The sequence below is a fragment of the Drosophila eugracilis genome, unplaced genomic scaffold (genome assembly GCF_018153835.1).
Source record: "Drosophila eugracilis isolate 14026-0451.02 unplaced genomic scaffold, ASM1815383v1 contig_394, whole genome shotgun sequence".
In the NCBI taxonomy this organism is placed as follows: Eukaryota; Metazoa; Arthropoda; class Insecta; order Diptera; family Drosophilidae; genus Drosophila; species Drosophila eugracilis.
In genome coordinates this window covers 109,316-325,960 of record NW_024573254.1, presented here as the reverse complement: position 1 = coordinate 325,960, position 216,645 = coordinate 109,316, and the positions used below count along the sequence as shown (strand labels likewise).

Here is a 216,645-nt window from a genome sequence, read left to right as displayed (position 1 = left end):
GTTATAGTTTCTAGGGAAAGTGATGTCATGGCTTGCATGGAGCCTATATAAAGCTGTGCTTGTCTATAATGATCTTTATATTAAAGTGCGACATAAAAGTGGTGTAGATTATCCATTATGCAAATGAGAATTTGATATTGAATTGATAGAAAAAAGCTATAAATGTAATGAAATTTTATGAAAATTTAAGGCAATAACCTTTTCTAAGATTTATGTTTAAATATACAAAAAAAACACAATTTATATATTCCTAAAATAACAAAATACTTTAACTGATTAATTTTCCTTATACATATATCTTTTTCCATAGTTTTCCTTTGAGCTTCTTCTATGAGTACCACCTGGGTTCGCTTTAAAACCAATTCAAGCATTTAAAGGTGACGCCCAAAAGTAGGCAATGCAGTTGCCTTACTCTTATATGCGTGCATTTTTTTCCAACGCCAGCAAACTTGCTGATTAAGCTAATTTATCGTGTTCTCTCTCTTTTTTTTTATACGTTCGCCGCTTTTGTTTTTGCTGCGTAATTGCAGAAAAAAACAAGTTTGTTGTTTGTTGTTGTTGCTGCTGTTAGTAGAAGGTGCCGGCAAACAAAATCACATGACACCCCCGACTAGGCCAACCGCCCACCGAAAATAACCGCATATCGATCTATCAAAGGCCGGCAAAAAGGGCAAAGGGCAAAACTAACAATGCGGGAGGGGGCAGTGGCACTAGATATATGTATGTATATATGGCCATTGGATACTACAGCAGCAACAACAAAATGACTCATCTTTGGGTTAAAAAACAAAGCGAGTTATTCTAAGCAGTAGTTACCTTTTTACTGCCTGGATTCTACGCGTTTTTCACTTTTCTTTCCTTTTAATTTTCGTTAATTTTCAATTTAGAATTATTCAATTTTTCTTGAAATTTCCAGCTCTATTTTCGCACTTACGCACGCGGCAATGATTTCATAACACACACACACTGCGCGACTAGAGAGTCTTTTTTTGGTTTTTCAAAAAGTTTTCCAAAATTTCCATTCACTGCGATATATAGTAACTAAAATGTGGCACCGGACATTTTTTGAGTATGGCAAGCTTTTCTTTGTTCCTACGATTGAACTTTTGTTCTTTTCGGTTTTATCTATTCTATTTGTCTATTTTTATGGCGTTTCGACCGCTTTTCCGACTACTTTTCCGCTTGTTTTTCGAACAGATGATGATGCGATGTTTAGCATATCAACAATTTTGCTTTCCCTTCGATTTTCGTTTACATTTTGGCCTGCAATTCTGACAGTTCAAGCGCAGGCGCTTTATCCGCTGCTCTCTTTCACTCCTACTCTCTGGCTGATAAAATGCCGATAAGATGGGTAGGAATATGGAGATTTCGTTGAAGAGAGCGAGAGAGAGATTGAAGAGGAGTGTGTGTGAGATGTGCAATTGCCGGCAGAAAAGTTTTGCGTTGTTTGTAAACAATGGAACAGTTTTCTTAGGGCTGGCAATGCTTAAGATTTACCGTATGGCGCGAAAGTTAACGAATTTGAAATTTAAAAAAGGGTTTTTTGTTCATACCATTAAAAAGGTTGGTTTTAGGCCTTGTCATGTGTTAATTAGTTTGTAGGCCACTACTGGAAGAGTTGGTTTAAGCTGAAATAGTTAAGGGTTAAGAGTTAATATCTTAGTTAGTATAAAGTATATTAGTAAACTAAAAACTAAAAGTTATTTAATAACCTTTTTTTATCCATAACTTGTTACATGCTAATAAGGAACCTTAAACTAACATTAAAAAGAAAGATTCAAAAAGACTTTTCAGAAACCCATTACCAGCAGAAGTTGAATAATTTATAAAACTAACATTAAATTACCTTCTTAAAAATAAATTGTAATATGTTAATGAAAGATTTGCAAGCATTTCACGTGCAGCGACTTTGTTATTTAGGATTCAACTTTTGAACTTCTGCAGCTTCTTCTCCCACTCAATCTTAGTTGCAACAAAAAGATTCCTCTAAAAGTTCATCTCTCTTATTTGTACTTTTTCTACTTATATATATATATATACATATATATGGTTTTCGTCTGGTTCTCACCTTTACGCTTAAGTTGCGCCAATAAATTTGTGCACTTTCAATGCTTTTAGTGCTCCTACGGATTACCACACCTGCAGCTGCCGCCGCCCTCGCTCCATTTCCGCATCTTTGAAGCGCCATGCACTTCCTCTACTCCTTCGATGTTGGTCAAATGGGAAGTGGGTATTCCCTACTTGGCCAATGGCCACTAGCCATTGACCATCATCGTCGTCGTCATCATCATTAACGTCGTCAGCGACTTACGCAACTCTCTTTATCAGCAAAAAGCCACTGCAAGAAATTTCTTTAGTTAGCTTTTTCAGTTTAATCTTATTAAAATTTCAAATGTATAGTTACCCAAAGAGCTTTCTTATAGTGTAGCCTGAACATTGCTGGTTACTAGTTGGTAGCTTTGCTGCATGGCACGTTGCACGTTGCACGTTGCCCGGCGGCTTGGCCTGGTCTGGCGGAGTGTCGGCCTTTCAATAAACCGGCCATAAAAATAAGGAGCTGCCGGGAGCGGTTCGATGCCTTTGGCTTTGTTTTCGCACTTAATGCCGCCGCCATCGCCATCGCCACTGCCACCACCGCCGCCGCCGCCGCATCGGTGCTGAGCGTGACGGTAAATATAGTGAAGTGGCCTGGAAGCGACGCACTGCAGCAGCAGCAGCAGCAGCTTTGCCAGCAACAACAACAATCACTTTATTGCTGAGCCAAACACTGGCCCTCTTGCCAAGACCAAGTTGCCAAGTTTGCTCCTGGCCAGTTGGCCAGTTTTTTTTTTTTTCATTCGCCTTTTTTAGGCCTTGCCCCGGCAGAAAAGGGGAGCACAGCTAGTCGAGGTGTATTAAGTGAATCGGAAATGCCCCTAAAAAACATATAAGGGGATTAAAGGCATTATAAGTTAAGACCGGAAAACAACACTTCATTTTCAATGCAAGTGCAATCGGGAATGCATTTGATTTTTAATACAAAATGTAGGGAAAAACCAGGGATTTAAGTTGTTTTTTTGTTTTATGATAAAAAGTTAACTTTTTCTGATATATATATTAAAGATTATTTGAAAGCCTAAGCCTAAGCATTATCCTCTGTTATTAATAGCAGTCTGCTAGTCACCAGTTAGCCATAAATCCTCTTAAAAAAAAAGAACCTAAGGGTATTAAAAATTTGTAATTAGTTTTTAAGGTCAAATAATTGAATAATCTGCCAAGCAAAAAAAACAAAAATCGATTGTCAGCTTAAATGCACTTTTCACTGCCCTTAATTGTTACAATTTAATTAAATTAAATCATAAATTTGGTTATAAATTAAGTCATCAAATCATATAAAAATGAAGGCAAAAAAAAAAGAAAGGAAGGGGTTTCGGGTGGAGGAGGTCAGGTCGCCAACCATCGCTTGTTTACGGATTTGTGGGCCAGAAGTGCTTAATTGCCTGAAACAAGGCCCGAACCAGTTGGCCATGCCCATGCCCATGTGCAATGTGCAGCTATCTACCACCCCCTCCCCTTCCCTCCCCACTCTTCTCTTCTCTTGAATGTGGCCAGTTGAATATGGCCAAAATTGCCAACGGTCGTTGCAGCTTAATTGCTTTTTGTCCCGCCCTGCTGCACTGAAGTTTTGGCTTTAATGAGACAACAGCGACAACGACGACGACGACTTTGGGTCTGTGGACCGCAGTGCGTATGCGTAATTAACACAGAAATCAAACTCGGCTTTCGACTGACTCAACATACGGCTAGTGTGGCGCGCTCTGCAGGTGGAAATAGGAATAGGAATAGGAAAAGCAATGGCAATGGCAAAACAACAATATCACCAGGAATAACAAATACTGGGTCTGGAGTTTGGGTGTTGCTGGTCGGTCTCTCAGCTCAGAAATGAATGGCCTCAAGGGGATATATCGGTGGTGGATATATCCACAGATATTTCTACATATAACATGTGTGTGTGTGTGTGTGAGTGTTTGTGTCAGCTGGGGAAAAGCAACAAGCAGATCGACCCACGCACTGCGGAATACCAAATGAAAATGCCGCACTTTAACCCCCCGGATGGAGATGGATTTTTCAGGAATTTTTCGATTCACTTGTTAATTGAAAGATACACAGAGAAAAGGATAGAGAGAAGAGGGAGGGAGGAGGTGGTTAAAAGGATGCCACTGGAAAATGCAGACATATATTTCAGTTTTTTTGGAGCTAACAATTTTTGTTTTTGTCGGATTTTTAAGCTACAAAAATTGTATGGAAAGTCACAAAGTTAGCCTTTGAGTTTGTGTTTTTCCTTTGTTTTCTTTGATAAAACTTAATGATGGTTGATAATTCTGGGTATATATACGAGGTGTGTTCAAAAAGTAAGGTGACTTTTCAAATTTCTCGGGCAACATATTTTCGATTATCGTTTTTTTTGTTTTGTTATATTGGTACACTCTTCCCTAACATCTGTACCAAGTTTCAATGGAACATCCTCTTTTGTTTGGTTGTGAGAGGCGTAAAGTTACAAGTTGTTTTGCGAGCTCGGCGATTTTTTGCTATCGAAAAATATGGATCAAAGGATTTGCATCAAATTTTGTGTAAAAAATAAAATTAAGTGCTCTGAAACACTTGAAATGTTGACAGTGGCATACGGTGAAACTGTTCTGAGTAAAAAAAATGTGTACAAGTGGTACAAACTCTTCCAAGATGGCCGGGAAGATGCCAATGACCAGCCTCGCTCTGGACGCCCAAGCACGTCAACAACTGATGAAAACGTTCAAGCAGTGACGAAAATTGTTTTGGAAAATCGTCGAATCACTATCAGAGAAGTTGCTGAAGATGTCGGTATATCGCTTGGCTCGTGCCATGAAATTTTTTCAAACGTTTTGGGTATGAGTCGTGTGTCAGCGAAGTTTGTTCCGAAATTGCTGAATTTTGAGCAAAAGAACCGTCGCATGAGCATCGCTCAAGAGCTGTTGAATGACGTCAACGACGACCCAGATTTACTCAAAAGGGTCATAACTGGTGACGAATCATGGGTATATGGTTATGATATCGAAACCAAAGCCCAATCGTCCCAATGGAAGAGCCCAGACGGGCCAAGACCGAAAAAAGCAAAAAATCGCCGAGCTCGCAAAACAACTTGTAACTTTACGCCTCTCACAACCAAACAAAAGAGGATGTTCCATTGAAACTTGGTACAGATGTTAGGGAAGAGTGTACCAATATAACAAAACAAAAAAAACGATAATCGAAAATATGTTGCCCGAGAAATTTGAAAAGTCACCTTACTTTTTGAACACACCTCGTATATAATATATATATCAGAAACAAAAGTTTGTTTATGATTTTTTGAATTAATAAGAAGAAAAAAGCAAAAAACCCCAAAAAAAAACCTTAAAATTCTATTTTTTTAAGATAATTTTCCCCCTAAACATCCCTAGTTAGTTACTAAAACTAGTCTTCCCTTTGGTTTAACAATGCCTGAAGTACTCTTTGTATTACACAAAACAGGCTTCACATTGGCTTTTCCAACCAACCTTCTGCCGTCGAACTTTAAGCTCAACTCTACAGCGAAAATGGAAATGGGAATTCATAAATTATACAACATGAAGCTGGTAGTACACATGAAATATGCGAATTAGGATGTACAGAGGGGTGATGGGGGTACTACACCCAACCAACACCCATCTCTCAGTCGAAACCCATAACTCAGTAGAATTGGCCAGAAGGCAGTGTAGGTGTAGCCTCCCTCTGTAGCTGAAGTTAGAGCCTGTCTTTGGGTCTATATCAGTGTCCATCAACCGGGTGGAAAATGATGGGTGAAGATGTTGCTGCCTCCTACTTGGGGCATCATCATCATCCTGATGCGTTGCCAAGGCCAACTGCATATGTAGGGCTTCCTGGTCCAGGCCAAACTAATAAACCAACTCAATTAGGGAACGGACAAGGCCAAAAAAAACAAAAAAAAAAAAAAATGGCCAAAATCTGGGATAAGTCAATTGGTTAGTCTGGCGACTGTAGGATGCTCAGTAGGCTGGATATTAGATAAGCACCTACCAATATATATTGGCCAATTGGCCAAGTAAAGCTTTCACAAGTGACTTGTTTTTGCTAAAAAAAAAAAAAACCTTTCATTTAATCCTCTTTTTTTTAGGGATCTTTAATGGCCAGTAAGCCTTGTGTAGGCCAAACAAATTATAGGATTCCGCCTATAAATAAAACCAAAATAAAATTTTCTACCGCGCATTTTTGTGGCTGCCCAAAGGCTGTCCCAGAAGATATATATATAGATATACTCTATATGTATATGAATATCAATAAAATAAACTAATTGAATTAAAAGACCGTGGGCGTGTCGGAAATTGGGCGGTTTGAGAAATCAGGTCACTAAGTCACTAAAACCCACCGATTATTGTCGCACAACTTTGGCTGGGAACCGCTGCGCCTGTCGTTAGAAAAACCCAAATGCAGGTGGCAATTATTTATGCAACGACTGATTTTTACACATTTTACATAAGCTGACAGTCCAGATACACTGAGGCTTTGCAGTTTGCTAACTAAAATTAAATTTATAGAGAATTTTATAGACTTTAAGCAAGAAAATTCTTCATTTTCCTTGACTTATTTAATATATAGTTAATCTCATTTAAAATATATATATATATATGTATTAATACATACTCGTTTATAGTCTCCCTCTAATCGTTTCACTTGCCTGCTGTTTTAGCTTTTAGACAGGCAAGACTTTCTTGAATTGCGTATACGCAGCGTTGGCCAAGATTGTTTAATTGCTGCACTTAAGCGCAATTTTGTGGTGATTTTTAATTGCTGGCGGCCTCTTGAATCGATGTCAGTCCACAAGTAAGACTTATCAGCTTAAGTCTACCTCAAATTGATGGCAAATCGAAGTGTAGCTTAAAAATATTAAAAATAAAAGTTAGTTAGTTGAGAAATGATTGAAATTAGGTAGTTAATAATGATAAGTTCATGAAATTTGCTTCTAAAATGTATATACTCGTGTGTAGTTAGGTAAAAGTTATGGATTTTAACTAAGCGGTCAAAAAGTTGGTCTTATTAACACTTAACTTAAGTTTAGAGTAAGTGCTAATCATATTAAAGTATTATTAAACTAAAACTAAACTAAAGTTAGTAAAATCCCTCCATAAAAGCATCTTCCATCTCAATCAGGTTTTATCTCCATCAATAACCCTTAAAATTAAAAAAGAAAACAAACTAAAAATTAAGCAAAAAATATAAAAAATATCATTATGGCTTTTCCTCGCTTGCTTACCAATACTCATTACCGCTAAGAGAAAAAGAAGTGTAATGGAAAAGTCGGAAAATAGAAAAAAAAAAAAAACTTGCAGATTGCAGAACAAATTAACGCAGGGCGGCATGTGGGCGTGGCTTGTCGCTAGCACGCCCACTTGTCAAACGTTACTAAATCGCAGCTGTGGCATCAAGAGAAAAAATCATAATAATAATTCCAAGAAAATATGAAAATACAAGATGAAGACAACAAAAGGCGCACGAACAAAGGCGCGTTTCGAATCTGGCCAAAAAGATCTGGCAACATGGAGGTGTGGCCGCCTCTTTTTTTTTTTTTTTTTGCCTATTGATTTTCTAATTGAAGGTTAAATTTTAATGCTTTTGGTTATTTACATACATATAGCAGTTAATAGCGAGTAATATTAGAGCACTGCTCTAGTTTCGGTTGGCTAGGGGCTGCGCCCCCTTGTACAAGTTCGCTGAACCTCTCCCTATCTCTTTTTTTTTTTCCTAAACGCCATCTGTCGGTGGGTAGTGGTAAGATAGCCATTTAAGTTTCACACAGAAATTGAGGATGCCCTTAATGGCAGTTCTCTTAAGTGTTAGCTTAAACACCTTAAAGTGATTAACTTAAGTAACTAAAGCATTTAGATTTGATTAGGGTAAACTATCTTAGAGCTAAGAAAAAGAACTTAAAACTAAGAGAACTCCTAGGGGTATTCTTAGACATAAATCAGTTACATTAAACCTTACTTAGAGACTTTAAACAAGAACTTAAAGAGGAAAAGTAAAATCCATAAACTAATATTCATCAAAGCAGTGGTTAATAGTTCTTAAAAGTAAATACATAAATCTTCTGCTTGTTAGCCTTTCAAATTCTTAACTTAAACCTGACATTTGTTTTCTTTTTTTTTTTCAATTTTTAAGCATATTTTTAACTTCAACTTAGGTTGTTAGTCATATAATAATAAACAATCATCATGACTTGGTAGGTGGTCATCATACCAGTCTGTTCTGCTCATATATCCTTAGCCATTGATATCGATGGCCTGGGTGATGCGTCGCTGTCAGGGCATTTCGGTCATTAATCTTCGCCTTTTGCAAATTCCACGCGAAAGGCCAACAAAGGCGGGAATAGAAGAGACAGCATGTGTTATAATGGTCGTCGAGGCTGTTGTTATTGTTGCTGTTGGCCAAGTATTTAGGCAAATGTCGCCATCTCAAACCAGCGAAAAACTAAGACCCACATCGCTTATGGTAAATGGACAATGGACATGGCAACAATGACAGCGGTTTCAAGAGCAACTGCAACGGCTGTCAGTCATTGTCCATTGCGGGTGATGATACCTCTTAGTTTCTGGACATGACCATGTTGGTTATTTCGAATCTGAAAAGATGGAGATGTTTAGTTTAAAGTTCATGAAGTAAAAATATATAATATATTAACTAATCTCTATATCTATTTGATACAATTTTAGCTTACAAATTGCAAATAATCCTTAAACTGGTTAACAAAACTTTAACTAGAGTTTAGAAAGCTTTCTTTTTGTCAAAAAACGAAAACTTTTTTTTGGTTTTTAGCTTTTCCTTTTCTAGATCTAAAAAGGATATAACCATTTAGTCATGAATTGATCCTTTTGGTCTTTTACAAATAATATCCATATATCCCTTTTGTTTGGCTTTGTTTTTTGGCCCGTTGTCTGCGCCTTTTTGACCCACATAGACGTGAAATGTTGCGCCTGACTGGACACAGCACAGCACAGTGGGTTGGTGGACTGAACTGAATGGGTGGATACTCTCCATGGACTCCATGGCAAAAGGACATTGAGATGGCAATGGCTCGCTGCACTTGGCTGGCCACGACTGCTTGTCCTGTATTGGCATTGCAATTATACAAATTAATGTCGGAGACAAAAAGCTCGCAGATTGCGTCGCCCGCAGAGTTGGCATTGTGTGTGTGTGTGTGTGTGTAGTAGTTAGTGTGTGTGTATTTATCGCTGGGTTTTAACAATGAAGGGGGAGGAAGAAATGGGAATGATGGGCGGTAATTGAAACATCACGCCATTACACAATGGAATAACAACAATAGCAACAACATAGATGGGCAGAGAGAGTGGTGGCTCATCATCAATGACAATGACAATCGATGATTGCCGCTGCATCGGGAATTCACTTCCCTTCGCAAGTTTTACACTGAGCCAAAACAAGATTAAGAAATTAATAAACTTATACTACTTTATAGTATCCTTACTAAAAATGCAAAACTCGATAAACACCCCTCAAAATTACCATATTATGTCCATAACTTGGTCATTGATAGACGAAATGTGAAGCATTTTAATTCGTAATTTTCTTAAAGTCTTCATTTAAATCTAAAATTATTGAAATTTTATTAAAAACAAAAAAGAAACAAACAAATGAGCAAAACTTACGAAGAAAAAAGGGAAATTGTGATTGCCAAAAGAGAGACATCAAATATATTTCAACCTTAAACGATTCCAAATCCTCCTCCTTCTGGATCTGGTTTATTTTCTGGGGCTTCGAGGAGCGCAAATTAATTGTATAAATCAAGCTTATTATTTAATTGCATATTGCTGAAGCATTCGAAAATTTTGACACCATCAGTTTTAGTTTTTTGCTTTGCATTCGTATTTTCGCTCGCAGCAAGCGGGAAAATCGCGATTTGGGTTGACAAAATCGCGTTGTTTGCATCCTTTCGGTGGATCGACAATTGGACAGTTAGTGAAGGTCGCATATAAATCGGAATCGCACTTGACACTGGCGCATGGCACGTTTGGAACCTTACGAATCTGACCGGGCATCATAGTCGTATAACCGTCTAACACACACCTGCCGGGATAAGCTGAAACCGGGAAAAATTAAATCGTACACATTTCTTAAAAACTTTATCTTTGGTTTAAAAGTTTGAGTTATGATTAAGTATATAAAAGCAAATCTTTAAATCTTCTTATTTTGCAAGTGATTTATGATAGGGAATCTTTGTTTAAAGACATTGAACCCCTTAAACTTACTGGGATTGGTCAGTTTAACCCTAGAAATGCCAGCCAGGGCTCCTTGGCCTCCCAGTATGATGATCAGGCAGACTAAAAGTCCAGCGGCGACGGTAAAGTTCGGCATTCTGTTTTTCTTTGATTTGTGTAAATCCCTGGAATCTATGGTTGATGCTGTTATTAACTTGGATGCTGATCCGCAAGTTCTGTTGTATGGGAACCAATCGAAACGTTTTATATACAGTCGGGTCGTCGGTTATCTGAAGTCAAAGTCCCGGAATGAGGCGGGGCAGTTCCATGGCAAGCTCCTTTTTCCGACTACCCGATCTCCGGATTATCTCCCCGTTTGACCTTTTCTTTTATCAGCGGGTTATTGATTATTTAATTATATTTACTCAAAGATTATTACAGTCGGCGGGGAAAGCTTATCATGTTTCTTTATCTTTCCTATATATATATATATATATATTTTTATTTTTTGTAATTTCCTTAGTTGAGTGTTTTTGAATCCCTGCGATCAACGAAGTGGTCCCGCAATGGTAACTTAACTTGACTCATCGGTTATTATCGATTTTTCGAGAAAAAAAAATAGCTTAGCAGCAATGAACTTAACTTGAAAATGATTATTCATATCTCTTAGGCAATTTCAAAAATATTTTTGGATTTAAGAATTCTGCAAGAACACTTCCTATAAAAAGTTTTAGAAGACATCTTCGCACTTCTTTTCTCATAAAAATAAAATAAAAAAATTCAAACAAAAAACATCTTCTGATCTGGATTACTTGACATCTGACCATCTCTGGGAGTCGTTGTTAACACTAAAATAAACACTAAATTAAAAAAAAAAAAAATGGTAAACGCAACGCCTTTTGTCCGATCGCCAGCTTAGCTTCCGTAGTAGTTCCACCAGGAGCGGCCTGGCTAACGATTCTTCTTGCGGTTGATTAGCTTTTTAAAAACGTAGGAGGAGTGATTTACTTGATACTCTGCCTCGGCGGTGGTGGAGGGCAGCTTTCCGCTAGCCAACGTTGCCACAGGCTCAGTCAGTGCCTTTCTTTTGGCAATCAATGTAGGCGCTTCGATAGCATCCACCCAGGAGACGCCGAAGTCTTCTCGCGCCTTCATGCTGACCACATTTTCACCAAATGCTTGAGCTGGTACTTCATTGGCCAATTGTATGCCTTCGGAATCCTCAAGCAACGGGTCCAGCTTTGCCTCGTTTTGGTTTTGGCGTACCCTAAGGCTTTCGAGCCGTGCTCTTTGCTCTTTCATATGTGCATCCCGCCACATGGGTATCTTCATGACGAACTCGTCACAGTGGAACTCCTGATCCTCCGACATTATCGTGCTATATGGAAACGTAGCGGTGCTGAATCTAGACTTAGATTTAACCGATTTCGCAGTGGCCTTGCTGGTGTCTGTGGGGTGAACAGATGTTTAGGGTTTTTCTAGTCGTCGCCGGCTGTGGTGCACTGGGTGGTGGGGGATAGATTAAATTTGTGACTGATCTTTCCTTGATAGTTTTCTTAAGAGCAACCTGGGACTGGTGACTCTGGCTAAGAAGCTCTTTCAACGTGATCCTTCACTGTTTCTACCTGGATCTAAATCTTGATCCTGCTCTCTGAAGCACATTGTTAAAGTCAAAGCCATAATAATTATAAAGAAACTTACATGTGTATTTTTCTAAGTGCAATCCTTCACAACTTCTCCGCCATTTTGTCTTATTGTGTGCTTCCTCGGAATTGGCAATGCCAAAACAAGTGGCGCCGTCTTCAGCTTGATAATGCTTTTACTGACCGTTTCAAAAAATAAGAAAAAACATAAAAGAAAACCCCGCTGTGCGTTTCTACGTACATACATATATTTGTCCTGAAGGTTGGCTGCACTTTTGCCCCCGACTACGATTTCGAATTTGGGTGTCCGACTCGCTCTCCTTGGCGGAGGTTCTCCGGTTGACAGTTGGAAAATGCTAGCAATTTCCCAGCGTCGCCTTGGTTGCGAAATCTCTGTGTGTATTGTTGGAGTGTATGTGTGTGTTTGCTCCCAGGCGGACAGCCAGCTGTGGGCTATTACATAACGCTCCCTGGCCCGCTCTACATGTGAACCACACCAGAATACAGTTGAAAAAAAAATAGTTTATAGAATTTGAACTTTAATTTTTAGATATTAGAACTTCTTAATACTTCTTATTAACAGGTTAAACACTTTAATACGCACTTTAATACACACTTTAAAACTTTTAATGCACTTTTCCTATTATTCAACCGCTCTTGCTAACCGCCAAAAAGCAAATGACGCTATTCATCTTCTTTATTCACCACGCTCATCCGCCAGCGAGATAGATATATACGTACATGCAGTTGATCTTTTAGGCTAATGCATACGGTAGAAAAGGATAACCATACTAAACAATTTCTCTGCTTCCTTATCCTCGCTTATCCGTCAGCGAAGGAGAAACATGTGATCTCTTAAGCTAATATATATGGTAGAAAGGGATAACAATTTGAAGCTTACAGTTAACTTGGGATATTCTGTTTTATTCTAAGTATGTGTTATGCTACGTGAAGTACAGTGGGCCTACCACAATAGTAAATATTTAAAATAAAAATTAAAAAATAATCATATTAACTTGAATCTTAAAAGCGAAGCGAAGCTATTTTTATAAAACCAATTAAAGACAAAAATTATAAAACCATTGTTAAAAATAAATATAAATAATTTCTCTCGGTGCTTCTATCTGTCCCTCGTCACGACAACGCACAAAGTGCGCATAAATTGCGAGCGACCCACAAAAAATTGTTAACCAACAACAAAAATGGCTTAGATCAGAAAACACAAATCAAAAGCCAACAAAAAGGCCTTTCGGGCCTTTCGAAATGCGGTGCAATCAGAGAGGCAGGTCTGCTGCCAGGTCCTCAACAGGCCCCACAAAAAACAGGCCCACAAAACTCTATGCCCCCCAGTTGCAATCTCTATGTCTATGGCTCCCACTCTCTCGGTTAAAGCGCCCCGATCCAAACCGATCCGATCCAATCTGCCCAATTTCCGCGCCCATTTGGCGGCGGCTGCGTGAGAACTAGCAAAAAAAATAACAAATGGTAACTGAGAAGTTGGCATCTAGTCGGTTGGTCATATACTCATTAGGTATTAAGGGGTTAAAATGTGATATATTTATTAGTAAAATATTATAATTTAACAATTTCTTAGCTTCCTTAATGCTAAGTTTAAAAATATGTCTACTTTGACCATTAAGAAGATAATTTGTTAGGTTATTTCTTACAGAATTTAGTTATTATTATATAAATTGCTTCCAGAATTCAATCCCTTAAGTCTAGGAATAATCTATATAAATAATTGATCAATATTTTTCTAAATAATTAAATTTTTAAACCATTATTTCCCAACAAAAAATGTGTATTATAGCTACAAATCTAAGGAAGTTTACATTCTCAAGTTAAGCTACTCTGAAACTCCCCTAAAAAATGCCTTAAAAATCTTAAATATATCTAATTTAACATTAGAATATTTAAACATTTACTCAAACATATTATTTTCCTTATTACAATCATTAACTTTCCATGATAATAACCTCATTTAAACATTACCATTAACATTGCCCAAATAGCAAAAACCAAAAGCATTCTCTTGACCTCTTAGAGCTTTTCTGTCAACAAAAGCAGTTAGTTAATTTATCATAATTTCCTCAGTTTTCCTATTTATATATATGTACATATATATTCTTAATTAGAAAGCTCTATAAAGTACTGGCCATTATGCCCACTTAATATACGAGGTGTGTTCAAAAAGTAAGGTGACTCTTCAAATTTCGCGAATTTCAAATTTTTCGATTATCGAAGTTATATTATTAGAAGTTATACGAGTTGTGTTCAAAAAGTAAGGTGACTTTTCAAATTTCAAATTTTTCAAATTTTTCGATTATCTTCAGTTTTGGGAACAAGAAAAAGTCACATGGGGCCAAATCCGGTGAATATGGTGGCTGAGGCATTATTGTGGTGTTGTTTTTGGCCAAAAAATCCAAATCCTTTGATCCATATTTTTCGATAGCAAAAAATCGCCGAGCTCGCAAAATAACTTGTAACTTTACGCCTCTCACAACCAAACAAAAGAGGATGTTCCATTGAAAGTTGGTACAGATGTTAGGGAAGAGTGTACCAATATAACAAAACAAAAAAATCGATAATCGAAAAATTTGAAATTCGCGAAATTTGAAGAGTCACCTTACTTTTTGAACACACCTCGTATATCAAATGCGTGGTATGAAAAGTCTGTAAAAAGTTGAACACAAAAAGTCCGCAGGCTGGGCCCGAAAACAAAAAAACCAAAACAAAAACAAAAAATATGCAACGCACCGGGTGTGGTGAAAAATGGAAAATATAGTGGGATGGGGGAGGTAGAGCGGCGGCTATCCATTAATAAAGCACTTGACAAGAGCCACGTGAATGATGTTATGCCGGGGCAGAGGGCATGGCTCCTGGAAATGAGAACAAGTCGAGGAAAGACTTCGCTAGTTCAGCAAGCCAAAAGCGAACTCACCTTGTCCGCTGGCATTTCCTTTTTGTCGTCTTTTGGACATTTGGACAAATTTCCAATTAAACAATCGATATGATTAACACGAAAGGCAATGAGGCGTTGGATTGCAGGAGGCGTGGCGACGATGGCGGCGGCGGTATTGCGTAGAGCGGGCGCGCCTGCGCGTTGCCTGCTTTGCCAACTGATGAAAACCCGTTCTCATGGCTGCTGCCACTTAATTTTTCTTCTTTTTGTTTTGTTTTTCCAATGATTTTATTTTTTTTCACCATTTTTGTTGTTGTATTTTATTTTTTTGCCACACATATTTTTTTTTTGAGAGCAAACCGGCGACGTCGGCGGCTGCCTGCAGTCGTATAAATAGGCCCAAAGAACGGCTAACCGAGACAGTTACCAATCGCAATCCGAATCGAACTGAGTCGCATTTTTTTAAGTGAAAAACCTACTATAACAACAACAAAAACTACAACAATGGCATTCAAGGTGCGTGGTTGCCTTTTTGCCACTGACACAGGGATTGACATGGAAAAAGGAGTCAGCAAGTCAGCCAGTCAGTCAGTCTGCCAGTCAGGATACAAAGATACAAAGATACAAGCTGCCTGCAGCTGTTATCCTTTCTAACATCAACAAAGAAGAGGCACTCCTTGATTTTCCCTTTTGCTGGCAGGATAACTAGGTTGACTGGCTCTTGGCCAGGCCACAACTCGACCCCATCTTGGCCAATTGAAAGTGCATTTCAATCTCGGCTCAATTCGCAATTGAAATTCAATGTCCAAGGCAATGGAAAAATGAGAGCAAGACCAACACGCATGCTAATTATGCGATTGTTTAGAAGCTGCTAATTATGAGGCCTTAAACTGGTTCAGGATTGCTGGTTATGGCTAAGAAATATGAGGTCAAAAGCATAGATAGTGAAAAATTGAAGTTTATTAAGAGTTAATTTGTGAGTAAACCAGCCAGGATTTATATAGTTAACCAAACCACTTTCATTTATTATTTTTTATTAACACTAAAAGTTGGTTAACATTTCACTTTTTGTGTAGTTTTCCTTTTTAAAAGCCAATAGTTTATGGGTAAATATGTCTGCATATTTATTTTTTACATTGCTGGCAGTTTTCCGGTTTCTTTTCCCTCCCCCTTAACAGTTTACGATTTACTTAGCAATATGGCATATATATATTTTTTATATTGAATAGATAGCTTTGTATGTCTTTCGATTAAGCGATAGACATCGCTTCTGCAGCAGCAGCAGCAGCAACCTTTCAAGGTTATATATAATCCAACTATTTGCCAGAAACAAACTTTAGCAACTTAATTAAAAGTTTGTTCGCCTGCAATTTCCTGTTGAGCTTCTTCGAACTGCGACAAAAGCCAGACAGACACAGGGAATTTATATGCCAGCATAATGCATAAATATTACTCATCCGCAGGTTGTACTCTCCGTTGTCCTTCTGGCATTGATTGCCTGCACCCAGGCGAAACCTGGTGGTCCGGCTGCCTATTCGATCAGTGCTCCTAGTGTCGATCATGCCTCTGTTGGTAGCACTCAGGAGCATACTGTTAAGGGTCATTATGGACAATCCTCGCAATCGGACTATGCCAGCCAGGTTCAGACCGCCCATTCGCAATCCCATGTCCAGCGTTCGAGCATCAGCAATGATGCTGGTCTGGCGCCCGTTGCCGCTCATGGTTATGCAGGTGAGTAAGGGATCTAGTTATCTATACTAGATCTATGAGATCCATCAAGTATCCACTGAATCCACTGAAAGATACACCGCTAAAGCACCATTCAGCACAAGCTCACACCACTCACAGTCACCATTGTTTGCCTTTTTGCACGTAGTTCCAGTGAAGGTTCAGGTTTTGACCTCAAAAAGGGAAAGAAAATATGTTTATAAATTGATAATTCGTATAAAAAATACGAGGTGTGTTCAAAAAGTAAGGTGACTTTTCAAATTTCGCGGGCAACATATTTTCGATTATCGTTTTTTTTGTTTTGTTATATTGGTACACTCTTCCCTAACATCTGTACCAAGTTTCAATGGAACATCCTCTTTTGTTTGGTTGTGAGAGGCGTAAAGTTACAAGTTATTTTGCGAGCTCGGCGATTTTTTGCTATCGAAAAATATGGATCAAAGGATTTGCATCAAATTTTGTGTAAAAAATAAAATTAAGTGCTCTGAAACACTTGAAATGTTGACAGTGGCATACGGTGAAACTGTTCTGAGTAAAAAAAATGTGTACAAGTGGTACAAACTCTTCCAAGATGGCCGGGAAGATGCCAATGACCAGCCTCGCTCTGGACGCCCAAGCACGTCAACAACTGATGAAAACGTTCAAGCAGTGACGAAAATTGTTTTGGAAAATCGTCGAATCACTATCAGAGAAGTTGCTGAAGATGTCGGTATATCGCTTGGCTCGTGCCATGAAATTTTTTCAAACGTTTTGGGTATGAGTCGTGTGTCAGCGAAGTTTGTTCCGAAATTGCTGAATTTTGACCAAAAGAACCGTCGCATGAGCATCGCTCAAGAGCTGTTGAATGACGTCAACGACGACCCAGATTTACTCAAAAGGGTCATAACTGGTGACGAATCATGGGTATATGGTTATGATATCGAAACCAAAGCCCAATCGTCCCAATGGAAGAGCCCAGACGAGCCAAGACCGAAAAAAGCAAAAAATCGCCGAGCTCGCAAAATAACTTGTAACTTTACGCCTCTCACAACCAAACAAAAGAGGATGTTCCATTGAAACTTGGTACAGATGTTAGGGAAGAGTGTACCAATATAACAAAACAAAAAAAACGATAATCGAAAATATGTTGCCCGCGAAATTTGAAAAGTCACCTTACTTTTTGAACACACCTCGTATACTTACATCTTAAAAAATAGTTAATCTTAAAGATATTTTATGGGAAAAAGCAAAAAACAAAGAAAGTTTCCTCCAAAAATTGCTCAAAATTCAGTTTTTCTCACTTTTTGAACTCACTTTTTTACTTTTTAAAATTTTTTCCTAATTTTTGTATATTCCTTAAAAATATTTATAATATTAGATTATATTTAATTCGATTTTTTTCAACCATTTAAAACGAAATAAAAACCCTTTTTTAGTCAGCAACCTGCCATCACTGCTTAGTTAACACTTTTAACCCAACAAAAATTAAAATCTTAACCCAAACAAAAAAAAAACCAAAACCAAAAGCTGCTCCGGCCCATGCCATCGCTGCTGCTCCGGCCTATTCCTTGGGCTATGCTGGACACACGGCTCCAGCTCAAATCCAGGGCGTAGCCTATGGCGGACATTATGGAGCCACGGCACCGGCTATTCAGATCTCCGGACTGGGACACTTGGGTCATTCCGTGCAATTGGGTCACTCCCTGGGACTGGGAGGCTACAGTGGCTATGGAGGCTATGGATATGGCGGATATGGTTCTTATAGTGCCGCTCCAGCCATATCGCATGGATATCTGGCCCATGCCCCAATCGCCGCTGCACCAGCTCCGGTTGTTAAATATGCCGCTGCTCCTTCGTACGGTAGGTGGTGACCAGGAATCTGGTTGGGATTTGAGCTTGCAAGTATCCCAAGTAACCAGTTTCCTGTATCCAGGACTAACCTGAAAGCTAATCCCATTTCACCGATCTAACTCTTCATGCACTCTTCTTATGCACTTTTCGCACCGCTTCCTTGTATATGCCCCGAAAAAATGTTTTCTGTTTCCTCAGCGATTTTCCACTAATTTCTGGCAGGAGTTTTCCCCCCTCCCCCTGAGTCTGAAAAGCAAAACTTTATTGTGTTTTCGCTATGCTGGCCAAGTGCACTTGGCAAAAACAAACTTTCCTTCTCCTGGTGTGGCGTACAAAGAACAAGTTTCGCTCCATCAGGACTCTGATGTGTGGGGTAGACTCTTCTCCTGAGCTAGTCGTGCCACCAAAGTTAGTTAAGGAGGGGGTAAAGGGATTTACACTACTTACAGATCGTTTTGATGCAGTAGATTGTGGCGAAAGCCAAGAGGAAAAACTTTCCCCTCAAATTGTTTTAAGTTGTGGAAGGTGGTGGTTGGGAAAACCATCACACAGGTGATAAGGCATTATTACGGCTTAAAAATTTAAAGGTTAAAGCCCTCAAAGAGATCATTGCTATTGCCTCCAGCAATCATAAGGATACCCTAAACAGCCTTAGGCAATCGATATAGCCACACCAACATTCCGGATTGGGATCCACCCAACCACATAGAGCCAAACAAAAAAGGGATAATCGGTTTTTGGGTCCGTCCGCAATCGATTTGTCTTCCTAGAAAACAGATATATAACTTGCTTGGTTGGTTGGGAATTCAGCGGTGAGGTAACCACCCCATCACTCCCATAGTGTAATCAATCATTCATCGCCTGCCTATCTATCTATCTATCTATATATCTATTCGTTTTGGCGACGGCTTTAAAGCTCCGGTCAAGCAGTGTTCAACATGCCAAAATGTTTGTTACCAAAAACTGCATCCGAAAAAATGCTGCTGATTCAGCCCCAGGACCAAGTTTCAAGTCAGTGAGTCACTCCCAATCACCGATTTGGCCAAGTCATCGCAGTTCCCTTCGGTGTCACTGGGATGTCACTTGATTGATGTTGTCTGACGCCCTTCCAGGTTTTGTGTTTTCAATGCACTGAGAGAAATATTTATATAAAGTTTATTTTTAGTGGGTTATAGTCTTTAATATTTATTTTACTTACTGATTTAACATGTCCATCAGCTTTATATTGCCTGCTCTGCGGGAGTTTTTCAAGCCATGCACGTTTCCCAGGGCTGTGGGTTGGCAGTTTCTTCAAAAGAACAGCACACTGAGAGAAAATAAGGGAATATTTTAGTTTAAAAGTGCCAAAAAGCAAAGTAACTCAAGAAATTAGGTTTACCTTTCACTTTTCCTACCCTTTTTTGCTGCTAAATCAAAAGATTTTCCCAAGCAAATCTACTAGTAACTTTCTTTCAGTGCAGCAATGTTGCGGCACAAACCATGCTGGGTGGGTGGACGGATGGTATCGTCAGGCCTTGTCAGGTGGTTGCCGTTGACAACCTTTAAGTGGCGCAATGGTTGGAGAAGCCCCTGGGCTCCTTACAGTGTATTGTCCAAACAATGGACTCGATGCTAATTTGGGGAAGCTCCATCTCTACCCTCTATCCACCACAGCGACCCATCTCGAGACCCTCTATCCACCTCGGCGACTATCTCTCTTTTCAGTCCAGCCATCTGTCCCTGTCTATCTATCTTCTCTTTTCTACTATGTCTATGTCTCTTTTGCGTTTGTGTTTGTGTTAAAAGACCTGCTAACGTTTTGAATATGTTGTTGTGTTGTTTACTACCACTACCACTACTACAACTACCATCACCACCAACGACTAGCTCCTGGAATCATTGGACATGGCATTGGATTGGCCGCCCCCGCTTACGCAGCCCCCGCCTATGCTGCCCCTGCCTACGCTACGCATCTAGCTGCCCCAGTGGTTAAGTGAGTATCCTAGCTAGCAGAATTATATTAATAAGGCGGCTGCCTCATAATCGCCACCCCCCCCCCATCTGGGTTTTCTTTCTTTCTTTTTTAGGGCCGCTGTTGCCGCACCCGCCCTTGTGCATACATCGGTCTCTGGTCATGGTATTCACTATGGCTACTAGGGGATCCATCGCTTACCGCCCACCGCACCGTCACTTAGCCCGCTCCCCCGTGCTACTCCTACATTACCAATACACACTCAAGCATACACACACACACACACACACAAGTACAGATACCGCCGCCTACTATCCCGTTTGGCTAACTAACACTAATAGGAACAATAATACCCAGAGCGTGTCAACGTTAGCTGTTCGCCTTAATTAAAACTCAATTTGTTAACTGCACCGAGAAGAGCCTGTGACCTGTGAGAGGCGACGGCAGCGGCGGCGGCGGAGCCTCACCTGACCTCACCTGGGCAACGATGATGGAAGCCAGCGATGCCGCACGCTTCACTCTGCTCCGCTTTTTTCTGTATTATTATTATGGTTTTTTTTTGTGTGTTTTATTTTTCCTATTATCGTGTTGTTAGCCCGGCCCCAGAGCTTAAACTTATAGCCACCCCGCCCTCCTCTCAACCACCAACCCTCCTGTGTGTGAGTGTTTTGTTTTTTTTTTTATCGCGGTTGAATTTACGTTGTATTTAAACTTATTTTGTAAACTGAAACGAAATGCATGTGGAAATGTTGGAAAAAATAAACTCATTGTTATGAACTGGCTGGCTGGCAAATGATGACATGGCAGGGAGGAGGACTCGAAGGACGTTTTTTTTTTCGCCTGTCGCATATATGATATATGATATATGATACATTGCAAGAGCACAGTTGCAGTGCTGCATGCTTTTTTTTTCTTACTATACTTTTGGCCATGATGCAAAGCAGAAGCAGGCTGAGATTTATATGCCACGCATCAGTTGATCAGCATACTTTATGGGGCATAACACGCTCAATATGCGTTTCATATGGTTAAAGCTAAAAGTTACTACTCTTAGTATTATATACTATCCCTATGAAACGCACTGTTTGGTGGCCATAAATATATGTATGTATCTAGCGAATGTAGTCCAGCAAAATAGCAAGTGAAAGTGCAAAGGCCCAGAAAACCAATTTACGTCACCATCTCGCACATGGGGGCAGGGCACATGGCCCCCGAAATAGATGATAACCCGTTTATTTTCGGTCCTGGCCTAAAATATTGCCTAGAACATAGAACATATCCCTAGCAATTCGATGGCTATTCAAAATGTCACTGAGTTCGCGATGGAGAGTGAAAGTCGAAAGTTGGAGCTAGCCAAAGCTAAGTTGAATGATGGCGTTGAGCGGCGAGGGACGACAGCTTTAAGGGCCATCAACAAGGATAACTCTAAGCCCGGGGATAACTGCAGGGGGGCGGGTAGGCGTTCTTAGCTTTTCCAGAGAAAAATCTGGAATATAAATAAATCTTTTCACGCGCATTTTGTGTTAATTAAAGTGGCCTGCCTGCTGCATGTTGACTTCCCTGGAAAAATTCATATTTTTATCTTTTTTTTTAGTTTATTTGTGATAAAAAATGAAACTAACAACTGTTTTCTGCGGAATTTCTCCTTTTCTCTTAATTATTTATTCATTTTGATTGACTGTTTAAATAATAAGCAAGGCTTGCTTATGATTTTGTGGCTTAAAAGTTGGAATTATTTAACATTTAAAAGCTGCCAAGCTGGCTAAGCTGTTGAGTTAATTGATTAAGTAAAAAATTAGCTTGTTTTAAGATATAACTAAAAGGATTTCTGCACTCAAAAAATAGTATAAAACATAAATTATAAAATTCTTATTTAGATATTTAACAAAAACGCACTTTTTTTTAAAGAAAATTGGCAAAGTTTGAAGGAGATTTTCTAGCAACTACAAAATTTTTCCAATTTGTCAACCAAATTTACTAAAATTCTTAATAAATCCCTAAATTTGATAGCCATTTCTTTGTTAATCTATAAATAAACAACAAAATTTCTATTTCTATTTATACAAAAATAATTTCCAAGTGACATTTTCCTTGACATTTATTATAAACAATCAGTAACCACACTATATAAGCATTTTCCACTTGCCAATTGCTGGCCACTTGGGACCGAAAGTTACTTCCTAATTATGCAGCTAATTAGGAAACTAAACTAGAAGTGCTAGTGCTAGTTTGTTCTCTCTCTCTCTCTCTTTTTTGAGAGGGGAATTTTCCTAGTGCAATTTTCGTGTTTTCCCAGGACATGCAAAGTTGGCCACAGGTGGGTAGTGCGAAAGCGAAGCACTATGGCTAGGAAACCTCCAAGGGAAAACACTTTGTTTATCTTTGTATCTGAATGCTGTGCTTTGTTTTGCCAGTTCGTTTGGGGAAATGAACAGGATGCGGTCCTACGCATACATAGATACAAACACACTCACACTCACATATATAGACACAGGCAGGATCCTTCCTACTAACAGGATACGCACGCACACGTGGGCTTATTTAGTAACTATATTTGCACTGCGTCTCTCATTCGGCTAGTTTTTCAATTCTTTTTCCATTTTCTTTTTTTTTTTTTTGTTTTTTTCCTATATGCTTCTCTCTTTTTTTCTTTTTTGATTTTTCCTTTTTTTGCTTTTGGTATGCTTTTGCCTAGCTGGCCTGTTTGCTTTTTCCTGTTGGCCGGTGTTTGTGTATTTGCCTGGCCGGACACTAAATTGGAATTTTCCATGCAAATATGGCCAAGGAAAATGGGGTTGCTTTTTGGTCGCCTTCTGTGTCGTTTTTTCAATTAATATTTGGTCTACAAATTAAATTAGTTTCGATGATCACTAACTCTCTCTCTCTCTTTAAGATTTATTAGCCTTCATGTTGTGTGGAAATGGCTTAGTCAGCGTGTCGTCTCCCTGGCTAATGCATTTGTCGTGTTTTGGCTTTCGGATATCGGTGATTGCCATATTCCGGTTTTTGCCTCGTTTTGTACTTGGCAAGCCAAGCTGCCACTTACTGTTTACATTGGCCCGCAACGGCAGGTGTCCTGCCAAGACTGAAAGACCCCTTCAAGGACATCCTCTTTTTGCCAGCAGCCCCCTTAGGGGGCCATTCGATTGTCACCTGTTGGCCAGAATGCTGCTTGGAGGCCCAAAATTGCATAACACTCTCGTTCTCTCATTCTCTTAATTGTTTGTGGCAACACAAACAAGTGCAACGCCCAGAATTATGTCTATATTGCCTGTGGCAAGGTCATGGTTTTCCTGCTTCTAAGTGGGGTTAACTCAGCTAGAGAGTCTCTAAATATTGGTAAGCATTTTTGGTAGTAATTCCTTGTTTTAAATGGTTTTTAAAAGTTAGGCAATGGTTTAAGTGGTTGATTTATAAATTGTTAGGAAAATTCATGAGATTTCCCATAACAAAAATCAAAGTTTTTCAAGACCAAAACCCAACCAGATTATAGCCATAACTACTTTCAATTCCACTCATCTTTTATTAATATCTTTTTCTTCCAGTGCAGTTATGGATGCACACGTGGCAAGTGGCCACTCAAAGGATTCAATGTTTCGCCATATATGTTTGCATTGGACTTTGCTATCCACTGGCCTCATCATCAGCCTCATTCACATCCACTTTCTCAATCCTCATCCCAATTAGTTGGCCCGCCACCCCCGACCCACGGGGTAGCCAAGGCAATTGTTTCCATTCATTGTTGCCCCAAGGCGATCCAAGGGGTACACACACACACACACACACACACATACACATGTATGTATGTATGTTCAAGGTGCAAGCCAGAGTGGAGGTGTGGCAGCCACCACCATTTCCATGGATATCTATTAATACCCCCACAATCGAAATTCGCTGCGGCTGTGGCGAGCGAGCAGCAGAGGCTTTGGATAAATGGATCTGGGATCTGTTGGTTGAAGGAGGGGAAGTTGGGATGGACTGTGCCCCGTGCCACGATGAGATTATAAACTCTATAAACAGACTCAATGGCAGCACGCAATTACCGTTGCGAAGGCGGTACGTTCAAAACAACATTAAAACATTAATTGCACGTGAGCACGATGGCCTTTTAAAGATAAGCAGAGATAGTCTCCCTTTGATAAACAAATACCTTTTTTTTAAGTAATAGAATTAGTTAAGATAAATCTAAAAAAAAGGTTATTTAGCTAGTTTGAATGAAATAGCAGGGCACGTGATGATGGGTGAGTCTGGAAAATAACAGTTTATTTACCTTAATCATTACAAATATTCCATTTGAGATCGTGGTCTAAAATTCCTTAACTTTTAACTAAAGAAAACCACAATTTTTGTTTTTTTTTAATAAGTAAATTCACTAATAAACAAATACCGTTTCTTTTCAGATCCTCCTTCTCCTTTCAACTCCACCAAACCACTGAGCTTGCCATATTAGTTTTCTTCCTAACAACTCATCTGGGCACACCAAAGCTGTGGTGAATTACTTAGAACGGAGATGCCAACTTATTCCCACATACATACAAACGATCGTAAAACAGAAAAAGCTACACAACGCTAAAGTCTCTGACTAAAGGAACCTTTTATTATTCCGATTTAACTTGTAAGTTCATTCACCATTAATCATTAAAAACATCACCCATTTTATCATCACTCACAAATTTTATTTCGCTTTTTTGCCCTACACAATTCTTATCAAATACCACGAAAATTTACTCAAAAAAAAATATGTATGAGAAAAAAAAAAACTTAGATGCTCCAGAAAAAAAATGCAAATACTAGTCACTAGAAGTCCTTTCTCCTCCTCCTCCTCCTCCACCGCCTCCTCATCGTTAGAAACTGTAGTTCAAGTTGCCACTCGAGAAGCTCACATGGGAAACATCCGGCGATTGCTGATACTGTGGTGATCCCAACACGGAGGACATCGGTACAGCCATGCCATAGCTCTGACGGGTAGTTGGAGCCAATTGGCTAGTGGCAAATTGCTGGGCCACCGACTGCTGCTGGTCACGGAGTACGTCCAGCTGTTGCTGCTGCAAGAAACCCATGTGCTGTTGCGTGGAATAGAAGTCTCCGGCTCCGCCAACGTTGCCCACGGTGCGCAGGGGTCCAGATCCAACGGCTCCACCCGGGACTCCGGCCGAAACACCTGGACCTAGGGGGAGAGCGGATCCGGATCCCAGACGTTCGGGCTGCTGGAGGCCATTGCTGCCAAACTGTGGTTGTCGTCGGTAGGCGAAGCGTCCAGCGGCCAAGGTTTGTGGTGCCACGTTCACTGGTCCTGCAGCGTCGGCGGGCGGTGCTTGGGATTGGGCCGTTGCCACCGCACCGGTTACATCAGGATAGTAATGATAGAGCTTCTGCAACAGCTGCTGCTGTTGCTGCTCAAATTCCGCCCGCTGGCGCTGATAATCCAGAAAGGCTGCATGCATCTGATCCGCATAGGTAGGCATATTGACGCCGCCACCCAATGCTCCTCCAGCGCCGGAAGCCCCCACCCCTGAACCCAAGCCAGCTCCCTGTGGCGATGCGGCGGCCAGCAATTGCTGCTGCTGTTGGGACAATAACTGCTGTTGCTGCTGCTGTAGCTGGGAAATGGGCGTGGCCTTTAGCTTGCCACTGCCACGGAGTCCTGGCTGAGAATATACGGCTGGATACTGTTGTCCTGATTGCGAGAAGCCACCAAATTGGGCGGGATTTTGCTGGAAAAGATTTAGATGGAATGGCGTATAAGCTTATGGAGGATACCAGGATCTTGGTAACATATAAGCTTTAGGTTACTAATAATATACTCCAATCCAAGCCATTATCTTAGGGATGAAGGCTATCTATTCATATTGAAGATCTACGTTATCAGACTTACGGATGATAGGCCACGGCCATGATCCTTATGGTAGGCATTGCCCTTAGCCCATTGTCCTTCTGCAATGGCCAAACGATTGGCATTGCCCCCGCGACTTTTAGTGGTTCTCATGTTTGGCTAACTTCGTGTTATGCAAACTTCAACTAGTCCTTCAGAGTACAATAAACGCGAGCTCAGACAGTTAAAGAAATAATAATTTCAATTTCAGATTTAGATACAATTTTTGGATAAAGTCTGGAGCGAAAAATTTTATAAAACGAACCGAACTGAACCGACTAAGCGAGCAAGTGAGACTGAGCTTGTTAGCCCGGCTGGCTCCCTGACACCTGTCACCCGTCATTGGGTCAAAACCGGAAGCCTACTTTGATCTTAATTTGGATTCATATCGAAATGGATCACGCGATTTGGTAGCTTAAATAGACCGAACGCCAGGCCGCCGCTTCACAGTTAGAACGATGAGTTACCAACCGTTGGGAGTTCTTCTGCTGGCTCTATGTCTGGCCCGGATTGCGGCCAGGCCAGGGCCACAGAATCCATTCGAGAGCCTTAGCTTGGGCGCCATGAGTCTGGCCGGGAATATAGCCGAGGTCATTCAGGGTGGCGGCGCCATTAACCGTGACCTTGACATCGGCAATCCTCTACTATCTATGAAATCGAAAACTTCTATGGGTTACGGCGATGCCATACGTCCAATTGCGGCTGATTCATCCGAGGAGGATCGTCGTCGTCGTCGTCGAAGGAGGAGCCTGCATCGTCATAGACGAGCACCGTGTTTCTGGAAAATGGGCAGTGCCGCCACAACAGCATCTTCTGCCGACGATGAGGTAGAGGCAAGGAGAAGACGGGCACGTAAGCGTGCCGCTAACAATGCCTCACGATCTCGTGTTAGTCCCAAGACCAGTACCAAGAAGAAGTTACAACGCCGACGACGTCAGACGCCACCGGGCACAGAAATGGCACCGAATATGGGCGGACCGGATACCATGGGCATAGGCGATCGCATCAAGTCCATGTGGATGGCCTTTGTGAACAATGTTACGGATGTGGTGCAGCAAGTGCGCCAGAAAATCTCCGAATCGGCTGGCGCAGCGGTTTAAGGTTACCTTACCTTAACCAGGAACCCCCAGGAACCTTGATAGGGTGATTTTTTTTTGTTTTTGTTAATAAGTGCAATAAAAAAAGGAAATGGAAACCGGAACTAAGGCAAATCGAATGTTTTAAGGAAAGACTGAAGAACAAAAATAGGATTTGGAAAAAAAGGTGATCCAGAACTGGATTTCTAGACCTCATAACTTGGCTAAATTAAAAACCATTTTAATTTGACAAACTTCTAAGAAGTTTTAGAAGTTTGTCTTTGATTTTCTTAAATATTTTTGGTCTTCGTTGGCCTTTTTCTATCTTGTTAGTTACCTTTTTTTCTATAAAAGACCCAAAGGCGGCTCAGAACTTTCGTTTCTTTTGCTTAAAACATTACCAATGGGACTTCAATTTTAGAATAACAAAGTTTATGATAAATTTATTGATCTGAATATAAGATTTAATGACCCCAACCTAACGAAACCTCTTCGTAATGATGACCTCCAATCCGCTATAACAACAATTGAAAGTGATTTCACGGCCAAAACCAATAAAATCAAAAGCAAACCGACCTATCAAAGCGATTCCATCGAATGTTGTACCCAAGTAGAGGCCATTGGGGTCACCCTGGCACTCACAGCAATTACAAGCTGCTGTCCAGATTCGACAGATACGGTAACGAGCCGAGTCACGATGAGCCGGCGGCGTTAGCCATTGAACAACTTCCGGTCGAGATGAGAGATGCATCTGGACATGCACCGAACATTTCCGTGTCTAGTTGCATAATAATCTGTGATTGGATTGAAAGGGGCTGAGTACAAAAGGGCCATTCAAGCCGCTGGCCAGAACAGTTGACCAAAATGACTTCCGGATTGCGAAACTTTGTACCACTAATTGTGGCCCTGATTCTCACCCTGGTGACCCTCACCTGGGCAGATGAGTTCGATGTGGAATACTCCAACGAGTACGATGATGTGCGACCGCATTTAGTCTATCCAGATGATCCGAGACTGGACAAACGGATCGGTGATGCAGCCCGGGAATTTGGTCAGAATATAACCCAAGCCTGGAACTCAATGGTGGACTCATTTAAGAACTATTTCGAGGAGCTAAAGAATCTGTTTAGGGATACAGGAGATCCCAATGAAGTCAATGAGGTGCTTTCGAATAAATAAGTGATTAATATTTTGGATTTGAAGTAATATTTGAAAAATATTAAAAACTTAAATGATTAATTCAAATCTTAACTTTTTCCCAGAAATTGTGATTATTTTCTGAAAGTTTTTTTCTGATTTAGTAAAGCCTAAAAAATGATTATTGATTCTTCTAATAAAGTCTAACTAAAGGGTTTGGAAACTTTTCTAATATTTTTAGTTAGTTAGTGAGAAGGTTTTTCCATCCCAATTACCACCCACCACGGAGCTACACTCACCAACTGTTCCTGCTCGAACTGCTGCTGCTGCTGCTGCTGCTGCTGCTCTTGCTGCTGCTGTGGCTGCTCCACCTGCTGATTCTGTGGCTGCTGCGCCGTCTTGGCTGCTCCTCCATAATATCTAGTGAAGGTCTGCTGCAGTCCGGGTGTCTTCAGGCTATAGGAATTGGTATTGGCATCCGTGTGTATAGAGACCTGAGCACGGCAAACCTCCTGCTGGCCGGTTAGAACCAAGGCCGCCACTGTCAGTGCCAGAGCAAACATGATTTACGTAGTGACTGGATGGATATGAAGTATCTGGAGGACACAGCGTCTCCCGTTGAGTCCGGGCGAATGGTTATCAACTCGCGAACGTCGATGGTGCGACTGTGCAGCGGCCGCTGATAGTCCGCTGGTTTTTATACCGCCTTTTTGGGTTTGGGTAATAGCCAGCGGTGGCTACTTTTACCATGAAAAGGTAACAAAAGAAGGCCAAGAAACTTGGCCAAAAAAAAGTATAGTAGGTAGTATTGGTAAAAGGTTTATTGCATGATTTTATTTTTGTTTTTTTAGATGTCTATTTATAAGATCTTAGAACTTCTTCCTAAAGTTGAAACCTGTCAATCATAGATGAGAAATCCCACTCCTCTACCTCTAAGTCTTTAAAGTTTCTACCTTTTGGTTTTTATTTTACCCCTCCCCACTGAAGGCATTATTATAATTTTCATTTATATATATTTTATTTTAATTTTCGCCCACCCCGACTGTTGTTTTTGTTTCACTTTTTCCATGGATATAACTTTCTTTAAACTTTTTTCCCCCCGTTGTATATATCCATTCGCGAGTGGAATATGGAATAAGTAATAACAACAAAAGGGAGACATGGCTATGGCAATTCCAATTCCAATTCAAATTGAATATGCTCTTTGGCACTTACATAACAATCCTCCAGCACTGCCCGCGTGCCACCCGCTGGGTTGCCGAACGGGCAAACTAAACATAAACACCGGCATAAAACGTTGTTTATAGGAACGTGCCGGGCATGCCAAAAAAAAAAAAAACATACCCAAAAGCGAAACTCACAAGAAAAATACACAGTGCGAAAATGAGGGGGTGTGTGTGTGTGTGTGAGTGTCGTCTCTTTATCATAGCAAAGTTATCAAATTAAGTGAGTGGCAGCTAAAAGTTTAACTACCAATAAAGTTCTAAAGTAAAAGCGTTGAGTTTATAAAAGTTAGTGAACTGAATTTTATGTACTACCTGGACAATATTTCTCACTGTGTAAAGACAAAAAAGACAACAAAAAAATATAAATAAATAAATAAGATATAAGGAAGCGGGGTTAAGGCCAGAAAAAAATCGGCTCAATTGGAATGCAGTTTTGATGGCCCAAAGAGATTTGGCCCGCTGTTGGCGTCCATGGGCATCGATTATGAAAGCCAACCAAATAGCAAAGAAGAAGATCCAGACGCAGGTTAGTGTGTAATGGTCACTTAAGCTCGCTTACCTGCCAACATTGCGTATACGTGATACGTGATAGTCATAAATTTATTTGCTCATTTCATTACACACAGCGCGTAATTGAAAGCGCATTTCACACGATTGAAAGTTGTCTCTCCATCCGGCTGCCTGCCTGTCTGTCTGTCTGTTTGTCTGTTTTTTGGTTGGTATGTACGAGTATTAACCCAATAAAATGACCCAAGCCAAGTTCCTTGTACTTAATGTCCCTTTCTCCCTAGGGGTAATAGCCATAACTTCTTCTTACCGCCCCCCCCCTGCCTTCTTGCATTCCTTGGGGTACCCAAAAAGGTTCTGCTAGAGGGAGGAGAATTAGAGGCAACTCCTCCATCTGTCTATCTATCCCGGTCGTGTTTTCTCCATTAAAGTTGACTTTTCCGAATGAAATGCTTGTCGTTTTACGATTACCCTCCATAAGCCATCAAAATAAACAGCGCAAATTATGCAAAGAAAGAAAAGTAAGAGAAAAAAAATGTTAGAAGACCCAAAAAGAGATGAACACAAATGGAGACAAACTGGTGGAAGTGAAGCTACACGCAAGTCAACTAAATCCAGCCAGCTGCTAAATAACGCCACTTAATCATTTTACTGGGTCAGGTCACGGGTGGACGACAAAGTCGACGACGACCCAGCAGCAGCAGCAGCAACAGCAGCCGAAACCGGAGTCGGTTGTCAGAGGCTGAGTCAGTGGCCCCGCGTTGAACTTTTGAACTCGCGCACTGACCCTATTCCATGCCCATTCCCCCAACACGGCCCAAGGGGCTGTCGTTGCTCCCCGCAGGCGCGTATTATTTTTGGGTCCCGGTCTTCTGCATTTGCACGGATTTTTATTGAGGTGCGCCCGCCACCCAAAAACCCAGGCAGCCAAAAAAAAAAAAAAGCACAACGAAAACACACAACGAAACAAAAACCCAGCTTTGCAGGTCAAAATATATGTCTAGATTGATCCATTGTTTAGATGGGTGAATATAGAAATTATAACTATGGCTGCTAGGTATAAATGTTGCTTAAAATGCCACAAAACTGTCTAGAGTTTTCAAATCTCTAAAGGGTATGTTGAAAAGTATGCAGCAAAATGTTGTAGTCGACAAATTTAAGATTTTAACCCAAAGCAGCTTCATTCTTCAGCAATTTTTAACCATTTAACTAATTCTTCTACTTTCAAAACAAGAAATCAATTTCCCAAAAATCTTAAATAAAATCCTAAAACACACATCCCACTTTCTCCCAGTGTAGGCTTACCTATGGACCACAGAGAGTTGGGCTAAAAAGGGATTTGATGGCCTCCACTGATGAACAACTCCCAAATAAAACGCTGTCAATGAGAGATTTGCTTTTGTGTGTTCAACTCACATAAAAATTGTTTTTATTAGTTTTCTTCTTTATTTTGTTTTTTGCTCACACCATTGGCAGCACCACCTTACCACCCACTGAAAACCCCATCGAACCACCACAACAAACAGCCAGCGGAGCGGGCAGAGAAAAAATGAACTTATCGACTAGACACACGCACGGACACTTTTGCACAAATAGGGTTATAGTATATAATATAGGTCTATATATCTAGGCAGGATCCAGGATTTAGGATCAGTATCCAAATCTGGAGGAGGCCCAACAATGTGTGTTCTTTGTGTGTGTATATGTGTATGTGTGGGCTCAATTCTTTGGGGCTCAGAAGAATTGGCCTGTCTTAGAGCTATAACTTTTATGGTTTTATCCCGATTTTGTATTTTTTCTTTCAATTAATTTGTATTTTAGACTTTGATTTTAACATTCAATAAACTTTGCATTTGATTTGGTAATATTCAATATGTCTTAGCATATGTCTAGTGTATATATATCGTATTGTATATATATATATCCATATATGTATGTATGTAGCTTGGGAAAGTTTAAAAACACTGGCACATCCCTGCCCCTGCATCATCATCTCTTCATCATCAAAGTTAGCAACATTTAAAAAGTTTTATATATATATCTAGATATATATATATTATCTGTTTTAAGGGAGTGCTTTATCCCCTTCATCTGTTTCTTGGCACAGTTTTAACTTCTCTCCTAAACTCTGCATCTCTAAACTGCAATCTGCGATCGATGATCTGTGATCTGTGATCTCTGATCTCTGATCTCCACGTCGATCGTTATTATATCAACAAACATATTAGTCAACAACCAGTTGGGCGAAGTATTCCAATAACTCGATCTATATATGTATATATCTTATTCATTTAGGTGTAAATCTCCATATTCCTGGAGTTCCTTACAAGTATATTCGTAATCCTCTCTTAGATTTTTGTTCTCTGATGAGCAACTGCCTCCTGGTTAGAAAAAGTCCCACCCACCCATTCCCATAGCCTACGAAAAAAAAAAAAACACCTTCTTGCGAAAATCTTCTACTTAAACAGATAGCTCCCGTAGCTGCACAACTTCTGGCAAAAATCCGTAACCGTAAAGCTTTTCGTTTCCCTTCTACTAACATCTTTCAATTATCATCTTACAGCTCTGCAAAAATGTTCTCCCTGAAATCCAATTCCGGATGGGCAGAATGCGAGGATGAGCCGTGTCCGTAGTCATAGTCCCGCGATGAGGATTTCATTGAACTTCGACCAGAAACTCCGGATCCGGAGCTGAAGCTAGCATTGCGGGGACTACTTCGTCGCATTCGACCCTCGATCACGGCCATCTTGTTCAGCGGTTGCGTGGGATCCAGTTCGCAGAAGGCGCCGGCTATTAGATCCGTGCCGTTCAGCGAATTGAAGCTGTCCCGCTTGGAGCCTCGTCCACCGGTCACGCCCCCAACGCCACCGCCGCCATGCTGGCCATGATGATGGCCATGGTGGTGATGTCCCGAACCGGAACCAGAACTCTTCCGGCTCAGCCGATTGCGACTGTATTGGTACTGATAGGCGGGAACAACGGCGGTGGCCACCGGCACGCCACCAGAATTGGGCGGTAGATTCTGAGAGCCGCCCGGTGTATAGCTATCATAGAAGTCCGGCGGCACCACCTCCTCCTCCACTTCTTCGAGATGATGCTGCAGCACCACCTCCTCGTGGCCAACTGATACTCCACCGCCGCCGCCACCACCACCGCCGCTGGTCTCTAGAGTAGAGCACAGGCTGTATTCCGTGGACAACGATTGGGATTGCGAAAGACTGCTTAGTGGATCACTGCCGGGCATGACCAGGGCTAATCCAGCTCCGGTTCCAGCAGCCTCACCACGTTTCCCCTTCGGCGAACGTTGCGCATAGAGTTTCTCGATGTCCGGCAGTTGGCGACGTACTTTGTCCCGTTCCCGTTCCCGCTGCAGCATCTCCTGAATGTCCATGCTGCGCTCCCGTTCCAGCTGATCCATGATCTCCAGATCCCGATCCAAAGTGCTCGACGAGAAGGTGCTGCTGCATTCACTAAACGACACATCCTTATGTCGCAGCACACCACCGCCTGATCCGGGCCAGCGTTGCGGCGGCACCATCATGCTGCTAACAACAGAGCTCTCCTCGCCATCGCCATAGTTACTGGTGCTACTGTCGTCCGGGATTAGAACGCTGCCAAGTCCATTACCAGTACCGCTGGCACTTCCACTGCCATTGCAAAACGTGGAGGCGGTTACATTGGACAGACAGTCAGCGGTCAGTTTGCTGCCATGCCGCTGGTTAGGACTGGGGCGACCCCGATTGTTGTTGTTGTTGTTGTTGCTGCTGCTGCTGCCGCTGCCCTGCTGTTTGCGATGGGCAGAATGGGCATGACTGGTGGTTCCATGACCACCTCCATCAGAGATTATATTAATCTTGACATCGTGCTTCTTGCCACGCACATCCTTACCCAGATTGTTGACCACTCCGGCATCGCCAGCTCCACGACCTCCAGCCCTCTGCCTTTCACGTTCCCTATCTCTATCTCTTTCCCTATCCCTATCCCTATCCCTATCTCTATCCCTTTCCCTATCCTTGCCCTGACGATACGGTGCTCCTGTGTAACGATCTCCGCCAGCCGATGATCCATGTCCTGGCAGACGCACTTCTCGTTCGTGTCGCAATTTTGATGAGTGTTTGTGCGACTCAGAGCCATGATGAACACTCGTCGTATTGGAGGCCTCGTCCTTCTCAATAGAATCCCCACCACCGGATCCATCGCCACCATCACTACGTCGCTGGGTTTTCTGTTTGCGCTTGGAGGATAACCGGAAATAGCCCCTCAGGCGCTCCTTTTCATCTCTGTGGGTTGCAAGAAAATACAACATAAAAAATAGGATGGTGGTATGCCATGACTAGACCAGCTATTAAGTCTTATTTGGGATTCTTATGAGCTAATAGATTCTCATTGCTCACCTGGGCAATATCTGCGAGGCATAGATGCATGGAAAGATGACTGTGGGCAGGAAGGCTACCCAAACGAACATTAAATAGGTAAAGTCAAAATGTTTGGCATTCTCGTAGGTCTCCTCCAGTGAGAGCCTGGCGAAGCGAAGGATCATCAATGGACACATGCATACCACCTGGGTGGCAGCCATGCTTCCAAAGTTTCGCTGTTTCCGTTTCTCCCGGTGAACATCCAATTCGGCACTATACAAATCGTAGGAGCGAGCAGAGCTACCGCCTCCATTGCTCAGACCAGCTACGCCTCCACCGCTTAGTTGACGCGGTTCCACGGATGAAGTTGAGGAGTTCCTGTCAGGAGAGAGACTCATTTTAATAAGGTATTACAAAATTTCATGACCATACATTAAAGAACTAAAACCAATTTATATTCTTACTTTTTAACTTTTAGCTCCCATCAATTAAGTTAAGCAAATTCCTAACTAATCATTAATAAATCATAAAAATTAATGAATATATAAAGACGATAAATTTCGCTACCTCCAACTTCTCAATTAAAGTCATAAAACAGAGTAAAAGCCATCCTTTAAATGGCAAAAGGGGGAAGGAAGTAGCCGAAATCAGCCCAAGAAATTGGAACTCGTTAGACAGAGGAGAAAGACGACTGGAAGGAGGATGGCTCATTAGCGGTGGGCCAAAAGGGGTGGCTCCGTTGGCTGACTGATGGCGAATCGGATTACATAGACCAAGCCAGCCCTGATTGGTAAATCACCGAATTAATCAGCCCAATTAGCAGACAGATAGCCTGGCCTAATATTTCCAACTTAATCACTGGGAATGCTCACCTCTGTTGCATCCGCAGGTCCGCTCGATGCTCGTACATCATCACGGCGAAGGGTCCGTCGGGCGGTCGGAGCTCTTGGGAGGTACGGATATACAGATAGGAAAGCAGGATGGCTGGACCGCAGTACCTGTAAATCAAAACGAAGGCGGTCAGATGGAGAACACTTTCCTTGAATTGCTCCACTCACATTAGCAGGAAGAGACCGCGGGTATACTCCTGCATGTCGTCCATTAGGTTGACCACACATAATCCGATTCCCGATAGCTCTGGAGCATAGTCCTGGAACATGGGATTACAAAAAGGTTTATATTAATTAATTAATATTAATAATATCTCTTTAATTCCATAACCGCTCCAGCTCAACGTCAAAAACCGAATCCCGCAATTCCACTTCTTCCATCATCTTGCTTTTCCGTCAGCGAGATAGATATATAGTACTTGCATTCGATCACTAATGTTAGTGCTTACGATAGAAAGGGATAACAATATTACAAATCGTCTTCTTCTTTATTCTCCTTTATCCGTCAGCAAAACAAATACATGTACCTGCATTCGATCTCTTATGCTAATGCATACGGTAGAAAGAGATAACCATATTAAGCTTACAGTTAACTTGGGCTACTTCCCCAGCTGGTGTTTACGTTAAAAACAAATAACTTTCTCAGTACAAGCCACTTAGTCTTACATCCTACATTTGTTCCAGTTCGTTGTCCTAGTTTTCACAAAAAAAAAAACTCAATTCAAAGACATAATAATCCCATTTGGCTCCACTTTAAGTACCGTTTAAATAATTTATTTGATTTTTCAGTCTTTTGAACTAACCGTTTAGCCAACAAACATTAGAAAAAAAACGAGAAATCGGGGTTAGGAGGACACTTAGACGAGTTCATTGACTGACATTTCGAATTGGTATGGTATATTTTATTGGTAGAACTATTTTCATTGATTTTATAATTACAGTTCTCAGTGGAAAATAAGAAAAAGAGTAAAATGGGACGCTCGTAGGCCGTGTTCTTTGATGTCTGTCTGGCCTATCGATTGCCATGCTAAAAGCTTTAATTGAATCAACTTGCCGGCCAAACCCCGCCAAGTGTATCAGGTGTACGTAATATATATATAGATACATATATATAAAGTACACAGAGAGTCAACTTTTGCGCGACTAAAGCGACCTCGACCATGACCCTGACCCAGGGCGGGCAGGTGGTATATCCACATCCATATCTACGTTACATGCCATTCCACCATTGAGAATGCCTGAGATTACGTCGTCGTCGTAATTGTAATTACATATGAATTCGCGCGTAGCGAAAAGTTTTTGCGGATAGCGAAGGAAATTAAACAAAGGGCGGAAATGAATTTATGGCCTCCGCATCCAAGTTATTTTCTCATTAAACTGCCGTCCCCCCCGCGAATCCACGATGGCAGATATGAACGCACCTGTTTGGATACGCACCTTAAGACATCCTCGTCTGAGTGGACTTAAATCCAAGAGCTGGCAAATTGGCATTTGAGGCCGCCATCTTCTTTGATTCATCAATCATGCGAATCATCGGTCAACTGTGACCAGGTGCCAGTCAAAGAGTTCGATTTGAGGCTACATGATGCATAATTATTCCGCCAGAAGAGGAAAAACTCTTGCGGAAGTTTTCTTATTTTCTGTAGCTTTTCTTTCCCCCCCCTGCCGATCCTGATATATGTATATATATTATATATCCAACACATATGGAGGCAGTCAAGGAGCAGAGCAGAGCACTCGTAAATGATTTTGTATGAATAACTATTAAAAAGTTTGCAATTCCCTCGACAGCAGCAGGCGGGCGTCCTTCGCCCCTTGAAAGCGGTTAAAACTTGGGGCCCCAACTTTTAAATCAAATCTCAAACTACACAAACAGCCAAAGAGTGGGCTGGATAAGTAGGAGGGTGGAAAAGTTTTCCATTCCAGACGATGGAGAGAGAAGAGTGCCCGAAATTGTAATGAAACCTTTTCAACCAAATCGCGTCGCGCCCGGCTCCTTTTTGGCCCACAGTCATTTGGGTAATGAACTGTTAGCGCTGTACAATCTGGCCAACAAATCTGTTTTGAATACTTTGCCCACTGCGCACAGTCAAATGCAAATAAACGACAACAGTCACCAGAAGTGGGAGGAGGAGTTTATATGAAGCGAAGAGGTGGAATCACTTAGAGAAAGTTTGAGAACAAAAAATAGTTTCTAAAGGTAATGTTTACTGTAGATATTGAAGGGAGTAAGTTTCGAAGTTTAAAGTAGTTGATATTCTTTAAGATATTTATAAGCTTATTTTATTAATCAAGTTTTTTATTATATAAGGATTAAGTATTTAAGATAAGATCCTTAGCTAGTCTAAGGTTAAAAAGATTTTCAAGATTTTTAAAGATTTTTAACAGTCTGCTAACCTAAAGGGATAATTTCAAGCACCTTTAAACTTAGTTTTAGTTTTCTGCAACCCAAAAGGTTAATCCTAACTTAAATCTTAAACTTAAAACCAATTATAAAACTCCTTTCTAACCACATATAATTAATACTCTTTTAAGAAACTTAAAAATTTATCATTTTTTTGGCAATTTAAATTGTTGAATGTTAAGGCCCAACTGGCCAAGATTTCTTGTCAATATTTTTCAGTTATGGTAATTGGAAAACTTTTTTAATGAGTTTCAAGTTTTTCTTTCTTTCATAAGCAATGGAATCAATGTTGTTTTTCTTTCTGTGCACAGTGGCTGTGTGGCCAACTGCTGTGAGGAGGAGAAGGAGAAGTAAAAAAAAATTGGAGGAGAACCGGGTGCGGATGCTGCACGCAATTTAACGAGTCCTGGGGGCGTCTTGCGAAGGATTCCCTGGGCCGTGGGTATTGGGTATACATATATCCAATATGGGTATGGGCAAGGGCTATGGTGGGTTTGGCTATATGGCCTTGATGGTTGGCGGTTCCTGTTGGATGTTGGTATCCTGGTCGGTGTCCTCCTGCCGACGGGTGGTGGTTAACCGTGTGTCCTTGCCGTTGCCGTTGCCTTTTTTTTTTTTTTTTATGGACATCCTTCGCCAGCGCCTGTGCTCATCATCTCCTGCTGCCTTGATGGCAGTAACGTTTTCCGCTTTATGACCGGCAAAAGGAAGTCTCCTCATGGCTCTGCCCCTAGTTATGATTACCTCTAGAGGAGGAGTCCGCCTAATGCAATTGATTTGATTCGTGCTGGGCACAAATCAATTTGAGTTCTGGCCGTAAACACTTTATGGCTGCAAGATGACGATGAATGGAGCTGTGGAGCTGTAGAGCTGCTGTAGAACTGCTGGAGCTAAGAGAGATCCAAATATCCAACAAGTGGCCAGACCATTAAATTGGCTAACATTATTTTCGTTGCCATTTTTCGGCCCCCGCATAAAGATATTTACAATTTGGCGCGCGTTTTGGCCAAATAATTTATCGACTGTAGACAAGAATTTTTTTTTTTTTTTGGAATGGGTATTTGGGTATGGTTATGGGGTATGAGGGGGATATTACGATTCCTGGTAACCAGTGGTAGTAGCAGCAGCAGACGGGCAGGGCACATTAATAACAATTTATTTCCGTCCTGCCAGCAGGCAAGCCACATTCCTTAGCCAGCAGCCGCCGGGCTAAGGAGAAGTATTATCATTCCCAATGTCGCAATTTTGACTTTGACGAATTGCCCCTCCAAGTCTACGTAAACATAAGGAATGGTTATCCTGGTTCTGGTTTTGGTTCTCGTTTTCGTTTTCGTTTTCGTTCTGGGTTATTGGATGACGGCAGCAACAAGCACTGCAAATGAAAAGCACTTAATAATAATTTTCAAGCAAGAAAAGCGTGAAAAGCGAAGAAAACCATTGGCCCCGAAAAACAAAGATGTTGATGGATATTGATCTCTGGGTTATATGAGGAAAGAAAAAAACATGGCAGATGGAACTATTTCCTCCTTGCCAGCTTAACTTTCTTTCTCTCCCACTACCTGTTGGGCAAGTTTGCTTTCCCCTCCCTTGATTTTTCCTTGCAATTTCGTAGATTTGTTTTTTTTTTTTGCTTTGAAATTCGATGTCCTTGGCTTTGAGTTACCCACCCACAACGTTGAGGGGCAAAGAAAAAGCAACAAAACAATGAAGCAGCTTCCAAGCTATTGGAAAAATCAAGAAAAACGAAGCTCTCATTTGTCAGCTTCCCACTCAGATGTTTGAAAATATTTAAATATATATCAAAGCGATAATTAAATCGAAACAATGCCTCACACACACACACACACACACACACGTCTTAATTAAAAGAAAAATAATTGAAGAGAAAAAGGCAGGCCGAAGGTTATCAATAATCGGAGTTTCAGGAGAATTTCTGTTGGTTGGTTGGAAAATTGCTTCTAATGGATGGATGGCAGAATGGAAAAGCAGCAGGAGCGGAAGAAGCAATGCATAATTAAAAGCAGAATTTCGTAATTTAAATAATAAGAAAACAATGAGCAGACAAAATGGTTTTTCCTGCCTTTTTTTGGGGGCTGGTAAATGAGCAAACAGTGTGTAGCAGCCAAAGGTTAGGCCCGGTATGGGGGCCCTTAAAAGATTGGTGTATAAGCTGGGTAAGCAGGGTTTCCCAAAAAAAAATGAAAATATTTAAGCTGGGGGGAGTGAAACAAAAAAGACACTGCCGTACTTAATGGCCGTAAAATGCTGGCCAAGCGGCCAGACGAGACGAGGTCACAGGACACAAAACACACACAGTGGCTCTGCTGGCTGACCAAAAAAAAAAACACCGGACCGGGATCATGACCCGAAGACGGACACGGACATGGACACAGAGCATGAAAGACCTGACCCGGACACGGACACGGACACAGACCCAGACCCAGACCCGGCATGTGTTGCTCCTCTCTGCTAGCTTACGATAATAACACAATTATGTACTTACATAATTAAAGTCGTAAAGTGCACAAAAACACACACAGAAACAAGAGCTTAGACATAACCTACAAGACATGACTATAAGGACAGTGTAAGGACAAATTCCTAACAAATATTTTATGAAAATTACAAACATTAAGTCATGTTAACTTGACTGGAAAAAACTTTTAAGAAGCTCAAAAAGAAAGCTGAACTTTAGCTTAACTTTGAAATTTTAACTTTAGTTAAGTTTTTCTCACAGTGCAGTTACCACAAGGATATAGGCAGAGCTTTAGACTTTGGTTTTGATTTGCCTCTCACTCCGCTCTCCCCCCTCAACCATCTCTCGTTTTTATTTTTTCGTTTGTTTTAAGTGACAGGAGTAGGGAAAATGCAAACGAAGTGAAAAGCGTGAAAAATTGAATGGTAGGAAGGGGCAGCCTAGAGCTTTGTCCAATCGTAGGGATTCTTTGGTTGAGTAAAAATGAGGAAATCATTGGACTAAAGGAGGAGAAGCTCGCCCAGTTCAGCACAGGCCACATTCCACTTCAATTTTATGCGTGTTTATATACTCATTTCTCGCTTTCTCATTTTCAAAGTTTTCCCTCCAGCTTTTCCTCCACACTCGTCTGGCATTTGTTGTTATTAATATTTTATGCTTATGCGCATAACAACAATGGCACAAAAAATATTCACTTTCAGTAAATATATATATAGCTCTGTATATATCTGTATATATAGCCTGATGAGAGTACAATTGCCAAAAAAAAAAAAAAAAGAATGAAAAAAAGGAAAACACATACTCTTAACCTTGTTACGAGTGCTTGGTACTTGAAACTTTTCTTGCTTTTGTTGAATTCTAATTTCGATCTAAAAAAAAGAAAGAAAAACCAATGAGTTTTGGGTGGTGTGGGCGTTAGCTCCTAATAACCCCCTTTGCTAAAGACCATTGGACCTCGACTCGTTTGTCTCGGATGATGGCCAAGTGATTTAGGACCATATAAGCTGCTTACCGCCACAATAACAGTGGCATCAACAAGGATGCCCCCAGACGCAAAGCCCTTTTTAGGAGGAGCCGCCTGAAGGAGGAAGGGGGGTGGGAGTAGTAGTATTGGCATCCAGGAAAAGACAACCCGCCCTCGATTGATGCGACCGCATCAGCAAAACAACTTTCAAGATCCAAAAGCGGCGCTTTAAAGTGCGCACTTGGTAAGAGTAGGGGGTGCAGGGGGTGCAGGTGAAGAGGGGGGTATGAAGCATCATCATCCTAGCTTCAACACCCAAGCACTCAACCGCCCACCAACACACACACACACATGCACACACACAAAGAGAGAGAGAGAGCGCATAAATATTATAACGAAATTTGAGCTGCCATTTCACGGCCTCAGGCAGGCAAAAATTTGACATCCTCCAATGGTTGGGTGGTTCCATAGAGACAGGGTGGCTCTAGCAGTTTCTTAACTATCAGTTAAGGCAGATATATAGCTATAATATATATATATATAGTAAGTCTAAGATCATGATAAAACCATAAACCTTTACAATCTTCTTACATTGATAAGTAATTTTCCTTTCATATTTAAGCATAATTTTCGAACTTAAAAAGTATTTATAAACATCTTCCAGGGCTATAAACCTATAAGAGCATTAAATATTAACAACAATTTCTTAAGAATTTCCTCTTTTTTTTTTTGAATTTTCCAATGCTGTTTGTGTTTAACCTTTTATGGGCAAAGAACTAAGTTAACTACCCTCGCTTGACTCCACTTGCGTTGTCTGGCCTGGCGCTGTCTTTTCGCTGAATTTGTTGATATTGTTATTTTACAATATGTAAAACGTTTACCAGGAATTCGCTGTAGCATCGAAACAACCACCCACCCCACCCCATCCCTCTAGCAAGGAAGCCAAAAGAAAGGAATGGTTGGGTATGGAGAAAGACTGCTCCTGCTGCTGCTGCTTTCACCACCTTTTCTTTCTGCATTGGGAATTTGTCAAAGTCGTTTGCCATTTGTTAACCCCTGACATCCAACCATTGCCAAAACCTTCTCTATATACCCCATACTCCCCCCTTTTAACATTATCAATGTCATTAGTTGCCACGCCAGCTGTTGCTCTTTTTGGGGTGGTGGGGATAGAAGGTGGTGTAGGAGAAGGAGGAGGAGAAGTTGGAGGTGATAAAAATTGATTGCCTTACGGGCGATTGCAACACGCATAAAAGAGTCCTGGCTCCTGATCCTGGCTGGCCATTGCCACGTAATTTGCAACAGAACAAGGGGCAAAAGAAGTAGAAGCTCTCGCTGGAGATGGAGGAGTCCTCCATGGAGGCAACAACATCATTGCTGGCCATTAAAATTCCGTTAAACGAAAATGGGAATGGGGGACCACTTGCAGTGGCAAATCTCACGATTCACCAATAAGAATTTTATGCCCCAACATGTGAGTAGGTGGGTGGGGGTGTGGATGTGGATGGCGTCCTTGGGTGGCTACTGCTATAGCCCCAGCTATGGCTGTTGCAACACCACAAGCAGCACCATTGCTGTATTTGGCTGGCTTCGCTTTCAGTGTGAATTTCTGTGGAAATGAATTTACGTCTGCCTGCTTAATAATTGAAAATGCCAATCAACAAGGCAGTGGGAGAGGTTAGGAGGTGAAGAAGGAGAAGGAGGAGGAGGAATAGAGGGTGGAGAGTCTCTCTGCCTGGAAGGCTCCTGGGGGAACTTCTTTTTGAAAAGGACCAGAAGGACCCTCCTCAAAATGGCAACTAAATAAGCTAAGTTGGTAAGCAACTTGAAGTTTTCCTTTTTTTTGTATCTAATTAAAAGCAGTTACTAGGAAGTTAGTATAGGTATTAGTTCTTATATTAAGTTAGTTAGTTTAAAAGTTAGAAGTACTTAATAAATATCTTTAATCCTCTTATACACCCTTCAACCAGAACTTCTTCATTTGCTAACTTCTTGCCACACTTTCACTTTCACATCAAACTATCTGTCTGGTCCAGTGGTGTCGATTCCCTTATGTGGCTGCCACACAACATGTATAAAATGATGGATTGATAGCTGCATTGGATGTGTCAAAGTTGCGTGTGCAGCTTCAATTTGCTGATAAACTTTGAAATGACATTCAGCTACATCTACTGCCTTGTCCTGCCTTGTCCTCAATACGACCCCTGGCCTGGACACATCAAACTAATTTGCAACGACAATGGGGCACAATTTGCATTGCTCGTCGTTGTGACCTGGCAAATGGCAATTTAATAAGCCAAGCAACCAAGCCACACACGCATTCAGAGAGAGAGAGAGGAGAGGAGAGGAGGGGGTGCGAGAACCCTTGGTACAAAAAGGGATAATAGAGGAGCTAAAGCTGGAACTGGGGGCCAAGCAGGACGAAGATGGAGATTCTGCCTGCTAACAAAGTTACAGTAATAATATGCAATAATGACGGAGATGAGAATGAAGCGGGCTCAGGAGGTGGACCAGGACCAAAACGAAAACCAGAACCAAAAGGACCGTTTGATTTCCGCTTTAAGCGGAAGTCTCATTTGATCCCTCAACCTCCCCCTCGCTTTTTTCTCTCAGTGTGGGCACTCGCCCACATGCATGTGTAATTTTTACAAATTGTTACAACGAGCCCCAAGCCAAGGCAAGGCAAATGGGGCCAGTTGATTGTATTTAAAGTTTCTTTTCTTTCTCCGCCAGATAATATGGCAAAATGGGGGCGAAAAGGCAAAAAAAGGAAACGGAGACTAGACCAAGTTACCAACTTTGGAATGCCCTTCTGCTTCTTACCCCCTACCACCCTGTCGTGGAACGTGATATGCCTTTCCTACAGGAAAATATATATTCAAAGATGAGCTAAGTAAAATGTTAGAACATATTCAAAGATTTCCCCCCTTAATGCTTAGTCAAGGAGTATTAAAAAGCTAAGTAAGTTATGGCTAAAGAAGTTGAAAATGTTAGAAATTAGTCTGGAAGATTGAGGATTTAACTTATTAAGTTTAAGGATATTTTTCCTAAATCAAAAAGAAAAACTCTTTCCTTTTATAGCTTCTCCTAGAATCTATCTTAACTATCCCCATAAACCTTTCTCTTTTAGCTTGAGGCAATCTATTGAGCGGGTTAAAGCAATTCCAATCCTTATACCTAGACCATTTCTAGCCCAAGAATCCCAGAACCTCCTACGTCTTTTCGCCTTCGATAATGTTTACTTTAGACATTTCTTTTGCTCAGTGACTTGAATTTTCAGCTTAGCTCCCCTTCAGCACCCCCTTCATAATTTCGTTTTCGTTTTGCAGGCGCGCATATCCGGCCAAGTTCTCTCCAAAGTTGGTAATACCCAAAAGCAAAAGGAGAAGAAAGCTAGAGCTGGAGGCGGATTAGGAGAGACGAGACGAGCCGCGTGCCAAAGTCAACGCCGGCAACCGGATATCCGCAACGAGGGCAGCACTACGCGATGAGCGGGAGATGAGAAGCAACAAGAAGAACAGGAATAGTAAACATAAATAAACTGTAGCCACAGAGAGGGCCAAATAGAAGGGGAAATCAGCCAGGCAAGACGAAACAAAAGGCGTGTTCTTTGCATACACAACGATTTAAGGCTACTTCAAGGGGCAACAGCAACAAGAATAACTTTCTCTCATGCCAATCACGAGTCTCATGGTTTACTCAAAGGACCAATGCTGCATAAAGAAACAAACTTAATATATATATATATATATATATATATCATGTAACAAGTCGAACTAGAAAACTGCAGCAAGACCATGTCAAAAATGTCCCCAGAGATTCCTCAACTTGTTAGCCAAGTGGCTGGCCACTTTAACTTGTCATTACTTTAAAGTTAAGGGTAAGCAAATTAGTTATTTTAAGCACAACTAATAAATCATTTTAACTATTTTTTTTTGCAATAAAATCCATCAATAAATTAGTATTAAAATAGCCACAAATTAAATATATTTGCAGATTAAAAAACCAATAATTCGCAGCTCATTGGTTTAGAAACACAACCCAGGCCGTGTCATGAGGCATAAATCAACTTGAAAGAAGCAAACTTAACCAAGGATATATCTATATGACAGCTTAAAACTAGAAGGAGGAGGACCTCTTCTATACCCAACCATAATCAGCGACATCAGGCGACAGGACCACCAATTTGATGTAGGTAAAGGGATTTCTGTATTTCTGTTTTTTTTTTTTTTATTATTTTTATTATTATTTTCCATACTGATTTGTTTGGGGACAACTTAAAAAATCAATTTGCCGCCGCACAAAGGGAAGCCGCCGCCGTCGTCGACGCCGCTGCTGTTGCCTTTGCCAGGTAAAAACCAGACACAAGGGGCATGCTGCTGCTGCGTGCACAAATATGGAAAATTTCAATTTGTTTTGTGTGGGTAAAAAACTTTCTGACACTTTTCCAGGCCAAACAAACAGACAAACTTTTCGCTGGCCAGTTATGAAATCGCTTATTACCCGCACCTGAAATCGGAACAGCCACCGACCACCACCCATCGGCAAAGTAAAGAACAAACTGGATCCCAAAAAAAAAAAACAGCAACCCGAATCTGAACTCATCTGAACCAATGGCCGGCGGAGCAATTCATTTTAGTGTTTGACTTTTAGCTCTTAGCTGGTAAGGTTGGGCAGAGGAAGGCTTGGAAAACTATGGAAAACTTTTGCTTATTAAACGGAGAAACGATCTCTGGAATGGAGAATTTGTGAAGCTGTTTGCCAAATTGTGAATTGCCAATCAGAGTCCACATGGAATTGTTTATACACTTACGGGAGGGACTCCCTCCTATGTGTCGCCATAATAGAATGCTAAAATATTCATAAATTGCCAAGGCATAGGGCGAGCAGGGCGGAGCAAGGGGGGAGTGTGTCATTGGAGACAGACAAACAGTCGATCCCCTTTGAGATAATAAGCCCCAGTTCGTTGAGGAGTTACCAGGACAGAAGCAAAAGTTGCCTTGGAGAGGAGCCATCAAATTATACGCAAATATTGAATTAATGAAATTATTGACAGGCGACTGGTTGGGCCTACATATAGTCAGTCAGTCATATACATATATATATTTGAAAAGCAAAGGGAACATGCTCTCTCTCTCTCTGGAGAATTACCCAGAACGGTGCTCTACTTGTTGCCTAACCATTCGCAGTGACAGGTTTTGTGGTCAGTGAATTGCCAAATAAATTACACAAAATTGCCGGCAAAAGGTTCAATCAACTCGGGAATGTGTGTCCCAGTTTCGTGGGTGGGTTAAAGGGTATGGTTGGTAGACATTTGTAGAAATGATCCAATAAATGGAATGAATTTACACCAATAAATAAGCATAATAATAGTTATTGATGACGTATAGGAAATGAGAACTAAATATAGATTAGATCAGGAGTTAAGGAGTTCTATAGGCTTATAGGTGTTAAACTGGGCGTGGTCAGCTGCTGACTTAATCTTAAGCAATGCAGGCACTTTTATTATCTGCCTGTTTAATCCTAACTTTGTAGCTCTTCTAGTTTAGGAGATCTTAGCTTTTATACGGACAAACGGACAGAAACGGACGTAAACTACCTTTTACAAACACATCGACGATGTCAGCTGCTGACGTAATCTTAACCAATGCAGGCAACTTTAGTTATTCCATGAATAATCCTAACTTTCTAACTCTTCTAGTTTAGAAGATTTTAGATTTCATACGGGCAAACGGACAAAGATAAGGACATGTCATGACGGAAACGCTTTCTGCTTCCTTATAAAAACTCATCGACGATGTCAGCTGCTGACATAATCTTCATCTACGCAGGCATTTCTGGTCTCTGCCTGTTTAATCGTAACTTTCTAACTAGTTTTTAGTTTAGCAGATCTTATCTTTCATACGGACAAACGGAATGACTCACGGACATGGCTTATAAATATAATTTATAGGTCCGGCAACGCTTTCTACTACCATTTACAAACTCATCGACGAATATATAACTAGAATTTTATGCCCATTTTTAGAAGCTGGCTTTTCCGGCATTCCCTGGCATTCACAGTTTCAGAAAATTCAACTTACAAAATATGCAAGCCACTGGGGGTCGGAAAATGCCCATACATATAGGTATGTATATATGCAAGTGATGATTTGACACAATGCCAGGAGAGATGGGGTGGTATACCAATGAAGCTGCATGAACTGCAACCACGACGAGGTGAAGGAGTGTATCAGAAAGTTGCAACACTTTATGGCCCATAAATATTTATGCCTCTTGTTGCTGTTGTGGCTGCAAGGCAAGGAACAGGGCAGGACACAGACAAGGAGTGTATCAGATGGTGAAGCCAAAGTCGATGTAGCCAAATATTTTGGCAACAAAATGCAGGCGCAGACATACAGGGGAGTATAGAGAGAGAGAGACAGCAGCGTTGACAGGCAATGTTAACGGGCGACTTGGAGCTTGGAATTGGTGCTCTGGACTGGAGACCATAGGATGCCATGGCTGTCAACAGAAATTCCCATGATTTTGAGCTAACCAGGTAAGTGGCCTTACCATACACCTCTCTTTCTCTCTCTCTGTTGATTCCCGGAAAATCTGTCACTTGATGCTCAGCAAGCGGCTCATGTTGTCTAACGGACGGAATGGCATGTGGAAGACACCGCGCCGCTTTTCCGGTCTAGAGCACATCTCTTTGATCGCATCCCTGGCAACCACCAGGTTGTGTTCACTCGATTTTTAATAAAGTAACAAGTGTTAGAATGAGCGTACTCACCCCGAGTTCCACGTAGATGGTATAGATGGGGTAGGGCAGGGCAATCACCATTCCGGTCAACCAGGTGGCACAGCAGCAAACGAATCCCGGTAGTCGACCTTTTAGGGGATCGTTTAGCCAACGCATCCGATCCCAGGCGATGAGAATGTGCGAGATCATGGCCACATGCAGGGGTATGTCCTAGCAAAAAGTTGATATTAGTATGAAAAATTTAAATAAAATTGATATTTCTATCGATTTTTGATTTAACTAGTAAACTTGATACCTTAAATCCAAAGTAAACCCCAAGTCTACTCAAGGTTTGATTTTGGAATGCCTTCAGTTTCATTTTTATTTTCATATCTTTCACATCTTTCACATCTTTCATATTCATATATAAATTAGTCATTTAAAAAAAAAATATAATAATATAAAGAAATATCTTTAATTATTCCTCATCGGTTATCGATTCCGATTCTGTCTCGCTTTCCATTATCCAATCAGAGTCAGCATCACCTTCCCCATCCTCTTCTTCTGATACTTCCTCTTCACACTCATCGTCAGTCAAGTCAAAATCATCGTGATGCGAGTTATCTAGAAAGTCAAAATTGGGTATGTCTGCATCTTGATGCACAGCCGCCAGTTGCATTCCCTGAAGACCAACTGATATAGTTCCATCGCTGGAATCTGTCCAATTGGTCATGGCGTTCTCCTTTCCTGTATGGACATCTTGCGGTGGACTTGGCAGCCCAACTGTGATCGCACTATCACTAGAATCTGTCCAATCGGTCATGGCATCCTCCTTTCCTGTACGGACAAATTGAGATGCTCTTGGTAGGACTGCTAGATTGGTATTATCATCAGAACCTGGCGAAAAGGTTATGAAATCTTCAGCACCTTGAAATGGTATTGGTACCACTGCTGGCTTGTCCGAAGAATCTGTCCCATCGGTCATGGCGTCCTCCTTTTCTGTGCCGACATCTTGAGGGGCACTTGGAAGCCCTGCTGACATCATGACATCACTAAAATCTGTCCAATCGTCTGACCCATAATTAGAAATTGTATAATAGATTACGCCGTCTTCCTTTCCGGTGCCGACATCTTCGTCTGCGAAATCTGCCCAACTGATAAGGTCTTGGACTTGATAGCCTGGACTGGGTAGCATTTCTGGTATGGATTGCGTATCTAATCCTAGATATTGGAACAAATCAGAACTTTCTAGTTCCTGATCTTGATTCTTATTAGTATCGCTATGTGGCTGTATATTAGAGGAAGCTGCTACCATATTGCATTCTGTGATGTTTTTGGCCTCCGCCTGCAGCTTAGGCTGGTCCTCCTCAAGGCCCAGAACTTCAAAGACGTCCTCGAAGGAAACGGGTCCCTTTACAATTCCCGAATTACCAGGTACTTCGATGTCCCTGAGATGCATGCAAATCGCTTCAATGTCCTGCAAACGCTTCATATCCTTCTTAGAAACTTTTGGATTTTGGACCTGGGCTAATGAGTGAGCGCAAACGCTATCCTTCTGCCAAAAGCCCTCGTGATTTTCAGCGAAAGCTGTTGATGAAATGTTGGCCAGGTTTCCCGATTGTTTGGTGTATTGATAATCGGGGCACACCGATTCCGATTTCGAATCAAAGTTTGCCTGGCCAATTAGAATCTGGTTAGTTGGGAGTTCATCAATCGGATTGTCTTTAATTGGACGATCAACAATCCAGTCGTTAAAAGGAATGTTAAGAGAAGGTTTTGGTTCCTTCTTAAAGGAAGGATCAATCGAAGCGATTGGGTCCTTGCCTTCCTTGTTATCAGCACTATTGTTCACAAGATTCATAGTCGGTGGATAGATTAAGGAGCTTGGCATCTGCGGCTCGGTGACCTTAGTACTTTGGAACATGCTGTTTGGGATAAATGTTGAAGAAGTCTTTTGGAGTGGAATGGAAGTGGTGTTGCCAAGGGTACGATTCCAGCTATATCGCCACTGCTCCAGATAAGTGATATGTGCCAACCTGGGATTGACCGGTAATTGGCTTTCAAACGGTTGTTGGAAATTTGAAAAATGTCTTTTTCTGTTCTCCTTGAATTCCTGAAGCAAGAGATGCCGTGTGCACCGGTAGACACTACCATCCTCCTGTTGTTCTGGGCATTCCATTTTAATTGGCCCATTAAGCACATGAATATCGTCGGACGGATTGGTACAGTCGATGCAACGCTTTCCGTTCTTGAAAGTGTCATGAAAAACAGCAGTGAAAGCCGGCCTAACGTTCAGTTCAGGGTCGGATGGGCTTCTTGTTAGGCTCGGCTTGCCCACCATGCCAGTATTGTTCACCCTGCCCGGAAAAACCTGGGTAAGTACATTTCGGGTAATTCCTACCCTCTTGGCTGCGCCGTACTTTTTGTTAACTCCTTTTAAATTTCTTTCTTTCGGCTGTAAAATATATTTAGATAACTTTGAAGTTTCTTTTATCTATCACTACCACTGCTTGCTTACCATATCTTATTTGCTTAGCAAATGTAATTTTAAAGTTAATAATAAAACAAATTCTTCCCAAGAATTCCGTGCGCATGCGTGAATGTCCGGTAGCCAGGAAAAAGGAAAGCAAGCCGGAAAAGGAAGGTTGACCGGAAATGCAGATGTGTCACGAATATTACAGCTCTGCAGGTAATCGATATAATGTCCGATTAAAGTTACACCTGTTTTTTTTAACGAATTTTCTAATCCTCTCGGTTAATAATTTAAACTTGCAAACAACGGACTGCCAACGTCCAGTGTTGCCAGAAGATAATAACGGCCGGCCAACTCGGCGAAAACAAAATTTCTTAAAGTTAAATGTTAATATGTTAAAAGTTTAAAAGTGAGTAAGTTTAAAAAATTAATAATGAAGATTTGAATATTATTTTTTGCTTAATAAGATTCGGTGGTTTTTAATCCCCATACTGGTAATTAAAATCGTAGTTTGTGGCCAAATTTGTATTTATGGTTTTTCTGCAATGCAATCTGGCAACGCTGTTTTTTTTTCAAATACCAAAGCACAAAAGCGGTATATTAAACGGTAAATTTCTGTTTTGTTTATTTCTTCGTCATATGGAGTAAAATTTAACTAAATAAATATTTTTAGGTCTTTAAGGTGCAGATTTAACGCTACTTGTCAGATTTGTGGCAGCTGAGTGTGTGTGCATCCCCAGCTCCCAGTGCCTGCTCCATCTCATTCTCAGCCACCCATCAATCATTCCATTAAGGCGGGAATGGGATCTGTAGAACGGGATCAGGATTAAGAAGGGGGAAAACGGAAAACGAGGAAAAGGAACAGGAACCGGAGTTCACCCACATACGCTCAAACGTGACTATGCAGTGATAAATGTGTGTTTGTGTGCACCAGCTATTTGTCGCCCTTTGTGATAGCAATCAAATCGAATCATATCCCGTTCCGACAACCGACTCCCGGTCTCACGGAGGGGGCAGGGACCCTCCCGTAATAGAATCTCCTGCAGCGTCAAGGTTGTAAATGTAATCATTTGTCTGCTCTACGGACGGCGGGCCTAATCGAATTGCCAGGCGGTTTGTCCTCGCATCCTGCTCCTGTCCCCTGCTCTGAAAATCCCTATCTTTTTGGCCAAGACGCAGGTCCTCTGGTCCTCGCATTTGTTTTCGCCACACAAAAGAGGCACAAAGTGACAGGCGACTGCGGCGGCGGCGGCAACGGAGACGAATCAAATCGAATGTAAGTATACGATTCTATTTGCTTGTGATTCCTGACTCCCCTCCAAAAAAAAAAAGGAAACCCATTCCCTTCCCGAGTATGTGTCAATCACACGGTGGCTTCCATAATGAGGTGGGATTGGGATATACAAAGATATTGTTAAGGAAGGACACTCAGCAGCAGGCATTGCTATTGCTCAATCGACTGAGACCGGATGCCATCTACTCGCCCAGCACCCCAGCCAAATGGGATAAATATAGAGCACCAGGCTGTATTTAACTGTGATTGCTATGTGGAATATAGTCTGGCTGGGCGAAATCTAATGGACCACCTAAATTGGAAATGGAATTTGCAGAACCATAATAAGTTTGTATTACAAATATACCACAAATTTGTATTTACTTAAGATTTTAACAATATTTTACACATATCCAACTTGCAGGATCGAAAGTCTCCTTTGGCCACTCACCTGCAGCATGGGTAGAAAAAAGCACAAAAACTGGCCAAAAATCCAATTCTGAATGAGCATGACCATCAAGGAGACGGGCAAGACAAGGGCGCATTGGACGAAATGGCACAAGGCCAGATTGATGATGAAAGCATGGGTAACATCCTTGTAGAGTCGATGGTACATGATATACACTACAATGATCACATTTAGGACCACTCCCAGTAATGCAAGGGCTGCATATTGGATAAGAAATAGCCAATAAACCGATTTGATGCTTGACTTCAGGATCGGACCATTAAGACGCTCCATATCCATCGTCTCATTGGAGTGCCATTCGAGGAAATGTGAAAGTGCCTGGACATACTTGTCGTTGACATCCTTTAACTTCTCGCCACCGCCACCGCTTGAGGTATGTCCACCAGACCCACTGCCTCCAGAGATTCCAACTCCACTTCCACCTCCACCAACACCACCTCCGCCAGTGCTCGCCGCCAACTGGTAGGCATCCGATCCTCCGACCAAATGAAACTGCTCAGCTGGCGACATCATTCTCAGCACCTGAAATGAGAAATAAGAGATTGATATTGAGATTGAGTTTGGAAATCGTATTAAGAGTTAAGATTAACTATTGAGACTTGGAGGATTCTTTGTCAGAATTGTTGAATTTTCTAGAAAAGCTATCGAATCTAGTATCGTTCTTACTTTATTTCTCTACTAGGAACGTCAGAGGAATGGTTTTATTTTTCGAATTCGATTTCTGAAATAACTTTCATGCATCATCGAAACACATGGGTTCGGGCGACTCCTCTGCATCTTTTCTCAAAGCTTCCACATGCATACCACTCTTCCTATTCGATTTGCTGCCCTCTTCATTATCAGAACTAAAATCATTGATTGGGCAAATGTTATAAATGGATTTACACTCCATAATTTTGGCAGTGGATTGGGTGGCTTGGATAGATTTGCTGGATTTCCTTGGTTTCTTTGTTTTCCTGATGCCAGTTTCCTGCAATGAGCCAGGCCTTACACTTCTCCCTTGTATAGTAGCACGGATGTAGAGATTTTTCTTTCGACTGATAAAACCCGATCGGCAGCCATGTTTTAAGATTTTTTCGACTTGGCCTGCCTTTGTAAGGGTAATGCCTAGTTCTCGTAACACACTTTTAATAAGCGCAATGGTAAGTGGTTTATCGGCTAATCGAAGGATCTGCAGAATGACGGCCCCTAATTTAATGGGACGGGACATTATGATACTTAAAAATTTAGACTTAAAAAAGTTCTTTAAAATGTTTCTATTTCGGTTTCCAATGACTGTTTCAAACGACTAACAATAACTTTATGAGATCAAAATGAAAGTCCTTCTGAATGTTTTCAAATAGGTAAAGCTGATCAGTAAGTAATTTCCAGTGAAAGTTGATACTTTATTTTGATTTTCTTAGAAAATTTTTGTACTATTCTATAGATGCCATCGTAGTCTCCAAGCTCTTTGGTTAAGTGACACTTTTGCCACCTTCCCTCCTTCAGTCATCCAATTCATTCGGTCACTCATTCATTCATTCATTCATTCGCTCATTTATTCATTCAACGTTTCATTGTTCGTTTCATTGCTTTGTTTTGTTTCTTGTTATTGCGGTTGTTGTAGTTACGTTTAGTTTTTCCAGCTATCCGTTGTTATGTTTTGGTTTTCCTTTGTTTCAGCTTTTGCAGCGGAAATTGCCAAAAGGAAAAGCTTGGGGGGGGGTGGGTTGTAAAGTCTATGGTTAAAAGTGTGTGGAATAGCGGCAAGCGACCAAATGCTGCAGGCTCTAGACAGGCAACACGATATGGAAATTGAAAATCTGTATGCAACGTCTGTCCCGTTTTCGTTTTCGTTTTTGTCCTTCAGCCTGCGGCTAAGGCTTAACTGCTTCACAGTCACAAGTTCTTACAGGTGGAGAAATTAACTAGATTCATTTTCTATATATATACGATATTATGAAGAGGCAGATCTTGATCGATCAAATCAAATTTAAGTAACCCCAAAAGGTCTTAGAGAAAGCAAATTAAGTTCAAATTGAATTGTTTTTAAGTCACCTGTGAGAGGGGGAGAGAAAAGGATCTTTTGTTTTATTTTCCCACTGTGCACTGTGGGCGTTTAACGCCCCTTCTTGACTGAGCTCTGGAATTTCAATCTAGACAGAAGGCAGTCGTCAGGAGCCAAGGAATAGCTGGCGTAGGACACAGGCACAACGAGTGGCACGTAGCCATGTGCACACACACATTCCTATTCACAATCGTTTACGTGTATGTTGACCGTATGGCCACAGTGGCAGCCACAGACAAACATGCCACGCCTGCCGCCCATTGTGGATTCCCCTCCCCTATCCAGTTCCTGTTCCGGGAAATCCCCCCAACCTCCCTCCTGTACTTTCAATTTGAGCAGCAACTTCCGTTCAATTTATTGTTGCTAATTTTTCTTCACTTGGCTGAAAAATATTTTCGTTACTCCGATCAAAAAAAGTAAAAAAAAAAAAGAGGAAGAGGCAGAAAAAAGTTTATAAAAAACAGGGTGCCTGGGGCTTGGGGGAACACAAAAAAAAAAGAAGAAGTAGAGGAAGAAGCGGCCAAATTAAATTGCTTTAAATGAAATGATGATTGAAAAGCTTTATCACCGGATACTTGTTGGGGCGGTCGTGAACGGGGTGGCCCGCTGTTGAGGGCCCACTGTACATACAATCAGCCTTTGGCGTTTCCTCTGCTTGTTTTTCCTTTTGGCTGTTAAAATGTAATTTTCCACGAAATACTTAAAAACCGCATTTAATTTAGAATTTTCGTTTAACCTTGATATTTGAGCTTCGGCTTTTAAGATGAGAAAATAAATATTCAAATTTAAGAAAGTTAAAAATAGCTTAAGGTGGGATTTGGGCTTGGAAGTTGTAGATTATGAGGTAAAAAGATAATAATTAACTTAAATTAGAAAATATTATTGAAAAGTTAAAAGTTTTCACATTCAAACTTAAACAAAGTCTAACAAAGTTGACCGAAACATCGCGATGCATCCTCTACGAACTTTATTTAAGCGCTAAAAGACAGGCAATAATTTATTTCCCACAAAAGTTCTTTTTCTATTGCCTACTTATAGATGCCTATTTAAGATCCTTATTATTAGTCAAAGTAAAGTGCATTAATACGAGCTTAACACTATCTTATATTATTTTTAAAGAAACCCAAGCAAACTAGAACACCCTGTACCCACTGCAGTTGCAATCCTGTCTTGGTTTGATGACCCGTGTGTGCACAACCACAACAAGAACAACAGGAACAGGGAACAGCCCATGGTTGGTGCGCCTAATTTTGTTTGAACATGCCATTTGGCAGATATATACCCCCTGCCTTCTACCGCCTGCCCCCCTGCTCGCTTGCAACTTGCCAACATTAGTAGTTTCTTGCCCTCGAATGGTCTTTATCTATATGCAACTCACATGTGCGGCCCAGTTCAGGGGCCTCCCCCTTTGTTACCACCAGGAGTTGCCACCAGTGTATGGCAGTGTCGAGTCTATTATGGTCCTCTCTCCTTGGAGGGAGGGAGAGAGGGAGGTTAGTTACTCCATTGGGAACACCAATTGCAGGGTTGCCTAGCCGTTGCTGCATTGCTGCAGTGTTTGCTACTCTTTCCACTGGTTTATTTTGCAGTCCCAATGCACTTGTTGCCTCACTGGGTTGTTGGTTTAACCCCCCCCCCCACCTGAACATTTTCCTAAGCCTTATCCCTCTTTCTTTCTGCCAGTGTAGAAGCGTTCAGGGATTAGCATTATCCATTTGTCAATTAGCCGAGCCGAGTCGAGCTGTGTGTGTGCCGCATGCGGCAAGTAATAATTTCATTTCATTTTCCCACGAACTGCTTGGCAGATCGCTTTGCGCATTTGATGTGGCTGTCATGCTCATGACCACGCCCCCTACCACTTCTCCCATCCCTTTTTAGGACTATATCCAGTGCGTTAATTAGCTTAAAATGTTGATAGACAGAGCGCGCATTGCGGCTTGTGGCCAGGACTTTGGCTTTGCGTTATTCGAACATTTCGACATTTGAGTTTGAGCTTCTCTTGCTGTGGTTGCATTGTCGGCAAGTCAAGAAGAAAAGAAAAAAAGTTACATTTGATTTCATCCCAAGCTTCAACCATTCTCAATTGTAGAAGTCAAACCACCCACTCCCAACCCCATCCCACATCGCATTAGTTCAGTCAATAGAGCAAAAGTTTGCCGGGTAACATTGGAAGATGAAGATGCACTGCATCAATCACATTTTCAGCTAAGTTCAGTTCACAGCCATTTACTTGGTCATTAGGCGACAGAGTTGCCAAGTTCTTAGCTTTGGAAAAAAGGGGCGAAAACAGATAGGGATTTTCCCTTTTTCTCTTTTTTGTATCATTATTTTTGTTGCCCCGGCGAACAAGGATGTTGATTTGCTAATTTATCCTCAGCTGGATTTTGGTCTTTAATCTAGAAAATCCCCAATGGTGGTTCTGCACTCGGGTGATTTATCAACTTTAAGTTTTCCAACACAGCGATTAACTATAATTACTTAGTATTTTCTTAAAATAGATTTAGTTTTTGGATAACTTAACATCAGCATCTTCTACTAAAGTTTAGCTTAGGGCTTTAACTTCTTGGCTATCCTTGGCTATTCAGTGAGTTGTTTATAATGCGTACTTGGCTTATTTATATTTATATCAGCTAGTGTTAGTTAATCTCTTTAGCCATTTATGGTTCAGTGACGACCAACATGTGTCCGTCCAAGTAATTAATACTGATTTCCCAACCCCCACCCCCCCTTACGCTTTTGCCCGCTTAACAAGTGACAACCAGAAGCGACAGGCAACAACTTTACTTGGCTGCGTGTGTCTCAAGGTCTGCGTACTTGTCCCGTCTGCTGTCTGCCAGCAAAACAACAACAACAACAAACATAAGAGCCACCCACATACACCAGCCATTACCAGTATAACTCTCTGCCCTGCCCCCAGAGGGGTTGGGTACTCTATTTATCGCTTGTTCAACACCGATTTCGGCGTCGTCTTTCTGAAACTTTCCTAATTAAGCAACGCTAAATTAAATGCCAGGCTCAAGTGCGAGTCTCTCTCTCTCTCTCTCTCTCAAAACATACAAACATACTTATGAAAGTAGTAGTTTTTGGGACAATGACAATTATCCTTTTGTAACCACATAACTGAAATGTGAAGGAAAATCAATCTAGTATATAGATCCCAGCAAGCGGAATGTGTAAAATGTCTGCATTTTGACCAATTTCAATTTTATTAAAGTGCAAAAACCATTCAAAAGGCACCATAGCAGTAGCATCATCTCTGTACGCTGTCTGTACATGTTTGTCATTGCCTTTATTTACATATGAAATATATTCGAGATATATATTTCACTGACCTTGGCCCAGCCATGTAATAACTTCGGATTGCCCGGCCATCCAATTAGTGAGCCACTGGCAAGTGCGAATCAAATGTTTTCGAGGGTAGATTGATAGTGATATACAGGGGTTATATATAATATATATACTATATGTTTGCCATAGAACAAATCATTTTTAATGAAGGTACATGGCATGGTATATAATTGCTCCATGACAGCTTAAAAGTATGCAACAATATATTGCAAATGTAAAATTTAGAACCTAAAGCAGTTTTTTCCTTGTCCTAGACCAACTTTTTAGTCCCACCTCGCCTTCTGCTTGGTTAATTTATTATCTCTATCAAAGTAAAGCCAGGTCAGGTCATACAATTTGCTGGCAAACCAAAAAGCTTAACATGTTAGGGGGATAATAAACATCAATCCCCCTTTCTATCTGCCAAAAATCTACCAAAATGAGTTAAGTTAGTCGTTTAATGCATTTTAAATAATGTTTCCGGGCAGGAAATGTAGCGAAAATGCTTCATTGTCGTTTTGAAACTCAATTAATTTTGTACACCGAATGAAAAGGCTTCCTTCTCCGCCTTGCCGCCTGTTGGCACCCAAAAAAGTATGCTATGGCAAAGTGAGCGAGTTAATCGCTCATCGGCACGCAACGTGCAAGTGTATTTAATTAGCAAACAAATGATTTTGATAGCCGGCCACGCCTCAACGCCTACAATGCACGCCCACTGCGGCCATAAAATCAACGAGAGAGAAAGCCAAATTATTTGCCCATAAAAATTTGTCATGTAGAACGAGTCGCGAGTGGCAGGGAATTGAATGCCGGATATATGCGGCATTAGCCTTATGCACTGTGACAAAACAAAGGGGTTGTTTTTTTTTTATAGGAATTTAAAAAATATTTTTATTTTTTGATTTTTGTACTTAAACTTGACTTAAATTTCTTAGCTTGTGTTGAGATTTTTAGTTTGAATTTGTAACAATTTTGAATTTTAGAATTTGAAACCCTCATTAGGGTATAACTACCCTTTTTTCTTACTGTTTACTTTCCACCTTACCCCAGCAAATTCCTTGTAATGCGTCTTAGGCTGGGTGCGTCCATAAATTAGCCAAGAGAGAAGACATCCGAGCACTTTATCCACCTCCCCTCCAGCTCTTGAAAACTTTTATCAGGCATTTTACAGTGCCTCATACCTTAGTTTAGGGCTCGTCGTTTTTGGCCAACTGGTGCGATGCGGCATTGACTGATTATGGCTGCCAGCAGGCAAACAGGCAAATAAAAACACAAAAAGGTAAAGGCAACAATGGCAAAGGGCGGGCGGGAGGTGGGAGTAGGTTTTGGGTACATGAAAATTGATAAGCCAGTTGCTGCTACTTTGTAAACAGCAACCAACACACACACACACACATACACAATCCAATTTGCAAGTGTGTGTGTGTGTGTGTAATGTATATTTGTGTGCATTTTATGTTTATTGTTTTCACTCACTTTAACCGAAACCCAAACACACAGAGAAGTATGTGTATTTACCAACACATGCATACCTGTGAATACCCTAGAATATCAAGCCTTTATTTGTATATAATGTATAGGGTGTATATAGGGTGTATGTATATAGTATATATATATACCATCTACGAAATATGAGTGATCACTCAATCGAAAATATTGCATATCTATGGCAACAGGCAAAAGTCAACTGTAGTTCTGCACTGTAAGAAAGTTGGTTATAGTTTGTGATGTAGATTATTAATATTTCTGAATTTTCTTCGAGCATAAACTTAAGCATTTCGTAAACCGCAAACCTTCTACTAAATATCTGATACATTGACAAGAACATTCGATATGACAAAGTCAAAGTTATCGATAGTTCAAAAAGCAAACGCTACATGGGCCATCCTGTATTATCTTTGTTTTAACTTTAAAACTTAAACTATTTTTCATTATTTCTTTAAACTAAAAACTTTTTAAAATGTTAACTATACACTTTTCTCTCACTGCATTAGCAAAGTTGGTGCGTTATTATTTTAGTGACTGCATTTAAAATTCGCCTTTCAATTTCTGCCCTTAGTTTCCAGCTGCTGCTGCTATCTCTCTAGCGCCCTTGGCTTTATTTGTCTCTGGCTTATGGCCATAAAAATGAAAATAACGATATATATAGTACATATACATATATTTTCTATGCATGACACAATGTACGCGCCAGCTTGGGACTTAAAGGACTCCTGGTTTTGTCCTTTGCTATCTCTCTTTTCTAACCGTATCGATTGTGAGGTCAATTGGTCGGCTCAGCGGCTTTGGCTCTTGCGTGTTGTTACCACTTTATAACTGTAGTGTTTTTTTTTTTTTTCTGATTCTAATTTTGTTACCGTTTGTGATTCCATATTAATGGCATTTCTAAGTGGCAGTCGCGGTAGGAAAGGGAAAGCTCAGATAAATGCAGCCAATAATTGGTCAATTATTTAATTTTCGCATTGCTCTAACCAATTGGAAATCGAAGAAGACCAAAGCTAATTATTTTAATAGCCACCAATCTACCTCACTCAACACACACACACACACATAGTTGAAGGGAAAATGAAATGGAAATGTTGGGAGGAGCAACAGTTAGACCATCGTGCAAATAATTGCATACTTTTGTGCATGATGACAGACGCTATGGTGGACGCCATGGCAGGTGGAATGATTCAATGATTCGGTCATGGTATAGCGTCTAGTTATGGCACTCAAAGTAATTGCTACCAGACGAATGGAGATACCCCATACCCCTCTTAGTCGTTAATCCTTCATCCTTCTTCTCCACGCCAACCAGTAGCCTAGTCCGTGGACAAACTCTAAACGGAAATTGATTTCGCAAGCCTTTGGCTAATCAGGCTCGCCAGTTTGTCGGCATAAGAACTTGCAACTTCTCAAGCGGTTAGGCGAGCATCGATTTTTGTCCCGAAGAGTAAAGATGGATGCGCTGTTAATGAAATCCCCAAGATGAAGGGGTATACAGAGAGAAAAGGGTAAGGGTATAGGGATTATGGGGGAAAACTGGAAAGGGCATCTATATAGAGAAATAAATATATTTCACATAAGGAAAAGAAATAAATTAACTAAATTTCATGTGTAAAAACAATTAAGCTTCGTTAAAGGTTAAATTCCAACGAAAGAGCTGGCTTAGCTCGAATTTTCTGGAAATTTAATGACTTTGGAATGGATGGAAAAAGTATAGGAAGAGTACAGGATAGTTTTCTTATCCTTTTCCAAGGGAATTCACACTTCGTTCTTATCTTTGTGATGGTTTCAGGGCGTCGTTTCTTTTATTTGATTTTGCTACTTGCTGCCATCGCTTCGACGAGACAAGACAACTATAAAAGCGCAAGTTGGTTGGAGGATAGGAAAGGAAAAGGGAGCAAGAGGGGGAAGAGTAAGAGTAGGAAGAGGAGGAGGAGCCAGAGCAGAAGGAGCAGTAGCAGAAGCAGTAGAGCTAGGATGAGGATGAAGCTTATGGATGGATGGCCAGAGCTGTGGCTGTGGGTTTTTTAGGGGTTTTCCCCTGGAATGGGCGCTGCGGGTCGGAAGAAATTGACAAGTTTCTACTTGAGTGTGCAGTCAAAGAGCATTGGCTGAGCTGTGTGCCAGAAGTTTTCTATCTATGTGTCTGTGTGTGTGTGGGTAGTTTTGAGCCTTGTATGTGTGTGTGTGTCGACAGCAGGCCAAAAACCCAAGACCACGCCCCCGTACCTACCCAAGGGGCCCTGCATTTCGCCATCGGTCATTGACTTGGTGTTCAGTGCTGCAATTTGCAACGCTGCCCCGTCACCGCCGCCTTGCCACCGGCAATTGTCAATAGCAACAAAATTTCAAAGCGACTTGAATGCCATATATATGTATGTATGTGTATGTTATGTGTGTATGTGTATGTACCAAGCATTTCCAGAACAGAACGGAAAATTCCTGGAAAACACAGACAGGAATAGAACTGGTCAGAATGGGCAGGAGCAGAGGGGGGTAAAGGGCATTCAATGCCCCAGTGGGGGTACCAGCGAGTGGAGCGCATTGATTTTGGTCAATGGCCTGTGGCGTCTCGGCCTAAACAATTATGTAGAGAGCCACAGAGAGTACATGGGCCACAGCCATGGTCAAAATACTAGTGCAGAGTTACTAGTTATTTGACCGCCACTGTATAAACCAGATATATGCCTATACATATATATATATATCTTTGCACTCGAACCGTAATCAAATTGAGCCAAAGCCCGCCCGCCTTTCGTAACTTGCGACTTTTGTTGTCTGTCAAAATGTTTAACGGTGCGTATGATTAATCTTGATGGGACTCGGGGCAACATTTTTTTTTTTTTTTGTGTTCGCTTCTTGTTCATAGAATTCAATAAGTGGAAAAGGAAAGGCAAAGAGAGGACAGCCAGTGGAGGCAGAAAATGAAAAGTTTACTAATTGCAAATTAGTGCAAAAATTTTAAATTGAAATTGCGGCAGTTCACAGGGGAAATGCCCCTCGGGGAGGCAGGCGACTCCCTGAATACAACCGCCATACCTCTTGCTGATTACTAATTGATCACCCTTCACCCCTCTAAAGAAAAATGTTTTGATTTTTGTGCGGTACGTTTTAATGATGATGTTGCATGGCAAACGGGAGATCATCATCTGCCACCATTTTTTTTGGAAGATTTCAATGTTGAAACTTTGTGGTCATTTTTAGAGGTGCCACAGCCATCAGGTTGCCACTTCAAAATATGTAACGAATCTGGGACTGCCACCTACCTGACTCTTGACCTCGCCTTGACTTGTTTTCTGTTTTTTTTGTCTCCTTCTCAATCCTTGAACCTCTCTCTCTCTCTCTCTCTATTCTACCTGCTGTAGGGAAATGCAAAACCCAAAATGGGAGCAGAGTCAGACATTGTTTACGCGTTTGGGGCAAATACTTTGTGCCTAGGCGGGGGGGCACAAATACACTAACACACACACACAAAAGGCTTTTCCCTGAGAGCATTTCGCATTTGCATTTGCATTTCGGCTAGATTTTCCACGCTCTTTACAGAAAGATAAAAGGTGTGTGTGTGTTTTTTTTCACTACCCGCAAGGTGACTGCCTGCAATTTCATTTCCCCCGCAAAACCGATTTTCCTTTTTGTGGCAGACAATTTTCAAGATTAAAAAAGTCAAAGAAAAACTCACGAATCTGTATTAAATTTATGTTGGAAAATTAATTACTTGGCGCTGAAACGTTTTTCCTTAAATATTATTTTGGTTAGTTATCCGCAGGCGGGAGGCGCGAAAAAAGAAATGGGGGAAAATATAGGTTGGAGGCGTTAGCCGACGTGGCACAACACTTTCAAAATAGCTGACGGCAACTCTGCATAATTGAACAACCCTTTTTGGGCGACCCTCTAACCACCGACATGCGTGCCCCGACTATTGATGAACTTCTGGCCGCGCAATTGAAGGCAGACGGCGGCGCGTGCGGTGAACTTTTCTGGCTTCCTTGGCCTCCAAGCTTACTATGTCGTCTTTACCCTCTGCCCTACCAAAAACTTGCGGTCCAATCTTACACCTGCTCAGTCATTCGGGTATGGGAAATGGGAATGGGTTTTGCTGATGGTTAAGGAGGCGGTTTTCTTTAGCTAAGGGCTTGGCGGTCACGGAAGGAGGGAAGCTCTCTAAACGGTTGACAAAAAGGCTTCGTTCGAGTTCCGCAAAAGGCAACTGTAACAGATGGTGGATGCACGGTGAGGAAAATTTTCATATTAAGTATACGCAATGTTAGTTGCAGTTGGAAAAAAACTGAGCTTATTTTAGTTTTGGTTTAAAAAGTTCAAATTTATTTAAGTTTCAGACATGAACAGAAAGGTTTATTCTTATAAAATTGTTTTAGGAATGGTTTTATTGAGGAAAATTAGGAAAATAATTTAAATATCAAGTATACGCCCTGTTAAGCATATTTAGCTCTTCCAATTAGTAATTTTTAGTTTTGAAAATGGTTTAAAAAATCTCAAAAAAAAGTAGCTTGCCTTGACGTTGAGGTTAAAGTGCTATAAATGTTTGAAAAAATATTAAAAACGCGGAAAGATTAAGTTACATATCAAGTATACGTCATGTTAAGCTGATTTAGATCTTTTTTTCGTTTTGGTTTGTAAAATTCTTAAAAAATCTCAAAAAATGTAGTTGGCTTTAAAGTTGGGGTAAAAGTCTAAAAAAATAGTAGTAAATTAGCGGAAAAGATTAGGTTACATATCAAGTATACGCCTAGTAAGGCATATTTATTTTTTCAAATTTGTTATTTTTGGTTTCTAAAATGTTTACACAATGTCTAAACATGTAGTTTGCTGTGAATTGAGGTTTAAGTGTTGTAAATGTCTAAAAAAAAAGGGAAAGGTTAAGTTACATATCAAGTATACGCCTTGTTAAACAGATTTAGCTCTTTAAATGAGTTCTTTTTAGTTTTAATAATTTTTAAAAAATCTTCTTCTTTTGAAGTTGAGGTTAAAGTATTATAAATTCTTTTTAAAAAATAGTAAAAACATGGAAAATTCAAGTTACATATCAAGTATACGCCATGTTAGGCATATTTAGCCTTGGAAATTAGTACTTTTTAGTTTTTTAAACTTTTAAAAAATCACAAACAAATTTAACTTACTCTAATAAAAGAGGTAAACATGTTATAAATACGTTAAAAAAAACAGTAAAAATATGAAAAAATCAAGTTACATATCAAGTATACGCACTTAGCTAGGTTTCAAACCAGTTGACTTTAATTTATGGATAATTCCCCAAAGAACTTCAAATTTAAGCTTAATAGCTCATCTTTAAACAAATAAATAACCTTTTCCTGGCATAATTATCTGCCAACTCTTTTCAATTTCCCAAAATACTTGATAATTTAGCTTAATAAGTCCAAAAAAACAGTTAATAAAAAGTCAAATTCTCTTCCAAGAAAGACAACTTATTATGGAAATCAAAATGCTTCGCTCAATTAATCAGTTCTTAAAGCCAAATTCCGCGTAACCTATTTTTGGGTCTCAAGTACTTAGATCAATTATAAATTTAATAAGCTTAATTTAACGTTGACCAACTTGTTTTTTGGCCCAGTGTAGGGCTGGGGTTGGAGCGCGGCTTGATTAGATTTGTGAGACGGGACAAGTCAAGCCACGTCGCATTTAAGACCATCAAATGCCGCCGTTTTCTGAATCGTTTTTTATGGTTCTCTTTTTTTTGTTTTGTTTAACATTATGCTGGCAACTGCCGCCCGTTGCCTCCTCGTTATTCATTAAGTTTAATGAGTTCATTTGACTTGAGCCTGGTGGGTGGCATACTGTCGATTTGCGGGCGGGTAATTTTAAAAGGCTTGAAAACTGAGGCAAGGTTATGCCTTGCCCCTTGCCTAATTGACAGCCAGTCGTCGCAGTTTTTTTTTCGGCTATCCAGATGAAAGGCATCTGTGTCACTTTTGTGTGTATAGAAGTGGGAGGAGAAGGAGGAGGAGGAGGAGGCTGGGGCAAGGCTTTTAAAGCCCTGTGACGGGCGAGAGACACTTCGCTGCCAGCTAATTGAATTGCATTGCTAATTTCGGGCCTATTAGCTGACGTTTTTAGCTTCAAGATGGCCAGCACTCAATGTGTTTCCAACAAAAAGAACAAAAGAAAAGGCAACAGAAAGTCAAAATGCATAAAGAAAAGTACTAACAAATTAAGTTTCTAATAAGAAATTAAAGAAATGACAATGCCCCCGAAGATAAACCTTTTTTAAAAATCTTTAAAAATTTTCCCGTGGAAATTTGGTTATTTTTTAGGAAGGCGGAAAATTAACAAAGTCAGCGTCCTAATAAGGGGATTATGGGCCTTGTTATGGCCATTAGCTGCAATTCCAAGCCTCTCCCGTCGTTTTTATGGCGAATTTTTGTAATTTGCTGACGGAATGCCGAGTGTAAAATAAAAAAAAACATTGAAAGTCTACCGGGTAATTGACAAGGGTGCAAGGATTTATAGCATATCCCAAAAAGGATGTTCTTGTGTTATTTTTTAGGGGAAGGACTTGGTCTTAGATATGCTTTTTGGGAGTGAAGATGGCTAGCTTTGGGCTAGGGGTATATCTGGGAATGGGTTTTAAGGTGCTTTATGATAGGTTATAGATCTTAAAAGGAAGTTTTATGACCTAAACATCAGCCATTTTTTTGGTTTTTTTAAGGATAACTATGCCTAAAAATAGTTTAAATTTGATAGCGAACTTCACAAATTTCCCATAAAGTCAAAATATAACCCTAAAAGCGATTATTTTGTGATATTTAAAACATATCCAAGTCCTTCTATCCACACCCTTCCTTACACCCACAAGTCCCCTACAAAAACAAGCCTAGGATTTCATTTGTTTTATGACATCTCTGGTTTCCAAATTTGATATTTGATATTTTCCAAAAAAAAAGAAAAATATTAAAAAAATGGCGAAAAAAGACAAGTAACTTTTAGGGAATGGTAGAAACCGTGGCATGTCATTATCTTGCCACATACTTTCGTTGGGGGTTGGGGGGCTTGAGTGGTAGGTTGCCGAATCACTCGAGCGTATACCATGGGCTGCAACATTAAGTGCCGTCGCTGCCAGAGTTGCCACTGTTCCCTCCATCTGCACGCCACTGCCATTCAGTTGTTAAGAGCCGAGCGTGACAACATTTTTAATTACATGCCACACAGGCAGCAGCAGCAGCGGCAGCGGCAGTACCAGCAACAGCAACAGGCATTCAAATATCAAGTACGACAACAAAGCTGGAAAATAATTTACGCATTTTACACGCACTCCCCCGCCTGCCCAACCATCCCCCCCCCCCTGCCTTACCGCCCTATCAGAAAGTTAAACTTTTCCCTGTGTGCGTTTCAATGTTTTTCTTTTGGCGCTTTCATTAAGGAAATCCATACGGCATTTTTGGGGAAGGCAGCGCCAAAAAACAAAAAAAGAGAAAAGGTAGCAGGGGGCGTCAAGTTTTTACGATTTTGCGAGTGGTGGGTGAAGGGGGCGTGGCAGGCATAGCGAATGCAACCCAAAGCACGCGCCGCTGTTTGCCCAAAACCAAATGGGAAATGGTAACACAGAAGCCAGAATGCAGAGAGAGAAAAGGTTTTAAGTTTGCTAGGAAAATCATGGAAAAATTATGGAAAAATTATGAGAAAATCATGGAAAATTCGTGGAAAAAATATTGGAGAAATCATGGAAAAATTATGAGAAATTCATGGAAAAATTATGAGAAATTCATGGAAAAATTATGAGAAAATCAAAGGAAAATCATTGAAAAATTATGGAAAAATTATGAGAAAATCATGGGAAAATCATGGAAAAATGATGAGAAAATCATGGAAAACTCGTGAAAAAATCATGAAAAAATCACGGAAAAATTATGAGAAAATCGTGGAAAAATTATGAGAAAATTATGGAAAACTCGTGGAAAAAACCATGAAAAAATTATGAGAAAATCATGGAAAAATTATGAGAAAATCATGGAAAAAAGCATGGAAAACTCGTGGAAAAATTATGAGAAAATCATGGAAAAATCGTAGAAAAATTTGAGAAAATCATGGAAAACTCGTGGAAAAAATCATGGAAAAATGATGAGAAAATTATGAGAAAATCATGGAAAATGTATGAAAAAATCATGGAAAAAACGTGGAAAAATCGTGAAAATTTATGGGAAAATCATGGAAAAATCATGGAAAAATTATTGAAAAATTATGAAAAAATCATGCAAAAATCTTTTTAAAAAATCTAAAAACATTACAAGAAACATAATAAATTAACTTTAAATTTAACAAATTTACTTTTCCTTATTTTCCCACCTAGTTTTTCCCCTTAATTTCCTCACTGTGCACCCTGAAAAGACAGTAGGCATATGGAAATTGGGCATGTGAGACCGGGAAATGGGAAATGGCAGGCAAACACACACGTGCTAAGACCGAGTCAAGGGGAATCGATTAAATTTTCTTTTAATGCCCAACCATAAATTTCCCTTTCGAGTTCGAGTTTCTCAGCCCAACCCCATTGTCAACGACCTTTCAGCGAAAGGCAAAAGGAAAAAACTCAAAAGGAGTAACAGAAGTTGGCAGAAACAGAAAAGAGCAACAGAAAGTGGAACACAAACAGAAACAGTAACCGAGCCAAAAACCAAAAGACAACTCCTACTCCTTCCTAACCAGGAAAAATGAAATAAAAATAAAGCAAAAATTATGTCTAACGTCACATTGCCGAGTTCAGCTGATTCTTTATCAGCGTTAAGTGCCCGGGATCCATCTACCCCAGCTCCTTAACTGATTATGTATGCCATTTGTTGTGTGTTAGTCCAGGCCAGGATATGCCAGGACAGGACTGAAAGTTACTGGTTAAAGTAGAAATCCTTTCTCACTCATATCCAACCCTTGTCAGTCGAAGGATAGAAACAAAAATCGGTAGATAAGTCCATTGAGTGTTATTTACGAGTTAATTAAAGTTTTTTAGGGGATTAAAAAAGTGTTTGATAAAGAAGTAGGTTTACTAAAAACTAAATATTAAACGATATACTTATGTTAGCTGCAGCAGAAAATAAACTTTAATCTAAGCTTAAACTAATTAGTCACAGGAGAAATTCTCCCTCTATAAACTTAAGAAGGAACTTTCAAGGAAAGCTTAAACTAATGCCACCTTCACCCGACTTAAGTTCTTTAATCCTTAAATCTCTTTAACTTAAAGCAGCTGCACTTTAGCTAGGGTATCATCCAGTTCGACCTCATACTGCCAGCCATAACGCTTCGCTGGCGAAATGAGAGATTTGCAAAGAGATTTACGCGAAACACCAAAATGAACTTTTGTGTGTGTAAATTTATGTGCAGTTGCCATTCCTTCAGCTTAAGAGATGGCAAAGCCAAGAGGGGGGGAGGAGTCAGGCTTAGACCAACACCCACCCAGAAGCTAAGTAACTAACGCCATTAGCTGCTTAGTTTTTCGAGGGAAGGAGGCAGGCAGGCGGGAGAAAGAAAGGAAATGCTTTCTAGGCATTTTTATTGCTGCATTCCTAGAAAGAAGAACATCAAAAATCAACGCAGAAATCATCGCTTAAGTCAGCTTTTCTTTGGCAATTTTTCCCCCCAAGCTATTGCTCATTGATTTTTCTTTACACCAAAACTGTAATCTGCAGGTGGAAATCACAGATTAAGTACGGAATTTGATTTTAAATAGAAATAAAACGCTGCTAGAAGTAAAGTATCTAAAAATGGTACCAAAAAGTATCTTCCACTTGCCGTTTTTTGATTACATTTCCAGACTCATGAATATTCAATGAAATCGCCTGGCATTATGGCCAGAAAGTTTAGCAATAACAACCAAAACTCAATGGGCCTTAAAATGGCTTAGCCATAAAGTCTTTGCTATGTCAAATTGTTTAGTTAAATTAGATCTAGTAAGAGTGACTAGCTAGCCACACTCTCTGCTATAGCCTCTTGTATTTGCTAATTAAAGTCAGCCCAACGGATGATAAGTGGGCAGGGTTGGTCAGTGTATATAAATAAGCCTTGGTCAGGTCAAGTATCTGGCCAAAAAACACAAAAACACACACACACAGGCCAAGGCAAATAAGCGGCCAATAAAAATATTATTAATAAGCCAAATGACAACACACACACACACACACACACACGTCAGCTTATTATTATTATTTTATTTTGATATCCACTTATCAAAATTGAAGGTTTTAACGCATTAATGATGCTAGCCAGTGGTTGGCTCTTACAGCATTATGCCAATAAGATATCATTTATTTTCTCACTGTATGTGTTCTTATCATGGTTGTTGTTGTTGTTCTGCCACCACCATCATTCAGGCTGATGGAAATGGAAATGGAAATGGCCTGGGAAATGTGGCAGTGGCAGTGGCTGAGGCAGAGTGAGAGGGAAATTAGCAACAACGCGCGCACATCAGCCATCAAGAGCAGTTGGGTGTGTTTTAGCCATAAATTTATTAACTTAGTGTCACATTTATAGCCACTCTGCTAACCGCCAACACCACACAGAGAGAGATAGAGAGAGTGGGGACAGGAAAGGACATAGAGAACAGGAAAGGACACTGGACAGAAAAGGACATCAATGACCAGGGCAATGCAATGACAGCGTGGTGGAAAGGCACTTTTAAATCTACTTGAAAATTCCGCTGATTTCGATTTCTAATTGATGAGCCAAAAGGTAATAGAGAATAAATTATCAAATGGGGAAAGCCCAAGGGTCACATAAAGATAAACTAAGACTTTAAATAACAAGTTGTAAAACCGTTAATTATCCTAAAACATAGATTAAGCTATTTTGTATTTCCATTTCAATTAGAAGATGGAATGAAAGTGATTAGCAATTATGAGTGACAGATTATGTCACGGGAAAGTTTAATGACAAAGCTTATCTATCAATCATTCTTGGTTTTTGGTTTAATTTAATTATTAAATAATCAATAATTGAGATTGCAATGGAAATATATTTCATATTTAAGTTTTAGATAAATTCCAAATTATATAGTATACTTTTTAGCTGACTTTTTATATTAAATTCATTTATTAGCTTAAATTTGAAAGACACTTTAAATTGAGTTTAAAATTAACTTAAATGCCTTTTTGAATTCAAATTAGAGTTGGTTTTAGTATTAAAGGAAATGTTAATTTTAAAATCTGAATTTTCTGTATTTTTCACACATATGAAATATGAGAGTAAGGAAAATTTAAATTGAGTTTGCAGCTAAAATTTGTTGGTAAAACCATAAAAAGGAAAACCATAAAGGAAAATATAAATACATTTTATTATTTGAAAATCAAATTTAAGAACTTTTCATATATCCAAGAAACTCAATTAAAAGTTATTTAAAATAATAATTGATATTTAAAATATATTTTATTCTTCCCATTAAACTTTATAGTTTTTTTATAGCTGCTGTAAAAATGAATACTTTTTATATATAATAATTATATCACTAAAAGTTTTTCCAAAAAATTCATAAATTCTCATTTTAAAGCCTTAAAAAAATATTAAAGTTAAAAAAAATTCAACAAAATAACAAACATAATAAATAGTTTTCCGATCCTGCAGAGCACGTTCGTCATTCCTGCCAAGATTAACTAAGCGATTTTAGCCAAAGTCCAAGCATATTTAAGGTAATTCCAAAAGGCCTGGACTTGGCTCATTTGTCAAGTTGGCTTAGACCGTCTTAGCCATAAGGCACAAGACAAATACATATACATACGAGTATATGTTGTGTACCTTCCCCCTTTCCCCCAAAAATCCAGAAGGAATCCAGGAATCATTAGTTCCGGGACCAGGCACATACACCTGTTGTTGCCTTTGGCCCGTGGGCGCTTAACCTGGCTCAGTTCGATCGGATCAGGCGCGGGTGTCGTTATCGTTTGGCCCAAAAAACAGATGTGCCGCCGGAATCAATTTCCCACCATAAAAACGTAACCCAAACACATACACACATATATATATATATAAGTTAAGTATATGTACTATTTGGTGATTACGATAAACACAGTCACTAACTAACAGATAAGCACACACACAAACACACAGAGATCGACTTACATTTATGGTTGCAACTGTTTTTTTATATATTTTTAGGTCAGGCTGCCGAAAACATGAAAAATTCGGGAATTCGCACAGAAAAAAAATATATAAAAATTAAAAAAAAAAAAAAAAACGTTAATAAACACGACGCGAACTTCGGCTTGAATTGTGGATTATTCGAAAATCGTTTTAAAAACCAACGGAAACCGAGACTGAATCGGGGCTACTATATATATAGCTAGAAAGGCAGATGCAGTTCCCCACCTCTGTTTTTGAGAAGGCAAACCGACAGCTTCGCAGTCTCGCGACCAACTGAAGCCCGAGGAGTCCTGGCAGCGGCATTTAAGCAGGTTCCACTTTTAGCTGGCCCCGCAGGAGTGCGGCCTTGGTGGGCGGCGGGCGGTGGTGTCGCAGTAAGCCGGCAGCACTTTGTAACGGTGTCAAACAGCTGTTTTCAAGAAAAAGCTCAGTAAGTAGCTTTCAGTTAGCTTTTGTCAGCCACAGCTGGCAATGCTGCTCTCTAAGAAGCTCTCTCTTCTGTTTACGTACGAGAGGGTAAAGACAAAGACAGCGATTATTTGACAGCTGTCATAGAACCAGGGATGCTTAATAATGGCGTAAGAAAAATGGTTAGCTTTAGGAATACCTCTTAATCGCTTAGTTAATCCTTAAAATGTCGTTAAAGGTTAGTAGAAACAAATTTGTTATCCAAAGATCTGTTAGCTAATCCCTTTCTTATTTTTACAGTAACTTTTATATAGTGCCCAAATCGCGAACTAATTTAGAATTATTTTTCTAACAAACACAAAGTACCGTAAGTAATGGAATCTGCAAACCAAACGCTGAAATTGCAAAGACAAACGAATCCAGAACCTCCGTTCAAACTTAATTTATTGCAGATCAAATGACTTTTCTTCACACCCGATTACCCGGCCACACTATACCCTCGATATAGTCCAAAAAGGAGGAGACACGTGTATACAGGCCCGGTGTCTTGGTGGCACAACCAAAGCCCGAAGAGATTACGCCCAGGATCGAGAAAATGCCATCCGCTTCATTCGTTTCGAGAATGAGCGGACCACCAGAATCGCCCTGGCAGGCATCCTTCTCCTGTTTCCTGTCCGCCGCACAGAGCAGGGAATCGATAATACCCTGCTTGATGGCCCGAAAGGTACTCGACTGCTCAGCAAAGGAGGCATTACACTTGTCCACTGGCACCAAATCCAGGCGTGCCCGCAGCAGGATCTTTGATCTGGCACGATCTGTAAAGGAAAATAACAGGACAAGGAAACATTTATATATCTAAAGGATAACTTATGCTTAACTAGACTTACTTGTCACATTCATAACTCCCCAACCCGCTACGTAGATATTCGAGTCCAGAGGAGGACTAGTGCGCTCTGTATACAGACAGGCGGGACCGACATTATCGGTCATTTTGGCATCCTCGGCCAGTTCTATGATGGCGATGTCATTATATTTACTACTGCTAGTATAGTTTGGATGAATCTGGATGTCAAGCTATCAATAAAAACGGTTAACTTGCAATTTAGAAAGTCTAAAACCTCTCAGTCCTTACCACATCGATGTCCTGATAGCCAGGCTTTGGATTCTCAATGGAAATGGCACCCAAACGGACGAACGTCGGCGTTGTGCTGGCTGAATTGACGCAATGGGCAGCCGTCAAGACGAAACGACTGGCGATTAGAGATCCGCCACAACGGAAATCCTCTGTACCGAACGTATTGTATCCAATGGCTGCCATGTGAGGATAGACGCCCTCGTCCACGGGCAAACCGCCTAAGATGTGTGGCGTTATTGACTTTCCACCAGAACGGATCTTTGCACAGGCTATGGTACGAAAATTTTAAACATAAATGTGTAAGTTTTTGAAATAAATCATAAGAATTCGCTTTTTGTGTGATCGTAAAGAAAGTTTGGTAATTCCTAAGGATTTGCTGAACTAACTCAAGCAAGAAAGAGACTCACCTAACGCCGCTGGACGCTCACTGTCCGGAACATTGACCCGCGAAGTACTGTTCGACGTCGTCGTGCTGTAAAGGACAAAAAAATCAAGAAAAGTGGATTGATTATTGAAGGCAAGGATGGTTTCCGCCTGAGACAGAGACTGCATGCGGTTCCCTGGCTGAGGCCAACTGATGTCCATGCCAAAACTAATCTCAGACAAACCGCGTCACGGCCGGTGTTATGGTGGTTGGACTTGGTCCATCATCCAAATCATTGCTAGGCTCCTTCCAGGGTTCCGGTTGCGGCTGCTTGTCCCTGTCTTGACCCCGAAAACGATAGGGTTCAAAGGGATCCATGAATTTGGTGGGCGTAGGCACGACTTGAGTTTCCATGGGCACTTCACGTGCCGGCTCAATTTGCATTCCCTGCTGACGCAGTCGATCGTTGACCAAGTGAATCAGATTGCTGTTAGAATTGGGATTAGGATTCGGCTGTTGTGGAGTAGGACGCGTGCGTGGCGTGGTCAGCGGTTGGTTTACTATCCTTGGCTCACGATTATCCCAACCCCATTGCGGTTCCATACGTGATCTATGGGCATTCGTTCTGGGTGTCGTTTTCGGCGGAGCAAATCCCCAAGCACCTACGCTCTGGGTAGGCATCTTCATGGATTCATGGGTGGGCCATTTCATGGACTCATGGGTGGGCATCGTCATGGTCTCGGAGGAAGGCATCTTCATGGACTCATGGGTGGGCACCTTCAAGGGCTCGTGAGTTTTCTGTGGCTTGGCCGTGGTGCTAAGCAGCTTGTTGAAGTCAAAGAAGTTCTGACTCTCATCCAATCGAGATTCCCGTATCCTTTTCCTTTCGGTGGTCGTTGGAGGCAGTGGCTCCGGTTCAGGTAACCTGCTGCGTTCAGAGCTCGTCGCAACAAAGTCTTGAACTTCGACAACTCGGCTGTGGGAGTTAGAGGGGTTAGTGTCTGGCTTTGGAGAGCCGAGAAACTGAGGCATGCAACATCGGTGGGCACAAAGCGCAGGCGGGACACACACACACACAAGCACATAGATTTCAAACGATGGACGATGGACACAGGCGGTGACAAGGACACGCTTACTCAGTGGAACAGCAAGGGACGTTGGGACAGCAGATGATCTCTTCACGCGATCCAAAACCACAGCTTGGCACTTGACTGGTGGAGATTTCTCCCGCCCTGAGGTAACCTTCGATATTTTCACAGGCCGAAGAAGCACGACAAATTCCTGGTATATTCACCGTCACCTGGCAACGATCACCTTCTGCAACGAGAAATGGCAAAACCTGAAACGGATCTAGTGTTGGAATCCTAAGGTTCACCTACATACCATCCCCAATGGCTAGCTGGGCAGATGTGGCCAGCATCAGGAGACCCAAAAGGTAGTACCTTCTCGCCGAGATCATTGTCAAACAGCTGAAAGAGTGAATCCCATAACCTTATCAATGTGATTTGAACTTGGAAAACAGTTTTTTTTCGTGGCAGGTCTTCCCCTTGCTGGGAAAAACAAGGGAAATCTGTTTCTTTTTATTGTTTATTTCGATTTTCAGCTGATTAAACCGGACCTGCCATTGACCTACTTAAGTTTTTTGATTCTAAAACATCAACATTCTGTAGAATTCAAACCAGACTCGGTTTATTTTTTTTTTGTTTCAATACACCCGACTATCTATCTATCTGATGGTAAGCCAGTGGAAAGTTATTACCTGTCTGATTACGAGAATTCAAGATGATTCATAGAAGGGGGCCGGGCCTGCCTTTTATCTTCTCGCTGGGATTTTACCCAACGGGCAAAGACATTTGTTAACTGATTTAAAAAGCGGTTTCAGTAATTGCTGATAGGAAAGTAACATCATCACCTGACAGTTAGGATACTTAATTGACAAGTCAGTCGTCAGTCTGTCTGAAAATCGTAAACTTCTTCAGCTTATCATCTTGCCACAGGAAATGCTGATTTCGATTACCCTTTTAGAAATCGTGCTAAAATGTAATAACAAGGTAAATCTAATTGATAAGCAGCTTCCGGTTGTTTCAAGTAATTTTCCCTATGTAACGTAAATGGGAGCATTCTATATAGTCCCCTGACCATTGTCCAGTTTCAAATGTCCGCCTTATCGAACGCACCTTTGACACGACCTTTTTTTTCGGTCTCTGATAAGGGAGTATAGTACGTATACGTTTTCGCTGGATGTTTATTGAGTGCGTCTCGGGCACTATGATGAACACGGCAATCAGGCACACCACAATAAAGCACAACACCACATCAAAATAATATTTAAAAAAACAAAAAAAAATACTAAAAAACAATATACAAAACAAACAAATCACCGCAAAAAAAAAAAAACACCAGCAGAGCTGAAAACCGGTGGGCAAAACAAACGACACTCAAATCGCGATATTTTTGCTGGCTAACTTTTGTGGCTCTTGACCGACCGCTCAGCAACGCATCGCCCAAGCAACTGAAGCCCCTGTTTAAGCCGCGAGCTGGAGCTGGGGAACTCATGGAACCTATTGAACGGCGGCCAAGAAGCGCCGCCGGACACGACAGCTGATAGCACCCAGAGTCGTCGCTCCCGCTCCCGCTGAGCGCAGCGAACCGGTTTTCCCTTCCCAGCACTTCCCAGCAGAATCGCAGAACGATCCGAGGCATTCAGAAGCCAGCAACCAGCAGCCAGCAGCCAGACAAAGCACAAAGGCACAGCCTGTAATTAGCAAGTGGTAATCGTTGAGATGCAGTCTGTAGACTAAGAGATACTGTGGAGTACTCATAATATCCTTAAACTACAATGGTGGCCAATACTAGATTTCTCAGAGGTACCTTTAACTTTAACTTTGACTCCTTCTAAACATCCTTCTCATCTTAAGTATTAATAACATATTTTATTTGTATTATATAGATTTGATCGCGGTTTTTGTAGAGATCACAGTTATGTGTATATGCCAATTTGGGTAAAAATAATTCATAATTTGTTTTTAAAATCATGCCATAGTCTAATATGCTCCATGCGCCTGGTTCATCCTAAAACAACATGATCGTTTTACACTCGATTGTCCGGCCAGACAATGCCCTCAATAAAGTCCAGATAAGAGGATACACGTGTATAAAGGGCTGGCGTAACGGTGGCGCATCCAAATCCCGACGAGATGACACCCATTATGGTGTACATGCCGATCTCTGCGTCAAGTTCACGCATAAGCGGACCACCAGAGTCGCCTTTGCAGGCATCGGCTATTAGTTTATGATCTATGGCGCACATTAAAGAGTCGATCACGCCATGACTAAGAAACCGATTTGATCCCGGTTGCTCAGCATAGGATATATTGCATTGTTCCAGGGTCACCAAATCCAAACCTGCTCGCATGAGAACCCTAGAAACCGCACGAGCTGTTGATTTAATAATCATCATTAGAAGTTCCAAAGAAGACAATGGATTTCCACTTCTACTCACTAGTTAAATTAAGGACACCCCAGCCGGCGACAAACAACTTGGAATTAGATGGTGGATCTCCTGGTTCCGTGTTAAGACAAGCAGGTCGAACATAATCCGACTCGATCACGTCACGTTGCAGTTCCAAGACAGCGATATCATGATACTTTTTGCCCACATACTGCGGATGGATCTGAACACTTTTCTAAAAAATCATATTAAGGTACAAGAAATTCCTATTGAAAGACTTTTTAAAATCTTACCACAACGATATCCTGATAGAACTTATCCGGATTTTCAATGTTTACCGTTCCCAGGCGGACAAAGGCTGGTGAATTGGCTTCGGTGTTGACGCAATGAGCGGCCGTCAGGATAAACCGACTGGCGATTAGTGATCCACCACAACGAAAATCAGTGCCAAAGGTGATATAACCAATAGCCGCCATATGAGGATAGATACCAGGATCAACGCGATGACCTCCAACAATGTGGGTGACCAGATCGTTGCCACTTTTATTTTTCCTTTGTTCCCGAATCTTCTTACAAGCTGCAGCACAAAGGTTTACCCAGTTAAGCAAGAGATTATGATCTCGAGATCTATATATATACAAACCTGCCAATGCTGGACGATCACCGGTTCCAGTTTCCGTTGGCACATTCACACGCCCCTCAGACTTGATCGTTCTGGCCGTCGATGTACTAGTGGAAGTTCTGGTGGGCACAGTTCTTGTGGTACTGGAAATATATCTTTATGTGATTTCTATGTTAGTTCTTGGAAACTCATTCTGGACTTACCCATTGCCACAGCATGGCTCTGTGGGACAGCAGAAGATCTCACCCCAAGCGCCGAGACCACAACTAGGCACATCGCTGAGCTTAAGGACTCCCGACTTGATATAACCATCGATCAATGGCTCACAATCGGAGGCAGTGCGGCAGATTCCAGGCATATTATCCGTTACCTTGCAGGCCTTACCAACTGCAAAGATCATAAGATCTTAAGACTTGGTTTGATTTTAAGGAAATGAGAACTTACCTGTTCCAGCTGCATCTACAGAGGAACTGCTGAAGATCAGTAGGGTTCCAAATAGCAAGGACAATGACATCTTCATAGCCGCCTGTAAGTAAAGAAGTGATTAGATATTATATATTGCTAGCATATGATTAATTATGATAATACTTTGATACCTAATAAGAATTATAGTCAGTTCTAGTTTAAGAAAGCTTAGTAAGTAGGGGAAGTTCAAGGTTATCTTCCTGAAGATAGTATTTCACCATTTAAAGGAAAACATATTTGTGGACAATTCGGATCGGTTGATTCACCTTCTATTTTTTTTTTTTTTGTGGCTACCTGTAATCTCTGTTCTGTCACTCATTCTTAGGGGTATTTATAGCTGATATCGTAAATCGCCTAAGCTATTTGAGGGGTGGGATTTATAACCGATAAGGTTGGTATTCTATTACCAAATTAATTTCAAGTGGTGAAATTTTTTTCACTAAACTTAAGTAATAGTTAATAGTGTAACCTCAGTTACGATTATAGTACAAACCCACCTTTGACACAAACTTTTTGATAAGGAAATACGTAGATGCTTCGATGTTATTTAAGAGCATCGAACAAGCAATAGATCATGCAAAACACGAGGAGCAATGCAAAATAAAAATGCACATCGAGTAAGGCTAATAAAATAATTTAAAAAACAAAAAACCGGTGGAGAGAATCTCAACGTTATGGCACAAAACGCGGAGGAATAGAATGGCCTGTGCTCTGACCGCTCAGCAAAGCATCTCCAATGCAACTGAATCCCATTCTGGGACCAATTCAATGTGGAGGGAGCTTCCAAGCTAGACCTAGTAGCTGATAGCTAAATGATCAATCCTCTCTCTCGCTTCAACCGGTTTCTGCCATTGACAGTATTTTGTTTAGAATTCAGAGCCCAGAACCGATTCAAAATAATCGGAAAAACACGAGCAAGGCTTTTTATAAACAGATAAACATAACTTGACGAGGAGAGCAGTGCCAAACGGAATTAATTATGATTTTTTTCCCCCATCTATAGATTAAGTCATTTACCAAGTACGTAATCCATTATCCATTATGCAGTTCCTTTGAATTTGGGTTTCTTGGGGTCAGGGAAATACTCAAGGTTACAATGGAATCCAAAGCCTTTATCGAATTGAGTTGTTCTGTAATTGCAAGTCTTTAATTTATGCGAATATCTTGAGAATAAAAACTTATCAAATGTTCATAAAGTTGCAAATTTATGCATAACCCTATCGTTTAAGTCAATGTATACTTACAATGTGCCAATGAGCTATTTCCTTTTTTTAACTTAACAGATATACATAACTAAAAATGTAATAAATATGCATTTTATTTCCTATTTTAGTTTTACAATTACTTTGAGGTTTCGAAGTACATAGATATTTACTGTTATGATCTTAGGCATTTACAGTAAAGTAAGATGTTTTCCAGTGTTACCATACTGATTGAATGTTGCCACTATGTTATGGTCAAGCTTGCCAAGAATTCGTTATGAGTAACGGAAACATTTGTATACCTTAGTTTTCCTATCTACAACTATAGTAATAGTACAGACTTAATTGGATTGTTCTAACTTAATATATATGACATAGATGGACTACTTCCTCTGTTCCTGCTCCACAAATCGCCTAAACTGTGGACTCAGTAGACCGGTGAAATACATGGTTCGTGCTTCGCACTCAGCACCTGTAGGTGTGGCGATTCCCAGGGCACAGCGACCACCTCCTGGTCGCACCAAGTGCAGGATACTGCCCACCGTTGCTGGACAGGGGGCGCAGGTGCTGCTTTTGGAGAATTGTTTAAGATCATTTTCTCCTTCCGCTGGTTCCACACAAAGATGTGAGCTGCCCAGATTCTGGACTCCGCCGAAGTTCAGCAAATCACCGCAGACCCATGTGGGACGCAGTCGCATGGGAATCTCGTACAGCGGACAGTCCGTTTCTGGAAAACAGAATATTCAATGGTAAGGAAGATCTTTTGGGTGAGATGTGTCTTAACTAACCTTCTCCTTTGCCCCAGCCCACGGCCACCAGACTACCGCTCACCTGGAGCCTCGTCAACTCGAACTGACTGCAAATGGGAGCCAAACTCACGTTGGCTGAGGTCTGACTGCCCAGACGCAGTGGATCCTGTAGTCTGATCAGTGACAGATCCTTTCGGAATTGAACGAGGCGCTAAAAGTAGGAAGTAATACATAGTTTTATAGACTTTTAGATACATGTAATTCCTTATAAACCTACCACAATATCCGCCAGATAATCCTCGTCCACATCAACGTCCCGCATATCAGCCACTCCGAAGACAGCATGACTGGGTCGTTCACAGCCAGCGGCGCTGACCAGGAGCTGTGGTGTCAGCACAAGGGCGGCACAATGATGCAGGTGACCATCGAAAGCGGCATTCGGATGAGCCAGCGAAGCCAGGTGACGATAGTGAGGCAATAAGCTATCCGCCCGAGCAATAGCGGCCAACTCCAGAGGGTCCGATTGCTTGCCTTCCGAAGAGTCACCCGGCACATCTAAACGTAGGTCGCTCTGGAAACGAGGTTGCAGTGGCAGATTAAGTGGACAACAGATGATCTCTTCAATGGTTCCTTCGCGACATGTCGTAAAGTCCTCATCCTTCAGACGACCCTGGGCCAGGAGGGGCCTCACACTGGGACAGGTCGATACAGCCCGACACTGACCTTCGTACAATGGAGCCGTGCAGTCTGCTCCCTCGGAAGTGTCCCGGAATGTGATGCCCTCCCTGGTTGGCCGATTAATGGGCTCTATGGATTCCTTAAGGTAATCCCGGTCCGTATTGAAAATGCTTAGCCATGGTTCTGGTGTAGGCGGAGGAGTAGTCGTTGTAGTTGTCGTTGTTGTTGTAGTTGTGGTTGTGGTACTAGTGGTTGATTCTGTGGAATCTATCCGCAATTCCCTCTGGGCATACTCCACGGGACAACAGATCTTCTCCGTGTGAGTAGTAAAGCCGCAGTTCATCACGGTCTTAAGGTTAAGTAGTCCTGCCTGAAGATGGGAAGCCAAGGTCTGGCATTCCTCCACCAATTCGCAGCGACTTCGGTAATTCTCCGTGGGACAGGCATCACCAACTGGAGGAAAGAGGATTATTCGTTATTTCAGTTTGGGGAAAGGTTCTACTACTACCGCAGACTCAAAGAAGAGCTTAATTTATGGAAGTCTATTGATAAGAAAGGTATATATGACAGTTTGGCTTTACTTTAAAATTGTTTTTGTAAGTGAAATTATTTGAAATTTGTTTCATTCTTTTCATAAAACTGATTAGTAGATCAGGCGATAGCTTACGCACCCTCCAGGCTGAAATAACCCCGACAGAAGCCCAGACAGAGGCTCGTGAAGATCAGGACTGATATGAAGTCAGGTTTCTCACGACGTAACATCGCACGTTTTGTTGGTAATGCTATGGTTGTTATTATAACTATTATTAGTATTACAACTATCGTTGTATTATTTATTTGTTTTTTTTTATTTCGACTTTCTCTAAAAACTGGCTGGGAGAAACTGACCGATCGACGGCACTGCTGGCGATCAACTGGCAGCTGGAACAAGCGTGGCTCTCCGAGCAAATATGAACTGGACTGAGGTAATTCTCCGACCAACTGGTTCAACGATCGCCGGAGAGATAGAGAGAAAAACAAATTGAGCGAACTGTAAGTAGAGGAGAGATGTTGACCCAACATGATTGATTCCACAAAAAACTTAGTCACCGATCAGTTAAATGGGAGAAACCCCAAAAAGAGCATCCTCTGGGATATTGCAAACAGACAGAATAGGGGGTGTACCATGGGCTTAGATCATCCAAAGATAATGCAAGTGTTATTCAACATTCTAGTGACTAAACTAATTACTACCTTAAAAAATTGTTATTTAAACCGCCAGACAAACTAACAGTCAAGGGATCTTACACCTTTATTTAATTACTCTCATTGATAAAGTCCAGAACTGCCTGGTTAATAAAACTGGTGAAGTACAGATCAGCATTTCCGGTTTTATAGCACTTTCCGCCAGTGGGTGTGGCAATACCAGCTACACAAACTCTTCCATCAGCTTGTACGGCATGAAGGACACTGGCACTGGCACGAAAACACCGGAAACAGGAGCCGGCCTTTGATGCCGGCGTGTTGACGGGGTAAACACAAAAATGGGTCTGACTATTAACACCTTTGACCTCAGACGTAATTGTCACATTGCATGTATTGAATGGCCTTAAAGACATCTCCTGCTCAAACCACTCACAGTTGGCATCTGAAATAGATGAACCAGGAGATTAATTATCCCTGAACTGAGTTCACTTACCATTCTTTTGAGCAAAGCCCACAGCCACCAACTTTCTAGAGCTGTCCACATCTTCTTGCTTACAGATCTTGGCCAAGGCTTCACTACCATAATTGCCAGTTAGCGGGAACATAACAAGATCTCTATTGTAGACATAATTACTCTGGAAATGGAATTAGCTAGGTGGGTTTTTTCTAGGAAACTCATGAAACCTACGTTCCCAATTCCTAGCTCTTCTTTGAACGGAGGAATAAGACCAAGGCGGACACGGTTTGGCATCTCAAGAATGTCATCCAATCCTGCACAATAGGCCGATGTGAGCACCATGTTCTCCTTGACTATCAAAGCGGCGCAGCGATATAAATAGAAGTCTAAGGTAACAGAATTGAGATAGCGCAGGGAAGCCAGGTGTGGATATAGTTTCTGGGGATCAGGTTCAGACTTGGTATCCCCTGGCAACTGAGGAGGGGATAATTGGTTGGGTTTAGATGGATCCTGAGGCGGATGATTGGGACAGCAGGTGAGCTCCTCGACCACATTGCACTGCACCACATCCTTAGCTGTCAGAGTCTTTCGGAGAATATGCATTTCAATCATCGCAGAGCAATTCTTTTTGCAAGTGCTCTCCGGGTAGCTAGGCATACTCGGACAGGGATCTCCCTCTAAGATGAAGTCAAGTTAGTTAGATAGACTTGGTAAGTGGATATAGAACCCACCTTTCAATGGAAACTCCAGTTTGGTAGACCAAGCTGGTATTACAGTAAATGCAGTCAGCAAAATCAGGTATTGCCACATCATGGTATAGCTTCTCTCAGAGTTCATGCAAAACTGAATGCTTTATGGAAATATTATCTCGACTTTGGATTTCTATATATATATTTATATGGATTTCATTATACCCATGGCCCTCCACATCCTCAATGTTTCTCTTTGTTTCGATTCTGTCCTTATCAGCATCCTACAATCTTGACTCTGCTTCATAGTGAAATGGAAACTCTGAGAAACAATCGATGTTAATTATTTATGATTAATCGATTTTTAAGTTTAATTTAAAAATATATTTTTTTTTTTGCCTTTTTTGGGAAGTTGTTTACCAGCCAATCTGTAGAAGGTCGGCCACCTTTTAGGCTTTCATATACGTAAATTATTTATATTTTTGTAACTGAAAAACGTACTTCCTCTGGGGATCTTTAAGATACTCTATGAATCAAATCTATATATGTACTCTTTAAGGAAATCAGTTTCTATAGGTCCCCAACCAGCAATACTTTATTTTTCCAACATTTTAGATAAGTAAAAAAAAAACATTTTGTTTAAATTTGCACATTATTTAGTTTTGATTTTCTATTTTTAATAAGTTTTCTTTCATAAGATCTAAGACTAATAATACTCTCGGCAGATGGTCAAGGTGGGGCAGGGTCTGGAGTTCATGATCACAGTTGGGTTCCAAGGGAAACATTTTATTGTTAACTGAAAGTTCTAGAAAGTTCTAGAATATGACTCTACGATCCCTAGTAACCGTAGATGAATGTCTCGTAATTAAAACTACGGGTTACATTGGACGTAAGCAGGATCTCAACATTTGTCTGTCCGATGCCACCTTTGCTTAGATAGCCGCCAGCATCATCCGCCGACGTGTCCACATATACCTCGATGCAGGTTAGCGTGACACCGGTACTGGTTCCAGCCGGATAGCTCATTAGCACCTCAATATCCTGAACACTGGGAAAGCTACCATCATCGTAATGATTCACAATGAGTCTATCGCCCGCTGTCCGGTTGCCGGAAGTGAAGACAACGTTGCCCTTAGAGTGCTTAACCTTGTTCATCTCGTTGAGTGTTATATCCGGATTAAGGGTAGTGTATCGCGTGTCATCCGTGACTGCTGTGATGTCCGTATAATAAAGATCACTGGCACGGGCATGTGGTTGTCCCGATACCGATACAATAATGCCCAACACCAGGCAGATAAGATGAAACATATTTTCGGATCACGCAATAAAATAGATCACCAGAACAAAAAAATAAAGAAGAAGAAGTTATCTAAGAACCTAGTGGTAGGCTCTTACTAATGCACTATTCGAACGCTTTTTGGATTTTGGCTGGTGCTGGCGACTGTCTCTGGCTTTTATACGTACTACCTTATCGGCGTTATCGATAAGACAGCTCGCCAACTGAACGATAAGCCACCGGGAATTGGCCATGGCAATTTCGGCAAAGCGCACTTATAGCCATACTTATTAATTGGCCATAATGCTTTGATCAGTACCTATAAATAGGCTTTCCCCTATATATTATACTAATCGTAGACGATCGATCGGATATAAAATGGTAAAACATTGTACAATATTCGGAGTGAATCATTAAAGGTTTTCCAGAATAGGAACATATAGGAAGAGCCATACCGACCATCTCTTGGGGGCCAGCGCGTGTTTGTTTGTTTATTCGCTTCACGACAATCTTAGCCTTGATATGCATAATGGCGCACAATGGCAAACAATCTAATAAACAAATAAACCTATCTACAAAGTCAATTGACTGGCTACGCAACATGGCCCCAGACCAATAATATCGTTTCTCCACTTTACTCTGACGTATGTATGTACTTAATTCTATCATAATTGCTATGAAGAGAAAGTCCCCATTGAAAATAACAAATTTGCTTAAATGGTTTTTTCCCAAATTACTTAATAAAACGCGTGGGAGTTTAGCCATTGTTTAAGCTCAGGGAATGATGATTCATAAAACCAACAGGGGAATACCTTCTAAGATCTAACCAGATAGATGGAAAGTTTAACAACGTCATAGGAAGTATATTTTTAGACAAAGAAAATAAGAAAGAAAAATAATAAAACTCATTCGCAGTGTAAATCCAATATAATTTACAATTTCAGTTTCACTTTTCACCACGACGACGCCACCTCAATCGGAATCCAAATCAGATACAGGTGAGTGGCTGTCCCAGATTTATGATACGGCTGTCATCGGTTTCAAGTGGAAGCCGCGTGAGCAATGGAAACCCATTTGAAATTACTTGAGATTAGCAAATAGCCTAAGGAGATGATGATTTATGATCCCCTAACCATCACCAAATATTCTTTTGGTTCAATAGGGGTATCTAACTATACAGGGAAAGAGGAAATGCTATAGACATGAGACTGGGACTTTGGGGTGTACATGTGAGGATGACATAGTGTTACTAAAACTTAATAAGCTGAGTTATTGAAGATTAAGCCATAGATGAGCTAAGTATTTTCAATCAAGTCTAATCAAAAATCAATATTATCAAGCTTTATAGAAAGATTATTCTAAATATACACATTTTATCTACCAGTTCTAGTTATACACATACTAGGCTAGTCAAAGCATCTAACTATACATAGTATTTCTGAACCTAATCCCGAAATAAAACATTAGATATTACTTAAACCAACGTAATCTCAGGATGGGGACCCGTATTAGTCTGCCTGTATACACATTTTATATTTCAAATTAAACTCTAATGACAAAAATTTGAAATAGAATATAAAACTATAAGGTAACCATCAGCTAAGATCTAGCTCTGGCCATAGAATGACGCCTGGTAGGAGAAGTTCTTGGTATTGAAGGCCTCCAGAACGATGGAAATAAACCGCTGGCCGATGCCTCCGGCAACCACGTAGGCAGTGCCATCGCTGGTGTCCTGTGTACAGAGCAGCTCCACGTAGGAGACAACGGCGCCTGAGCCCGCCTCCGGATAGGTAACCTGAACACTCACATCCTGTGATCTGGGGAATTCATAGACATCGGCACCCTGGGCGACTAGCTGATCGCCTGAAAGTATGCAGAGATTGGTTAGTTAGTGTTTTTGTTTTTCGGACAAATTGTATGCTTTTGAGGGAATACTTACCAGGAATACGGGCACCGAGATTGTAGCGAACAGTTTCACTTCCCACACGAGCCTTGCCCTGCACAATCTCCTTTTCCAATGGCTGAATCTCCAGACCCGGATGCTGGGCGGCAAAGATTTTAATATCCTTGACCACACGGATTTCATGGGTATCCACACGAATTTTGCCAGCCAATCCACCGGAAACAAGGCAACCCAACAGGGCAGACAACAGGATCAGACTAAACTTGGACATCTTTTTGGGTAGAGAATTTGGTTGAGGAAGTGTAAACTATTTGTATATCCAGTCACGGCGCTTGGAAGTCACGGAATGATGACCAAGGTCTGGAAACCACCTATTTATACCGGCAAGGGGAAGTCTCTGTTTTGCTTTGAATCATATTTGAAGTCATTCTTATCAGTCCCATTGCCAATTTCAAGTGGCAAGTGACAATGTCTAATCCAGAAAGGGTAAGAGAGCAACACCGAAAGGGGTAATACTCTTTATGAAATATTAAACCAAAAATCGAAGAATTTATAGCAAAAAGTAGGCTTAAATCGAAGACAGATTCTTAGTTAGAAGACCCAAAAAATCAAAGAGTCTTCCCATTTTTTACCACATAGCTAATCTACCCCAAAAGAAAGTGTAACAATAATAACACTGATAAGAAACCTTCTCACTTCACTCAATTAAATTGAACAATTTTGGTGTGATTGCTCTTGGTTCTAATCATCCTCCCTTTCCGTCTTTCCGGCGGCTGTGATGGAGTTCCAATGGCTGAAAGATAACATTTGGGCTCTAATTTTGGTAGTATCAGCCTATCCAGAAGTAAACAAAAATTCGACTTTTTTCTAATTGTTGATTAGCCAAGCGATTCTTGACGAAATCTCATAACCCAGGATTGACACCTGCAAGCACACCTCTCTTACTCTCTCTCCCTATTCTTGATGGTTTGGGAAAATATATTCCCGGAATCTTATCGCCAGCGGACTTCCCTGGAACTGGGGGCGTCAAGTACCTTCGAGACAAATTCGCCCATCATCAAAGGCAATCGATATTGTTGATTCGATTAAACAATACTATAAATTCTGAATCATTTTTTTAAATTAAGATCCATTAGTCATTCTATATGCTTAGGGAACTAGAGTCTCTTAACTATGTCATTTGTATTGGAAAATGAGGGAGTTTGGAGTTAAAAATCATATTTTAGATACTGTAGGCTTTTACTAAGAACATCGAACTCAAAAACAACAAATTCAGACATTTAAAATATCCAAATATTAACCCAAAAAAACATTCCGAAAAAGAATCAACATCTCCGATTACAAGGTAAAGTGTTTAGAAAACGTTTTTCTTTTTTATTTCTATATTCTATTATTCAGACTTATCGATAACTCTAAAGTTACACATGAATGTAAAATATTGTTTTCAAAAATCGAACTCCCGTAGCACTTTGCAACGATCATGATTATGATTACGACTACCTGGTACAGAGAAGCTTAACGGAAATCGAGAATACAGAATATTTCTATATCAAAAAATTTAACGTAAAAAGTTTAAGAGCCAAGCTTGGCTGCAGGCTCAATCGGTATGGATTGAATTTTGGGATTGGGATTATAACATTAGATTAGATTGGAATGTGTGTGAGTGTGAGTGTGTGTATGTGTGTGTGGCAGCATCGAAACTAAGCTTAAGTTAGTTTTGCAGTTACAGGAGTACAGACTAAGGTTAGTACATTAATTTGTGTGTTGGCAATCATAAAGCAAAACAATCTGCGACCATATCATTTCGTTCCGTTATAAAAAAATTCTCTCTCTCTCTCTATTGCACTCGATTCAACCAACGATTTGTCGCCATCTAGCCATCTCTTTCTAATTCGCTTCCATTCTATAACTCTATGTCTAACGCATTCTCTCACTCACACACGCAAGGACACACAAGGACGTACATGGAAATCCCCCCCTTTCAGCTTTAAGGGTCCTAATAACTAATTCGATTAACTATTGTATGAGATTTGCCAATCGTAATGTGATGATAACAAAATTGTGATGATTTTTGTTCGACACTAAGTGTTTTATTTTTTTTTGTAAATATCATAAATATTTTGATTAAATCTTTTTTAAAATGGAAATGAAAAAAAAAGTATATTTTCTGAAAACACTACTCAAAGAACACACATTTAGAGTTTCAAAATTGCATATCAATATTACTGGTAACATTATTTTCCATTTTTCTTTCTTTCAACTGACTTACAAATATTATTCTAAAAGCAATTTTTCTATTATATTATACATATATAAGATTAATTCACGATTTGTGATTTAAAATCTACCAAAAAAAATAAATGTCTTTACGAAATTGTTTTACAAAATCGGAACTCCTAAGCTTTAATAATATCGTCGCTGATTTATCCATCGAGCATTCAATGCCCTGGCCTTGGTGGACTCCCTCTAATAAACTGGGGGGCGGTAAAAAGGATTTCCATGTACCGGCAGTGCATATGTACAGTGCGTTACATAAATGCTTATGTATGTTTTGTATATATCATCTTCTGAATGATTTCATTTCGTTTCGTTTTTTCTTTTTGTGTGTGTATATACTTGTATGCGTTACAAAACCAACAACAATTCCATTTCTCATTTTCACTAAATTGCTTTTTGTCTAAAATATCGCCCCCGTTGCCCCGGCTGAAACCCTTGTGATCCATCATCTCTCTTGATCCTCCTGCCTGTCTGCTAACTTCTCTTTCTTCTTTTCCTCCCTTTCTGAGCCTGATCTTTCCACACTGGACTTACCAGCGCGGGCGTATCTCCTTGAACCACCACTGCTGGTAGCTATCGTTGACATCGCAATGGCCCAATGACAATTGCTGGGTGGCTGGGTGCAGGGCCATGCATTTCTTGTGGACGCGGTGCATCAGGTGCTTTGTATGCTCGTTGTACTGCCATGGACCGTCGACTGTTCCCAGGCGACAAACGGCTAGCTTGATACCCTGCCGATCAGCTTCCACGCAACGCTCACCCACGCCCAATTGTCCAGCAGCATTCAGCCTGACCAATTGGTTATTTCCTCCTCCATGGCAGTATGTCAGTCCCATAATGGCAGGCGGCTGATGACCCATTGAGTCCAGGCATCCATCGGAAGCCACCGAGCGAAGTTCTCCCCAGTGCAGGTTGGCCGGCAGTCCTGGGAACTTGTCATAAACATCGTAAGCGATGTGGTCCATAAACCACTGGAAGCTCTTGCAGTTCAAACGCTTCTTCAGCGCCAGCTGCTCGCTAATATCGCCCATGTCCAAGTATCGGGCCAACGGCTCGCGTGTATAGAAGTACTCCTTGTGCGTATCATCAAACCACGTCTCAATGACGCGCTTGTAGTTGATCGTGATTAGTGGACCCTTCTTCTTGCTAGCCAGCTTGCCGAAATTGTAGGGCATAAAGCCGCGATAGACGTGGCCCACACGTGAGCAAGGCACCCATTCAATACTGCCGCCGCATTGCCAGATCTTAAAGCTTAACTCGAAGTTTTCGCCGCCCCAGACCAGCAGCCCAGGATCATAGGCACCCAGCTCCAGGAAGTACTCCCTATTAATGGCAAACAGTCCGCCGGCGTGGGTGGGACTGCGATAGGGCTCTGAGTTATGCGAACGGCGGCGCTGTTCACGACGCGGTACCTCGTTCTCCTTGTACAGCATTCCCCACTCGAAGATGCCACGGAAATGGTTGTCTGTTCCATAAACAGGACGATACTCAAAGTTCTTGTGATCGATGCCATCGATAATGGGCACAGTCATCACAGTGCGATCCCGGTAAATGGGGGCAAGCATTGGTGGCAGCCAGTTGGTGTTCACTTCGCAATGGGCATCCAGGAAGACGATCACCTCACCTGCGTGGATAATAGATATTAGGGTTTGTTCGGTCTCTGTTTATGAAGGTTTTAAATATGATAATGATGATTTTTGAAGGTCTTAGAACTTTAGAACGAACTGAAACATTCAACAATTTCATTTTTGCATCACATTTGTGATTTCAAGATTAAATGTTAGTCATTTTAATCTAACAAAACGTGGAGTTTTACCAATTGCAATTACAAATGCCAAACGTTCAGCCTTGGATATAAAAGATCTTAAGATAGAAAACGTATTTGACCATTATGGCACGTTCATAGACTATGACTTGGTATGAGATTAGCTTATAATATATTCTGACTCACCAGTAGCCTCCATGGCTCCCCTTGATCGTGTGCGGATAAGACCTTCACGCTCCTTATTCCTAATGACCTTAACCAATCCCTTAAACTGCAGTACATACTCATCCAGCTGGCTGCGAAGGTTTTCCTTATCAGAGAAGTCGTCCACGAGGATAATCTCGTGCAGCATATGGGCGGGTGAACGGTCAATGACCGAATGGACGGTACGCATAAGCACAGAGAAGCCCTCGTTGTGGAAGACAATGATGACACTGGTACTTGGCAGATCATAGGGATAGTCCCAGTGACGGCATTCTTCCAGACGCGTGTCCCGCACCGATCGATGCATCGATATTTCGTCAGAGCAGGCAATGTTCATGCCATACTCCATTTCGGAGGCATCCGACATGTGTTTCTTATCAGGCGACAGGCTATGTGCCTCGCCATTCTCACCAGGTCCACTACGTGGCTTCACATCTTTCGGCTCAAAGTTTCCAAGACCTGGGAATATGTAAAAATTATATGTGAGTGGCGAATGCAAATGCGTGTGTCAGTCTATAGCAATTGTTTAAATATTGGCCTAGCAAATTGTTTGCTTTTGCAAAAGGTATGGAATGTAAATTTAGACTTATACTGGAGGGATCACAAAGCCTACGCGTTTTTCTTGATCTGGGCTATCCATATACTCGATCTTGAACATTTTTTTTTTAATTTTGCTTCTCTATAAAAGTTATTACTACCTATTTATGATATTAATCACCTTTTTTTTGGAACCTATAGAGAAAAATAATTCAGTTTATAAACCGTTTTTTGGGAGTAAATCAGCACAATGCTCCAAAAATGACTGTTTTGTGGGATTCTCTTCTCACTCGTTTTGGGAATTAATGGTTACGGCTATTACAGAGCCGGTTTTGAAGAATGTATAATAGAATTTGTTAAATATATCAGATGGGTTTGTCAGCGAGCTCTGGAATTGACTGTACTATGGGTTGTAGAATGATATTCCCTGTTTTTTGACCTCCTTTACGCAGGATTGATAATGTTAAAGATTATCATGAACGATATATATGGAATATTTTGTTAAAGACATAGAAGACTGAAACTATTTCTGGTTTCCACCATGAAGCTCTTAGATCATTAGATGATTATCTGTATAGATATATTGGATGAAAAAGGGATTATCTGTCTTAAGGATGTATCCTGGTCCACCTCTTTCTAACTAAAACCATAATAATCCAGTTTATAAAGATGCATAACATCAGCTGATCAATTTTTAAAAAGTGAATGCCTATATTATCCTTTATCCTGGTCCACCATTTTACAAATCACTAATAAATACCAAAATATATAATTTTCAAAAGTCACAGTGAAAAATTAGATCTAAAAATGATTTCATTATCCTTAATCCTAGTCCAACTCACCCTCAACTAGCTTGGGCACTTCCCTGGGCCTTCCTTCCAGTCGTTGATGTGAAAACTTTGGTCCGCCAAAGCGCGTGTGATACGCCTCCTGGACGCGTTTATGATGATCACTCCAATTGGCCAGGAGATACAGCAATGGCAACAGTACCAGCAGGCACAATGCCAGCCGGCAGATCCGACCGCTACGGATGGTGCTAACGCGCATCTCTCTCTTTAGAGATTCCAGATTCCAGTTAACAAATTACAAATTTCAAATCTGTTGACGTGTCTAGGTGGCCAGAAAGAAGAAGCACGAGGAGCGCAGTGCGGGGAGCTGGGGGAAGAGTTGGCCAGAAAGCAGAACAGAACAAAAGAACTACTTTCGGTTCGGTTCGTGATTTGCCGCTGATGATGATCAAAGAGCGCCCCGCCGATAATCACAAGTGCCAAGATGAGAAATCCCACTGCTGGTGGCTAAATATCAAAAATACAACTGGAGTCCACCACGTCGTCGGCCGGAGGGCTACGTAAACTTGCAGCAATTTGCCGGCGAAAAAGCGCCGCTGGCACAGAACAAATTGCGAGTGCAGGTGCACGAATAATCGCGGTGCAAACGTAAACAAAAAATGGTAGAAAACGATGTTCAACTGGTAAAAACGCGTTTTGAGGTTTTTAGTTGATGTGCAGGCGTTAGCCCAAAAAAAGTCATAACAAACGATTGGTAGTTTGGCTGATTGACCGATAACAGTGGTGGGTTGGTGAAAAAATAAATAAACATGTAAGAAAGTTAAATAAGAAGTTATAACGATTACTAAGAAGTATACACAAAAGCTTGCTGTTTTAAGGTAACTATTTAAACTACTTCTGCCTAATATATAAAGCATTTTGAATGTATTTGGCGCTGCGCAATTTAACATTGCATAGCCGTTATCGATAACGGTTTTAATCGATATTTGTTTTTCTTTATTTTAGGCGCAATTTTGGTTAAATTTTAATAATATATTTTATAATATGGCGCCGTCTCCATTGCACTCCGCCGTATTTGGGACTGGCGGCATTGATCTGGACAGTCTGGTGGAGATCTCTGGACCCGGGGACAGCGGCAAGAGCCTGGTTCTCCAGCATTTGCTGGCCCACTGTTTGGCGCCTTATGACTTCGGTGGCCGCCAGTGGGGCGTCATCCTAATTAATCTGAGCCATAAAATCAAGCGGGAATCTCTGATAAAGATTATAAAATTAGAGTTAAAAGCATATTCTGTTGCAGAAGGAACAAGTGAATCCCAGACAGAGGAGCAGCTGGCCAAGATTGCCGAGGAATGTTTGGGTCGCGTTCAATTCCTCAATTGTTTCTCCCACGATGATGTATCTGTTGCTCTGGTCGATGCCCGCTATGCTATCCTCAACGATCCTGGCCTGCAACTGATTGCAGTGGATACACTAAGCGAATTCTACTGGCTGGACATGTACAAGAAACCCGAGTTGGTTTCCATGTTTCAGCACTATCAGCATTGCCTAATGCGTCTAGGGAAGACCTGTAAGGAGGCTGTTGTATGCGGAATGTATACAGTGGACTCGAATTCCCTGGAGGATCGAAATGGTGAAGAACTACCGGATCTTAAAATAAGCCACCATGTCAGGATGCGGAAGGATGAAGGAGTGATCTCTATGAATGGACTGCCACTGGCCTTTAGTAATGGGGCTCATGTAGATTCTCGTACATAGCTAAGCAAGTAAGCAGAGTTACTTACTGTTTTGTATAAACTACTAACTAAGTCCAGGAATGTAACTACTAATTATGACTAAAAAGTACAAAGATTTACTCGAAAGAGTTACTTTTTCATATAGAAATACTATGTCTATAAGGACATCTCGGAAGCTGTTAACTGTTAAGTTATAGATTGTACCAGGGATATTTATAGATAGATAACTCTTAAGTATCACTAGCCTTTATGATATTATAAAACAAATCCTTTAGATTAGAATCCGAAACTCTTCAAGCTAGAGTAATAAGATGTCTTAAAGAACAAACTTTCTAAAACCAATTAAGAAACTTAAAAATAACCCACGATTATCATGATGAAAATACCTAAAAGTAATTTAAAATTGAATTTATTTCGATAATCATCAAGTCAGATAGGTATTATATCAGATCCCCTTTTGATATATCCCTTGATAATCCATTTTTTTCTTAACAAAAAGATTTCGGGAACCAGATTTTAAAGCTAAAAGTAGATTAGTGGAATGAACCCACTGAAAGTTAATAAGAAAAGCTCGCTTTTGTGACTTATTCCATTCAGTAATATATTTAATATTATATATCAGTAATATTATCTTAATTAAAAAAAATACAACAGTTCTTTAAAATTGTGTTGAAACCTTCACTATGTTCTTTTTTTGTTTTTCAGAAGGCCAACCCTACCAGAATTATACTTAAAACTAATGATTTCTAAAAGCTATACATAAGTAAGGTGGTTTTTTGTTTAGCAGTTTTTTTTTTCCATTTCTTTTCTTAGCATTTTAAGAAGCAATTTGTGTGTGTGTTTTTTTTTAGGTTTTTGTTTTGTTTTTTTTTTTTTGTGTTTTGCAATTTAAGAGAGGGGGGATTGAATTTATTTTGGTAGTGCTTAAAAGCCGGTAAATTAGTTGAAATTATTAAATACAATCATTAATTTAAATGTAATTTGTTTTCAATAAATAATTAATTGTTTAAATACGATTATTCCTTTCATGGCTTAGTCACAAACATTAAGACATTTGAATTTCAACGCTCTAATCACTCTCTTTCTATTTACATGTGTGTTCCTCGAGTACCTTTGTACAAACCTCACATTTAACCTGGCAACACCAGTGAAATTTGCAATTACAGCGTTCGTTAACTATAATGTTCTTTGTATTATAGCCCCGGCCGCAGCACAATATGGCACAGCTTTCCAATCCCGAGGAGTTTTTATGACACACACGTCCGTGTGTTCCAGGCCAATGCAGCGCGTAGCTATTCCGACACCAATCTGGACTTTCATCCAAGTAAATCAGATCATGAGCGGTTGGTACCTTAAATTGCAAATCCTTAATCTGCAGACGTCCACGTTTATTGATCTTCACCTTGGTGGCACCCTCGTATTTCTCCCTCAGATAGTCACCAATCTCACGGATCGAGGATAATTGCTGCCAGCATGTAATCAGGCTACAAGATCCTGAAACACCATGACATTTACAGGTTATGCGTGCCTTCTTAATTACGGCCCGACGTCCGGCCTCGTTATTGTGCAAATTCATCAAACTGCGAGCCTTTATAGTGGCCGAGCTGCGTGGCAGGATGCCATCTTTGTAGTTATCCTTAATACCATTCCTGGGAAATGCTGGAGCATCGGCGGCAGCACGTTGATTTTTTCGTTTCTTCTTGCGCGGCTGTTGATCGCCCTTAAAGAACTTGGTATTGACGATCTCCTGCTTGATCTTCTCCTGTAACTTAATCATCTCCTCTTCATCGATTTTAGATGTTAGGATCTCCTTGGTGATGCGCTGCTCCAGTTCCAATAAATGCTGATCGAAGTTCTCGTTAAGTAAGTGACTGTTATCAGCCTCAGTGCTTTTTCTAACATTTCGTACTATCATCGTGTTTGTATCATTTTTAACATCTACATTTCTATTTCTTTTGTTACCTACATTAAAAGCATTCGTATCATCCGAATGCATACGATTCTTATTGATCTCTTCGCGTTTTCTCTTAACGCCGCGAGTCTCTCGATTAGTTTCCTTCTCACGGGAATCTATAAAGTCTGTGGCAAATTTATAGGCAAATTCTAGATTATCACCACAGCCGCCCCATTTCCAATCGTCATGTAGCTGCTTGGGTCTTGTACCACGAGAGCAACTGCACGATGCCAATTGACCATCACGGCAGGCTCTGGCTATAAAGCTGGTCACCGTTGCCGCTGCCAAAGCATGAATGAAGGCCATTTCGGGTGCTGCTAGGCTTGTCATTGGACCAAAAACGGTTTCATCATTCGTTGTACTACAGTTCCAGCGTCGATTCTTGAACTGAAATTGACATTCTTGGATGGCAGCGCGTGCACCGCGACTTATTGCTGGCATAACACTAGTATGCTTAACACATTGCTTCTTTTGGCTATTGCTAAGGCCTATTGCGCTATAGCAGTTATTTGGATTAAGATCGATTGTCTCCGAATATGCATCTGCAGTTGGAGCTGTGTCATTGTGATGATCAGATGATGATGATGATAATGATGATGCTCCTCCTCCATGTTCTTCCATATTCTTGATAAGGAAATCCCTATCACTGCCAATAACATCTGCAGATGCCATCACAACATCGTGTTTAAAGTAATCCGTTAAGGATTTATTCTCCATCGATACCTTAATATAGTCTGGCGGCATTAGTTTTCTACTATTACTATTGCTATTGCTACTGCTGCTGCTGCTACTGCTGCTGCTGCTGCTACTGCTGCTACTGCTGCTGCTGATGCTGCTGAAGCTACCACTGGATGATGGTGAGCGTTCAACTCGCGAGAGAAGCTCACCATCGGATCCCTCAGCAGATACTTTAAAAGAGTCTGGTATCTCGATGGATACAGCAAATCTCTTCGTATTATTTATTGTTTGTATGATAGGCTCGAAACGAGGCTGCATATATTGCGACTGACCTCGGAACCATTCATCACGTTCCCGTTGCCTTTGTTGCTCCTCTCGACGACGTTGACGTATACATTTCGGTGACTCGGGGTTACGTAGACATGGCGGACGTTTTGTTGTGCGTAGCGGTGTACCTAGTTTTGGTTGGTTTATCGCCGGATTACGATCCGGTTCTAGCGAGGCATCTGGCATCATTGTCGACATCGTCTCGTTCAATAGTATCACCTGAGGCTCACTTGGTGTTTTCTGTCTACGATTATTGTTTGCCGCCGTCGCAGCACTTGAGGAGGTGTCAGTATCTGTTGGTTTAAGAAAGGATTGATTATTGGCTAATTCCTCGTTCTGATAGTAACCACCAATAGGTTGTTCGCCTGGGCTGTTATATGGTCCACCTCCATCCGGAACCTTTGGTGTTGGCGGGGCAATGGGTGCGGAATACTGATGAATCGGTCGCTGTGGACGTTTCACATTCGTTGGCAGGCCACCGGATGATGTCTTTGCCTTGTCCTTTTGCAGACTTGGGAACTTAACAAACTTTGATTCAAAGTTTGAATTGGTTTTTGTCATATTATGTAAAAATAGTATATGTTTTTTTAGATCATCGATATTAGAGGTTGGATCGCCCTCAATCTGGGCCATTGGCGATGGCAGAACAGTTGTTGTGGCTTTAACATTTGGTAGCGATGAGGAGGGATTCGGTGTGGTAACAACCCAACGTGGATCGGGTGATATATTCTTTAATGCCATTGGGACAATAAATTTACGATCTTCATCTGTCAAACTGGCTGGCAGGCCATTCTCATCGGTATCCTCGTCAAGGAGTATTATCTGCTTTTGATCCATTTCCTCTTGTATTGGATGTATTGGGCGAGTGGTGATATTGTTGTTTGGTGAATCGAATACCAGTCTTTTGGTGAGATCGGCCTTAACGAAGCCAGTCTCTGAGTCTCTCAGATCCACTGGCTTTATAAACGTGCCCAGCTTACGTAGTCCCTCCTGATGCATATTAGCCTGTTCATCTTTTGTTATATTCAATGGTATACTGGAGTTGGCTAATTGTTCAATTTGATTGCCAAATTCAATAAATGGTGACTTGAGGCCAAGGTATATCCATGTCGGCACTCCTTGTAGTCCAACTGTGGCATATGCCCGTTGTGGTGTTAAATGCAGCATACATATTGCACGCAATAGCCACAATAGAAAGTGTTTCTTTCTGAAGCAAATCATTATGATTATTATTTATATTATTTATGCTTCTGTTGATTATTATTATTCCTCTTCAGCTGATGATGATAATGATGTTGAGTGAGAGAGTGTGTGCGTGTTTGTGTGTTTGTGTGTGTGTGTGTGTGTAAGAGAGGGAAGGGGGATTTAGGATGTGAATGAAAAATGAAAAATGTTTTTCGATAACACCACTAAGAAAATCGATTGACTGTTTAAAATTTCCTTTAAGTCCATGAATATATTGTAAAATATTTGTGATTAGCTGCTTGCTATTGGCTTCCAGTTCATGCGCTCGCTGAGAATTTGTAAAATAACAAAATGAGAACTGGATTTGTGCATAGTATGTATGTATACAATCAACCACAACCACAACCGCATCATGCACGAAACGAAACTCGCGACGAACTAATCCACCCTCAACGACAAATTGTAAACAACTGAGCTGAAGAACTCGTTCGGCATTTAAGTCTTTCGTGGTAACAAACGCAGTCGAAAATGTTGCGCTCGCCAGCTCTGGCAACGGCTGGCAACGGCGACCAACCACCGGACCCACCACCACCAACATGTTGCAGACGACGATGACGGCGGCGCGACCAGTGACTATTCTTATTACTAAAGTCATTACATGGGTAAGCAATGTTCTTCCACTATTTATCGTATATTACAGTTATTTTTTTTTTAACTTAAATGTTATTTGGAAAGGAAGCTGGGATTTGGTAGCTTTTTTTTACAGTAACGATTAACCAGTATCTTTAAAATGTAGGGAAAATATAACTGTAAAATAATAAAAGATCTGATTAATGATATAGAAAATTGTTACTAAGTTCATTTTTGGCTTTTAAACTAAAATATTTAATGTAAAAAATGCAAATAATATCAGACATAGGTTATAATATGTCTTTGCAGTCTCGAAATATTCTATATTTTCCAAAAAACCTTCCAAAAATTGACTTTTTGTACCCTAAACAAGCCTTTCCTTTAACCCTTGCACCTTAACCAGATTCCTAAAAACTAAAACTTCTTTAATAAATATTCAAAAATTAAATTAAATTCACACCATTTACCAAATTACAGTATCAAAAACGTAAATTCATTTATTTGGCTATATTTTGGCAATTCACAGCCTATTATTTACATAAAAAGAATTTTCGAAGACACTCTCTATTCGAAATACTGTTTAACAAATATTTACAGGGTATTTTCTTTTTTTTTTTTCCACTTGTGCAACTTACGTACTAAGTTAAATAAATAAAATCACGGATTTCAAATAGGGATATCCCCAATTCTAATGCTGCATCTTGTTGGTTCTGGCCAATGTTAATGAACTGCCAATGCGACGGCGATCGAAGAATGGCTCTGGCTCTTCCAATGCACCAATGGCCGTGACTGCAGCAAAACTGGAACCAGCTGGCTCTTCGTATAGGACATGGCCAACCTCTTGCAGAAAGGAGGTAATAGTACTATCCACCTCATGTTCATAGCTCACACGCATAGGAGCCAACTGGTGGTGCAAACGTCCATTGTTCACCGCTGCCGAAAGGCTTTCTCCACGTAGCAGGTACTTTATAATCACCTGAAAGATTAACAATGAACGAAATTAAATAATTATCTTCAGGAAAGCGGAACTAAAGCCTAAAAAATACTTACAGCTGCCACACTGGTGGTAATGCGAGTGCCACCTGCTGCTCCAACTAGCAGACGAACATTTCCATCGTTATCCACAATGATGGCTGGACTCATAGATGACATGGGACGTTTGCCGGGATAAATATAATTAGCCGGAGAGGCTGGCACACCAAAGCCATTGATCACGCCCGGAGTGGAGAAGTCATCCATCTCGTCGTTTAGGATGATGCCAGTACGCGTGGAGGCCACCTTGGAGCCAAAACTAAGGGTGAGGGAAAAGCAATGATAGCTTAATACATAATAACATAGTTTTTATTCATAAAATTATAATATATTTAAGAAATATCTACAAAACCGCGAATTCGTCATCTTAAATTTTCCCTAACCCTATCTTAGACTCAAACCAGATTTCTTAGTATATTTTTGGTATTTACCACTATTTAAACCGCTATTGTTGCACAAATACAAACGATTTTTATTTTCAAAGGTTTAAATTTTCTTTAAAAAATTCCATATAAATTATTAAAATTGCTTACAACTGGATAAAAAAAACGAAATAACTTGCAATAAATTGGAATACCCTTGATAAATGAAAGTTTTAGCTACTTTCGTTAAAAATCAACAACTTCGTTAGAGTTTAAGAGTACATTTCTCCAGCAAGGTGGAAATCAAGATTTGTTTCCCCTGTTTTTCAAATGTTCAATCGAACCTTCAATTCAAAAGCATGGTGGATAAAAGAGAATGTTAATATATGTATGTGCCACAGCATACTTGCAACGCATTTTTGTTTTTTGGAGAGAGAACTCTCACCACTGTTGCTGTTCCCTCGCACATGTTGGATATGGTGAAAAGTGTCATTTAGCTTCCAACATGGCTCTCACCAGAGGTTGCGCACAGGTTCGGGCACACCAAATGGTGTTTTATGCACAGAGAAAAATCATTAATATGATATTCTGAGTTTTTAGTTAGTTAGTCTAGTTAAAAACTAAAAAAATTAATAAGATAATGTAGATAACTTTTGAATTTTTGCATCAGCAAAAGTTCTTATTTTGATCTAACTGAAACCCCGAAAAATCTAGTAAATTTAAAAAATTAATAAAAAAAATTTCTTTACTTACTAGTTATTAATAGTACTGGTAATGGAAACGGCATCACCATTAGTGGCCAATACATTCATATGGGCAGTACCATGATCTTCCTCTACCGTAAAATTAGCGCCATAGTAAAGATAATCCTGTGAGGTGCTATCATCGTGGATCAATTTCCTTATGCTATCCAAGAATTCCGGCTTAAGCATCTGCTCCAGCGTGGCATTGATGGATGGACCGTTATCGGGATCGGCATATAGATCACCCAGATTTGTCCTCTGACCATAGGCATGTTTAAAAGTCTCCACAGCTCGTTGCCAATAGACCTGTTCATCGTCCGTATTCAGTTCAGCCATTACATTGAGGATAAAGGCCAAAACCGGTCCACTGCTGGGCATGGGTGTGGAGTATAACGTATATCTGCCACTTACATTTGCGGCAACGTGTCCATCGCTATCCCAACGAACCTTAAAGTCACGCAGATCCTGCTCTGTGATAATGCCACCCATCTTCTGGATATCTTCGACGAACATTTTACCAGTCTCACCGCCATCGTATATCTCCTTGGCTCCATTCTCGGCAATCCTCTCCAGAGTATCGGCCAGAGCTGGACGCTTTATATATTCACCTTCGATGAAGGGTTCCTGGTTTTCGTTGAGGAACACAGCGGATAGCCCAGGATCCGCCTCGATATTTTCCAGTTTCGATTGGATAGCAGAGGCAAGGTAGCGGGAAACTACATGACCCTCGCGGGCCAACTTAATGGCCGGCTGAAAGAGACGTTTCCAGGGCAGAACGCCATAGCGACGATGCATCTCCCAGTAGCCCAAGATCTCGCCAGGCACACCTCCCGCCTTGGCGCCCGTTATCTCTGACTGGCCCACGAACATGTCCTTGTGGGCAGCCGCCGGAGCCGATTCCCTGGCAATCAAAGTCTCCACTTTCCGGGTACTTCTCGTATAAATGGTGGCCACAAAGCCACCGCCAATGCCCATGGAATGGGGCAACAGTAGACCCTCGCACAGGAGGGTAGCAATAGATGCATCTACAGCGGAACCGCCATCAGTCAGAACATCACCACCCACGGCCGCACAGCCAATACCATTGGATACCACGGCTCCACTGATGTACCTCGAATCCCGATTCTTTAAGCCAAAGACCAAGCCCAATGTCAGGGCCGTCACCATAATGGCAGCCAGTAACAGCCATAAGAGAAGCTTCTTACTCAACGCGAATCTGAAAGAGTAAACAGTATCAGGGGATCAGTTATCGATCATCGATCATCAATCATCAACCAACTGCGATCTGCGATCGTCATTAGACCCTCGAGACTGAAGAGCTCGAGGACCTGGTCGAGTGGAGCGGTGGCGGCGCTGGCGATTAGCTTTGATTTAGACGCCGCTATCAGAACTTGGCCAAAATGCCAAGTCATGCGATTGCAGGCAGCCCCGAAATGGGTAATACCCTACTATATTTAAACGTCTTTATCGATAAGTTATTTATATACTCAAAAAAACAAGGGTGTCTTTGATACTTTAAGGTGAAAAAACTTCCACCAAACTTCATACAATTTAGTTTCCATTTTTGAATTTTACACAAGTGAAGTCACATTGTTATTAAAACTAAACAAAATAGCCAACTAAAACAATGATGATAGTTCCAAAGTAAACTATAGATCTATTTGATCGATATCAAATATCGATTATCTTTAATCTTTATCGATTAATATCCCAGCTATGAACTATAACAGATTTGTATAGATAGGAAATCCATAAGAATGATTACTTAAGAGTTATCATTACGTTTCGTAAGGTAAACAAAGAATGGATAAGATTACCACTAAGACCTTTCTATAGACCAATTTTTATCTACCAATTTTGATAGCCAAGGACTGTGTAATCTTTGGCCATTAAAGTCCAGTTAAATCAAATTAGCCGAATCATTGCGATCGATCTATCTGGAAACGAGTTGAATGAATGAAAACAACTATCTTAAGATTTCAGTAGCTCCCTCTCTCCTATCTCTGGGAAATCCGAATGAATGATTGCCTTGGGTCTCTGGAGTGTCCCATGACAAAGGGATTTTTAGTGTAATGTCCCCGCCATATGTGGTAATGTCCACGTACTGGATGAGTCCATGCACATACCTTCTGGCCAAAGAGAGTGCTTATCTCTATTTAGAGTATTTCTTTGATAACAAGCAATGATCATAAAAATGCCAGAAACCGGAGATCATAAAAACTCGAGCGCTATTAACAAGCAATTTTCTATAATTAACGTAGATTTATCATGGGGGAAAGTCGTTTAGTGCCCGTCATGGCCAAAAAACGCGTCCTAGCTAGCTTAGCCCAGCCATACGTGATCACAAATATTTCCATCTTGATATGGTACAATCGATCGATCGATCGATACGATAGATTATCGCTTCACCACCCGTCTGCAGATTAAGATCCTCGAGGGGCACTTTCTACTGTTTTTTTTTTTTGCCAACTCATTCTTAAGAGTTTAAACCAACTTGATCTGCATATTTTATGGTATATGCGAGTACAACGATAAGATATTCACTTCATTCAAGTTCTCGTGAATGCCCTTACGATAGTTTATATACTCTATATACTACTATATATGTATATTTGTGGATTTTATGACATTTCGGTAGCATTCTAATGCCTCCAATTGATCGGGCACCGCCAACAGGTGGTTTTAATTGCTGATTGGTCCTGCGATAAGCCACTTTGGCGGTTGGGATTAAAGCTAGCTAGCTAGCTACCTATTATCCGTCTTTATCAAAATGGACTTTTTTTTTTTTTGGAATGTCAAATGCCAAAGTCAAAAAACTGTAAACATTTTATGAGGTGGGATGGATGGATGGTCTTTGAACCAAAAGAGCAGGAATATAAAAGGAAAAAATTCCGGAAAAATGAAATATAATTATTGAGTATGAGGCACTTGATTATGAAGCGGTCTTTAAACAACTGATAAAAAGTGATCAAAATGTTTACGGAACTCAAGTGGTTGCTATTATATGGTTAAGTACTTGAGGGGGATATAGTGTAAGGTTTGCAAGAACAGGATAAATAGGGTGATCTTTTGAGAAGAATATCTTTTGGTTTGCTTAAACTATTTTTGAAGAGATCACTCTTTTGGGATGTCCTATGATAAGATACTTTATAATCTTTTCTAGAAACTTTTTTTAGATCTTTCATTAGAAGGGACTAGCTTTGGAAAAGAGGATAAATAGGGTGATCTGTTAAGAAGAACATCTTTTGGTTACCTTTATAAACTATTTTTGAAGATATCACTCTTTCTGGTTGTCCTGTGATAGGATCATTTATGATATGTTTTAGTAACTTCTTCTAGATCTATCTTTGAAAGTGACTAGGTTTGGAAAAGAGGATACATAGGGTGCTTTTTGAAAAAGAACATCTTTTGGTAAACTTAATAAACTATTTTTAAAGAGATCACACTTTCTGTATGTCCTATATTAAGATACTTCATGATCTTTCCTAGTAATTGAAAAAGTAACTTCTTTCAGATCTATTTTTGATTTTGACGACTAGCTTTGGAAAACAGGATGATCTCTTAAAAAGAACATCTTTTGACTACCTTAACGAACAAATTTTAAAGTGATCACTCTTTCTGGTTGCCTTATGATAAGATATTTTATGATCTTATCTATTAATTGAAAAAGTAACATCTTTTAGATCTATTTTTGGAAGCAGGATAAACAGGGTGATCTTTCTTTTGGTTACCCTAATGACATATATGTAAAGTGATCACTTATAGAACTTTCTGGATGCCCTATGATAAGTTACTATATGATCTTTTGGTATACAGAATACTAACATCTTTCACTTACAGAATCTCTCAGTGGAAGCTGCAAGCTGTTTTGGAAATCGGGATAAATAGGGAGTCCAAGGGAGTACAAGGGAGTACAAGGGAGTACAAGGGAGTACAAGAAAGTACAAAGGAGTACAAGGGACTAATAATAAACCACTTCCAAAATGATCACAAAAAAACCACCTTCCGGATGCTCTATGATAAGATACCAACTATGATCTCCTCTTGGTATGTGGAATGGAGACATCTTTTAATTACAGAATCGCTAAAGAGATCGCTGCTACGACAGGTAAACACTTTTAATCACAAAAAAACAAGAAAAACCCATTTCTATTTATCAGTCTCTTCCAGACCGCATATATGCCCAGTCATTGGAATCGAATCGTGTGTCTGCCTTGGAGCTCGAAGATAAGTCTTGTGACGTTTTTAACAGAGAGGAAGAACGAAAGTCATCCTTGGCTGATTGGGTGAGGTGGGAAATTAAGTACAATACCTAGCGATAGAACCCCATACAGATGCGATATACACGGTCATTCCCAAACGTTAATTGTGCTGTGATTTCCATGAATTATGCATATTTATATATATATATATAGTAGATGATGGAGCAGAGAGAAGCTTGAGGAGGGGACCTTACTCGATGAGAAACCAGTTTCTAACGCGTCATCTATTTAGCGTCCATCGAAATTAGCTAACAAATCATTCAACTAATCGTTGCATTACTCCTGTATTTTTGGGTGGGGGGTCCCCGCCTACCCTTATAAAAATTTTTTGGCATGTGGTATTATTATTCCAATCTTATCGCTTGCATATCCATAAAGCCTGTCAATGATCCAAACTGAATGAACTGGTCCCTAAGAATTCCCATTTAGTCTTAAGGCAGTCATAAACTTCATTCGCCTTATAACCGGCCATATCTCAGTTGGGTACTATATCTTATGATGTGTCGTAAAAAGGGGCAATCAAGTGTTAAACCTGCTAATTACCGACTTTCGACAAGTTTTGATAAACTTCGGGCTAAAGAATAGGAACTTTGTAGAGCTCTCTCTCTGTTGGTTACCTATTAAATGACGCATTTTGGGATCCTCAGATTAAAGCCACAGTGGCAGTCACATTATTAGCAATTCTAAATTCAAGACAAATACAAAACAAGATATGATCTTATAGACCAATTCAAATCACATAATAACTACTATAAAAAAATATTTAATAATATCGTGCGAAAAGTTAAGCTGCTAATTGACATATTTGTTGTTTGATATATCTTATCTGACACGATCTAGGCGGGGGGTGTCTTAACCGATGTTTTTTAAATGTACTCTGACTTGCAAAAAACAAAATCTATATAATGGGGCAAGTAAATTACAAAGCAAACAGATAAAAAAAACTGAATGGTTTTTTAACAACCAATGTTTTTTTGTTTTTCTGTTGTTTTTCTTTTAACACTGTGCTGTACGTCAAGTGCTTAATGTGAGAAAATAATGTGTTTTAGTTGATTTTTGTTAGACATTTGATATTTACACAAGTGGAACTAAAATAATTTATCGCTTCTGTGACTATTTTTCTTCTTAGTAAAAATGTGTAAAATGTTTGACATTAACTAGCTGGCGGAACTAAAACTGATTTCTCTTTTTATTTGTTTACTTTTTTTTTTTTGGAATTTCAAAGTTTTGCACTAATTTTTTGTCATTTATTGTATATGAAATATACTTTGTGACTTTTAATATTTATATTAATTTTATTTGTTCTAGCCTCGCTTGATATTTACAACAAAAGAAATGAGAATTTTCACAGTTGGCAGATTTTAATTGCTATGGTTGGCATTTGATATTCGATATAGGTTATTAAATTAATGATATACGGGGTGGACTTTTGTAAGACGAACTTTGGAATGTGATATTTGTTGAAGAAATATTGTCATCGTTTTCAGTTTTTTTTCTTAGAATTACTTTTGATTTTTAAGTATTTATAAATTTTTAAAGTCTTTGGTCTTAGTTCCTTTTACAGAAGTCCAACTGTAGTATCTCCCGTTGTTTTATTTTTTTTTACCATTCTTACCTCATTTTACGTGATTGCTTTGCCGGATTTTGTTATATATATTTACAGAGTTATTTAATGTTTTGAAATTGGAAAATGGCAAAAACTTGAAAGCCTTGGCCACAAAACACAGAAACACCAAAAAACAAAAGACTTGGACTTGGACTTGGAGACGGCACGGTAAAATATAAAAAAAAAACAATATGTACAACAGAGTAAAGAAGTGCTCTGTGTGTTTTTCTTCTTCGAATAAAAAATGAAATTTAAAATTGATATTCCGCTTGATTCCAGCAGCTCCCGCCTGCGAGCACCTGTTGCGATCGACTGATGGCATTAATCCGTCCAAGTCGCCGAACATCGACTCTCTTTCGATGCCTAACTGTATATTTCCCTGCACACGACCCATTGAAAGAGCGAAAGAGATAGTCACCGGGTAGCGGTGGTAGAAAGAGCGATAGTGGCAGCGTCAGAGAAACGAAACAAAACGATCGGCTTTGAGCTTGACCGCCAAAGCTCGGGCGGCACAGCTATGTACATAGGTAAGGTATAGGCTAGGGTGACGCAATGGCTGTGCGTGCATTGTCATTGGCAAAGCTGTTATGCCTAAAATTGGCAAGCAATAGAATATCGATATGCCAATATCGTATCGATTTTGTGTTATAAATATCGAAAATATATGGTAAAGTTTAGATTTCTTGTTAATCCTTTAACTTGAAATAATCCTTAGAATAAAGGATTTTTCTGTATTTTTATTTTGTAGATTTTTATTTCTAACTTTTTGGTTATTTTTTGATATTTTTATGTATTTTTAATCGATTTTTATAGGCCAACGTCGATCTATACATCGTACTAAAGGTATTAAATTAACTTACATAACTTATATTTTATGTAACACTAAGTTTACATCTTTATTTTTAGATACAATGCAATGTTCAAGTAATGTCTTATCATCTTTCAAAGGTTTACCCATTTGAGCTTTAACCTCAATGGACTAATACTTAGATTCAGGTCAGTCTCACGTTTTCCTACTAAATATAACAATACATCAGGGTCATGGCAAAACTATATTTACTACATTCATTACTGACTAGATATACATTTAATTTCCGCGCTTGGTTTACATTTAATCAAAATATAATACGTTCTAGCAGCAGCCATTCTAGACTACATCCATGTCTTGGGGACTCTTAATTTAGTTCAAGATTAGCCGAAATAAATTGAGTAAGACTATTCAACGCCAGTGTGCTTGGGTCTTCAAAAATAAATAAATCTTCTAATCTGTAGCTTAATTGCATATCTAAACTATACTGATCCTTGGAAGCATGCGTTGGTTCTGTACGGCAGAGTCATCTGTTCAGGATTAGCGCCATCTCTCTTGCGACGCCGATGCCTGTATGATGGTCTTGTGGAGTTGCTGCTGTTGCGTCAATGTATTCTTCGTGGAAATGGTTCCCTGATTGCGATGAGAATTCTGGGCACGCTGGAAGCTAGGCAGCGGTGCCTTCTTCTCGTGGGCCAGCTCCGTGTAGGCCAGCTTCCGGCGCTGTTGAGGCGGAATCTTCTTGCAGTAGGACAACAGATGGATATGGAGAGTGCGTTCGAGATCAAATTTGCGATCACAGAACTTGCACAAATTGGCAGCAGTCAGGGTGGTGCTACTCTCCCTTTTTGTCCTTCGTCCCCGGAAGCGCACCTTGAAGTCATCGTCGTGGGTGCGACGATGGGCACCCAACAGTGATCGAATGTGGAATTTGGCCCCACAGATGCCGCACGAATAGCTGGGCATGTGATGATGATTCTGGGCATAGCTGCTCAATGGCTTTAGCTGCAGTCGCCCGAAGTCTTCCTCCACAATCTCTTTGCCATCCATCGTAAGGAAACCTTTCTTCATCGTTCCGCTAGGAGTTCTCTGGGCGGCCGTAAGAGCAGCTATTTCCGCCGCCTCGGCCTCGTAGTCTCTCGGAGTTAGACCATTGCGACGAGGGGACTCCAGGTATACTGTTGGAGAAGGTAGAAGTTTGGGTGAGTACTCTTTTCTTAAGCTCCGGAATATATCATATTACATACTATTGTATCCCCCACGCATACGATTTTCAAACTTGTAGACCTTTTCCTGCAGTGTTTCCTCCTCGTCGAAAACCATTTCTTTAACTGGTGCCAGAGCCGGTTGCTTTTTAGTGTGCTTGCGACGGTGTCCTCCATGACCAGCTGTGCCACCGTCTGATGCATCAGCCTTTCCAGCTCCACCACCGCCTGCTCCACCGCTGCCTGCTCCACCGCTGCCTGCTTTTTTGCCTCCCTCTGCATTGCCTTCTGATGAACCATTTACTGTTTCACCACTTACTTTTTTCCCGCCTCTGATTTGCTTTCCCGGACAAGAAGGAGCATTCCCTCGATTTGACTCGGACAGGTAAATCAGCTTGCGCTCCACCGCCTTGCGGGCATTCTCCACCTCCGACTCCACCAAGTCCTGCGGCTGAGTCCTGGAACGGGAGTGGCGCTTGCCGCGCTTCACCTTTGTTGGCTTCTGAGACTTATTCATATCAAATGTGTGTTTTATGTTTTTTTTTCGTAGCTTCAGCTCGATGTCAATCGGTGTAAAACAAATTCAAATTCAAAACTGAATCGTAAATGTAGAGTCCTGGAATGAAATAAAGAACGTAGTTTGCTGGGTAAGTATGATGTGAAAGAAAACACTCACTACTTAATTATTACTTAATTTTAGTATTTTTTAAGTTAATAACTAAGAAATAAGTTTAAACGACTAAAAAGTTACTTTAATGTTATTAACATTAACATTATGGCAAGTAAACAAGTCAAGAGCTTGTCCACGGTTCGTGTCCGCGATAATGCGTATCTTGAAAGCCAAGTTCTTGTCCATGGCAAGTGTCTGTGATAATTGGTATTAACAGTTAACATTACGAACGGTCACATTGACCACCGCGTGCAGTGAATTTTTTTTGGCCAGCAGCGCAGAAAAAGCAGCTGAAAACTGGAAAAGACAGCATAATAAATCGTCGTGCCGAGACAATTGAAACGCGCGCCCGCCATTTAACGAGGATTGTCAATAGTGTTTGCCGTTTTTCATTTGTTGGCCACCGATTCCGGAATATGAGTGATACGCGTGAGCAGATTCTGGAGCAAATCAAAGTGCAAGGCGATCTCGTCCGACAATTGAAGGCAGCGAAGGAGTCAAAGGAAAAGGTCAGTTTTTCTTTAGTCACCACTTCCAATTAGTTTGCCCCATCCATTAGCCAGCTAGCCTCCTCCCGTCCCGGGCCATTTTCCAGTGTGCCCTCCCCCTTTGTGTGTGTACAATGAAACAAGTGCAATTTGTTACTGTAATTTTTGGCCCTGCTTTCGTCATCAAATCATTTTCGACAAAATCCCATTCACATATTTCATCAGATTCAACATTAAAAAAAAAAAAGCAACTTAAATGAAAACAATGCCATGCTGCGCTGGCATTTGGATTTCTTTTCAATTTAGCAGTGTAATTAGATTGAAATGCAACAACAGAAGAGCAGTGCAAAAGGAAAAAAGGAAAATTAAAAGAGCGCGCAGACTTTCACATTTACATTCGCACATTCGTGCCACTCTGTTGTTATTGTTGTCTCGCTCTGTCCAAAGGCAATTGCACAGCTTCTATTTGCGTTGGTGTGCAAGTTTGTTCTAAGCAGTAATGCCAACAATCGCTTAAAGTTTGCGGCTAAAAAAAAGCTAAAACCAAACTAAAATATAAATTTACAAATTAAAAATTTCATTTAAATTTCAGAAATTTTATCTCTAAAAAAAGCCATTTTATATTGTATCTATTTATTATTGTTTAGGATTTATTATCCCAAAACTATTAAAAAATGATCTTTCCTATTAGCATTCAGTTAATTGGAAAACATTAATTTTATTGTAAATAAGACCTTATCTTCCAATACGAATATGCCAATTGGCTTAGATGTTTATTCCACTTCTCAGCTTATTCCTAACTAGAGTATATAATTGGGTATATGCAAAAAGCCAATTTTATCTAATAAATAGCTGGGGGTGTCAGCACTGTGTGTGTGTTCTATGACCGACTGACTGACTAAAAGAAAGAGAGGATAAAGACTAAGAGAGGCGACTGGTCAAACAGGAGGCATGTACAAAAGGCACATGGTGGTTATAGCGATTATATCAAAAACCTGCTAGACAACTATCAGCCGATCCGAGCTATAGCAACTGCAACATGTGATTTGGGCAATAAGGAATTCAAAAGTTAATGGCTTACCTCCAATTGCATTTTAAAATGCTCATAAATATCTTCTTCTTCAAATATCTTTAAAGTTAAAAAACGTTGTCAAAAAATCATATTATTTTTAATCGCATGGTCAGTTTTGGTTTTTTTATAACTTTCAGTCTGATTTTTGCCTTGCCATCAATTGGTTTTAAGCCCACTTTTTTAAAAAATTAAAAAATTTTCATTTATACAAAACAAATTACCGATTATTGTACTTTTACATAATATTTAAAAAGTGCAAAAAGTGTTTTAAATAAAAGCTTATGAAATGTACCAACTTTTTTAGAGTGTTTGGTAACCCCTTTAAGTTACCGTTGCATGTGTGCGAGTGAGTCCAATAATAGTCACCATGATCAGCTGTCTAACGGGAATCTGGCTGAGCCTGTGTGTCTGTGAGCCTGTGTGAATGTGTGCGAGTGAATGAATGTCCTTGAATTCTTGAGCTTTCAGCTTCCATTAAATCGCGTCACTTTCCAGTTTTTTGCGTTTCAAGTGCCCAAAAAAAAAGTGTTATTAAAATCGAAGAAAATAAACTTGCTTTCAAAACAAGTTAAAAAAAAAAAAAAACAACAAAAATTCAGCGCTGACGGTCAATGGAACGCAATATTGTATTATTATTTTTTATTGCTTCAGCTGCACACGCACACACATAACATACTACATACTACATACAACTTCATTTCTACTCACCAAAAAAAACTAACTAGTTGTAAAATAAGCAAAAATTATTGTTGTTGTTGTTTAATTAGGTTTGAAAAGTTGCAAAAGAAAGTTGTTGCAAGAAAAGAAAGAAAGAAAGAAAAAATTTAAGAAACAAATAAACACATGTTGCGTTCAATTGGCCGCCAGTGGCGCTGTAGTGCTGCGTTTCAGTGTGCAACGTTCCAGACGGCAACCTCTGGCGGCGGGCGCGCCAGCTCGTCCGGCGTACCAGCCCAACAACGACAACAACAACAACAACAGCCACAAAAACAACAACAAGCACAAGAACAACAACAACAACATGAGCAACTGCAGCAGGTTAGCATCTAAGCTATTAGCCTTACCTTTCCCCTCTCTGTAAAATATGTCCTTTCATCCTTTATTGCAGATCGATGAAGAGGTTGCCCGCCTTCTGGCCTTAAAGGCCAAATTGGGTGGAGATGCCCCGCCCGCCAATCAAAAGTTCACCCTGAAGACCCCAAAGGGCACCAGGGACTATGGTCCCCAGCAGATGACCCTACGCCAGGGCGTTCTGGACAAGATCGTTCAGGTATTCAAGCGTCACGGCGGTGAAGCCATCGATACGCCTGTTTTCGAATTGAAGGTGAGTTTGGATAATGGGTTGGGGGATTCAAAATCGATGTCTAGAAACTTTACTTTAGCTACTAAAAGAACAAATCTGAGAATCGTTAAGAATTACCTTATACAAGTTCCCACATATTTCTAAAATATAAACACATGCATCTGTATAAGGCCGTTTGAGATTTATTTTTAGAAATGTGATAGCACCAAACAGCGGTCAGCTTAAGTGATAAAGAAGCCAGTGTCTTGAATATTTAAATATTTCTAAAATTAAACTAACAAAACCTATACAAATTCTCGATCTTTCCCTATCTAAGTTCTCTGACTCACTTTCTTATTAACTCTTTCCAATAGGAAGTGTTGACGGGCAAGTACGGTGAGGACTCAAAGCTGATCTACGACTTGAAAGACCAGGGCGGTGAGATTCTATCGATGAGATATGATTTGACTGTGCCGTTGGCTCGTTACCTGGCAATGAACAAGATCTCGAGCATCAAGCGGTATCACATTGCCAAGGTCTATCGACGCGACAATCCGGCCATGACCAAGGGTCGCTATCGGGAGTTTTACCAGTGCGATTTCGATATCGCCGGAACTTATGATCCTATGTTGGCGGATGCCGAGTGTGTTAAGATTGTGTCAGAGATCCTGGACACCCTTGACATCGGAGACTATGTGATAAAGCTAAATCACCGTCAACTGTTGGACGGCATGTTCCAGGCGTGTGGAGTGCCAGCGGATAGCTTCCGCACCATCTGCTCGGCTGTGGATAAGTTGGACAAGGTAGGCTTAATCTGTTAAAAACAAATCTTTGAGGCATGTAATTCTAATGTATCGGAATTTTTCAGTCTCCCTGGGCGGATGTACGCAAGGAGATGGTGGAAGAGAAGGGTCTGGACGAGGCGGCAGCGGATCGAATTGGCGAGTACGTTCGGCTGAGTGGCGGTGCCGAGCTGGTAGAACAGCTGCTAGCTGATGAAAAACTCAAGGCTGTGCCCAATGCGGTGAAGGGTCTGGAAGGCATGCAGCTGCTTCTCAAGTACTGCTCCATCTTTGGTCTGGAGAAGCGCATTAGCTTCGATTTAAGTCTGGCCCGTGGCTTGGACTACTACACCGGTGTGATCTACGAGGGTGTGCTGAAGGGAGAGTCCGCTGCCGTGGCTTCACCGGTAAAGACATCACAGCAGAACGGAGAGCAGGCGAATGAGCCGGCTACCGTGGGATCTGTAGCTGGAGGCGGTCGCTATGACAACCTAGTAGGCATGTTTGATCCACGAGGCAAGGCTGTACCCTGTGTGGGCGTCTCCATTGGCGTGGAGCGAATCTTCTCGGTTCTAGAGGCGCGGGCTGCCTCAAGCGGTCTGAAGTTGCGTACCAGCGATGTGGAGGTTTACGTGGCCTCTGCCCACAAAGGACTACACGAGCAGAGACTGAAGGTTCTCAACCAGCTATGGGATGCGGGCGTGAAGGTGGGTTCGACCATGAATCTTTGTGGCTTTATATTAATCTTGAACTCTTTGCAGGCGGAGCACTCTTATAAACTGAACCCTAAGCTGTTGGTACAGCTGCAGCACTGCGAGGAGCACCAGATACCCTTAGTGGTTGTACTTGGCGATGCGGAATTGGCACAGGGATTGGTCAAGCTGCGTGAAGTGACCACGCGCCAGGAGACCAATGTCAAACTAGAAGATTTGGCTGCTGAGATACGGCGACGGCAGCAGACTGCCTAGGCTGTTTTTTTTTTTTTTTTTATGACACTGATATTAGCAAAACAATAGCGCTCCTGCTCCTAATTTATGAACCATCCAGCATCGAAGTATACATATATTTTTTTTCCTATTTGTACGTTTTGTATTTTTGGTGTCCTGGCCGGAGGCGCCACGTGCTACTATGCTTAGGTCTACAGTGTAACCATAGGAATAAGTGCGGACAACTTATACCAAAATGAACACTAAAAAGAAACAAATAAACGCTTAAGCGACTTGCATTTAAGCCGGAAATGGTTGTTTTTCTATGGTTTACAATTTTGTTAACCATTTCAATTTAAATTATATTGTTTTTTTTTAATATATTAAAAATAAAATTTAAACTTGTTATGAATGTTTGGTGGTTGCCTGAAAGTATGCTTTGAAATTGAATGTAAAAACCTATCTGTTAGATACTTTTCGGCATATTTAGGATTGGTTATATCTTTAAATGTAAGATACATTTTACTTACAAAATATTCCTTGAAAAACTATAATCCGATGTCTCATAATCTCTTTCAGAATATTGACGAGGATTATCAAACAAGTCAAGATCGGAGTCAGCATAGGGATCGGACGGCGGAGAAGCAGCGCCGAGCAGAGTCCTGGGCCATCTGAAGCGGTGGCCAGCATGCCGGAGACGCTGCCCGCTACTGCTACGGTGACGGCGTCGAGCATCGATTGCACCGTGGCGGTGCTTAAGGTGCCCACGCCCACCCTACAACTGCCAGAGGTGTGTAATATGCAAAGTCTAGGGCTCATCATGGAGCCCAATAACATCAACATCGAACTAAATCCCGCCGCCCTTGTCACACCCGCCATGGAGCCAGTGGGATTTAAGGTAAGTCTGTTAATAACTTAATTAAAAGTTTTAAAATCCCTTTTACTTAAAAATTTTGTGACACATTTGAACAAAGTCTAGTACGGAAAGATGGTTTACTACTGGCGGCCCTTCCTATTTGATTCTATAATGTTTAAGGAGGTGATAGCTCGGGTCAGGGATCGACTGCGTTTTTTCCTTCGATGCTGCTGTTCCTTTTCGGTTTCCATTTCGGAAGTATCCGACGATGGCAGCTTCACTTCAATGTAACCCTCCCTGCGTTCCTGCGGCCGGGAATTACGAATATTCTCCCGCCTTTTATTTTCGGATGGCGACTTCTCCTTTTTTAGTGCCCAGTTTACTGCGAATATGATACGGTCCACTAGTAAAGTGATGGGCTCATCGATGCTGGGTCCCAGAACCAGCGGAGCAGAGTTTTCACGATCCACGTAGAGTATATCGGTGTTAGAAGATTCCTGTTCACCGGTGGTGAAGAATTTACCAATGCTGCGTAGACAAAAGGCTAGGCCACCACGGAATTGTTCCAGGCGTTCTGAACTTAGGTTCGGTGTGCTGTTGGTGCAACCATTGACCGAATTCCGACTGAGCCGTTCAATTAGCTCTTCTTCGGTGTCGGAAAGATCTTTATACCAAGCCTGATAGATCCTAGCTTTGTCCTCATTTTCCATTTTCACATGCAAATCGACCAGAGCTGTAAGGTATTGCTTCAAATTTTCTAGACGTTCCAGGTAAAGCTGCAAAGGTTGATTCAACAGCATCTCCATATCCATATCGTTTGGAGTTTGATGTCTTGGGTCACGAAGTCTTTCACAAAGATCTCTGAGTGTGGTCAATTGGTACATTGACTGAGTCGTATCATGGTTGTCCATTTCGATCTTTGTCAGCTGTTTATCTTCGTTAAACGAGCCATCAAGAGTTGCCATGCTTGTGCATATTTCGCCATCCTTGGTAGTACTAGAGCTGGAAACGGACTTTAGATTGCGGTGAAGTGTCGTAATGAGACTATTGGTATTGCTTGGAAGGTTGGTCCTGGTGTCCTTCTGGCAAAGCTTATAGGGATCAAATGTGATATTCAGACCGCCTCTAGCCCGCTCTTCTGGTTTTGGAGTTACTACCGAGCTTTTGCTTTCGATGTCCATGAAGTTGCCTTTCACTGAAATATCATTTCGCATTGTTACCCACAAGTCTTCGCAGTGTTCCATTACAGAGTCTTTCTTTGGAGTACTTTCTGGAGGAAGATCAGTACTCTTCTGCTTCTGCTTTTGTTTCTGCTTCTGCTTCTCCTTCTCCTTCTGCTTCTGCTTCTGCTTCTGCTTCTCCTTCTCCTTCTTCTCTTTCTTCTTCTCCTTCTTCTCCTTTTCCTTTTCCTTCTCCTCCACCTCCTCCTCCATCTCCCACTTCTCCTCCTTTTCCTCCTCCTCCATCTCCCACTTCTCCTCCTGCTCCTCCTTTTCCTCCTCCTCCTTCTCTGCCTTCAGCTGATTGAACTTTGGAAGATAATCGTCTTGGATTCTTACGATGCATCTATGTGGCTTGGTCTCGCCACGAAATAGTTTCCTCAGACACTTCTTCACATTTCGCGGACTCACACCCTTCTTGGGATTTGAGGAGACATATACTAGGTATTGACCCGCTGCATCCATGGCAACATAGCGATCATTGGCAATGTCCTGAACGTTGTCCGGAGCATGGGCCACCAGCATCCTAAGGATCTCGGTATTAAAGTACTTGTTCATCTTGAGGAATCAAGTAAATTTTGTTTTTTTTTTTAATTGAGTTTTTTTTTTGTGTTTCTGCTTACAAAATGTCTGAAGTTATACTGAAAGAAGGGAAGTTGGATTTTTGAATGGAAGTTAGTAAGAAAGCCTGTTCTGTTTTGTAGACTAAGAAAAAAAAGTTAAAACTATTTAACTTTAAAATTTTTATATCGAAGGCAAAGTTTGTTGGCTAAAAGAAGTCACATCATCGAGGTTGGCACAGTAATCTAAGGAAAGGATTGGGAAAACCTCAATAAAATTAATTGAAATTTGAAAAAATAACTTCATAAATTAACAACATATTAAGATATAGTTTTATAACTATAACAGGAGAAAGGTTAAAAGTTATATTCAAATTAAGAAAAATAGTGAAAGATCAAAGATCACCAAATTGTCTCTTCATAGCAGTTTGACTTTTTCAAGTCCAATAATAGCTTTATCAAATTATATACCTACCCTCCCTTAAGCTATACCTACTCTTAAACTTAAAAAGACTCTAAATTCATCTATTATTTAGGCTTTATATTTTCTCACTGTGCATCGCTTTTGGCATCTCTTAATTTAATTATGCAAAGCACAGAGAAATGTCAAGCGGTTCGCGGCTGCTCATCGCCTCGTTTTTACACTCGAACTGAGTCCTGATTGAGGCTGTCCCCGCATTTCTCATGCTTCAGTGCGTCCAATTTGATGGCAAGGTGCCCAGGGGTGGTGGCGAATGGCAGAATGGCCTTCTGCCTCATTCAAATGACCCAACGCAACGTAACGTAACGGCGGACTGATTCTGACAGGCGCCGCCACAGAGATCTCTCTCTCTCTCTCTCTCTCTCTGTTGGCTAATACAGTTTTAATATGAAATTTCATTTCGTTTCAACGATTGTCCAACAATTTGTTGTTGTTCTCGTTATTGTTATTGTTTTTGTTGTTGTGTCTCTACCGCTGCCGTTGACATGTCACTGTGATGAAGTTGAAGGTTGCCAGGGGTCGCACAGTGGGCATGTGGCTTGGTTAAAAGGTTGAGAAGAAAGTCCCCTAAAGTTGAGCTTGGCTTGGGAGGAAGATTAAGTTAGTTTTTTTATAATATTTTATATAATTTATAATTTAAGACATATTTAAGTTCTACTTCTACTGCTATAAAACAAACTTTAATATTATTTAAAGGATTTTTCAGAACTTAAACTAAATTTCTTAATAATACAAACTAAGCAAGAAAAATATAGAACTTAAAGTATAAATTCTGCTTAGATAACTTAAAATTTAATACACTAAATTCTCCTTTTATATACCATAATATCAAATATATAGAATTCATAATCATAAACCATAGGTTATGACCCACTGTTCCGTGTGGTGGTGGGACTGACTGCAGTGGATTGTGTTGGGCTAGGATTTCGAGGTTTGCCCTTGGTAGTGTTCAGCCTGAACCCCGTCCGTGTGCATGTTTTTCGTGTGTGCAGTGATTTGTTTGAGGGAACTGGGATTGGAAGTTGAATGAAATTGGGTTTGGGTTTTTTTCTTTTTTTGGGTTTTTGGGACGAGGGTGCACTTCAGAGGGCGAACTGATATCATTCAATGCTTCTAATTTACGGATTAATGAAGGCGCAACTTTACATATGGAAATGCTAGCTGCTTGCCGGCGATCGTGGGAAGCGATTAGAGAGCAGTGCGTTGGTTTTTCATTTTCATTTTGGTTGGTGGTGCAAAAGAGGTGGAGAGAGAGAGAGAGGGGGGTCCCCTTTTAAAATCATTGCCCATTGCATTGGCATTGATGGATTGGCCCATAAATTTGTGATTTGCTAAGCTCGACTGCCATTTTCCAGTCCAGTCCAGCCAGCCGATCACAAAGTCAATTTGTATGAATATTTATGGTAGGCTGGTTAAAATCTATATTTAGTGTGGGTGTTGGGAATGTGTGGAAAACTCTATATATATGCATTTCCCTCGGTCAGTTTGGGTTAAATATTTAATGTTATTTTAGCATTTTGCTCTATAAATTCAGCTTAGAATGGATTTAGGTGGATCCTTGGGGAGTTCTTTGCCCCCTGATTTCCATCCATCTTGCTGTCAAACTAAGCTTTAGTTTTCCTATTCCTATAGTTTATCAACTGAGAGATATAGAAAAAAGTTATATCTTTGATTTAAGCAACTCTTACCTATTAATTATGGCTTTCCACTAAGACCAGCACACTCTCCAGGATTCCATCCTTAGTCACATGTCCCCCTTTTTTCTTTTTCCCAAACCCAAAGTATCCTGCGAACAAACACTAATAATATTAATAACGATTATCGCCCGATGAAAATGAATCTGGGCTCTCTGGAATCGGATTCAGAGTCATAAATACACGACGCTCACTCACTCACTCACTCACCTCATTCATCCGCCGTCATCGATAGTATCTCAGAGTTTCATGGCGAGATTCGGGTAGGTGATCCAAGAGGGAGGGGATAGGCGGACAGAGCCACGCGACGCCAGTTGCTTATCGCGGGTGACCAGAGAATCGCCACGTGCGATTTCATTGCCAATTCCATTCATAGTTCGACCAGCTCATGTGTGCCATGAACCAGTGAATGGTTGATAGGTGGTACTCTCGAGGGCAAGTAACTAGGATATAGTTTTGGAATATTAAAATTAAAATTAAAAGAATACTTAATAGATATTTTGATTGGTATTTTGTTAAATATTAAAGCTTATTCTTTGCTTAAAAATAATTATACATTTTTTTATATAATTTCTTTGTGAATTTAAAAAAAAAAGTTGCTAAAAGTTGACAGCAAAATTTCTTTTACAAAAAGTTGAATTTTTAAAATACCTAAAAATTAATATTGTAGTTTTGCAAAATATATTAAAACTTAACTCACTTATTTTGTAATTTTGAAATTTTACTAAACTAAAATAATTTTTTATTTAATTAAAAACTTTAAATTTCAATTTTATTTGCTTTACAGAAACCCTAACTTGGAAAATTCTGAAATAATTAGTCTCTAAATCTAAAAAGAAAAACAAAATAAATTTGAAATTCTTAATAAAAAAATATATATAAATCAAATTTAAGTACTATTTTCATGCCCTCAACTGTGAGTAACTGGTAGGAACTGCTGGTTTAAACGGCGGGGGATTGTTAACGGGAACAAAGACGAGCTAGCGGGACCAGCAAATTTGCGTGCAATCGTTTTGGCCTGCGTTTTTAATGACTTTTTCGACTCAACTCGGGTTATCCCCTAACCCCTCTGCCAGCTTCAACTTCACCTCACCCTCTTCTTCCTCCTCCTCCTCCTCCTTCTCCTGCACCATCACCCTCAAGGCAATGCATTTAATTCGATTATGAAGAGACGCATTGAGTTCCTTGGGTATATAATAATCATTTTTGGTGGTGGCTTTCGTTAAAAGTAATTGAAACTCTGGCTGTAAGTGGAACGCAGTAGTATCCCTCACCTCTCTCACCCCCTCCCTGGGCATCTTCACGTGCGCCGGAGTACAACTAATGTGGGTGTTAACGGTGTGTTAAGTGATTTTGCCATTTGTTTGTAGGATCGAAAACCGAACAATTCCAATATTCCTTGACTTCGATGGGCGACGACAACGATGACGTTGGCGGTGAGAACGAGGAGGATGACGACGTCGACACCCGATAAGTATCGGGGTCTTTGGGCACTGAACTGAGTACTTGCCCTGCTCACACACACACGTTTCGCACATATTTCAAGCGCTTTTCATTGCGGATATAACTTTTCATTTCCGCTTTAAAATGGATAAAGGCAATTGCACAATTGTATCGACTTACAAAGGCATTGTGATATTTAAGGGGATTTCAAAGAGCCAGGCAGGAGGAACTTTCTAATATGATTCCTTTTCTTGCTACCCCGGAAATTTGTAGAGTTTTCTTAGGAGCATTGTTCTTGGGACTATATAAAAAGATTTTTTGGTTCTGGAAAAAAAGGATTAGTTTTAAATTTAGAAGAAAAATGTATCAATATATATGATTTATAGAACTTAACTCGTTCTAGTTTTAGTTTTCATTGGCAAGTTTGTTAAGACAACAGGAAATCTAGGATATGTAGAAATGATATGTAGTTTATGAAAATGTAAGAATATAAAAGAGGGATGTATGTACATATCAAATATCTATATAATACTTATAATATTATTTCTAAAAGTCCCTCTAATGAGCTTATCAATATGGATTTTTGGTATTCATATCAGCAATAAGCTCAGCTCTTATATCCTAGCATTCTTAAAAGGGTTGAGTCAAAGATGTCATTCTTCAGAGAAAGTTAAGATGTTTAATAATCAATGGTATCATATATAAAGCTTATCTATTATTATCTTTCTATGTACTTATCTAAGGTTGATTTTATAAGCATGTTGATTAAGACATCGGAATATTAATAGTAAACATGCCTTCAAAATATAGTTTCTGAAATGGTGTAATTCTTCAGAGAAAGTAAAGATGTTTAGTACTGAAAAAAAAAGGATTAATATTATAATTGTAGAAAAATTTATTAATATAAAAAACTTATCTTGTTTCCATGGTTTTGTCCTAGTCTCTTTTTATAAACAAGTTGGTTAAGATATCACAAAAGCTATGATATGTAGCAAAGATAAGTTCCTGAAACTAAAGTTCCTTTAGCAAGTTTGTTAAGACATCAACAAAGCTATGATATGTAGCAAAGAGTAGTTCCAAAGAAGAGGTACTGAGGCTGTTTCCTTTAGCAAGTTTTTAAGTCATCAGAAAAGCTATGAAATGTGGCAAATAATAGTTCCTGAGGCTGTTTCCTTTAGCAAGTTTGTTAAGACATCAAAAAAGCTGTGATATGCAGCAAAGAATAGTTCCAAAGATTATTTCCTGAAATAGTAAGATCTTAATAAATGAATGTACCTATCAAATATCATATAAATACTCACAATATTACGCCCCAAAATTCCTCTCTAACGAGCTTATTAATATGTATTTTCTGTATCCTTATTACCAATGAGCCCAACTCGTCGTATATTCCAGCACTCGTTAATGGGTTAATTCAAAGTTGCAATTTATCTCTGCCTTGGCAAGTGTCGTCCCTTGTCGCCACTACCCTTGGTTTTACTTTACTTTCCTCTTGTTTTTTTTGCTAGCCCTTTTCCGACAGCCTTCCTGCTAATGAAAACTAAAAACTTCAATTACCAAAAGAACCAAATAATGCGTTTTTAAACCCAAAAATGTAAGAGTTAAGAGAGCGTCCGAAGAAATTGTGATAGATGAGGGTTTGGCAATGTTTTTTACGGGCCACTTGTTCGTGACTCGGACTGCTTTCAGCTTTCTGCTTCCAGTTTTCTGCTTTCTGCTTACCAAAAAAAAACAAAAAGAGTGACCAAAAATGGCAATAAATCAGGGTAAATAACACACAAAAGTATCAGGGGGTTGAGTGGGCGAAATGAAAGGGTATTTCTCTTGGAATTTCCCAATGGGGTGATTATTTAAAATTGTGCAAAGCATAAATACAAGTCGAAAAGTTTTGGGCGGGCAAAAGAGGCAACAGATGTGGGATAACTGGGATACCAGAATATCTTCTGTCCCATTGTAATTGCATGTTTTTAGCCTTATTGCCTTTGGCCCAGAAATTTGTACCACTGGGATTGTATAGTGTTAGTGTTACTTACAAGATGGAAGTCGTCCAATCGATATGTCCATAAGAGAGATGCCTGAAAAAACTTGCAATTAAGAAAAAGAAAGAAAAATACAAGAAATTATTAAAATATTTTAAACATTTGTAAAAATATTTATTGTCTTATAATTTGGCTAAGTTAAAGTCAAACAATTTGTAAAATGAGAACATAGTTTTTGGTTTTGGCAGTGAGTAAATAGAAAGTGTAATGTTAAAGAAAAAATATGTTCTGATGAGTCATTATGCATAATGAATATAGTCTTTGTAAATTCGAAAGAGTGTCTAATAATTTGGCTAAGTGTAGTTGATAACATTTTATGATTAGTAAATACATTTTGCATAATGAAGAGTGTTTTTTTTTTAACAAAGTTTTTGATATTACAAACAATGGCAGTTAAGTATTAATTAATAAAAAGTGTAATTTAAAAAACAAAAAAGAAATAATTATTAGATCAATCCATAAGGCACATCAATTAGTATAAGCATAACCACGGCTAACCAATTCCGTGTGCAGGCAGGTCATTTCTCCCTGGAAGCAAATCAAATATCCATCGTTGGGAAGGATTTCCTTGATAGCAACATCAATTTCTTTTTCAAAAATCTTATTATTTAAATACTGTATGCCCGTTGTGATCTTTTGATAGGACATAAACTTGGCAGTTCGTATACCTTTGATCTGGAAACGATAGGCCAGAAAGGGAGTATATTTGTAGTCTTCGTAACAGGGCGCCAGTTCGTCACGAGTAAGGAATTCCGAGCTACCAAAGTCCACAAAAAATACATAATATTCATCATCGTTTATATCCATGATCTTGGCACGATAATAATTGTCATCAACATATTTGGCCAGAATCATGTCGAATACTTCAAATTCTTCATCGTAATCTGGCAATCGATTGGGACGCCACTTTGGTGGCTTTGGACCATCAACTAGATAGCCATAAAACTCATCGGAGCAGCTTACATAGGTAACATGAAGGCGTACAATGCTGCCCACATACGGTCGTTGTAGTAGAGTGCCATGAAGAACTCTTGCCACCTCCATGTCCAAATCATCAAGTTCTTCATCGTCATTCGAATAGATTCGTACAGGAATCTCTGAAGTTTCTAAATCATTATTTTCCCTGGTTACATCAACAATCAGATGAATGCCATTATTGCTAAGAACTTGCAGCTTAACATCTTGACGCAGTAATTTCCTTAACATATCCACATGCAAGATATTAGCCAGAGAACATTTAATTGCTTCCGCAGGTAGATTTTTTAAAAATATCGGTAATTTGAATATTCGCTCCCTGCCAGTCATATGGATATATTCCCCAAAGTCAATCATATAGGCTTCATAGCCACCATCAGGTGATTGAGATGCAATGGTTACCCGTGATATGGCATTTTCGATAACGTCATAGAAACCAAAAATTTCGCCATAATTCGGAAACTGTTCCAGCTCTTGCAATGCAATCTTACCAACATGCAGGTATTCGATTGGCATCGAAATCCTATTGAAATTGCACACAAAAAATGTGATATCTTCTTGGCTCACCTGAATGACAGTGGCCGTAGTTTCAAAGCCTACGGGATATTCATAAATTTTCTTTCGAATTTTTTCATAAATTTCCAAATTGCTTAATTGCTGGCCACCTATGGGAGGTAGCAAGCATGTTGTTCGCGGTAATAGTGGCATATTTGGTAATGGTAGGCCAGATATATCACGGTTTATGGCCATATGATAATCGTCAAATGACCACTCGTACGGTAAACGTCTTTGAAAAATTGAATTTAACATTGCAAGTAAATCAGACTCGCCGACTTCTGAATAAACTGGTACTGGTACTATTTTAGGCTTTAAAAACTCCTTAGACTCCAATTGGTTATTTTTTTCCATTCGATCGATTGAGTTTGTAAAATTCTAGGAAGAAATTCAAGCTGTCAATTGCGCCGCCGAAAAAGAAAAGGAATTCTTAGAGATGTATTCCACTTACTTATCGCTCCTGTGCTTTCGATATCGATATATCGAATTTCGGAGTTCCCCCAATTTTTTTTGGTCTGATATAGATAGACAAAAGAATATGATTTTGTATTGCCCTCCTTTTGTCAGTTTACTTTTCAGTTGGAAAGTCAACTTTTTATATTAAGCAAGCACAATGTTAGACGACAACTTTTGAAGTGGGCTGCCTGTTTTGATATCGATAAAAATTCAGTTTCTGTACCGAAATGAGGTGAAACAGATCCGCTTATTGAACTTCTTATTTACTTTTTATTATCACTTTGCGATTTTTTATTTAAATTTTTTAATTTCTTAATTTTAAATATAAAATAATTGACTTGGCTGGTACTGTACCCAAAAGAGTGGGACCAGTATATAAGGATACCAAAAATCCGATCAGCTTTTGTGGTTTGAAACCAGATGAGAGGGGTTGGGTAACAGGATCAGCTGATTTGCTATCGATAATGGCGTCAAAGTTAACATAACAGAATGTCGAAAGTTAAGAAAATGCCTTTAAAATCTTCGCCAAAAACTGCAACAAGTGGAGCCGGATCTCCAGCAGAAGCTTCCTCGGCAGCCGTGGCTTCAGATGCCAGTGAAACGGAACGCCTGGTGAAGTTGGTCATGGCCATGGGTTATCCCGAGGGCGAGGCTCGCCTTTCGTTGGCCCAAAGCAACAACAATGTACAGCGTGCAGTGCAGATTTTGGTGGAAGGAACCGCGTACAATGATGATGATGAATCCCAAAAGCATCGTCGTAGTCGCCAGCGATTGCGCAAACTGCGCCACACTCTTATGGGTGACCCTCTGGCCACGGACGACGACATCGTCGAGATGATGCGGGATCAAAGGGTAGCTTTGGCCATTACTGAAATGGTAAACGGTAGCAGTGTGCAGACTATGCAACTTCTGCTTGAGGATGAGGAAGAGGAGGAGGAGGAGCTAGAGGAGGAGGAGGATGAAGAGGAAGAGGAGGAGGAGGAGTATATGGAATATACCCTGGCGGAGTCGTCTTCAAACGCTGAAAGCTCGCCAGCTAGCAACTGAGGCAGAACAGCGTTTTTTCCTTCTTTTCCTTATTGGAAAGAAGCCAGTTTTGATTCTTATTGTCATATCTTAAGGTCTGTGCCGCCAGGTTTATGTTTGTAAATCAAGAAGGCCAGCTTATTGTTCAGTTTTCTATTGTCAAGTATCATATAGTGTCGAGTTGGTTTATATGTCATTATCTTTAATAACTTTCTTATATCAACATAAGTATGAAGAACGAAAAGTTAACTAAGGAAATTTTAGAAATAACTCATTGAATTTGTATGATTTTTTCAAGATATTGCTTATAAGATGTAAAGATTGAAATCTGTTTAACATTGCAAAGTTGAAATGTAAACTATTTGTTAATTGCTTTAAAGTTGTCTAAGTACTCCAAGCTAAGTTCTATGGCTATCAACTTAAACTAATGATAATACTTAACAGTAATGAACTTTCCTAATGTAAAAAAGTAATTAATAAGAGAATTTCAAGATCTTAAGTCTTAAATTTAACTTAAGTTACTATGTAAACTGGTAAAGAAACTTTGTTTCTAATATTCTTAATCTAAGTTCAAGCAAAAAGTCAGACTTTCAAGTTGTAAAAGCAAAGCAAAGCCTCTTTAATGAAAGATAATACAAAATCTAAACTACTTTCAGTCAACTTTCATTGTCAATTAAGAAGACTATATCAAATCCAAGCGAACTCTTTTGCTACAATATTACCTGATGAGGTATCAAATATATTTATTTACCCTGCAGCCATCAAGAGGCATTAAATGCATTAGGGTTATGCCGTCGTACCCCTCAGCCCGCTGCTTTGCTGCTGTTTTGTTTTGGCGGATGTGACTCCCGGTCAAGGAGCGGAAGAAGCCGGAACTGAACAGCAACAGCAACAGCAACCCTGTGGCAATAGCAATGCCCAGCTTGTCAACCCTTTTTGGCCCGATGATTAATGATCGCTCTTTTTCGTTTTCCAGTGTTTTGTACTGATTTCAATTTACCGCTTTCGCTGAAAAGTTCCTTGGAGTACATAGTGCATCCCCTACTGTATTTTCTTGTTTTTTTTTTTATTTTACTTTGCAGTTGAAAAATTCTAATTAATTTTGACTTGCAACCGTTGACACTGTCAACCGCAGCCACGTAACCCACCCAGTGTTTATCGCGTTTGATCGGCGTTGCGGCATACCGCAAACTACAGAAGGCGTCAGTCAACCCCCTTTTTTTTTTTTTTTTTTTTATTTTGGACGACCCAATGTCCAACGTCCAACGTTTCTCGGTACTTGGTACTTGGTACTCGGAACTTGAAGGCGTAGGCGTCGCCGTCTCAGTCTCATTTATCAAGGGCAGGCAACTGTCGCCGCTTTTTTCGGTTGCTGTTTGTGGGGTTAAGATTGCGAGCGGGTTAAGTCAGATTGCAAAGCAAAAAAAAAAAAAAAAATGAGGAAAAATATGGAATATTCTGCGGGTGTTCATTTTGATATTATTTAATATTAATGGACGTTGATAGCTGGAATAATAGAGTATGATTTAATGATGGGGTATGAAATGAGTTTTTCATGTCTATAGAGGAGATGATAGGCATAGGGAAATAATGTTTTTTTTAGTATCACTAACTAAAGGGTTAGTTTGCAGGGAAAAGAAGGGGTTTTAAGATGATAGGAATTTATTAGGTAAAGTTGTTTCCGATAGTTTGTGGTATTTTCTTTATATTTAAATGCTCTAAATGTTATTCTAAGTAAAAGATATATTAAATCATTATTTCCTAAGAACTCTCTATATCCCTAAATACTTTGTACTTAAGCAGTTTTCTGATATATTTTAAGGAAATAAGATCAAAGCCTATTCATATCTTAAAATAAGATCTATGAATATGTGCTACAGAGTGGCCCATTTAGCCTTTGCTTTTTGAACTATCATTAATTTTACTTTGAAATTTCGAATGTCATTGTCAATGTTTCAGATATTTAGTAGAAGGTTTGCGGTTTACGAAATGGTTAAGTTTACGCTCGAAGAAAATACGCAAATCTTCCGTGGGCCACCCTATATATCTCAGTAAGATAAAGTCTATGTAAAGATAGTTCTTGACACTTTGTGATATTTTTTATTTTATTTTAGTGCTCTAAACCTTAATCTAAGTAACAGATCTGTTAGATAGTTATACTTAGTAACTCTCTATATCCCTAAATATTTCCTACTTAAACACTTTTCTCATCTATTTTAAGTAAATAAGATCAAAGCCTAATCAGAACTCTATATAGTTCATATTCTCAGTATTATATATACTATTTTCTTTAGATATTTCCTAGAAAGAAACCTATATCCAATACCATATCTCAACACCATCGTATAGCTATGCGATTCAATCGGGGTTTTCAGTTTCCAGTTTCCAGTTTCGTAGTGCGGTTCAAGTTTTGTTCGGGTTCGCTGGACTTTAAAATGCAATTGTCACGGGCCGTAAATTAGATGTGGAAAAATCCGTAATTCGATACTGCGTTGACGTCGCTGACAATGGCATGCAATCAGGCTTGGTTTGTCCGACCATTAGCTTTACCGTTACCTTGCTTGTACCGCCGTCGCTTGTTAACTTCGCTTCGTCGTTTTGCATATGAAGGGGAGGTTATTGGTAAATTTGGGGCGGGGTTTTTTTTTTTTTTTTTTTATCAATATGTTGACAACACAAGCGAGTAATAATAATTGCAATAACAATTTGCAGCGAACCAAAGAAGCGTGCGAAATGTGTCAAGAAGGCAGAGAGGGTTTAAGGATGGAGGAAAGGGTTACGATCCAGTAATTGTCTCTGTAAAAAGAAACAAAAAGATGAGGCAAGAAACTGGTGGCAAGACCTCGTTTATACAACATCAATATGTGTTGTGGCGATCATTTAAATGGATTATTAAAGTAATTTCCAATGTAAATGAGGTAGCGAAGGAGCAAAGATGATGACGAGCGACAGACGAAGACAGCCTGGGAAGTAGAAGGGGTCCAGCAATCGATAACCGCATCATCCGAGAGTCCTGCCACAGGATATGACTATATGCAAATCGAATCGAACAGTTCAGTTTCAAGTGGTAACCAAAAACCCGAATCCTGAAATCCTGAATCCAAACCAGCCAGAGTCAGGGGCTCTCTTTTTATTTGCTCAAACGCTTAATTGTGTAAAAAAAGAAAAGAAAAAAAGGAGCGATGATGATAGTCCTGCGGCGGCGGCGGCGACGGCAGGAAGAGAGCTCATACACAGAAGGAGCAGCTGCCGAGGGCTGCCAATTAATAGATGAAAATGGATTTGCGTAAGAAATATGCGTTGCCATTTCCACTAACGTTACCATTTTTACCATTCCATTCCATTTCCATGGCCCAACCAACAATGGAGAGCGAGCGAACCAGAGACAATTAGGCAATTATTTGCGCAAAGGATCAAAACCAAAACAAAAAGCCTTGCCACCCATTCATCCAGCCATCCATCCATTCATTTATGCTACACCACCACCACCACCACCCATCCACCACCACCCTCTCTGACCCCTCTCTGTCCGTTCATGTTCTCGTTTGGCTTGGTGGGAAAGCGCTCAATGGGTCCATGGGTTCGGGTATGCCTGGGCCCGTGTGTTCCAAATTCCGTAGCCAAGGAAGATGAGCAATGCCAAAGGAGATGACCAGTTAGGTGGTATTAGCTTGGACTTGTTAAGATCTGGCTTTTTTTCTGGATTTTTTGAAACTTTGAAAAAGTTTTCTTTTAAAAGTTTTTTTTAAATTTAACTTTTAAGACTTTGGATAACTCCTTCTTAATTAAAAACCAAGACTTGATTAGCCTCTTTTTTTAGCCACTTTTGGCTATAACCTATAGCCTATCTCATCACTGACAGGAGCAGAGCTTAGGTGAACTTTCTTGGTCTGGGGCTGGGGCTTGGGTTTCGTTTGGAGTTTGGCCTGGGCCGTTGCTTTTAATTGAACATGAGCAATTAGCGTGCAATTTGTTTCGCTCGCGAATGTGAGCTAACGGTAAATGGGGGCAGTTGCCCTGCTCCCTGCTCCGTGCTACTTACTGCCCCTGACCTTCCCCCCTCACGTGTGCCACGTGCTTTTTCCTCTCGATTTTTTCTTCTTTTTTTTTTTTTTTTTTGTGAGTGTGTGTCTCTTGCCAAGAAACGCACTTGAGCAGAATTAATTTTAAATGCGGCTCTGCACGCGGCTAAGTGATTATGTCCTGAGCAGAAAGAGCGAAGCCATTCGAGTTAGAAGCTAGCCATTCAACCACCACCACCCACCATCACCCACCACTTTCTTCATTGCCAGTTTGCTCGCATGTTTAATTATAATTAAAAAGCACAGCACAGCATCTCTAGCATACCATACCAACGGCACATCCTTCAGGCTAACCTGATCCATAAACATTAAAATGGTTAATTGAGTGCTTAGTGTGTGTCCTTACCACCCATCTCCGGCCTCCCCCCAACCCCCACTCTTCTTTGAGAGTGCAGCGTAATATTAATTATTTTAATTGAAATGTTCATTATTTTACATCTAATTTAGCGCTAGGTGCGTGTGCCACTCCCACCTTTTCAATTCATTCAGCCACAGCAGACCCCCGCACTTTGGTCCATTGGTCATTTCTACATGCTGGATACCAGGCAGAGTGGAGGCTGCACAGTGGGCAGTCAATCTGTTGCTGTTTTTTTTGGGGGGGGTTTACTTAACAGGGGAAACTTAACAGATTAGTAAAGTTGAATGGGAATGTTTTTTTTTTATGATTTTTAGGAACAAAATATATACCTAAAGACTTAAAAATATTATAAATAATAATAAAAATAAGCAAGTAAATGCATTAAATAATAGATATATTTTTTAGAGATTCTTATTAGCAACTTTTTCATTTTTTCTAGACTAAAAATTTATACGATACCTTATCATATCTCAAAATAATACGTCATAAATCCTTACCAGAACATTTAAAATATTTAAAATTATACAAATATTTTTCTAAAATTTCATATAATTTATATTTTTTATATAAAAAAAAATTCAAATCTTTATTTTTTCTACTTTTTCCCATACAATCCCACTGTGCCTTGTCAGTGCGATATTTAATTCTTTTTATTTTCGGCCTGTTTTTTATTTTTTTTGGGGTTGTTGCAGGCTGTTTGGCGCGGGGTTTATTATAAATTTTTAATTGGCTTTTTATGTATGAATAATGCCAGCACCCCGGCACCCCACCACCCGGTTTGGTCGCCCGTAGAGTTAAGAGCGGTGCCACCAGTAGAGACGCTCCTGTCTCTCCCAAAGAGATGGGGTAGTTTGGCGTATCATTTATGCAGTTAATTCATTGTGCGGTTATTATTCTTCCTGCACAGCGAAAAAAATCAGTTAATAGAGGTTTTTTATGGTGTTAAATTGAGCTAATTTCTAACTAATAGGTGAAAGGTAGGAAAGGTTGAAATTCCCCTTTAATAAAGGCAATATTTTAGATCATTTTCCACCTAAACTTAAAGCAAAAAATGTGAACTTTAACCATGAATCAAACTTATTTTACTTTACTTTAAGCATTGCATTATTTTTAACTTAACAAATATTAGTTTATGTTATCAAAGTTAAACTAATTATATCTCTGGTAGCACATTTCATTGATCAGTTTTATTATGTACCCATTTTCTTGCTGTGTGCGAATTAGTAACGGTGAAAAAGGGTTGCATTGCTGGTTAAAAATTGCCGGGGCAGAAATGTCACAAACGGAAACTATCCGAATAACGGTAGCTCCACCTACCTAACAAAAGGACACAGGTGCGCCTACGCAGGTGGGACGACTGCTAATAACAGCGCCTTAACAGAGCAACCCTCGGTCGCACCTGTGTGATAGGCGGTCGTCGTCCAGGAGCGGCGTCCAATGGCAAAGCAGAGCCCCAAGATAAAAAAAGCAAAAACAAGCAAAAAACAAACACAAACAACAGCCCCAAAAAGAGAGCAGCAGAAACTACCCTCGCTCTAGGGAGAGTAAGAGAGAGAAAGCAGAGTTGGAAAAAGCCGGTCTCATTTGATAAGTGAGAATAGGTAGAGAGAGAGCGAATAGCAGCAGTAGCCGTAGCAAGAGGGAGAGCGAAAGCAAGAGAGCGCTCGTGTGCAGTCGACGTCGACAGTCGACTTCATTCATGCGGCATTCGAAAATTAGCGGCATTCGAAAATTGAACTTCGGCGCTGGCGGTTGTGTGTGCGGGCGTGCGAACAAAAAGAAAAACAAAAATAATAATAGAAAACTAAAACAGCAGCAGCAAGTAGCGAAATCATAACAAAAAAAATATACGAAACATTGTTTATTTTTTTCCTGTGTACATGCCACAAAGAAATACGAGAAACAACAACAACAACAACAGCAGCTATAGCAACAGCAGCAAGTGCGAAATATGCAAATTTATGAGCTAACTAATTGAGTGTTCGTGTGTGTGTGTGTGTGCGTGCGTACGTGTGTGTGTGGCAGGCAGGTGTTTATCCATTTCACCATCTCTTTCTTTCCCTATTGCGCGCAGTGATCTTAATGCACCCACACAATAACGACTAAACTTACGAATAACATATAACGGTATATAACAGTAATAGCCTGATCTCACTCTCTTTCCTTCACCCACACACTCTCTGTCTCTCTATTCACCTTCTCGGTCTCTATATTTCTGTAAAACGCGTGTGGCGAGAATTCGCATTCAATTAACGCTAAAATTAAATAACATAAACAATAAGCAATAGAAATATCAAAAAACGCATTCCTCTGTGCAGCAACAACAATTGTATAATAACAACTAAACCGGACCGCAAGCTAAATAAATAAATAGAAATAAACGTCTTTCTGCGAAATAGCAACAGCAACAAAAACAACAACAACAGCAGGAAAAACAACTCAATTTCTGCATATGTAAGTTGAAACTTCTTTCATTTTTTTTTTTTGGTTTTTAATTAGTTTACATTCGTTTTTCCGCTGCTTGTTTATTTTGTTTCTAATTAAGAACCAAAAACCAAACGAACAGAAGAATCTCTTCGTTTGTCGTTCATCTCTCTTTTCCCCCTTTTTTCCGTTCCCCATTCTCCATTCGCAATTCTCCATTCTCCGCCTTGCTAATTGCCCTCGTCTCGGATTACCCAGCAAAAAAAAAAACCAACAACAACAACTACTAATTGCAGCGATCAGCAAAAACTATATACATACAAACATATATCTCGAAAGGAAGCTGGGCTGGACCAAAAATAATCAGAAAAACCAACAAACAGCCAGGAAATTATGCTAAAATAAGCTCTTTTTGTTAGGAATTTCTAATGGTATCTTCAGTGCTTAGAACTACAATCTTCTTTTCTTATAAAGTAATTAATATTTGGAATTTTCTTAAAAACTATTAATTTTAAAAAGAAAATGTTAAGAAAATGCTTTTAATAGGCAATTTATAAATAGTTCTATAATATTTATAGTTTGAGAAATAATAAGCTGTTAGATTTTCATGACTATAAATTTTTCTCCCACTCAAAGTCTCCATAAATCATGACAGTTTTAGTGGCCATAGAAATTAGCAATCATTTTGTAAGCGGCAACTTTTTCTTCTTTAAACTATTTACAAAGTTATTTAATAATATTAATATTTTTGAAGCATTGCTGAGATCTTTTTGTGGTTATAAATTTTAATAATCTGATTAAGATTTCTGAAAGCTAGTTTGGAGATATTTTTTTTTATAAAATTACGAATTTGGAAAAGAGTTTGCTTTCCAAATTTTAGGGAATTTGATCTTTTAGAAAGTTCTATTATTAAGTTAAGTTTCCTCTTATTAAAACCCAAATAAAATGCCTAATTGGGACGATCTTCCAGTTAGACCTACTCTTAACTACCTTTTGATCCCACTCACTTTGGCCCAATGATGATGGCTTCTTCTAACTGGGCACTCCTTGCTCTTCAAGGCCCCCTTGATTTTACTAAAACCCACCAACTCTCTACATTTTCTTACCTTGTTTCCTATAGAGCTGTACCATCTAATTGCAAATTTCACACATTTGCATGCCTCCACCGCCCACTCTGGCTGTGGATTTTCTCGCTCTCTGAATTTTCTTTGTAGCCCTCCATTATTTACTTTCCTGGCCCGCGCGATGTTGTTGTCAGTCAGGCAGCCCATTAATGCCAAATGCGTGTCTGTCAAGTCAAGTCAAGTCGAGGCGAGTCGAGTCGAGTTGAGTTGAGTCGAGCCGGTGTGTTCCCCTTTTTACCTTGCACCACTTCTACAGTCGCATCTCGGCAACTCCCTCTCGAATGGAGGTGCAAAAAAGTTGGCGGAAGGTTGATGGCTGGGGGAAGTGCAGTGCCGTTGCCGCTCACGTTGCATTAATTAACATTTAAACAATAATTAAATTATTCATACAAATGTGGCAAATGTAAGCGGCAAAAGAGAGAGAGAGGGACATACAGAGGAGTTTCCTTCATCTTCATCGCCATCGTTATTGCCCCATCTTTAATCTCAGGGTAGCAGGAGCGTTGCAGCACCAACAACAACAAAAACAACAACAACAGCCTATTAGTAAGGCTTATTGCCTGTCTGGCTACCACTGCCGCCTTTGCCACTACTACCTCTACTTACTACCTCACTTCAGCGATCTTATCTCCGGCAGGGCGCGCACGCGCACCTCCAGGCTCCTCTAAGAACCAAGACCGAAAAGGGTATGAGGTTGAAGCGGGAGGAGCAGCACAGTAGCCGGGCCATGTTGATGATGATGATGACGGAGACGCACCTACATGCAACGCCCTCTCACGCTCTTTTTTTATTTTTTAACCACATTCTATATCCCTACAAAACACTGATCAGCAGGGTAAGAATTATAAGTCATAAGGTGTGTGATATGAGATAGCATACTTTTTAGGGCGTGGTCAAATAGGTTTTTGTATCTTTTAGTTTATTTGGTAATATTAGTACTAGAAGGGAGAGTTTAGAAATTTAACAGATAATACTTTTTAGCTGATATATCAAAGTCTGAAGTTGAAGTTACAAAAACAGACAGTGAAAAGACAGAATTATATTAATATTAGATAATTTCCTGGCTTTTAGATATCTTTTTCCATAAAATTCTAGAAAAACCTCTTCAAAAGGAGCCCGCCTAATGTTCTAAAAACCTTGCAGTTGAGTGTAATTGCCACACATTGTGATGGTGCCGCTTTAATGCTAACAACTTGCTTAGTCCCTGGGTCTTTCGGTTGCAACCCCTTCGCGCAGATCTCTTCCCCTACTCCTCATTCCTTCTTCCCTGCTGTGCCTCTCTGCATCTTGCCGTGTTCTTTGACCATTCCATAGTGGTTCCACACCATCCCCCCCCGAAACCCCGCTTGTTCTGGTAATCCTTTAATTTATGACACTCTGGCACTCAACTAGAACGGACAGGGTAGACTCTCTATGAGAGGGAGAGGGATAGAGGAGTTGCGGGAACCGGGGGCGGTACCGAACATGACAACAATTTGCAAATATTTTATTAATAAATGGCATTGCATTCATTCGACCGCGGACCACATGCCGAACTCCACAAGTTCCACAACTTCCCAGCTCCAAGACTTTGCCTTCGATCCGAAGTCCAACTTTAGGCTTAAGTCTCTCGCTTTGAGTCCGGCCCAAACTTGTTGTAAAAACAAGGTAAAAAAAAAAAAAAAAAAAACAGATAAAGATGCAGAGGAAAGGGGCCGAGACGTAGGCCAGGTCTGCAATTGGTAGCATGCGACTCTCGACTGTTGCAGCTAAATTAAATTAAAATAAAAGTGCGCTAAGGTTGCGCCCAATGCAGCCACCACCAAGAGCTATATACAGTCCAAACTCCTTTAAATCGAACTTTTCGAATGCGTGCTGTAGCTGTGCAGTTTCTGTAAAGTGAACTCTCATTAAGTGGTATTTGGTTTTAAAGGTGATACTTTTTGATTTTTGAAGAAAGGAAGAGGATTTGATGACCTCAAAAAAGATGTTTAAGCAGTTTTGATATTTTTTGATAAATATTTTTTAAAAAATGCTTAATAATCTTGGTGCTTGGTTCTCTCTATAGGGTTATATAGGGATATATTGGGATTTTATTATAGGAAGATCAGCTTACAGTTCCTTAAGCTTAAACTTAAATCCTGGAAAAAGTTACTAAGATTTTTAAAGCCACTTTAACTTGATAGTTTTTAATAGATAAAAAACTCTAAAACTGTTTAATATGTGTTAAACTTTTCTTCCTATTTTCTCTTAAGTTCAACCTTAAGGAGGTTCAACTGTAATCAGCTAGAGAGGGAGACAGAACGCTTTGGGCCAGTTTTGTGGGCAGTTTGCGGCCAGGCAAGCGAAGCCGAAGCCTGGCAAATTGAAATCGAAAAAGAAAACTCGTTAATTAAAAAGTTAACATGTGGACCGGGTCCGAGAACCTAGAGATGGGCGCGTGAGCGTCAAACGTGAGCTCTGGCAATTGCTTTTATTTAATAATGGACCGAAGGGAAACCAGTTTATATGTTGTTGTTTTTGTTGTTTTTCCTTTAACCAAAGGAAGTGCGTTGCGTCAAAATGAAAAATGAAGTGCATGGCCTGCTAAAGTGTTTGCCTTATAATTGCCTTTCAAAAATTAAACAAAAAAAAAATACCAAAAATACAGGTAAAAATCAGGTGAAAGACCTGAAGAATAAAAGTCAAGAATGCCCAAAAGTCCTTTCGATGACATAACAGGCAGATCATCTCTCACTCCCACTTCCAGCCAGGGCAAACTTTAGAGTGCCATCTCTTTCACACTGTCCCTTACTTACAGCCATCTCGCTCAGTTAGTGCGTTTCGTATATATTCCGCATTTCGTATTTTGTGGTCGTTTTCATTATAATTGGTTTGAAATTAATTTGCCAATTACACGATCTCACATTTAATTGGCTTTTAAGGGCGAACCGAGCGAAGAAGAGGCAAAGGAGCTGAGAGAGAAGAAGCTGAAAAAGGCAGCAGCAGAAAAAGTTTCGCACTGCTCTTACCTTCACCGTTCGTTTTTGTCTCTTTTTGGCTAGGAGGTTTTGCGCTGCTTTTGATTTTTGTTTCCCCTCTCTTCTTCATCTTCTTTTCTGCCCTTTTTTGTCCTCTTTTGCGGGGAGCAAAAGAAGATGATGATGATGATGAAGATGATGATGCGAATGATGATAATGACAATGGGTGGGGAGTTGGGGTTTATTGGCGGTTCCGATCCGATCTTGCCCCTGCCCCACAAGCGATGTCGCTTTCGATTTGGGTAAATGAGGCAAGCAGTGCGTGCGACATTCGCTTTATGTGCCGACAGCCGACAAAGAACGATTCTCTCAATCTCTGCCCCCCCCCTCTCTATCTCTCCCTCTCTTTCTCTTTCTCGCTTACCCCCCCTCGTTCTTATCAATTTGCAATATTCATTTTTGCATAATACGCAAGCGGGGCATGCCATTATCCCACAGATATACCCCGCCTGATCTCCTCTTGCAGCTTAAACGGGGGGGTTAGGGAAGTCTGAGAGTCGCGTTAATTGGGTTGAACGTGCCGAAGTGGGAAAACCAGTTTCAAGCTCTCTTTTTCTCTCTCTCTCTCTCTCTGTTTGAGTTTGCTGGCAAACAATTTTAACTAAAGCCTAAACACTTTTAGTTAAAATGCCAATTAAAATATTCTTTTTTCCCATTCTCTCTTTGCCGCCGCTGGCTGGCTTGGTCTGGTCTGGGCCCCGGTGATCGATGGTTTGGCCCCAACTTGGGGCAAAAATAAATGCAGATGTCAATTAGAGGCTCATTAAAAAAAAAAATAAAAATGGAAAAAAAAAAACCATCCACACAAAAGCGCAAACATCCAATCCGACGAAACTCGAGCCCTTCTTTTTGCTGGCTGCCGCCAGCCTTTGCCTTTGCCTTTGCCATTGAAGGGAACTTGATTTCCTCTACATGAGCATCACTTGCACTTTTCTGGGTCTGAGGCAGGCTCACCTTTGTTGGTTAGCTCGCCTCTCCTCTCTGCTCTCTCTGCACCCTTTCTTGGATTCCTGCCACTTTGAGGCAGCAGACGAATGCATCACCAAGGCACTGAGATCCCAGATCCCAGAGACCCAGGCCAGACTATCCCATCCCAGTTCAGTTCAGTTCCAGAGCTTCGAGGAGCAGTTCGGTTTTGGAGTCTTTGGCATTCCAGGCATAGTGGGTTGCAGGCATCCAGAAAAGTCCCGCCCTGTTTGGGGGGTAGCAGAAGTTGGACTAGTTTTTAGTACTTCTTTTAGTACTTCTTTTTTTTACGAATGTTATTGTTTGGCAATTTTTCGATAAATTGAGTTAAATTGGCCATTAAATGGTTTACATTTTCATTATAGTTTATCTTAAAACTTAAGAAAAGTATAATTTTCTTAATTTTTTACTTAAAATTTAACAGTTTTATAGTTAAGGGCTCATTATAACTTCGTTAAAACAAAAACTTGGGAATTATAAGCTAGATTTTCCATCAAAAAACTCAAATTTACAGAGTTTCTTAAAAATCTCGAAGTAGAAATTTTTATAAGTTGTCTTTCTCTATCAATCAAAGTTAAAACCTTTGATTTTTTAAGATTTACTTTAAAACTTAACTCAAAATCTTTACTATAAGGTTTCTTCTTAAGACTTGTTAAGAATTCTCAAGAAAATTAACTTTCAAAAATGGAATTAAAAGCTCTTTTTTTACCTTATCTATAATAGATCTAAAAAATGTTATAAAACTAATTTAAAATCTAGCTTTATTTTCTTAAATACAACCAAAATCTCTTCCTTAACTTTAAAAAAGAGAAATTTCCCAGCTTACTCATAACTTTTGCCCCACTGTGCTCGGCGGTGTCCGTCTCCGTTTTCTGGGCGCGCTGAGTGAAGGTGATTTAAAAATTTTGTCACATTTTCAGTACAAAGATTTTGGTATTTTTTAATGAGCTCTTGGGGATTCTCGGCTGGTGCCCTCCGCCCAGACACCGCCATCGCCGTCACAGAACTGGGATGTGTGATCGCCATGGGTCTTGGGGAGTTTTGAGGAGCCTGGACGCGGACGTGGACTTGGAGCTGCTCTTTATTTGCTTTTTTTTTTTTGTTTTTCTGTTTCGATGCTCCTCCGGCTTTTGTTCTTTGTGGAGGAGCTACTCGGAGTGAAAAGCAGCGAATCGAAACGAAGCGAATCGAGTCGAATCGGTCCAAAAGTGCAAATTTCCCGTTCACGATCCTCAGATGGAGACGCCGCCGCCGCCGCCGCCTGCTCATTTATATATATATATATATATATATATATATATATATAGTATTTTGTTTTATTTCGATTTGGTTTTGTTGTATTTAAATTGTTAATGTGCTCCGCTCGCTGTCTTTGGGGAATTAGCACGGCTTTTGTTCTTGTTATTGCAACTTGTTAAAATTCCGATCGAACGAATGGAATGACCGAGGGGAATGTGGCAAGAAGGGCTGGAGCAGGGACTGCAAGAGGGAGTATGACTACAAAAACAGAACTGAAGGATATATGATATGTTCCATGTTCATAAATTCAACACGTCCGCTGGCAGTGAGGGATTTTCCTTTGGTCATTTGTGGGATTCCTGAAAAAACAAAAAAAAAATGGCAGCGAGTTAATTAGGTATTATTTTAATGATGTGGCACGCCAAAAAATGTGGCAAGTTGGTTGTATACAAAAAAAAAAAACAACTAGTAATTGCAACATTTTCTTACAGTGTAGTTAGTAGTTTATCAGGCTAACTGCTTTTCAGCCACGCAGGCGCAGAAAATAGCAAGCGAATGAAATGAAAAAAAGAAGAGAGAAAAAAAAAACACGGCCAACGTAATTAATTAGCAAATGAAAAGCGTATGCAACAATAATTATAAGAGTGGAAAGGCAATTATGCAAAAAAAATAAGAAGAAGAAAAAGCAGCAACAACAATAACACACACAAAAAATAATAGAGGGGAAATGGGGGAAAAACGAGCAGCCAGCCACGCAATGCGGATGCAATTGGCTGTTGTTTCTGTGCCGTTTGTGCCGCTCGTTTGCGGTTGCTGATGTTGCCGTTGCTGTTGCTGCAACTTGCAACTTGCAACGCATTAAATTAAGTTGCCAAAGCGCAAGAAAAAATGGAAATTACATGCAACTCAGACATATACAAAACACAAACACACACAAACAGACGCTCATTAGAATTAATTGACTTTCCATAATTGAGAAAACAATGCGGTGGCGTTGACGACGACGACGACGACGACGTCGACAGACGACAGACGACGGTCGACTCTTGACTCTCAGCAATAGCTGCCCACCTGTCATGGGCACTGAGAAAAAACCAAGAATTCTTCAAAAAGAAGTTCTTAAAGATTAATAAGAGGGAAATGGTGTAAAGATGGGCTGAAAAATTGTTTGTAAAATTGAAAGAAAGTTTTGGGTTTATGGGAAGAAAACTTCTTTATTTTTCTGAAAATTAACAAGCTGAAATAAACTTAAATTAATGTTGAAAAAACTTGGTAATAACCTTAGAGACTTAGGATTTTTGTAGAACATTTATTATTACAAAAAGTCACTCTATAAAATTCTTTAAATTTTTAAGAAATTAAGTTCTAAAAATAACAGAAAAAATGAGAAAACCCTTAAAAAGTCTTAAAAATGTAAATTTTAAACCCATTTTCTTCAGATTTCAAGCTTATAAAGCCCAAAATTTGTTATAAAATGTACAAAGATTTCAGATTTTAAGCTTATAAAACCTAAAATATTTTTTTAAATGTACAAAGGCTATATTTTTAGATAAATTTAACTTCATTTACCAGCTTACTCCTAACTAAAAATCGCATAAATATTATTATTAGCAAATATTTATAATATTTAATAATTATTCCCAAAGAAATTCAGGATTTTTGTTGAATTTTCTTCTATAATATTCCCTAAAAAATGGTAAAACCCTAAAAAAACTTACCTAAACCAAACCCAAACCAAACCCTTCTAATCTTTCCCCTTACCTTTCCAGAGTATCTAGCCAGTCGATACCTTCACCTCGTTAGCTCTCTTCCCGTCGCATTTTCCCTGATTATTATTAGGCGCATTAAGTGCGCTTAAAATGAAACGAAAATGCAAATAAATTGCATTTAATTTGCCACTCGAAACAGCGGCGGCGGCATAGGGGGCAAGATCGGGGAGCTGTGCTGCCATTTTAATTGGTTTTTTACACGCATTAGCATAACAGCAGAAAAGTAAAAAAAAATGGCAAAAACGAAAAGTAAAAATACAAAAAAAAAGCAAAGCAAAAGCAAAGCCAACATTGACAGCGGAGCCAACATCATCAAAAGAGATTCTTCCCTTCCCAGTGTGGGTGGGCGGTTGGGTTTTTGTGTGTTTGTTTGTTTGTTATTTGAGGTGTTTTGTTGTTGTTTTAGTTGTTTTCTTTTTTAATTTTGATTTAGATTTAGTGAGAATGCTCTTAGCCAAGCGCATAATTCAATTGAAATTTCGCTTTACGCAACAGTTGCAAGCGGCAGAGGCAGAGGCAGAGGCAAAGGCAGTGGCAGTGGCAGCAAAATCTAAACCAAACTAAGACAGCAACAACAACAACAACAATTGGCACAAATCGTAGGATTTGATTGCGTTAATTAAGCAAAAACTACATTGTGATTAGTGGGCCAGCGGGGGGAGAGGGGAGGCGTGACCGAAGCAGGGGGTTGCAACACGTCAGCGACTGTTTTAATTAGACCATTTCTAGGCGCTGCCACAGCAAATCTCAGCTATATATATATATATATATAATATATAGAAAATAGTAGAACTAGTGACTAGAAAAATCAGATAGTAACAGCGGGTTAAGGTTTTTGCTTGAAAGTTTGCGTGGGAAAATTAAGTTAAAAGCGGCTTACAAGTTGAGTTTTTAAATGTAAAAAATATTTTTTAAATAATTTTGTGTTTTATATGTATAAAGAATTACTTAAGTAAATGTTTTAACAAGTTATTTTAACATAATTAATGCTTAAATTTAAGCATTTAATAAAAGTTAAGTCTTAACAGTGCTAGAAACCTACTCTTAACAGCTTCTTAGCAGCCTCTGTTAAGGGAATATTAGGATTTGTTTATGAAAATCACTTTTTCTTTATAAATATTAATATTTATATTTAATATTTAAACCTAATTAATACTCAAACTCATAAAATTAACCTACTTAAACTCTATTTAACCCCTTAATAGCTGCGATCTCTTAACAGCGATAAGAACCTACCCTTAACTATAGCATTAACACCCCCTGTTAAATCGTAAACTGAACTTGATTCGTTAACAGATCTGACTTTGCTGTTGCAACACCTTTGACCATAATTAGTTACATTTTAAATCAGCGCTGCCAGCTGTCTCTCCACCACCCCTCTACCCACCCCCGCCTTGTGACGTACTCCCCCTTTCAGCCACTCTACCCCTTGCAAAAGGCTGTCTCAGGTCAATTGGCGATTGACGCCTTCCCATTCACACTACAAATATTGTCTGATTTACGAATTGTGATTATGCCAGAGCCGTTGTCGTTTAATCACTGCTAGTATCCCCCCCCTCCCCCTCTCTCTTATAGGTTTCTTTTGTTGTTGTTGTTGTGGCTTTTTAATTGGCAAGAAATCGAAAATAAATGTAAATGTGCAAGCAGCACATGCAAATTGACATGATTTATATGGAATAAACAAACTATTAAATTGTGTGCACAACTAGCTAAATTTAAATACTAAATTGCCAAGCCATTTGAACGTTAAAGGGGAGGGGGATGGGGGGCGGATTGGCTAAGATTTCAAGCGATCGAATCTCTCTCTCTCAGTGTGTGTATGTGTTTTGAGTTTGATTGCGGCAGTGTCATGTTCTTGTCTCCATGTTGCCGTTGTAGTTGATTCGCTTACATAGATTTACACTTAAGTTTGTGCCAGCTAAACAAAGTTTGTGCTAGCATTTGTTAGGGAACTTTAGAAAATAAAAATAAATAGTAAAAAGTACTAAGGGGGTAAAGGGGTAAAAAGGGGTATCATAAGTTTGCTTAACATTTAGGATTTATTTGGCTAAGAACTAGGGGAAAATGTCATTAAGTTTCCTTAAAGAAAACTTCTAACATTTATACTGAAATATACTAAAAATAATACTACTAATATTAGTTAACATAAATATACTAAAATATACTAAATATACATGGATCTATACGATTTATTATTACGATCTCATAAAGCTTTAGAAAGATGCTAAAAAGTATGGAAAGTTATACTAAAACTTAGCCAAAGTTTCTATAAACCTTCAGGAAATGTGATCTTAAAGGTTAAAGTTGAAAGATTAAAGATTTGAACAGAGTAAATCAAAGAAAGAAACTTAAGTTGGACTATATACTCTTTAATACTCTTTATTTTATGATAAAATCTTAATGTTAAAACCCAACAAACGTTCAATCTTTATAAGTTTAAACTTGGAAATAAAAAGAATATTTAACAGAAGTTAGATCTCAACTTTTCTAACATTCCAATCAACTGTACTTAGTAAATGATTTAAAATATGAAAACAAGACTTTCATTAACACCGATCAAACAATGTTCAGTAATACGCTAGAACACCCCCCACCCCCTTTTGGCTAACACGATAATGATAATGATAATGATAATGACGATGATGGTGGGTCAGTTTGGCCAATTATCGATGGGGGCTAACATCAGCATCCAAGAGACGTAGGTAGAGGCAGTAGCGCAGGCAGAGCCAGGCCAGCTGCCAATTAGCTGTGTGTGCCTTTTGTTTGTTTCTCCTCTTTAATTACAAAAAAAAAAAAAAAAAAAAAAAAACTGCACTAGAAGCTCGACTTGGCTTAAAGCCGGCCAGCCAGCGCAGCCGGCGAGCAGTCCGAGCAGTCCGATAATTGCTGAATGAGCGAGTGAATGAGAATGCCAAAGAACGGAAAGCCAAACAATGCACAGTGGAGCGTTTAGTGGCGTCATTAGCATTTATTGTGGCCAATATTTAGTGCGTAGGGGAAGTCGTTAAGCAAACTCCCCTTTAACCAAAACCCCCTCTAAACTTGAAGCTATTAACACTTAGTTTCCCGTGGCTCTACCAAAGTCATATATCTTTTGGCCTTAGACTGAGTGCAACCTTGCCTAGTACTGGAGATCTTATTTCTGTCTCTGTGTTTGGTTGTTGTGCTGTTATTGTTGTTTTTGTTGTTGTTATATATCGCCTAGAAGGAAGCCCACACTGGGAAGCGTATAAAAAAAAATGGAAAAAAAAAACTAAAGAAACTATCCGGGAACGGGGGGCCACTCAATGGAGAGGCGTGTATGTCTAAAAGTAGTCATCATTAAAATTCCTACAGTGACACAGCCGCAGCAGCAGCAGCAGTACAGAAAGAGACAGCAAATGGCAGCGAGAAAGAGATAGAAAGAAATCCCCAACTGGGCGGGCAGAAAAAAAAAAAGCAGCAGAACACAATGGAGAAGACAGAGGGGGGGAGATGAGGCGCGGAAGAAGACCAGATATCGCCATCTGAGCTTGTTTCAATTTTCGTTAATTATGTTATGAAAAAGCCAAACAAAAGAGCAGGACAGGTATATCTATTCCTACAACAAGAAAGAGACAAAACAGGGGAGCGGGGGGAGGTTTTCTTTTTAGATAGAAGTGCAACTTGCAGGCCGCACGCTTAATGAGCAAACCAACACGGCGACTGCTTCTTCAGCTGCTTTAGATTTATGGCCACAGACCATGCCCCAAAGGGGAAAGAAGGGAGGGGGAGGGGGTTGGGACAGCAATCCAAGAAAAGAGATAGCATTAAATGGTGCAAAAGAGAAAGACAGCGTCTGGGCGTGGGCGTCTTTCAGTTTAGTTTTGGCCTGGCTTTGTCTCTACAGGGGGACCTCTAATTAGCATTGCTTGCAAGTGAAATAAATGTGAATGTTGTTTCACTGTACAGCACACACCCACTTGTGTGAGATTTATGTGGGTAACGAAACGATCAACGATCACAAAAAGTGAAAGATATATACCCTCTGTCGCCTTCTTTTGTCTTCTCTTTTTTATTTTTATTTTTATTTTATTGGCAGTGTTTCCTATAATTAGGTTTTGTATTATTGTTATTACTTCCGTTTGGATTTGAAGGCAAATGGTGATCACTTTTGACGAAAAGTTGGGGATACTTTAAGGTTATTGTTAGATTAGAAAGAGATTGTTCTATGTTAATCATTATGATAATGGTCTTCAAGGAAAAATGTGATCATTTTTGACCAAAAATTTGTGTACATTTTAATTTTTAGTTAACTTAGAAAAAGATTCTTCTTTGTAAATGATAATGATGGGTGTCCAGACCAAATGTGATCTCTTTTGACGAAAAATTTGAGAAGAATTTAGCTTTTTGTTTGATTTATAATTTTTTTTACATTAGAAAAATAGTTTTCTAAATTAATCATTCTTATAATGGTTTTCGGGGTAAAATGTGATCTCTTTTGACGAAAAATTGGGCTAAACTTTAGTTTTTTTTTTTAAATTAGAAAAGTATTCTTCTTGGATACTCATTAATGATCCCTTGAAAAGAAAGATCTTCCAAGTTCGAAAGCGATTCTTCTATGTTAATGATTAATGATCACTTACAAAGCGAGATCTCTTAAGTTCTAGAACATTAACTATATATATATATATAGATAGAGCATCCATGATAAGGGGACCACCAAGAGGCTTTTGTAGATTTCATATCAGGTGTTATTTTTTTCAGCCTCTTTTTTTTGTTTTCTCTTCGCACATTGCGCATACGCCTCGTTGTACCAGGGCAGATCGTGATCTTTTGTTGTTATGGCTTGGCACTCTTAATTAGTGGTATATGTTGTTGTTGTTGTTGTTGTTTGTTGTTATTTTATGAGCATCATTTTTAAAATATATTTTAATTAAATTTGATGCAGTCCCTGGGCAGCGCTGCTTCGTAGACTTTAATATATTTTTTAATTAATGCCTTTTTCTTGGCTGCTTTCTTTTGGCGTTTTCTCTCTCTCTCTTTTGCTCTTCCTCTTCCTTCAAGGCGACCTAGCTAGCTAACTATACCCCCCTCTTCCTTATACCCTCCTCCCATCTTTAGGAAAAACTGTTCACGCGACTGCAAATGCAACTGCAACTGCATCAGCAGCAGCAGCAGCAACTGCATTGAGTTCATTAATTGTTAATTAATATTATTTGTTGTTAGCGGCAATGCAATTAAAGCGCAAAGCGGCGCACAATTAAATAAATGATTGAATTGCCTTCGTTATTGTTTACTCAACGGGCATGCAATATTTATATATTTTTTTTTTATTTACTTATTTATTTATTGACGCGATTTCATTTGCATTTCCAGGGGCTTTGATTTCGATTTGCTTTCTTCTTCCCCATCTGTTCGAGGCTCCTATAATTGCCCTACCTCTACCCCTCTCCCCCTACCAAACCACCATACCAATCACTCGCTTTTAAGTAGAATAACAAACTAATTAGTTGAGATTTCAATTTTTCTTGACAATCACGATTCGCTGTTGTTGTGATTTATTTGTTTTGTTGGTTTTGTTTTTTGGTTTTTTGCTTTTGGTTTTTTGCTTTTTTTTTTTAATAATTAAAATTCCGCTGGCTGGCTAGCTGGCTGGCTGCTTCTTCTTGCTCAACTGCTTCGCAATTGATTTATTAATAAACATTAAAAATTAAAAGGCGCATAGGTAGTGGCATGTTAAAAAAAAAACAAAACGCACACTCGCCTTGCATAATAACAACAATAAATGCCTTTGATTATTAATTAAAAATAATTTTTTCCAAATCGTTAAAATACCAAAAATCTGTACGAAAAGGGAAGTTCTTTATTTTAGAATTTTGTATACTCTTTTTAGATTTTTTACTAAAACTTGAAAGTTCATTTTTTGTAAGTAAAAATGTGGGAAAACTTCAACTTAAAACTTAAAACTTAAAACTAAAACTAAGTTTTATAGCCATCCAAAAGTTACATCTTCTAATATACCTTCTCCTTAGTTAGGGTATTAAGCTTCTACCCTTCCCCCTTCCTGGCAGCGCAAATAATTGAGAAACCAATTAAAATGGCAATGCGAGCGATTTGAGGCAATGAACACGATTACGATGATGATGACGATGACGACGACGACGACTGCGACGACGACGACGACGGCGCGCAAACGCAAAACGCCAAGCAATTAGGCTAGGAAACACACACGGTGTTGGCCAATACAAACAGAAAAACAAACACAAACAGAAACACAAACAAACATATGTACATAGCTATGTACATCCATACATCCATACATATGTCAGCAGCATGCCAATTAGCCGGCAGCAGCAGCAGAAACAGCAGCAGAGGCAGAGGCAACTTTGTTTCAATTTTAGAATTTATTTCGGTCAACTGAAAACTTATTTTTAATTACACTCAAAAGCACGGCTGATCGGGCGGTACTTGCTTTTAAAATTAATAAACCCAACTATATTTAGATCGTTGTGCGAACTGACTTTGAGTTAATTGCCAAGAAGATTTCCGTTCTTAGCCCTGATTGATTGATTGTGGCTAAAGAGAGAGAGTGACTGAATGAATGAATGAGTGCCAAAAGGTGTCAGGGGGAAAGATGTGCTGTTAACATAGCTACCAGACTATATGCTTAACTAGATAAAGATAAGATTGTGATTATTACTAATTTACCATTATTATTTGCTTTCTTTCTAGGTAAGTGTCAACCTGCTGTCCCCCAATGCTTAGCCATAAGATTCTTGCGTAAGTAAACAGTTTGAGAAGCGCCTAGAGAAGGGCTCGAAGTCAAGGCAAAGTTTATGGCACCCGCAAAGCTTGGCCATAAAAAGAAACGAAGAAAAAAACCAAAAACGAGACACATAAAATGTCAGCGGGAATGTTTTGTTGGCCAGGCAAAGAGCTCTTTTAATCAGGCCCAAAAAAAGCAAATGAAGTAGCTGAAGGTTTGCGCATACTTTAAGGCCAATTAAGCCGCAAATTATGAACGTTTTTTCGCCGTTGCTGTTACCGCTGCCCCTGCCACGGTTACCTAGCTGGCTTAGTTAGAGTCTTAACAGTTTACCAGTTCAGTTGGTGGCCGCATTGTTGTTAATGCCACCTGTTTTTGGTTCTAGCAGTTCAGTCAGTCATTACAGTGGAACAAATCACTGGGCTGTACTGTTTTTATGGTTACGATAGTTTAGATAGGAAGTGCTTTATGGGGGGAAATCAGTTTATAAAACTATAAGTTTAAGATGGCTTTTCCGGGGCGTTGGGAGAGTTTAACATTCCATCTATGGTTTCCCCGAGATGTTAGCTTTTAGTATGAGTTCTTAGTTTATTAGATTTCCAGCATGAATAGCAAGTGTATACGCTTGTTTATGCCTTTGATAACAGCTCTTAGCTGTTGTGTAGATTTCACTTTGCTATTGTTTTTTGCTTTTTGTTTTTGTTTTTTTTTTGTTTTCTGGGCCGCTGTCGGGCCTGCTGATAATTTCAATTAAAATTAATTAAATGTATTGACCGAGCTGGCAAGCTACCGCCCGCCCCCTTGGGAAGAGGCAGGCCCATTAAATGCAACACTGACAAAATTAATTGCCACTTTTTCGCATTTGGCAGTGCAACAAACGAAAATGTCAAGCAGACGACGACAAAGACGGCGACGACGCTGAAGGAAAATGGGAAAGTCAAAACAAAACGAAAAGAAGACAAAAAGAGAAGAAGGCGTTTGAAGGAGGGGTATGGAGACATGGGGCATGGGGGCGTGGCAGTGGCTGCATTGCAAATTAGCAATTGGCTGTTCTTGTTTTTGTTTTTTTTGTTTTTTGTTGTGATTGCCAGGCTGCCGCTGTCGTCAGCGGAAGTCAGTGCAAATTTGTGGAGGAAATGACTTTGGGAGGGAAACAGCAACAGAGAATTGGATTAACAGAAAGAAAAAGAGATAGATAGATATGGCTAGCAAGAGAGAGAGAGATAGATAAGGAACCCCCCGCGAAGTCTGTCATCTCTATGTGTGTGTGTGTGTGTGTGTGTGTGTGTGGAGTGACCCACAATCAAGTGGCAAATGCAAATTAGGCCGTAAATCTGATGGGTTTCCGAATCCAGATGGGGTTAGTTTGAAGCTAAGCGAGGGGAAAGCTGACCGGAAGAGTTTCCGCAATAATATTAGAGGCATTAGAAAGAAGGAATAACAGCAAGCAGTTTACTTAAAGAAAAAGTTATAATAGATAGAGGGAATGTTAATATTTTGAGTTAAACTAGGGGATATTTATGGGGAATATCAAAAAAATATCCTTGTATTCAGTATTTATGGGTTAAAGAAGGTTTTTTAGACTTTAACATAGAACATAAATAATACAAAGTTATTAAACTTAAATCTAAACCTGAGACTAAAAATCATTTGTGTATTTAACATGAAATTTAAGCTCTAAAATCAGCTGCTTCAGCTGCTCAAATTACAGAACAGAACTTACAATCACAAAAACAAGAAAGCGTGAACATACATATTTAGTGACCCTTTTGTGTTGTTTTGCATATGTACACTGAGAAAAAGAAAGAGACTTTTGTTGCTAAGCAATTTATTAGTCATTTTAGCACTCACGTTGCTGCTCCACTGCAAAATAAACTTCAAAATGCAAATATAACTTATAAAGAATGAATTGCAGTGTAAGTGTTCGAGAGGATGATTTAGAAAAAAAACTAGAAAAAATTATATTACAGTTAGCGAAAGAATGGGGCGAAAAGAGTAACACGAAAAATTGTTAGTGGAATAGCAAGGAGTTCGCGGATGATCTAGGAGGAAAGAAGAACAAATAATATTACAGTTGGCGACGGAATAAGGCGGACGGAGGAACACGAAAAATTGCTAGTATTCCACTACGAGAAAGGAGTACAAGGATGATCTGGTAAAGAGCAAGATAAAATTACATTACAGTTAGCGACGGAATGAGGCGGAAAGAGGTATACGAAAAATTGTTAGTCGAATAGCAAGGAGTTTGAGGATGATCTAGTAAGAAAGAAGAAACAATATTATATTACAGTTAGCGACGGAATGAGGGAGATAGAGCAGCACGAAAAATTGCTAGTATTCCACTAGGAACAAGGAGTATGAGGATGATCTAGGGAAGAGCAAGAAAAAATTTCATTACAGTTACAGTAAGCGACGGAATAAGGCGGATAGTGGAATACGAATAATTGTTAGTGGAATAGCAAGGAGTTTGAGGATGATCTAGGAAGAAAGAAGAACAAATTATATTACAGTTGGCGACGGAATGGGTCGGATAGAGGAACACGAAAAATAAATGATGAAGGAATATCACGGTGAGAGATCAAAGCTTTTGGGCGAGCAAGCAGTGAGCAAGCAGCGACCATTTACGAAAAGAAATTAGCACCCAGAGCATAGGCGTTAAATCAGCTGATTATCTACAAATATGTGCAGAAGAAAGAATTAACTTCTTTATTTATAACAACACAATCTTAAAAATCATTAAATCAACAAGAACTTGAGAGGCAGTCAAAAAAAAAACAAGAAATAAATGATGACATTTTGTCACAACGAGTGAAAGTATAAAATTAGATAGCAACAGCACCTCCAGCAGACGCTCCACCCACTATGTAAAACCCACTAACAAATGACTTTTACATTTCACTCACAAATGTTTCAACATGTGGCGCATTGCATGTTGAATGCTGAATGGTAAATGCGAGTCGAGAGGCATGAAAACAAACAGGATGAGGATGGGAATGAAGATGAGAACGAGTCAGAGGCAGGGGCATGTGGCAGGGGCACAAACACACACACACACACACTAACACATCCTATATAATATGTCTAAATCATGTTGCAAAACAATTTAGCAAACAAACTGTCCAAAACATGACAACTTAAAGCGTCGCTTCAGACAGGAATGGGGCAAGAAGGAGTTTGGGAGTTGCCAGCAGTTAGGTGGAGTGAGGCAACATTATGTGGCTGCTACTGTTTGCGCTTGACGTTGATGAGTCGAAACGTATTGTGAATGACATTCGAAACGGGGAAAATGGAGCTTTTTTTTTTGTTTGGATGGCTTGGTTTTGGGTGTTAGAGGGGGTGGTGGATTTTCAGTTTTCCATGGCTAAAGAGATTTCAATGCTGACAAATTATGTTTGTTAATTTTCTAGCCATGTGTGTGACGCTTATGTTTTTTTTTTTTTCTTTCTTTTTGTAATTTATAATTAAATCAGCTCACAACCCTTCGAAGAGCAGGACAGGACAGGACAGGGGAGGGCAGGGGTGGTTTCACGTTTTTCCCCCTTTTTCACACACCCCTTTCTTTTTTGGCTTGTCATAAATTTTAGCCTCCAGCTTAGCCTGCCTAAAGGGGGTTGTTGCAAGCAAGTTGCTGCCAATGCAAGTAGTAAGTAACCTGTGCCCCGGCCAACTGCAATTACAGAAGGCACAACCCTTTACAGCAACAACAACAAGATGAGGAAAAATAATACAACACGCAACTCGATTATATATTACATATATACACGATTCTGGCGTACATAACTGCACATGATAATGTCATAAAATTAAATGGCCACACTTGTTGTAGTTGCCACTGCCACAGCCGCTGTTGCTGTTGCTGTTGCTGTTGCTGCCACTGCCACTGCCTTTTGCCGCTTTAATTAGAGTTCAGTTTTTCCAGGCCTGCTTTGGCATGGCCAAGGAAATTTCCTTCGAAGTAGTTGCTGTTGTTGTTGTTGTTGTTGTTGTTGTTGCCACAGAGGCAGCAACAACAGCAGCAGCTATAAATATTATAATTATCAAAAAGTGCAGCCAGCTCTCCAGTACACCGCCTTCATCCAACGAACGAGTCGACGAGCAATCGTAATTGAGTTAATTAACACGCCACAAAACGCGGCAGGCGATGCGAGGCAGGATGGATGGTTGTGGCAAGCGGAGAAGGGAAGAGAGAGAGAGCTGGGGCAAGCAGCAGGCATTTAATTGCTTGTACAAAATAATAACAGCAACATGAGGAGCAGCAGCAGCAGCAACAGCAGCAACATGTTGCCAGCGGCGTTTGTTGGTTGGCAAAAAGCAGCAGCAAACGATGTGGCTAAAAGAAAAAGGGCTAACTAAAGAGGTTAAAAACTAACTAACATGGAATGAAGTTAAGCTTTGGAAAGCTTAAAAGAAGAAGGTGACTTAGAAAGGTTTAAAAATGTGTCATTCCTAAGGGATTTTTGGAGTTAAAAGCATGTAAATTGGGGATATTATATAGGGTTTTATCAAGATCATAAACTATCTTAAAGAAAAGTAAGTTAGTAGTTCTTTCTAACACTAATATAGCATATTTTAAGCCAGCTTGTACCCCAAAAGTTAGACCTATCAAGCTGCTTTCCTACTATCAAAAAAGTTTCTCCCCCTAAAACCCTTTTAAAAATTCCCAAAAAATCAAATTAAAATTCCAAAACCCATTCAAACTTAAAACTTACTATCTTAATACCCAGCACTAACTTGAGCTCAGCTAATACAGCAATAGAAAAACCATAAAAGAAAAGCTTTTGAGTTTAACCTCTAACTTAGCTTACTCTGAGAGCCCCTTGGTTGGCCCTTCAACTTCTCATTAGCAACTATTAGGCTGGAGATCTGCTGGAGATATCCAAGCACACCCAGTCCCCTGGATGCCATGCGGACAATGACAAGGCTGCAAAAATGATGATGACTACCCAGCATATCGAAAGGAGGAGGAGGAGGAGGCACAGGCACAGGCACAGGCACAGTCTGTGCCACAATGAAGCATCTGAGGAGGAGCAGCAGCAACAAACAACGTTGGAGATGGAGACGACGACGACGACATCATTAAAAGTCCAAAAGCAAAACAATTATGGAACTCATTGAAGCCAATTATTAGTAAAAACAGCAGCAGCAACAAGTGGCAAGCCAGAGAGAGAGCAGAGAAGAGTAAGGAAGTAGCAAGAGCAGGAGGAAAAAAAAAAAAACAAAAATTGAAAGTCCCCTTTAGTCTCGAGTGTTCGGTGGTTGATGGTTTGCGTTTGCCCGCTTGATGGTGCACTGTGTGGCAAGAGCTCCCAGCTACTGTGTGGTACAGTAGCAAAAACACAACAAAAGACATGTGGCAAAAAGGGCAAACAGTAGCCCCGCGCGGTAGCAGCAACAACAACAACAACAAACATTGTTAATGAAGCTGCCAAGGAATGCAGACTGCTGCTGATGATGAACGGATGAGGGGCAATGGAGACGCCTCCTTCTGAGATCGCCGATGAACTGCCTGAAGATGGAAGTCAAGATGGTTAGGTGGCAGTGGCAAAGGGGGGGAGGGGAGTTGTGACGAAAGAGAAGTAGCAACTTCACACATAAATGGGAGCAACATGTTGCCGGTTGTCAGGTTGGTCAAAGTCTAGCAAGTCTAGCAAAGTAAGCTAGCTAGTGCAGGCCTTGAACTTCTGTGCCGGCCCTCGCCTAGCAACACGCTGAGTTTGCACCGCTGAATGCCGTTGCAGGCAGCGGCCAGCGGTTAGCTTGCAACAATTAAGTACCATAAACTGCACATAAAAGGCAACGAAGATGTCGCAGTTGGAGTCGCAGTCGGACATATCATGGCCACTCGGTGCGATGCCAAGCGATGCGATGCGATGCCTTCTTAATAATGTCATAAAAATTAGAACGGCGTATTAATTGGCAGCGCAGCGGCAGAGCAGTCACCGGTTGCACTGAAAAGAATTTTCAATAGAAATTGGTGACCCAGAATTGTAGGTTTTTTGAAGATAGCTGGGGTTAATGAAAGGGTTTTTTCTAATAGGAAAATGTTTTAGGTTTAGTTTTTGGATTTTTCTTTAAGTTTGAAAAAAAAATTTGTGTTTCGCCTAGAAGAACTGATTTTGGTGACCCCGATTTCTGTCTAAAGCTACCTGATAACCTCACTTTTGTTTTAAGTAACTGAAAAAATACTTTTTTATATAGAAAAATGATTAAGATTTATAATTTTTAACCAATTAAAAGCCAAAACTTTTCTCACTGTGCCGCTACTTTGGCCGCTGACTGCGTGTGGGAGCGCAACATGTTGCTTGCTGGCTTTTGGCATTTTTTTGTTGTTGTTATTGTTGTTTTTTTTGTGCCTCTTGCGCGGTTCAACTGCAATTTTGCGCAAATAAAATAAATTGGCAGCCAATTAAGCGAACGCTGCTCGCACAGATCAGAACAAAAGCATAAAGGCAGCAAATTAAGCGCGAAGATGGATGCCACAGACTAAGAGAGAAAGAGAGAGAGCGAGAGAGACGGGGGAAGTCAATAGACAGAAAGAGAGAGAATGATAGATAGAGCGGGACTGACTAGCGGAAGCTGGCAAGCAGCGAAAATTCAATTTAATTAACGGAAAGAAACGGGAATAGCACAGGCATAAGCAACAACAACAACAACAACATTAACAGCAACTAATTAAAATCATAAGCAACATGTTGCTGCAACATAAGCGATTTTAAATACCCTTTAGGCAGGATTTGAAGGTCAAAATAGGTTACTTTAGAGGTGAAAATAGAAATTTTTATAGTTAAGAGGTAAAAATGATATAAAAGTTAAAAAATTGGTATTCCTATGGGTAAAGTAGTATATAGTTTATCATAGTTCATCTTAGCAACCAAAAAATTTGTGATTTTCTGCCAAAAAGAACTTTAAACTTGGGAATTTTAAGGATATTTAATGAAAAAATATAAAATTTCCTTTCATATTTATATTAAAAATAAACTTTTAACGATCTTAAATTTACTAATAAGTAAAAATATATAACCTATAAGATCATATTTCACTCTCAAAGTTACCCTTTCAATCTCTGTAGGGTATCTCCCAGTTCGTTGTCGCCTAAACCTCCATCACTCCGTCACACGAATCCGTCGTCTGGCGCATTCATTCATTCAAACGCTCGGTTAGTTAGTTAGCCAATTACATGACAAAATCTTATATGATCGTGCAAATTGTATTTTTATTGCCAATTATTTATTTATTTCGTTTGGCTGTTTGGCTTTTGTGGCTGTTTGACTTGGCCATTGAAACGCCAAGCCAAGTAAATGCCGACAGTTAGCTGATATTTATTTTTTTTATATTATATTTTTTTCTATGATAACCATTGCGATGTTTCTCCAGATTATAATGATGATCCTAACTAAGATAATGATGCGAGATGGCGAGAGGGCAGAATTATCTGATGTTGAACTTTGAATATCACAGCTGTCTGTGGTGGTTTTAAGTTATAATATTTATTATAGTAATAGCTACATGAGGTTAGTGTAAACGATCATTTCCCATAACATGTCGTGATATTTGAATGTTAATTTAGAAAATAATTGAGAGGGGGTAGACGCGGGGGGTCTAAATCATATTCAATTAATTGTCATTTTGTTGTCGTTTCAGTCGTTTTGTTGATTGCCTAACGATCAGCACTCGCTCGGTTGCTCTCTGCTTTGTTAGTTAGCAAATCGGATTTGTTCATTCATTAATTATCGCCAATCTATAGACTTAATTTGTATTCAATGCAATTAAAGACCAAATCACACGACGACGAGACTGTTTAGATTTGATTTTTTTTTATGCTTATGGATGGGGGGTTTGGGTTAAAAGGGTCAAAAGTAAACGGAGCTCTGCCGCTGCCGCTGCTGCTGTTGGCATATTTTTCATGCTCAAATAAATAATATTCAAATTTCGATTAAACGTCATTGCAAATAATTGCGAAATTAAATTAACAGCAACGATGGCGGGCATATAAAACACACACAAGCTTATACACACACAAGCTCATGAACACACACTCATACACTCCCACACACTCACACATTCGTGTGCATATGATAATTAAAAACAACAATAAAGCACGAACAGAAAAAGTGCACACGAAAAATGCGGAAAATACACACACACTCGGCGAAATTTGAATAAAATACATTAAAAAAAAAAAAGATGCAAATGGAAAGTAGAAGGAGCTGGAAAAAAAAACCGAAAAAAAAAATATGTATAAAAAACAATAACAGAAAACCCCGCGTAAACACAGTCGGTTGCACTTGAGTAATTTCATATAAAACATAACCAAGCAGAAAGGATATTAATAAACCGACATAAGCCCGCTCTCTGGCATATAGTCAAGCGATTGCAAGTCCAGGGGCGTCAAAAGGACATTTCAAAAGGGGTGGCTGTCCCCCCCAAGGCTTCGGATGGCAGAGTTTTCCTAGAAATTTATTTAACAAAAAGCTTAATTTTCTATGAAAAAAATCATCAAATGTGATTTGGCAAATAGCAAAGTTTATATTTATCGACATATTTGTTATCGATTATTAACAAAAAGCCTAATTTGTTACAAAAATCACATCAAATATGATTTGGATAATAGAAAATATTATATTTATCGATATATTTGTTATCGATTATTAACAAAAAGTCTAAGAAGCTACAAAAATCACACCAAATATGATTTAGATAATAGAAAATATTATATTTATCGATATATTTGTTATCTATATTTATCGATAACAGAGCTAATCGATAATTTATATCAAAAATATCGATATTTTTTTAATAACATAAATTAGACAGTAAGGGACCATTTCTAGTGTAAACTATTGCAACTCCTTTACCCTTTTCAAGGACGCTCATGGTCAGTACCTGCTTCCTACCCCCATCCCACCTCCACACACACACACTCCTCTCACTCACTCACTCACTCTCCCATCCATAGCCAAGTGGCTGACATTGGCGGCGTTGTTGTTTCTGCATTGCCATCAAGTAAATCAGTGTCCAATGTGTAAATAATTTCCATTCGAATGAGCAATTGTGCATTTTTAACCCACACACACACATACATACAATACACACACACCCACAGATATACACGCACGTGGAATTTCTGGATGCTGCGCTTTTCATTCGCAGACATCGACAGACATCGTCAACGTTTAAAATCACATGAAATTTTATTAAAATGAAGTAAATACGGTGTAAACGTGCTGATAAAACGGTTCGTGCTCAGCTATGTGGAAGGAGGCGGGTTTGGGGGAGTTGGAGGTTGGGGTTTGCTGATGGTCAAGGCGTAACCAATGGCATCCTATCAGGTCACTGTGAGAAAGGGGAGAAGAAAACGTTTTAGTTTTGAGAAGAAAAATTATAAGAAACTGTTTGTCAGGGGAAGTTAAATGGTTTTAGCTTCGTTTTCCAATATTTTTTATAATTTTTTAGGATATTTTTATCTTTTTTTTATAATTTTAAATCAAAATATAGCCCTTATTCTTGCTGTGCATTTGTTTAGCCTTTAAGGCCTAGCTTTAGGCTATTACCAACTCACTAACTTTTATGTTCTGCCCATGATTCATACATATTTTTGGCAATTTCTTAACACTTTTTAAGCGGCTTTCCCTCTGACAAAAAGCGATGATAGAGGAGCGAGTCAACCTGCAGGTAGCGCATACAAAAGTCGGCCTGCGGCGTTAAGGAGCCGTCAGTCGCCGGCATTGCAGAAAATCGCTTATGTAAATATGTCTTCTCTTTGGGCCATCTCGCTTTTGGCCCCGTATTGGGTTGGTTGGCATTGTTGTGGTCAACGGACGTTGCTCTGTTATTAATGACATTGCTGAATACTGCTGGGAGATGTTTACCAACGCCTGGAGAGATGGAAATTGATGAGCAGCTACCGGCTTCTGGCTACTGGGCAGCCAGTTAACCGTTATTTAATGTGTCTGTAATTTTCGATTCGATTCCTGATTCGGATTCTGCAAATGTAATTAACTGTAATGCTGTAATGCCAGCATTTTGTGCAAAGGGTCTTGCGGTGCAACGTGTAATATGGTCAAGAGGGAAGGTAGCCCAGCTCTTTATCTCTTTTGCGTCTTCAAACAAGCAAATTAAATCATTAATTATTATCAGGGGACTGCGAGTGTTGATCAAACAACAATTGACACAGTTTAAGCAACAACAAAAGGCGCGGCAAAAGCGGCGAGCTTAATCAATATATCCACAAAGCTCTTACGATTGATTGGCTCCGTTTGCCAATTCCTTTGATTAATTAATGAGCAGCGTTCGCAAGTTAATCAAGAGAGCCATTCAAGTACTTTGTAATGAGGAAGAAAAGTGAGTTACCCTTTCAGAAGTATCATTAGTTAGTATTTTATACCCCTTGATAGTCAAATTAATGTAGGATCTTGTTTAGATCTAAGCTATGTTGTTAGAATACTTAATAGATCTCTCTTGGCTAACTATCTCCTCTGACATTCTTGAGAGACTAAGGCCTAACAAATAACTCAAACTGAACTTGGCTCGCTGATTTTGCGCTAATTAATGTGTTTTCCACAAAATTAGCAATTTGCGCGCAAATAGAAATTGCAGTGATCGGAATCGGAATCAGACTTCAAGTCTCGAATCGGATTGGATTCGAACGCTTGCAGTGCTTGCAGCTTGCAGCTTGGCAAAGAAACGAGTTGTGCTTGGTTGGTCACCAACTTTGAATGGCAAGCAGCTGCAGAAGGTGGTGGGAAGGGGGAGAGGGGAGAAGGGGGAGCAAGTGGGGAACGGGAGTGCGGCCGGACGCACAATTAATTAAGTTGACGTTGACGTTGGCCTGGGCTATGCAGAGCTCTGAATGCAACTGAGGCATGTGAATAGTCACGGACACAGATGCAGAGATGCACTGGGAGAAAATTTCAGACTTTATTGAAGTGAAAAATAACAAAAAGTGAGGAATTAATATATTTCTAAGATATATTTAGTAGATCTTACTTTATTTTGCTAGTGCTATCGGTGATATCGATATTGTATATCGACAAACTATCGATAATTGAAAATTGAATTATATTTATAACACATTTTGAATATATCTTACTCATTTTTGACAATTGTTATCGAAATTATCGATATTGTTTATCGACAAACTATCGATAATTGGAAAATTAATCAACTTCGTAAGACATTTTGAGTAGATCTTACTTACTTGTGTAAGTGTTATTGAAATTATCGATAATGTTTATCGAAAACTATCGATAACTTGAAAATTTAGTCGAATTTTCCAAATTTACCAACATATTCTCCTTCCTTTATTAAAAATCTTAACATTAAACCGACAATGTTATCGATATTTCACTTCCAAAGCAAATAACATCCCCCACCTACCCTTTTCTCTCACTGCACAAACCGCATTCACAGCCCCATTGCAATCGTCTAAGAATCAATGTAATTAGTGAACTGGACTCCGTGGACGGAGGAGCAACAGCAGGTGCTGATCGTGAGGAGCTGCCTTGAGGAGCATTTCCTTTTGGTATCATTTATGATTAGGTGGCATGCCGGCAGTTAACTCAGTCGAACGGACTCTGTTGCAGTTTGCAGTTGCAAAGAGTTAGCGCAGCAGCAGCAGCAGCAGCGGCAGCAGCGCGACCAGCCATCGTTTAATTACAACCGCCACGCATTTGGCCAACAACTGCAACTGCATCCGTTACCAACATGGCCAAGTTAATTGAACGTAATTGCCAGCCACTTGAGAGACGAGACGAAAGGCATTGCATCTATGGCCTGGAACAGCTCCCCGTGGCATGGGGCATAGAGTGTTAAAGTCTAATTGAAACTGTCAGATGGGGATGATGCACCCGGGGGGTTACGGGGTTACAGATCAAGATGGGTGCTGTCAAAAAACAAAAAAAAAAGGTGACAGGTGCTCGTAGAGATCCTAAAAATGAAGTTGAATGGCTATAAAAGGGTGATATAGGTTATTCCTGCTATTTCTTGGCTTTAACTGGGTTAAAAAATCTGGAAAAATGTAACAACGATGTGATCATTTTCCCTTGGCCTATGGTTAGGCTGAAAATCTGCTAAGGAATCTTCTAACTTGGCTATTAACTCTTTGATTTCCTACTAAAACAGTCTTAATCCTTCACAACCAACTTGTCTATAATCCTAAGCCTCTTCTGACATTCTAAACCCCTTTTGATAACCCCAATCCGTATCCATTAACCGCTCCGCTCTGTGCTATATAGTAAATCTTTAGTGATTTCCTTCTAGCGGATAATCCTCTGTCTGTTGGCATCTTTTTCCCAGCTTGTCTTCGTTCGTTCTCCCCTCTTTGGTTTTGCAATGCTGTGACCCGATCTGCTTGCCGGATGCTTTCACCTAATTAACGCCGCTTCATGGCTGCCACACTGCAGCAACAACAACAACAACAACAACGAGTCAACGTTGCTGCTGCATTTGGCATTGTGTGGCAATTAAGCTCTATTTGAAGTGGACTTTAACGACTGCACCCAGAGTTTAGATGAGTAGAGATTGCCATGGTATGGATGGAGTTCACTATATAGAGAGTGCCTTGAGATCGGATCGGATATTAGCGCTGTGGGCTTTGCACATGACGTGTGCGTGTCGCCATTCAGCTAGTGGATGGATGCTACACCTTCTCCTGTCTCTTCAGTCCACCAAGTCCATAAAAGCGCAATTTGTCGTAATTGTTTAAGCAGAAAGAAATAACAGCGAACAAACGAATCAACAAACAACAACAAAGAATAACAACAACAACAACAACAAAACATTAACAACAAAACGACACAAGGCATTAAAACAACTTAATAAAAATTCCACTGCTGTGTCGTACATCGTTGGCATTATATTGTTGAAAGAAGGGGGAGTAGAAAGAGGAGTAGAAAGAGGAGTAGAAAGAGGAGTAGAAGGAGGTTTAGAAAGAGGAGTAGAAGGAGAGGAAATAAACTTAGTTTCGCCAGCGAAAAGCCCACACCACACCACACCCGCCTCCTTTCCAGCAACAAATCAAAATAAGAAAATAAAAAAAAAAAACAAGAGACCACAGTGTGCCGCTGACAGGGTCGAAGGGTGTGATTCGCAATAATTCTCGGGATAAATCTCACTTAGCCGAAGTAGAAAGAAAACTCTTACAAAAAGATTAACAAATAAACGGGCAACAAATATCACTACATGTAGTACAAGAACTGCCTGTCTGCCGCCTCCATATGTTGCCACACCATGTTGTGCCACCAATCATAACAGTAGCAAGAACAATAATATTAACAACAATTGGCGGAGGAGGAATAAAAGCAACAACAACAGCAAGTCGCATAAATCAAACAAGCAATGCGGGTCGATGATTTCCACCCAAAAAGTGGGGGTGGCAGAAGCTGGGAGCTGCATGTGGCAGCATTTGTTCTCTCGCTTTGAAGAAACAACAAATCTGTTGATGGGGCACTCATACGATGGCACTTGCAAACGGTTTTCAAATGTGTTACCCAAGGGGCATTAACAGAAGAGAGAGAGAGGGAGTCACAAAATGTGGCAGGTTAAAAGGGGAAAAGGGAGGGGAAATATTAAGATATAGAAATGTTAAAAATATTATAAAAAATTATTACAAAAAGTGACAAAAAGAAAGGAATTTTTAAGATTTTTTGGTCTTGTAAAATTCCTGGAAAAATCCATAAAATATCACAAAAATTCTTAAATAGTTTAACATAAATTCTAAACTTATCTTTGATTTTAGTAACAAGTACAAAGTACGTAAGCAAGTTAGTAAGTTAGACCCCCCTTTCACCCCTACTCTCCTAGGTAGCAATCACTCCTCCTTAACTTCGATAGCTGTCAATGCTAGGATGCCAAAAGTGTGGCTGCCCAGGCTGCCTCTTAAAGCTCCTTCTTGCCCCGTCCAGACCAGAAAATGTTCTGGCATTTGATTTTGATTAGTATTTATGGCAGTTTAAGTACATTCAAGACGGGGGAGGTGGATGTCATGCAATTACTAGCAATGGGAATATAATTGTTGCCCAGCCACTTGAGGAAAAGTCCTTTTCAGAATTTTCTTTTTGAGTGGAGAGGAGCAAGGGGCACTAAAAGAACCCCTGAAAGTTTTCATTTAAACAAAAGAAAAAAATGCAGAAAAAAAAACAGTACAGGAAAAACAATATAAATGGCATAAAACATGTCCCCAGCCGTTAAAAGGACTTTTTGCCTTGTTGCGCAACATGTTTCCATGCTACCCAGTCTACCTGGTCTATATGGTCCTTGCTGGCTTGAATCCTAAAAAAAAAAAAAAAACTCCATTTCGTGCCTGGCTTTTGGTGACCATTTCCCCAACCACCCAACCACCTTCGGACCTCTTCGTCTTCGTTTGCATTTTTATGGCATAAAAATTAAAAATGAATTTTTTGATTGTTTTCTTGTTTTTCTTTATATTTTATTTTAATTTTCTCTCTCGTTATTTATACTTGTAGATTTTCTCGTTTTTCTATACTATTTTTTTTTTTTGTTTTTGTTTTTCCTTTGTTTTAGTTTTCATGTCGCGTACTTGACGTTTTTCATTTTATTTTCCTTGCCCTCCCCACCGCCCGCCTTTGTTGCTGGTAATTTGTTTTTGGTTCTGCATAAGTTTGCCTTGAAAAGGTGGTTGGGGAGAGGGGGGTCTGACCTGGGGAAGCCTTGCATGGCCAAAGGACATTCCACAACGGAATTTGATGCCAGCCAGCCAGCGTGTATGTCCCGGAGTTTTCCTTTTTTAAAGCTTTTCCTTCGTTTAAATTTCTTCATTTCATTTTCATAGCTTAAGTTAACAATCTTAAAATCAATTAATAAAAAATTAACTCTTTTTTTTTTTTTGGGGTAATTTTCATACGCATAATTTTCATTATAAATATTTTCCTCAGACCTTCGTGAGCTGCGATTTTCCCAACGTTGCGTATGCAAATTAAATTTACATTTATTTTTCGTGACTCGATGCAAATTTTCGCAATGCGAACGACAGCGGGACGGGTTTGGCCATTTCATGGGCTGTGAGACTGATGGTGGGCGTGGTCCAGGGCCGCCTGTCTCTACCGCCTGCACGCTCAGCACGTTTATTCGCACTTAATTCGCACTTTTTGACACCTTTGTGACCGAGCACTGCCCATGTCACACCCCCCTTTTGGAAAATCCCCAAAGTCCGTAAAGTAAATATACAAACTGTGCGTGCCCCATACCTACCATATGTCAGTGGCATAATGTGTTGCATTGCTGCAACGCAAAGAGAGAGAGAGGCGCGAAAAATTATGCAAAATAAATTAATTACCAATTAAGGTTGGGGACGACGTTGCAGCACAGCTGTTTGTTGCATGCACCATACGTGATTTTACGCCTCCCCCACCCCGGCTGATATTCACCACCTCTCTTTAGGCTTTTTTGGGGGTTGCTTTTTGGGTTTTAGCCGCCTGGTGCGTTTGTCACATGAGCCCCCGCCACTAATTAGTGTCATTAAAAGCGCTTCAGTGGAGAACCCTTAAGCGGATGGTCAACCCGGCTCCCCTTAAACCCTTTTTTTTTTTTGTTTCTTTATACCCTTTCTCCGTTTTCTCTTTTTTTTTTTAGAAAACTGCATAGAACGTGACACAAAATTGCAGCGGTCAAATAAATAAACCATAAACATAACTGACCGCAGAAATCAACTTAATTCCAAGAGGTTAGTTAGGGGTCTTGGAAAAATAGCAGGGAAAATATCAGGGCTAAAGAGCGGGAACGGGTGGGTTAGAAAGCAAGTAACTTCCGTTAACTTGCGTGCAAACGTGTAATTTTCTGAAAAGGAGGAGAAGAATTGGGGTTAAAAAGGGTTTAAGTTGCCGCTTACTTACTTGGGGTCACATGCATATGCATAATTATAGAGCGACCGCGTCCGGAACGGAACGAATTCCCGCCCCTGCTGCTCCAACCTCTCTCTAACCTTCGCTTAGCAAACTAAACTGTGAAAACGCCAAAGGGGGGGGGACGGAGACTCCCCGGGTATTATAGCTATGACCGGAATACGATGGCCCGCCTCCTTATGGCCTTCCACCTGGCCTGGCTGACTAGCTCAAATTTGAATATTGATTGGCTTTAATGAGTGTCGTTGGTCGCGCAATTAGTTCGGCAAAAGGGTTCCTCTCGGTTGGAGTTGGAGTTTTGGCCTAAAGAAGCGGAAATGTTTGAGTGCCCAAGGGTGGTTCTAGGCGGGGTAGTCGGAGGAATTCCGCTTTCGATTCCGGATTTCACAGGCTAACTAAATTTGTAGATCAGAAAAGGCTTTGTGAGGGTGGCTTAGATTGAGTTTGGTTGGAAATCTATAAAATGTGTTAGAAAACGTTAAAGTATGGTAAGAGAACTTAAATTAGAAAGGTGAAGAATCCAATTTTATATAAAAATAATATAAGAATCTCTTTTACTTCTTAGACAATGATATATATGAAAAGCTCACTTAAAAACCATCCAAGAAAAGCCAAAGATTTCCCTCCATCAAGCCTATAATAGCTAACCACTGACCACCGCTAGATTTAAAGTCTTTGATCCTCAAAGGCGGTCTAACTAAACTAATTACATATCAGTCAGTCATTCAGTCAGTCAGTCAGTCAGTGGGTGAGTCAATCAATCAATCAAGCTGCCAGCGGCGGAGAGATCATTTGCCAGTAGGGGCCTATCTCCGCATCGGTCCAAAATTGGATGCAAATTGAAAAGCATTTTGTGGGAATGTAATGCATAAATTAATTGAGAGGGAAAAATCGTTTGGTGTGGGGGGAGTGGGAGGGAGAGGGTGGCGTACTGGCTATGAAACTATGAATCTGCAATGAGTGAATGTGAATGTGGGGGCGGGGGGACGAAGAGCAGTTTCCCTGATAAAGCATTCATGCAGCCACGCCCACATTTTGGCTAGTGGCAAATGCAATTGAAAATGAAAATCTAATATGAACGAGCGCGGTTTTCCAAGCGGCGTTTAGCATTCGATTTCATTTGTCTAAAAACTATATAACAATGCAGTCTGTGTGTTTTTTGGGGGGCACCAAAAAAAAAAAATACTACGGGTGGCATCATGTTGCAGCTGCCAAAATTGAGTTTTGATGCGCTGTGCATCCTTCCATCTACAGTCTCCATACCATTGCAGTCTCTCTTCCAGTCCCCAGTTCGATGTTATTGTTTGAAACGTCGCGTTAAATTTACATAAATTGATTTGATTGAATTTTTATGAGTCGGCATTGCAGAGAGGCGAGTCCTGTGGCAGTGGCAGTTGCACAAACCACCCATCTATCCCCCAAACTCCATGCCTATTTTGGGCATTCTGAAGCTCACGAATGACCGGCGGGCATCAACTGCTGATGACTTTTCGACCCTTCCATTGAATCGCAGGAAATGGGTAGAAGAAGGAGGAGCAGCAGCAACAGCAGCGGTAGCAGCAGGGTAGAATTGGTGGCAACCGTCTAATTAAAGTCATTTCCAGCAGCTGCATAAACCCCTAACCACCCACCAGCCCATTCCCTACATGCCGTCTCCTCTCTTTAGGCCGTGGTCAAGTCGAGGTCACAGTTGGCGCTACATGGCGCAGGGCTTAATGCGAGCCATTTGGCCCGGACCCGGGCAAACGGACAAGCGGACAGGGGACAGCGGACACGGACGAGGGCAATCAGCGAAAAGAGAGGCGGCCAAAAGCAGAACCAGACACAGCACACATTGCGAGGGATAGGGAATGGATGCAGAGGGAAAAAATCTAGGGTCCAGGATGAAGATGAAAGTCTAAATTAGGAAAATTAGTAAATTTTTAGATGGGAAATCTAAATATTAAATAGGAAAATCAAAGTTAAGAAATATGAGATTCCAAAATGTATAAATCTCGAATATCATAATAATCACCTTAACTTACCCTCGTTTTTTTCCAGTGTAGTGGCTGCAACATGGCCGAGGCGCTGTATATTTTTAGGGTTTCCCCAATGCTTGCTGAAATTTGCACATTGCAACAAACTATTTAGCAATGGCAAAGGTTTGGGGGGCGCCAATTTGTCATAAATCTCGTTATTTTAAATCGTCGCTTGGTGGCATTCCACCAAATAATGTGTGTGTGTGTTTGTATGGGTAAATGGGCCTTTTGTTTGTATTGATTTGTTGTTGGCCATTTGCTTTGCTGGTTTCTGTTAACGTTATCGAGCGAGAACAGTTGCAGATATTATTTTAAGGGTCATAAGAACTTGTTAAATGGTAGGGGAAAAATAAGAAATACTATAAAAATTCGGAAAAAATATTATTATTAAATATTTTAAATCCTTGTATTACATATGAGAAAAAGAGGTAAATAGAAGGGGGAAGTCCATAAAGCGATCAGTGAATTTATATTGAGAAGCTGGCAGCTGGCGTTTCAACCCGGCTCGTTGGTCTAGAGGTATGATTCTCGCTTCGGGTGCGAGAGGTCCCGGGTTCAATTCCCGGACGAGCCCAAGTGTCATTAGTAGTTTTTTTGTAAGATTAAAACAAAATTATTTTATTTTATTAATCATTTATTAATGTTAAGAAACACCTTTAAAGCATTTATAAAATATATTTTGCAAAGTTTGCCAAATATTTTTGCACAGATTTTAAAAAGTAAATATTACTTAAAGGCCCAAAAGTATGCTTCAAATTAGTGATCTTGGCTTTACTAGCGCCACCGTTGCTATGAGGCATTTCTCAACACTTTTTAACAGCTGAAAAATGCCGTTACTTTACGCACGCGGCTGGACACTTGAGAAAAAATGTTTAAATTACAAAATTGAAATCAATAAATGGAATATAGAAAAAATATATATAAAATTTTATTTTAAAACCTATGTTGTTCTGAGAATATATAAAAGATAATAACCATTAGATTCTGCTTTTCATATATAAATCAATACACAAGTTTTCAAGTTTTTCTTAAAGTGTTCTGCTTATGCGTACGACAACAAGTACCGTTTTGTTAGAAAGAGCCAAAAACAAACGGACTTTGGCGGTTTTTCAGTATATGGCAACACTGGTCATAAAGAAGCCAACGCTTCGAGAACTTTTGCGGGATTATTTTTAAGAAAATTTATATTTAATCCTGTGAATATCGAAATGGAGTACCTCTACAATGCCAGTCTCCAGTGCGAGGATGAGGAGCGCGTCAATTTCTACAACATGGACAAATTCTTTGTGCCACATGTCCAGGCCAACACGCTGCCTCAGCAGGCTATAGTGATACATTCAGATCTTCCATCCGGATATCAGTGGGGCTTTGGCCCGTTTTTGAGTTGTTGGCCAGTTACTATCACTAATGTATTATATTTTCTAACAACAAAAACCAAAAACCCAAATAATAAGACAATCTTCTTCTGGTGTCTTTTCTAGATGATGACTATGGACATTACCAAAACCGAACCCGGACTAGTCGGGCTTTCCTCCAACCAACAGCAGCAGCAGCAGCAACAGCAGCAGCAGTCCCAGCAAACCAACGCCGGCATGAACAGCGTTGGCCAGAACAACGGGCCCAATCCCAATGGCAATGGGAATGTGGTCAATGTGGTCAATGCCGGCGGAGCCGGTGGCGGCAACAATGGCAACGGGAATGTCCAGAGCATTGCCGCTGCTGCCAACAATAATAACAATAACAATAACAACGGTAGCCAATTGTGCGCTGGCTGTGGAAAGCATATACAGGATCGTTATCTTCTCCGTGCCCTGGACATGCTGTGGCACGAGGATTGCCTCAAATGCGGCTGCTGTGATTGTCGTCTCGGAGAAGTGGGCTCTACGCTGTACACCAAGGGGAATCTGATGCTGTGCAAGAGGGATTACTTGAGGTTAGTTTGGGTTAACTAGTTAAGGGTTAAGATGAGAAGTTTATTATGTTTATAGTTAGGGTTTTAGATTATCTTAGTAACTGATTATAGTTATATAAAGTCAAAGTAATGCCATGGAAGAAAGGAAAAGCTTAAGATTTATAGTAACTAAAGGAAAGGGTTTCTAAGTTGTTAATTTCTAGAGTTTATGTTGGGTTAGTTAGCTTTTTCTTGTTAAAACAAGTTTCTAAACATCTTTAGCTTCTTTTAAAATTGTAAAAATACTTTCTAGAAGACATATTAACTAATTTTTCCTTGGTTTTACCTCCACAGATTGTTTGGCAATACTGGTTATTGCGCTGCCTGCAGCAAGGTGATCCCTGCCTTTGAGATGGTGATGCGTGCCCGGACCAATGTCTATCACCTGGAATGCTTTGCCTGTCAGCAATGTAACCATAGGTAAGAATCAATGATCTCTTTTACTCCATACACATCCAAATAACACCATCCATCCAGATGATAACCATTCATCATGTTTTGGGGGCAACAGCCAACGATTTCGTATGCATTTTTATGGGCAATTTGCACAGAGATTCGCATTGGAGGTGTCTGCATAAATCCCTTTTTAATCTTTGGCCCATCGAAGCGTGGCCCAAAGTGGCACTTGAAGTTTTATTAACGTGCCGTCAGCCAGCAAATTTCCATCGTTTACAAGCTAACACCCGAACAGAAGGGGAAAGGAAAGGGAAACCCCTTTAGTGTCATACGTTTTCTATGAAAACCGCATAAATTTCGCATTGAACCCTTTTTGGGTGTGTTGGGCCCATCCAAGTCCGAAGCCTTGGCTCTCCTCAAATATTTTATTGGACTTGGCCAATTCGTGAAATGTCACTCTGGAGAGCTTTAAACTGCAGCCTTGACTTGGGAATGGGGGTTTTCCCCCTTCTCATTCTTTTTCATTTTTTGGTCAGCAATTCGGAATCGTTTCGTTTGGTTTGGTTTCGTTTTCGTTTCGGGTTTCTGCATTAATAATGAGGGCGCACATATGCCACCGTGTTGCCTCATTCCACCATAACAAATAATAAAACCCCCGGCATATATATATATATATATATATAGTCGTTCGATTGTGCAACACAAGAGGGAGCAAGGCATTAAATATTAAAAATGCCGCCACACGGCATGGGCTGGTAAAAAAATATTGAAATAAATGTTAAAACATATTGGCATATTGTGAGAATCGTCTCCACTGCTCCTTATCCCAGCTTTTCCTGGACTCTTTTGTTCTTCTCCCATTGCCTTTTAAAAATGTAACAGGAGCGATGAACTTGGAGGCGGCTACTATATAGGAGCCACTCGAGGAGTACCTTTAGAGGAGTTAACATTATGGTTACTTAACCACTTTTGACTTGCTGATTGAGAAGTGGCTACAGCATCGAGTTATGTTTATAGGGATTGCTGTGAAAGGTTTTCTGCCACTTTTACTTCTATAAAGAATCCTAAACTTTAGTTTAGGTTCATTTAATACCTATACTAAATGTTAGAACTAGTAAAGATCTCTTATTTTATACCCAGAAATTCATATCTGAATACCAATAGCGACTCTTTTGTTACCGCGCTCCCTTTTGCTAATCAATTTTTCACGTAAATTAATTCAATTGCCGAAAAAATCCATTGAGGCGTGGCCGCATGGCCAGCGGCAGGTCCAATCCTTTCCAGCGTTTTTTTTTTTTTTTTTGTTGGATGGATGGCCACGCGGATGGCCACATTTAAAATGCGGGCTTTCATTTGGCAAACAAAAAGAGTTTTCCTGTTGAGTCCTGAAGTCCTGTTGCTCCTGTTGAGTCCTGCTGCTCCTGTTGCTGTTGCAAAATGCATTGCCATTGCTGGCAACTGTGAGGTTTGCATAATTTCCTGTCGTCAACATGGAACGACGACATCCTTGCTCTCCGTTTGGACTCACCAATCCCAAGTCAAATCTTTCGTCCAAGCGCAATTTTTTACAATTTTTACCAATTTTTTATTTGTACTTTTTCTGACTTTTTTTTTGTATGTACTTCCTGTTGACAATTTGCTGTTGGTTTCTTCTGGTCGAGATCAGGAAGATGGGTAGGGAGGAGCATATGCCCGGATGTGCGAATCCCGCACAGAGGCACTCACTTATCAACATGTCCGTGTCCATTTCCATCGTGCCATGTCACAGGTGCGCTCAATGCCAGGCCAGAAGTTGCAAAAAGAAGAAAAGTTTCAACTTTGTGTGTTGACTCGTTTTTTCCATGGCTTTTATTTGGCTGTTGCCTTGTTTTGGTTGATAAACAAAGCGATTTTTTTTTACCCCAACCACGCCCCCTACCCCAACGGCCGACAGTCGACGTCAATCGATTTGGCCAACGCTACTGAAACCAGCGGGCCAACAAAATGTTGACGTAAATCAAAAGCCAAATTTCATATCCGCTGTAAGTCTGCTGTAAGCTGATTTACCCCAGACTCCGGCTCGAAATGGATGCAGTGTACCCGTCCGCCCTTTTGGGGAATCAAACTTTAAACGTTTCTTTTTTTTGCATTGAAAGGAGGTGGAGAAGGAGGAGGTGTATGTTGCAGGGTGTACTTGGGATAAAGTATTCTGTGGGATTGATCAAGGATTTGGCCAAAAACTTTATAACCAGAAGCATTGCTGATTCCTGACATCTTTAAGTGCTGGAGAAGTACAGGGCATAGCCAGGATCATTGGCTTCCTTAGAGCAACACCTTTGCTCCCACTCATTTCCATATCAGATTCCTCCTTTTCAAAGGACATCCACTCGCCTGCTTGACGTGACTGGCTCTCTCTATCTCTACCCCAGTGAGTCCTATCCTCTCCTTTTTTTTCCCCCAACTTTTTTTTACCGTTTGTAATGTGAACTGCTTCTCCCTTACGGTTCGAGTACGAGTGACTCTGTTTGCTGTTTGCCATAGTGGGCGTGGCAGCCGGCACTCTGCCATCCGTACAGGTGCTAACATAAATATTTTGACAAAGGGCTGTTGGATGCTCCATGGATGCTGCTGCCGGGAGGAGGGAGAGCCAACTTTATTTGCAGTTGGCTGAATGCACTCCTGACTCTGGCGCTCCTGCAGTGAGCCAGCTACCTTGCCCCAGCCCCAGCCCCAGCCATATTTGCCTCTTGCCACACTCCAACTGTTGCTGACAGCGAAGCGACATTGCCAAACGCTTATCTGACTTCCTTGTCCTGGTTTTCGTTTCGTCCTATCCTGTGTCTGCTGCCACTCTGAGTAGCTCGTCGTCCTTCGTCTTTGGTTTGGTCTTTTGTTTTTAGACAACAGTTCCTGCCGCTTCCTGTGGGTTCCTGGCAGTTACAGTCGCCATAACCGCTGTCAATTGTCATCGCTCATCATCATCATCATCCTCGTCCTTGTCGTTGTCTTTGTGCATTTCACCTCCCATCCCTTCCTCGCTAACTGACTTCCTTGGCTGCCTAAGCGTGTGGAAAAATCGTTTCCACTTCCTCTCCGACTTGTCATTCCATACTAACCACTGTCATTTTCCGGTTTTTCTCTCTCCTTCCCTTAGATTCTGCGTGGGCGACCGATTTTACCTGTGCGAGAATAAGATACTCTGCGAGTACGACTATGAGGAGCGTCTGGTCTTCGCCTCGATGGCCAATCATCCGATGTTGAAGCGTCATGTCTCCTCTTTGGGCCAAGGATCACCGACTGGAGCGGCTGGGGCACAGAATACGGCTGGAGGATTGCTAGGCGGTGGACCTGGCGGTGGAAATGTGAATGGTGTGGGCATGGTCAATGGACCGAGGACACCAGGCGATCATAATAACAATAATAATGGACCACAGACACCGAGTGGCGGTGGTTCACCGTTTGCAGCAGCCGCTGCTGCTGCCGCCGCCGCTGCTCATATGAAGAATCAGCTGGGAGCGTCCAGCTAAAATAAAGCCCTGGGCATGGGCGCCGCTGGAGGAGCTGTTGTGACGGGAGCTGGTGTTGGAGTTGGAGCGACAAGTGCTCAGTTCTACTCAGGATTTGGACTGCAGCATCAGCAGCAGCAGCAGCAGCATCAGCAACAGCAGCAGCATCAGCAACAACAGCAGCAGCAGCAGCTCATGGGTTTGGGCCTGGGAATGGGTGGCAGCGGAGGAGGAGGAGGAGGAGCAGGATCCGGCGGTGGAGCAGCAGGAGGAGGAGCAGGAGGCGGAGGCGTTGGCAGCATTAGCAGCGGCTGCAAGCGCTACCAAAGAAAGTTCTACAATCGCAACTGAGAGAAAGTAGGGAGGGGGGGGTTTTGGGGGGTGTGCTAGGGGGGAAAGGATACAGAAATCGATATTCAAATCTTCGTTCGCTTTGACTGAGTTCAAGTTTTATAGTTTTAAAGGCCTAGTTTAGTTACTAGTTAGACTAAACAAGAGTACTTGCTGAATTCGCAGACATTTTTGCATCCTAACATTTAAGAGACAATATGTTTACTTAGTTCTATTCTCGAAGTTAAACCAACTTTGTTTTTTTTATTAACTAAGATATATATACTCTTTTTTTTTTTTTTTTTTGTGTTTCCCACTTAAGACCTGTACATATTTTCCTTGTAAACTGTTGACTTTATAGAGAGATCCTTTTTTTTTTTGATATATATATATATATACCTATATATATATACTCCACCATAATAGATATATTTGTATTTATCTATGTAATATGCATAAATAATTTTATTTTTCACGCTCGAAGCGTGCGGTGCCAAAACAAATTCAAAGCAGTGCCAAAAAGTTAAAAAATAAACGAAGGAAATGAAAAAGAAAAATAAATAAAAGAAAAGGAGTGGAGAGGAGAGGAGGATGGGAGAAAGTTGAAGAGCTGGCGGAGATTCGGATTACTTTTCAAGGACTTTGGAAAATCGAAAAAAAAAAGAGAAACACCCACCGATCAAAGTTCGAGACAAGGATTCGTAATCCAAAGGAGCAGCCGCAGTTGGAGAGCGATTAGAAGCGAAGGGCAATTGGCAAAAAAAAAAAAAAGTGAATTTTAATGTGTAAATATTAAAAAAAAAAAAAAAAACATTCTGCACACACGACTCTTAAAGCACACACATGATTTTTGTTCTGATTCCATTTTAAGTCTGTGTTGGAGCAACGTTGTTGATTATTATTTAAGTTTAGTTTAGTGCGAGGCTAAAAAAAAAGAATGTTCTTTCCACGGCGAACAGCAGTTTGTATAGAGAGAGGAGGGCTAGAAAGAGGGATGATGATCCAAACCCTCATCCCAAGCAGCAGCGGGGGGTTAGCATGTAAAGAGCCTAAGTTAAGAACTTTTGAGTGTGCGTATGTGTGTGTGTGTGTGTGTGTGTGTGTCTGAGTGTAATGTATCTATGTATAACCACAAGCTAGTTACAATATGGGTGTATTTATTAATCAATATACTTATTAATTTTTTTTTTTTTTGCAAATCTAATGTAAAACTAATCAATATGCGTAATTAACGTGTTCGATCGGAGCTAGCGAATAATATATTAAGTACGAAAGGAGAAAACCAAAGTGTGTGTATAAGCAACAGTCGTCGTCGTCGTCGTGGTCGTCTATCTACGAGCGATAAACAATACTACCTATATTCTATCGAATTACCGAAACTATGTTAAATATATATATATATATATATCGTATATCGAATAATCAGATAATAAGTAAGACCGATTACCCAATACATATATATATATTTTTTTTTTATCATATTGTTAGAGTGAAAAAGAAAGAGATAGAGCAGAGGCGCATAAAGTTTAAATCAAAAAAAATATCTAAAATGTAAGATAAACCCGCTTAGACTTATATATACGTGCATATACATAAACTTTGTGTTTTGGACAGCAAAAAAAAAAAAATAAATAAATAATAATAATATTAAACAGCCAGAACAAAAAGCAAATGAAAGAAATCAAAAAAAAAAAAAAAAAAACAAAAACTAAATAAAAAAAGAGAGTAAAAAACATTTTAAAAAAATATATAAAACAAAAGGAAACAATAAATGTAATTAACAAACATTTGAAAAAATTAACCCGCAGTTTGCCATTCATTTCATCGATGGAGGAGGAGGAGGAGGAGGAGAAGTAGGAGGAGTAGGACATGGTTTACTCGGGGTTTCCTACTCCTCCGTTCAATTGCAGTTTTGTCGCTTGACATTTGTTGACTCTTTCGCTTTGACGGCCATTAATCACGGCATTGTTGTTGCCAATTTCAAATCCACAGCCGCCCAGACAGCCAATCCGCACCAGAACGAACGTGAAAGGCTGATAAATGATGCCTCATATTTTTGAGCACCCACCCAACAACCACTCCCGTTCAATTGAAATAATAAAACCGAAACTGGAAAACCCCAGACCAACCCCCAACCCCCTAATACCCCAACCCCTACCTAAACCATTGATTAATGAAACTTTAAAAGGGAACACGCGTCTTTTGTCTGCAACAACCGCAAAAACTTTTGCCATGGAGATAGCGCATCTTTTCAATATACGATGCAAAAGTTTGCCGTCTTATTGGATGCGGATTGGGATCGAAGGAGCCAGGACGACGACAATGAAGCCACCGCCGCCGCCACAGGCCATAACAATAAAAGTCATTTATAGATTTCGATTTTTGGTCACATGTGAGAGAGCTGCTTTGATTAGGGTTGGGGATACCCACCAACTCTGACTCCTCCTTGGGGGCACAACTACATATAGTTTCAGGCTAGCTTATCAGCAGTTTTCCATTGTTGTCAAGACATATAAGGGTGGTTTCCTATTCTTTTGTCTTTACCCATGGACCTTGGACTGGTGTCATAATCAGTATCAGTGCTTATGAAAATGTCTTTTGTCCTAGAAAAAATACAACAAAAAAATAATGCTTATCAGCATGCCTTGTCGTCGCCATAAAAATCTATAAAAATAATGTTTCAATTTGGCATGGTTGTTGGGTTTTCTTTTCCCTTGTCAATCAATCCTGGCCAAGAGCCAAGGGTAAGGGTAAAAGGAAGCTGTCCAAAATATTATGATAAGCCAAGAGAAATCGCTGGCATTGCGGAATGGAATTTGCTTGACAAAGACTCCTCTATCCCTTTCTCCCTCTTTTTGGGGTGATTAATTAAACGAGTTTGTGCCAAAACTCTTTTCATGTTTTAATTACGCAAATACTCGGCATAATTTACCAGATGCTATGACAACATCAAGTGAAGAGCGAAAAATATGCATAAGAAACAATTTGTCTAAGCTGCGGTGCCCCTTTCTCCATTCCCCTGCACCTGCCCATTGTAATGCGACAACTCTGAAACTCGGCAAAAACCTTGTGTCAACTTCAAAGTGGAAATTCCAGAATTCATCTTGTTTGCATATTCCTCTCCTGATCCAGTTTCTGATTATGTTTTCTGTTATCCAACTCTAACTCCTTCCTCCAACGCATTTCCTCAGGTGCTCGGATTGCTTTGTGTAAATTAGTTCAGTTTCACGCTGGAATCCAGTGAAAGGAATATTACTTAAGGGTTAACAACGTAATTGGGTTGAGTTGGTGGATCAGGTTTTAGCTGTATGTACTCTTGAATCAGTTTGGGAATCTGTAAAAGGATTAAGCTGACCAATTTACAGTAATTTTCAAAGCATAACCAATACATAAACAAAATTTGAAATGCTTCTTTAACACATTGCTGAAAAAATTCGTATGTATGTGCATACATTCAAATGCAGCAGTAACATTGACACACATACATCAATCCTAATATTTGCATGTGTGAATATTGAAGCGGTAAAGTTCGCGAAAAGCAACGGGATCTTCTTGGGTTTCCCTTTTGGACCTGCATTCTTTCTTTTTCGCACACGCTAGAAGTTGCTTTAATTTTCAGTCTCTCCGCGATTGTCAGCGAGTGCGTGCGGTTTATGAAAGCTAAAGAGTGTTTTTTTTAGGTGATCGATTGTTTTTTTTTTAAGTGATTTTGATATTACGAATGCTAAGCATTTAATATCAATATTAGATCTGTGCTTGCCTTTAGAAGAGTAGTGTTAGTGTATATTCTTTGGTAAGTCCATTTTTTGCTTTATAAACATACATTTAACAGTTTTATTTTCCTGAAATCTTTAAGTAATAACCAAATATCTAAGCAATCCTAAGACTATTCCTTATAAAATCCTTATATAAAAGATAATACTTCCCTTAGACATTATTAAGCTTCAGTTAATAGAGTTTGCAGGTCTCCCAAGTGCACTTGAGAAATGACACAAACTGAGATTGGAATGGCTGATGGGATAGTTTTCGCATTCCACTCCTTAGTTGACAATGCACTTGGGGCACGCCATAAATATGCTTTGTGTTCCCCCCTCCTCCCTCTTCTAGAATGCTGCCCGGGGCCAATCAAGAGACGGCAGGAGGCAGACCAGTGGCCACCATCCCCAAGCTATCTCTGTAATAAGATATCCTGACCCAAATGTCAAGTGGGGGTTGCCCCCACTGCCACTGTGGCAAAGGGAATGGGTAAAATGAGCGTAGGAGTGGCCAAATGCCAAATCAGCGTCGTCGTCGTTTTGCCCTTCGTCTTGAGTTGAGCAGTTAGAAAGAGAGGGAAAGAGTAAGAGAGAGAGTGGGGCAGCTGGCGCCGAAGGAGACAGTGCGAAGCAAGCGAGAGAGATGCGTGCGAAAAGGCAACGCCCACTTTCTGAGGACCCACCATCCCAAAGCCAACCAAAAATCCACCCCAACCACCACCCGAAGCGAGGGCGCCAAGAAAAAAAAGCCACTGTTAAGCGCTAACAGAGCTCTGTAAAGCAGCAGGAGGCGTCGCCTGATTTACAGGGACTCTCAGCATAACCTTTTCCTTTGCTACTTTCTACTTCTTTTTCCTCGTTTTTAGCATAGTTTGAGTTTGCTATCTGATGCAGACAAAAACTACTGCGCTGCACTTGCCAGGATGGATGGGGTGGATTGCCATTCCAATTCCTCACAGCTACCCCTTGCTGTAGCTATTCGTCTTGCTCACTGTCACCCCTCGAAGTCTATATATTTATATATATACATATATATAGTGACTCTATAAAGCTGTAGGTCTACCCTCGCTGGAAATATTTATAACGTGTGGCTGGCTGTGTTCATGATTTAATTAAAAACTTTTGCTTGCATGCAGCAAAATGCACATTCAACCGCAAAAGGGCAACTCGAAGGCCGACAAAGGGTCGGAATTAGATCGTATAATCATAGAGTTGCAGAACTCAAATTAGCCAGCTCTAAAGGGAACTATAAGTATTTAAAGCATAGGCTTAGTTGCAACTACAATTCCTTTATTGCTTTATTTGTTTTTACAAATTATGTGCTATCTAATTGTTATTATTGGTAGGTTTATTGAGGTCTTACTTTCCTATGTCCCAAGAAAATGGTTGAAACCCTTTCATAAATGCTAAAGGCTGATTTTACCCACAAGCTTACGGTATTGTGGTTGTAATTAAGCTAATACTAGTTCAAATAAGGAATGTAATACCTCGTTGAGCTTGTTTTCTTATTCTTATCAAAGCTGCATTCACTGTTTGAAATGTCGAAAAATGCAAAATTTGATTAGTCCCGATTATTCCCTCAAGATGTCCGTATTTTGTTTATAACTAAGCTAATAATGGTCCGATTATAAAGTGTGATATATCCCTGAACTCGTAACTAAATTTCCAACAAAACTGCATTCACAGCTAAAATTTCAAATTTAAGCCAATTTTCAGAAATTTTGGTGATGTTGCCCCTTAGCAAAAATGTGAAATTTGGCTTATCACAATTCCCTCCTTAAAATGACAGTATCTTGCCCATAACTAAGCCAATCATTGTCCAAATGCGAAAACTAATACCTCGTTGTAATCGTTATTAAATTTCCAACAAAACTGCATTCACAGCTCAAAATCTTAATTTTTAATAATTTTTCACAAAAAAGACGATGGCAACCCCTTATCAAAAATTTTCGAAATTTGGTTTCTCCATATTTGCCCCTTCAGAAGTCAGTTTTCTGCCTATAACTTAAACAAAAATTTTCCAAATATTTAATCTAACACCACGTTGAGCTTGTATTTTAAATTCTTATAAAAACTGCATTTAAAGTTAAAAATGTAAAATTTATGTAATTTTTCGACAAAAAAAATGTATATGACAAATGTAAAATGTAAAATTTGGATTCTCTTTATTTCGCCCCCAAAAGTATAGTTTTGGGCGCAAGAAAATCAGTTTTATTGCCATAGCGCCGCCAAAAATGGTCCAAATGAGGAATGTAATACCTCGTAGGGCTCGTAACTTGATTGCTATGATTCCCAATTGATTCGCATTAAAATCTGGGAAACTTCATTTTTGGCCCATTTTTTGAAAATTTTGATGATGGTACCCCTTATCAAAAATGCGAAAATTGGGTCAAAATGTACTTTCCCAAAATCGAAAAACGGGTGATAGGGGTGGTAAGTGCTGGTCGTTAGCAGCACAAAACAGTCGTTCTTTTAGTTCTGCGTCTTGTTTTGGCTGAGCGAAAGCTAAAAACACATTAAATCAGCACTCGCAGCAAAAGTGCAGAGCAATTACGAGGTGTGTTCAAAAAGTAAGGTGACTTTTCAAATTTCGCGGGCAACATATTTTCGATTATCGTTTTTTTTGTTTTGTTATATTGGTACACTCTTCCCTAACATCTGTACCAAGTTTCAATGGAACATCCTCTTTTGTTTGGTTGTGAGAGGCGTAAAGTTACAAGTTGTTTTGCGAGCTCGGCGATTTTTTGCTATCGAAAAATATGGATCAAAGGATTTGCATCAAATTTTTTGTAAAAATAAAATTAAGTGCTCTGAAACACTTGAAATGTTGACAGTGGCATACGGTGAAACTGTTCTGAGTAAAAAAAAATGTGTACAAGTGGTACAAACTCTTCCAAGATGGCCGGGAAGATGCCAATGACCAGCCTCGCTCTGGACGCCCAAGCACGTCAACAACTGATGAAAACGTTCAAGCAGTGACGAAAATTGTTTTGGAAAATCGTCGAATCACTATCAGAGAAGTTGCTGAAGATGTCGGTATATCGCTTGGCTCGTGCCATGAAATTTTTTCAAACGTTTTGGGTATGAGTCGTGTGTCAGCGAAGTTTGTTCCGAAATTGCTGAATTTTGAGCAAAAGAACCGTCGCATGAGCATCGCTCAAGAGCTGTTGAATGACGTCAACGACGACCCAGATTTACTCAAAAGGGTCATAACTGGTGACGAATCATGGGTATATGGTTATGATATCGAAACCAAAGCCCAATCGTCCCAATGGAAGAGCCCAGACGAGCCAAGACCGAAAAAAGCAAAAAATCGCCGAGCTCGCAAAATAACTTGTAACTTTACGCCTCTCACAACCAAACAAAAGAGGATGTTCCATTGAAACTTGGTACAGATGTTAGGGAAGAGTGTACCAATATAACAAAACAAAAAAAACGATAATCGAAAATATGTTGCCCGCGAAATTTGAAAAGTCACCTTACTTTTTGAACACACCTCGTATGTTAAAAGTAGGTATAGGGAAGTAAAGTTATGGTTGTTAGCTGCACAAAACAGTCACCGTTTTAGCCGTGCGTCTTGTTTTGGCAAAGTTAGAGCTAAGAGACTGCAACAAGTCCGGAATCTCTGCAGTCAGAAGACGTATACTTGATTTTGGGCGGAAAAAAATCAGTTTTTTGGCCATAGCACTGCCAAAAATGGTTAGGTTTGCTTAATTTTCAGTCATTAAATAAGAGCCCCAGTGAAATATCAGCGGCCAGTCCAGAGCTTGCACCCCATCGCAGAGCGCGATTCACGGCTCCGGCTTGCAAGGATTAGGCCCTGTTTCTAAGCCAATTCAAACAGAATCGAAAGGCGATTAAGCCACCAAGTAGAAAGTGAGAGAGATAAAGAGGAGAAAGCAAGGCAAAGGTCAACTCTAGTTTCAGTTATCCCCTACAAGCTTGTAGGGTTCTCATTTTTTATCAGTATTTAGATCAGAACAAAGCCAAATGTTGTCCTAATATGGAGTGCCATACCTCGGTGTAATCGTTATTAAATTTCCTTGCAAACTTCATTAACAGCTAAAAATCTTGATTTTTGGACCTTTTTAGCAATATTTGATGATGGCACCCCTTATAAAAAATGCGAAAATCCGCTTGTCCCAATGTACGCCTTAACATGAAAGTATTTTGCCAATAACAGCAGCCAAAAATTGTCAAATTATAGAGTGTAATACCTTGCTGCCCTTAACAAATCTGCATTAAAATCTATAAATGTTAATTTCAGTTTTCAACTGACTTCTGCGACTTCTGATATATATATCTTAAATATATCTTTAAACCTAGATTTGAACAATGTTAAAGTTCTAATAGACATTTACTTTTTGAAACAAATCCTCAGACAGCCCACATAACTGCCTAGTTAATGATCTCCGAATGATGAATATGCGGAATCTCGGGATTATCCGGCAGTGTGTTTGGGATCTTAATTGCCAGCCAAGCAGCCAGCTGGCTGGCGCTCACTCAATTCTCGATTCCGCTGTCGGCTGTCGGTGGTCGGGGATAGTTTGTAGTAGTAGTCGTGGGCTAAGACTAAGTCCTGCCGTAACTTCAGCTTTGGGATTGGGATTGAGGGAGGAGTGGAGGAGTGGAGGACAGCTCGGCAAGCCTTGGCAATTTGTATGCAGGCGCCATAAATTAGTTAGGCCGAGGGATATATACAGACAAGGCCAGACGCTTCACGTGCGCCACTCATTTGTCTCGCGTCAGAGCAGGTCCAAACCCCCAACTCCAACTTGAAATCCTGCTTTTGCTTCTGCTTCTGCTCCTGCTTGTGCTGCCTTTGTGCGGGCTCAGGAAACTTTTTAATCTCCTACGATTATTCTCGCATTTGCCATTTGTTTACACAAACACATGGAGAAGGCGGGTCTCGCTTTCTCTTTCCCTCTCTCCGTTTCTCTTTTGCTCTGTGTCTATGTTTGAGCTTATCAAATAATGGCAACATTTGCTGCGATTCCCCAAGCTACCTACCACTCTACCACTCCCTTGGTTCCAACGTTCTAATCGCGGTTAATCTCAAAACAAACGTTTGCCAATTTATTTTCCACTTTAGCCGAGAACTTTCTTCTTGTTGCCCATCAGTCGTTGCTGCTGCTGCAACCACCACCCCAGCCAACTTCCAGCTCGAACTAATGACTTAATTTATCTGCCACAGGGCTTTCAGCGGGCGCCAAATTAAGTTGATTGTTTCTGTTTTGCCGGAAAAGCGTTCAACGTAAAGCAAAAACAACACGAAAATGAACTTGGACTTGGCCCGCATTGGCTAGGTCCTTCTTCTAGCTAGAGGATTGACAAGCTTCATCAAGGGAAAGTATATAGACCTAGAGAACTTTCTCTAGAAGGGGAGGGTTGACTGGCTTAATCGTTTTGCAATCTGTCGATGATTGCGTATAAATGTTATATCCAATTATGTTCCGTTGTTCTAGCTTTCTCCCTGATTGTCTTCGTTTTCCGGAGTCGTTGTCCCAGCCACCGCCCATTTCTTTTGTTTTGGCCATAAACATGACAGATATTGGGAAATCTATCATTGTCATTATGCTTCGATTGTTGTTGGACATGAGCAGGAACATGAACAGTGGACGTGTCATTAGCATGGGGCAATTTGTTAAGCTTCTGCGCCTTCTGCTTATTTGCCACGCCCCCAAGCAGCGAACTGTCGCTGCCACATGAAACATGCCGCTGATTGTTGTAATTAATCGAATTAACAGCCAGGCCAATGGGCCTCCCCCCCCAGCCTCCCTCAGCCAAATGCATTGTCCTGTCCAGCTCTGACCCTGCCCCTGCCACGGCAGCTTCTGGCCTTTGTCTCGCCTCGCCTTTGAATGCGTAAGCGACGCCTGCATGTGACAGTGATTAGACGGAGTCCTTGCAACCCCTGCCCCTTTCCTCTTCATTTTGGCAGGCAATGAACCGTTATGTATAATCAGGCGTACACACAACCACTCCTTCCACACACACACACACACACACACACGGAGGCAGGAACTCAACCCTAACCGCAAGACTCACATCCTTTTGATTCGATTTACGTGTGTATTTTGGGGGGTTCCACATACGTGGAGGGTATCTAAAGTTCGTGGTCCTTATCTTATCTACGGATTTGTATGCTGGCCATTGGCTACTTTTGCCTTAAAAGCGGGGGAGGAGGAGGAGTAAGAGGCAAGTCCTTTGAACTAGCTGCTGCTGCTGCAAGTGATGTGGGTTATTATCCTAGGGGGAAAGGGGTTACCCAGCTGCTAATTAGTGTCCTCCAACTAACAGATTTAAGCGGTTGATATGGGTGAGGTTTCTTAGTATAAGTTTTAGTTAGCTTAAGGTGACCCTTACTGACCCCTTACTTAAGACTGATTGAGACTTTATGACAAGCCACATTCTCAGTTCTAACTTTAAGTTAAAAAAATCCTTTAAAATCTTTTTGAAAGTCTCATCTTTCCCCCTCCTCCTGACCATCTGATTAACTTCAACACCAAATCAAACATAAAATATCACATTTTGACATTAAGAATGGAAAGTAATTGACTTGGAAATATAATATTTATATCTTGAACAAACCTTCTTCAAACCCCCCTTGCAAAAAAAAAACCATCTGCCTTGTCTATGTAATCCATTAAAAAATTGCGCCATCTAGAAGTCGTATCTGGCATCTATCGAAATGGCAAAGAACTACGTGAGGCATCCGGCGTGGAGGATCCCATTGGCCCTGGCGAATGTTGAGTTCCTTTATTGCCTGTGAAATTAGTATTTATGAGTGGTGGTGGCGGAAGAAGTCGAGTCACTGGAATAGGCGTCCTGGGAGTGTGAGCTGCTGGGCAGGATATTAGAAATGATTAAGGCACCTGAAACATTTTGCAATAAAATTGAATTATGACTTTTAATATTGGCAAAAAAAAAAAGAAAAGAACAAAAAATATAAACCGAAACAGAGAAAAGCATGGAAAGGTAAAGGCCAAAGAGCCACCCCCCAATGTTCAAATTTCGCAGAGCCCTTTTTTCCGATCTCTGTTCCATCTCAAAGTGGAAAGAGTGGTAGTTAGTGCTGTGAAAAGAGAGAGAGGGGTGTGGAGTGAAATTACCAATTACAATTTACTTTAATGGCCACACTGCTAATGCCGCAACACACTTTTCTCTTTCTTACTTTGCAACATTTAGGACATTCCCGGCCGGGCCATGTGGCAATTAATTTGCATTTTCAAATTGCAAAATGGTCGCGCGTTTTCCTCGTTCCTCGCGCTGTGTGTCCCAAAATCGAACAGATTGCAATAATTACAAGGACTACTCGCCAGGACTAAAAGGACTAAAGGATAAGGAAAGGAGAAGAGAGAGAGAAAGGGTTGAACTTAATGGCAATCAACTTGAAGCAACCATGCAGCTTGCATTCCTAATGAACCCGCGGCGACGGCGTCAAGGGGTTAAAGGCACAAATTAATGAAAATAAATTGTTATTTTGTGCCGCGGCAACAAAACGGTTAAGGATTATTATATAGAAAAATTCTACTCTTGAAATTTAAATAAATCAAACCGCAAAATGGGGGAGGTGCGGGTGCGGGTGCAGCAAGAGGGTGGACCAGACAGGCCAAGTAATTTCCATAATTAATTTCTTTTTCGCTTTTTTTTTCCCCCTCAGATTTAGCAGGCGTTGCTGCCCCTTCTCCTTTACCTGACCTAGGCGCAGTCCATCATTAATAATCAATTTTTTTTTCTACAATCAAAAAAAGTGAAAAAAAAGTGAAAAAATTCAACAAAAAACTTGAAAGAAAACAAGGGGAGTCACCACCAAAAGTGGCAGGAAGCACAGCAAAAATCAGCGTAGGCAAAAAAATATAAATAAATCCTCGCTGGCCATACTAGATCATTCCTTATCGAAGGACATCAGGGGGCTTCCTCCAAGGAAAAATTATAAAAAAAATTACCAAAAAAAATTACAAAAAAAATATCAAAAAATGTTTAAGGGGGGTCAGAGTGGGCCATTTGTTTTAACGCTCACTTGACACGGCCGCAAGGAAATCAGGCTTTAATTAACCGCAATTATATGCGGAGTGGTGGATACTCCTCATCCTCATCCTGTTTATCCTTGAAGAAAGAGAGAGGGAGAGGGGATGGCGGGGACAGGCGGCAGTCAATAAACCAAATGGCCGGCAGCGGCAGCGTCGTCGTCGGCGGCTAAAAAATCAAGTCAAATTACGTGCTTATGAACGGGAAAATGTCGAAATGATTTACCGTGCATAATCGCCAAGGATCCCGCCCAAAAAGGACACAGCCTCTCCCCTCCCCCCCTCCCCATCACCTCATCTCGAAGAAGGAATTAAGAGTACATAAAAAAAGTAAGAAGAAAAAAGCAGAAGGAGGAAAAAAGCTGGAAAAAAATTAAAATTTCATTTGGCCATCGTTTTGGCTGGCGGGTGGTTGGGGTGCTGCTTCTACAACCCTCTTTTTTTTTTTTTTGTGGTTGCTTTACCCGCTTTTCCTGCTTTTCCTGGCTTTTCCTGCCTTGCCTGCCTGTTTGGCTGTTTGCCTGTTTGGCTGTCTGTTTGTTTGCTTGGTTTCATTGTTGTTTGTTTGTTTGTTTGTTTACTCAATAAGCCTGCTCCTCCTCCTCCCCCAGCTACTTCTTGTCCTTTTTTTAAGGCAGCTTTCTTCTTCTTGCTGGTTTATTTCATTGATGTAGATTTAATTTATTGCTATTTACTTTACGCTGACCCCGTAATTTATTTGGCGCTTAGAAGAAGGCTCCCGTCAAACCCAAAACCCCTTGGTAAACAAATCTATAACGCGGCTATAGAGAGAAAGAGCTTAAGGCCAACTCAAACCCCGCTATCTATCTGTGATATTATTACCATGATTAATGTGTCTATGCAGCTGTACAAGTATAGGTATATATATATATATATATATATATATAGCCTGTCATCAGGTGCATTTAATTGCGCGAATTTACGCGGCAACTAGAAAACGCAAACGCGAATGCGACTCCACTAATTGGCCCTAACACATGGCCATAAATTCATAAATTTTAAGTTGAATTGTCTTGGGCAAGGAGCTGGGGGGTGGTGGTGGGGCTCATTAATGCGCCTTGGGCTCATTACAATAATTATGGCTAATTTATGAGGTCATTAATTTAAGGCCAAGAGTGTGTGTAAGAGTGTGTGTGTGTGTGGGTGTTTTTTGGGGGGTTTTTAAAGGGGTGCCAAATGACCGCAATGGCTTGAAGGATATCCCGAAAGGGAGCAGTGATTAAATCCCTGATTTTTGGGGGATAGTTTTGGGCTATCTCTAGAAACACACACAGACACACACATGCACACACAGACACTCAGACATATACATAAACAAGTCATTATTAAGTTAATTTCCGGTTTACTTAATGCCAACTTTCTGACTTCCCCAACTCTTAGAATTTATCAAAATATGAAAATCACACAGAGGCAGACATACATCCTTACTAACTGACAGGACGAGGGTATGGAATCATGGCAAGGGTAGCAATAGCAGGACCAGTGGCAGTAGCAGGACCAGAATGAGTGCTTAATTAGCCCAGGCGTGTGAATTGTTTAACATTTTTGGGACCAAACGGCGAGGCTTTTTATGATTTTCACACTTTTGCAGGGGAGGGGAGGGAAAGGGGAGTACTAACAAAATTTAATTACCAAACGAATGTTGCACGGGCTTTGCCAGCCAGCACTTGGCTTGCAAATTACGCATGTAAGAGGACGGAATCCCAGCCACTTGATTGGCGCTTTCAAGGGTCACCACTCGTTCTCGCCTCGTTTCGCCACTTGAAGTTCCTCCTGCAGCTCCTCCTCCTACCTCATCATCATCATCATCATCAGGCAGTCTGCTACCATCTGAATTACCCTCTGAAATTCCAGCTACCTTTCTCACTCATAACATTACCTTTTTCCGGTGCTCATCATCCTGTCAGTTGCAATCCTGGAAATGCCTCAAATATATATATATATATATATATGTTGGTCATAATGTGGAATAGGAGGAATACGAATAATATTCATACGCGAAACTGCCACACATTTGTGGCCGGCACATTAACAAAACTCATTACGTAGCAATGTGGTTGGTTGGGTGTTTGAAAATCGCGGAAATCGCTGGGAAATCAGGCCCTGCGGTTTTTACACCTTTCTGCGCCTTTGTCAACATTTTAATGACAGCAATTCAAACATGGCCCGGAATCTCCGCCCGGGCTGCTTGCCCCTGATTGTGCCCCTGATGATACCTGAGCATTGTCTGGTTGATGTTGGTTGTTACTTCTGGTACTGCCACTACCACCCGCTGGCTTTCGGGGTAATGTGTTTTTGTGTGCAGTTTGCGCCAGATAAGTGGCATATTTAATTTCTGTCCCAAAACTCCAGCTTTTTTTATTGCTGCACATTTATCTGTTATCTTTTGTTGTTGTTTTCTTTTTTAATGTTGCAACTGTTGTGTCCCAATGGGAAGTTATCTAAGGAAGAGATTCTTCTTTTATGAGCAGAAGTTGCTGTCAACGAAAACCTGTTTTTTATTAGGTTTTTGTAAGTGCTTCTCTTAGATTTTTACACAATTTTTAGATTATTTTTAGGTAATAGTATCATAAACATCAATAAATTTGATGTTAAGATGCTTGGAATATATCTTTTTTTAAGGGGAAGGCAACGAATTTGCCACCCTTAAGTTACTAAAAAGGATTAAAACGCTTAACAGGTTTAATCGCGTAAAGAAAGTGTTACTTATTCTCGATTGACTGAACTTAAGGGCCTATGCAAAATGCCGTCGGCATTTCGATCTTTCTGCTTACAAAAGTTGGAGAATATAAGAGATTAGCAAGCATAAGTGGGAGGAGGGCTGATCGAATGTTCGGGCAGAGAAAAACTTTAAACTCCGAGGTCATCTTTTTCGTTATTATTTGTTTACGAAAGTCGATCAAAACAAACATTAACAAAATGGCAATAAAAATTTATGAATTTTGGTTTACTTCTGCCCCGAACAATCTTCTTAATATGTTTTTAAAGAATTTTCTGGTTCCCTGTACAAGTACAATGGCCAAGTTGATATTTTATATTTTACGTTAGGAAACATACTTAAAAAGCCCACTGTATTACAAGTAACATAGAATATACTTACGAGACCCACTGTAGAGCAAAACAGAATAGATTAGCACAAGTTAACTGTAAACTTTAAATTGTTATCCCTTTCTATCTTATGTATTAGCAAAAGACAGAGAAGGCATGTACACAGTGTAGGATAGAATGGAAGAGTAGCCCAAGGTAACCGTAAGCTTAATATGATTATCCCTTTCTACCTTATGTAGTACAGCAAGAGATCGAAGGCATGTACATTTATCTATCTCGCTGACGGATATGCGAAAAGAAGGACGAAAAGGAATTGCAAGTCTAGTAGTTGACGTTGCAATTTAAATTGTTATTCTTTTCCATCATATGCATTGGCACAAGAGATCAGAGAAGAGCGTAGCCTAAGGTATCCAAGCTTATCCCTTTTTACCATATGCGTTATTATAAGAGATCGAATGCGTGTACCCACTGTAGGATAGAATAGAAAAGAGTAGCCGCAAGGTAACTGTGAGCTTAATATTATCATCCCTTTCTACCTTGTGTATTAGCATAAGGGATCGAGGATCTCATGCTATCATCTATCCCTGGCGGATGAGCTAAATAAAGGAAGAAAGGTAATTTCGAGTTTCAGTTGTTGACGTCGAGCGAAAGCACTGTAGAACAGAATAGAAAAGGGTAGCCCAAGGAAACTGTGAACTAAATATTATTATCCCTTTCTACCTTATGTAGTAGAATAAGAGATCGAAAAAGCATGTACAAAAATCTATCTCGCTAGCAGATGAGCGATAAGGCGAAGTAAGAAGGAGGAAAGAAGAACCATCTAATACATATATCCCCTAGCACCGTTAGCCTCCTTCGCAATCAACGAACCGATCCTCCCAGGAGCAAATAAGTCTCAGGAAACCGGAATCCTCTCACACGTACACCAAACCCCAAACCCCAGGAAAAGCCGTTGGGTTTGTCGTTTAATTTAATTTCATATGCGTCACATTAGAAAAGCAGTTGCCTGACAACTCCCGGGGACTATCGCTGACAGTCCCAGACCCATATCCGTGCCCCACATCCTGCTGACAACTTCATATAGTCGGTTGGTCGTATGTATGTGCCACATTCGGTCCGTGTGCGATGTCAAGGGGAATTTAAATAATGACAAACGATGCAGAGTCCAAGATGAGCTCAATGGAAATGGAAAAGCCGTTCAAGAAAAATGGCCAAGAAAACGAAACCGCAGGCAAGGAGATAAAAAAAAAAGGGGGCCTGTTGAAAATTCTAATGTTGCCACATTTGCATGCGTGAGGAGATCACGTAGCACGTGGCAGATTGCATTTGGGAAAACGAAGGGAAAATATTCAGAGTTTTTGTTATTTTTCATATTATTGCGATTTAGTTTGCTGTTCATGTTTGTCCTCCAACTCTAGTCGGTGGGGGGAGGAGGAGGTTTTCCCTTTTTGATTTATGGCCGCAAAAAACATAACTTTGGTATCCTTACTACACCCACTCGTTTAGTTTTTAATAGAAAAATAAAAGCAAAATGAAATTTATGACGGAAGTGATAAGGATATACGCACAAACAAGGACACACATACAAACGCACACGCCTATCAAGGATATCTCATAACTGGCCCAAAAAACTGGAAAAACTTTTGCACGAAAATTCTATTTGCAGTTTCCGTTTTTGGTTGGGTTTTACTCATGGCTCATGGTCTTTGTTTTCCCATTTTTTTCATTTTTTTTTTTTCATAACAATTTGAAATATTTTCAACGGAAACGGAAACGAACCATTGTTGGACATGGTCAAATAGCAACACAAACACAAAGCAATCTCCTGTACAGAGAGAGAGGATTAATGCTAACAACAAATATAACTTTATTAAAAAATAAATGAAATTTGTTTGTTTGTTTGCCTTGGCCATTTTGCTGGTATCAAAAGGATTTCCCTTTTGGGCCGCAAAACAAAAGGCCAAAAACTATGCGAGGAATGTTGAGAGCCAAGGCCTATCAGCCAGGACAGGACAAGACCTTCGGGATAGTTGAAATTGTTGCTTCTTATCCTGGAGAGGAGGTAACTGACATCGAGCCTGACCCCAAAACAAAAAAACAAAGCCCAAATCCACACACACATTCACATTCCAAAAGAGAGAGATAGAGTCGAAAGGACGGAATCGGAAGCGGAAATGGCTGCTGGCCAGCCGAGGATGGATGGACACAATCTCGGACCAGGCCAGCTGTAGCTGCAAGAGCTGCTGGCCCAAAAGGCGTAAACGGAATTAATTGAATTGAATAATTACAGAGAGAGAGAGAGAGGGGAGAAGGGGAACTAGAACAAGGATGTGTTAGCTTAGAACTGGTTTATGTTTTATGAAGAAGTTTAAACACCCTTTAAATTCACCCTTTAATCACCATTATAAGTTCTTCTCTTCTGAAATTTAAACTCAATTTATAAGCTTAAGATATGGGGTGGCCCATGTAGCGGTTGCTTTTTAAACTATCGATAAAATTAACTTTGACATTTCGAATGTCAATTTCTCAGATTTTTAGTATAATGTTTTACGGCTTACGAAATGTTTAAGTTTACGCTCAAAGAAAATTGAGAAATATTGATATTTTTACACCAATTTTAAAACGCAAATCTTCCATAGGCCTATATTTAAAAAGTTCTACCTAAGAAAGTATCAACCCAAAGTTAACCCCCCTAATAAGTTAGAGTAACCAAAACCCTGCCTGTCCTGTAGCATTTTCCTCTCCTGCAACTTTTGTTGTTGTGTTAAATGGGTAATTTGTTGTGTGCATGTTGTTGTTAGTTACAGCTGCCACAAAATGTGTCCAAGCCCCATACCAATCTGCAGTATAAGAGAGAGAGGGGGGCCATGGGCAACAAAGGGTTACGGCAACTGTCCGCCGAGGCTGTCAAGGACATTTGTCATAATTTACTCGTGCGTGTGTGTGTGTGTGTGTGTGTGTATTACCCCCCCTGGACTAGATGTGTGTGTGTGTGTGTATATGTGATGATCCTGGCATGGTGCGTGATTTGTGTTCATTGGCTTAAACGGTGGCAATGGCACGTCGTCCTTGGTTATTAGTCGAAACACCTGTGGCACCTGTGATGGACTGGACACGGGACTGAAAACATCCAGAAATTGTCACTGGCACTTGCAATGCATTAATTAAGAGCAGCCTTGTGGCACGAACTGAACTCTTTTGGTTTTCCTTCAAATAACAAAAACCCTTTTTGAGCTAATTACATTGGCAGTGTTAGGTTTTTTTTCTCTAAATCTCTTTTGCAATAAAAATAATAATGTATACGAAATGTTTCTATGTTGGTTGACATTTCCAGTATCATTTATGCTGAACTCTTATTAATTCGATTTTTATCGTCCCCCTGGGAGCCATTGTGCGGCATTTTCACGAATCTCGTCCTGGCCATCTAGCTCTTGCATATTTCCGTTAGGATGAACGGGCCTTTATCCTGTGTGTGTACCCCACCTTCTTGCCTCCTGGCGCTCACCTAAGCGCGTAAATCTCGTGCGTCTTTATTTCTTCATTAATTTAAGCGGCTCCGCTCCGCTCGCGCGCGGCACACTCGAGCGTCGAGATTGCCGTCGGCTGATTATTCCTACTTTAGATACCTCTTAAACAGAGGGTATATCTATTAGGTTAAAGGGAAGTTACTAGGTAACAACGTAAGAGAGTAACAGCTATTCGTTAGGCTTAAGACCGATTAAGGGTTGAGGGTTAACCCCTTACAGCTGTGGCAATTTAGACAGAGTCATCCTGCCAGGAGCCCTGAGCCTGAGCCTTGGAAATCTAATTAAAACAACAACCACCGAATTTTTGTCTTTGCCTCGCGCTCGGCGTCTAAAGCTTTATAAATGTTTTGATTGCATTAAAGCGCTGCCAAGCGAGACAAGTAAAGGGGTGTGGGAGGGGGAGGGGGGTTGGGTGGGGGTAAGGAGTTTTGGGCAGGGGAAATTGAAATGGCAATCCTAACTGGAAGAGGAGGTCCTGTCTGTTTTTAATTGTTGGAAATCAGATAAGCCATAAATTCGATAGGGGCATCAAATTCGCTTCATTGCATTCCTCCTTAAAGGGGGAGGTGGTTAGGTTGGTGTGGCTAACAGTCCTACACCCACACAGCACCTTCAACAAGTTCATGAAAGTCTCGAATGTGTGTGTGTGTGTGTGTGCGTGTCTGCATCGGTGCCTTAGTCCATTATTTCAGCTCGATTAAATCGTCTTACGGCTCAACGAGCTTTGTCTTAATATTATGTAGATGTCTAGATAGCCATTCCAGTCTCTCCAGTCCATTGCGCCATAATCCGAGCACATCATAAGCACATCCTTATGCAAATCTCAGAATGCTATGTATGTGTGTACATGAGTGTGCGTGTGTGTGGGTTGTGCTTGATAAACAAAAAGTAATTTACTACCGATGGCCAAAAAGGACCCAAGGGCACCTGGCGGCGTCTTTCGAGCAACGTGTTGCGCCTTCTGAGGAGCAAACACAGGGATTCCCTGTTAACCAACCCCCTTCCTCTAGTTTTGTAGGCCTGTCTGCGGCAGAAACTTCAGAAAGAGGATGTCTGTTTTGGCCTGAAGACGATGAAGATGACTAGGAGGTCCTGGTCTCATCGTCGCCGTCACACATGTCGCCAAAGTGACAAAAGACTCCTCCAACCCTCCAACCCGGCTCCACTTGAGTCGTCCTGGGCTGCTCCTGCTGAGTGATGTGTTTATTTGCTTGATTCCTTTTGTGTGTGCCACATGCAGCAGGGAACTTGTACAACATTTAAGCAAACAAAACTTGCCAACTGACTTTCCTTCTTTTGTCCTTTTTTGTATTTGCCACTCCCTCCTCCTTTTCGTAAATAACAAAACAAAAAGGAAAAAAAATGCAACTTCTATAGTTTACCGTTACTTTCTCTCTCTCTCTCTGTCTATAGCTAGTATATATATTCTCTCTTGCATAGCGGTTTCTGTTCTCTCGCTTGTGCGCTATTTGCCTCTCGCTTAGGACCTGGCTCCTCCTTTTTGTGGAGGGATTTTTATTGCGCTTGTTGGGCGTGGCCAACTAGAGGCTCCGCCCCTTAAAGAGTGGCTATCGAATGACAGTTGCCTGAACTTATGTACCTATATAGATGTATATATATACATATCTATATATACCGAACTATATACGCAGCCTCGTTAGTTGGTGGTACATAACCTGGTTCATTGCTCTCTTTAAGGCTAAATGTCACCATTTTGTTGCAAAAACACTTTCTGCTTTCGGCTTTATTAAGCTGTTAAACTTTATTTTACACCAACTGTTTGTTTTTATAGTTTCCCAAGCTACTTTTTGGTTTAAAATCAGAGTTTATTTTGGAAAAATTGCATAATTTAACGGGAGAGAACAGTTTAAACTGCTTTTAAAGTTGGTTTTGTGGGCATTTTTTAGGTGAACTTCATAGAAAAATTGAATTCTTTTATTTAGCAAATATTATTTAAGAAATCTATTTGGTATTAGATAGGCCATTATTGGCTTAGTTATGGACAAAATACTGTCATGGTGAGAGGAAAATCAGGAGAAATCGAATTTTGCATTTTTGATAAGGGGTTAGATCGTCTTTTTTGTGAAATATTGCTAAAAATTAAGATTTTTAGCTGTGAATGCAGTTTTGTTGGAAATTTAATAACGATTACAACGAGGTATTAGTTTTCGCATTTGGACAATGATTGGCTAAGTTATGGGCAAGATACTTTCATTTTGGGGAGGAAATTGTGATAAGCCAAATTTCACATTTTTGATAAGGGGTAACATCATACAAATTTGCAAAAATTGGCTTAAATTTGACATTTTAAACTGTGAATGCAATTTTGTTGGAATTTTAATTACGAGTTCAGGCATGTTCGATATTTTATAATCGGACCATTATTGGCTTAGTTATGAGCAAAATACGGACGTCTTGAGGGGATAATCGAGACTAATCAGATTTTGCATTTTTTATAAGGGGTGCCATCATCAAAATTTTCGAAAAATGTCCCAAATTCGACATTTCAAACTGTGAATGCAGTTTTGATAAAAATAGGAAACCACGCCCAACGAGGTATTACATTCCATATTTGGACCATTATTGGCCAAGTTATAAGCAAAGTACTGTCGAGTTTGGGGATACAGAAATACGCATTTTTTTAAGGGGTAACATCATTAAAATTTCCCAAAAAATGCCAAAAATTTGACATTTAAAACGGTGAATGCAGATTTGTTAAGAATTAGAAAACGAGCTCATCGAGGTATTACAATCTATATTCTGACCATTATTGGGTGAGTTATGAACAAAATAAAGTAATTTCGAGGGGAAAATTGGTCTCCACCAAATTTAACATTTTCGATAAAGTATAACATCATCTATTTCTGAGAAAAATAATCCAAAATCTAATTTTTTAGAATTTAGAATTTAGAAAATATAGAATACAGATTTGTTAAAATTTAAAATACAAGCTTAACTAGGTATGGGACTCCATGTTTGGACCTTTTTTGGCTTAGTTATGGCAGAAAACTTACAACTTGAGGGGCAAAGTGGGACTAAGCCAAGTTTTGCATATTTGATAAGGCTTAACATCAAGTTGGTTCGGAGGAGCATCAACCATAATTCATAAATTTGAAATGCCATCGGTTAAAGTTTTTTTTGATCAACTTTCGTAAACAAATAATAACGAAAAAGATCACCATGAAGTTCAAGCTTTTGTCTGCCCGAACTTTCGATCCGCCCTCGCCGCGATCACGCTTGCTTATCTCTTATATTCTTCTATTTTCGTAAACAGAGCGATCGAAATGCCGTTACAGCTTTTAATGAATTCGTGTGAAGTCGCATCTGTAAAAAAAAATAAGGTGGATAAATTTAACTTAGTTTAGTCGAATTAAAGCTCTATGTGAAGAAAGGCAACTTCTTTTTTACGATTTTGAAAGATCAGCCAAGGCTTTAGTTAATGGTTAAAGTATGGAAGGATATTGGACTGTTACATGGCCCAAAACTTTGAAAACTTTAAGCAAATTTCGAAATTATTAAGAAGAAAAATCTACAAATAATTGGTATTTTTAAATTAGGCACCAAATTTGACTGTTAAGATCAAATTTTGAAAAATTTTTGTATTTAAATATTAACAGAAAAATTTAACTTTTAACGGAAATTTTTAAAAAATTAAAATTTTTCAATGTAAACGGCCAATTTAAATGTTAACAGAAATTTTTAAATGTTAACAGACCCTTAACATAATGTTAAGTTTTAAATGTTAACGGCTCTGTTAATTTGAATTTCACTGTTAACGGCTCTTTTATGTTAACTCACTGTTAACCGAAGTTTTTCACACACCGTGACCCTTATAATTCCCAAGAGGTTCTAGTAGAAAAGTAGTGACTTAGGCGCTGTTGGCCGGTGAAAAATCAGTCAAGTCATTTTCAAGTGTGTGTGTGTTTGTGTTAGTAAAGTGCCTTCAAGTGGTCCAGTGGTACTCACCATCACATTGGTGGTACATGGACATGGCCTACATGGAGGATGCAGTGCATCATGGATTTTTTTTTGGGAATTCATATTCTGGACCTCTGATGACGTGTGATGCTGGATATATATTGCGATGACTACTATACCTTGACTGGACTTCGGCAAGCCGGAAATTCAAGGTAGGTGGAAAACTTTTCTATTTATTTATTGCATAAGTCAAGGGGCATATTTGACCCATGATCCGCAGAATTTGCAACGGCTTGCATGCCGATAATGCAATGTAGATAAGATAAGAATAAGTTAAGCTAAGCTTCAGGCTGGAATTACTATCATATCCAGTCCATCGGCCCTGGAGATCAGGTACAGCTCTGCTTTGGGTTTTCACGTTTGTGGACTGCTGCCAGTGGGGTCTTATGGACTAAGCCATATGAAGATACGACTAGGCTTGGATCACACCTAGTTTCAGTCCCAATCTATCGGTAATCTGGAACTCCTTCTGTCGTTTATAGGCTGCTGCCACTGGGAACTGAAGGAGCTAAAGATACTGCCCGGCTGGGATCACTGCCAGTTCCAGTTCATTGGCCATGGAAATTAGGTACTGCTCTGCTTCTGTGTTTCTCGTTTATAGACTGCTGCCACTTTGGACTTATGTACCTCCCTACATAGAGATACTGGCCAGCTCTAGTTCATAGGCAATTGACACCAGAAACTCTTTCTCTACTTCTGGCTTATGGGCTGCTGTTGCTAGAAACTTTTGGACTACCGGACCACCACAATCCATCAGTCTTAGAGACCACGTACTGCGCTGCTTTGGTTTTCTTGGATTTATAGACTTATGGACGCATGAAGATGCTTTACTTACTAGGCTTAAATCATGTCTTCTCTGCATTTCAGCGCTGGAATCTCGAAACTTTATCGTTGGCCATTCAACTAATCTTTGTTAAATGGGTACACTAAGCTCTTAAGTATTTTAAATTTAAGATATTTAACAACTTAGCTAATGCTTTTACTGATTAAATCTCTTTTTGCCACCAAAAAAACTGATAACTATAAACTGATTACCATAAATTAACACCAAATTGAAATGAAGACTTAAAACTAGTTGCCTAGTGGTATGTATTATCTTGAATCTGATGTTGAATCTGATTTTAAATCTGATCTTGAATTTAACTCTTGAATTTCTTTAAGCAAATATTAAATATACAAATTATACAAAATCTGTTTTATTATACCTTTAAATACATGAACTAAAATAAATCTTTCTTAGTCTTTCTAGAGACGAGATATTGGATATTTTGTCTAACTTTAACTGGCATTTTAAAGATCTATCCATAGCTTTACGATCTACCTTTTCTGTGAGCTGCAATGATATTTCTTAAGGATCAAGGATCAACATTTTTGGAAAATTGGATTCGTATGAGATGGATATGGATATGGATTTGGATGGGGATATGGATGGGGATATGGATGGCTATGAATGGATATGGATGGATATGGATGGATATGGATGGATATGGATGGATATAGATGGACATGGATGGACACGGATGTACATGGATGTACATGGATAGATATGGATGGCTATGGCTGGACGGCTATGGATTATAACTGAAAAGTAACCATGGGATCTAAGCAGAAATCAATTTAATGGGTAACTTTAATGTTACTTAATTTTGTTAACGAAGGCTAAGAGGCCTTCTTTTAAAGGATGGCTTGTAAATTTTTTCAATAACTTTAAGATCAATAAGGAAATAAAGTTAAGTTCCACCAATTCTGTTTAATTTTTGGGCCATTTTTGGCTATGTTTTGGACAAAATACTTTAATTTTGGGTCAGAAGTAACCTTGTTTCATATTTTTTGTTAAGATAACTTAATATATTTTTGTGAAAATTATGGAAAATTGACTTTTCCAACTTTAAATCTTCTGAAATTTCTATTAGATCAAAAGAGGAATAACCTTCCAAGTTTGAACTACTTTTGACTTTGTCTCAGGATAAGTTTTAAGTCTAAGTTGAAGTTAAAGATGAAGATGAAATTGAAGTCGAAGTTGAAGTCTCATGACAAGCCTTTAAAACCTTTACTAAGTTGAGCTAAAAAACAAAAAAAATTCAATACAATCTTAAATTAATCTTAACTAAGTCTCAATATCTCTGAAATCTTAACCTAATAATCTAGAAATTTTCTAAAAATTTATCAATCATTCACTTTATTTCCTTACTCTCCAAAAACTCCAATAATAATTGCTTAAAATCCATTTTCCTATGAAACTTTTGAAGATGTTGGTCTGTTTCGTGCCCTCTTAATGCATTTTCCGGCTTTGGAAAAGCAATCGAAGTAACTCAATTAAAGACAAAGGCCTTGGCTTCCTGTACGCCTCTTAGCCAATCCTCTCTTGGCCCAGCTCTTGCCTTGCCTTGCCTTGCCTTGTTTTTTCTTTCCTGGTAATTGCATTCAATTTGGCATTCGTCATTGCGAAGTCAGCTCGTTGACTGTTTAACTTGTTAATTCCGTTGTTGTTCTTGGCAGTGTCTCAGAGTCAGGGCATATAGCACGAATCTGGAGATGTAGATGGAGCTGTAGCTGGAGCGCAGACCGCCTAATGAGTGGGTAAACAGAATTTTGTAAATTTTTCGGCAACTCCGCGGCGGCAACAACAATGAGTGGAAAAGCCTTTGTCTGGCCGGTGCTCCTCTCCTTCAGTTCATTTATAATTAAGTTGTCTAATTCATTTCGGCCTTTTGTTTAAGCCAGTTTTCTTTTTTTGTTTTTTGGTTATGTTTCTTTTTGTCGTTTTCTTGGCACTTGTTTTCCCTGGTCTTTGTTGTTATTTTGATTACCACAAAATCCACTCTCCACTGGCACAAGCTGGGAAAAACAAACGATTTTTAATGATTCTTATGGCATTCGAGTGGCTTTTCATGCGCACTTCAGCCTCGCCAGGATTCCAAGCTTCGAGCTCCCTCGAGTGCTTCTACTTCTGCTTTTGGCTGCTGTTCCTTTCCATCTTTCAGTTTAGCAGTTTTGAGTTCCACCTCCGGCCAGGAAACGGAAATGGAAATGGAAACGGCAACGCCATCAACTTAATTTTATTCATGCGCACATTTCCCAAGTCAAAAGAATTTCCCAGCCGAGATAAAACAAAGGAATCGGTGAGTGAGGTGTGAGTTGAGGTCATAACACCTGCTTTTTTTTTCGGAGGAGGCAGGGGGGTGCTTTGTTGCTTTTAGTGGGTGTAATAAGGCTATAAGGAACCAAGTTTGATTTGAATTCTATTTTCATTTTCATAAGATTTTTTGTTTGTTAGTTTAAATGATAATATTAAGATTTTGTAAATAGAAAATACTCTCTTTAACCCTTTTTTAACTCCGATTTTGAAGTGGAATAGCTATAGCTTTAATACCAAGAAAGATAGTTAAGTCTTAACAGCAGACTCTGTTGTTAGACAAACTTAAGGTTGGCCCACGAAAGATTTGCTTTTTAAAATCGCTATAAAAATATGAAATATTTTCCAATTTTCTTCCAGCGTCAACTTAATCATTTCGTAAACCGCAAACCCTCTACTAAATATCTGTCACATTGACCTTCGAAATGTCAAAGTCAAAATTATCGATAGTTCAAAAAGCAAACGTTACATGGGCCACCCTGTAATACAAAGACCTCCTCCACTTTGGCTAACATTTTTAACCCATTTTAGGCACCAATTTCTTTTACTTTAAATATTTCTTGAAAATACGAAACTAACTAAATCTAAAAGTGTAAAAAAATGCTCTTCTAACTTTTCAATTTCTTGCTAAACAAAAATAAAAACCCCAAAAAAATGTGTCGCCTAATTTGCCATTAGCCGGCTATAAACTCGAATTATGAAGTCGATTTTTTTCTATTCCCAGGTCTTTTATCTACTCCAAGAGGGGGAGCGGTGGGTGGGGGTGGACCTGTACCATAATCTCTCCTTGCTCCCACTTCTAGACCCCCTTCTAATTCGCTTAATATGGCCAAAATGGCACGTGGAAGATGCGTGGGCGTGTCGAACTGAATTTCTTTTCCTGTGCCAGCGCCAAGGCCTTATCCTCCAGGCTCATAATAGCTTTTCATTATTGTTATTATGCCGCTGCTCCACTCGTAAAAATCTCCGTTACAACATTAACAAATGCATAAACAAAGTGAGGGGAGGAGGAGAAGGAGGAGAAGGTATCCAGGATCCAGCAGCCAGGATACGGAATGGCGAAATATTCAAATGAAGTCGCGCGATAAGCCGCTCCAAATCTGCGAGAAAACAAAAAGGAGATGTGGGGGGGTGGGAGGAAGGCAAACAAAAAAAAATACGTCCTTCAGTCCCTCCCCTCCCCGCTCAGAGAGAGTGCGTGTCCTCCTTCGCCTCTGGCCATTCCTCAAGAGCTACCCCCAGCCGCCCCCTTTGTAATGGGGTGTGATTTGTTCACTTTTCCCTTCGGCTGGGCCAAAAAAAAAAAAAAAAACATTTTCCTTTTCGCCTTCGTGTCGCGTCTTTTTCTTTTTCAACACCCCGTCGCCCTTTACCCCCCTTCGAACTAAGCCATAAAATTCCATTTTACAAACTGTGAATCCTTCTTGATCACTTTAAGTGGTTGGCCAAGAGAGAGAGAGTCAAGGCGGGGGACGTCCTTCCCGCCTTTTCTTTTCCTTCTCGCTGACGGCAATCATTGCAAGATACTTAAGCGGATTTGCATCTTTGTTTGCCGCGGCGCCCCCTCCCTTCTTCTCCAGCCTTCTTTCTTTCCCTTTTTTTTTTTTTTGCTGTTGTTTTTCCCCTTGTTTGTTGTCATTGTCGCGGAATTTCTGGCTCTGGGTTTGGGTCTAGGTCTTGGTCTTGGTCTTGGTCTGGCCAAGGTCTGGTCTGTCCTCTTGTGGAACGTCTTCATCATCAAATCAGACAATGCCGGAGTCGAGAGTCCTGCGCCTGTCATTTTTATGCGAGTTCTTCAAAAACTTTGCCGTTCTTTCCTGCCCGTTCAAGTGGCTCAAATGGCGTTTACTTAACGTTCTGTCAACCCAGGCTATAGCTTCTGCTACAGCTACAGCTCAAGCTACAGCTCCATCTCCAGTCTCCATCTCCATCTCCATCTCCTTCGCGGACACTAGCTCGTTATTAGGTTAAGTGCCTTGTCCTGGACCTCATCCTAAGGAATCATTTCATAGACCAACATTTCATATGAAAGAAATAAACTCGTCATCGTTTTTGGGAGGATCCTTTTCGGACTTTTGTCTAGGACAAAAAAAAACGAAAAAAAAACCCACAGTTGGAAAACAGTTTCAGTCTAGTACATTAGCCTAATGGTTTTCCCTTGAAAAACTGTCCATGGAAGTCAACCATTCACCCATTCCTCGGCTCCTTACGCAGCACATTTCATAATTCCCGCGCCATGATTAAGACTTCAAGTTTTGTTTTTTTTTCTTGGCGCAAAAGTTTTGGCCCATTCCGCTGCTGCTGCAGTGGCTCCCCAGATGGTGGCAAGCTGAATTAAGTAGCTCCTCTGGGTGGTTAAGTGTGAACTTTGTTGTTGGCTTGGCTGCCAGTTAGGAAGGGCGGGGCTGGAGCAGTTCATAAAAATCTGAACTATAGATGGCGTTGGTAAGGATGGTAGGGAGGAGGCGGTACCAGCTGGCTGCATCCTTTCATCAATATTGCCTGTATTTATCCTTTATCTAAACTGCATTCATAGAGGGAATCGCTGGCAAATCGAAACTAATGAAGTGAAAACGGCACTAAAATGTCTTAATGTATGCTTTTGTGGTTGGGAAAAAGCAAGGGAAAAAGGGGGAAAATCAACCTGCAAAATGGCCAAGGATACAGGCGGGCTGACTAGCTGGCTGGCTGGTTGGAAGGCAAGCAGGCTGGCAGGCTGGCAGGCTGGCAGGCACATAATATCCTTGTTGATTTCTTTTCAGGCGATTTACTGCCTACACACGTTTGGCTTTGTGCTTGTGCGTTGCTTATCTTTGTTCGGGGATCAGAAACAGGAGGAGAAGGAGGAGGAGGAGCAGCAGCACCAGCACCAGGAGCATTAGCAGCTCCCCCCCTTTGGTACTCCGACCCCTTGCCAGATCGATAAATTTTCCATTAAAGTTATTTTTAAATGCCGCAGCAAAACAACGCAAGAGAAGATGGTATGAGAGGGCAGGACAGGCAGGGCAGCCAGGCAGGACGTGTGCCAGGCTGTGCCAGGATAATGCACTCGTTATGCCCGATAAAGTTATAAACTCCTCAGTATGTGTGTGTATTTGTTAGCCCTTTTTGAGGGTGGGAATTGATTTAGTGCCTGCCAAATTAAAACACATGCAAAAATATACCCAAAAGAAGGAAGGCATGGGGAAAGTTAAAGCCCAGCTTGAAGAGGACATCATTCGCTAGCTTGTGGTTAACAGAAATTCCTTTGGCCAAGCAGGAGATTGAAGCTATCTGATTGAGTGTGAACAGGCAGGGCCACCCACCTCCTCCTCTCACCCTTTCTGATCTAAAACGGAAATCCTGTGGGCAGATAACTGTCATGCAACCCCCTGAAAAGATGTGGAAAATGAAGCCTTGTCCTTGTTTTCGGCATCATCGGGTTTTTTAGCCGCCTGCCTGCCAGCCTGCTGCTGCTGCTATTTGGGTTTTTGTTGGTTATTGAATTAGCCCAGAAACCAGAAAAACAAGACAAGCACATACACATATGAATAGAGATGCCATGCTACATGCTACATGCCACATGCCCCATAGTCCTTCCACCTCTCCTGGTATTTGCCCAAGTGAGGCGTCAAAATAACAGAGAAGAAACAGCTTTTGGCTCTCGCATTTCAATGTCCAAAGGCTGCCAGGCAACTCATTAGAATGTTTTCCTATTCTACCTTACCTTCCCCTTGCCTGTTTTGTTGGAAAAACGGGCGCTAATAGACACCCTCCTCCCCCAGCCTCTTTAAATAATTGGAACACCTCCTCAACCAGAGGGCTGGGGCGGGGGTAACCAGCAGAAGGAGGAGTTGGCGTTTTTGTCATCGCTCTGCGTTCTCATCTCTTCCCTCACCCCCTCTGCGGGGCTACCACCTGGGCACCAATTTGTTTGTTAGATCAAAGCGTAGTACTAGGGTTTCCATTGTCAGTTTACCAGGTGGAGGAGACGACACCCACGTCTCCCCCTAAAACATAATTACATGGATGAGCAAAGGAGCAACGGGAAATAGGAACTCTGACAAAACAGAAATAGAAACGAATTCGAATTTTACACTTTTATGGCAACCCACAAAAGGGAAAGAAAAGTAAAGATTTTCCTGCTAAAAAAAAACTTTTCCATATTGAATTTAAGAAAAAATTTATAGCATCCTTGTGGATGCCACTTGATGTTGCAACAAGTATTCTGGCAAAGCTGCGTTCGTGCGTTGCACGGAAACAATTTTTATTTTGCCAGACAATTTGCTTATTTTGTGATTTCCGGCTGGGAAAATATTTCCGGTTTCTGACTTCTTCTTTGCTTGCCATTTTCTTACTTGGCCGATTTCAATTTTCTTCCCCCCCTCCCCCCCTCATCAGAAAAGAGAAGAAAAAGAAGAAACATTAAAAGCGGAAATGGGGGAATTATGAGTGACCAATGTTTGGACTTTTTACGTTTTCGGGTAAATGAAAAACAACGCCCAAACACCCACCCCATTCATAAGTAATAAAGTTATGGGAATACTTCAAATTGTTGCCAGTCAAAGTCATTTAACAATAATAGCCTGCATATGAAATGGCCAGGGAAATGTCAACGGGAAAATGGGGGAAATGTTCAAGGGAAAACTGGTTGGAAGGGGGAGGAGAGACAGAGAGAGAGAGAGAGACGTTTAAGTCCCACCAAAAAAAGGGGGGCAGGAGCAGGAACGAGGCTCCTCTATGGAGGGCGAGTCGCATAAATTGCAAATGGCCAAATACCGTTAAATGGGCGCCGGCCACAACGGTTGTTGCAACACAGGAAGGACCATGGAAAGGGCTCTTGGCCAAAAGATAATCCCGACTAGATGAAAAGGGTTCCACGGAAAAGAATTTACCAAGCTTGGCAGGGGGTTTAAAAACAGGGAAAAAGTTGAAACGGAAATCTTTAGAGACCTTCGCTGATCATCAGGTTGGGTGAGGAGTAGCAGCAGATCCTTGGACATCACCAGGGTATCCCTTGATTCGTAACCCTTTCCAGAGTAGGGTTACCCCTTGCTCTCTCTTTTTTTTTCGACGACGGCGACGGCTACTTTTATTGCCTCCCAGCTAGCCCTGTCCTGGCCTGTCCACCATCTGACCACCACTGGCCACTGTCACACATGGCCGGAAATCGCCAGCGACACACTGCATGTGGCCAAACATTTGCATAAACTGCCAGCCAAGAGGGAGTCCTGCTCCTCCTGTCCTGCCCCTCTGACCATTTGCCCATGGCGCGATTTTCGATTTTCGATTTTTCCCACTGATTTTGGCCATTTTTCAGTGTCCGCCGCTGGGTTTGCAACGCTTTTTCATCCATTCTGTGTTGCTGTTGTTGTTGTTGTTGTTGTTGTTTTTGTTGTAGAATGGTTTTGGCCTTCTCTGGCTGGGCATGTTGTTTATGTGTTTATAGATTAATCGCTTTTTGGTTAAATGACTTCGATAGTCGCCGGCTTGGCCGGGGCAAAAAAAAAGGGGATGACAATTTAAAGCATGGACCGAATTTTGTTGCAAATTGCCAGGGCGGCGACACTTGCAACGCAAAAAAGGGTGTCCCGATTTATCCTTTTTATGCCACATCCCATAAACCCACACATGGCTGGAATTACTTGCTTGGCTACTAATTTGGGGCCAGTTCGTTATGACCAAGAAAATGGGTCGTTAGGAGCTCGTCTAAGCCAAGTGGCTAGGTCGGCCATATATATGGAAACATATATATGGCCCAGCCTCAGGGCCAACCCCAATTATTTGGCCTTAAGCAAAACAAGTTAATACCATAAAAAATTAATCACAAACTGTGTGTCCACCACCCTCCCCCCCGAAAAACCGAAACTCATTACTGTCCAAAGGGGGTGCGGACGGACGGACGGGCGAACTAATGTGCTAATGTGCAATTTCGAAAGGTGCCTACGTTATCAAGTAGTGTGAAGATGCCGCCCAATTGGCCATCTCTGTGAGTCGTATGCCCTCCCCCCATTGCTGAATCAAACACACAGAAGGATACCAAGGGGGTGGGGGGTATACAGCATATGGCTGGGATCGCAGACTCCTTGAAAGTAAAGGAATCTCCCGCTGGGAGCTGGCTAGCTGGGAAGGAACTGCAATTAATTCCCCAGCTTAGAATGAAATCTAATTGCTCGTTAGCGCACAGCCAGCAGTCCGATGTCCCTTTTTGTTTTTATATTTCGTTAACTGCTGATTACAGCAGTTGTTGCTTCTCTGAGGGGGCGGAGAGGGGCGGCTGGGTGGCGAACTGTAGGACTTAAGATCTCTATCTTCGAGTGTAAGTTTTACTTTTTCTTAATTTTTGTTTTTGCCCCGTTGTCTTCGTTGAGACCTTTTTTTCAGGCCTTCTTCTTGCACGGAAATGTTTCCCAGCTGGTTCATAAAAAGAAATTAACGGCTCTATTCGAAAAGAACACTAACACCCACCACCATCGCCCACCCCCGCCCTAACTCCACCTGAGGCTGGGAAACGTTTAATGAGCTTGTAACCGTGTCGTTGGCGGTGTTCGTGTCCTTTGGCCATGCTGACGATGCCAAAAAGTATGCAACGATATTTGCTTTTGCCGCCTTTGGCGATTGATATAATGGCATATTTGGAAAGGCACTAAGAGAAAATGATCAGGCTTTCATAAGGTATTAATATTGCTTAAATATTACGATAAAAATATATTAAAGCAAGAAAATTTAAGACTTAACTTAAATTTTAGAAATATTTTTAAACATTTTCTTAACCAAACTCATAGCAAAGGAAATCTCTAAACTAGACCCTCTCTTAAACACAAAAGTGCTGCCTACTTTCTAGCATAACTAACTAAATTCCAAGTGCATAGAGTAATTCCCCCCTCAGTTTATTGAGAACTCTTATTTATGCCACAGTAAGAAACTTTCTGGCCCAAAACGAGCCGAGGGTCGTTTCAAATTAATTGACTTGTTTTCGCTATGCTTTTTGGCCTGCTTAAATATTTAACTTTGGCCCGTTCTGTGTGTTCTGCGTGGGCCAAAGAGCCTTTTGACCGCTTAGTTCGCCACTTGGGAGAACACACAAACACACATACACACACACACAGTCCTTTCACCTGGCCAGGGTAAAAGTTTTGGCATTTCGGTATTTATGGCTCATGTGGCGCAGTTGCATAAATCACTGACAATGTAAACACATATTTCCCCTTGCCTGCCCTCTCTCTCTCTCTCTCTCTCTCTCTCTGACCATTTTGGGTTAAATGGCCGAAAAGTGTTGACCACAATTAATGTTATGAGATAAGTTTATAAAAGCTCACGGCTCACTGCGCTCGAGGCATTTTGAGGAGTTGGTCTGATAGAATGCAAGACAGACCAGGAGCAGTCTACCAGTCTACCTGACCATCTACATTCATTCTGCCAGCGGAAATTAGGTATCGTTTACATGGCTCTTTTGTTGTCCTGCCCCCCCCCTACGCCTTCTGGCTGGCTGGCTTTTATCGCGCCGCATCCATTATGCATCCATTCACCCGCCAATGCCCCCTGCTTAGATTTGTCAAAAAATGGCTCTTGGGAGTGGCCATTTTAAACCGGAAGTTGGCAAACATTTGCTCGCTATTCAATGTCCTCTGTTGACTGAGGAATAATGTCAAAGTTTTGGGCGTTTGGGGGTCTAAAGGTGGGTGGCGTTAGAGGAGGAGTGGGTGAGCTAACCGGAAAACCGGTACTTTAACGAGCTGCCGCTTTAGAAAGCGTATCAAAAAATGTTAACCGTGAGTGGGAAGAGGAGATGATGACCCCCGCAACATATTCACTTCACAGTTTCATTCTTTCTACACTGGCGTTGTGGCAACTATGGAACTGCAAACGGAAAAAAGATGAGGCAACGTTGTACTGCCAAATGATGCTGTTGCGCAAATGTATCTCCATCTGTCTGTCTGTCTGTCTGTGCCCCGGCCAATCTACCCACTTCTCTCTATCGGTGTGTGACTAATATCATTCTGGCATGCCAAACGCATCCGAACACGCAAAGTATCAGCAATATGGCAAACGCTTCTCGGGATGTGGGAAAGGTAGTCGAACCCCAAACCCAGATATATGAAGACATTAGGCTGCAAAATTTACAGGAACGCAAGATGAGGCAGCAGCAAATGATATGCTTGCCACAGACAAACGCTCATTAGAGCACAAACTATGCTATTGGGTGGAGAGGGGCGAGAGGGGCGAGCCGTGGCATATGAAAACGGCTTTCCCCTTGGGGGAAGAGCAGCAACTTGCCGCATTCTATTTACCTTTCAGTCGTGATAGGGAAAAGCAGCAACTAACGCGCACGTAGGAAATTAATGTTTAAGCTTCACGCAAAGAGCACAGCGAAAGTTTGCGAGCGGCAGACAAACATTTGATTTAATTATGAGTGGCATTTATAGCTAAGAGCCAGGAGGCGGATATATCAGGTAACACTCACAAACACACACTCGTACACCGAACGACTGGCAAGGTGTTAGTCTGTTGATAATGTAAACGAAGTAGGTGGATAAAAGTTTCCTAGCTAAGAGAATGTTGAATGCTCTTTCTTCTTGGCAGAAGGTTAAGCATGGGAAAGGCCTTCTTAGGGAGGTAGATTTGGTGACCCTGATTGTTTATTTTGGAGATAATTGATGCTTTCAACTTGGTTTCTTGGTTTTTAGAGATATATATATTCTATATTTACCTGAATTCGATAACCTCTATTCTTATTTTTTAGATTTTGATTAATATTTTTGTAATTTTTAAGATGTGGTGACCCCGTTTACTTAGATCTTTGAAGCTTTTAAATAGTCTTAACTTTAGTCATGGATTTTTACGAATATATATATACTATATCAACCTTTATTCTTTAACATCTATGGCTACTTTATGTATTTTGACTCATATTTCTGTCATTTTGATAATTTGGTGACCCCGTTTGCCTAGATTTTGAAGCTTTTTGATGCTTTTAACTTCAGTTATGGGTTTTTTAAATATATATTTTCTATTTTTACGCTCATTCTTTCTCATTTAAAGCTACTTTGTATATATTTTTAAGATGTTTTTACTCATATTCGCTTCATTCTGATAATGTGGTGACCCCGTTTTTAAGCTTTTTGATGCTCTTAACTTCAGTAAGGGGTTTTAAAAATATATACATTCAATATTTGCCATTATTCTTTAACATTTATTGCTTCTTTATATTTATTTTTACTCATATTTGATCATTATGATTGGTTGGTGACCCCGATTGTATATTTTTTATGCCTTTCGTTCAATTTATGTTGCTGGAATTACTTATATATTATATATCTAACCATATTTCATGATATATAAACTTATTGCTTACATTTTGATTAATATTTCCTTTCATTTTTATAATATGGTGACCCAGAATGTACATTTTTAAGCTATTTGAAGCTCTTAACATAAGTTATTTTGCTGAATTTACTTTTATATACTACATTTAGCAAGATTCTATAACATCATTTGCTAATTTTTTATGTTTTTATTAATATTTCCTTTCATTTGAATCATGTGGTGACCCCGAATGTACATTTCAAGGCTATTTGATGCCCTTTACTTATGTTATGTTGCTGAATTTACATAAATATACCATATTTACCAAGATTTTATAACATTTTTTGCTAACTTCTTATATTTTTATCCATATTTCTTTAATTTTTAAGATGTGGTGACCCCAAGCCTTTGATTTACTGTTGGAAAAGGATTTCCGAAACTTCTTAATGAAATTTGTTAAAGAACTGCTACCTATTCTTTTGAATTTTGGTTTCGGTAAGTTATTTTCTTACTACTTCTTTGAAGAATTACTTTAATCTAAAAATAAAAACAAAATTTTCTGAAAAAATTCCCTTAAAACAGCCATTTTTTGGTGTGATAATTCCTTTTTTTTAATACTTTCTGAGTTGTTACTTACTAGTAAGTAGTAGAACTTACTTTGTAAACTTTCTAAGACCAATCTAAAAAGTTATTAAACCCTTCATATAGAGTATCTGTAGTGAACTCCCGTTTATGTATGATATATCCTTCTTCCGGCCAACGTATCCCAATCTTTATCTGCAGAGTGAAGCAGTTTTGGGCTTGGTTTGAGTTTGCGTTTGCGTTGGCGTTTGCTTATGTGACTGCTTGTCAAACTGACACTGACAGCTTGCCTAAGTGGCAACTTAATTTCTTAATTGTCAACTCAAAACTTTTATCGGAGCCACCACCTGCCTGTAACTTATGCTCCCTGTTACCAGTTCTACATTCTGTGGGCCAAGAAAACTATCTGAGTCTTGGCTTGCCGACCTGCGGTTTGGCTTTCAGTTAGTTTTCCCCTTGTCTTGAGGATTTATGTATGGATAGTGGATAGATAGTGGAAAGCCGAGTTCATTTCCAACATTTTGACAGGTGAGTCGATAAGGTTTCGGGGGAAGGCAAGGAGAATGTTTCTGTGCCTCAAAAACTTAGAACTTAGAACTTACATAGGCAGGCAGGCAGGCAGGCAGGCAGGCAGGCTGACAAAGTGACACGCGATGGAGAAATGTGCAAAGAGAGAAAAGTTTTTTGAGCTAGTGCCATCTGAATAATTGACGGGACACCACTCTTTGGAGTTTTGGTGTCCCCGTTTTGGACATGGTTCACTGCTCGTCTCTCGCCAACCGCCCCCATCCTCCCCCCAACTACCTAGCTGGCCTCGTTAATGCCTGTATAATTTAACGCCACTTTAAATTTTAATTGTCTAAATGAAAATGTCGAGACGAAGACTAAGAGACGACTGTCATTTCCATAAAGTTTTCCACCAGCTTTGGCCCGATTTGCCGCTTTGTGGAGTTTTCCACATTTTAATTGCAACCCCTCGAGTGGGTGGTGGGTGGTGGTAGTAGGCTGCTGCTACAATTTGTTACAAATAATTATCATAACCTGATTAACATGAGCTCAGTAAAGGAGTTGGGTGGGTTGGGCGGTCTCAGGGTGAATGGCTTGGCCTGGGCTTGGTACTCATTTTTTGGTGGGGGGGCAGACCAAGAAGGGGTTGTGTGTTGTCCCCTTTAACTCATCTTAATTTGTTGAAAGTTTTAAAATGCCGACGCTGTCGCCGTTGTCTCTTATTTTTTATGCATGCTGGGAACCATCTCAGGCGGCACACCAGGTTGTGTTACACACAAACACACACACATGGAGGGAGGAACCTGCTATGCTTTCCATCTTAATTATGCCAAGTGCCCGCCATAATCATCGCCAGTGTCGACGTCTCCTTGTCGCATGTACTTTGGTTGCATAATTAGAAATGTTAAAAAAAAAATATATATAAGAAAGTATTTACATTTTAGATTCTGCCGTTCTGCCTTTCCTACATAACGAAATTTCATAACCCAACTTTAACCTTGCCAATTGCCACATTGTCTGCCTTGGCTTTCGGGTTAATTGCATCAGAAATACTCCCCATTGATGGCTTCCTCCGACCATCAGCAGCAACTTCCTTTGGTTTATCAATAACCATAATGCTGCCATGCCGTTGATGGGCACATTTCTGGAGCTTCTCTAACGAGCGCGTAAACGGCGCGTGCAATTTCCCAAAGCCATTAAAAACGGAACTAGAAAGATATGGCTGTTATCATCAAGGGGTGGGGAAGGGGGAGTAGCAGTGGGAAGAAGTTACAAAAAATTGGCAACTGTAACATTTAGATGGCGCCAGTTCAGAAAGAAGGAGAAGCAGGAGGAAGGAGGAGAAGGAGAAGCATGAAATTAAATTGAACAACTTCTGACAGCTAATCTGGAATCGAGAGACTGGCAGAGACTACTCCATTTGCCAGTTTGCCATTTTAGCCGCTGATCTCTTACAAGCATTAAATTTTAATGGCACACTCAAAAAGTCTGCTCCCCCCCCAAAGAAGTTGTAGAGAATCCAATCTAAAGAAAGAAGAGCAGGGAGCAGGGAGCATGAGCAGCTAGGCTAACTAATGAAGCCAGCAGCTGCTGGTGGTTGCAAAACCGCAGATGCAAATCAGAGTAAAACCAAAAAAGAGCAAAGATTGAAAGTGCCATAGGAAAGGAGAAAAGAGTGGAATGGATGCAGGGAGGTCATTCCCGTGTCTGAGGCAGATCGAACCCATGTCCAAAACTAATCCGCTCTTAATTAAAGATTGCCACCACCAAAGTTTTACTTGGCCAAGCTTTTCTAAGTCCCCATTTCCCGCCTTTGATGGAAAATGTACTTAAAATTTTCCATATTAAGTCGTTTCGTTGGCAAAACTATAAACGTTGGTCAGAGATGGTAGATGGTAGATGGTAGATGGTAGAGGGGAGACATCTTCTGGCCAGCCGTTGCTTAACCTCAAGGAATAAATCTTTGACAAAGCTGAGCCGCAAACTTGTTTGTCCAAGCAGTCGCAGCAGAACAAGTTGTCGTCCCTTCTCTTGTAAGGAGCCAAGGTGTTTTGTTATAATGTCTGGACCAGGATGCGGATGCGGATGTTGCTACTACTGCATTGCCTGCTGGGCACGTGATAAGATCATAATCCCATTTATGTCTTTACTTGCCAGTGGAAAACTTTTGTGCCCTCAGTCTAAGTGCGGGGCTAACCAGAAGAAGGGTTGGCTACTGCTGTTGTTGCTGTTGCTACTGATGGGTTCTTGGACGCGGCTGTTTATGTTTAAACTGAGGTCAGAAGAGCACTAAATCAAGTTGCCAAACGTCCACAAAAACTTTCGCCGGGGCATGCAAAGAAGCTGTTAAGCAGCTTAAAACTATTCCCCTTTTTCTTTTGGGGTTTTGGGCCCATATACGGCTTCTTGTGTCTTCCGGGTTTTGCCTTGGAGCATCAGCATCAGGTTCCGGGTAACGTCTTGGGCAATTGTTGATAAGGCCCAGCCAAGCGACAGTTTACATTGGAACAAATTTGAGACTTTTGTTTGAGGGGCAACTTTTGGAATCCTTTGCTGGGAAAGGAATGGGGGTAGGCTAACTTTTTGTGGGCGCAATGTGTGATGAAGATGCTGGAGAGTTTGGAAAAAGGATGGGAAGGATGTTGTAGGAGATGTTATCAGGGCAGTTACCCACGTATGACTGAAAGTGGCGAGAAATTGTGGGTAGCTTTTTCTCTCTACTCTACAGAAAGTCAGTTACCAGATACCAGCTGATGGAGTAGCTGCTCCTCTTCCATGGCATGCCTAATCCCAGTGCCTAGTTTTCCATTGTTTTAACTTCTGGTTACCAACTTTCCGGTTGGGGTATTTAAGGAGCAGCTGCCAAAACAAATGAGCCCTAATGCGATTTGGTTGAATGGCTCCGGTTGGGGTCTAGAGCTGGCTATGCGACCCTGCCCAGGCCAGCCCAGTCTCCAACTTGTCTGGCTATTGAGTACCACCGAGAAGCCACCTAAAATGCCACCTTAATCGATTACCGAAAGAGGGAGCAGGAATCATAGACAGGACCAGACAACCGTTGCATCTTATGCAGTTTATGCACTGGCCTGGAATTTCATTGGATTTTCCGACCTTTTCATGGCTCAATTAAGTGGCTCCCCCACACACACACACACACACATGGAAGGAGTAGCCAGCAGGATAACCTGCATTAAATTGGAATATCTGTGGATCTTTAAAGCCATGCCCAGCTGTTGCGAGTGTAATTCGTCTTGTCAGACGAAAAAGATGATTGAATTAACCATTTATGCTCTATTTACGAGCGGACTGGGTAACAAACAAGACAAACAGGGACAAACAGGACATGACAGAGCAGACAGACAAGAGATTCGCATACACAGAGATGTGCAGCGGTAGAGTGTAAGAGAAATGAATCCTGGCACCCGCATTCTACATGTGACACATTAGCAAAGGCAAGGGGAGGGGAGTAGCAACCCCCCAGCACCACCCGACTGGGTTGAGGCCAACGAACACTGTTATCAGCTTGGGCAAAAAGTGTCCTGCGAATGAGAGTAAAACACACACACATACATATACATAGCAGTCATCCATCCACACGGAAGTGGAAATTGTGCGATGTCTGCCTGCAACAGAAGCCAGAACATACAACATTCCCACTCCCTGCCACTGCCACTGCCACTGCCACCGCCGACGACGACTACGACGACTGTTTGCAATGAGGTTTTGTTTCAATTTCCTTTCGATAGGCCACAGACATCCCGAAAATCGGATGGCCAGCGGATGAGGCAGAGAGCGGGGGGGCGGGCGGAGGCACAGGACGCGAGCGTCGACAATTTCATGCATAAATTCATCGTGTGTGTTGGGCTTTATGGTTGACTGAGATTCCGAGTGAGATACTTCCTTCCGTTATGTGTTTGGTTTGTGTACTGCCATTGGTTGGGTGTCCGCTGATGACTTTGCATCTAAAACAATTAAGTTTTTCTATGTGGCATGTGGCAGGCATATACAACCAGAGAGAGAACGAGAGAGAGAGAGCAAGGTAGAGACTCGGTAAGCGGCCAAAACAATTTACATACTCGACATAACTTGGCTTAAATGAGTTTTGCAACAAATTCCGACAGGAGAGGAACAGAAAAAAAAAAAAGAATCACAGGGAGCGCAGCAACGGCTACATCAGCTAATCCCTTATGGGCATTTTGTCCTGCCTGCCCCTTGCCGCATGCCCCATGTCCTCTTTGCAGACCCGCCTCCTGCCAGTCACTCCAGTCAGCGAGTCATGCAAATTTCATGCGGCTGCCAGAGAAAAATGCGATACATAAAAAATTGTAAATACATTTCCTGTTGTCTAGTCGCACAAGGCACCAGTCACCAGGAGGCAGAGGACAAAAGGACGAAGGACCAGCAGCCAGTAGCTAGCAGGACATGCTGGGACAACGACGACAAGTGCGACAAGTGTGTGCCACATAAAAATGCACAAGCATGGCGAGAAAGAACGACCGTATGGGATTGGGAGGTGCCACTGTCGAGGCTCGGCAAGATTCCAGGACAGTAAACGAGCCGCTTATCCCAGCACTCACTGATAGTGGACATCCCTCAACTGCCTTCCAACATACATCCGCATACCCATTCGCAACCACATCCGCCTACGCCACTCTGCCTCTGCCTCATCATTCTCCACCGCCTCCTCCATCCTTGCCCCCGTCGAGCGGGCAAAAAACTTTGCTGCCGAATTTAATCCAATAATAAATGGAATATTGCTGACCTCGGGCATTAAATTAAATGTTGTTATCAGTGGAGTGCAGTGAAATTATCAGTGGACGACTCCCGGAGAGTGTGTGGAATGTGTGGGGGACACCGGGTCATCCTGGCTGTGTGGCGAGTGAGTTATATGCGCTGAAACTTGATGTTAAATGGCAAGAAAAGGCAAAAAAGCGAAGTCAGGCAAGGGGAGAAGGAGTTGGAGATGGAGAAGGTCCTGGCCATCCTTTTTGGGGCGGGCATGCTTTCGTGTGTGTGTGTGGCATGGCTCTGTTTGGCCGGATATTAAGCTCGTTTGCATATAATTTGCGTGCCACAGACCGCAACAGAAACACAAACTGATTCCTGCAACCGAATTGGACTCGGAATCCGAGCTGGCCATTCTTCCTCTTGATGGTTTTTTGGCCTCGCCTCGCGATAAGAACGCTGAATGTGGAATGCAGAAGTTGGAAAGGGAGATGGAGATGAAACTGGGACATATATTTAAGAAGTCCAGCGCCGGAGTAAGGCAATTAAGTTTGCGGTGGATATCAGGACATCTGGCAGTCGTCGGCAGCTGAGGGGTTTATCCTCCTTTCCAGCGTTTGGTTAGTGCCAGAACTGACACTTTCTGTGGCATATTTATGAACGGTAATGAGAGATGGCTGCGAATTCTGGGATAATATTCAGAGCTGTAGCTCTGAAATTGCCGGCGGCAGCAGCCCACCTCATCCTGGCTGGCTGGCTGGCTGGCTGGCTGGCTGGCTGGCTGGCAATCAGGCAAAAAGTCTTGGAAAACACTTTTGCATAAGTTACACTCTTTTCTCATCTACATATGCCCCATGCGTGTCCTGATGCTTTTTAATCCTTACCAAGCCAGGGGGATGCTTTGTCTTGGGAGGTGGAACTTTCGCCTGCCGCTGCTGCTGCTACTCCTGCGAAGGCGTTGATTATAATTGACTTTGGCTGAGTTAAGTGCCGAAAATGGAAATACCATGTAGCCGCCCATATTGAAAGTAAGAAAAAAAGGAGTGTGAGAAATCTAAATACTCCCACCAAGTACGTGCAGGGAAAACTGTGTAAGAAGAAGGAGATGGAGGTGGCATGGAGACATAGAGAGATTGCCAGCCATGGTTACAATTTTCCGCTCTTTCACTTTCACTCAATGCCTGAAAAGACTTACGAGGCGCATTCTTGAAATCAAATCAAATGATGTGCAACAATTTTAATATAATCAGAATGTGATATTAACATGGCTAAGGGATATATATCAAGAAGCTGTTGTCCTGGCCACTGGTCAGTCGCTCAAATTATGTTAAGTGTTCGCATTCCCCGCAAGGAATCCGGCTCAGACATGGCCAACAACGAAAAAAAAAAAAGAAGAAGGAAAACTTGTATCAAAAGACTTTGCCATGGAAACGCTGACAGGGGGATTGGGGGGGAAAGGACTCTCTCTCTGCAAGTAAGGGTTGCGGGGCAATGATTTGTGTGCGTGAGTGGCAAACAAAAAGCCATTACAAACTTCCAGTTTCCTGGCAAACTTTTCTCCACCTGAACAAGGAGGTATCCTTAAAGGTAGTTACAGCTGAGCATCTTTTGATGATATCTAAGCAGTACAGGGTATTATCATATTCGACTCTATTTACTTAACATCTCAATTTCTTTTCGCACCTCAATGGAAAAAGTACGCGGAACTGACATTAAAAAGTTGGGCTCTCCTGACGTGCCGCGTTCCTTGTCGCCGTTGCACATGGGCCACCTCTAACCCAGCGATCCTCATCATAGTTATCATTATCATCAGGGTAGTCATCATCATCATCATTGATGGAGAGTGCCATTGGAATGATTAAAAAACTTTCGGGTTGCCAAAATCTGCATTTAAAATATCATTTTTTGGGTTCAACGGCTTCGCCGTCGCCGACGTCTCTGGCCTGCGGCATAGTCAGTATCCTCCGCAGTTTCCGCAAAATAATTGATCCCCAGTGTCTCATTTTCCTCTGCCACAAAAACACATACTCATACATAGTCATACACACTCTCACACACATACACATATTACACACGCGCCTCGCAGAAAAATCAAATTGAAGTCTATAACAAGCGAGTGACCGGCTCCGGCTCATAAAGCAATTAAGTGCATGTGGCTGACCAAGCAGCAACGTGTTGGAATATATCCCCGGACAACGCCAGCAAGGATAACTGACCCTCTGCGGCCGTACAATTCCTGGCTAGGACAGGAGGACACACGAGGAGGAGTCTGCTGTGTGGTGGTGGTAGCTGCCGCAGACTCCATCCAGATGTGGCTGCTATGTGTAGGCTACACTCTTAGCTGGGCAGCCAGAATTATCATGCTCTTGACCCCCCCCAGCATAAACCATACCCAAAGGATGCGCAGGATGTGGAGCTCTCAAGTAATTCATAGCATTAATTATATTATATGACCCATGCAGGGGGCCAGTGGCCAGTCAGCAGCAGAAGAGAGGTATGTGAAGAGGTTGCCCTATCTACTCCTCTTCCTTGGCCATTTTGCAACTCACTTAACCTTCGGGAAATCCATCTAATCTATTCAAATAGTTGGGAGTTGGTGGGGCAGTTTGGGGAGTTCTAACTTGATAGGTAATTATTTTTAGAGATTTTATTAATCTAAAGTATTTTTTTTAAATACTAAATAATAATTAAGCACAGGAATCTATTTATTTTGTAGGCAAACATAAAAGTTATTTATGAAAAACCAAGAACCGAAGGAAATATTTCTATATCTATAATTATATTTATAGGGATTCTAACTTAAAATGTAAAAATGCCGTCGGCTTTTGCAAGGCCTATGCAAAATGCCGACGGCATTTCGATCGCTTTTTGCTTACAAAAATAAAGAACAGAAGAGATAGGCAAGCGACAGTGGGCGAGGGCTGATCGAAAGTTCGGGAAGAGAAAAACCTTAAACTCCGAGGTCATCTTTTTCGTTATTATTTGTTTACGAAAGTCGATCAAAACAAACATTAACAATGGCAATTACAATTTATGAATTTTGTTCTTTCCTCTTCTTCCGAACAATCTTCTTAATATGTTTTTAAAGAATTTTCTAGTTCCCTGTACAAATACAATGGCTAAGTTGATATTTTACATTTTACGGTAGGAAACATACTTAAAAAACCCACTGTATTACAAGTAACATAGAATATACTTACGAGACCCACTGTAAAGCAAAACAGAATAGATTAGCACAAGTTAACTGTAAACTTTAAGTTGTTATCCCTTTCTACCTTATGTATTAGCTTGAGATATCGAATTCATGTACCCACTGTAGGATAGAATAGAAAAGTAGCCCAAGTTAACCGTAAGCTTAATATAATTATCCCTTTCTACCTTATGTAGTCGAACAAGAGATCGAAGGCATGTACATATATCTATCTCGCTGACGGATGTGCGAAAAGAAGGAAGTAAAGGAATTGCAAGTTTCAGTAGTTGACGTTCAGATTTAAATTGTTATCCCTTTCTACCTTATGTATTAGCTTGAGAGATCGAATGCATGAACCCACTGTAGGATAGAATAGAAAAGAGTAGCTCAAGGCAGCATAATGTTATTATCCCTTTCTACCTTATTTATTAGCACAAGAGATCGAATGTACGCCGTAAAAATATATATGTATCTCGCCGACAGATGAGGAAGATTAGAAATTGCGAGTTTCAGTTGTTGGTTGACGTTCAGGGAAAGCAGTCATTAATATAAATACTGATACTGATTAACGTGCCATTATATCTCCCACATTTTCCCTCAAAACTTTCCCAATTCGTATAACTCAATAGCACACCTTAACCCATATAAAAAGCACCTGAAAAAGGGCACTCAGACAATTTACGATTCCTCGATCGAGTGACTTTATCTACTGACCGAAACTGAACTCTCCCCGATGACGATGATTTTGCATAACAAAACGTTTTGGTTTTTAATTTATGCGTAGGCTGTGCTGTGCTGGCTTCTACAGCAACAACAATGGTCATAATATTAATTGTTTATAAATAAATATGCATATATGTATAATACAAGAGAGAGATGATGGAGGCCACAGGCGCTAAACGTTCCATTGCAGTTTTATTATTATTTTGTTTGGTTTTGGCCATGGCCATGGCCAGATAAAAGTAATTAACGCCTATTCCGAAATGGTCAAAAGGGAAATGGAGGTCAGAACAATGGTCAGAGGACAGAGGACAGTGGACAGCGGTAAGCGAACGATGGCGGGCCATAATTATTATTGACTTATTGGCCACAATGGCATTTAAGAGGAGAGCCCAGCATGGAATCGGAATCGGGAAAGTATTTGCATAAAATTTGCATTGACAACGGTTGAAAGCAATTGAAACAATAATTTCGTCATTAATGTGCGACAATCCGATCACCTCCACCTACTGCTTGCCACCTGACCATGGACCACTCCTACTCTCTCTCTCTTTCTCTCTGTGTGAATTGAAAACGTGCTTATCGCCGGGCATCAGCAACGAACGGAGTTGGACTCTGACTACGGATTTGGGATTGGGATTGGCAGCAGCCGGGAAGCGGGTTGGTTGCATTTTTCTGCCATTACTCGCACTCGGCCGGTGCAATTGTTTAACGCGTTTAATTACATTTGTTGGCTGGCACTTAATGTTTTTATAATTAATAGAATCAATATTGATACTGACCCCCTCCCCGCCCCAAAAACCCCTCACCAACACCAACATCTCCTTTTGTGATCCTCCAAATGGAGTTGGTTGATTGCCCTTATGGCCCCGCCGCAGCTGTGGTTAATTGTAGATTAAAAATGTAGCCAAATGCGGTTGAGGTTCAGGGAAGCGTTAAATGTCTGGTCAAACTATGGGCGTTGGGCAAACAAAGTTCCAGCCAGCCAGCCAGTCAGTCAGCCACAGTGGTAACTCAATGGTATTAAACCAAGAGGGTTAAGGGTTAACTTTAACCAGGATTTGCAACTTTAAATGTTTATTTACCGCGACTTGCATTTAATTACATTCGTTCACACATGACGGAAGCCATAAGCATGCATGTGAAATGCACAGGGGGGTGGTGGGAGGTGAGGCAATTCCTTGCCTGCCACAGATGGATACAGGACTACCCCTTAAAGCTCCTGGCAAAAGGATGCTTTAGAATGCAGGCAGCGTAAAAGATTAGCCCGATTAGTTCAAAGGGTTCACAGAAGAGAGAGCTCCACCCACCCTTGCAGCCCACTTGAGAATTCCATGGCGTAAACACATTTTGGCTCGCAGGATTCCTTATTTAAGATTTAAGGGAAAGGAAGAGGAAAGGGAGGTGGAGGGGTAGGAAAGCCATGTCTAATGCCGCGATTTGCCATTTCGCACATCGTTATATGAATTTGGAATGCCCAGGATATGGATTTCGAAATGGAAGACCAGAAAGAAAGGTTAAAAGAAAGTTATAAGAAAGTTACGTGATTTATTTAACAAAGATAAAAAAATTGAAATTTTTAAAAATGTTAACCAAATCACTATCACAGCTTTTAGTGGAGCATGGAGGCGTATGATGGTTGAGTGTTGGATTTCCTTTGGTTGGTCGAGACTTCGGGTGCAGGATTAACCTGCTGATGCTGCTGCTGCTGTTGGACAGCTTGCGAGGTGTTGGGTAATCGTGGTGGCCCTGGTGTTGTAGGTTGCTTATTTCCCATCGTACTAGCTATGTTCATGCCGAAATTCTGACGAGGATCGGCGGATCCAGGTCCCGTTGGAGGTCTCATTTGATATTTTATTTCACCGTTGACTGACATTTCTGGAACCATTCGATTGGTCAGCAGGTTTCCACGTCCAGCATGGCCAGCCGGTCCACATGGTCCACCTGGTCCACCATCCATTGCTGGCATTTGGTTCATCTCTTGATTGTAGTTGGGCATCACATTTGGATTCTGGCGAGGATTGGGATATGTAGGCGGTGGGAAATTCAAGGGCAGTCCCTGCTGCATGTTAGGCTGCTGCTGCATAGCCTGCG

The 216,645-nt window shown here is 40.4% G+C and overlaps 22 protein-coding genes, 1 long non-coding RNA gene and 1 other non-coding gene across 32 annotated transcripts; 10 read left to right on the top strand and 14 right to left on the bottom strand.

Moving 5' to 3' along the window:
• Positions 1–9,501: 9,501 nt before the first annotated feature.
• LOC108109930 lies at positions 9,502–10,747 on the bottom strand. 2 transcript variants are annotated; one of them, XR_001772541.1, is made up of 3 exons: positions 10,317–10,747; positions 9,717–10,147; positions 9,502–9,656 (listed from the first exon to the last, which is right to left on the bottom strand). XR_001772541.1 is itself a non-coding variant. In XM_017218729.1 (2 exons), exons 1-2 carry the CDS (start codon positions 10,420–10,422, stop codon positions 9,912–9,914), a joined length of 342 nt encoding a protein of 113 aa, XP_017074218.1. In that variant the 5' UTR covers positions 10,423–10,747; the 3' UTR covers positions 9,502–9,911. The 2 variants fall into 2 exon arrangements, 1 of the variants encoding a protein (XP_017074218.1); XM_017218729.1 differs by having other exon boundaries at positions 9,502–10,147.
• Positions 10,748–15,252: 4,505 nt separating this feature from the next.
• On the top strand, positions 15,253–24,021 carry LOC108110008 (cuticle protein 21.3). The gene is made up of 5 exons (XM_017218846.2): positions 15,253–15,326; positions 16,274–16,541; positions 18,045–18,377; positions 20,235–20,340; positions 20,435–24,021. The coding sequence occupies exons 1-5, from the start codon at positions 15,315–15,317 to the stop codon at positions 20,502–20,504; spliced, it is 789 nt and encodes a 262-aa protein (XP_017074335.1). The 5' UTR covers positions 15,253–15,314; the 3' UTR covers positions 20,505–24,021.
• A 952-nt stretch (positions 24,022–24,973) lies between these two features.
• LOC108110002 (intrastrand cross-link recognition protein) lies at positions 24,974–29,083 on the bottom strand. Of its 2 annotated transcripts, none has more exons than XM_017218839.2 (2): positions 28,704–29,083; positions 24,974–26,033 (listed from the first exon to the last, which is right to left on the bottom strand). In XM_017218839.2, exons 1-2 carry the CDS (start codon positions 28,965–28,967, stop codon positions 25,164–25,166), a joined length of 1,134 nt encoding a protein of 377 aa, XP_017074328.1. In that variant the 5' UTR covers positions 28,968–29,083; the 3' UTR covers positions 24,974–25,163. The 2 variants fall into 2 exon arrangements, with proteins under 2 accessions (XP_017074328.1, XP_017074329.1); XM_017218840.2 differs by lacking the exon at positions 28,704–29,083 and adding an exon at positions 26,195–26,470.
• Positions 26,633–27,392, top strand: LOC108110003. The gene has a single exon (XM_017218841.2). The coding sequence runs from the start codon at positions 26,650–26,652 to the stop codon at positions 27,289–27,291; it is 642 nt and encodes a 213-aa protein (XP_017074330.1). The 5' UTR covers positions 26,633–26,649; the 3' UTR covers positions 27,292–27,392.
• Positions 28,072–28,627, top strand: LOC108110004. Its single transcript, XM_017218842.2, has one exon. The coding sequence runs from the start codon at positions 28,132–28,134 to the stop codon at positions 28,444–28,446; it is 315 nt and encodes a 104-aa protein (XP_017074331.1). The 5' UTR covers positions 28,072–28,131; the 3' UTR covers positions 28,447–28,627.
• Positions 29,084–31,299: 2,216 nt separating the features above from the next.
• Positions 31,300–71,174, bottom strand: LOC108109993. Of its 2 annotated transcripts, none has more exons than XM_017218829.2 (7): positions 71,097–71,174; positions 52,148–52,687; positions 48,002–48,181; positions 35,551–35,642; positions 35,365–35,490; positions 34,532–34,870; positions 31,300–34,417 (listed from the first exon to the last, which is right to left on the bottom strand). In XM_017218829.2, the coding sequence occupies exons 2-7, from the start codon at positions 52,676–52,678 to the stop codon at positions 32,695–32,697; spliced, it is 2,991 nt and encodes a 996-aa protein (XP_017074318.1). In that variant the 5' UTR covers positions 52,679–52,687; positions 71,097–71,174; the 3' UTR covers positions 31,300–32,694. The 2 variants fall into 2 exon arrangements, with proteins under 2 accessions (XP_017074318.1, XP_017074317.1); XM_017218828.2 differs by lacking the exon at positions 71,097–71,174 and adding an exon at positions 52,832–52,946 and having other exon boundaries at positions 31,301–34,417.
• Positions 71,175–71,650: 476 nt separating this feature from the next.
• Positions 71,651–72,089, top strand: LOC108109999. Its single transcript, XR_001772549.2, has 3 exons — positions 71,651–71,763; positions 71,826–71,892; positions 71,978–72,089. It is a non-coding gene; the product is annotated as an uncharacterized LOC108109999 (long non-coding RNA).
• On the bottom strand, positions 71,953–75,574 carry LOC108109997 (serine protease Hayan). Of its 3 annotated transcripts, XM_017218833.2 has the most exons (9): positions 75,425–75,573; positions 75,202–75,290; positions 74,408–74,493; positions 74,161–74,341; positions 73,269–74,000; positions 73,068–73,132; positions 72,658–72,929; positions 72,413–72,599; positions 71,953–72,340 (listed from the first exon to the last, which is right to left on the bottom strand). In XM_017218833.2, exons 3-9 carry the CDS (start codon positions 74,481–74,483, stop codon positions 71,994–71,996), a joined length of 1,860 nt encoding a protein of 619 aa, XP_017074322.1. In that variant the 5' UTR covers positions 74,484–74,493; positions 75,202–75,290; positions 75,425–75,573; the 3' UTR covers positions 71,953–71,993. The 3 variants fall into 3 exon arrangements, with proteins under 3 accessions (XP_017074322.1, XP_017074323.1, XP_017074324.1); XM_017218834.2 differs by lacking the exon at positions 75,202–75,290 and having other exon boundaries at positions 75,425–75,574; XM_017218835.2 differs by lacking the exon at positions 73,269–74,000 and having other exon boundaries at positions 75,202–75,566.
• A 363-nt stretch (positions 75,575–75,937) lies between these two features.
• Positions 75,938–78,305, bottom strand: LOC108110001 (serine protease persephone). The gene is made up of 7 exons (XM_017218838.2): positions 78,060–78,305; positions 77,542–77,623; positions 77,301–77,484; positions 77,119–77,240; positions 76,769–77,052; positions 76,527–76,710; positions 75,938–76,462 (listed from the first exon to the last, which is right to left on the bottom strand). The coding sequence occupies exons 1-7, from the start codon at positions 78,117–78,119 to the stop codon at positions 76,116–76,118; spliced, it is 1,263 nt and encodes a 420-aa protein (XP_017074327.1). The 5' UTR covers positions 78,120–78,305; the 3' UTR covers positions 75,938–76,115.
• A 557-nt stretch (positions 78,306–78,862) lies between these two features.
• On the bottom strand, positions 78,863–81,116 carry LOC108110000. The gene is made up of 4 exons (XM_017218836.2): positions 80,863–81,116; positions 79,791–80,644; positions 79,553–79,724; positions 78,863–79,491 (listed from the first exon to the last, which is right to left on the bottom strand). Exons 1-4 carry the CDS (start codon positions 80,951–80,953, stop codon positions 79,148–79,150), a joined length of 1,461 nt encoding a protein of 486 aa, XP_017074325.1. The 5' UTR covers positions 80,954–81,116; the 3' UTR covers positions 78,863–79,147.
• A 355-nt stretch (positions 81,117–81,471) lies between these two features.
• On the bottom strand, positions 81,472–82,806 carry LOC108109932. Its single transcript, XM_017218732.1, has 4 exons — positions 82,565–82,806; positions 82,065–82,510; positions 81,870–82,011; positions 81,472–81,818 (listed from the first exon to the last, which is right to left on the bottom strand). Exons 1-4 carry the CDS (start codon positions 82,668–82,670, stop codon positions 81,487–81,489), a joined length of 1,026 nt encoding a protein of 341 aa, XP_017074221.1. The 5' UTR covers positions 82,671–82,806; the 3' UTR covers positions 81,472–81,486.
• A 184-nt stretch (positions 82,807–82,990) lies between these two features.
• On the bottom strand, positions 82,991–84,008 carry LOC108109931. Its single transcript, XM_017218731.1, has one exon. The coding sequence runs from the start codon at positions 83,828–83,830 to the stop codon at positions 83,360–83,362; it is 471 nt and encodes a 156-aa protein (XP_017074220.1). The 5' UTR covers positions 83,831–84,008; the 3' UTR covers positions 82,991–83,359.
• A 1,302-nt stretch (positions 84,009–85,310) lies between these two features.
• On the bottom strand, positions 85,311–86,057 carry LOC108109926. The gene is made up of 2 exons (XM_017218726.2): positions 85,738–86,057; positions 85,311–85,661 (listed from the first exon to the last, which is right to left on the bottom strand). Exons 1-2 carry the CDS (start codon positions 85,970–85,972, stop codon positions 85,405–85,407), a joined length of 492 nt encoding a protein of 163 aa, XP_017074215.1. The 5' UTR covers positions 85,973–86,057; the 3' UTR covers positions 85,311–85,404.
• A 982-nt stretch (positions 86,058–87,039) lies between these two features.
• On the bottom strand, positions 87,040–91,972 carry LOC108109969 (N-acetylgalactosaminyltransferase 7). The gene is made up of 3 exons (XM_017218786.2): positions 91,327–91,972; positions 89,930–90,406; positions 87,040–89,602 (listed from the first exon to the last, which is right to left on the bottom strand). Exons 1-3 carry the CDS (start codon positions 91,529–91,531, stop codon positions 88,509–88,511), a joined length of 1,776 nt encoding a protein of 591 aa, XP_017074275.1. The 5' UTR covers positions 91,532–91,972; the 3' UTR covers positions 87,040–88,508.
• Positions 91,973–92,049: 77 nt separating this feature from the next.
• On the top strand, positions 92,050–93,776 carry LOC108109970 (DNA repair protein XRCC2). 2 transcript variants are annotated; one of them, XM_017218790.1, is made up of 3 exons: positions 92,050–92,150; positions 92,278–93,035; positions 93,711–93,776. In XM_017218790.1, exon 2 carries the CDS (start codon positions 92,317–92,319, stop codon positions 93,025–93,027), a length of 711 nt encoding a protein of 236 aa, XP_017074279.1. In that variant the 5' UTR covers positions 92,050–92,150; positions 92,278–92,316; the 3' UTR covers positions 93,028–93,035; positions 93,711–93,776. The 2 variants fall into 2 exon arrangements, with proteins under 2 accessions (XP_017074279.1, XP_017074276.1); XM_017218787.1 differs by lacking the exon at positions 93,711–93,776 and having other exon boundaries at positions 92,278–93,669.
• A 52-nt stretch (positions 93,777–93,828) lies between these two features.
• On the bottom strand, positions 93,829–97,641 carry LOC108109968 (protein Wnt-5). The gene has a single exon (XM_017218785.2). The coding sequence runs from the start codon at positions 97,183–97,185 to the stop codon at positions 94,090–94,092; it is 3,096 nt and encodes a 1,031-aa protein (XP_017074274.1). The 5' UTR covers positions 97,186–97,641; the 3' UTR covers positions 93,829–94,089.
• A 609-nt stretch (positions 97,642–98,250) lies between these two features.
• Positions 98,251–106,167, bottom strand: LOC108109933 (glutathione hydrolase 1 proenzyme). Its single transcript, XM_017218733.2, has 4 exons — positions 105,794–106,167; positions 99,927–101,132; positions 98,830–99,070; positions 98,251–98,755 (listed from the first exon to the last, which is right to left on the bottom strand). The coding sequence occupies exons 1-4, from the start codon at positions 105,796–105,798 to the stop codon at positions 98,468–98,470; spliced, it is 1,740 nt and encodes a 579-aa protein (XP_017074222.1). The 5' UTR covers positions 105,799–106,167; the 3' UTR covers positions 98,251–98,467.
• On the top strand, positions 103,156–104,282 carry LOC108109940. Its single transcript, XM_017218742.1, has 2 exons — positions 103,156–104,024; positions 104,087–104,282. Exons 1-2 carry the CDS (start codon positions 103,692–103,694, stop codon positions 104,204–104,206), a joined length of 453 nt encoding a protein of 150 aa, XP_017074231.1. The 5' UTR covers positions 103,156–103,691; the 3' UTR covers positions 104,207–104,282.
• A 656-nt stretch (positions 106,168–106,823) lies between the features above and the next one.
• On the bottom strand, positions 106,824–108,426 carry LOC108109938. The gene is made up of 2 exons (XM_017218739.2): positions 107,840–108,426; positions 106,824–107,770 (listed from the first exon to the last, which is right to left on the bottom strand). The coding sequence occupies exons 1-2, from the start codon at positions 108,312–108,314 to the stop codon at positions 107,133–107,135; spliced, it is 1,113 nt and encodes a 370-aa protein (XP_017074228.1). The 5' UTR covers positions 108,315–108,426; the 3' UTR covers positions 106,824–107,132.
• A 253-nt stretch (positions 108,427–108,679) lies between these two features.
• LOC108109934 (histidine--tRNA ligase, cytoplasmic) lies at positions 108,680–113,321 on the top strand. Of its 3 annotated transcripts, none has more exons than XM_017218736.2 (6): positions 108,680–108,976; positions 110,934–111,065; positions 111,136–111,351; positions 111,684–112,112; positions 112,178–112,798; positions 112,853–113,321. In XM_017218736.2, the coding sequence occupies exons 1-6, from the start codon at positions 108,884–108,886 to the stop codon at positions 113,057–113,059; spliced, it is 1,698 nt and encodes a 565-aa protein (XP_017074225.1). In that variant the 5' UTR covers positions 108,680–108,883; the 3' UTR covers positions 113,060–113,321. The 3 variants fall into 3 exon arrangements, with proteins under 3 accessions (XP_017074225.1, XP_017074224.1, XP_017074223.1); XM_017218734.2 differs by having other exon boundaries at positions 108,869–108,976; positions 110,795–111,065; XM_017218735.2 differs by lacking the exon at positions 110,934–111,065 and having other exon boundaries at positions 108,681–108,976.
• LOC108109935 lies at positions 108,891–170,508 on the top strand. Its single transcript, XM_017218737.2, is given in 5 exon segments — positions 108,891–108,976; positions 113,597–113,915; positions 165,367–165,818; positions 166,131–166,256; positions 169,366–170,508. Coding segments are annotated over 4 exon segments (1,491 nt in total). The 5' UTR covers positions 108,891–108,976; positions 113,597–113,705; the 3' UTR covers positions 170,069–170,508.
• Positions 120,723–123,484, bottom strand: LOC108109937. The gene has a single exon (XM_017218738.2). The coding sequence runs from the start codon at positions 123,192–123,194 to the stop codon at positions 121,779–121,781; it is 1,416 nt and encodes a 471-aa protein (XP_017074227.1). The 5' UTR covers positions 123,195–123,484; the 3' UTR covers positions 120,723–121,778.
• Positions 123,759–124,973, top strand: LOC108109939 (NAD-dependent protein deacetylase HST1). Its single transcript, XM_017218740.2, has one exon. It carries the CDS (start codon positions 123,786–123,788, stop codon positions 124,341–124,343), a length of 558 nt encoding a protein of 185 aa, XP_017074229.1. The 5' UTR covers positions 123,759–123,785; the 3' UTR covers positions 124,344–124,973.
• Trnap-cgg lies at positions 164,388–164,459 on the top strand. Its single transcript has one exon. It is a non-coding gene; the product is annotated as a tRNA-Pro (tRNA).
• Positions 170,509–216,645: the final 46,137 nt, after the last annotated feature.

Excerpts from the sequence above, each read along its gene's own strand:
- LOC108109930 (XM_017218729.1), bottom strand. The coding sequence starts at position 10,422 with ATGCCGAACTTTACCGTCGCCGCTGGACTTTTAGTCTGCCTGATCATC. Across the intron at positions 10,148-10,316 it reads GGTTAAACTGACCAATCCCA|CTTATCCCGGCAGGTGTGTG; the intron begins GTAAGTTTAAGG and ends TCCCGGTTTCAG.
- LOC108110008 (XM_017218846.2), top strand. Across the intron at positions 16,542-18,044 it reads TGCCGCTCATGGTTATGCAG|CTGCTCCGGCCCATGCCATC; the intron begins GTGAGTAAGGGA and ends CAAAACCAAAAG. Across the intron at positions 20,341-20,434 it reads CTAGCTGCCCCAGTGGTTAA|GGCCGCTGTTGCCGCACCCG; the intron begins GTGAGTATCCTA and ends TTTCTTTTTTAG.
- LOC108110003 (XM_017218841.2), top strand. The coding sequence starts at position 26,650 with ATGAGTTACCAACCGTTGGGAGTTCTTCTGCTGGCTCTATGTCTGGCC.
- LOC108110004 (XM_017218842.2), top strand. The coding sequence starts at position 28,132 with ATGACTTCCGGATTGCGAAACTTTGTACCACTAATTGTGGCCCTGATT.
- LOC108110002 (XM_017218839.2), bottom strand. The coding sequence starts at position 28,967 with ATGTTTGCTCTGGCACTGACAGTGGCGGCCTTGGTTCTAACCGGCCAG. Across the intron at positions 26,034-28,703 it reads AGTTCGAGCAGGAACAGTTG|CAAAATCCCGCCCAATTTGG; the intron begins GTGAGTGTAGCT and ends AATCTTTTCCAG.
- LOC108109993 (XM_017218829.2), bottom strand. The coding sequence starts at position 52,678 with ATGATGTCGCCAGCTGAGCAGTTTCATTTGGTCGGAGGATCGGATGCC. Across the intron at positions 35,491-35,550 it reads CGCGGTCTCTTCCTGCTAAT|GTACTGCGGTCCAGCCATCC; the intron begins GTGAGTGGAGCA and ends TTTGATTTACAG. Across the intron at positions 34,418-34,531 it reads GCCTCGCAGATATTGCCCAG|AGATGAAAAGGAGCGCCTGA; the intron begins GTGAGCAATGAG and ends TGCAACCCACAG.
- LOC108109997 (XM_017218834.2), bottom strand. The coding sequence starts at position 74,483 with ATGATCTCGGCGAGAAGGTACTACCTTTTGGGTCTCCTGATGCTGGCC. Across the intron at positions 73,133-73,268 it reads ATAACACCGGCCGTGACGCG|CACGACGACGTCGAACAGTA; the intron begins GTTTGTCTGAGA and ends TGTCCTTTACAG. Across the intron at positions 72,600-72,657 it reads GCTATCAGGACATCGATGTG|CTTGACATCCAGATTCATCC; the intron begins GTAAGGACTGAG and ends TTTTATTGATAG.
- LOC108110001 (XM_017218838.2), bottom strand. The coding sequence starts at position 78,119 with ATGCTCTTAAATAACATCGAAGCATCTACGTATTTCCTTATCAAAAAG. Across the intron at positions 77,485-77,541 it reads TGTAGATGCAGCTGGAACAG|TTGGTAAGGCCTGCAAGGTA; the intron begins GTAAGTTCTCAT and ends TGATCTTTGCAG. Across the intron at positions 77,241-77,300 it reads GAGCCATGCTGTGGCAATGG|TACCACAAGAACTGTGCCCA; the intron begins GTAAGTCCAGAA and ends ATATATTTCCAG.
- LOC108110000 (XM_017218836.2), bottom strand. The coding sequence starts at position 80,953 with ATGTTACGTCGTGAGAAACCTGACTTCATATCAGTCCTGATCTTCACG. Across the intron at positions 80,645-80,862 it reads GGGTTATTTCAGCCTGGAGG|TTGGTGATGCCTGTCCCACG; the intron begins GTGCGTAAGCTA and ends TCTTTCCTCCAG. Across the intron at positions 79,725-79,790 it reads ATTATCTGGCGGATATTGTG|CGCCTCGTTCAATTCCGAAA; the intron begins GTAGGTTTATAA and ends TCCTACTTTTAG.
- LOC108109932 (XM_017218732.1), bottom strand. The coding sequence starts at position 82,670 with ATGAACTCTGAGAGAAGCTATACCATGATGTGGCAATACCTGATTTTG. Across the intron at positions 82,511-82,564 it reads ACTGGAGTTTCCATTGAAAG|AGGGAGATCCCTGTCCGAGT; the intron begins GTGGGTTCTATA and ends ACTTCATCTTAG. Across the intron at positions 82,012-82,064 it reads AAGAGCTAGGAATTGGGAAC|AGTAATTATGTCTACAATAG; the intron begins GTAGGTTTCATG and ends TTCCATTTCCAG.
- LOC108109931 (XM_017218731.1), bottom strand. The coding sequence starts at position 83,830 with ATGTTTCATCTTATCTGCCTGGTGTTGGGCATTATTGTATCGGTATCG.
- LOC108109926 (XM_017218726.2), bottom strand. The coding sequence starts at position 85,972 with ATGTCCAAGTTTAGTCTGATCCTGTTGTCTGCCCTGTTGGGTTGCCTT. Across the intron at positions 85,662-85,737 it reads TCTCGGTGCCCGTATTCCTG|GCGATCAGCTAGTCGCCCAG; the intron begins GTAAGTATTCCC and ends GCATACTTTCAG.
- LOC108109969 (XM_017218786.2), bottom strand. The coding sequence starts at position 91,531 with ATGCGCGTTAGCACCATCCGTAGCGGTCGGATCTGCCGGCTGGCATTG. Across the intron at positions 90,407-91,326 it reads AGTGCCCAAGCTAGTTGAGG|GTCTTGGAAACTTTGAGCCG; the intron begins GTGAGTTGGACT and ends ACATATTCCCAG. Across the intron at positions 89,603-89,929 it reads GGGAGCCATGGAGGCTACTG|GTGAGGTGATCGTCTTCCTG; the intron begins GTGAGTCAGAAT and ends TTATCCACGCAG.
- LOC108109970 (XM_017218790.1), top strand. The coding sequence starts at position 92,317 with ATGGCGCCGTCTCCATTGCACTCCGCCGTATTTGGGACTGGCGGCATT.
- LOC108109968 (XM_017218785.2), bottom strand. The coding sequence starts at position 97,185 with ATGATTTGCTTCAGAAAGAAACACTTTCTATTGTGGCTATTGCGTGCA.
- LOC108109940 (XM_017218742.1), top strand. The coding sequence starts at position 103,692 with ATGCCCTATGATAAGTTACTATATGATCTTTTGGTATACAGAATACTA. Across the intron at positions 104,025-104,086 it reads AGAGATCGCTGCTACGACAG|ACCGCATATATGCCCAGTCA; the intron begins GTAAACACTTTT and ends AGTCTCTTCCAG.
- LOC108109933 (XM_017218733.2), bottom strand. Across the intron at positions 99,071-99,926 it reads ACCAGTACTATTAATAACTA|TTTTGGCTCCAAGGTGGCCT; the intron begins GTAAGTAAAGAA and ends CCTCACCCTTAG. Across the intron at positions 98,756-98,829 it reads TTACCACCAGTGTGGCAGCT|GTGATTATAAAGTACCTGCT; the intron begins GTAAGTATTTTT and ends TTAATCTTTCAG.
- LOC108109938 (XM_017218739.2), bottom strand. The coding sequence starts at position 108,314 with ATGAATAAGTCTCAGAAGCCAACAAAGGTGAAGCGCGGCAAGCGCCAC. Across the intron at positions 107,771-107,839 it reads TATGCGTGGGGGATACAATA|TATACCTGGAGTCCCCTCGT; the intron begins GTATGTAATATG and ends CTTCTCCAACAG.
- LOC108109934 (XM_017218736.2), top strand. The coding sequence starts at position 108,884 with ATGAGTGATACGCGTGAGCAGATTCTGGAGCAAATCAAAGTGCAAGGC. Across the intron at positions 111,352-111,683 it reads CGCCTGTTTTCGAATTGAAG|GAAGTGTTGACGGGCAAGTA; the intron begins GTGAGTTTGGAT and ends TCTTTCCAATAG. Across the intron at positions 112,113-112,177 it reads CTGTGGATAAGTTGGACAAG|TCTCCCTGGGCGGATGTACG; the intron begins GTAGGCTTAATC and ends GGAATTTTTCAG.
- LOC108109937 (XM_017218738.2), bottom strand. The coding sequence starts at position 123,194 with ATGGAAAAAAATAACCAATTGGAGTCTAAGGAGTTTTTAAAGCCTAAA.
- LOC108109939 (XM_017218740.2), top strand. The coding sequence starts at position 123,786 with ATGTCGAAAGTTAAGAAAATGCCTTTAAAATCTTCGCCAAAAACTGCA.